The 288358-nt window shown below is 42.0% G+C and overlaps 1 protein-coding gene across 1 annotated transcript; it reads right to left on the bottom strand.

The window, feature by feature from the left end:
• Positions 1-55508: 55508 nt before the first annotated feature.
• Positions 55509-199508, bottom strand: LOC120050702 (cadherin-18-like). Its single transcript, XM_038997273.1, has 11 exons — positions 199272-199508; positions 172922-173216; positions 149623-149742; positions 99893-100060; positions 98753-98940; positions 97641-97894; positions 94828-94964; positions 85733-85854; positions 81188-81305; positions 59276-59530; positions 55509-56026 (listed from the first exon to the last, which is right to left on the bottom strand). The coding sequence occupies exons 1-11, from the start codon at positions 199506-199508 to the stop codon at positions 55509-55511; spliced, it is 2412 nt and encodes an 803-aa protein (XP_038853201.1).
• Between the last annotated feature and the right edge of the window lie 88850 nt (positions 199509-288358).

Raw genomic sequence — 288358 nt, 5'->3', positions numbered from 1 at the left:
TTCCGTCACTGGTACTTCCTGCCTTAGTTTTTGCTTGTAAGCAGGAATCAGAATTATTGAATTATGGTCAGATTTGCCAAACGGAGGGCGAGGGAGAGCTTTGTATGCGTCTCTGTGTGTGGAGTAAAGGTGGTCCAGAGTTTTTTTCCCCTCTGGTTGCAAATGTGACATGCTGGTAGAATTGAGGTAAAACAGATTTAAGTTGGCCTACATTAAAGTCCCCGGCCACTAGGAGCATAGCTTCTGGATGAGCATTTTCTTGTTTGCTTATGGGCTTATACAGCTCGTTGAGTGCGGTCTTAGTGCCATCATCGGTTTGTGGTGGTAAATAGATGGCTGCGAATAATATGAGAACTCTCTTGGTAGATAGTGTGGTCCACAGCTTATGAGGTATTCTACCTCAGGCGAGCAATACCTTGAGACTTCTTTAATATTAGACATTGCGCACCAGCAGTTATTTACAAATAGACACACACCCTTGCCCCTCGTCTTACCAGATGTAGCTGCTCTGTCCTGCCGATGCACGGAGAAGCCAGCCAGCTCTATATGATCCGTGTCATCGTTCAGCCATGTCTCAGTGAAATATAAGATATTACTGTTTTTGATGTCCCAATGGTAGTATATTCTTAATCGTAGATCGTCCAGTTTGTTTTCCAATTATTGCACTTTGGCCAATATTACAGAGGGAAGTGTTGGTTTACCTACTCGTTGGCAAATTCTTACACGGCACCCTGCCTTCCTCCCCCTTTTCCTCTGTCTTTTCTTCACGCTGATGACAGGGATTTGGACCTTGCCTTGACAAAGTACTATACTATATCCTTCGCATCAGACTCATTAAAGAAAAAATCTTTGTCCAGTTCAAGGGGATTAATCGCTGTTCTGATGTCCAGAAGCTAATTTCGGTCATAAGAGACGGTAGCAATAACATTATGTACAAAATTAGTTACAAACAATGCGAAAAAAAACACTAAATAACACAGTTGGTTAGGAGCCCTTAAAACAGCAGCCATCCCCTCCAGCGCATTATATTCATAATAATGTTAAATAATACATATTGGCTGTGAAGCCAACCTTATTTTATGACTTTTGGCTCTCGTTGTAGTTTATTGTGATGGAGATGCTAGCTATTTTTTAATTTGTAATAAAAATTTCTAAAACATGCTTTCACTTTGTCAGTATTGTGTGTAGATGGGTGTGAAGAAATCTACTTAACCATTTTTTAATTCAGGCTGTAACATGACAAAATGTGGAATAAGTGAAGGGGTATGAATACTTTCTGAAGGCACTGTAGAATTTAAATTACGAGAGGTTAAAATAGTATCTATGAAGACAAGGGAAACTCTCTGACTGCCCTGAATCCAAGGTAGTTGCCAAATCTCTTAGCAAAAGCACATTTGCAAAATATTTTGATGGTTTATTTAACTTTATTTATATTAGGCTCACGTTGACATTTTTATACAGTTGCGGCCAAATATATTTGCACCCTTGCACTTTTCTTAATAAATAATTCCCTATTTCTTAAATAAGATTAAATTAAAACAAAACTTTTATTCTCCATACCATGTTATTGGATTTTCAACAAGAGTCCATATCTGAATCACATCCTAAACCTATGGCGAGAGCTGAAAACAGCAGTTGATGGAGGGCAAACCGCAAACATTGAAGAATTAGAACAGTTGCTCCTGAAAAGTGGGCCAAATTTCCAGGAGTTAGGTGCAGAAAGCTTATTGATGGCTACAATAAGTGTTTTTCTGCAGTTATCTTGGCCAAAACCTGTGCAACCAATTACTACTGTAGCTCTGGGGTGCCAATAATTCTGTCCTTAACATTTGTCATTATTTTCCTAATTAAAATTCTAAACATTGTAAAAGTTTACAAAAATTATATTGGTTCTGCAATGTTGAAAATACAATAACAAGGTGTGGAGACAAAGTTGTTTTACATTTTAACTTACTTTAGAAGAAATTGTTGTACTGTAGCTTCCTTCATTGGTTCAAATATTGTGCCGGTGTTTGATATGCTACAGAGATGGCAAGTATCTAATGCTGAAATGCTTTTGTTTTCTGATTGGTTTAAAGTTAAAGTGATCTAATCGCTTTCGATTGTTTTGGAGTATCTCCAACCGGGGAAAATGCTTTCATAGCGCAGCTGTAATCAGTTTGGTAGTTACGAGGCTTCTACTTTTGACCAGCTTGTAGGACCAAAGTAAAGGGTAGCATGGATAGCCTAGTGCCAACAGAAGCCAATTTCAGTTATCTTTCTCTGGAAATGGCTGCAAAGTAATCCCATTCACCACCACTTACTTTAGCCCTCCAGCAACCCCAAAAGTAGTGCATTATAAAGGGAATAGGGTGCCATTTGGGATACACATCATGTCACTCAGATGAAAGTCTAATGCTGGCAAAAGTATGCAAAGGAATTAACAAAAAGCCTAAGAAAACACTCTTCACTAATTATTCAGATAGACATTAATTGATACCTTTTTATGGCGAACATGTAACGCTCGTCGTTGTAAGGAAGAGTGGACCAAAGCACAGCGTGGAAAGTGTTTATGATCTTAATTGTCAAGAATCCCTCAAACAAAAATAACGAATACAAAAACGAAAGCAACCAGTTCCGTCAGGCACAGATCCTAAACGGAAAACAACACCCCACAAAACCCAAACAGGAAATGACAACTATTATATGATCCCCAATCAGAGACAACGATAGACAGCTGCCTCTGATTGGGAACCACACCAGGCAAAAACAACAAAGAAATAGAAAACAGATTCTCCCACCCGAGTCACACCCTGACCTAACCAAACAGAGAATAAATAAGGATCTCTAAGGTCAGGGCGTGACAAAACTACCCTTATCGGCTTTAATCACTTTCTGTGTGTGGGGCTGGTGTGTACTGTACTTTTTGTATTTAGAGCACTAGTGCTTTTCTATAATTCAATATAGTTTTTTTTTTTTTACTTGAAATGGTCTTCATCTCTCATTAGAGAGGTCCCCCTATTGTTGTGGTGGTGCTACATGTTGTGGCGGTGCTAAATGTCACTCACTCACTCATGCACGCACACGGCTGTTGCAATGTAATAAAATCAAAGAAGGTGCCATATTATGCTATCATGTATATATTCCTTTAAGTATTAACTTTCCCCTCGAAATGCATTCTAAACATATAATAGCGTACAGTAAGAAATCCATATTCTTGGAGTTGTTCAGAGCTGGTGTGTAGATCTGAGTGTAGATAACGGACAAAATTGATGTAGATTCTTCAGATAAGGATCCTCTGTATCAGTGCACATTTCTAAGAGCGTTCTCTAGTTGAAACTTCTGTCATTCTTTGGTTATATCAGAACTGATCGAAATCGACAGCTGGGAATTTCATAATATATATTTCTAATCCTTTAAAGTGGAATAATACACTTCAAGCTGTGCTTCATCAACTTAGAATCGTGATGTGAAATCTAAATATTTTTTTCAAGTTGTGAAATCCTCTCTAAAATTACTTTCAAAAGATTTCTATATTACATGCTGTTGGACCATGATAAAACTGATATATTTATCATTAATTTACAGCTGTGCGTGGTATATTGTTTCTGATTGTCCATGGAGATCTCTTGCAGTGACACTAAAAGGAAAATTGTGCTTGTATTTATGCACTGATGCTGAAGTGAATATCAATATCAAGGAGTCAGTGTCCATCTCGACCAACCGGGGGCTCAGTTTCTTGCAGTTCAGGAGGAGTGGGAGGTTCCTGGTAGAGAGCCAGACGCGATCCCCAGGATGTAACACAGGGGTCTCACTGCGGTGATGGTCTGCCTGTTCCTTCTGACGATGGACGGCGCTCTGGAGTCCCACGTGCGCATTGTTGAAGGCCCTCCATACTCGGGATGTGAACTCGGGGCCACGGTCCGAGACAATGTCCTCCGGAAGGCCATAATGCCGGGAAGACTTGCTGGAAGAGTGCCTCAGTGACCTGGAGAGCAGTGGGGAGACCAGGAAAAGGGATGAATCGACATGACTTGAAAATCTATCCACTACCAACAGAATGGTGGGGAAACCATCAGAAGGGGGAAGATCAGTAACAAATCAATGGATAGATGGGACTAAGGTCGCTGAGGCACGGGAAGCGGCAGGAGCTTCCCTGCTGGAGCGTTCTGGGGGGACTTGGTTTGAGAACAGACGGAACAGGAGTTGACATATCGCATTTCATTCTGCACCAAGTTGGGTCACCAGTATTTCTCAGTGAGGTAATGGATGGTGCCTGTGGGAACATGTCCCTGTGGGAACATAGACGCGTGCGGGAGGAAAATTCCAGGGTGCAGGCTCCCTCTCCAGAGCCTGGCGACTGTCCACATCTACATCTACATCCCAAACCACTGTACCCACGACTCAGGGGGATGGGATTATGGGTGCCCTCTGGACAGGACCCTCTCCCGAATTGTAGATACGGGACAGGGCATCGGCCTTGATGTTCTTAGAACCTGGGCGATAGTTCAGCGTGAAGTTGAACCTGGTGAAGAAGAGGGCTCACCTGGCTTGGAGTGGATTCAGTCTCTTCGCTGTCCGTATGTACTCAAGGTTCCGATGACGAATGGATCCTTGGAGCCCTCCAGCAAGTGTCTCCACTCCTCTAATGCCAACTTCACCGCCAAGAGCTCCCGATCGCTGGCATCGTAATTCCTCTGCAGGGGACAGTTTCTTGGAGAAGAAAGCACAAGGATACAATTTTAATGGGTCCCCCTGTCTTTGTGACCAAACTGCCCTCAAACCCACCTCCGATGCGTCTATCTCAACCACGAAAGGTAGCGTGGGATCTGGGTGTTTTAGCAAGGGGCAGTGGTGATGCCCCTTGAGGAGTTGAAAGGTCTCGTCAGCTGTTGGAGACCAAACCAACCTACGAGACCCACCCTTGAGTAGGGAGGTGAGAGATGATGAAGCGGCGGTTCCTGATGAAGCGGCGGTAAAAGTTGAAAAACCCCAAAACAGTTGTTACTCCTTGACGGTGGTTGGGACTGGCCATGACCTTACCACATCTACCTTCTTGTCCTCCATCCTCACTCTCTGCGGGCTGATTTTGTAGCCCAAGAAGGAGACAGCCCTTTGGTGGAATTTGCACTTCTCCGCCTTGACGAACAGGTTGTTAGCCAAGAGGCTTTCCAGGACTGCTCAAACGTGAGTGATATGATCTTCCAGGTTGGTCGAGAAGATCAGGATGTCAATGTACACAATCACCTGACGTCCGAGCATGTCCCTGAACACTTAATTGACAAAGGCCTAGAACACTGACAGAGCGTTGGCTAAGCCAAAGGGCATAACCAAGTACTCGAAGTGACCAGGCATCATGCTCAATGTCATCTTCCACTCAACCCCCTCCCAGATGCGAATGAGATTGTAGACACTCCGCAGGTCCAGTTTGGTGAAGAACCGGGCCCCGCAGAGCTGCTCGATGGCTGACGGCACCAGCGGGAGAGGGTACCGATGCTTCGTGGTGATGTCATTGAATACACGGTAATCGAGACCAAGGTGTAATCCTCCCTCCTTGGCCACGGAGAAGAAACCAGCCGACACAGGGGACGTGGACCTGAGGATGAAACCCTGTCAGTGATTCTCATCCTCGACCCTGAGATGGTAGGGTTATGGCGCTGAAGCCAAGGTAGGCCGAGGATGATCTTGTGAACTGGTGGACTGGTGATGAAGAAGGGGATGTTTTCCTAGTGATTGGGCTCCACGGTGAGGTTGAGTGGTTGGGTGATGTGTGTGATGGTTTCAGATCCTAGATGACGACAGTCGAGACCTTGAACCGGAAAAGGAGAGGAGAGCGAGTAGGTAGTAATTATGAGAGAGGAGGCAAGTGTCTGATCCATAAAGTTCCCCCCGGTGACGGAATCCACTAAAGCTGTAGACACAGGGCATGAGGGACAGTCAGCTAGAGTGATGGGTACTACGAAGAGTCTAACAGGAAGAGCAGTAGATGGAATACTCACTCCTGGTCCAGGGGATGTAACATCACGTGACCGTCCCTCTGCTCTAGTGGATCCCGGATTCTGAAGTAACGGACACCGCTGGAGCTTGTGCCCTCCCTGGCCACAGTACAGACAGAGCCCCAGCTTTATCCATCTGCGTCGTTCCACCGCAGGAAGGTGTGTGACCCCTACCTTCATGAGTTCAAGCTATGATCCCGAACACTTGCCGAAAGAGGGAGAGAAGCAATGAAGATGCCGACGCTCCCGGAGGAGGTTATCCAGACGGATGGCCATCACAATGAGTGCGTCCAGGGTGAGGTTGTCATCTCGGCAGGCCAGTTACGTCTGGACCTCCTCGCGCAGACCTCTTCTAAATAACGTGCTGAGCGCCGGCTCATTCCATCCACTGGAAGTTGCTACTGTCCGGAAGGTAAGCGCATACTCAGCAGCTGTCTGATTCCCTGCTGGAGCTGAAGCAGACACTCACATCCCTCACTGCCCTCCGCTGGATGATCGAAAATAAATTTTAACAGAACCATGAAACCCTCATAAGACTCGAGCTCCTCCTCTCCTAGACGGCCGAAGCCCATTCCAATGCCCACCCAGTCAGCAGAGAAATAACCGTGGCAACCTTGGACCTCTCGGTGGTGGGGGCTCCCATCTGATGTGCGAAATAGAGGGAGCACTGAAGTAGGAAGCCACGGCATTTGGATGGTGTCCCGTCATATTTCTCCGGGAGGGATAGACGGGCATCGCTGACCTGAACGGGTTGCTGGATGGGCTGGTGTGCTGACTCGTTGGGTAGACTGGTTCTAGAATATCCTCCGCTGTTGAGACGTTGTAGACTGCGGAGAACATCTTCCATGGCCATCCCCAGTTGAGCCATCACGGTGTTGACGAAGAAGGTAACCTTGTTCATCGATCGTCTGGGAGATGTCCGGTTGTACTGCTGCTTCCATATTATGAGTTGGTATTCTGTAATGATGGGGCAGTGAGTCGGAAGCAGGTGCAACATTTCAATAAAACAACAAAACCAAGACAACGTCACTAACATAAGGCAGACTCCCAATACACAAGAACAACACCAACTGGTGAGTGAACATGGGAGAGTGACATATGAAGGGGAGGAAATTATGAAGGAAATTACATTTTTCAGCCATCCCTAAACCTGCGACCTAAAACCAGCTACATATCATAATTGATTATTACTAAATGGATTATTACCATGACAATGTTGCTCACCTTTCAATGTATCAAACCAACTCCACAGTTAAAAGAACAAAAGTGAAAACATGACACATTGTCTCCTCAGACTACTTAGTAGTGTGAATAAATGCCATCAAAGACACAGTAATGAGTAGCCATGCTGGTTTTAAGAGCCAATCCTTGTTTGGAGAAGATGATTGGATTGAATTATATTATATTTTAATAGTTGTAACTTTGAACGTCTGCTTCTGTATTTACTTGCAAGTGTATAATGTATTGGATCATCAAATCATTTTTGGACTATTCTATTAATATGACAGAACAGTATAAAAAATGAATGACATTCATATCTCTAAACTTGAATCTAAAACTGCAATAAATTGTGTATGAATATAGCATTCCAGTAAGTGTTTTTCCAAAATAAACCACTTAATTTATCAAATTATCTTGTCTATTTTGGAAGTGTTGATTAGAAAGCAGCTATTCAGGGTCTGTAGAGATGTTGACACTTTATATACGTCTATACTCAATTACCAATGTAATAGATTACTGGTAAAATACAAGTCTGACATTGTCAGTTGGTCAGTCAGTGGAATTCAACAGTTTAGACACGAGACGTACAGTATGTTGCAGGGTCTACAGACAATTATGGATTACAAAGGGAAAACCAGCCACGTCTCGGACACCGAAGGCTTGCTCCCGGACAAGCTGAAACACCTTCGCCCGCTTTGAGGATAACGCAGTAACACCGACGCGGCCCGCTCCCAAGGACTGTGGGCTCTCGTTCTCCGTGGCTGACGTGAGTAAGACATTTAATCATGTTAAACCTCGCAAGGTTGCCGGCCCAGACGACATCCCTACCCGCATCCCGTCAGAGCATGCGCAGACCAGCTGGCTTGCACCCAGACATATTCAGTCTCTCCCTATCCCAGTCTGCTGTCCCCACTTCACAACATCTTGTGAATCCAGCCAATATTTCCGATTTTTTAAAGTGTTTTACAGCGAAAACACAATATATATTTCTATTAGCTCACTACAGTAGCCAAACGCAATTTACTCCCCCCAAAAATAGCTTGCACAAAACCGACAAAATAGAGATAAAATGAATCACTAACCTTGAACAAATTCATCAGATGACAGTCTTATAACATCATGTTATACAATACAATTATGTTTTGTTCGAAAATGTGCATATTTAGAGCTACAAATCCTGATTATACATTGTGAATACGTAGCATCGATTCACAGAATCTCCGGAGATATTTTGGACACTCACCTAATCTGACCAAAGAACTAATCATAAACTTTACATAAAAATACTTGTTGTATGGCAAATGAAAGATACATTAGTTCTTAACTTCTACTTCCTCCCAATCCCGGATCCGGGAGCACCCCCATCAGTAAAAAAGCTGACTAGCATAGCCTAGCATAGCGTCACAAGTAAATACTAGCATCTAAATATCATTAAATCACAAGTCCAAGACACCAGATGAAAGATACACATCTTGTGAATCCAGCCATCATTTCTGATTTTTAAAATGTTTTACAGGGAAGACACAATATGTAAATCTATTAGCTAACCACGTTAGCAAAAGACACAACTTTTTTTACTCCACCATTTTTTTCCTGCATAGGTAGCTATCACAAATTCGACCAAATAAAGATATAAATAGCCACTAACCAAGAAACAACTTCATCAGATGACAGTCTGATAACATATTTATTGTATAGCATATGTTTTGTTAGAAAAATGTGCATATTTCAGGTATAAATCATAGTTTACCATTGCAGCCACCATCACAACTCTCACCAAAGCAACTAGAATAACTACAGAGAGCAACGTGAATTACCTAATTACTCATCATAAAACATTTCTGAAAAATACACAGCGTACAGCAAATGAAAGACAAATATCTTTTGAATCCAGCCAATATTTCTGATTTTTTAAGTGTTTTACAGCGAAAACACAATATAGCATTATATTAGCTTACTACAATAGCCAACCACACAACGGCATTGATTCAAGCCAAAAATAGCAATAACGTATAAACCAGCAAAAGATATTAATTTTTTCACTGACCTGCTCAGAATTCTTCAGATGACAGTCCTATAACATCATATTACACAATACATATAGAGTTTGTTCGAAAATGTGCATATTTAGCGGCACAAATCGTGGTTATACAATATGAATAGTAGCCAAAATGCAAACAAAATGTCGGGAGAAATCTTGGGAGAGGCACCTATTCTAATCGATAACTAATCATAAACTTGACTAAAAAATACAGGTTGGACAGCAAATGAAAGATACATTAGTTCTTAATGCAATCGCTGTGTTACATTTTTTAAATTAACGTTACTACGACATACAGCGTGCGTTAAAGCGAGACCGCACCGAAATTAATGGCGGATTATGCATTTTACATTTTTCAACAGAACAACGAATTAACAGCATAAATAGTTCTTACTTTTTGATGTGCTTCCATCAGAATCTTGGGCAAGTTGTCCTTTGTCCAAAAGAATCGTTGCTCGGTTGTAGAATGTAGTCTTCAACGTTGGAATTAGCAGTAAACATTAGCCATGTGGGCCAGACGTGCCCAACTCCCTAGAACGCAACACAAATAAATACCCGAAAATCGCAATATACTGACATAAACTGATATAACTCGGTTTAAAATAACAACATTATGATGTCTTTAACACCTATATCGAATAAAAACAGAGCCGGATATATCTAAGCGCTATAACCGGAGCTTTCTAGTACGACATGCCAAGGTCCTTCCTGCGTCATGGCGAAAAGGGGAAAGAGGGTACACCACGTTGCCAGCCTATTTATAGGCCTTCAGATCTGCCTAGAGACTCCATTTCAATTCTCACTATTCGCTGACATCCAGGGGAAGGCGTATGCAGTGCATCTCAACCAATAGAAGACAGGCAAATTAATAAACTGACCTGGGAACAGCTTGCAGAATTCAGCATTCCCACATCCTCATAGGAAAAAGGCTCCAACTCGAGTTCTGTTTTACTCACAGATATAATTCAAACGGTTTTAGAAACTAGAGAGTGTTTTCTATCCAATAGTAATAATAATATGCATATTGTACGAGCAAGAATTGAGTACGAGGCAGTTTAATTTGGGAACGAAATTATTACAAAGTGCAAACAGCACCCCCTATTGACAAAAGGTTAATGCAACCGCTGTGTTAGATTTTTAAAATTAACGTTACTACGACATACAGCGTGCGTTAAAGCGAGACCGCACCGAAATTAATGGCGGAATAGTAGGTCAACATTTTTCAACAGAACAACGAATTAACTTCATAAATAGTTCTTACTTTTTGATGAGCTTCCATCAGAATCTTGGGCAAGTTGTCCTTTGTCCAGAATCATCGTTGCTCGGTTGTAGATTGCCGTCTTCAACTTAGGAATTAGCAGCAAACATTAGCTATGTGGCCCAGACGTGCCCAACTCACTATAACGCAGCACAAAGAAATATCCGAAAATCGCAATATACTGATATAAACTGATTTAACTCGGTTTAAAATAACTACATTATGATGTCTTTAACACCTATATCGAATAAAATCAGAGCCGGATATATCTAAGGCCTATAACGAGAGCTTTCCAAAATGCAATCCTGAGGTCTGTCTCGCGTCATGGCGAACGTTGAAAAGAGTGCAATACCATTTATATGGCCTCAGATCTGCCTAGCAACTCCATTCCAATTCTCACTGCTTGCTGACATCTAGGGGAAGGCGTATGCAGTGCATGTCGACCAATAGAATACATGCAAATTAATAAACTGACCCTGGAACAGATTGCCTGATTTCAGATTTCTCACTTCCTGACAGGAAGTTTGCTCCAACTTGAGTTCTGTTTTACTCACAGATATAATTCAAACGGTTTTAGAAACTAGAGAGTGTTTTCTATCCAATAGTAATAATAATATGCATATTGTACGAGCAAGAATTGAGTACGAGGCAGTTTAATTTGGGAACGAATTTTTACAAAGTGAAAACAGCACCCCCTATTGAGAAAAGGTTAATAATCGATCAAATTGAAGACGGGATGATCTGTGTTCAATACAAAAAGAAAACAAACTGACGCAACTTTTCTGGTAATGTGCCTCTCTCAAACAATTTACTTCAAGTGACTCTCATTTAAGATGGCCGTACTTCTTCATTACACAAAGGAAAAACCTCAACCAATTTCCAAAGACTGGTGACATCCAGTGGAAGCGGTAGGAACTGCAAACAAGTCCCTTAGAAATCTGGTGTCGCAATGAAATCTAATTGAAAAGACAGTGACCTCAAAAAAAAAGAAAATCTGAATGGTTTGTCCTCGGGGTTTTGCCTGCTACATAAGTGCTGTTATACTCACAGACATGATTCAAACAGTTTTAGAAACTTCAGAGTGTTTTCTATCCAAATCTACTAATAATATGCATATATTATAGTCTGGGGAAGAGTAGCAGGCAGTTGAATTTGGGCATGCTATTTATCCAAAAGTGAAAATGCTGCCCCCTACCCCAAAGAAGTTAAGGATCATATCACCTCTACCTTACCTGACACCCTAGATCCACTTCAAATTGCATACCGCCACAATAGATATACAGACGATGCAATCGCCATCGCACTGCACACTGCCCTATCACATCTGGACAAGAGGAATACATATGTAAGAATGCTGTTCATTGACTACAGCTCAGCCTTCAACGCCATAGTACCCTCCAAGCTCATCATTAAGCTTGAGGCCCTGGGTGTGAACCCCACCCTGTGTAATTGGGTCCAGGACTTCCTGACGGGCCGACCCCAGGTGGTGAAGGTAGGAAACAACACCTCCACTTCGCTGATCCTCAACACAGGGGCCCCACAAGGGTGCGTGCTCAGCCCCCTCCTGTACTCCCTGTTCACCCATGACTGCGTGGCAACGCAGGCCTCCAACTCAATCATCAAGTTTGCAGATGACACAACAGTAGTAGGCCTGATTACCAACAATGAATAGACAGCCTACAGGGAGGAGGTTAGGGCTCTGGTGGAGTGGGGCCAGGAAAATAACCTTTCCCTTATTGTCAACAAAATGAAGGAGCTGATCGTGGACTTCAAGAAACAACAGAAGGAGCACGCCCCTATCCACATCGACGGGACCGCAGTGGAGAAGGTGAAAAGCTTCAAGTTCCTCGGCGTACACATCACTGACAATCTGAAATGGTCTACCCACACAGACAGTGTGGTGAAGAAGGTGCAACAGCTTGGCCCGTAAGACCCTCACATTTTACAGATGCACCATTGAGAGCATCCTATTGGGCTGTATCACTGCCTGGTACAACAACTGCACCACCCACAACCACAGGGCTCTCCAGAGGGGGGTGCGGTCTGCAGATTGTGGTGCGGGCACAATGCCTGCCCTTCAAGACACCTACAGCATCCGATGACACAGGAAGGCCAAAAAGATCATCAAGGACATCAACCACCCGAGCCACATCTTGTTCACCCCGGGTACCATCCAGAAGGCGAGGTCAGTACAGGTGCATCAAAGCTGGGACCGAGAGACTAAAAAACATCTTCAATCTCAAGGCCATCAGACTGTTAAATAGCCATCATTAGCCAGCTACCACCCGGTTACTCAACCCTGCACCTTAGAGGCTGCTGCCATATATACATAGACATGGAATCACTGGTCACGTTAATAATGGAACACTAGTCACTTTAATAATTTTTACATACTGCTTTACTCATATATGTATATGCTGTATTTTATTCTACTGTATTTTTGTCAATGCCACTCCGACATTGCTCATCCTAATATTTATATATTTCTTAATTCCATTATTTTACTTTAGATGTGTGTGTATTGTTGTGAATTGTTAGATACTACTGCACTGTTGGAGCTAGGAACACAAGCATTTCGCTACACCCACAGTAACATCTGCTAAATATGTGTATGTGACCAATAAAATAACATTTGGATTTGATGTATAACAATATGGTCATAAAATGCAATTTGGAGACCTACTTCGTGACAGTTTCTTGATAGAGGTTAGTTGTGCATTACCACTAAATCAGCCTCCTCTGTGGCTATTTCCTGGATACACTGTAGTGACTAGAAGGTAAAAGTTAAGTGTTTGATTTAACATTCATGCTGTTTCCTCTCCCTCGGAGCCATGCTCTTTATCGCTACAGAGAAAAATTTGTTATTAATAGACCAGTAGGGACTCTATAAGTGCAAAGGAACATGGGTTTTCATCTGTCTTTACACCTGGGTTGTTTCTCTGGGTTGTTTCTTTACACATGGGTTGACTCTCTGTGGTAAGAATTATGGAATTCAATTTAGTACACATGCATACTGATCTAAGCAGCTTACTTCTACATGTAGCTGTTCTCCATACTACTAACAAATCATGCATGGATTTGCCTCGGCTAACTTGTCTTACTAATGTATTTTCTCTACTGCAATGCCATAATTTATACATACAGTGGGTTTTCATTTTCCTGTTCCTCATTAATTTGAAGTTTGTATATACATCTGCATATAACATTTATGGAGTTCCAGAGGGGTCTTCATAAGCACAGACATGGCTCTGGAATGTACTGTCCTATCGGCAAAGGAAACCATAAGAAAGCAGTCTGTCTATTAATCAAAACAGCCACTCCTCAACCCCACAAGGTCTTCCTGAAGTGGTCAAATGGTATTTTCAGAGTCCTGGGAACATTTTAGCATATTGTCTACATCCCACATGACACACTATTCACTATAGAGTGCACTACTTTTGACCACAGTCCAGTGAATACAGTGCAATTTGGGACTAAATGCTACAGTAATACCCAGGACAGGTTAATAAGGAACTCAGTAAGTCATTAACAGCAATAAACATGTTCGCCATAATCTCGTTGTAATCTAAATTGCGCTATTACACAGCGGCTGTCTTTGTCTGTAGCTTTAGCACAACGCAACATCACGTCACGTCATGTTGTTTTGAATCACAACAGGAACCTATCTAGTGCAATGCCTTGTCCTTAATCCCATTTTGCTAATAATTACACACCACTTCAGAAACCAGACCCTGGTAGACCCGGACTGCGGGATGTTTGGAAAAACGTGTACTTAAAATACCACTCCATTGTGTGAGATCCCCAGGGGGAGTGCTTGGCAGCGTGATTGTTCATATGCATAGCCCTCACATTCATAGCCCAGCCTGCATTAGCATATCTGGCTCACTGTGCAGACATAAAACGCAGGTGAAGCACAACAAGGGTATTGAAAACATTTTGTTGATCACACAAAGGGAGGCACGCACACTTTTCCTTCACTTCATCTGTCTCACACAGACACAGACCATCACGGGGTTCATGCCTAGCATACTTGGTCTACGTCCCAAATTAAACCCTATTCCCTATGTAGTGCACTAGTTTTGACCACATCCATATGGGCCCCGGTCAAAAGTAGTGCACTACATAGGACATAGGGTGGCATTTGGGATGCATATACTTTTAATTGCCTGGCTGCTAAAATGAATGCCGACCCATAATGTTTGTAGCGTCTCGTTAGCTGTTCTATTGTATCATGTTTGTCTCTTTATTTAGATACGGTGTTGCTGTTGTTCCATTGTTGAATATACATTTGAGGCAAACAATGGAAACACAAGTCTACATCATTCTGCTGCATGTCTTGATGTTTGTGTGCTGTAGATGCACAACATGCAAGTCTTTATGGTGGACTTCAGACAATACAATAAAAACTATACATACAATCACCATTAAGGATGTGCACTGTCCATTCAAGAACTGTCTATAGATTCAATGGTTAGTTTAAAAGGTCATAATTACTCTGACTCCACTTTGCCATCCCTGCACCAAAGTTAATTGCAGTAATATCTTTGTATAAAAAGGAATGCAAACCTGTGAAAAGAAAAAAGATGGAAACCTCTCAAACATCTTATCTTTAGTGATTTCTAAGGACGTGAGGGCTCTAACAATGTGTGAGTTCTTGGAAGTCACAGCAGGAGCCAAATAACAGATGAACAGGAAAAATAATGAATTGTCATCCTTGTCCTCTCCAATACGCCTCAAGGAAGAAAGGAGCAATTGAGTATTTCGCTGAAAGATAAGAAAATGAACTCTTTTCACAACCAAGTCACCTGGGGAGAGGATTAAATTAGACACAATTATTCATTATCAAAGTAGTGTAAAGCTGTACTTTCAGAATAGTGGACACTTCATATCTATCTGACAAGACACTTTTTGTTCAACACAGTTTAGGGCTATTTTATTTTGAACAACTTTAAGCTATTAGTTCAGCTAACGATACTTTGTACACATGGAGCACTTGCTCCAAATTTGAGGTCTACACATTCAACATCCCACACATTTCATATCTAAGAAGCTATTTCAAACCAAATACTTAACAAAAACCCACATACTCAACAGACACAAGGAAACCACAGTGATATACAAGTTACAATTCCTTGCAGTAGTACAGCCAGATTATTTAAGATGGCAATTGAAGTTGGGGAGCAGATAGCTAGATAATTAACAGTGATGGCTAAATACACAGGCTGTGTGATCGCATGCGGATTACCACATGGACAGCACCACAAGACATATTCCTCTTCTTCCGCCTGCTGGCTCCTCACAGCATGATACCTGTATGATAACGATAATGAGGATTCTCATACGACACAGTTCCCAAGCAGGTATTGATCAAACTATCACATCATCACCTCAAACCAGCTCCAACGGTGTCACTCTTTCGTTTAGATCACAGTGCTGTTAGGCACCTGACATCGAGGGTATTTAAAGAAGCTGCATTATTTAGCAGTCGCCAGGCAAGGTTATGATGACAAGACACATGCTATTTAGTGTTATGATGCAAAGCTACTGTACATGTTATTCAGCAGCCATATCATGGAATGGAAGGGGATTAATTGTATCGCATAATGTGTAGGGCCGGGACGATACCAGTATCTCAATATTTTTCCATGGCAAAAAGGACATTTAAAAACCTGCTGTATGTAAAATATAGTTTGCTATAGCTTGGAAAATAAATACATTTGTCTCTGGATGACAACAGAATGATGTTTGTTTACAACATTAGGGCTGGTCTCCTAAAGAAGTAAAATGTGCTTGTAGTGGCTTCCTTTCCTCTTTACCATAGCCACTGCCCAAGCCTGAAGCGGGTTTGTTTCGTACGCATACAGTCCACACACAAGGTTTCCAAACGGCCAAACATTCAATGGGATCCAGGGTTATGGTGTTTTTTATTCTTCTTATATCTAACAAAAAATCTAACAAAAAAATATTAGATTACTTGATATGGAAAATACATAATATGACCTGTCTGTATGGTCTGTATGGTCAAAAAACGATACCGCTCCCGCATCTAGCAAGGACTCCCTCCCCCGAAGGCCTTACTTCCTGTCTTTATCCTAACACACTTACCACAGTACAATGAATGGGCAAGAGGGGGGGCCAGGAACTAAGTTACACTAACAACAAATGAATATATCTCAATCAGGTAAATATAAATCATAAAGGTACGTACCTAATATTTCATCATATACATTAATATTTAATATATTTACACAAATGTACATGGAGTTCGGTATGTTCAGTCTTTTATACAAATATGTCCAAATCGGCTCTAACACTGCTTCTTGTTTTGTTTCCTTGCCACGATACTAACAAATATTGCGATACTGGCGTCGTCCCGGTCCTAATAATGTGCAGGTGTTGTCTTTCCAATCTCTACTGTCACCTAACACCTTGGGGAAATAAATGTTTTGATTACAATAGATACTGTCATGAACCTAGACTTATATGAACCTAGCCTCAACAGTAAATATGGGCAACACGTTTACCTTTCTTTCTCTCTGTCTCTCTCTGTCATTCTCACACTTTTTCTCTCTCTCTCTCTCTCTCTCTCTCTCTCTCTCTCTCTCTCTCTCTCTCTCTCTCTCTCTCTCTCTCTCTCTCTCTCTCTCTCTCTCTCCCTCTCCCCCTCTCCCTCTCTCCCTCTCTCTACCCCCACTTCCTCTCTCTGTCTGCCACAGTTGAATGACCTCATTGATCACGGGTCCCACTCGTTCGCTCATTCCAATGGCGTTTCTCACCTGGCAGGTCACCACAACATTAAGCAACATTTCCATTCCCTTGTTGTAGTAAACGTTATAGTGTGATAATTTTATCAATTACGCCCAGGTATGTGCCTGGTCGGGCTGGCGGGGGCCCTGCACTGGCGTAGGACATTAGCGTTATAATTATGTTTTAGATGGATAATGGCTTATTTACAAAACCCAGTCATTCTCAGGGTCACGTTCACTCCAGATGAAGCAATTTGCTTAGATAGACCCTCAGAAACCGCTTGTGCATGCAAATAGTTGCATTAGTGACCGCTATCTCTCTCCCTCTCTCTCCCTCTCACGCCCTCTCTTTCTCTCTGTATCGTGCTCTCTCTCTCTCTCTCTTTATCTGTCTCTCTCTCTCTCTTTCTCTCTCACGCTCTCTCAGCATAGCTTGGAGAGGCTATTACATTACAGCCAAACTCTGGCTACCATTACCAGCCAGAGAGGAAGTGCGATGGAGCAGCAACCAGACTCTCTCTTCAGACTGTTAGCACGGCCATTGTCTAATTTAGGTACTTGTCTGATGGAAAGGTACTTGTTATACCTTTCAAACACCCTCCCTAGTTGATAATTGACTAGAACATGTAGACTTTTTTTGACCTGTGGTAGATGTGCAGATTATACTGCAGATTGGAAATGGACCCGCTGTGCTCGCTGTCAGATGTTGTGTGTACTAGCGGTAAGTGTGTACACAGAGTGGATGCCATTGACATGAATGTAGATGGCCCTCATCTCAATTACTCAGGATACATCCCAAATGGCACCCTATTCCCTATTTAATGCACTACTTTTGATCAGGGCCAATAGGCCTCTGGTCAAAAGTAGTGCACTGTGCAAGGAATAGGGTGCCATTTGAGACTCAGCCTCATTAATCCCACACAGCACAGAGAGCAGGATGACAGATACGAATTGTACACATAGAACCAGCCCTATTATGAGACTAAGTCAACACTAAAGCTATTATGCCAGCATGGACTGAGTTGATAATATACTGAAATGCAAACAAGCATTATAAACCAAATGAACATGATAACCTTGGCTTCTGGTTATGGCGTAGTAGTACTAAGCGGTCATGCCACAGCTGTGAAAAAGAGCATTTACTTATATACTTCTCCTAACTTTGTGTAAAGTGCTCAAGTTCGAACTGAATGATTGATCAAGCAACGTCATGATCTCCACAAAACAAGACATCAAACGTTCGAAACCGTGTTACCCTTACGAAAGGCTGGGCTTCACACATGACGTGATAAGCTACATCCGTTTCCCTAATAGTGTAGTGCAAGTGTTTGGTTGTCACAACAGGTTGCATTGACTAAAAGGAGCAAGCCAAATAATGATGCACTAAAGTCTGACATTTCAGGAGATGTTGCATCAGCTCAATGTCTGACATGCAGCATGTGTCTAACGCTGTTCCTGCCCATCCCCACTCCAATATAAAGCGCTCCTCCCAGCAAGCTGTTGTCAGAAAATAAGTCAGCACTCTCCAAGGACTGTGTGCAGGTGGTGAGCCAGACAGAAGTAGCTTTGCAGGAGGGAGAGATGGAGAGAGGCAGGGAGCGAGTCAACGCAAAAATAAAAAGGAGTGTCAGGAGGTGCTTAGTGAGGATGAGAAACACAAAGGATACACAGAGGAGGAGAAAGGGAAGAGAGAGGGAGGAAGACAGATATAGCTGGGTGGGACCAAGAGCAGAGCAGGAGGGGAAAGAACAACAACAGTAGAGAAAGACAGATAGGTGTGAGTTAAGACAAAGCACCAGGAAAGGAGGAGGACGACACAAAGACTGTTTCAAGAAAAAAGGCTGGGCAAGAAATGGAGAGTAATTGAAAAGAGAGACAAAGAGATAAAAGGAAGGAGAAAGAAAGCAGAGGTGAATCTGGCCAGGGGACAGCAGGGTGGGTGGAGAGTGAGAGAGACCGAGTACTGTCACTGTGAGCCTATTGTCCAGATGTTGGGGCACACAGAGGTACGTGCATCCCATGATCACCAGCAGCTTGAGTATGGCTGGCTGTTCAAGCCTCTCAGCCAGGCGGTCAGGTGGACAGGGGACAGATATAATAATGTTGGAGGGTACTGCAGTGAGCCGGAGCGGCTGGGGTCTAATGAAGCACCATGTTCACACAATCACCACGTAAATACATTTTAGCGCGGCTCTCCGCCCGCTAGCTCCTGCCACATGATAGCTGCCTGCTTTTTACCGTTTCATGCCTGAAGAAAATTGAACAGCCATCTGAGATAATGGAGTGTGTGAACCCTTTGTCCTTTTATATAAACAACAATAACAGAGAAAGAAAACCCCTTGGATGATGTAATGAGTGTGTGTGTGTGTGTGTGTGGGGGGGGGGGGGGGCAGGTAAATATATTATGCTATGATAAATGAATGGGGGTGTTAGGGATTATTTGTTGTATGTGAAATGGAGCCGGATGTTAGTCTACAGGGAAAGGGCAATGTTGACCTAACACTGATAAAGCATTATTATGCAACAGCAACTTCTTAGACAGTCATATGTTAAATTCAGTGACTCCTACCTCTTCCGTAAATGACTAGCCACGGAATAACTTGCTGATTTATTTAACTCATTGCTGTAAAGATAGCTGCTCCCAACAATGTTGTTTGAGAGAGGAAACTCTAACCTAAGACTTGAGGCTAACCCTAGCCTCACCACTTACCCTACGTTCTTAAAAATAAAGGTGCAATTTGGAACCAAATAAGGTTCTTGAGAGCGATGCCAGAAGTTATCCATTTTAGTGTCTATAAAGAACTATAAATGGGATGTCCCTTCAGGACCGGAATTGAAAAGCCCTGCTGTAGGCTTATAAGCCTTATTTGTATATTACCCAGGGTGCCTTTCGGGTGAATTCTAGTTGACTGATGACTGATTGCTAGTGACAGAGACATGATTGTTGCTTTCATTCATTTTCAGTCCTATGGCCTTCAGCAAGTGACGACAATAAATATTTCACCTCTGCTTAATTTGTCCTTCCTTTTATCTATCTTTTCAATTACTCTCCATTTCTTGCCCAGCATTTATTCTTGAACAACAGTCGTTGTGTCGTCCTCCTCCTTTCCTGGTGCTTTGTCTTGACTCACACCTATCTGTCTTTCTCTACTGTTGTTGTTATTTCCCCTCCTGCTCTGCTCTTGGTCCCACCCAGCTATATCTGTCTTCCTCCCTCTCTCTTCCCTTTCTCCTCCTCTGTGTATCCTGTGTGTTTCTCATCCTCTCTAAGCACCTCCTGACACTCTCTTCTCTCTCTTGTGCAGGAGCGGGAACCAGTGTGTCCAGTGCGTGGGCTTGCTACAGGCGAGCCCACAACGGTTTGGCGCAACGTGGCCCATCCTGCTCTGCTGAACCGGCACCGGGACCTGTCTTGGATGGTCGTCCACGAGATCCTCCCGGTCAGGGCCGTTATGCACTCCCGGGGCATGGCGAGGACACCCGCGTGCCCCCGACCAGGCTGCGGCCAAGATTAGTCGGTAAAGCACTTGCTCAGGGAGTGCAGAGCCACCAGGGACCTGTGGTCACTGTACTGTAACAATTTAATTTGACATCGTTGGTCGGGGTGAAAAACACAAAACCTGATTGAATGATGCACTCAGTCTTTTGATTATTGTGTATTTGTGAGCAAGGCCCTGAGTAGCTGTGAGTGGTAGCTTTCAGCCAGCTAGCAAGCTGCTGGATGCAATTAGCAGTAATTGCAACATGAATGATAAATGAAGAAAATAACCGTAACAAGAACTCTTGGAACATTTTTTGATGTTTATTTCCTAAGTAAAATAGGCACAGTCCCCTTGTGGTTTCTAGATAATGACTGAAAATACTGACAAAATGTGTGGTCTCTCATAGCACAAACTGTGTACGGATCTTCTTCATTGAATGGTAATGCAGTTAATACAGTATAACTATCTTAAATATTGTATGTTTGCAGGTTGCCTCGAGTGGTTTCCAGAAAACCCAATTTAGTGCTAAAATGGTCACTCACAGCTCCAACTGTATACAGAGCATCTACATTGTAATGCTAATGCACAGTACATACAATTTCAGAGTATCTAAATATGTATGTTTGCAAGGTTCACCCTATGTATGTAAGGTGTCTAAGTTTAACAAATTGTCTTTATAAGAAAATGGTGATAAGGTGTGCAAAGGAAGGACAAAATATAGATATTTATTTCCTCCATGCCATTATCACAGTAGCTTTAGGATATCTCTCAATGTGCAACCATAGGGCTTCGACTTCACATGTCTAGTGTGAAGTCTCAGGATTTTCTATTTTCCTCCTCCATAAGAGAGCGTGAGAGCGAGCCCTGGGGTATTTAAGTAGATTAATACCTTTCAGGTTAAGGTCTATACCATCTTGTTTAAATTCTGTCGGGAACAAGATATGTTTATCTCTCTTATTATTTTGTATTATGTTTATTTTAATATGTAATAATATTTCTCAAGCACATTGTCGAGATAAAACTTCAATGGGTTGTGATGAGGCTTACGGGTCAGGTTCTCAACGTTAGAGGGTAAAGGGTTAATGTTTCAGTTACATACTTTATACAAAGGCTTCTGTGCCTGCCATTTTCATTGTGTGCTTCCCAAAGGGGACCCTATTTCCTGCATAGTGCACCACTTTTCACCAGAGCCCTATGGCCTTGGTCAAAACTAGTGCACTATATAGGGAATAGGGTGCCATTTGGGAAATAGATTATATATCAATGCCTTGTGACAGAGTATATTGTGTTCTCTTCTCGCACAGGAAGCAGTGCGATTAAAACTAAAGCCATGAGCAATCAGTTAGTGTAGTTGGCATAGATTCATTTTCAGTGGTGAAAAACATGATATAATGTAATGGAGCTCTCATTTTCAGGTACGTCCCAAATGGCACCCTATTCTCTATATAGTACACTTATTTTCATCAAGGTCAAAATTAGTGGACTATGTAGGGAATCGGGTGCCATTTGGGCAGCAATCTACATCTGTCTAAAGGGGAGGTCTTAGTAGCGTTTTTATCATTATCACATTATATTGAAATATTTTAAATATTCCAATGAAGAAAAATATCCTTGCAAAACATGATCTAAGATATGTAAGTCAGGTACTAATGTAACGGATGTGAGATGGCTAGCTAGTTAGCGGTGGTGCGCGCTAATAGCGTTTCAATCGGTTACGTCACTCGCTTTGAGACCTTGAAGTAGTGGTTCCCCTTGCTCTGCAAGAGCCGCGGCCATTGTGGAGCGATGGGTAACGACGCTTCGTGGGTGACTGTTGTTGATGTGTGCAGAGGGTCCCTGGTTCGCGCCCGGGGCGAGGGGACGCCATAAAGTTAAATTGTTACACTAAGGCAATAAAATGATCAGAAGTTCTATAAATGTATTTTAGCATCGCTGTTCTGCTATAGATACATTTCCACACACAAAAAAATGCTTGTACGCAATTGAGAGCAACTGCAATATGCTCCACTTTGGAAGAAGGGTAGGATCCAGTCATCAGAATAGAAATATATTAACTAGCATCATATACACTCAAGCTAAGAGAGAGAGCAGGTTGGCAAATGGAGGCTGACAACCTACAGTGACATCACATTTTTTTTGTTAATAAGATAACTATGAATCTGCTGTGGAGCCATATAGTCTAAAGATTCAGAACTACAATACATTGCATAACGTTTTGCGTCTCTTGGACAAACTGATTTGTATATGTTGTGGAACAGCTGTTCTGTTAACCTGTTTGGGCTGCAGGGGCAGTATTGAGTAGCCTGGATAAAAGGTGCCCATTTCAAACGGCCTCATACTCAATTCTTGCTCGTACAATATGCATATTATTATTACTATTGGATAGAAAACACTCTCTAGTTTCTAAAACCGTTTGAATTATATCTGTGAGTAAAACAGAACTCATTTTGCAGCAAACTTCCTGACAGGAAGTGGAAAATCTGAAATCGATGCTCTGTTCTAGGGCCTGCCTATAAATGTCCTTGATATATATCAGTATACATGCACTTCATACGTCTTCCACTAGATGTCGACAGGCAGTGAGAGAAGAAATGGAGTGTATAACTTGATCTGGGGTCGAATAAAAGCTCTTTGTATGACGTGTCACCAGTTTCCTGTTTTCTGGAGAGCGCGTGAAGGGACCTGGTTTTGCCTTCTGTAAAGCTGTCGTTATAGAAGACTAATATCTCCGGCTTTGATTTTATTTGATACATGTGACAATATCATCGTAAAGTATGTTTTTTCAATATAGTTTTATTAGATTATTGAAATTTTTTCGGGACGTTAGGCGTGTTGCTTTGTCTGCGTATGTTCAGGAAGGAGAGCTTCGCGCCACTTTGCTAGCTTTCCGTGCTAATTGACTGGAGAAGAGGACATTCTAAATCCAAACAACGATTGTTCTGGACAAAGGACCCCTTGTACAACATTCTGATGGAAGATCATCAAAAGTAGGACCCATTTTATGATGCTATTTCATATATCTGTCGTACATGTGTACTAGTAGTTTGCGGCCAGGTTTTGGGCACGCTCTCGCCATAACGTAAACTGCATATCGTAATGAAGTTATTTTTAGAATTCTAACACGGCGATTGCATTAAGAACTAGTGTATCTATCATTTCCTATACAACATGTATTTTTTTGTTATGTTTATGAATAGTTATTTGGTCAGAATATGTGAGTGTCAGAAAAATATCCGGACGTTGTGGGAAAAAGATGCTACGTTAGCACAATGTATAACCACTGATTTCAGCTCTAAATATGCACATTTTCGAACAAAACATAAGTGTATGTATAACCTGATGTTATAGGACTGTCATCTGATGAAGCTTATCAAGGTTAGTCAAAAATTATATATCTTTTGCTGGTTTGTTACGATCGCTAACTTTTGCTGCTGGGGAATGGCTTGTGTTTCTGGCTATTGTGGTAAGCTAATATAATGCTATATTGTGTTTTCGCTGTAAAACACTTAAGAAATCGGAAATATTGGCTGGAATCACAAGATGCCTGTCTTTCCTTTGCTGTACACCATGTATTTTTCAGAAATGTTTTATGATGAGTATTTAGTTATTTGACGTTGGTGTCTGTAATTACTCTGGCTGCTTCGGTGCTATTTCTGACGGTAGCTGTGATGGTAGCTGCAATGTAAAACTGATTTATAGCTCAAATATACACATTTTTCGAACAAAACATAGATTTATTGAATAACATGTTATAAGACTGTCATCTGATGAAGTTGTTTCTTGGTTAGTTTGGTTGGTTCTTGGTTAGTTAGGTTGGTTTTGTGCATGCTACCTGTGCTGTGAAAAATGTCTGTCCTTTTTTGTATTTGGTGGTGAGCAAACATAAATATACGTGGTGTTTTCGCTGTAAAACATTTTAAAAATCGGACATGTTGGCTGGATTCACAAGATGTTAATCTTTCATTTGCTGTATTGGACTTGTTAATGTGTGAAAGTTAAATATTTAAAAAATATATTTTTTGAATTTCGCGCCCTGCACTTGAGCTGGCTGTTGTCATAAGTGTACCGACCTCGGGCTTGCAGCCAGAAGAAGTTAATTGAAACATGGCCCTGAACATTATGTTACACACCCGCCCCTCAATTGAAAGTTCAAGGTATGATGACACATTACTTGTACCTTTCTTCTTGTCCATTCCTATAGTAACTCATGACTGTTCTAGGAACATTAGGTAATATTAGCACAATAGTCATGATCCAACCTCGTGATCAAAACCTTCCATACACTTTTTTTTTCAACAACTCAACTCTCAAAATGTTGATGCGACACAAATTAACAATGGATTTATCAAAAATGGATTAAGGATGTGATTGTAGAAGAAGAAAAAGTAAAGACGGAGTGGAAAGAAGTTGTAACTTGATATCTATTGTGTCGATGTCACGTTCTGACCTTAGTTCCTTTTTTATGTCTTTATTTTAGTTTGGTCAGGGCGTGAGTTGGGGTGGGCATTCTGTTGTTTTTCTATGTTTTGTTCTAGTCGTTATATTTCTATGAGTTTGGCCTAGTATGGTTCTCAGTCAGAGGCATGTGTCGATCGTTGTCTCTGATTGAGAATCATACTTAGGTAGCCTGTTTTCCCACTATGGGTTTTGGGTAGTTATTTTCTGTTTAGTGTTTTTGTTTACACCATACAGAACTGTTCGTTTGTCGGTTTGTTGTTTTTGTTTAGTATTCATTCTTTATTAAATTATTATGAATACGTACCACGCTGCACTTTGGTCCTCTTCTCCTTCCACCAACGACAACCGTTACAGAACTACCCACCAACCAAGGACCAAGCAGCGTGGTAAACGGGAGCAGAGGATTATGGACTCATGGACATGGGAGGAGATACTAGATGGTAAGGGACCCTGGGCACAGGCTGGGGAATATCGCCGACCCAAGGAAGAACTGGAGGCAGCGAAAGCTGAGCGGCGGCAATATGAGGAGGTAGCACGGCAGCGCGACAGGCACGAGAGGCAGCCCCCAAAATGTTTTTGTGGGGGGCACACGGGGAGTTATCGTAAGCAGCGCGTTACTGGTCAGGCACCGTGTTAAGCGCACGGTGTCGCCAGTACGCGTTCGTAGCCCGGAGCGCTATAGGCCAGCCCCCCGCAAGTGCCATGCGGAAGTGGGCATCCAGCCAGGGCGTGTTGTGCCGGCTCAGCGTGTCTGGTCTCCGGTACGCCGTTTCGGTTCAACCTGTGCCTGCACTCTGGAGGGTCCGGGCTAAAATGGACATCCAGCCTGGAGGAGTGGTGCCAAGGCTGCGCACCAGAGCTCCAGTGCTCCCCCACAGCCCGGTCCATCCGGTGCCTCCTCTAAGCACCAGGCCTCCTGTAGGTCTCCCCCAGCCTGGTGGGTCCTGTGGCAGCCCCACGCACCAGGCAGTCTCTCCGTCTCCTCCCTCCAGGTTCTCTCTCCAGGCCAGAGCCGCCTGTCTGTCCTGAGCTGCCAGAACCGCCCGTCTGTCCTGAGCCGCCAGAGCCACCCGTCTGTCCTGAGCCGCCAGAGCCGCCCGTCTGTCCTGAGCCGCCAGAGCCGCCCGTCTGTCCTGAGCCGCCAGAGCCGCCCGTCTGTCCTGAGCCGCCAGAGCCGCCCGTCTGTCCTGAGCCGCCAGAGCCGCCCGTCTGTCCTGGGCCGCCAGAGCCGCCTGTCAGTCAGGAGCCGCCTGAGCCGCCCGTCAGTCAGGAGCCGCCTGAGCCGCCCGTCTCTCCTGAGCCGCCAGAGCCGCCCGTCTGTCCTGAGCCGCCAGAGCCGCCCGTCTGTCCTGAGCCGCCAGAGCCGCCCGTCTGTCCTGAGCCGCCAGAGCCGCCAGTCTGTCCTGAGCCGCCAGAGCCGCCCGTCTGTCCTGAGCCGCCTGAGCCGCCCGTCAGTCAGGAGCCGCCTGAGCCGCCCGTCAGTCAGGAGCCGCCTGAGCCGCCCGCCAGTCAGGAGCCGCCTGAGCCGCCCGCCAGTCAGGAGCCGCCAGAGTCTCCCTCCAGTCCGGATCCGCCAGAGTCTCCCTCCAGTCCGGATCCGCCAGAGTCTCCCTCCAGTCCGGATCCGCCAGAGTCTCCCTCCAGTCCGGATCCGCCAGAGTCTCCCTCCAGTCCGGATCCGCCAGAGTCTCCCTCCAGTCCGGATCCGCCAGAGTCTCCCTCCAGTCCGGATCCGCCAGAGTCTCCCTCCAGTCCGGATCTGCCAGAGTCTCCCTCCAGTCCGGATCTGCCAGAGTCTCCCTTTAGTCCGGATCTGCCAGAGTCTCCCTTTAGTCCGGATCTGCCAGAGTCTCCCTCCAGTCCGGATCTGCCAGAGTCTCCCTCCAGTCCGGATCTGCCAGAGTCTCCCTCCAGTCCGGATCTGCCAGAGTCTCCCTCCAGTCCGCATCTGCCAGAGTCTCCCTCCAGTCCGGATCTGCCAGAGTCTCCCTCCAGTCAAGAGTCGCCCTCCAGTCCAGAGGCGCCCGTCAGTCCAGAGGCGCCCTCTACTAGGGTCTCCAATCCGAGGTCGGTGGCGAGGGTCGCCGCTCCTAAGGTGTCACAGAAGTGGGCCGAGACTATGGTGGAGTGGGGTCCTCGTCCCGCTCCAGAGCCGCCACCGCGGTAAACGCCCACCCAGACCCTCCCCTATAGGATCAGGTTTTGCGGCCGGAGTCCGCACCTTTGGGGGTGGGGGGGGAGGTACTGTCACGTTCTGACCTTAGTTCCTTTATTATGTCTTTATTTTAGTTTGGTCAGAGCACGAGTTGGGGTGGGCATTCTATGTTGTTTTTCTATGTTTTGTTCTGTTGTTCTATTTCTATGTGTTTGGCATAGTATGGTTCTGAATCAGAGGCAGGTGTCAGTCGTTGTCTCTGATTGGGAGCCATATTTAGGTAGCCTGTTTTCCTTTGTGTTTTGTGGGTGGTTGTTTCCTGTGTTAGTGTTTGCACCATACGGGACTGTTTCGATTTTCGTTTGTTCTTTCACTTTGTTATTTTGTAGTGTTCAGTTTTACATATTAAAATGGCCACTTACCACGCTGCAAATTGGTCCGATATCTCTTACTCCTCGTCAGAAGAAGAGGAAAGTCGTTACAGTGGGACAGTTGGAAGAAGGGATTGATCCCTGTTCTCAGGTGGAAAATTGTAGTGTTAACACTACACCAAGGCGCTGCACAGGAAATGTTATTATTAATGGTTAATGGCAGTCGGTAACTAAATCATAGATTGTAGATTCCCTGTCCATACACTGCCATTAAGGTAAGGACACAAACATTTAGTATTTTATCATTTGGGTGATTCTCTTTAAAATATGGCTGGAAGAAAATCCTGCTTGCTCTCCAGGAGGGTTGGCCACCCGTGATCTATGTTTCCCAAGTGCTGGGTGTTGGAAAATGTTGTTATAACAATTCATTTTTCAATCACCCAACCTTCAAGAAAACGTTTAATGAATATCAATATTCAGGTGGTTTTATGCCTAGTCATTGAAAATCCGTGACATCATCTAACTCTACAAAGTAAAATATGTGTTTGAGTTGTGAGACCCCTACCATCTCTGCCTAGCATGTGCACAATACTTATGTAACAAATTAGATTTGATTCCAAGAGCATTATTGAATGACTTATTGAAAATTGTCTATGAATGTCTGCAATTTTACATAGACTTATATAATACATTTTCAAAAGACACAAGTAGTCATATCAGATTTGAAATATGTACACTGGCAAATATGGGAAGAAGTGTAATAATAAAATAAGTGTGGGGATTAACAGAAGTGTTCTTGCTGACAAGCACATTAGCCTATTGTTAAAAATGAGAATTGTACCACTGATCATTCTAAATCAATTAAATGGATAATTAAATCTCCCGAAGACAAGATTACATAAATCTGCCCCTACACACTACATCAATTTTTTTAAATCTATTTATTGTCCCCCCCTCTAGAATCAAACTATGATTTTCATAGTTACAAATCAGGTCACCCTACCAAACTTCCCTGCTAAAACATACTGTCTGTCTGCTGCCTTTTCATTGTCACAGCCTAAAAGGCGCTGCATGGTAAATCTGGCATCTGCATTGGCTTTGCAGCATTTACGATGATACGGCCTCTGCATTCCAGTGTTTGAACTTGTAAACAAGGCTGCATGGGATTTCTCTTAATGCGACTCCGTGCAGCCAGTGGCCAATTCTACTTTAGGTATAATGCCAGGAGCCGCTTGTGGATTTGACAGCCCTAACGCAGTTCCACCGCAGACACCAAAACAACAGCTATGCAGATGTCAGCTAAAGCATCATGATTGTCCTTAGTTAGATTTTTTGCACCCGTTACTGAAAAGTTAGTTCTTGTTTAAGTGCCTTAGGTAATTATAATCCATACAATGTATGCATTAACTCAATTATGATGCAATTATGAAACAATTGCCAAAGTCCTATGTAACAACAATGTTGCAATTGTAATAATCACAAAGTCACTGTACATGTATAGGTACTTGATGTCAAGTTTGACTTTATTACCTTATGTCTCACCTATTCTGAAAATATATGTTAGGTCCTTTTAAAGCTGCAAAAGTGGTCTATTCTAATGTTTGGGTGACTCCATGTCCCTCATGTAATTACAGTGCCTTCAGAATGTATTCATACCCTTTGACTCATTCCACATGGTGTGTTACAGCCAGAATTCAAAATGGATTAAACAATTTTTTTCTCAACCATCTACACACAATACCCCATAATGACAAAGTGAAAACATGTTTTTAGAAATTGTAGCTAATTTATTGAAATTGAAATACAGAAGTATCTCATTTACATAAGTATTCACAGTCCTTTGCTATTAATTGAACTCTGGTGCATCCAATTTCCTTCGATCATCCTTGAGCTGTTCCTACAACTTGATTGGAGTCCACCTGTGGCCAATTCATTTGTTTGGACATGATTTAGAAGCACCTGCTGCTCATCTGTTGTTCTTTAATTAAAAAAAACATTTCACCTACACTCTGAAGAAGGCTGTAATGCCGAAACAGCTGTGTATGCTATCCCTGATGCAGTGAACATAATTAAAAACATTGAATAATGATGTAAGCTTTATGCAACATCTTTTTGAGTGCGAACCCATTGCACCTTTTGGTTTGGGCATGATTTAGAAAGAAACACATCAGTCTATATAAGGTCCCACAGTTGACAGTGCATGTCAAAGCAGAAACTATATGAAGAAGTCCAAGGAACTGTATTTCTAGAGTGTTGAAAGTTTCCTAGAGCACAGTCGTCTCTATCATTGGGAAATTGAAAAATATGGAACTACCCAGACTCTGCCTAGAGCTGGCCATCCAACCAAACTGAGCAACCGGGCAAGAAGGACCTTGGTTCGTGTACATTTGACCTCCATCATCTAGGATGTGACAATGGTAAATAAAATCTCTCAATTTTTGCCAATTTTCTGCGCGGTCTTGCATGCCTTCTCATGCGGCTGCAACTGCAAGTGCATTTGTAAATCAAGACCTATCTTGAGTTGGGCTCTGGGATGGTGCAATTGTTGAGAAAGTGAGCTTATGGTTGTGTGGGGGTAAGGGTTGAGTGTGTTCGGGTGTGGGTGTATGTGTGTATCCCACAACTGTTGCGAAGGAGTAAAAGATGTTAGGGACAATAGAGGATGATTCACAGCTATATATAATACAAATTGAGGTGAGGGCGATGGAAATGCATTTGGCAGTTGATCTACTTCAGTTCGGTAAATGGCACTGTGTGCTCTTTTCAAAGGATGGATCCCAGTCGGTTCAGGGCTATGGGATACAGGGGGTCGAGGGTGGTCTGCCGGGCATTGGGATGACAACCCAACTCGGGATGAGGAGGGCTTTTAGCGGGTGGAATAGTAGGGACCAATTGGAGGTTTACTTAGTAGAAATGCAAATATCATGGTACAGCTATATAGACACTTAATCATCATGTTACTTTTTAATGGTACGTTTACAAACATATGTTTTGATAAAAATAATTGAAAGTTGTGTCATTATGGTAAGTGGTGAAATAAGTATAGCCAGTTACAATTGTAATGGCCTAGCAGATAATAAGAAAAGACGATCAGTATTTACCTGGCTAAAAGAGAAGGAATATAATATCTATTGTTTACAGGAAACCCATTCAACAGTTTCAGATGAAGTATTGTGGAAAAAGAACTGGGGGGGCGAAATATATTTCTCCCATGGGCAAAGCAATTCAAAAGGGGTGATGGTTTTAATTAACAATAATTTTGATCCAAATGTGCAAATTGTCCAAACAGATCCTCAAGGTAGATGGATTATTTTAAATATGTTATTGGACAATAAACAGATATGGCTTATTAACCTATACAGTCCGAATAATGATGATCCAAGCTTCTTTGAAAATACACTGCTAAAAAAAAAAGGGAACACTTAAACAACACAATGTAACTCCAAGTCAATCACACTTCTGTGAAATCAAACTGTCCACTTGTCAATCAGTGTTGCTTCCTAAGTGGACAGTTTGATTTCACAGAAGTGTGATTGACTTGGAGTTACATTGTGTTGTTTAAGTGTTCCCTTTTTTTTTTAGCAGTGTATATATAAGAATTTATCAACTCTACAAGCAACACTAGACTCTATTATTATGGTGGGAGATTTTAATACGGTCTTAAATACCTCTATGGACCGGAAAGGAAATCACACTACAAACTATCACCCTCAGGCACTTAAGGAAATCATGAATGTCATGGATATATTGGAATTAGTGGATATATGGAGACTTAAATACCCTGACCTAGTGAGATATACATGGCGGAGGCTTAATCAAGCTAGTCGTCTTGACTACTTTCTTATACCATTCTCTCTGGCACCAAAAGTTTAAAAAGTGTTGATAGAGGACAGAATGCGGTCGGATCATCACATAATTGGCATATATATTACTCTTACAGAATTTCCACGTGGGCGAGGATATTGGAAATTTAATCAAAGCCTACTAGATGATAAACTAGGACAGAAGAATTTATAACTGACTTTTTCAGACATAACATAGGTACAGCAGATCCCCGTATTGTATGGGACACTTTTAAGTGTGCCTTTAGAGGCAATGCAATTAAGTACTCATCTATAAAACAAAAGCAATTTAGATCAAAAGAGTCCATATTAACAAAGGAAATTGAAGGACTAACAGTACAGTTAGATAGCAATAAAAACGGTACCATAGAGGCACAGAATATGTTAGAGGAAAAACAAAAAGAAATGGAGGAACTTATTCAAGAAAGATCCAGTGTAATATATTTTAAAAATAAAGCGAACTGGATGGAATATGGGGAAAAATGCACCAAATAAGTTTTCAATCTTCAATATAGAAATGCTACCAATTTTTTTTTATTAAAACTTGTTACAAATGATGGAGTCACGCATGATTCACCAAATGATATTTTGAAAGAGGAAGTAAAGTACTTTAAGAAAATATTTTCGTTTCAGGCTCCTCCATCTCCACTAACTGAAACTAATTGTATGGATTTTTTTCCTAATAATAATGTAAAATTAACATCTGTACAGAAAGACTCATGTGAAGGCCAAATTACAGAGGAGGAACTGCTTGATGCAATTGGGGCCTTTAAGGATGGGAAAACTCCAGGGCTGGATGGCATACCAGTGGAAGTATACAAAACTTTTTTTGATATACTCAAAGGACCAGTATTAGCTTGTTTTAACCACTCCTATATAAATGGTAGATTATCAGACACACAACAAGAAGGTCTGATATCATTATTACTGAAACAGGACCCAAGTGGTATATATAAAGATCCAGTCCATTTAAAAAATTGGAGACCTCTTACACTTCAGTGTTGTGATGCAAAAATCCTAGCAAAATGCTTGGCGCATAGAATAAAAAAAATGATTGTCAGATATTATTCATCCTAATCCGACAGTTTTTTTACATGGACGATACATTGGAGATAATATAAGACAAGTACTGGAAACAATAGAACACTATGAAATATCGGGGACACCAGGCCTGGTTTTCATAGATGATTTTGAAAGGCTTTTGATAAAGTATGACTGGAGTTTATATATAAATGCCTAGAATATTTCAATTTTGGGGAATCTCTTTATAAAATAGGTTAAAGTTATGTATAGTAACCCTAGGTGTAAAATAGTAAATAATGGCTACATCTCAGAAAGTTTTTAACTATCTAGAGGAGTAAAACAAGGTTGTCCACTATCGGCATATCTATTTATTATTGCCATCGAAATGTTAGCTGTTAAGATTAGATCAATCAATAATATTAAGGGATTAGAAATCCGTGGCTTAAAAACTAAGGTGTCTTTGTACGCTGAGGATTCATGTTTTCTTTTAAAACCACAATTAGAGTCTATCCACGGCCTCTTAGAGGATCTAGATACTTTTGCTATCCTCTCTGGATTAAAACCAAATTATGATAAATGTACCATATTACATATTGGATCACTAAAAAAATACACATTTTACATTACCATGTAGTTTACCAATTAAATGGTTTGAGGGAGATGTGGACATACTCGGTATAGAAATCCCAAAAGAAAGAAATGATCTCACTCCAATATATTTTTATAGAAAGTTAGCAAAAATAGATAAGATCTTGCTGCCATGGAAAGGAAAATATCCTGTCTATTTGTGGAAAAATCACCCTGATTAACTCTTTAGTCATTTCACAGTTTACCTATTTGCTTATGGTTTTGCCTACACCTAGTGACCTGCTTTTTAAATTATATGAACAAAAAATATTCAATTTTATTTGGAACGGCAAGCCAGATAAAATTAAAAGGGCCTATTTATATAACGAATATGAATTCGGAGGGCAGAAATTATTAAATATTAAAGCATTAGACCTCTCACTAAAGGCATCAGTCATACAAAAGTTATACTTCAATCCAAACTGGTTCTCTAGTAAATTGGTACGAAATGGTCTCATCCTATGTTCAAGAAGGGCCTTTTTCCATTTATTCAGATTACACCTGCTCACTTTTGGTGGTTTGAAAAGGAAATAACCTCCAAAATATCTTTATTTTTTAAACAAGCTGTCACGTTCCTGACCTGTTTTCTGTTGTTTGGTATGTGTTTATTGGTCAGGGCGTGAGTTTTGGGTGGGCAGTCTATGTTTTCTGTTTCTATGTTGGTTTTGGGGTAGCCTGGTATGGCTCTCAATTAGAGGCAGGTGTTTGACGTTTCCTCTGATTGAGAGTCATATTAAGGTAGGTTGTTCTCACTGTTTGTTTGTGGGTGATTGTCGTCCGTGTCTGTGTCTGCGCACCACACGGGACTGTAGCGTTTGTTCGTTCGTTTGTTATAGTCTGTACCTGTTCCTACGTGCTTCGTGTTATATGTAAGTTTTCATGGTTTAGGTCAGTCTACATTCGTTTTTGTTATTTTGTAATACTTCCAAGTGTTTGTTTTCGTGTTTCGTCGTTTGCTTTATTAAATCATTATGTATTCACAACCCGCTGCACTTTGGTCGAATCACTACTCCTCCTCTTTGTATGAAGAGGAGGAGGAATGCCGTTACACAAGCCTTAGAAAGTTGTTTGCATTTTCAGTTTAATCCACCTGAAAGGACGGAACAAATAGTACAACAAATATTGTGGTTAAATTCAAATATACTAATTGATTAAAAAAACTGTATTTATCGAGGAAATATTTTAAAAAGGTATAATGTTCGTGAATGATATCATAAATAGGACTGGTGGAGTTGTCACACATGCAGGTAACACAGACATATAGAAATGTCTGCTCTACCCAAAATTACAACCAATTAATTGCAGCATTACCACAAAAATGGAAGAGGCAAGTAGAAGGGGAAAAAAGTAAGGAACTTGTATGTCGGCCCAGTATTAAAGAACATAAATGGTTAAAGAAAAGTGTGAAAAATAAAAACATATACCAATTTCATTTAAGGACCAAAAAACTGACAGCTGTGCCATAAAAATTGCAAAATAGTTGGGAAGAGATTTTCGATGTACCATGGCACATGGTTTATGCATTGATACGCAAAACAACGCCGGATTCAAAACTTCGAATTTTTCAATTTAAATTACTATACAAAATTCTTGCAACTAATAGAATGTTATATACAGTATATGGGGGATACAATCTTCCCAGCTCTGCAGATTCTGCTGTGAGGAGGCAGAGTCATTAGATCATTTATTTTGGTATTTCAAACGGCCTCGTACTCAATTCTTGCTCGTACAATATGCATATTATTATTACTATTGGATAGAAAACACTCTCTAGTTTCTAAAACCGTTTGAATTATATCTGTGAGTCAAACAGAACTCATTTGGCACAAACTTCCTGACCAGGAAGTGGAAAGTCTGAAATCGATGCTCTGTTCTACTTCCTGCCTATAAATGGGCATGATACGTATGAGTATACATGCACTTCATAGACCTTCCCCTGGATGTCAAGAGGCGGTGAGAGAAGACATTTAGTGTTTATCTTGGTCTGAAGTGGAATACAAGCTCTTTGTATGACGTGTCCCCCATTTCCGGTTTTCTGGAGAGCGCGAGGTGGTACCTGGATTTGCCTTCTGTTTAGCTGCCGTTATAGGCGACTACTATCTCCGGCTTTGATTTTATTTGATACATGTGACCATATCATCGTAAAGTATGTTTTTTCAATATAGTTTAATCAGATTATTGAAATTTTTTCGGGAGTTTTGCCGTGTTCCGTTCTCTGACTTTGTTGACGATGGAGAGATTCGTGCCACTTGGCTAGTGTGCTTGCTAATTCAAGAGGGAAAATGGACGTTCTAAATCCAAACAACGATTGTTCTGGACCCCTTGTCCAACATTCTGATGGAAGATCAGCAAAAGTAAGAAACATTTTATGATGCTATTTCATATATCTGTCGTAGATGTGAACTAGTCGTCGGCGCCCAAGTTTTGGGTACTCTAGCTATACCGAAGCTGGATGTCGTAATGAAAGTTATTTTTTAGAATTCTAACACGACGATTTCATTAAGAACTAATGGATCTATCATTTCCTATACAACATGTATTTTTTAGTTATGTTTATGAATAGCTATTTGGTCAGAATATGTGTGTCATAAAAAGTGTCAGAAAAATATCCGGACGTTGTGGGAAATAGTAGCTACGTTAGCAGAATGTATAACCACTGATTTCAGCTCTAAATATGCACATTTTCGAACAAAACATAAGTGTATGTATAACCTGATGTTATAGGACTGTCATCTGATGAAGAATATCAAGGTTAGTCAAAAATTATATATCTTTTACTGGTTTGTCACGATCGCTAACTTTATAGGACTGTCATCTGATGAAGAATATCAAGGTTAGTCAAAAATTATATATCTTTTACTGGTTTGTCACGATCGCTAACTTTTACTGCTGGGAAATGGCTTGTATTTTTGGCTATTGTGGTAAGCTAATATAACGCTATATTGTGTTTTCGCTGTAAAACACTTAATAAATCGGAAATATTGGCTGGAATCACAAGATGCCTGTCTTTCATTTGCTGTACACTATGTATTTTTCAGAAATGTTTTATGATGAGTATTTAGGTATTTGACGTTGGTGTCTGTAATTATTATGGCTGCTTTCGGTGCAATTTCTGATTGTAGCTGCAATGTAAACTATGATTTATACCTGAAATATGCACATTTTTCGAACAAAACATAGATTTATTGTATAACATGTTATAAGACTGTCATCTGATGAAGTTGTTTGTTGGTTAGTTTGGTTGGTTCTTGGTTAGTTAGGTTGGCTTTGTGCATGCTACCTGTGCTGTGAAAAATGTCTGTCCTTTTTTGTATTTGGTGGTGAGCTAACATAAATATACGTGCTGTTTTCGCTGTAAAACATTTTAAAAATCGGACATGTTGGCTGGATTCACAAGATGTGTACCTTTCATTTGCTGTATTGGACTTGTTAATGTGTGAAAGTTAAATATTTTAAAAAAATATATTTTGAATTTCGCGCCCTGCACTTGAAGTGGCTGTTGTCATAAGTGTACCGACGCCGGGCTGCAGCCATAAGAAGTTAAATAATATTCCACACGCAGTCTGTGCCTGTATTTAGTTTTTATGCTAGTGAGGGCCGGGAATCCACTCTTACATACAGATGAAGTTGGAAATTTACATATACTTAGGTTGGAGTCATTAAAACTTGTTTTTCAATCACTCCACAAATTTCTTGTTAACAAACTATAGTTTTGGCAAGTCAGTTAGGACATCTACTTTGTGCATGACACAAGTAATATAAAAAAATGGTTTACAGACAGATTATTTCACTTAAAATTCACTGTATCACAATTCCAGTGGGAACTCAGCCAAGAACTCAGAAAAAAAATTGTAGACCTCCACAAGTCTGGTTCATCCTTGGGTACCACATTCATCCTTGGGTACCACGTTCATCCTTGGGTACCACGCTATCCTTGGGTACCACGTTCATCTGTGCACTTCAGAAAATAGACGGCATCATGAGGCAGGAAAATTATGTGAATATATTGAAGCAACATCTCAAGACATCAGTCAGGAAGTTAAAGCTTGGTCGCAAATGAGTCTTCCAAATGGACAATGACCCCTAGCATACTTCCAAAGTTGTGGCAAAATGGCTTGAGGACAACAAATTCAAGGTATTGGAGTGGCAATCACAAATCCCTGACCTCAATCCTATAGAACATTTGTGGTCAGAACTGAAAAAGCGTGTGCGAGCAAGGAGGCCTACAAACCTGACTCAGTTACACCAGCTCTGTCAGGAGCTGGTGTAAATTCACCCAACTTATTGTGGGAAGCTTGTGGAAGGCTACTCGAAACGTTTGATCCAAGTTAACTTCTTATGGCTGAAGGGGCAGTATTGAGTAGCTTGGATGAAAGGTGCCCATATCAAACGGCCTGCTCCTCAGTCATAGTTGCTAATATTTGCATATTATTATTAGTATTGGATAGAAAACACTCTCAAGTTTCTAAAACTGTTTGAATTATGTCTGTGAGATTAACAGAACTCATATTGGCAGGCAAAATCCTGAGTTGAAATCAAAACAGGAAGTCAGAAATCTGAGCTTGTATGTATTCACCAGAGTCCCTAATGAAATCCCATTGAGATATGAATGATTGTGCACTGCCTAGGGGTTCCACTAGATGCAACCATCAGTAGAAATTATAATGAGACTTCTATGATGTTGTGGGAGCGAATGATAGCAGAATCAGTCAGGTGTCCATCAAGCAGTCATTTTCTGATCATGCTTTTTCCTCATGGTACTCACTTGCGTTCCATTGCTCACGAAGACAAGAAAGAATACTCCGGTTGGAACTTTATTGAAGCTATATGTTACAAACATCCTAATGATTGATTGTGTACTTAGTTTGAAAATGTTTCTTCGACCGGTAATATCACTTTTTGAAGTTTTTGTCCGATATAATGCTGACCAGAATTAGCGTTTGGATATGTAAACCAGACGCGCGAACAAAAGAAGGTATTTGGACATAAATAACGGATTTTTTCGAACAAAACAAACGTTTATTATGGACCTGGGATTCCTGGTGTGCTTTCTGATGTAGATCATCAAAGGTAAGGGAATATTTATCATATATTTTCTTGTTTATGTTGACGCCATCTTTGCGACTTTGGTGTTTTACTTTTGAGCGCCGTCTCAGATTATAGCGTGGGTTTCTTTTTCCGTAATTTTTTTTTGTAATCTGACACAGCGGTTGCATTAAGGAGAGGTATATCTATAATTCCACGTGTATAACTTGTATTATCATCTATATTTATGAGTATTTCTGTTGAAACGATGTGGCTATGCAAAGTCACTTGATGTTTTTGCCACTAGTGAATCTAGTCGCCTCAAAGTAAACTCAGATTTTTTTATATAAATATGAATGTAATCAAACAAAACATGCATGTATTGTGTAACATGAAGTCCTATGAGTGTCATCTGATGAAAATAATCGAAGGTTAGTGATTAATTTTTATCTCTATTCTGGTTTTTGTGAAGCTATCTTTAGCTGGAAAAAATGACTGTGATTATTATGGTTTTGTGGTGACCTAACATAATCGTTTGTAGTGCTTTTGCTGAAAAGCCTATTTGAAATCGGACACATTGGTGGGATTAACCTGTTTGGGCTGCAAGGGGCAGTATTGAGTAGCCAGATAAAAGGTGCCCATTTCAAACGGCCTCGTACTCAATTCTTGCTCGTACAATATGCATATTAGTATTACTATTGGATAGAAAACACTCTCTAGTTTCTAAAACCGTTTGAATTATTTCTCTGAGTGAAACAGAAGTCATTCTGCAGCACACTTCCTGACCAGGAAGTGGAATGTCTGAAACCGAGGCTCTCTTCTACTTCCTGCCTATACATGGGCATGATACGTAAGAGTCTACGTGCACTTCATACACCTTCCCCTGGATGTCAAGAGGCGGTGAGAGAAGAAATTTCGTGTTTATCTTGGTCTGAGGTGGAATAAAAGCTCTTTGTATGACGTGACCGTCCATTTTCTGTTTTCTGGAGCGCGCGAAAGGGGACATGGATTTGCCTTCTGTTTAGCTGTCGTTATGGACGACTAACATCTCCGGCTGTGATTTTATTTGATATATGTGACCATATCATCGTAAAGTATGTTTTTTCAATATAGTTTCATCAGATTATTGAAAATTTTTCGGGAGTTTTGCCGTGTTCCGTTCTTTTCCGTTTGTTGACTTGGAGAGCTTTGTGCCACTTGGCAAGTGCGCGTGCTAAATCGAGGGGGGAAATGAAGGTTCTAAATCCAAACAACGACTGTTCTTGACAAAGGACACCTTGTCCAACATTCTGATGGAAGATCACCAAAAGTAAGAAACATTTTATGATGCTAATTCATATATCTGTCGTGCATGTGAATTAGTCGTGGGCGCCCAACTTTGGGGTACTCAGCTATACCGAAGCTGGATGTCGTAATGAAGTTATTTTTTAGAATTCTAACACTGCGATTTCATTAACAACTAATGGATCTATCATTTCCTATACAACATGTATTTTTTAGTTATGTTTATGAATAGCTATTTGGTCAGAATATGTGTGTCAGAAAACGTGTCAGAAAAATATCGTTGCTGTTTAGACGTTGTGGAAAAAGTAGCTAAGTTAGCACAATGTGTAACCACTGATTTCAGCTCTAAATATGCACATTTTCAAACAAAACATAAGTGTATGTATAACCTGATGTTATAGGACTGTCATCTGATGAAGAAAATCAAGGTTAGTCAAAAATTATATATCTTTTGCTTGTTTGTTACGATCGCTAACTTTTGCTACTGGGAAATTGCTTGTGTTTTTGGCTATTGTGGTAAGCTAATATAACGCTCTATTGTGTTTTCGCTGTAAAACACTTGATAAATCGGAAATATTGTCTGGAATCACAAGATGCCTGTCTTTCAATTGCTGTACACTATGTATTTTTCAGAAATGTTTTATGATGAGTAATTAGGTATTTGACGTTGGTGTCTGTAAATATTATGGCTGCTTTCGGTGCAATTTCTGATTGTAGCTGCAATGTAAACTATGATTTATACCTGAAATATGCACATTTTTCTAACAAAACATATGCTATACAATAAATATGTTATCAGACTGTCATCTGATGAAGTTGTTTCTTGGTTAGTGGCTATTTATATCTTTATTTGGTCGAATTTGTGATAGCTACTGATGGAGTAAAAAACTGGTGGAGTAAAAAAAGTGGTGTCTTTTGCTAACGTGGTTAGCTAATAGATTTACATATTGTGTCTTCCCTGTAAAACATTTTAAAAATCGGACATGTTGGCTGGATTCACAAGATGTGTACCTTTCATATGCTGTATTGGACTTGTTAATGTGTGAAAGTTAAATATTTAAAAAAAATATCTTTTGAATTTCGCGCCCTGCACTTTGAGCTGGCTGTTGTCATAAGTGTACCGACACCGGGCTGCAGCCATAAGAAGTTAACAACAAGATTACCTTTAAAATGATATAAGACACATGGATGTCTGAGGAATTTTAATTATAAGATTTCTGTTTTTTGAATTTGGCGCCCTGCACTTCGACTGGCTGTTGTCATATCGATCCCGTTAACGGGACTGCAGCAATGCTACCAAATACTAATTGAGTGTATGTAAACTTCTGACCCACTGGGAATGTGATGATAGAAATATAAACTGAAATAAATCATTCTCTCTAATATTATTCTGAAATTTCACATTCTTAAAATAAAGTGGTAATCCTAATTTACCAAAGACAGGGAATTTTTACCAGGATTAAATGTCAGGAATTGTGAAAAACTGAGTTTAAATGTATTTCGCAAAGGTGTATGTACATTTCTGACTTAAACTGTACGTGGTTGTAAAGGGCATCAGTGTCTTAACAGCGCGATTTGCCAAGGCAAGAACTCTGAGCGCAGCCCTATCCAGAAATCTAGCAGTGGCTTCTGATTAAATAACATTTTCACAGAACTGCCTGTTGCAATTTCGATGAGGCTCTCTTGTTCAGATATCGGTAAGTGGACTGGAGGCAGGGCATGAAAGGGATAACGAATCCAGTTGTTTGTGTTTCCCAGTCCCTGCCAATTAAAAACATCTCCACAGCATGATGCTGCCACCACCATGCTTCACTATGGGGATGTTGTTCTCTGGGTGATAAGAGGTGCTGGGTTTGCCCCAGACATAGCATTTCCCTTGATGGCCAAAAAGCTACATTTTAGTCTCATCTGATCAGAGTACATTCTTCCATATGTTTGGGGAGTCTCCCACATGCCTTTTGGCGAACACCAAAAGTGTTTGCCTATTTTTCTTCTTTAAGCGATGGCTTTTTTATGGCCCCTCTTCCATTAAGCCCAGCTCTGTGGAGTGTACGGCTTAAAGTGGTCCTATGGACAGATACTCCAATCTCAGCTGTGGAGCTTTGTAGCTCCTTCAGGGTTATCTTTGGTCTCTGTGTTGCCTCTCTGATTGATGCCCTCCTTTCCCGGTCTGTGAGTTTTGGTGGGCGGCCCTCTCTTGGCAGGTTTGTTGTGAAGCCTTATTCTTTCCATTTTTTAATAATGGATTTAAGGGTGCTCCGTGGGAACTTTGTCCATGACCTGTTTGGAGCGCTCCTTGGTCGCCATGGTGCCACTTGCATGGTGGTGCCCCTTGCTTAGTGGTGTTGCAGACTCTGGGGCCTTTCAGAACAGGTGTATATATACAGTGGGGCAAAAAAGTATTTATTTAGGTGACCAAATACAAACAAGCAAGATTTCTGGCTCTCACAGACCTATAACTTCTTCTTTAAGAGGCTCCTCTGTCCTCCACTCATTACCTGTATTAATGGCACCTGTTTGAACTTGTTATCAGTATAAAAGACACCTGTCCACAACCTCAAACAGTCACACTCCAAACTCCACTATGGCCAAGACCAAAGAGCTGTCGAAGGACACCAGAAACAAAATTGTAGACCTGCACCAGGCTGGGAAGACTGAATCTGCAATAGGTAAGCAGCTTGGTTTGAAGAAATCAACTGTGGGAGCAATTATTAGGAATTGGAAGACATACAAGACCACTGATAATCTCCCTCGATCTGGGGCTCCACGCAAGATCTCACCCCGTGGGGTCAAAATGATCACAAGAACGGTGAGCAAAAATCCCAAAACCACACGGGGGGACCTAGTGAATGACCTGCAGAGAGCTGGGACCAAAGTAACAAAGCCTACCATCAGTAACACACTACGCCGCCAGGGACTCAAATCCTGCAGTGCCAGACGTGTCCCCCTGCTTAAGCCGGTACATGTCCAGGCCCGTCTGAAGTTTGCTAGAGAGCATTTGGATGATCCAGAAGAAGATTGGGAGAATGTCATATGGTCAGATTAAACCAAAATATAACTTTTTGGTAAAAACTCAACTTGTCGTGTTTGGAGGACAAAGAATGCTGAGTTGCATCCAAAGAACACCATACCTACTGTGAAGCATGGGGGTGGAAACATCATGCTTTGGGGCTGTTTTTCTGCAAAGGGACTAGGACGACTGATCCGTGTAAAGGAAAGAATGAATGGGGCCATGTATCCTTCCTTCAGCAAGGGCATTGAAGATGAAACGTGGCTGGGTCTTTCAGCATGACAATGATCCTAAACACACCGCCCGGGCAACGAAGGAGTGGCTTCGTAAGAAGCATTTCAAGGTCCTGGAGTGGCCTAGCCAGTCTCCAGATCTCAACCCCATAGAAAATCTTTGGAGGGAGTTGAAAGTCTGTGTTGCCCAGCAACAGCCCCAAAACATCACTGCTCTAGAGGAGATCTGCATGGAGGAATGGGCCAAAATATCAGCAACAGTGTGTGAAAACCTTGTGAAGACTTACAGAAAACGTTTGATCTCTGTCATTGCCAACAAAGGGTATATAACAAAGTATTGAGATAAACTTTTGTTATTGACCAAATACTTATTTTCCACCATAATTTGCAAATAAATTCATTAAAAATCCTACAATGTGATTTTCTGGATTTTTTTTCTCATTTTGTCTGTCATAGTTGAAGTGTACCTATGATGAAAATTACAGGCCTCTCTCATCTTTTTAAGTGGGAGAACTTGCACAATTGGTGGCTGACTAAATACTTTTTTGCCCAACTGTACATGTGACAGATCATGTGACACTTAGACTGCACACAGGTGGACTTTATTTAACTAATGATGTGACTTCTGAAGGTAATTGGTTGCACCAGATCTTATTTAGGGGCTTCATAGCAAAGGGGTTGAATACATATGCAATCACCACTTTTCCTTTTTTTTTTTTAAATACATTTTTAGGAACAAGTATTTTATTTTATTTCACCTCACCAATTTGGACTATTTTATGAAATCCAAATAAAAATGGGGATGAATACTTTTGCAAGGCACTGTAGTCGAAATGCTGACAGAATTGATATTTGCGAATATATTGTTGTCATTTATGACTGCACTTTGGATCTCTCTTATCCTGATGGAATTGTTGGCTATGACCATGTTGCAAATGTGTTGTTCTTGTTGATGGCTGAATACTGCTGCCCTGCCACCAGCATGAGGTCGTTGTGCAGTCCTATATATGACATGTAAAATTCACAAATAGATCATGTTACAGATAGTATATTGTATTCAAATTTTGCTGTATTACTGTATATTCCTCATACATATCTTACGGTACATTGTGATTTTCAGACTTACATTTACCTTTACAATAGTTGCTGTATTGTTGTGAATGAAATGCTCTAAGAAAAGTAAAGAATGAGTACATATTTACCTGTTTTCCCTACGGAATGTTTGCACAATTGATGACACTGTGGACCTGTTTACATTAGGCTGTACACTATGACCAGCCTCTTCCATTGTAAGACCATGGTTTATGACAAGGTCCACAATTGTGGCTCTGATTTCATCAGGGACTCTTTTTCTTTGCCTTCTACCTCTTCCTCTATTATGTCTTCCCCTAACACCACCACCACGCATTCTTACACATCTTCTTATTTCTCTTCCACAAACATGTAGCTGCTGTTCAGGGTTGTGATGTTCCTCTATGTTAAAAAATGGTAGTGATCGTGCTGTGGGCAAGCTCCATATACAGTATATGCTTCCAAACTTGATCGGTTGATTGGTAAGATTGTGATTCCTATTTCATTACTATGTCACCTGACAGGTAATTTGCCAATTTAGCAGACATCACAAACATTCCTTGAGACTGGAGACTTACATTTCCCTCACTAACTTTAAACATCAGCTATCTGAGCAGCTAACCGATCGCTGCCGCTGTACATAGTCCATCTGTAAATAGCCCACCCAATCTACCAACCTCATCCCCATATTGTTTTTATTTACTTTGCTGCTCTTTTGCACACCAGTATTGTTACGGAGTCTAGTTGATAGGTACTCGACTAGTTGGACTGTTCCCCAGACTCCAGGCGTAGGGATTTGTACAATGCTTTAACAAGGCTATTGAACTTAACATTGGTGTCTGTCTTTATTCCTTAATCCAACATATCATACAGAAACATGGTATCAGAAGTGGCTCGGAAAACACACGTTTGTTATTTTTGTAGCTAAGTACAGTATAGGCGCAGTTACGTTCCATATGCGAACACAAGCCGTTTCCTACTCACAACACTGATCAACTCGTTGTTAGCTGGCTAGCTAGCATCACTACCTACCTCCATGACTGAAGGCAAAGAAATCTCCTATTCCATTGCTATGGCAGCGAACATTCCGCCACCAAATCACATGGTTCTCACAGGGGACTGGAATACTAATTGGGACAACTTCAGGGATGAATTCGAGGACTATGCGCTGGCGACCGGTCTACATGAGAAACCCAACGAGGTACAAGCGGCAACTCTGAGGAGTTTAATGGGCAGCGAATGCAGGCATATCTACCGGCACAATCTCACCCTCACGGCACGACAACAGTGTGATGCAAAGGCTATATTGGATGCATTGGAGAATTACTTCAAACCCGCCAGAAACGTAATTTACGAGCGGTTCGTTTTCGGAAGCTGCAAACAGGAAGAGGGTGAGTCAGTACACAACTTTGTAACCCGTTTGAGAGAGAAATCCGCCACTTGTGAATACGGGGGATTGAAAGATGAACTGATTCGTGACAAAATAGTACTGGGAATTGCAAATGAGAATACGCGCCGGCGTCTACTGAGAGAGAGAGGCTTAACATTAGTAACTGCCATCGAAATGTGCCGCACTGCTGAAGTCACTGACATGAGAATGAGAGCAATGGAAACGGAAACCCCACGCTCCGACGTTGATACTGTTCACGCTGTTGCTAGGCAGACATTCAGACAAAACCAATCGAGGCAGAGTAATTCACCACGAACGGTGAACACAGAGAGCCCCGTAGCATGTAAATACTGTGGGAATACACACACACGTGGCAAAGAGCACTGCCCGGCCTACGGAAAACCATGCAGAGCTTGTGGAACTAATAATCACTTTGCAAAAGTGTGTCTCAAAAGCAAAAGAAGGGTGAGTGAGGGCAAGATTCACTGTGTTGATGATGTTACTCAATGTTCAGAGCTGAACAGTGAAAGTGACATTTACATGCATGAATCCATTGGGGCTGTACACTCAAGAGGGAAGAAATGGTTTGTGACACTACGATTACACAACAAGCAACAACAATGTCAACTGGATTCGGGTGCTACATGCAACGTAATGAGCTACAAAGACAAAATCAATCTGGCACCTGACACACATCTATTTCCCAGCGATACTAGACTAAAGCTGTACTCAGGAGAACTAATGAGCTCTATGGGCACCTTTGAGACCGAATGTGTTATTCGGGGACGCAAACACAAGCTGGAGTTTGAGATTGTGAAAACCAGTCAAAATCCTCTCCTCTCAGGCTCTACATGCGAACGCCTGGGACTGATGCAGTTCACTGTACCAAATGACCTGCACATTGTGGATCATGTCCAGCATGGACCCCTGTCCAAAGAACAACTACTCAGCAGATATGACGATGTATTCAACATGCCCGTTGAATCAGTGCCTGGGGAGGTACACTTTGAAGTGGATGAGAGCATTACTCCAGTCCAGTGTGCTCCTCGCAATGTGCCCATTGCAATGAAAGTGGCTGTGAAGGCCCAGCTGGACAAGTATGAGGCCGATGGCCACATGACATCTGTGACTGAACCAACTGACTGGATCAGCAATATGGTCATAGTGAAAAAACCAGAGAAGCTGAGGGTCTGCATCGACCCAAAGCATCTGAACCAAGCACTGAACCGATCCCACTACATCATGCCGACACTAGAGGATGTCCTCTATAAGCTTCCCAAGGCCAGGATTTTCACCTTGGTGGATGCCCGAGATGCATTCCTTCAATGCAAGCTGGACGAAGAAAGCAGCTTCATGACTACCTTCTGGACCCCCTGGGGTCGGAAACGCTGGCTCAAGCTCCCGTTTGGTGTCTCAGTGGCGCCTGAGGTATACCAACGCAAGCAGCACGAGTTACTGGCTGGGCTCAAGGGCATTGAACCCATCGCCGATGATATCCTGATTGTAGGCTGTGGTGAAACAGACGAAGAAGCAGAACGCGACCACGATGTGAAGCTCCTGGCACTGATGGAGCGCTGCCGATCAGTTAAGCTTCGTCTTGGCCTGAAGAAGCTGCAGTTCAAGGTGAAAGACGTCCACTTCCATGGCCACATTCTCTCGGCAAAAGGCCTGAAGCCGGACCCAGACAAGGTCCAAGCGATCCTCGACATGCCAAACCCGTCTGATGCAAAAGGAGTACAGCGTCTCATCGGCTTTGCAAACTATCTTGCAAAGTTCATGCCACACCTATCAGCAGTCTGTGAGCCTCTGCGCCGGTTGCTGGACAAAGACACACCATGGCACTGGCTACCCAAGCACGAGGCCGCAGTGCAGGAGATGAAATCTCTGGCTTCATCCATGCCAGTGTTGCGCTACTACGACGTCACGAAGCCTGTCACAATCCAGAGCGACTCTAGCCAAAGGGGACTTGGATGCTGCCTTATGCAGGAAGGCCAGCCCGTTGCGTTTGCCTCGAGAGCGCTCACCCCCACCGAACAAAACTATGCACAAATTGAGAAAGAGTGCCTCAGCATCGTCTTCTCCTGCCAGCGATTCCATCACTACTTATATGGTCGAGAGCTGGTCACCGCTGAAACTGACCACAAACCACTCATTGCCATATTCAGTAAACCTCTCCTCAACGCGCCCAAGAGGCTTCAAAGTATGCTCCTGACTCTGCAAAACTACAGCCTGAAGGTCATTTACAAGCCAGGACCTGAGATGTACATCAGCGACACACTGAGCAGGGCAACAGCACAATGTACAGGTAGAGGCACTGCCTATCAGCGGCAGGCCATCTGTTCGCTACAGCAGGAACAACAAGATGTTCAACAGATCAATCAGGCAGACTACTTAAACGTGACAGATCACCGCCTAGCCCAGATCAGGCAACATACTGACAAGGACGAACACCTACAGTCACTGAAGTCCATGGCTCTCGCAGGTTGGCCATATCTGAAAGAGCAGACACCTTTCACAGTGAGAGAATACTGGACCTTTCGAGATGAGATCAGTGTGCAAAATGGCGTCTTGTTCAGAGGTCAGAAGGTCATTATTCCCAAATCACTACGTCCAGAGATGCTTACCCGCATACACTCCAGTCACGTTGGAGGTGACGCATGCTACCGTCAGGCTCGTGAAACATTATACTGGCCAAACATGCAAGCAGAAATTAAAGACTTTGTCAGCAACTGTACCACATGCAACGAGTACGCTCATGAACAGCAAAAGGAAACCATGATGTCACACGAACTGCCCACAAGGGCCTGGCAAATCATCAGCATGGACTTATTCAGCCACAGACAAAAGGACTATCTTCTCCTCGTTGATCATTACTCTGACTTTTGGGAAATTGAACTGCTCCCTGACTTGTCTGCAGAGACGGTCATAAAGCGCTGCAAGGCGCAGTTTGCAAGGCAAGGTCAGCCTGACAAGGTAATCACGGACAATGGCCCACAATTCACTGCACAGTTCAAGCGTTTCGCCTCAGAATGGGAGTTTGACCACGTGACCTCCTCTCCAAGACACCCAAAAGCAAATGGCAAGGCAGAATCAGCTGTCAAGATTGCAAAAAACCTGTTATGCAGGGCCTTGCGCGACAGCAACGACCCATGGAAAGCGATCTTACAGTGGAGGAACACACCCACCGAAAACATGGACAGCAGCCCAGCACAACGCCTTCTGTCCAGACGTCTGAAGACTACTATCCCCGTAGCTAACAAGCTACTTGAGCCCTGCGTCATGGTTGGCGTCACGGACAAACTGCGTCACAGAAAGCAGCTCGCTAAGTGCTTCTACGACCGGACTGCTCGAGACCTACCAGAGCTGGAGGTGGGTGAAACTATAAGGATGAAACCGCTGCCGGGAGACCACACAGGACTTGAGGCTGGGCACATGCCTACAGAGAGTTGCACCACGTTCTTACCTGGTGGATGTTGGTGGCTCCCTCTATCGTCGCAATCGGGTGGATCTGCGCGTAGCAGAGCAGACAAACCAGAACATGCCATACACTCACCTAGATGAGCTGGATCACAGTCCAGGCCTAAGGGTAAGGGGTGCAGAATTGAGACATGAGCCAACTGAAGGTGAAGCTTCTACCCCACCAAACTCTCCAGCTCGTGGCCCTAATCCTACCCCTGTCAGAGCCAATACTTACTCACGGGTGGGTCGGCTGTGCAAGCCACCGGACAGGCTTACTCTGTAAGCAAGAGACTTAACTTGTTGTCTGTTAATTTAAAAAAAAAAAAAAAAAATGTAAAAAAGGAAGATGACAGCTGAAGTAAAAAGAAAATGTCATGCTTTTCAATTGTTATGACTTGACTGTTAAGAACTTAATGTTATGCCGTTATGTTTGCACTTTCTATTGAAAAGGATGATGTTACGGAGTCTAGTTGATAGGTAATCGACTAGTTGGACTGTTCCCCAGACTCCAGGCGTAGGGATTTGTACAATGCTTTAACAAGGCTATTGAACTTAACATTGGTGTCTGTCTTTATTCCTTAATCCAACATATCATACAGAAACAAGTATCACTACTTACACACCATCATCTGCTCATCATCATCTGCTCATCTATCACTCCAGTGTTAATCTGCTAAATTGTAATTACTTTGCTACTATGGCCTATTTATTGCCTTACCTCCTCATGCCATTTGCACACACTGTATATAGACTTTCTTTTTTTCTATTGTGTTATTGACTGTACGCTTGTTTATTCCATGTGTAACTCTGTGTTGTTGTTTCTGTCGCACTGCTTTGCTTTATCTTGGCCAGGTCGCAGTTGTAAATGAGAACTTGTTCTCAACTAGCTTACCTGGTTAAATAAAGGTGAAATAAAAAAAATAAAAGTATGTCTGACAGATTTTGATAATTGAATGGATCATTTAGCATGTGATGGCTCACACGATGAAAGAATGTTTAGAAGTTGTGAAGAGTATGACAATTTCACTGAGAATCAACTCATCAGTTTTGATCAGCAAGCCGTGTGCATGTAGTTATTGTGCAAATTGTAGAAAATTGTACCTTTGCAATTTTCTTGACCCTCCTGTTGTGTCCGTTTCATGCTAATTCATTCTGTGTTCCCAGTCCAAAATGACCGCCCCATTATAGCGGATTATAAATCCATACTAATAGATATATTATCACCTAATGTTGTGTTCGATCTTTTTATCAACTTAAGTTCTTGTGAACATTACAAGTTTTGAACTTCTATTTGCTATTTATGACCTGTAGGCCTCATTGACCTGAGCTCATACAACTCGTTTTTGAGTATAAAAAGCAAAATGTATGGATTAATGTATGGATTATGATTGGAGAGACAGTGGCACAAAAAATTGCCTGACCAGACTCTGCATCCCATAAACTGGTGGTAGATTTGTTTCTGGATCTGTACACACCAGCCAAATTCAAGAGACCCACGTATGCTTGGACATCTGTCCGGTCTACCTCCTTCCAGTTGTCTTTGTAAACGCGTCTCCCCTCCAGGTTGGTTATATTTTTCACTATAGTTTCGATTGACTCTGTCAGGAACAGTTCGAAGCAGGATTTTATGGCATCAACCCGGGATATGGCGTATCCCGTTGGCTCTGGGGTCATCCTGATAACATTTTCAGCTGACAGCCGACCTCTCCTCTCAGGTGGGGATGAAGACCAGGACAAATTCCAATTCTTTAACCGGAATGTAACAACAACCTCAGCAGGGCCCTCTTCCTCATCACAGGATTGTTCCACATCGGTTGTCTCCACATCAGTTGTCTCTGGATCATATTTTGTGTTGTCTTCAACTGCTGACACTTCCTCCTCTAATGCATCTTCACTGTCAGTTTCCTAGCCTCTCTCCTCCTCACCAGTGTCATGATCAAAGATATGATCAAGAGCCTCACATACAGTATATTGTTCGGTCATTGTGCTGCCACAGAATGAATTGTGAGCAAGGCCTCAAAAATGCTTGATTTACCAGAGCTGTGGAAAAAGGTCTATATATTATTGAAACAACGTTGCGATTGTTTGTGAGAATGCCAACAGGTGTGGTTCCCGTGGGGGAAAGATTCTATTGGGGAAAGGCTCCCATGGGGGTTGCCATGGAAGCCAAGAAGGGGAGTGAGGTGTGTGTGTGTGCTCAAACACACATGCATGTGGGGTCTGGGAGAGGAAGTGTGTCCATCTGATGAATGGGCATGTGCCTGAACTCAATTTAACACACTAATTGTAGTCCCACCCATTCATTTCTAATGACTGGTCATTTTTTGACAGGGAACACCACAGGTGTAAAAAAGTTAATTAAAACATCCAAAATGAGGGTTAAATGAATAACAAATTCAAATCTGGTGTGAACAACTTATTATTTTGAAAAAAATCATTCTCATGTGAAAATTGAGCCAAAGCGATTGAGAAAAACTGTAAAATAAAATGTCAAACACAAACACCAACTGTTTTCTTGTATCTACCGACAGCGTCTCGGTGTAGTCGGATGTACACTCCGCCCACAGTCGTCGCAACCCAACTCCACCGAGATGTACACTAGCGTTCAAAAGTTTGGGGTCACTTAGAAATGTCCTTCTTTTTGAAAGAAAAACACTTTTTTGTCCTTTTAAAATAACATCAAATTGATCAGAAATGCAGTGTAGACATTGTAAATGTTGTAAATGACTATTGTAGCTGGAAACAGCAGATTTTTTATGGAATATCTACATAGGCGTACAGAGGTCCATTATCAGCAACCATCACTCCTGTGTTCCAATGGCACATTGTGTTAGCTAATACAAGTTTATCATTTTAAATGGCTAATTGATCAGTTATTGTGCTTAGAGATGTGAAAATCTACCACAGACTTGTAAGAATTGTACCCAAGTGATTGAAAAAAATTGAAGATGAATGGGTATGTGTGTCTGTCTACAGTTCCAAGGCCTTTGACTAACCCAGTATTTTCTGTCTGGTCCTCAAATATTGAATGGCAACATAGATTTACAATGAATTAATCTGTCATTCTGTTTCTATGTGGCATCACAACCCCTGGTCAATATGGCACTTTTTCACCGTTTTCTTCTTGAAGTGAAATGTCAGCATCATTTTTTTTTCAGAACTCATTACTTTTTCCAGCGCAAATAACACTATGTCTACTTTAAGTTTGGTCGTGGGTTGGCTTTTGAAGATGGGTTTTAGTTCTTTGATGTCTTCCATTTCACCTTCAGACACTTTGAAGGCTAATGAAAATTCAGAATATGCAATGGTAGGCCCTCCTTTAATCACATATTTATACCCTGTGTCCGTGATGCCTGGCAGGCTGTTTGTGGTCCTCTGGGGAGCTTCTGACCTCAAATGCCATGAAAGGTTCTCTCAGTATTGACTCTTAAGGCCAAACATCACACAACCACTCGGCTCAGTGTGGACATGCCCACACACACATACAAGTCAGGAAGGCACACACACGTAACAACTTTCATAAGGAAATAGGGTACTACTTGTGACACAGACTAAATCTACTCCTTTTCATAGAAAGCTGGTGCAACCCAAACCAGTGGTGTGCAGAGATTTCATCACTTCTGACGTCAAAATGTAAAAAAAGGGACATTTTCCATTAACTTACCTATGCACACTCAAACACAATTCAATGCACAATTTGGCACCCCCGACAAGAAACCCTTTGTTATATTACAATCCATTAAACATGCTGTTAAGATAGTTTCTTAACTACAATCTTTAAGAACTGTGCTTGCCTAATTACCAAACATGTGACTAATTGATGTGAGATTAGGGTAAGACTTTACTTGACAACCAGTGTCATAACATGTCATAATATGTCATAACAGCTGACATAGCTTGTCATAATATGGTCATAACATTGTCATGATCCATATATTTACACCTGTTGTGACATATATTGCATTATTTAATGGATGGGTATGACACCCACATAAGTGCCAAAACCCACATTTATTCAAATGTGTTTTTTCCCTGCCAATAAGTATTTTGCTGTTGTAATGAATTCTTTACAGTCATGCTTTTTCTTCAACATATTGACATTTTGACAATGTCAAGAAGCATTATGACCCTAATAATCATATAAGCCAGATAGACCTATCATGTACATGCCCTTACATCAGTCATCAGTCAAAAAGAGGGTGTCTTGTCATGCTCCTGAAATCTTCTCTTGCATTCGTCCCAGTCATCAGCAACAGAGCTTTGGGGTGCACAATTACAACAATAATTTAATATGGTCAATTTCAGAAAATGTTATATAACATAAACTTACTGTTGACAAGTAGACTATGGTGTAATGGAATGTTTTGTCTTGTGTGGTAGGTTTTGACACTCTTATATAGGTGTCATAACTGACCATAAAATAACGCAATATATGTCACAACAGGTCTTTATATACTGTATGTGTCATGACAGTCTGATGGCCCTATTATGACAGGTTATGACAAGTTATGTCAGCTGTTATGACATTCTGTTATGCTATGACTGTGTCATAACACTGGGTGTCAAGTAAAATGTTACTGAGATTAGTTATGCCAGTCAAGTATGAAAAATATCCCCTCGTAAAAACTACAATACTGTTCTTTTCTCTACTGGATTTATTCTCGGCACTGTATGTTAGGCATAAATGTAAACAAACACACACACTACAGTGCACTGTTTATACATCACACAGCACGTTGCCTTCTGGGTCAAATGTATTGCATCCTGTTTAAATGCATTTTTTTATTACACATTTATAAATGTGTTGATTGCGCAATTACATCAATTAGAACTGGCAAGTGATTTCCTTTCCCCCCCAGTGAGATTGGAACACATTGACTCTGACATAATCAGGGGGACAGGGAATCAAATTTGAAGTGGATCCAATGCACAGATGCACATACATAAAGACATGCAAAGACACACACGTGCACACTCATAATGATAATGATACTCTCTGCTCCATCTTCCCGTGCTGGATTAAAATCCTTTCAGTTCTCATCTCTGCCCCAAACGAAGCCCCAGTAACTCAGAGCATTTATCCATATCCCAACGTTTTAACTCCCAACGTATCCCAACGTTTTGACTCACTTCACTCTTTTATACTGTACCTGTGAATCTGGGAGTAGAGAAGGATAATAGACAAAAGAAACAGAGATAGCAAGAGAAAGAGAGAGATAGAGAGAGATAGCATCAGAGAGGGCAAGAGGGAGAGAGAAAGAGATGGAGGGGGAAAAGAGACTGTAAGGGAGATAGTGATAGCAAAATACAGAGAGCATGAGAAAAAGAAAGAATGAGAGAGAAAGTAGAAGGACTGAAATATTAATCAGTCTCTCATCCCTTCATCCAGCCCCTGTCAGTGTCTCAGTAGCAGCCATGCAGGTCCAGGAGGAACTTATGACAGACAGACCATAGGAGACTGATAGCTGGCTAGGTTCAAGGCTTATGTTGAAAGGGGCAGTGCAGCCAAAAAACTTGATTTTCCTTTTCTTAAAAAAAAAGAAGATGTTTACACACTATGAGGTTGAAATAACACTCTGAAATTGTAAAAATTATGATAATGCCCTTTGTGTGTAAGAGCTGTTTGAAAAAAAAATCCTGGAATTTCAGCCTGTTCAGGTGGGATGGAGTTTTTGGCCCAGATCATGACATCACAATCTGATCTCAATATTCTGACCAATGACCAGTCATAATTTATTTGCAAATGTACCCTCCTCTAGAGTCTAAAAGTCCTATCTACCAATCTGGGCTTTGTATGTAAATATACTGTACTTCAATTTGTATCAACACGCAATCAGCCTGAGCATTTAAATGCAAAAAGGAGGCTCAGGGGAAAAAAATGATTGAACATATATTTTGAATTATTTTCATGAAATAAGCACACACAGTAAAAAGCCTGCATAAGTGCATCCCAAATGGCACTATATTCCCTATACAGTGCACTATTTTTAACCAGGCCCCATAGGGCTCTGGCCAAAAGTAGTGTACTAGGCCTAGGGAGCCATTTGGGACGAAGGTTCAAGGTCTATAGGGACCGTGTTTTATGGACCATGATAAACTAATGCAATATCCTTGATTCTCCTCTGATGTAATTTTTCAGAATAGTATTTTTTTTATTTTCTTAACACGAATGTCATGAATCTCTAATGTAAGGTACAGTATGATACTTGATCTTTATCTTATCGCGGCAGACAGTTGTACATACTGGTATAAAATTAAAAGCCCAGTTAGTGGCGGTTTTGCAATCAATATACATTTTAAGAAGAATTGTTGCCATCTATGTTGTAAAATTAAGAAAGCCTTAGTGTCAATTGAATTGTTTTTGTGTGGTGTCACACATGACCAGCTGTAATGATTGTTTAGAATAGATAAACCTGAAAGTGATGGTTCAGTATAACTTTTCTTGTGCATTAAATGCGTAAATCTTTGCATAATGATGTCTGTTCTAAGATGACCTTGAAAATCTCCAGAAAAAAAGTTGACAATCCGTTTCACATATATCCACTCATATGGAATTAAGGACTTTATTGAGCAATAAAAAATATACAACAGGAAAAATATTTTCCTTTTTCCGTTATCCTTAATATTGTTCCACCCCAAAATCAATCCATCCGCATACTAGACCCACGTTCCAAATGGAAAACTGAAAAAAGGGGCAGTCTGCAATTCAACAGTAAAAGTAGATCAGCTGGAACGAGTTCAAAAGCATTTCTATTTTATCGTTTTAAAACAAGTCGAGGAGGAGGACAGAGAGAGAAAGGTTTTGGTTTTACAGACGGTGTGACCGACGTTGACAGGCTAGGTCGCCACTGTCACCGCAACTGCTACATCCCTATCCTCCTCGTAGAGTTCTGCCAGTTTCTGAAACTCAGGCCCCCAGTCGTCCAGGTAGTTATAATCCTGTTCTGAGTGTGTTCCCGGGGAGTCCAGAGAGCTGATGGAACCTGTCGGAGACATTTGACCCTCGTATGCGTAGGTCTGGAGGGAGTCATATGGAGGCCCGCTAGTGTCCATGTCCGCCTCCACCAGTCTTTGTTTAATAAACTCCTGCACATCCACCTGGTTCAGCTCCGGGGGACTGTGGCGGCCTCGGTTTTGCCCGCGTTGTCGAGCCGCCTCCGGCCGGATGTCCCGTCTGAACTTGAGCTCCTCAGCGGCGGCGGGGTTCCGTAGGGTGATGATGTCGAAGGCCTCAGTGTCCTCCTCGCCGCCCCCCTCATCGTCGTATGTTACCACATTCTCGCGGACGTCCTCCTCGGAGATGATGAGGGGCTCCTTCTTGCTCCGTCGCAGGGTGATGAACAAAACCACGATCGCTGGAGGAAGACAAGGAGAGACGTCGTCTCAACATCAACAGTAATAGAAACAACGCCAACAACAAAGCGGTAAAGAGAACTACGATTGCTGCAGAAGAGAGTGACAAGCAAAAACACCATGCCAACAACAACAGTAATGGAAACAACAAAACGGTTGGTTTCACAACACCACATCTTATCAGTAGAGGTTCACTACAATATCCACGTCTGATGGCAATGCTAATGCCATGCTCTGCATGCGGTGTCACTATGTTGGTTATTAATTCATAATAAATTAACATGTTATGGGTCGTAAACAGTTAGAAAAATTAAAGCTCTGTTTTCCGCTAGGGCTCCCATAGGGCTCTGGTCAAAAGTTGTGCACTATAAAGGGAACAGGGTGGCATTTCGGATTCAGATACTTACTGTATAGTTAAAGTACCTCAGTCAATATCATAAAATGGAGTGGAGATGGTGTTGTTGTTATTGTATTTTGGCTGAGCGGTCCTGTTAAATCTGTTCCAGAGATGCGCAGTCTATAATGAGAAGATTCTCATAGCAGCTTGCATTGAGAGCGTCATTACAGCTAATACCAGTGACGGCTAATGTGTATTATTGATTTACACTCTAACACGCATCTAGCTCCTGTGCTCTGATGAAGAATCCGGAATGAATATGCATTATTATAAAAAAATTGTGAATGTTTCAGAGCCTATATTCGAAATGGCACCCTTTTCCCTATATAGTGCACTTCTTTTGACCTGGGTCCATAGAGTTCTAGTCAAATGTAGTGCACTATGTAGGGAATAGGGACATAGGGGACATGAAGTGTCCTTCAAATTAACCTTATTACCCCTATAGCAGCAGTGATGTGTGTAGCTAGGCTACATCCACAACATCTGATGATGATGCGCATAATACTGTATCTTACTCGCAAATGAACTCGAGGAGAATACTTCATTTGCTGAAGTAGAACTACTGTATCATGAACTTGTACTGGAGTTAACGGGGTTATGGTTTCTGCATTAATAATGATGTTAATAAAACGGTCATTCAGTGAAATGACCAAGCAAGTAAACGCTCACCTGCGTCTCAAATCGCTCTATAAAACAGAGCGCTATTGACTAGAACCAATATGGCTCTGGTCAAAAGCAGTGCACTACAGTATGAAAGAAATAGGGTGCCATTTGGGATGCAGGCTCAGTATAATCAGTAAAATGACATCATCCTGCTGCATTGGCAGACCAATAGAGTTCTTCTCCTTTCCATCCCTGTGAAACAGTCATGCTGAGAGCATCAAAAGGGGAAATCTTTGTATCACAACACTATTTAACTTCTCCTACAGGTGTTAATAGCTATTAACTATTTAACATCAGACACACATATGGCGGCTAGTTAGCAGCCTACCAGTGTCAATGTTTTAGGCACCCTATTTCAGGATGACACACATTTTAACACATGCGAAGTGAGAGCTTTCTCATCTCTGATGAATTAGCACTGTTGTCTTTTTGTGTGTGTGTGTTGTGTTCTCTTGCTAAAAAAAAAAGGCTCACCCTGTTGTGTTTCTATAGCATCTATACATCACCCTCTCTCCCTTCCTTTCTGTCTTTTTACCACTCTCTTTTTCTGTCTCTGTATGTCTGTCTCTCTCACGCCCGTGTTCAGGCATGAAACAGCTTTGTCTCACACTAACACTCCCTTCCCCACCTAATCTCCATCTTCCTCAACTAGTAACTCGATAAGCCTTCTCTCTCTATCACTCTCCCTGTCACTTTCTCTGTCCCCCCCTCCATCAATCGCTCTCCTGCTGATGATTAGTCATGCAGGTGCAGTCTCTCGCTCATGCATTCACTCCAAACAGTGATGATGGCCTTTAGTTGCTGTGAGCCTCAGACTCTGGCAATGCCGTGCTGAGACTGCTGATATGAATATGCATCACCTTCACGCACCGATGTCCACGGACAATCAAGGGAGAAGGGGTGAGTGGGAGATGGAAGATTCTGTTAATTATACACGCTCTCTCCCCTGTCCTACTGCTGTTCTGTTTGCTAGCCAGACTCTTTGTTGGTATTTGGCAGTGGTGCTGAAAAGGGAAAGTTGTTAGTTGTTTTCTGTGGGAACTTTGATGAATTCTATTTGATCTCGTATTATAAAGCATTTACTATACAACACATTCATTTAAAGCTGGAATCCTTAAATGGGAACTCCAAAACTATATTTCTGTAATTTCTTCATTAGTCCGGTGTTGATACAGTCAATACATGTTTTGCATGTCACCAGTCAAGTTTGGAAGATATTTGACTTTCAAGAAGCAAAGTGTTTTGTATCATCGTGATGATGGAGCCGGTGACACGTTGCTTCTTGAAGGTCCAATATGTTGAAGACTTGACTGCTGACATGCAAAACATTTTGGGATTGTATCAACAGTGGACTAATGAAAAAAATACTAAAATATGAGTTTTGAGTGGAGTTCCCCTTTAATGTTGAAATGTCCACCTCCTTTGTAATAATCCACAACAACGAAGTTACTGCCCTTCATTTTCTTTTTACTCTGATATCATTGCACACGCAAACAGTACAATATGGACTGCACATTTTCTCACCACGTTGGCCAACGCTCCTCACCTCCCTTTAGTTTACAAAACAAATACAATAACAAAGTCTGTAGGAAGGACAGTGGCGCTGTTTTCCCTACTGCGGATTCTATCTTTAACTTAAATAGTGTGTCTTTCCTAAAGTAGTAAATACAGCACAGAAAAACATTTCTGGATAGGTTTAACACAGCTCTATCCCTCTTTATAAACCTTTCTCCCAAGTCTCCTTGTCCTTTCCTTTACCTTCTATTCTCCTCTCAGTCCATCTTTCTTCACACATCCATCTACCCATCTGGCCCAATCTCACTCACTCTCTGTTCTCTACTTCTCCATCATCCTGACCTTCTCCCTATCCTCCCTCATTCTACAACCCACCTGTGTCCTTCCTCACCCTTCCATTCATCCCTTTTAAAGTATCCACCCCCTCCTGCTGCTCTCCTCCCTACCCTTCACCATGCCTCTAGGCGTTGTAACGCCCATACCCTCCACCACCATGCCCCTCAGACAAGATGCCCCCCAGGTGTTCTACTACCGTGCCCTAAGGCATGATGCCCCCAAGGCATGCACCCATCCTCACCACTATGCCCCTCAGGTGTGATGCCACCTATGCGGCCCATACCCTCCACCATGCCCCTAGACTTGCTGTTACCCAGGCCCAGACCCAGTCAACACCTACCCAGCAGGATGACGATGCACAGCAGGATGGCGATCAGGGCCCCCGTGCTGAGGCCTGCCGAGGAGAGGAGGCCCCTCTCATCCTGGCACGTCTGCACCCTCCCGTTGCGCTGGCACGGGCACACCCGCAGGGTCAGTGTGCTAGTGCCACTCAGCGCTGGCTCCCCACCGTCCCACACCACTATGGGGAGCTCGTATAGCTCCTGGACGAGCCAACTGAACTGCCTCCGCCGTGTGATGATGCTCGCTGTGTTGTCTGAAAATGGAGAGAGAGAGAACGAAAGAGAATGCATTCATTAGTGCAAATTAGCCATGTTGGCAGAGAGCAGAGGACTCATTCAGGAATAGTAGCTTCCCAGGCCACACTTCCCATTAGGGGGTATTCTGTCTAGAGCACTCCACTCGAACCCACTCCCACAGATGGATTTTTTAATGGAGATATTGAGCAAATGCACTTTCACTTTGAAATACAAATGCTTCCATTCCAGGATATACACATACAGGCTTCATCTCTCTCTCAAGCTGGTAAATGTCTCTCTTTCCATCTGTTGTCTTGATCTCTGTTTGTTTTTTGGTTTTTTTCCCCAGAGGTAGTTCTTAACAAATCAAATCAAAATGTATTGGTTGCGTACACAGTTTAGCAGGTGATATAGCGGTGCAGCGATATGCTTATGTTGCTATCACCTATCAATGCAGTCAAATGTCAAGCAATTAATTTTTTTTTTTTTTTACACAATATAAACTACGAATGTCCACCAGTATACAGTTGAAGTCGGAAGTTTACATACACTTAGGTTGGAGTCATTAAAACTTGTTTTTCAACCACTCAACAAATGTATTGTTATTAACAAACTACAGTTTTGGCAAGTCGGTTAGGACATCTACTTCGTGCATTACACAAGTAATTTTTCCAACAATTGTTTACAGACAGATTATTGCACTTATAATTCACTGTATCCAACAATCTATTACCGCTCTGTCGAGGCCTCTATCCTCCTCCCTGTAGGCTGTCTCGTCGTTGTTGGTAATCAGGCCTACCACTGTCGTAAGCAACCTTGATGGTTGAGTTGGAGTCGTGCATGGCCATGCAGTAATGGGTGAACAGGGAGTACAGGAAGGGGCTGAGCACACACCCCTGGGGGGTCCTATTGTTGAGGATCAGCTGGGCGGAAGTGTTGATGCCTACCCTCAACCTGGGGTTGGCCCGTCAGGAAATCTAGGATCCAGTTGCAAAGGGAAGTGTTCATACCCAAGGTCCTGAGCTTAGTGACAAGCTTGGAGGGCACTATGGTGTTAAAAGCTGAGCTGTAATCGACGCAACGGTTAACACGCTTGAAGGTTTTACTCACGTTAGCTACAGAGATTGGGAGCCCGCAGTCCTCATGAGCAGCGGGGGCACACGTTGGCGGCCCTGTGTTGCTTTTCTCAAAGTGGGTGAAAAAGGTGTTTAGCTTGTCTGGGAGTGAGGCGTCAGTGTCCCGGACTTGGCTGGTTTACCCTTTATAATCCGCGATTTTCTGAGGTCCCTACTTAATGCATCTCATGTCTGAGCCGTTGAATTGCAACCCTGTACTGTCTTTTTTCTCTCTGAGTCATTACAATAAATCAAGCAGCAGCAAATGAGCAGTTCACCTTCAACATCCATGAGGACACACTACTAAAAAAGGTGAGAGAGGAAAAAAGGGAAATAAATGGAGGGAATCCAGTGGATGTTGTGAGAGGCACTGGTTACGTGCCAAACGGCACCCTATTCCATCTTTAGTGCTCTACATTTTTCCAGGGCCCATAGGGAGAACGGTTTTAAACTAGCTCGTCACTGTAAAAACCTGTCCTCCACAGACAGCACTGTAGTGTAAAGTAGTAAATACCAAACTAGTGCTACCGAGGCCTCCACCAACTCCCACTCCAACCTCCAAGAAACAGGGAGAGACAAAAGAACGAGGGTAGGAGACAGATGTTTAGTATTCATTATCATTGCTTTCATATCTGAAGCCCAGATCCATTGTAATATAGACTATATTATAGCATTCTGGTGTGGAATAGAGAGGACAAGACTGTCCGTCTCTGTGTCAACTATGACATGGCAATATCATATTAGAGTTGAGTCTGTGGGCAAGGACATCATAGTCATCATTTACATCACATTCGACTCTGTCATCTCTCTGAAGTGTGTGTGTGTGTGCGCGTTTGTGTGTGTGTGAGTGAGAGAGAGAGAGAGAGCAGAGACAGGTCGCGAGCACTCTGGCACGTCATACCATACGTGCCACAAATTAACAAGAGACCAGAAAGGGATTCTGTGCTCTGTCTGGGTAACCAGAAAAAAATATGCGTTTTTAAATAATTTCACATTTATTAAAATAAACCTTGTTTAGTATTATACAGCATATCCTGACTAGCTGCAATGTAAATTCAACAATAATGAGGGTTCCAATGACTATCAATCATATAGGAAGACCTACGGGTATATAGCTATAGCTACAACTAGAAACTGAGTGTACAAAATATTAGGAACACCTGCTCTTTCCATGACTTAGACTGACCAGGTGAATCCAGGTGAAAGATATGATCCCTTATTGATGTCACCTGTTAAATCCACTTCAAGCAGTGTAGCTGAAGGGGAGGAGACAGGTAAAAAATCATTTTAAGAAGACAATTGAGACATGGATTGTGTATGTTTTCCATTCAGAGTTTGAATGGGCAAGCCAAAAGATGAACGGGGTCTGGTAGTAGGTGCCAGGCGTACCGATTTGAGTGTTTCAAGAGCTGCAACACTGCCTGCTGGGTTTTTCACGCGCAACAGTTTCCCATGTGGATCAAGAATGGTCCACCACCCAAAGGACATCCAGCCAACTTTGACACAACTGTGGGATGCATTGTAGTCAACATGGACCAGCATCCCTGTGGAAAGCTTTCGACACCGTGTAGTCCATGCCCAACGGATTGAGGCTGTTCTGAGGGGCAAAAAGGGTTGCAACTCAATATTAGGAAGGTGTTCGTAAGGTTTTGTACTCTCAGTAGCTAGGACTATTGACTGTGAATTAAGGTTGGTTCTACGGTAGCAGCTTCATTTTTCATATGCTAGGCTCCCCATTATATAACAGGGCACCGCTGGGAGTGTTTGTGAGTATTTTTGTGTGTGTGTTTTTGTTTCTGTGTCAGTGTCAGTGTGTGTGTGTGTTTCTGTTTCTTTGTGTTTTTTGAGGATGCAAGACTACTGTGTACCTTTGGGGATTTCCCCAGCCCTGGGTTAGTTAAGCACAAGTACAAACAACTCACTGGCTTCATTTTTACTTCAGAGACAATTCCTCTGCTAGAGCATTACCAAACAAACAGATAGAGACATCACTTTTTTGTGTGAAGTTATCAATTAATAGAGTTAAGAGAGGCTTTGCAGATGTTTTTTTTTTTTGGGGGGGGGTCAATAGTGATGAGCACCAGATAAACAGAGTCCTGGAATTTGGAATCCCTCTACATTCTAAAATGTCAAATTTGTGCTCTGGGGCTTTCTTTCAACATTGATGAAACACACATCAACTGGCAGCTTTCTCACTAGTAGCTAGAATTAGTACTGTAATCAAATCACATTTGATTTATTGGTCACATACATAGAACATTTTATTGTGAGTGTAGTGAACTGCTTGTGTTCCTAGCTCCAACAGTGTAGTAATATCTAACAATACACAACAATGCACACACATCAAAGTACAGAATTAAGAAATATTAGGACGAGTAATGTCAGAGTAAAAATAATATATATACATACACAACCATTCAACAGTTTGGGGTCACTTAGAAATGTCCTTGTTATTTAAAGAAAAGCAAAACATTTTGTCCATTACAATAACATCAAATTTATCAGAAATACAGTGTAGACATTGTTAATGTTGTAAATGACTATTGTAGCTGGAAACTGCTGATTTTTTAAAATGGAATATCTACATAGGAGTACAGAGGCCCATTATCAGGAACCATCACTCCTGTTTTCCAATTGTGTTAGCTAATCCAAGTTTATCATTTTAAAAAGGCTAACTGATCATTAGAAAACCCTTTTGCAATTATGTTAGCACAACTGAAAACTGTCATGCTGATTAAAAAAGCAATACAACTGGCCTTCTATAGACTAGTGGTGTATCTGGAGCATCAGCATTTGTGGATTCGATTACAGGCTCAAAATGGCTAGAAACAAAGACCTTTCTTCTGAAACTCGTCAGTCTATTCTTGTTCTGAGAAATGAAGGCTATTCCATGCGAGAAATTTCCAAGACACTGAAGATCACAGAACAGCGCAAACTGGCTCTAACCAGAATAGAAAGAGGAGTGGGAGGGACCGGTGCACAACTGAGCAAGAGGACAAGTACATTAGAGTGTCTAGTTCTTGACGCCTCACAAGTCCTCAACTGGCAGCTTCATTAAATAGTATCAGCAAAACACCAGTCTCAACGTCAACAGTGAAGAGGCGACTCGGGGATGCTGGCCTTCTAGGCAGAGTTGCAAATATTTTTTTTTACATCAATGTATTTAATGCCTAACCCTCAGTGGTGTACTGGAGGGTAAACGGAAGTAAACACAGTTTACACACCTTTTGTTTTTAGCTTGACATTTTAACGGTAGCTAGCGAACTTCCGTGGTGTTCCGTACACTTGATCTTGTTTTAGAGCCCAAAAATGTTTATACTTCCAGGTCAACTGTAATATTAATACCATTGTAAAACACAATTTCTCCCCTTTCCATTAAAATCAATGACGAGACTTTCACGCTGCCCGTTTGGCGGAGGGGGAGGCGGAGACTACTGAGAGATAGTGAAAGGTGAAGATATATTGTGTGGGGAAACTGTTTTTTCCACCCGATTTGTCCAAGTTATCACCTCTAAAATGTAAATAAAACACTATAAAGAGTTTATATAATTTCTAATTACATACCCATTTGAAGATTTGTGTCGAATTTGATTTGGGGTTTTAGGACGGCACTAAAGTTGTCTTCACAAGTAAACTGCAGCTGTCATGGCTTTTGAAAAATGTACTATTGATTGAATTAACTATTGATGAACTCACAAGTAATTCACTTTACACTCACAATTGATCATTTCTTGATAAATAAATAAATAAATACCGTTAAATATACAAGTCACACAATGTAGGGAAATGTATTATCAGAGGGGATAGATGTGATTTTGTTCAAAGAGAGAGATGAAGGAATATAATGTTACTTTATATAATGTTAATGAACAAAAGCATGAGAATGTTTGGGGTTAATACTATATCTTTCAATAGCACAGGATAAAAACTTTAATAAATGACTTAACGTTAGTAAATTACTGTATAAAGCAACAATATTAATCTAAAAATATATAACTAACAACAGTTGTAACACCAACTCACCTCTGTACTCTCACTCCATCATATACATGAACACCTGCTCTTGCCATGAAATATGCAATAGCATCATGTTGGATTACATGGAAATGATATCCACCTTTGTGAGTCCATTTCCTTGGCACTATCTTAATAAATGATGTTGCACGAACAAAACAACAGCTATACGCTGCTTATGAGGAGGTGAAGGCAGGGAGGGGCCTGAGGGATGTGGCTCACGGCTCCTGTCAGTACCTGTTTACAGGGTAGCCAATGGTCCAAAAACATTACACATAGTTCATAACTATTGCAGTTGTGACATGCTGTCTTTTAGGGATTCCAGTTAAATTTCTTCACCTGTGCACAATCAAGAGCAACAAGAGAGGCGTGCAAGAATGTTGCATCTCAATTTTGGTTAGAGCATGTCATTTGCGAACAAGTTTAATAGATAGCACACGTAAGAATTTAGGACATGCGTTATTGAGATGCATTATTGAGATTTCACAATTAGGATATGTGGTTTCCAGTTTTCCAGTGTAGTTCCTTGAGGGCCGTTGTGGTATCGACTTGAATGGGAATATACACGGCTGTGACTATAACCAAAGACAATTCTCTTGGGAGGTAAAACGGTCGGCATTTGATTGTGAGGTATTCTAGGTCGGGTGGGTTAGGGTTAGGGTTAGGGTTAGGGTCAAAATAACTTGAATTCCTGTACGTTATCACAATCACACCATGAGTCATTAAAACAACATGAAACATACACCTCAGCCTTTCTTCTTCCCAGAGAGCTCTTTATTTAGGTCTGAGCAATGTTGGCTGTATGGATAGGGATGGTATATCCGGAGAGAGCAATGATTCCGTGAAAACAGAGAATGTTACAGTCCCTGATGTCTCTATGGAAGGAGATCTTTCCCCTGAGCTATTCTACTTTATTGTCTAGGGACTGAACATTAGCAGAGCATCAGCTGTTCCGGACGACTGTGTGATCACACTCTCCATAGCCGATGTCAATTAGACCTTTAAACAGGTCAACATTCAAAAGGCCGCAGGGCCAGATGGATTACCAGGACGTGTACTCCGAGCAGGCGCTGACCAACTGGCAATTGTCTGCACTGACATTTTTAACCTGTCCCTGCCCGAGTCTGTAATACCAACATGTTTCAAGCAGACCATAGTCCCTGTGCCCTAGACCCACTCCAATTTGCATACCACCCCAACAGATCCACAGATGATGTAATCTCTATTTCACTCCACACTGCCATTTCCCACCTGGGAAAAAAGGAACACCTATGTGAGAATGCTACTGCGTGCTCAGTCCCCTCCTGTATTCCCTGTTCACCATGACTGCATGGCCAAGCACAAGTTAAACATCATCTTTAAGTTTGACAATGACACAACAGTGGTAGGCCTGATCACTGACAGCGATGAGACAGCCTAAGGGAGGAGGTCAGAGACATGGCCGTGTGGTGCCAGGATAACAACCTCTCCCTCAACTTGATCAAGACAAAGGAGATGATTGTGGACTACAGAAAAAGGAGGACAAAGCACACCCCATTCTCATCATTGGGTAGTGTGGCATGTTGAGAGGTTCAAGTTCCTTTGTGTCCACATCACCAACAAACTATCATGGTCCAAACACACCAAAACAGTCGTGAAGAAGGCACGACAATGCCTATTCTCCCTCAGGAGACTGAAAAGATTTGGCATGGGTCCTCAGAGCCACAAGAAAATTCTACAACTGCGTCATCGAGAGCATCCTGACTGGTTGCATCACCGCCTGGTATGGCATCTCCACATCCTCCGACCGCAAGGCACTACAGAGGGTAATGCGTAGGGCCAGTACATCACTGTTGCCAAGCTTCCTACCATCCAGGACCTCTATACCAGGCGGTGTCAGAGGAAAGCCCCAAAAATTCCCAAAGGCTCCAGCCAACCTAGTCATAGACTGTTCTCTCTGCTACCGCACGGCAAGCGGTTCCAGAGCGCCAAGTCTAGGTCAAAAAGGCTTCTTAACAGCTTCTACCCCCAAGCCATAAGACTCTTGAACAGTAAATCAAAATGTTTACCCAGACTATTTGTCCCCACCCCCCATTTTTACGCTGCTGCTACTCCCTGTTTATTATCCATGCAAAGTCACTTTACCTCTACCTACATGGACATATACCTCGGCTAACCGGTGCCCGCACACATTGATTCCCGACCGGAACCCCCTGTATATTGCCTCGCTACTGTTATTTTATTATTGCTCCGTATTTTTTTAATATTCTTTTTTGTATTTTGTTTCTTAAATCTGCATTGTTGGTTTAGGGCTTGTAATTAAGCATTTCACTCTAAGGTCTACACCTGTTGTATTCGGCGCATGTGACAAATAACATTTGATTTGATATACTAGGAAGCGGTGGATGGTGTGCACGCCTCTTGAGTTGAATTAGAAGTCCACTCCGAATACCTCTTCTTTGCCAGCGGCATCTTGGAGCAGGCTCTGGGATGTTCAATTATTTGAGGGGTACAAACAAAGGATCCAATTCGGGAAAGTCGTATTTCTGGTCGGAATGGTAAGTTGTATGTAGGCTGTATGTATACTGAACAAAACTATAAATGCAACATGTAACAATTTCAACAATTTTTCTGACTTACAGTTCATACATGTGACCAACCACCTCGATTCGGTCTTATGTAGCAAAATTTGAAATGTTTTTTTTTTTTTACATTGGATAAAAGCAGAGAGACAGAGCTGGTATATCATACACTGCATTTAAGGAACAATGGGAAAGTAATTATTTGAAAGTTGATTAACTTGTAACCCCACTTTTGAGAAAATGGCCCTTGAATTTATTGTACACCTACCGGAGAGCTCTTCTTTGTCTACACCCATTCAACATTGTTCATACCCTCTTAAGCCAGCCCCACCCATCTCTTTAAGGATTCACATGTGAGGTCATGTGCTAAACAGTGAGTAGTGTAGTAAAGATTAAGACGAAGTGGTAAAAGTAGCCTACAATAAGGAAAAATTCCAGGTAAACACAAAGTGTCCAGAGAAAAATATTTTATAAATATTACATGACACACTTGTCTAAATTGATGGGTCATGTGAAAGAAATGCAATAACCCCCAGCCACATCTTGCTAAGTGGATGGGTCTCTACAGAAGGTGTAAACGGTACAGTGAAATGGTTCCTTGCATAGTAGCAATATCAAAAATAGACAGTGTCAATATAAAGAAAAAAAAATTGTCAACGCCAGCAGAGAAAGAACAAGAACAATGTACAATAATAATATTGATATCAGTGATAGATGAGGTGCATACAATCAGGAGTAAAATGGCTGAGCAGCAGGATAAAAAAATAAATAGTAGCAGCAACATATGGTGTGTGTTAGGAGGGAGTCATGTGAATAGAGACACTGCAGATAGTGCTGATGACTAGGAACTCACTCCCAGTGATGAACTGGTCCGTCCGAACTATGCATGAACAAGGGAATCTATATTTGGAGAGCCGGTTTCTGTACAGCCCTTGACTTTGGTGCAGGGCATGTGATGTCCATAGCCTCTTCGTCACAAAATTCCCTGAACTTCTCAAAAATATAAGTTGTATAGCTGTGTCCAGTCCAGGTGGTGCTTGTACAGGCAGAACATCTATGGGAGGAAGGATGTCAGCATTGCACAGCAGCTGAAACCTGGTCCCGACTGAGTCCGAACGCTCCTTTGAGACGACATCAGGCTTCAGAGCATCGAAGCTGTAAAACAGGAAATAACAAAAAAATGTAAAAGACATTACAACCTTGCATAACATCAATTCACCTCCCATATTTAGAAAAGAAGAATAACCTCATACAATGCAATTAAATTTATATTCACCTGAAGTGCTGGTACTGCTTGATCTGTGGCAGCGGCCTGAATTATGGAGTCAGGTGTTGCCAGCCATAGCTTTCCACCAGCACCCTACCATTCTCCAGTCCAACCAGCTGTGGGATGTCTAACGTCAGCTAGCTAACAGTACAATTTAACTTGGGTTCTGTTGTTTAGACATGTAGCTAGCTAAACAATGAACCATAATGCCAATCCATAGAGTACTAGCAATACAAACCAATTATTATAGCTAGCTAAAGTTAACCAAATAGGTTCATTGTTAGCCTAATGTTAGCTAGCTAACTAGCTATAACTAGCAATGCAAATGTCTTTCTGAGATAATATTACTCCACAGATCCTACACGTAATGTTAGCTAGTGAGCCAGCTACCTCACGTCAGCTGGCTAGCTAACAGTAAGCTTTAACTTGCAATGAAAAGAACTTCGACAAAATTAGAAACGTATAATATCTGAAACTGTAGCTTGACTCTTACCCGTATACACGGATGAACGATTCACGGCAGACTGCAACCCCTTTCATTAAATAAGACGTCCTGTGTCGTTTCCGTTTTGTTTGTACAGCTTGCTTGGCCCGTTCTGTCAAGTCACTCTGGTTCACATCGTCTGATTCATTTTCAGAGTCAGAGAGAGCCAGCATGGTACGATCATACTCCTGAAAGTAGTCCATCACAACTTTTTCCAACACATGTACAGTTCTCCATGGCTAACGTTATATCATTAGTAAAAACTGCAGTAGAAAGGATTATCTACTCATAACGAGCAGCTCATTTTATTGACAGAATATGCTAGACGGCAGTTCAATCCGAAACTCATATCTCGGCATGTCCAGCCCGTTCATTATCTCAGCCAATCATGGCTTCTAGGAAGTTTCGTTTTTCTGTGGCTAAACCAACTAGGCTTGTAATCAACTGTATTATTACTTACAGATGGCATACAGGTTTGTTATTAAGGCACATGGAAGTTCAAATGTTCAAGAAGGCATTTCTGCCAAAAACACATTTTGATAAAAAATTAAAATAAAAAAAAACATTAAAACTCCTGTCCTGTGAAATCGTGAATTGCGACATATGCCTAGTTTCCTGAAACGAGTCACATGTATTTCAATTGACCAAATGTATTATATTCATTAGGCCCTTAACTACGAATTTCACATGACAGGGCAGGGGTGCCTGGGAGGGCATTGGCATATCCACTTGGGAGCGAGGCCCAGACAATCAGTATGAGTTTTTTCCCCACAAAATGGCTTTATTACAGACAGAAATACTCCTCAGTTTCCTCAGCTGTCCAGGTGGCTGGTCTCAGATGATCCCGCAGGTGAAGAAGCCGGATGTGGAGGCCCTAGGCTGGCATGGTTACATGTGGTCTGCAGTTGTGAGGCTGGTTGGACGTACTACCAAATTCTCTAAAACGGCGTTGGAGGCGGCTTATGGTAGAGAAATGAACAATCAATTCTCTGGCAACAGCTCTGGTGGACATTTCTGCAGTCAGCATGCCAATTGCGTGCTCCTTTAAAATGTAGACATCTGTGGCATTGTGTTCTGTGACAAAACTTAACATTTAAGACTGGCCATTTATTGTCCTGAGCACAAGGTGCACCTGTGTAATGATCATGCTGTTGAATCAGCTTCTTGATATGCCACACCTGTCAGGTGGATAGATTATCTTGTCAAAGGATAAATGCTTACTAACTGGGATGTAAACAAATTTGTGCACAACATTTGAGAGAAATACGCTTTTTGTGTGTATGGAACATTTCTGGGATCTTGTATTTCAGCTCAGGAAACATGAGACCAACACTTTACATTTTTGTTCAGTATAATAAGACAAAAAACTTTCTGGGCTAATAATGCAAGAAATAAAAAATATATAAAATACTGCAAAATGACTTTGAAGCTAGAAGCAGAGCTGCCATATCTGTCGGCGCCATCTTGGAGGGGCAGGTGTCGAGGGAGCGAGGAGGGGTTGGGGGTTGTCTGAGGGGAGGTGTGTGTCTAAGGGTGTGTGTGATGGATTTTTATAAATTTCATGACAACAGAGGGAATCATTAGGCGCTGGCAGACAGACATCTGCTCCCAATGTCTGTAGTAGGGCAACAGGGATGAAAGAGCCTGTTCTAAGTGGTAAGAGCTTACTCTATCACACACATTACAGTCAACAGCAGAACGTGCAGCGTGGGTTTCCATGCCTCACACGTTCTCAGTCTCGACACTTACACTTTGAGTAGAGTACAGACTGAAAATAATCTTGGTTATAGATAGTGACAAGAGACCCCCTTTTGAAATGTGAATAACGCCTCTCCTTTTCAGTACAACAAAAGAAGAAGCATGCTAAAGAGACGTGAAAGGGTAACATAGCCACTGTGAAAAGACGGAGTCTCTATTGTGGATGACTGAACGGGAATAGGAACTACTAGTACCTACTTACAAGTTTGTATGGAACGAAGTCACAGATGACACTCCTATTTACCACAAGACTCCCCAAGGCATGTGAGCGGTTTCTTTGCATAGCATTTAGTCTGTCTGTGTCATTATACAGCACACACAATGGTTCAATTTCTGATTAACTAAACTGTGAAAAGATGACCGGATTACGGCTTCCTGTATTATAAACAGGTGAAGCTAATCTACCTACAGAACGTGACAAACTGAATAAACAGAATAAAACAGAGCAAACATACATGGCAGTAATCAGCGCAGTAAATTAAGTCACGTAACAGGTTTCTTGACACCCTGTTAAATCTCTTAATAGCCCAGTCCTCGTTAAAAAAGGCTTTACCAATGTGACCTGATGTCACGACTTCCGCCAAAGTCGGCTCCTCTCCTTGTTCGGGCGGCGTTCGGAGATCAACGTCACCGGCTTTCTAGCCATTGCCGCTCCATTTTTCATATATCCATTTGTCTTATCTTGTTTCCATACACACCTGGTTTTCATTTCCCCAATCAATCTACTTGTATTTAACCCTCTGTTTCCCATCATGTTTCATGTTATTGTGGTGTCTTATTACGCGCTTTACTTTTGTTATGTTCCGTGTTTTGAGCGCATTTGATTTATGTAGTGCTCTCGTTTTGTAACTAATATAAAGTGCGCCTGTTTACATCACACTACTCTCCTGCACCTGACTTCGCCTCTTATACACCCGTTGACACCTGAACAACACTTGACAGTAATAAGTGAGCTGCACCCTCAGCGCTCAGTGAAGCATCATGATAATAGTTCATCACATCAATTCAAATGTGCTGAAAAGGATAGACAACATCCTACATGTATTAGTATAATTTAATCATCATTAAAGGCAGCTGAACCCCCCCCCCCCCTCCCAAAAAAAACTGCATATTTTGCATCGATATTAGTTAGAAACATTGTTTCGGGTGTAAAATGGACTACAAATTGTAAATAGCATATTTGGTCATGAGGTCAGTATCTTCAAAACTGCATTGTGAGATTTACGGAACCTGTTACGTTCCTAGAGCCAGGGTTCTAAATTAAACATTTTCATTGGTGGCACTGGTGCTCCCAAATTAAAAAAGTTAGGAACACTACATGAAATTTAGGAGCACCAGAAAATATGATAAAATAACGGAAAAGTGGTGCGTGCATATGTATTCACCCCCTTTGCTATGAAGCCCCTTCAGAAGCCACATTATTAGTTAAATAAAGTCCATCTGTGTGCAATCTAAGTGTCACATGATCTGTCACATGTATATATACACCTGTTCTGAAAGGCCCCAGAGTCTGCAACACCACTAAGCAAGCGGCACCACCAGGCAAGCGGCACCATGAAGACCAAGGAGCTCAAAACAGGTCAGGGACAAAGTTGTGGAGAAGTACAGATCAGGGTTGGGTTATAAAAAATATCCGAAACGTTGAACATCCCATGGAGCACCATTAAATCCATTACAAAAAAATTGAAAGAATATGGCACCACAACAAACCTGCCAAGAGATGGCCGCCCACAAACTCACAGACCAGGCAAGGAGGGCATTAATAAGAGAGGCAACAAAGAGACCCAAGATAACCCTGAAGGAGCTGCAAAGCTCCACAGGAGAGATGGGAGTATCTGTCCATAGGACCACTTTAAGCCATACACTCCACAGAGCTGGGCTTAACGGAAGACTGGCCAGAAAAAAGCCGTTGCTTAATGAAAGAATTAAGCAAACACGTTTGGTGTTAGCCAAAAGGCGTGTGGGACACTCCCCAAACATATGGAAGAAGGTACTCTGTTCAGATGAGACTAAAATTGAGATTTCTGGCATTCAAGGAAAATGCTATGTCTGATGCAAACCCAATACCTCTCATCACCCCGAGAACATCATCCCCACAGTGGATCATGGTGGTGGCAGCATCATGCTGTGAGGATGTTTTTCCATCGGCAGGGAGTGGGAAACTTGTCAGAATTGAAGAAATGATGGATGACGCTAAATACAGGGAAATTCTTGAGGGAAACCTGTTTCAGTCTTCCAGAGAAATGAGACTGGGACTGAGGTTCACCTTCCAGCAGGACAATGACCCTAAGCATACTGCTAAAGCAACACTCGAGTGGTTCAAGGGGAAACATTTAAATGTCTTGGAATGGCCTAGTCAATGCCCAGATCTCAATCCAATTGAGATTCTGTGGTATGACTTAAATATGGCTGTACACCAGCGGAACCCATCCAACTTGAAGAAGCTGGAGCAGTTTTGCCTTGAAGAATGGGCAAAAATCCCAGTGGCTAGATGTGCCAAGCTTATAGAGACATACCTCAAGAGACTTGCAGCTGTAATTGCTGCAAAAGGTGGATCTACAAAGTATTGACTTTGGAGGGGGTGAATAGTTATGCATGCTCATGTTCTGTTTTTTTGTCTTATTTGTTTCACAATAAAAAATGTTGCATCTTCAAAGTGATAGGCATGTTGTTTAAATCAAACGATTCAAACCCCCAATAATCTATTTTATTTCCAGGTTGTAAGGAAACATAATAAGTAAAATGCCAAGTGGGGTGAATACTTTTGCAAGCCACTGTATATTCATTGAAATGCTAATCCTTTGCACATGAACGGCCGCTCATTCGAGAATAATTGCAATGTATATATATTTACGCCCGTATGTCGTTGTTGTCTTCTCTGTTGTAATCCTCGATCATCCTGTAGGGTTCATCGGAGTCTCTGGTTAACTTTCATTGAAGTCACAAAGTCTTTTGTGGTTGTAGGTGGTTAGAATGGATACTTCAGAGTACCATTCAGAAATTTCTCATAGATAGATGCTTCGGCGGTTGTCGGTACTCTCGTTCTTGGTTTACGTAATTTCTAGCTGTAGACTATAAATTTGTGTCATCTAGACTTTGCTCCTTCTGTAGTGACTCGATAGTATCAGATTATAACCATGTCCAGCCATGTAGCCAATGCGCCACATGGGATGGTTTTCTAGTCTTACGGTTTGCGTGGTCTTAACCATGTGAGACATACGGCTTACCGTGGGTCTCTGGCTTGAAATGTAAATTTCGTCACGGGTGGGTCTATACTGTTCAGAGAAAAGGGCGGTTACATCAAGCCTGATGTTATGGCTGGCCTCACGGGGGCGTGGCCACTGACTAGTAACATTTTACATGGAAGACAATTCTCTCATTTTAAAGGTTTACATCACATTACATCTTTTCACAAATAGTTGAGTCTTTACTCATTCATTTTATACAATAATTAGATGCAAACCCCATAATTGAGAAATGTACACCTTAAGAGGTAGAGTAGTGTGTTTCCTGTCCTTCATGAGATCACCAAATGAAACAAACTCAACATGACCGTCCCTTAAGTGTCCACGGACCATTCCCACATTCTCAAATGTAGAAATATTGTTTAATTCTCTCATTTTGGTGATTTAGGAGTTTGGCCAAGTCTTTCTTTGTTCTCTCTACCTCCATACTGCATGGCAGTTTCTACCCGGTATTTAAACCTGGTTTAGGAGAGAGAGTGAGAGGGAGGGGGCGCCACGTCATGACACTAGCCAACAAGGTAACATGACTGAACAAAGTATAATCAAATGGTTAATAACAAGGTCAGTGTGTGAGTAGTTTTTGAATGGCCTACGACATGGTTTATGAATGTAAAATGCAGACTCTGAGATTCGCTATAGGAAGATAAAATTGTTGCACCAGTGATATTGATCAAATCTTTTGAGCTGGTTGAGTTAGAAGCAAGCCTTTTTCGCTGTAGTAATGGTGCAATGATGACGCTAATGAATCTGCACTCACTTTTTTCTCTAGTGGACTCGGAAACAAACGGTACAGCGAAGCCTTATCATTACAACAATTATTATCTGTGATATTTTTTTCATAGTTTCACAGTGCTCCCAAAATATAACTCCTGGTCGCACAGCAAAACGTTTTAAATTGGTCTCACTTTAGAACAATGCCTAGAGCCATTGGATATTTGAAGGTGGGTTTTGATTTCAATCATGCCCAATTGCCCACAAACACGGGATGGTAATGTCTAGGGAGTATTGTCATGCATGGAGAAACAGCTGGACGATGCGCGGAAAATGCTAATATCGGTCCCATGACTTGAATGGTATTTGTGCCACAAATACTAAAACATTAACTTGTGGAAACAGTGGCAGAAAAACTTAATCAAAATCATGGATTGCTGTCATACCTTGTCCATAGACTGATTACAGAGTAAGGAAACTAATGTGTATTTTCTAATTTGGATGGACTATTCCTTTAATGAGCAGCAGGAAAACATGGTGAGTTCAGCCGCTCTTTAACACTCAAACTACCAACATATTTTAAATACATCGATTACCAACTGCGGTCATTTAGAAGCCAAGAAGAAACTATTGGAAAAAGCAATAATCACAGAAAACTATCAACTAATTTCTTATAAAAACATTGCTGTTATATGGGGGAACAAATACCAAAACCGGCTGTAATTTTAGCAAAATTACAGTAAATTTGCATATTCTGTTAAAGGAAAATATGCATTTATAATGTGCAGCTTTTTTCCAAAGTACAATCTATATTAGTACTAAAAAGCTTATTTACCATAATTTGATTATAGTATAATTTCGTTTTCTGAATTTTGAATATACATTTGATAAAAACAAATGGCATTTTATTTATTTAACCTTTATTTATCCAGGCGAGTCAATTAAGAACAAATTCTTATTTACAACGGATGGCCTAAAAAGGGTCAGTACACCAAAATATGAAATATAATACATTTTATTGACAAGGAGTGATTAAAATCACTTCAAAAAGTATCTGGTGAGACATTGGCCAAACATATGGCAAAGTTTTCTTTATTTACTAATGTTTACCACAGCCAGCATTAGCGTTGCTGTTAGTGAAACAATGGGAATGGTAGGGACTATGGCACCAAATCCTTTAAATAATTTTGAACCAAATGATATAGTACCCAACAAATTTTACCACATTGTACATACATACATAATATTAGAGGATATTATAGGAATTCTGGTATTTATAAATCATTTTCAGTAAAATAACTATTTCTCTGAGGATACAAACTAATATAGGACTATGTGTACATTCAGAGGGGAGCTGGTTTCTGTACTACAGTTCTACCAAGAATTCATACCACTGATAGACTCTTACGAGCTGTTTTGACTGAAACTAAGCATACTTAGGGGGTAATTTGATGTGTATATTGGATGTGATTTTAACCAGTTACAACGATAGGCGATCAAATCACTGATACAGGTGATACATATAATTATGTCTCCAGAAAAACCTAGATTCAAAGGTCCTATTTATCTCTGTCTGGGGTCAAAATGAGCCCAAAGGACTTAATTTGTCCATATAGATACAGAAACACTAAACTAATGATTTAGATTTGTTAAGAACAAGGTCATTCCATCAATTCGGTGCCTTTTGAGAAGAGTAACTTGGTGGGAAAAAACGCCGGGTGAATTTCATCTAATTTTAACATTCTGCCATAAAGACTACAGATTCAACTTCATAAAAAACACATTTTCCCATCTCAATTGGTGAAATCAAATATTTTTTAAATGTCATAAAAAATTCCCATCGCAAGGCTAAGTAAAATAAAAAGTGCCTATTAAGTGCCAAATAAAGTAGCAGTGTTGACTCTGTTGGATTGATGATTTTATCTTAAATCAGGCATAAATTCCCTTATGGCAGGGGGAATGGAACCTTGTTGTGTGAATCAGGGCATAGCAATTGAAATCAAATATTACGAAAACATTTCTAGCCAGTCTATGGGTAGCAGGGTTGATGTGTTAATCTCGACCCGCTCAGTTTTCCACCAGTAAATACCAGAAAATGGCAAAAAAGTGTAAAACGAGCTACCCTGCTACCCACTATTATTTGACTATTTAAAAAAAAAATGTTTTGAAAGGCAATAGTTTGACCTTATTAAAACAAGAGTTCAGTTCACGTAACAGGGTTGATGTAAATTAATCAATTATCACATTAAATAAATAAATCTTCAGGAAAGGCTTTGTCCAAGAAACAAAATAACTAGGGCTTTACAATGATGGTGAAAATGTTAAGTGGGATAAAACCTTAGAGGGTGCACAGAAGGACATGTTAAAATGCAGAATGTTGGCACTTGTAGTAGTTTATACATGGACACATTTTGAGCACTTTTGGCCTCTACACTATACAGTTGACCTAACCACCTCCCGGGAAGGTAGGTTAAGAGGAGATGAGGAGGGGCAGAGTGCCACTTGGATAAACATTGTAAAACCAGTCTCTGAGCTGTATTTATAACTTGAACGTGAACAGCGGAGGCTGGTGGTGCGGACCTAAGGTACCATAAGTTCTGCATCCTAAATGGCACCCTATTCCCTTTATAATGCACTACTTTAACCGGGCTCATTTGGAACATATTTACAGTCTCTGGGCTGTATAATTGGAAGGTGGACAGAGGAGGTTGGTGGTGCGGACCTAAGGTACTATAAGGGCTCAACAGCCTAATCTGCTATTTTCACATAGATTTTAGTTTTTTTTTCTTCCTCGGATCCATCCAGAGATTTGTGAACTCTTCTCTCTCAGTGCTACCTACAGTTGAAGTCGGAAGTTTACATACACCGTAACCAAATACTTTTAAACTCAGTTTCACAATTCCTGACATTTAATCCAAGTAAAAATTCCCTGTTTTAGGTCAGTTAGGATGACCACTTTATTTTAATAATGTGAAATGTCAGAATAATAGTAGAGAATTATTTATTTCAGCTTTTATTTCTTTCATCACAATCGCAGTGGGTCAGAAGTTTACATACACTCAATTAGTATTTGTTAGCATTGCCTTTAAATTGTTTAACTTGGGTCAAACGTTTTGGGTAGCCTTCCACAGCCTTCCCACAATAAGTTGGGTGAATTGTGGCCCATTCCTCCTAACAGAGCTGGTGTAACTGAGTCAGGTTTGTAGGCCTCCTTGCTCGCACATGCTTTTTCAGTTCTGCCCACAAATGTTCTATAGGTTAGGGCTTTGTGATGGCCACTGAAGCTATTTGCCACAAGTATGCTTGGGGTCATTGTCCATTTGGAAGACCCATTTGCGACCAAGGGTTAAATTCCTGACTGATGTTGCTTCAATATATCCACATATTTTTTGTACCTCATGATACCATCTATTTTGTGAAGTGCATCAGTCCCTCCTGCAGCAAAGCACCCCCACAACATAATGCTGCCACCCCGAGTGCTTCACGGTTGGGATGGTGTTCTTCGGCTTACAATCCTCCCCCTTTTTCCTCCAAACGTAACGATGGTCATTATGGCCAAACAGTTCTACTTTTGTTTCATCAGACCAGAGGACATTTCTCCAAAAAGTACGATCTTTGTACCCATGTGCAGTTGCAAACAGTAGTCTGGCTTTTTTATGGCAGTGGCTTCTTCCTTGCTGAGCGGCCTATCAGGTTATATCGATATATTACTCGTTTTACTGTGGATATAGATACTTTTGTACCTGTTTCCTCCAGCATCTTCAAAAAGGTCCTTTGCTGTTGTTCTGGGATTGATTTGCACTTTTCGCACCAAGGTACTTTCATCTCTAGGAGAGAGAACGCGTCTCCTTCTTTAGCGGTTTAACGGCTGTGTGGTCCCATGGTGTTTATACTTGCGTACAATTGTTTGTACAGGTGAATGTGGTACCTTCAGGTGTTTGGAAATTGCTCCCAAGGATGATCCAGACTTGTGGAGGTCTACACTTTTGAGGTCTTGGCTGATATCTTTAGATTTTCCCATGATGTCAAGCAAAGAGGCACTGAGTTTGAAGGTTGGCCTTGAAATACATCCACAGGTACACCTCCAATTGACTAAAATTAGGTTGATTAGCCTATCAGAAGCTTCTAAAGCCATGACATAATTTTCTGGAATTTTCCAAGCTGTTTAAAGGCACAGTCAACTTAGTGTATTTAAACTTCTGACCCACTGGAATTGTTATAGTGAACTATAAGTGAAATAATCTGTCTGTAAACAATTGTTGGAAAAATGACTTGTGTCATGCACAAAGTAGATGTCCTAACCGACTTGCCAAAACTATAGTTTGTAAATAACAATACATTTGGTGTGGTTGAAAAACAAGTTTTAATTACTCCAACCTAAGTGTATGTAAACTTCCGACTTCCAACTGTATGTGGGTTCCTCCGTCCATGGCAGAGAATGTAAAATTGCAACACAGAGACAAAACTGGGGACCATAGCTAGGTAACGCAGCCTGCACTCTTAGAAAAAAGGGTTCCAAAAGGGTTCTTCGGCTGTCCCCTTTGGGTAATAAAATATATATATATATATTTCACCTTTATTTAACTAGGCAAGTCAGTTAAAGAACAAATTCTTATTTATAATGACGGCCTGCCGGGGAATAGTGGGTTAACTGCCTTGTTCAGGGGCAGAACGACAGATTTTTACCTCCTCAGCTCCGGGATTCGATCCAGCAACCTTTCAGTTGTTAATTGCCCAACACTCTAACCACTAAGCTACTTGCCGCCCCAAAATATTGTCGACGAGGATGGGAGCTGAACCCACGCGTGCAGAAAACAATGGATTAGCAGTCCATTGAGAACCCTTTTTGGATACAGGTAAAACCCTTTTGGTTCCAAGTAGAACCGTTTTGGGTTCCATGTAGGACCTATTCCACAGAGAGTTCTACATGGATCTTAACTTCTCTAGGATAGGGGGCAGCATTTTCACTTTTGGATAAATAGCGTGCCCAATTTCAACTTCCTTCTACTCATCCCCAGAATGAAATATATGCATATCATTAGTAGATTTGGATAGAAAACACTCTGAAGTTTCTAAAACTGTTTGAATCATGTCTGTGAGTATCACAGAACTTATGTAGCGGGCAAAACCCCGAGGACTAACCATTCAGATTGTATTTTTTTTTAGGTCACCGTCTGTTCAATGTGATTTCATTGGGATACTAGATTTCTAATCAACCTGTTTGCAGTTCCTACCGCTTCCACTGGATGTCACCAGTCTTTGGAAATAGGTTGAGGTTATTCCTTTGTGAAATGAAGAAGAACGGCCATCTGGAATCACTGTAACGTTATGTGTACTGTTTGAGAGTTGCGCAAGACTAGAAAAGTATCGTTAGTTTGTTGTCATCCTGTATTGAAAACAGATAGACCCGTCTTCAATTTGATCGATTATTAACGTTTACAAATACCTTAAGTTGTATTACAAAAGTAGTTTGAAAAGTTTTGGCAAAGTTTAGAGGTAATTTTCTAGATATTTTCTAGTGACGTTGCGCAAATTGGAAGCTGTTTTTTTCTGGATCAAACGCGCCAAATAAATGGACCTTTTGGACATATATGGACGGAATTAATCAAACAAAAGGACCATTTGTGATGTTTATGGGACATATTGGAGTACCAACAAAAGAAATGTGTCAAAGGTAAGGCATGATTTATATTTTATTTATGCGTTTTGTGTTGCGCCTGCAGGGTTGAAATATGCTACACTCTCCTTGTTTACTGTTGTGCTATCATCAGATAATAGCATCTTATGCTTTCGCCGAAAAGCCTTTTTGAAATCTGACATGTTGGCTGGATTCACAACGAGTGTAGCTTTAATTTGGTATCTTATATGTGTGATTGAATGAAAGTTTGATTTTATATAATTTGGCGCTCTACATTTTCCCTGGCTATTGGCCAAGTGGGACGCAAGCGTCCCACATATCCCGGAGAGGTTAAAATGGTTCTAGATGGAACCCAAAAAGTTTTTACCTGGAATCAACACGGGTTCTTCAAAGGGTTATCCTATGGGGACAGCCAAAGAACCCTTTTAGGTTCTAGATAGCACTTTTTTTCAAAATGTACTGTTATATCCACATGAGACTCACTGCTGGCTGACAGTTGCCATGGTAACCATTCACTACTAACTCGGCCTTAGTGCCTAGTACACAATACAATTAGGCATGTGGTAGAGTGGTGTAGGAAGAGAGGCAAGGACTTGAGCATGTCATCTGTTAGACAACAACAAAGGTACCAAACATTCCATTCCAACCCCATCATGGCAATCTGTTTTGTGACATATTTTTGTCCCTGAAACGCCAACAGTGCCTAATTGTCATCAGATCGACAATCAAAATATTTATATTTACACCTCACAGGAACAGTATCTGAGGGTATCTGGTATTGAATGGTTGAATGTGAAATCCTGGGTGGAGATTTAGCCACAGGGCAGAGCTAGAGAAATTCATAAGAAATGCACACAGATGATATTGAGTGCAATAAATACCTTCGTTGTCCTTGAGGGTGAAGTTGGGGTTGACCGGGATTCCACTCGGCAACGAGAAGGAGAATCGCTGTCCGTTTGCAAAGTCATCCTTATCCACTGCAGTCATAGTCTGAATCACCTGTCGTGAATCAGGAGAGAACAAAAAGAGGAGCATATATCAATAGCGAACTAATAATGAATCATGACCTTTCTTCATATGAGTGCAACATGTGTAAACCAAAAAGTATGTATATTTCATCATCTGCTGCTCATTAGCTATACAGTATGTTCATGCATAGCTAACAAAGGAACATCAAAAGTTCAGCGCTCAATACTCAACAATGATGATAACCACAAAACATTTGCAGTAAAATTATCATTTTTATCGTCTGAGATTCCCATAGATTGGAAAGCTGCCGCGGTCATCCCCCTCTGCAAAGGGAGGGACATTCTAGACCCAAACTGCTACAGATCTATATCTATCCTATCCTGCCTTTCTAAGGTCTTCGAAAGCCAAGTTAACAAACAGATTACCGACCATTCAGAATCCCACCGTACCTTCTCCACTATGCAATCTGGTTTCCGAGCTGATCATGGGTGCATCTCAGCCACGCTCAAGGTCCTAAACGATATCATAACCGCCATCTATAAGAGACATTACTGTGCAGCCGTATTCATCGACCTGGCCAAGACTTTTGACTCTGTCAATTACCACATTCTTATTGGCAGACTCAACTGCCTTGGATTCTCAAATGATTGCCTCGCCTGGTCCACCAACTACTTCTCTGATAGAGTTCAGTATGTCAAATCGGAGGGCCTGTTGTCCGGACCTCGGGCAGTCTCTATGCAGGTATCACAGGGTTAAATTCTTGGGCCGACTTCTCTATATACATCAATGATGTCGCTCTTGCTGCTGGTGATTCTCTGATCCACCTCTACGCAGACGACACCATTCTGTATACCTCTGGCCCTTCTATGGACACTGTGTTAACTAACCTCCAGATGAGCTTCAATGCCATACAACTCTCCTTCCGTGGCCTCCAACCCCTCTTAAATGCAAGTAAAACCAAATGCATGCTCTTCAACCGATCGCTGCCCGCACGTCCAGCATCACTACTCTGGACGGTTCTGACTTAGAATATGTGGACAACTACAAATACCTAGGTGTCTGGTTAGACACCTTCCAAGCTCACATTAAACATCTCCAATCCAAAATTAAATCTAGAATCGGCTTCCTGTTTCGCAACAAAGCATCCTTCACTCATATTGCCAAACATACCCTCGTAAAATCGACCATCCTACTGATCCTCGACTTCGCAATGTCATTTACAAAATAGCCTCCAACTTTCTACTCAACAAATTGGATGCAGTCTATCACAGTGCCATCTGTTTTGTCTCCAAAGCCCCATATACTACCCACCACTGCGACATGTATGCTCTCGTTGGCTGACCCTCGCTTCATACTCGTCGCCAAACCCTTTGGCTCCAGGTCATCTACAAGTCTCTGCTAGGTAAAGCCCTGCCTTATCTCAGTTTACTGGTCACCATAGCAGCACCCACCCGTAGCATGCGCTCCAGCAGGTATATCTTACTGGTCACCCCTAAAGCCAATTCTTCCTTTGGCCGCCTCTCCTTCCAGTTCTCTGCTGCCAATGAGTGGAACGAACTGCAAACATCTCTAAAGCTGGAGACTCTTACCTCCCTCACTAGCTTCAAGCACCAGCTGTCAGAGCAGCTCACATATTACTGCACCTGTACATAGCTCATCTGTAAATAGCCCATCCAATCTAACTCATCCCCATACTGTATATATTTATTTATCTTGCTCCTTTGCACCCCAGTATCTCTACTTGCACATTCAACCATTCCAGTGTTTAATTGCTATATTGTAATTACTTTGCCACCATGGCCTATTTATTGCCTTACCTCTCTTATCCTACCTCATTTGCACATGCTGTATATAGATTTTTCTACTGTATTATTGATTGTACGTTTGTTTATTCCATGTGTAACTCTGTGTTGTTGTATGTGTTGAACTGCTTTGCTTTATCTTGGCCAGGTCGCAGTTGTAAATGAGAACTTGTTCTCAACTAGCCTACCTGGTTAAATATAGGTGAAATAAATAAATAAAATCCACAGTTTCTTTTAGTTATTCTGATCACATCCAATATACACAAATCTGACCTATGCGTGATGCATCATCGATTTCACAAATACCCTGACTGTGTCTGAAATGGCACCCGATGCACTATATAGTGCACTTCTTTTGACCATTGTCAATAGGGCTCTGTTCAAAAGAAGTGCACTATATAAAAAACAAAAATATAGGGTGACATTTCAGACGCAGCTCGTCACATCAACCATTTCTCTCCGGCAACCATTTGTATATTTTCTCATTTATTTTTTTCTGTGATGGAAGCCGTATTGTTGAGGGCCTATAAATTCTAGAACGTGCTGCTACAGCCTCCCAGCCAATGTGAGTTAGCATCAAAGGCCTGACGGGGTGCTCTTATAGGCGACCCTTCTGCCACTGGTGTCAGATTGTTACCCTTAATTGATAAGAGGCTGACCCTGCCACTGTGGGTAACGTTTTGAGGTGCCCAAAATATTTGAGGTGCCCAAAACTGCTCCCGCTTTGACTGCCAACCTATTACCTTAACTGCCGACATGTAAGGCATTCAGAAATCTACATTGGACTAAAAGTGCTTGTCAATTGTATTTTTGTAGTCTGCTGCTCCCTAAAAATGGACCACTTATAAAACTGTGTGTACCGTAAACTATCCCTATCCACCTTGACAAAGCTTTGCCAATTTTGCAGTTTATTTTCCCTAAAATCTCTTCTTTAGATCAGAATCGACAAGTTATCAACAGATTTAATAGCTTCTGTTTTATATACAGCGTTCCTTTTTTTACAGTGGCTTGCGAAAGTATTCAACCCCCTTGGCATTTTTCCTATTTTGGTGTTGGGTTTGTGCCAGACATAGCGTTTCCCTTGATGGCCAAAAAGCTAAATGTTTGTCTCATCTGACCAGAGTACCTTCTTCCATATGTTTGGGGAGTCTCCCACATGCCTTTTGGTGAACACAAAACTTGTTTGCTTATTTATTTCTTCAAGCAATGGCTTTCATCTGGCCACTCTTCCGTAAAGCCCAGCACTGTGGAGTGTATGTCTTAAAGTGGTCCTATGGACAGATACTCCAATCTCCGCTGTGGAGCTTTGCAGCTCCTTCAGGGTTATCTTTGGTCTCTATGTTGCCTCTTTGATTAATGCGCCCTTGCCTGGTCTGTGAGTTTTGGTGGGCGGCCAGCTCTTGGCAGGTTTGTTGTGGCACCATATTCTTTCCATTTTTAAAAAATGGGATGTTCAAAGTGTCCGATATTTTTTTTATAACCCAACCCTGATCTGTACTTCTCCACAACTTTGTCCCTGACCTGTTTGGAAAGCTCCTTGGTCATCATGGTGCCGCTTGCTTGGTGGTGCCGCTTGCTTAGTGGTGTTGCAGACTCTGGGGCCTTTCAGAACAGGTGTATATATACTGAGATCATGTGACACTTAGATTGCACACAGGTGGACTTTGTTTAACAAATTATGTGACTTCTGAAGGTAATTGGTTGCACCAGATCTTATTTAGGGGCTTCATAGCAAAGGGGGTGATACATATGCACGCACCACTTTATTTTTTATTTTTTTTATAATAATTTTCATTTCACTTCACCAATTTGGACTATTTTGTGTATATCCATTACATGAAATCCAAATAAAAATCAACTTAAGTTACAGGTTGTAATGCAACAAAATAGGAAAAACGCCAAGGGGGATGAAAACTTTTGCAAGGCACTGTAAGTAGCACTTTCAATCAAACTCTCTAACAAAAGTAATTATCCCCGCCCCTCCCTAAAAACCAAAAGATGTAGTTATCTTATTTCATTCAAGTTTCTGTAGAAATGGTGACACTATCAAACCAATTTTTAAAGAAGTATTAGCTACATGGCTTTATGGCAAACCACCATCTCCACCGGTCCACCCCTGCTTGCACCTCCTCCCTGGAAGTGATTGTCCAAAATATCAGCAGTATTCTTCATTTAAATGAATAAGAATCTACAAAGAGCAAATTGGAATGAGCTATGAGTCATTTTGAATAAGCAATTATTAACCCTCTCCCTCTTTCTCACTCACTCTCACTCTGCTTGCTCCCCCTCTCTCTTTCACTCCCCTCTCCTTGCCACTCCTATCTCTCTTTCTCTCTGTCTGTCTGCCTTGTTTTCTTTCTCTCTCTTCTTCCACCCAATCTGTCTTTCCCATTCTCTCTCTCTCTCTCTCTCTCTCTCTCCCCCCCTCCATCTCGTTCTCTCTCTCTCGCTCTCTCTCTCTCTTTGTCTCTTATCCAAACTGCTGGGGGAAACACGAAGGTACACTGCATAATGCATGTGGTCAGGACAAGGGAGTTGACGAGAGATAATCCATAGCTCTCAGCACCTTCTGTCTCATGTGTTTATGCGTGTGTGTGTGCATGTATGCATTTTGTGTGTGTGTGTGTATGTGTGTGCGCTACAGTTGATGCTCACCTGTCCTGGCCTTGAGCTCTCACACACAATGACCTCCTTGTCCTTGTTAATTTCAGGAGGGTTGTCGTTCACATCCAACACCTGCACAGTGACGGGGACGTGGCTGAGGAGGCTAGGGTTGTCTAGAACAAAATACACACACACACAAATTAATAACATTAATAAAGAAAGAAATGTATCCTAGGTCATCACTCATACTCTTTATGAAACATTTTATGAATACGGGTCCTGAATTAACAATAACACAAACTGATAAAGTGGTGTCCAAGGGATCTGTTTTGCAAACCACAGACATATTTTGTATTTTTAAAATTGACTTGGTGGTAGACAACTTGACAAGATGATCTAGGAGTAGGAGGAGACTATGTTTACGGTCACGAAGCAAAACGTTTTCTTAATTTACTGTTTAAAGAACAACACTAATAACAACAGATTTGTTATTTTAGTTACTTTAGCTTGTTGTGGGTGATGGATCATTTGGTCCCCATGCTTGCATAGGCGATTATTCAGCACATCAGACTAAGGGCCCAGTCTACCAAACCATGTGTGACTGCCTGTTCATGTGTAAAGGTACCACTCGCTCTGGCAGACAAATAACACTTCTGATGAAAATGTTGCTAATGAATTCAAGGAACAATACATCCATTTACACAAATACATATTATGTATATTAAGGGCTCAATTTACTAAAATCTTACAATCTGGAGATTAAGCTGTTTAGGTGTTATGAAGATTAATGTAACTACATTTTGGTTACTTCCCAAATGTCACTGTAATACCTACAGTACCAGTCAGAAGTTTGGACAAACCTACTCATTCAAGGGTTTTTACTATTTTCAACATCGTAAAATAATAGTGAAGACATCAAAACTATGAAATAACACATATGGAATCATGTAGTAACCAATATATTTAAAATTTTAGATTCCTCAAAGTAGCCACCCTTTGCCTTGATGACGGTGGGAACCACACATGCGGAGATCATCCATTCACCTACTCTGGGTCTCACAAAGACACGGCGGTTGGAACCAAAAATCTCAAATTTGGACTCATCAGACGAAAGGATAGATTTCCACCGGTCTAATGTCAATAACTCGTGTTTCTTGGCACAAGCAAGTCTCTTCTTATAATTGGTGTCCTTATACTCTGCAGCAGAGGTAACTCTGGGTCTTCCTTTCCTGTGACGGTCCTCATGATAGCCAGTTTCATCATAGCGCTTGATGGTTTTTGCGATTGGTACTGTACATATTGTACTACTGTTGACCCGCACAACAGAGGGAATAGGGTGCCACTTCATTTGGGACGCAGACTTTGAATAAATCAGACATATTATTTTAATATGTCTGAATTATTCTTTCTGAAATTGTAAGTACATTGTCAAGCAACTAGTTACTGACAAAAAAACATAATTTACCATGATTTCTGTGTTAATATGGAGGAAGGAAAAATAATATACTAGCGGTGTGCGGCTAAGCTGAAAATGTTTACTCAGTAGTATCACTACATTTGGCACAGAGGTAGATATGTATACGCTTAAAAGTTATAGATACAGTATGGAGCCACCCAAGATTGGGACCCTGGGGGGCATGGCAGCCATTATAATAAAATGACTTACAAATGTAAATACATATTTAGCTCTACAGTGCTTTGCAAAAGTATTCACCCCCCTTGGCGTTTTTCCTATTTTGTTTCATTACAACCTGTAATTTAAATGGATTTTTATTTGGATTTCATATAATGGACATACACAAAATAGTCCATTGTTCAAGTGGACATTTTCTTTAAACAGAATATTAGTGTGTGCTTATTAAGTGTTCACCCTCTTTGCTATGAAGCCCCTAAATAAGATCTGGTGCAACCAATTACCTTCATAAGTCACATAATTAGTTATATGAAGTCCACATGTGTGCAATCTAAGTGTCAAATGATCTGTCACATGATCTCAGTGTATATATATATACACTTGTTCTGAAAGGCCCCAGATTCTGCAACACCACTAAGCAAGGTGCACCACCAAGCAAGCAGCATCATGAATACCAAGGAACTTTCCAAACAGGTCACGGACAAAGTTGTGGAGAAGTACAGATCAGGATTGGACTATAAAAAAATATCAGAAACTTCGAACACCCCAAAAAGCACCATTAAATACATTATTAAAAAATGGAAAGAATATGGCACCACAACAAACCTGCCAAGAGAGGGCCGCCCACCAAGACTCACAGACCAGGCAAGGAGGGCATTAATCGGAGAGGCAACAAAGAGATCAAAGATAACCCTGAAGGAGCTGCAAAGCTCCACAGGAGAGATTGGATTATCTGTCCATAGGACCACTTTAAGCCATACACTCCACAGAGCTGGGCTTAACGGAAGTGTGGCCAGATAAAAGCCATTGCTTAAAAAAAAAAGCAAACACGTTTGGTGTTCGCTTAAAGGCATGTGGGAGACTCCCCAAACATATGGAAGAAGGTACTCTGGTCAGATGAGACTAAAATTGAGATTTTTGGCCATCAAGGAAAACGCCATATCTGGCGCAAACCCAACACCTCTCATCACCCCAAGAACACCATCCCTACAGCAAAGCATGGTGGTGGCAGCATCATACCTTGGGGATGTTTTTCCATCGGCAGGGACTGGGATACTGGTCAGAATGGAAGGAATGATAGATGGCGCTAAATACAGGGAAATTCTTGAGGGAAACCTGTTTCAGTCTTCCAGAAATTTCAGACTGGGACTGAGGTTCACCTTCCAGCAGGATTATGACCATAAGCATACTGCTAAAGCAACACTCGAGTGGTTTAAGGGGAAACATTTAAATGTCTTGGAATGGCCTAGTCAAAGCCCAGACCTCAATCCAATTGAGAATTTGTGGTATGAATTAAAGTTTGCTGTACACCAGCGGAACCCATCCAACTTGAAGGAGCTGGAGCAGTTTTGCCTTGAAGAATGGGCAAAAATCCCAGTGGTTAGATGTGCCAAGCTTATAGAGAGATACCCAAAGAGACATGTAGCTTTAATTGCTGCAAAAAGTCTCTACAAAGTATTGACTTTGGGGGGTAAATAGTTATGCACACTCAAGTTTCCAGTTTTTTTTTCTTATTTCTTGTTTGTTTCACAATAAAAAATATTTTTCATCTTCAAAGTGGTAGGCATGTTGTGTAAATCAAATGATACAAACCCCCCAAAAATCTATTTTATTTCCAGGTTGTAAGGCAACAAAATAGGAAAAATGCCAAGTGGGGTGAATACTTTCGCAAGCCACTGTATAACCAAGTTGAGAGTCTCATATTTCAGATGCAATTGGAACTGAGCTGACAGCCCATAGCATTCAAAAGTTAGATCTAAATGATGGCACCAGCGCCTATATCGCCCATAGGCCATCTTAGGTCGTACTGGTATGTCAGATCAACTCAATCGCCAATTTCTCAGTCTCTGAGAAACAAATAATTTGAATAAATAACAGAAATGTTTTCATAACAAGTGGCTATGTTTGACATTGATAAAAATGTCTGTTAAACATATGAAAAATATACAAAAACTTTGTTGTATTAGAAATGTAGGAATATTGTTTTGCTAATTTCGGGAAATTTAAACCAGACAAAGCAATCACAGGTGTTGATTGGGAGAGCTAGCGAAGACAACAACGGGTAAGACAACAACAGCTAATCATCTAAGACAACAAGAACAGATAAAATGGCAATGAATGGGCAGAGAGGGTCAGGTACCTACACACCTGAGTTTGAGGCTGGGGCCGACAGATAAACAAAATAAACAAAAATGGAGTACCGTGATTAATGAACAGTCCAGCAGGCATCAGCTATGTATCCAGGTGATCATAGGGTCCAGTGAACAGCAATAGATGAAACAGGGAAGCCGTTAAATAGTCGTTACTACGCTAGCATGCAGGAGACACAGCGTTCCTAAAGTTAGCAAGCCTGGGCTAGCAGAAGCGTCTTCACCGACATCCGACAAAGGCCGGTTGAGGGCACATCGGACGGAATTATGTCGGCATACCAGTCGTGATGGATCGGCGGGGCTCCGTGTCTACACAGGGTCCAGGCCAATTGACAAAAGAGGTATTGTAGCTGGAGTAATTTTGTTTGCAAGCAGGGAGATGTGCCTGGCTCAGGGCTAACTGGTGCTATAATCGGGACAAGGACGTTAGCCACTATAGCCACTCGGTAGCAGCTAGCTAGCTGCGATGATCCGATGCAAAGGTCCAGAGCTTATGGCAGGAATCCGGCGATGTAGGGTTCTAGTCGTGTTAGTGAAGAGTCCGGGAGGCATCAGCTGTGTAGCCGAGTGATCATAGGGTCCACTGAGCAGGGCGGGAGATGGGCCTGGCTGAAGGCTAGCTTCGGGGCTGGGCCACTCGGTAGCAGCTAGCTAACTGGAATTATCTGGAGTAATGGTCCAGAGCTTACGGCAGAAATCTGGTGATGTAGTGGAGAAAAGCAGTCTGGTATGCTCAGGGTTGATATCGCGCTGTGCAGACTGGCGGGTATTATCCAGGCTAGCTATAAGGTCTAAAAATAGCAGATCCGTATCACATTGGGTGAGGCGTGTTGCCGGAAGGTATATCTAATTTAAAAATGGAAAAAGAGATTGAAAAATATTGAAATATATACAAAACAAGACAAAAAAAATACAAACTTTACATGGGACAGCAACAAAACACGTCTGCACTGCTATGCCATACTGGATTCAACTAGGGGGTACAGTGCGGGGGCACAGGTTAGTTGAGGTAAAATGTACATGTAGCTAGAGTTATTAAAGTGACTATAAATAGATGACAACAACAAAGAGTAGCAGCGGCGTAATAGAGGGGGAGGGGAAGAGGGCGTGGGGCAATGCAAATAGTCTGGGTAGCCATTTGATAAGATGTTCGGGAGTTTTATGGCTTGGGGGTAGAAGCTGTTTAGAAGCCTCTTGGACTAGACTTGGCGCTCCGGTACCGCTTGCCGTGCGATAGCAAGGAGAGCAGTCTATGACTAGGGTAGCTGGAGTCTTTCACAATTTTAGGGCCTTCCTCTGACACCGCCTGGTATAGAGGTCCTGGATGTCAGGAAGCTTAGCACCAGTGATGTACTGGGCCGTTCACACTACCCTCTGTAGTGTCTTGAGGTCGGAGGCCGAGCAGTTGCCATACCAGGCAATGATCCAACCAGTCAGGATGCTCTTGATGGTGCAGCTGTAGAACCTTTCGATGAGGATCTGAGGACCAATGCCAAATCTTTTCGTTTCCTGAGGGGGAATAGGTTTTGTCGTGCCCTCTTCACGATTGTCTTGGTGTGCTTGGACCATGTTAGTTTGTTGGTGAACCTCTCAACCTGCTCCACTGCAGCCTCATCGATGAGAATGGGGGCGTGCTAGGTCCTCTTTTTCCTGTAGTCCGTCGATGAATACGGCTGCACAGTAATGTCTCTTATCGATGGCGGTTATTGTATCGTTTAGGACCTTGAGCGTGGCTGAAGTGCACCCATGACCAGCTCTGAAACCAGATTGCATAGCGGAGAAGGTACGGTGGGATTTGAAATGGCTGGTGATCTGTTTATTAAATTGGCTTTCGAAGACCTTAGAAAGGCAGGGTAGGATAGATATAGGTCTGTAGCAGTTTGGGTCTAGAGTGTCTCCCCTTTGAAGAGGGGGATGATCGTGGCAGCTTTCAAATCTTTGGGAATCTCAGACGATACAAAAGAGAGGTTGAACAGGCTAGTATTAGGGGTTGCAACAATGTTGGCAGATAATTTTAGAAAGAGAGGGTCCAGATTGTTTAGCCTGGCTGATTTGTCGGGGTTCAGATTTTGCATCTCTTTCAGAACATCAGCTATCTGGATTTTTGGTAAAGGAGAAATGGGGGAGGCTTGGGCGAGTTGCTGTGGGGGGTGTATGGCAGTTGACCGGGGTAGGGGTAGCCAGGTGGAAAGCATGGCCAGCCATAGAAAAATGCTTATTGAAATTCTCAATTATAGTGGATTTATCGGTGGTGACAATGTTTCCTAGCCTCAGTGCAGTGGGCAGCTGGGAGGAGGTACTCTTATTCTCATGCATGTTTCAATGTTATTTGCCTCGAAGCGAGCATAGAATAACTTTAGCTCATCTGTTAGGCTCGTGTCACTGGGCAGCTCTCGGCAGTGCTTCCCTTTGTAGTCTGTAATGGTTTGCAAGCCCTGCCACATCTGACAAGTGTCAGAGCCGGTGTGGTACGATTCGATCTTAGTCCTGTATTGACACGTTGCCTGTTTGATAGTTCGTTGGAGGGTATAGTGGGATTTCTTATAAGCTTCTGGGTTAGAGTCCCGCTCCTTGAAAGCGGCAGCTCTAGCCTTTAGCTCAGTGTGGATGTTGCCTGTAATCCATGGCTTCTGGTTGGGGTATGTATGTACGGTCACTGTGGGGACGACGTCATCGATGCACTTATTGATGAAGCCAATGACTGATGTGGTGTACTCCTCAATGCCATCGGAGGAATCCCGGAACATATCCCAGTCTGTGTTAGCAAAACAGTCCTGTAGCCTAGCATCTGCTTCACTTTTTTTAAATAGATTTAGTCACTGATGCTTCCTGCTTTAATTTTTGCTTGTAAGCAGGAATCAGGAGGATAGAATTATGGTCAGATTTGCCAAATGGAGGGCAAGGGAGATCAATGTATGCGTCTCTGTGTGTGGAGAAATATTGGCCCAGAGTTTTTTTCTTCTCTGGTTGCACTTTTAACATGCTGATTGAAATTGTAAAACGGATTTAAGTTTTAAGTCCCCGGCTACTCGGAGCGCCGCCTCTGGGTGAGTGTTTTCTTGTTTGCTTATGGCAGGAATACAGCTCATTCAATTCTGTCTTAGTGCCAGCCTCGGGCTGTAGTGGTATGCAAACAGCTACGAAAAATACAGACGAAAACTCTCTCGGTAGATAGTGTGGTCTACATCTTATCATGAGGTACTCTACCTTAGGCGAGCAATAGCTCGAGACTTCCTTAGACATCGTGCACCAGCTGGTATTTAAAAAAATACACAGTCCGCCGCCCCTTGTCTTACCAGACGCCGCTGTTCTATCCTGCCGATGCAGCGTATAACCAGCCAGCTGTATGTTGATAGTGTCGTCGTTCAGCCACAACTCCGTGAAGCATAAGATATTACAGTTTTGAATGTCCCGTTGGTAGTTTAATCTTCCTCGTAGGTTATCTATTTCATTGTCCAAAGATTGCACGTTTGCTAGCAGAATGGAAGGATGTGGGGGTTTATTCGATTGCCTACGAATTCTTAGAAGGCAGCCTGCCCTCCGGCCCCATTTTTCTCCTCCTCCTCTTCACACAAATCACGGGAATCTGGGCCTGTTCCCGAGAAAGCAGTATATTGTTCGCATCAGACTCGTTAAATGAAAAAAAGGATTCTGCCAGTCCTTGGTGAGTAATCGCAGTCCTGATGTCCAGAAGTTATTTTCGGTCATAAGAGATGGTAGCGGCAACAATATGCACAAAATTTGTAAACAAATATCTTACAAATAATGCAAATAAACAATCAAAAAAACACAATCGGTTGGGGGGCACGTCTGCCTTCTTCTCCGTCGCCATTTTATGTATACATCATTTCCATGGTAATTATCTTTAGTGTGATGGCCTACCTGGCATTCTACACATTATCTCGCTTAAGTGGTGCAGTTAGTACGATATGCCGTTCGAAAATTATAGCATAGAATATACTGTATGTAAAAATGAATCCCTTTCAATATTCATAGTAGCATGAAGAGCTTTTATATATCTTGACATGTATATCATGACGTTTATATGAAATGTACGATCTCAATTATATACAATACAATTCAAGTGGAAATAATAGCGAGAGTTATGCCTATTCCTTCCAAATTCCAAATAACAGCAGTTATAATAGTTTACTAGCTTCATCAGACACCTACTTCACCAGCAGTAAGACTGAAGTGCTAATTCTGTGCAGGAGATATAAACAAATTGAAAGCATTTTAAAATGTCATTTTTGCAACTCTCATGGAGCAATTTTGCAACTATTAATGACTCATGCATAATGATACACTTTTAAAGGCAAATATAATATGGAAATGAAACAACCGTCAATATGTTCAATAAAATGTGCTATGAATAAACTGTTAAAAGATTTGGAACATCCGCCAAACACACTCTCTATATTCATGCTTTAGATTTCAGAACAGCATTTTGGAAACGGCAACAAAAATTACATAACCAGAATAGTAGTGTTTTAATATAAGTTATAAAACACAATAACATATCATTTTGATCACCATTAAATATTAATATGCTGGCATTAAAGGATCATGTGTTTGTGTCCCAAATAGCATAATTTGTCTGATTCTCTGTAATAATGGTATGAGAATAATAATAATAATGCAAGTGGTTTCTTGCATCAAACAACACAACAACATTTTCAGTCACCTCCTTATCTGAAGGACAAGTTGATAAACAGGTTAATGTCAAGCCCTGCATGCTTGATATCAAGCCCTGCAAGTCTGATGGAATGTAGGTCTACATTGAACACCACACATTGGATGCTACTGTAGGCTGAATGATAGAACAGTTATTTCCATGTTAAAATGTTATGGGGTACATTTTCTCCACTGTTTTTGAGCCACTCTGGTAGGCCTACATTATGATCAAATAGCCACGGTAGCCTACATGGCCACTCTTACTTAAAGCTGGTATAGCCACAGTGTTCATAGTAAACGCGTGCTGGAAGTTGCACAGAACTACTTGTCTCTGTGCCATTATCAGTTAGGGAGGTATAACCATAAGTAATTGGTTTGTGAAAAGGCTAAAGGAAATGCTAATAGATTTTATAAGATCAGAACAAGAAAAGAAACATTGATTGACTCTTCACAAACCTCACCAATACCAGTGTGGTTTTAATAACTCCTCCAAAACCTCTACGCATTTTATATTTTATGCTTGAGGATATCCCTCCCCCATACACACACACACACACACACACACACACACACACACACACACACACACACACACACACACACACACACACACACACACACACACACACACACACACACACACACACACACACACAGCTGCAGTATGAATGGAAACCCTGGGTACCTACCAACCTCCGAAGCTATCACAGTGATGTTATGCCATGGCATGTCCTCCCGGTCCAGACTCTGGGTAGTCTTTATAACTCCGCTATCCATGTCGATGTTGAAATACTTATCACTGTGCTCGCTGTGGTCGATGAAATACCTATTTTGAGAAAGGAGGCTTACATGAATACCGCATTTTCACAATCTAAGAAACATTTCAAGCAGACCTGAGGAAATGGGAAATGCATCACAATGCAAAAATAAATTTACCTTGAAGGGTTAATGTCAAACATATCCCTGTGTGCCATGGAGTCTACGGTCAACAGTGCAACGGGTTTGTTTCAGACACTACAGTGCTTGCATCCCAATGACACCCTATTCCCTATATACAGTACCTTGCAAAAGTATTCACCCCCTTGGCGTTTCTCCTATTTTGTTTCATTACAACCTGTAATTTAAATGTATTTTTATTTGGATTTCATGTCATGGACATACACAAAATAGTCCAAATTGGTGAAGTGAAATAAAAAAATGATACAAAATAAAAAACAGAGAAGTGGTGCGTGCATATGTATTCACCCCCTTTGCTATGAAGCCACTAAATAAGATCTGGTGCAACCAATTACCTTCATAAGTCACTTAATTAGTTAAATAATTGTCACGCCCTGACCATATTAAAACTTCTTGTCAATAGGGGGGCGCTGTTTTCACTTTGGAAAAAATCGTGCCCAAATTAAACGGCCTCGTACTCTGTTCTAGATCATACAATATGCATATTATTATTACTATTGGATAGAAAACACTCTGAAGTTTCTAAAACTGTTTGAATTATATCTGTGAGTAAAACAGAACTCATTTGGCAGCAAACTTCCATACAGGAAGTGAAAAATCTGAAAACGAGGCTCTGTTTCAGGGCCTGCCTATTCAAATGGCTTTTTTTTTATCGATATGCATGCACTTCATACGCCTTCCACTAGATGTCAACAGGCAGTGGAAGGTTGAATGGGGTGTCTAGCTTGATCTGAGGCCGAATAAGAGCTTTTGGAGTGACAGGTCCGGTATTTTCTTTGTCTTCCACGGCGCGCGGGGGAGCTCGACATTGTCTTCTGAAAAATAGGCAAGGGGGGTGAATACTTTCGCAAGCCACTGTAGTGCACTACTTTTGAACAAAGTAGTGCGCTATATAGGGAATAGGGTGCCATTTGGGATTCAGTCAGTCAATGGGTTTGTTCAGGACACTAATGTTGAAGACTCACTGAAACTGGTCAACAGCAATTATCCAGGGCTCTTTAACGAGAGGAATGTTTTGTGTAATAATGTTTATATGTGTGATAGTAACATTGTATTAATGGGCCTCCACTGGTTCTCCACAGTCTTTACTAAGTCATTAAATTGCATCAGAAGATGTCTTGAATAGAGAACAAGAACTTTGTTCATGTATGCTTATGTTCCTTTTAAAAGACTGTTATTATGAATGAAATGAACACTGAATGTGTGGTTGGTAATTTATCTTTTAATTTCCATTTGCACCACTAATTCAGTAATGGTTCTCAGTAATAATATATGGTGGCCATTTTCTATTGTCAACATTCGCTAATGACCTATGCTCCTTGTATGAGACAAGTGTTTAGGTCAAGTGAGTCAAGCATAGTGCTTTATAAAAAATATGTTAGTACAGTAAAGAAGACCATCTACAGTGCACTACAAGTATGACTCGGGTTATTAAATGTCTCACTTTCAGAGGGACATGAAACTGTCAGAACAAACCAGACTACTGGCCTTGTTTCCTTGTATCTCAAAGAAACATAGCTAAAACATGAGGCCAAAGCAACATCAGCGATCAAAGAGAAAGAGACTGCTATCTGCCCCTACTGAATTTTTACACATGCCATCCGTCAACCGCCAACACAAGGAATATTCTTCTGTGGCATTGTTGTTTTTTCTATCTTTTATTTTTCCAAGTTCAAATGGATGTCATCCAAACAATTCCCATTTTCTCTTTCTGTCTGGTGGAGAACAGTGAGAGAGCTGTAAGACTGAATGGGGGGGAGGTATCCCACCAAGACCCTTTCATATGTAGATTTCCCTTTTGTTTACCACAAATCCCTTTAAAATATCTGAAGATTCTTATGTTGAATCAACCATTCTTATTATTTATTTTTAGACTGTCTGTGCCTCTATCTCCTTGAAAATGTATTATAGATACATATTTCTTCATAAATGGGCAGAGCTTGTCTTTTGCAGATATGGCGGAAAGAGATATGGGCACAATAACACGTGAAGGGACTGAGGTTCAGTGCTTAATGCAGTTGAAGAATTCCCTAAGCCCCATATGTACGGCGTGGTGGTTCACCAAACCAAGATCTTGTATCATGTAATAGAGACTATTAGATTGCAATCTATTGGTGTATGGGTAATATATCTGATATGAGTTTATGACAACTCCCTCTTAATTTCTTGAAATGCGAAAATTAATTTAAGGTTTTTAGAGGCTGAATGGCCTTAAGCTTTTAGACATGATAGTGGGTGCAGAGGCAGTTTTTTTGGGGGGGGGGGGGGGGGGGGGATTATTATAATGTCTTAGGGCACCTGAATAGATGTATATGTATGTAAACAGTTGTACTAACAGTACAATATGTGTGCATGATGTCTGTACATGTAAAGTATAAATTATCTCGTAAAATATAACAGAGTGCACACAGTATACTGATAGTGTTAGCAGATCCTGTACTAGCCAGGCTTCGGAGGCAGTGCACTGGTCAAACGTAGTCCACTATATAGGGAATAGGGTGTCATTTGGGATGCTAAAGAGAATACATTGGCTCCAAGCTCTTACCTGACATGACTGTTTTTGCTGTCTGGATCCCTGGCAGTTACAGCCCCCACCTCTCTACCAATCCGAGCGTTTTCATAAACATCCATGATGTAATAGTCCATAGAGAAAACAGGCGGTTCATCCACATCTCCCACAGTGATCTTTAGGGTGGCAGTATCTTTGAAAGGACCAAGGTAGGAAAAAAGAGGCTCCAAGTGGCTATTCACTCCCTCAATTTGAAGGGTGTAGGTTTTCTTCCTCTCGTAGTTCAGTGGCTGTGTGTCCAGGAAAAAGGCACCAGGAAAACATGCAGGATTAGGAACAGACTTCATTCCACTTGTGTACCATGTAATTACAATGCAAGTAGCCTACTAAAGTACTATATAAAATGTTCATATATTTTTCTTACAAAAATATTAACAGCATTATTACACAGGTATAGAGCATCTACTCTCTTCTCCCAGTGTGCACTGTGGATTTTTACAATGGTGGTAACTTCCTCCAACCAATCCTTACACCAATCCTATGTTGTTATATCATTAAAGGTGAGTGTGCAAGTGCAAATGGTTGAACATCTTCCTTAAAGTGATTCAACGGGATCTTATAAAGGATTGGTTTGCTATTTTTTAACCAAATCTCTATTTTGTATGAAAATGGCATGTTATAGAAAGTTCGAGACACTTTTTTAGCGACACATTTCCATGGGTGCTTTCCATTGTGGTGATACGAGTAACGAGAAAGCACGTGCATGTTCGCACACGAAAATGTATTGTTCGAGTCCAACAAAATGAAACAGAACGGTACAGATAGAGTTCGGAATTACACAATTTCATGCGTACAACATCTGAAGACCTGCATCCCTATATTGAGAGCTTTGCTTTGAGGAAGTCTATTGTGGGTGGGGTAAGTTTCTCAAAAGTCATTTTAAGAACTTACAAAATCGTAACATATCATACAAATTAAAACAACAAAACAAATATATGTGTGTATATATATATATATATATATCACATGAAATGGATGATGTCGTACACAATTGTGCACAATTTTCCGGGGACCCGTTTTGGCTTGTGAGCGCTACTTTCAAAACTACTGGCTGAAATCATACAAAACCTTAATACTCTGTCGTTTACCTTCTTGAGGCTGATGATTCCCTCCCTGGTGTCCCTGTCAGTGTTGATGGAGAACATGGCTGCTCCTTCTGAGTTGATGATGCTGTACTTGATCTCTGCATTGACGCCAAGGTCCTCGTCATTGGCTTTTATCTTCCCCACTGGCTTGCCAACCTGGGCCGACTCAGGGACGTACAGCTGGTAATTTTCTGTTGATCATGAGCATAACAATGCAGCCATGTAGAAAAAGCTTAACATCACTAGTTGGTGACATATTTTGGGCTGATTGTCCAAATGATTATGTTTTTAGCTGTGTCACCCTGAAATGACTTCACAGATGCCCCTTGAATTGCTACTTAATAGAAATCATGTCGGAATGCTTGACTCGACATTTAGACCTGAAATGTGTCTGAGGGCACTTTAATAGTGTTGACTTTAACTCTTACAAACTTGGACTGATTGAACTATAACTGTACAGATGTTCAGTGTTCTTACAGCAACATAACATTAAAATGTTCAAGCAATTTTTTTGTTGTTGCCTGCATGGCATTTGATGAGGTCCATTTTGAGACCAAATGTCATATAAGTATTTGATTATTATTACATGATAGGATAGAAGAAAAAAAACATTAAAATCATGATTCATAATTGGTGCGATTTTAGTCAATGCTATGCTCATCTAACTAATGTCTGTTGAACATCTGTTATATATTAATTAAAGATGGAGCCTACTGACAGTCAATTAAAGCTGATGAGTTTCTATGTTAAGCTCTATCTATATGAGTGAGGAGGAGTATATCATGATTATTCTATAGATAGATGAGAACACTCCATTTATAATTGGCCTACTAAAAATACTCTCAAATGGATCTCGTGCCAGTCACGAGAAGAGTCTCTGAGAAGCACTGCTGTTTATCAAACAGTGATTAGTATTTAGCAGAAATAGATAGTAGATGTCTTAGATATCGTTAAGCCTTGAAATCCAAGTGATATGGAGTAACTGGGCCACGCAAATGGTGGGAAACATTGCAGATATAAATTATACAAATAGTCTGATGTGATTCCTTATTCCAGATGTGAGAGAGGCATGTTTGTTTTATTTCTCTCTGAATGTTACACACCGTTTTGCCTGCTGAATGCAGCCATGGTGTCTATACTCACTTTGCGGGAACTTGGGAGGGTTGTCGTTGACGTCGGTGAGGGTGATGTTGATAGTGGTGGACCCCGAAAGTCCTCCAACTGATCCTGCCATGTCTTTGGCTTGAATGACTACAGCATAGTGTTCTCTCGCCTCCCGGTCCATGTTGGCTAAGGCAGTCCTGATGACTCCTGGACATGGAGAAAAGAATATAAGAATAGCAATGTTACTACTGTACTATATGAATACCAATGTTACTATTGTACTATTCGGCTAAGGACATACAGTTTAGAACTAAAGCCATCCTGGACAGGGGGAGAAGAATAGCGAAGTACCTCTGTTACCAATGAATACCAATGTTTCTACTGTACTGCATGGCTAATTGATGACTCCTGGACAGAGGGAGAAGAATAGAGGAATTCAACTGTTACTATGAATATCTATGTTAGTACAGTGTGAATACCAATGTCAGTATTGACTACCAATGTTTTTTTTCTGTATGAATAGAGATTCTTAGAGTCACGTGACTTGAATATATAAAATAATGAATTCTTGAGATTAATATGGTATTCCTCTTGTTATTTGGGTAAAAGTGACAATGGAAGAAACAGAAGCAGTAATAGAGCTTATAGGGCCGATGACCTTAGGCTCTTTACTTTACAGTAACTAATATAGCAAGGTTGGAAAATACAGGTAACTGCCAAACTAATAGAAACACTTGAGTAAATGAGGGAGCCAAAGTATATTGAAAGCAGCTGCTCCCACACAGGTGTGGTTCCTGAGTTAATTAAACAATAAAAATCCCATCATGCTTAGGGTGATGTGAAAAAATGCTGGGCAAGCCATTATTTTGGCCATTATTTTTTGCTTCCATGGCTATGCCGCCATAAAATGACCATGCCTGCATCTACAGGGCATGGGTGGTTTGAATGGTTTGATGAGCATAAAAACGAGGTAAACCATATGTCATGACCGTCTTAGTCACCAGATCTCAACCCAATTGAACACTTATGGGAGATTCTGGAGCGGCTCCGGAGACAGCATTTTCCACCACCATCAACAAAAAAAACAAATTATGGATTTTACTGTGGAAGAAATTAAAGGTCGACCGATCAATCGGAATGGCCGATTAATTAGGGTCGATTTCAAGGTTTTTTATTTTTTTTTATTACATTTTTTGCACCTTTATTTAACTAGGCAAGTCAGTTAAGAACACATTCTTATTTTCAATGACGGCCTAGGAACGGTGGGTTAACTGCCTTGTTCAGGGGCAGAACGACAGATTTTTACCTTGTCAGCTCGGGGATTCAATCTTGCAACCTTACAGTTAACTAGTCCAACGCTCTAACCACCTGCCTCTCATTGCACTCCACGAGGACCCTACCTGTTACGCAGTGGTGGGCCGTCAGGGCCAGCAAGGCCTTCTCTGCTGGCCTAAACATCATCAGAATATATATATTTTTTAAATATATTTTCCCACAAATATGTATTAAATTATTCCCCAGAGTAAGAATTATACTCTTCATTTCATAGCTTTCCTCTTGGTTGCACTGCTTCCAGCCCCAGGTTGAGATTTGGCGGGCTGGCCTTTATGTTAGATCTTTTATCCAATCATATTCAGCCATCATGTGTTGCCAGGGGTCTAAAATCTGCCCTCAGGCCTTCAGAATCAACAGTGCGGGCGCTTGTAGCTTAAAGTGAATGGAAATGAAAATTTAGTGTCAACCAATCAGCTTTAGAGTTGGCTATTGTACGCCTGCTGGCTGGCTCCAGTGTTACACAGGAGCCAGCTAGCAGGCGTAGTGCGTGCACGTCTTTTGATTGGATTACCAATATTGAGAAGCAGGTCCTATGGGCAGGTCTATGCAGATCCTCAGAACTAGGAAACTGAATTTGATAAACGAATTAATTTGCGTACGACTAAGCTGTTTTTTCAACCCACAATGGCGGAAGGAGGAGAAGATATCGATTTGGTCGAGGATATAATTATAACGCCATTCTCAAGACGAACTTTTCAAGAAAAGTTAGACATTGTAAGGAGAGGTCGCCCGACGCCGATGCTACAAAGCCTGTCACAGGCGGGAAAGGGGTTCGTTCGCCACTTTCAAAGTTCCAACTATGAGCGCTATCAATGGCTCACAGGCTCCGAGAAGCACTGCAAACTGTACTGCTGGGAATGCCTATTATTTGCAAGTGATCGATTTGGTGTTTGGAGCCACACTGGCTTTGCAAACTTGAGTTGTCTAACCAAGGCAGCAACGAGACACCAAAGTACGGCTGGGCACTTACAAGCAATGGTGCTTTTGAAAACTTTTGGGGACACCCGAGTGGATCTACAGCTCAATGAACAATCGCGCAGGGCAACGGAGCTGCACAATGAAAAGGTGAAGAAAAATAGGGAAATATTGAAAAGACTCATTGATTGTGTCATGTTTTTGGGTAAACAGGAACTTTCTTTTAGGGCACACGATGAAAGTGCTGACTCCACAAACAAAGGGAACTACGTGGAGCTTCTTTCTTTTCTTTCTGAAAGCAACACAGATTTACAATACCACCTGTCCACTAACAAAGTGTTCATTGGGACGTCCGGCAAAATACAAAATGACCTAATTTATGCTATTGCTGAAGTGATGGGAGAAGAGATCAAAATGGAGATTAAAAAAGCTCCCTTTGTTGCTGTTATGGTGGACGAGACAACAGATGTGGGAAATGCAGCACAGCTCTCACTCGTCCTGCGTTATGTGACGGACACAGGAGTCAAGGAGCGATTTATCCGATTTGAAGATGTGACAAGCGGCAAGCGAGCTGATGACATTGCCGCTCTTATTTTCCGTTTCTTGGAGGAAAATGAATGTAGTCTGGATAAAGTTGTGGCACAGTGTTTTGATGGCGCAGCAGTCATGGCATCTGGACTCAATGGGGTGCAGGCTAAAGTTAAGGAGAGGGCACCGATGGCCTTATTCATTCACTGCTATGCACATCGACTAAATTTAGTACTGACTCAAGGAGCCTCAAAGCTTAAAGAATGCAAGGTCTTCTTTGCCAACCTCAATGGCCTTGCAGCATTTTTCTCACGATCCCCTAAGCGCACGCAACTGCTGGATGACATCTGCGTGTCGTCTTCCTAAGGTTGCACCAACGAGGTGGCAATATACATCTAGATTGGTCAATGCAGTCTTTGAAAAGAGAGTTGCCCTAAAGGAGCTGTTTAACCACTTACTGGAACATCATGATGACCATGACGGGGATACTGTGCTTATGGCTGATGGATTTAATGCACGTTTGGATGATTTTGAGTTTTGTTTTTTGCTTGAAACATTCAATGGGATTTTTAATTATTCGGATGTGCTTTTTGGAATTCTACAGAAACAAACTTTGGATGTACAATTCTGCCTGACAAGGGTGAACGAGTTTTGTGACACAATTGAGCGAGAGAGGTGCAGGTTCAGTCAAATCTACGATGACACAGCGCGCATCTCAAGTTCACCCAGCGCACGCAGAGGCCCAGCACAAGGAGACCCTCGCACATACTATCAACAACTCCACAGCAATATTCTGGACAACATTCTTTGCCAGATACGAAACAGGTTTCAAGACCACGAAAAATTAATGTTTCTCTCCCTCCTGGACCCCCGGCACTTTCAGACCTACCGGAAAAAATTCCCGCAAACAGCCTTCTCCAGCTTAACAGAGAGTCACGGAACACTGTTCGACCTATCCAAGCTAAAAACAGAACTGACTGTAATGTATGCTATGACTGATTTTGAAGGGAAAAGTCCCTCTGATCTCCTTGATTTCCTTAAGCAGAAAAATCTGAATGAGGACATGGGGCAACTTTACACATTGGCATGTGTGACAGTGACTATCCCTGTGTCCACGGCTTCTGTCGAGCGGTCATTCTCGGCCTTAAAGCGAATCAAAACGTATTCCAGAGTTGCTACTGGACAGACTCGGCTTTCAGCATTAGCCTCCATGTCGATAGAAAAGGACTTATTGGTGGAACTAAAACGCACAGATAGACTGTACAACAGAGTCATTGAAGTCTTCTTGAGGAAAGAAAGGAGGAAGGATTTTGTGTTCAAATAATCAGTCTTTGGTGAGTAGGCATACAATGCATGTTATTTTTTATTAAATGTGTATGTATGTTTCGCATTTTATTTCGTTAATATTAAATACCCTATATATTAACAAAATAAAATGGCAAATAGCCTATGTTGCAAATTATTTGTTTTCTTTCTTTTATTTTCAGTGAATAGTTATGTGTCTTTATCATCACGGTGAAACTGCTTTGGGTGCGACAATGCGCTGTTTAGTGAACACACTGTATTTATTTTTTGGGGGACTTAAAGCTCAAAGTTTGTGGACCAGAAATGGATAGAAGAAGAATATTAATATAACTCTGTTGCACTCGACTATGTTCTGCCTATTAGTTGAACTGTACTGTATTGTACTCTTCCCCTGCAATTCTCTGAATACAAATGTCAATTTCAAGGTGACGCAACGCCTGGTTATACTGCGTTTCTGTAATAAGAGGTGGATTAATTCGGGTGGGACTGTGTAGGACCTCACTGAAGGCCCAGGCCCCAGGCCCACGGCACGCTACTGCTGTTACGCGAATGCAGTAAGAAGCCAAGGTAAGTTGCTAGCTAGCATTAAACGTATCTTATAACAAACAATCAATCATAATCACTAGTTAACTACACATGGTTGATGATATTACTAGTTTATCTAGCGTGTCCTGCGTTGCATATAATCGATGCGGTGCGCATTCGCGGAAAAGGACTGTCGTTGCTCCAACGTGTACCTAACCATAAACATCAATGCCTTTCTTAAAATCAATACACAGAAGTATATATTTTTAAACCTGCATATTTAGCTAAAAGAAATCCTGGTTAGCAGGCAATATTAACCAGGTGAAATTGTGTCACTTCTCCTGCGTTCATTGCACGCAGAGTCAGGGTATATGCGGTAATAATAAACGTTTTGTTTTCGAAATTATAGTTTCCGGATTCGACCATATTAATGACCAAAAGCTCGTATTTCTGTGTGTTATTATGTTATAATTAAGTCTATGATTTGATATTTGATAGAGCAGTCTGACTGAGCGATGGTAGGCAGCAGCAGGCTCGTAAGCATTCATTGAAACAGCACCTTTGTGCGTTTTGCCAGCAGCTCTTCACTGTGCTTCAAGCATTGCGCTGTTTATGACTTCAAGCCTATCAACTCCCAAGATTAGGCTGGTGTAACCGATGTGAAATGGCTAGCTAGTTAGCGGGGTGCGCGCTAATAGCGTTTCAAACGTCACTCGCTCTGAGACTTGGAGTAGTTGTTCCCCTTGCTCTGCATGGGTAACGCTGCTTCGAGGGTGGCTGTTGTCGATGTGTTCCTGGAGCGAGCCCAGGTAGGAGTGAGGAGAGGGACGGAAGCTATACTGTTACACTGGCAATACTAAAGTGCCTATAAGAACATCCAGTAGTCAAATGTATATGGAATACAAATGGTATAGAGAGAAATAGTCCTATAAATACTATAATAACTACAACCTAAAACCTCTTACCTTGGAATATTGAAGTCTCATGTTAAAAGGAACCACAAGCTTTCATATGTTCTCGTGTTCTGAGCAAAGAACATGAATGTTAGCTTTTTTACATGGCACATATTGCACTTTTACTTTCTTCTCCAACACTTTGTTTTTGCATTATTTAAACATTATTATTTAAAAAATTTAAATTATTTTAAATTGAACATGTTTCATTATTTATTTGAGGCTAAATTGATTTTTATTGATGTATTATATTAAGTTAATATACGTGTTCATTCAGTATTGTTGTAATTGTCATCATTACAAATAAATGTAAAAAATTGTCCGATTAATCGCTATCGGCCTTTTTTGGTCCTCCAATAATCGGTATCGGAGTTGAAAAATCATAATCGGTCGACCTCGAGAAGAAATGTCTCACATCCCTCCAAATAGAGTTCCAGACACTTGTAGCATCTATGTCAAGGTGCATTGAAGCTGTTCTGACTCGTGATGGCCCAACACCCTATTCCTTGTAGATTCGGAGGGGAGAAAGTTGTGGTGTATAAGTTATTAAAGCAATGTGCCATTACTGTCTAGGCCAGAATTTGGATTCTCACAAGGGCCTTGTGAGAAATAATCGTTCAGTTTGACAGTTTAAATAAAAGATGCATAACATAAAAATAGGCTGCTCCAACATCCTTTCGACCTTGATTCTCCAAATGTTTCATTGCCAAGGTTAGCCTTTCTACACTTTCCAACATATTTCAAATGACTATGCAACCTTGGTAAGGCAGAGAATGCAGCCTTCCCCAAAGAACCCATTCAATCATGTTTATCACTATAATAATGCAGGATATAGCTCCATGAACTTTCTACTAGGGTTAAACATAGATATTCTGAATCAATGCATAGTACAGTACAGTATATATAGTACAAAAGAAAGTTCATGTCACTGTCCAAATTGCGTAAATTACCCAGTGCTCAATGCAATGTAATAGATTCCATGCCAGTTGAAGCTTGTACTGATATTTCATTCCCACACATTGTAAAGTAAAGAATATACACAATCTGGTCATGATTAGTATGTGTGTGAGGGGATTAAAGTGCCCCACTCTCTCGCCCCGCTGTACACTGAAACCAGATCAAGGACTGGGATTTAATATGTGTTGCCTGTTACTTCAGTTCTCAGTCTCAATCTCTCTCACTCTCTTACTCTCTCTCTCTCCCTTGAGCAACTGGTGAACTTGTATTCTTGTGAACCTTTGTGTGAACTGACTCTAACAGCAATCTACAGAAAACAGCAGGGTCTCGGCTGTGATGTCTATAATATAGAATATAATAATGACATAGTAGTTGGTATAGTCGGTAGCTGTGATAAAAAAAAAAACGAGTACACACACACACTTCTCTTCAGTAGCAATCAGTCCATTTCGTATCTTGATCAATATTTTTACAAGGTTATAGAAAAGATCAGTGGTCGCATTGTGTGATTTGATCTGTACAAGGCCCCTTGAAAAAGATGTCAATTTTTGTGTGTGAGTTTGCAGGATATAGGTTGTTTACTTTTCGCAAAATCAGGAACGTTCCAGGAGACAGTTGTTAATTTCTCTGTATAAAAGTGCAGTTTGTCTTGTTTTCCTATTTTCTTACTCAAATACTTGCTTCATTTGTAAGGTAGTTTCTGCATGTGTGAAAACCCTTGAAGTAGCACACAAACAAAATGAAGGTGTGGGGTTACAGTCTTCTCAGTTTCAAGCCCACCGTTGCCATCAAATCAATACATATTCATGTGGACAAGAAATGGGAAGCCTAAATGACTTGTACTATTATGTGTATATCCAATGTACAGTATTTGCAATATGGATGTAATAGTACTGAACAAAATGGGTCTATTTGATTTTGGTAGGAGAGAGATATTGTATCAAGAATCCATGACCTATCAACGACATATCCTATCTGTTTGAAAAGAAAGTTTAATGAAAAACAGTTTGTTGTTTTCCATTACTGGTCCTACTGGACATTGTTGATCTATAAACAATGGTGATTGTATGGTGATTGGTTTCAAAGCCATCTTTACATTATCCTGCTGGGTATAGTTCATCTATAGATAAACCTGATTCTCTTGTATCGTTATTCTCTTGTTTTCTTAGAATACGCTGATCGGATTCTAAGAACAAAGCCATAATTAGATTCTATCAAGAGCCTAATTTCCGGTTTGGACAAAAGAGGCAATGCTATTATCTATTTTCTTACAGACATTATCTCCTCTCTCTCTCTTCAGGAGGATGCTATAGGCAGAAGCTAGTCCAATCCACTTGTCTTGGGCAGAATAACCACTATAAATGGGTTAAGGAGCGATGCAGCAAACACTATTACCTTCCAGGGGATTTGAGAGGTTAGGTTACATATCAAAAATGTGTCCCAAATAACACCATGTTCCCTACATAGTGCACTACTTATGACGAGAGCCGTATGGGCCCTGGTCAAAAGTAGTGCACTATATATGGGATATGGTGCCATTTGGGACGGAGCCATCATCTGTCACCCAGGAGAACAGATAAAGTAGTCCAGTTGTCTGTACTCTCGGATCCTGTCCAGCTGATCTCCACACTACAGTAGTCTTCCATCTCACAGCAGAGATAGATGGCTTTTAGCATACAATAAGAGTATGCTGTGCTGGCCGGCCAATAGCTTTGACAAAACAAAAAAATATCACAACAGGGAGGCCTCGTGAATGCCAAAGTATACAGGAGTCAGTCATGTGCCTGTCTATCACATGGCATAGGCTACCATAGTCGGCATAACACACATTCCATACGTTGATATATCTTGTGCATTGTTCAAGATTGTCTGGAATCTGGAAAGAATTTAACCTTTCAAAACTTATTCCATGAATAGCTGCGTAAGTAAACTCGATAGGAAAGGAATGCATGCTTGATTTCACCTTAGCCCATACAGTACTCGTGCATGAAATAACCGTAACCTTTACTGTTCATTCATTTGAAAATTCCTCAGATATGAGATATTCCAAGACATACTGTATGTCCCAAATTGCACTGTATTCCCTATTTAGTGCACTACTTTTGACAAGAGCATATAGGGCTCGGGTCAAAATTTGTGCACTGTATAGGGAATAGGGTGTCATTTGAGACATAGCCTAAGACGTTTACCTGGCATACCATACATACAGTACATTGGTGGGTCTGTATAGGCCATTGAGGTTCCAAGATATTAACTGGAGCCATGGCATTAGTTAAGCCTGGCTCCCAAAGAAGCAGAAAACCTTGGCACACGGCCACACTTTCCATTAAAACAACACAAAGACGGAGGATCTGACCTTTACGGTTGCTTATTCCTGCTTTACTCACAAAGGCACATCGCTCCAGAGCAATCACTCACTGAGCATTGTTTATGAACAATGAGCACAACCCTACTAAGATGTATAAAATGTGTTTTGGCTCTGGATATTCTGCACTCTTCCGTCTACAGTGCCTACAGAAAGTCTTTACACCCCTTACATTTTTCCACATTTTGTTGTGTTACAAAGCCTGATTCAAATTGATTTAATTGTAATCTACACAAAACACTGTAAGGTCAAAGTGTATTTATTTATTTTACATTTATTAAACATGTATGAAAAAACAACACTAATATACACTGAGTATACAAAACATCAAAAATACCTGCTCTTTCCATGACATAGACTGACCAGGTGAATCCAGGTGAAAGCTATTGATCCTTTATTGATGTCACCTGTTAAATTCACTTCAAGCAGTGCAGATGAAGGGGAGGAGACAGGTTAAATAAATACTTTTAAGCTTTGAGACAATAGAGACATGCATTGTGTCTGTGTGTCATTCAGAGGGTGAATGGCAAGACACAAATTGTAAGTGCCTTTTAACCTGTTTGGGCTGCAGGGGCAGTATTGAGTAGCCGGATAAAAGGTGCCCATTTCAAACGGCCTCGTACTCAATTCTTGCTCGTACCATATGCATATTATTATTACTATTGGATAGAAAACACTCTCTAGTTTCTAAAACCGTTTGAATTATATCTGTGAGTAAAACAGAACTAATTTTGCAGCAAACTTCCTGACAGGAAGTGGAAAATCTGAAATCGATGTTCTGTTCTAGGGCCTGCCTATAAAGGTCCTTGATATTTATTAGAATACATGCACTTCATACGTCTTCCACTAGATGTCGACAAGCAGTGAGAGAAGAAATGGAGTGTGTAACTTGATCTGGGGTCGAATAATAGCTCTCGGCATGACGTGTCACCAGTTTCCTGTTTTCTGGAGAGCGCGCGAAGGGACCTGGTTTTGCCTTCTGATAAGCTGTCGTTATGGACGACTAATATCTCCGGCTTTGATTTTATTTGATACATGTGACAATATCATCGTAAAGTATGTTTTTTCAATATAGTTTGATTAGATTATTGAAATTTATTCGGGACGTTAGGCGTGTTGCGTTGTGTGCCTTTGTTCAGGAAGGAGAGCTTAGCGCCACTTTGCTAGCTTTCCGTGCTAATTGACTGGAGAAGAGGACATTCTAAATCCAAACAACGATTGTTCCCGACAAAGGACCCCTTGTACAACATTCTGATGAAAGATCATCAAAAGTAGGACTCATTTTATGATGCTATTTCATATATCTGTCGAACATGTGAAATAGTCGTTTGCGCCCAGATTTTGGGTACTCTCTCGCTATACCTAAGCTGGATGTCGTAATGAAGTTATTTTTAGAATTCTAACACAGCGATTGCATTAAGAACTAGTGTATCTATCATTTCCTATACAACATGTATTTTAGTAATGTTTATGTATAGTTATTTGGTCAGAATAGTTGAGTGCCATAAAAATATCCGCACATTCTGGGAAAAAGATGCTACGTTAGCACAATGTATAACCACTGATTTCAGCTCTAAATATGCACATTTTCGAACAAAACATAAGTGTATGTATAACCTGATGTTATAGGACTGTCATCTGATGAAGCTTATCAAGGTTAGTCAAAAATGATATATCTTTTGCTGGTTTATTCGCTATCGCTAACGTGCCTATTGCTATCGCTAACGTGCCCTGATGAATAAATGCGGTAGTGTGGTAGGCTATTGTAGTAAGCTAATATAATGCTATATTGTGTTTTCGCTGTAAAACACTTAAAAAATCGGAAATATTGGCCTGATTCACAAGATGTTTGTCTTTAATTTGCTGTACACCATCGATTTTTCAGAAATGTTTTATGATGAGTATTTAGGTATTTGACGTTGGTCTCTGTAATTACTCTGGCTGCTTCGGTCCTATTTGTGACGGTAGCTTTGATGGTAGCTGCAATGTAAAACTGATTTATACCTCAAATATGCACATTTTTCGAACAAAACATAGATTTATTGTATAACATGTTATCTGATGAAGTTGTTTCTTGGTTAGTTTGGTTGGTTCTTGGTTAGTTAGGTTGGCTTTGTGCATGCTACCTGTGCTGTGAAAAAAGTCTGTCCTTTTTTGTATTTGGTGGTGAGCTAACATAAATATATGTGGTGTTTTCGCTGTAAAACATTTTAAAAATCGGACATGTTGGCTGGATTCACAAGATGTTTATCTTTCATATGCTGTATTGGACTTGTTAATGTGTGAAAGTTAAATATTTCAAAAAAATATATTTTGAATTTCGCGCCCTGCACTTGAAGTGGCTGTTGTCATATTGTGCCCGGCTTCGGGCTTGCAGCCAGAAGAAGTTAACAGGGTACGGTAGTAGGTGCCAGGCGCACCGGTTTTCGCTAAGAACTGCAATGCTGCTGGATTTTTCACGATCAACAGTTTCCAAGGGGTATCAAGAATGGTCCACCACCCAAAGGACATCCAGTCAACTTGACACAACTGTGGGAAGCATTGGAGTAAGCATTGGCCAGCATCCCTGTGGAACACTTTTTATACCTTGTAGAGTCCATGCCTGACGAATTGAGGATGTTCTGAGGGCAAAAGGGGGAGTGTGGGTGGTGTTCATACTCAGTGTATGATGTGGGTGGTGTTGGTATACTCAGTGTATCTTGATTAGATAAGTATTCATCCCCTTAGACAGTACTGCTGCCAACATACTGACTCAAATCTCTAGCCACTTTAATAATAAAAAATTGGATGTAATAAATGTGTCACTTTAAACAATGCCACTTTATATAATGTTTACATACCCTACATTACTCATCTCATATGTATATACTGTACTCTATACCATCTACTGCATCTTGCCTATGCCATTCGGCCATCGCTCATCCATATATTTATATGTACATATTCTTATTCATTCCTTTACACTTGTGTGTATAAGGTAGTTGTTGTGAAACTGTTAGATTACTTTTTAGATATTACTGCACGGTCGGAACTAGAAGCACAAGCATTTCGCTACACTCGAATTAACATCTGCTAACCATGTGTATGTGACCAATACATTTTATTTGATGTTAGAAACACCTTTGGCAGTGATTACTGCTGTGAGTGTTTTGGGGTAAGTCTTGCACACCTGAATAATACAATATTTGCCCATTATTCTTAAAAACATTATTCAAGCTCTGTCAAGTTGGTTGTTGCTAGCAAATTGTCAAGCCAATTTAACCCTTGTTTGGGTCTGTGGGACCCATTTTCAATTTTTACTGAAATAAAAATTATTCATTGAACAATTTTTTCAACCTGAGACCCATTGGCCTTGGCTCATTTTGTCAGAGGTAGGTGTAGCTGGTGCATGAAGTCAGGCGCAGGAGAGCAGAATGAGTGAGCAACGTACTTTACTCAAAATAAAAGGCACAAGGTAACAATACACTTGACCAACAATAAACGGTAATCAATTATGCACGGGTGAAAACAGCACCCGTCGACAACCAGCAATAACGTACCGAATGAACATGGAAACAATCACGCACAAAAACATGGGGGAAACAGAGGGTTAAATACATGAACATGTAATTGGAGAATGAAACCAGGTGTGTAGAAAACAAAAACAAAACAAATGGAAAATGAAAAGTGGATCAGCGATGGCTAGAAGACCGGTGACGTCGACCGCCGAACGCCGCCCGAACAAGGAAAGGGACCGACTTCGGCGGAAGTGGTGACACATTTTCTGTGAAGAACATGTAAAGTAACACATTTTCATTGAGTGCACACTGCGCACCCCCCTACGAATGTATATTACATATGTGGTGTTCGGGTCCACTAAAAGTGTGGAAAAGTGTGTTTGTAGGTGAAAACAAGTAAAAATGTATTTTTTTTTGCTGTGTGCCTTCACTCTGTCTTCTTCCTCCCTGTGCATGCTGTTTCAACATAGACAGGTTCTTGGGGCTGTCTCCCTACCTGTCTGCTTGTCTCCAGCATTTCTCGCACTCTTTACCCTTTGTTGTGTGTGAAACTACACAATGTCTTGCGGGGAACCTGCGCAATGTTATTACAATACAATATTTCAATACATTATTTAGATACATTGTAAAAAATTCACAACAAATAAATAGCTTTGTATGTTTGGTTCCTTACACAATCAATCAGTTTGGCAAAAGTAGTCTCTGCTCAGAGGGCCTTAGACATATTTTTTTGCAGAGAGAGAATTTAGTGTGGAAAGAGCATCTTCCACTTTGGAAGATTAAGAATTTTCCGAATATGAGGATCATGTCTCTGTCAATTTAGAGTCTGACCGTGAGTTGGAAGAAGAGGATGAGATTGACCCCAGCCAGCCCCAGGACCAGCCCATCAGCAGCCAGCTCATCAGAGGGCTGCAGGAGGAAAAATATGAATGTCAGTCAAAAAATAGAGGATGCAACCAGGGCCAACGCAGATGGCTGTTATTCATGTGCAGGACAAAGTCTTCTTTTGAACTGTTTATCCCAGACACCATCCCAGAAAATCATTCTGGACAGCACTAATTTGGAGGGAAGGAATGTTTTTGGAGAGAGATGGAAGGAGATGGACTAAACTAATTTACATGCATACTTTGAGTTTCTTATCCTTGCTGGTGTTTTCAGATCCAATGGGGAATCCACAGAATCCATGTGGAATGCAGAAACTGGCATATAACTATTCCATGTATCAAAGTCTTCCACATTATTTCCAGGATTATCAACTTCAATAACCGAGACACCAGACCAGCTCGGCGGCAAAGAGACAAGCTAGCTGCAACCAGGTCAGTGTGGGACAAGTGGGTGTATAGCCTTACACTGTTTTACAACCCTGGGCCCAACGTTACTGTTGATGAGCAGCTTATGCCATTTAGGTGCCGCTACCCCTTCAGGCAGTACATACCGTCTAAATATGGAATCAAGATCTGGGCTGCCTGTGAAGCTGCTTCATCATATGCATGGAGCTTGCAAGTGCATACGGGGAAGCCAGATGGATGAGCCCCTGAGAAGAACCAAGGGATGTCCTGGACTTGACACAGGGACTCTGTGGCCATAACATCACATGCGATAACTTTTTTACTTTACACAAGCTGGGACAGCAGCTCCTCAAGACGAAGCTGACGATGGTAGGAACAGTACGAAAAAACAAGCCAGAGCTCCCAACTCTGCTGTTGAATACACGGAACAGGCCTATCAATTCCTTTAATGAGTCCATGCAACTTATTATGTGATTTGTTAAGCACATTTTTTCTCCTGAACTTATTTAGGCTTGCTATAATAAAGAGTTGAATAGTTATTGATATAGACATTTCAGCTTTTCATTGTTTTAGTTTTTTTTATGTTCTTCAAACAGAATTCCACTTTGACATTATGGGGTATTGTGTGTAGATCAATGTGACACAATATAAATTTAAATTCAGTCTGTAACACAACAAAATATGGGAAAAGTAAAGGGATGTGAATACTTTCTGAAGGCACTGTAGCTATTGTGTCTGAAAATGAATCGTCAGCCTCCTTCCCTTCTCAGGAAGATGGACAATGGAGGAAGCTCACTAGGCGTATACTTCAACAATAAAAACAACAGCAAAAAACAACTAGCACTGAACTTTAAAGATACAATCTGTACAATCTAGGGATGCTTCAAAAGGCTATGGATTCATCAGCAACACGTTTGTCGTTGTTGTTTTTAACAATATTTACCACACTATATACCACAATATTTCTGGAACACAAGCACATACATTCAATAGCAATAGTGCCAGAGCCCAGTGCTAAAATAATTATTTCACTAAAAAGATATGTATTATGGATATGATTCCCTCTTAAATTGCCAATGTGTTCAGTGTCATACATTTGGGGTCTGCTGATGTAAAAAGGGCTTTATAAATACATTTAATTGATTTGATTGATATACTACCAAAGACAACAAAGGCATGGTGCATGTACTGTACTTCCTACAAAACGAGTTACCTTAAAACTTCTTGTCAATAGGGGGAGCTGTTAGCACTATGTTTTCTTGACGTTCCCAAATTAAACTGCCTCGTACTCAATTCTTGCTCGTACAATATGCATATTATTATTACTATTGGATAGAAAACACTCTCTAGTTTCTAAAACCGTTTGAATTATGTCTGTGCGTGAAACAGAACTGGACTTAGAGCAATTTCCCTATGTGGAGTTGAGAATGCAGACTTTTCCAACCTGTTCTCAGACCTGTGTATAACTCTGCCTGTCTTCTATTGGTTGAGATGCACTGCATACGCCTTCCCCTGGGTGTCAGTGAATAGAGGGCCTTGAAATGGAGTCTCTAGGCAGATCCGAAAGTCTATAAATTGATTGGAATCAAAGTGTCCTCTCTTTTGATTCTTCGCTCTGACGCAGGGAGGACCTTGGCATGTCGTTTTAGAAGCTCCCGTTTTAGCTCCTAGATATATCCGGCTCTGTTTTTATTCGATATAGGCTTTAAAGACATCATAATCTTGTTATTTTAAACCGAGTTATATCAGTTTATGTCAGTATATTGCGATTTTCGGGTATTTCATTTTCTGGCGTTGTAGGAAGTTGGGTATCTCTCTCTCGCATGCTATTGTTTACTGCTAATTGCAACGTGGAAGATGACTTTCTCCAACCCAGCAACGATTCTTTTGGACAAAGGACACCTATCCCAAGATTCTGATGAGAGGTTATCAAAAAGTAAGAACTATTTATGCTGATAATTCATTGTTCTGTTGAAAAAAGTCAAATGCATAAGACGCCATTACTTGCAGTGTAGCCTTGCTTTATCGCACGTTGTATTGCGCAGTAACGTTAATTTAAAAAATGTAATTCAGCGATTGCATTAAGAACTAATTTGTCTTTCAATTGCTGTCCAACCTGTATTTTTTTAGTCAAGTTTATGAATAGTTTTCGATAAGAATAGGTGCCTTTCCAAGATGGCGCCGGACAGATTGCTTGAGGATTTGGACACTATTCTCATTGTATAAGCACGATTTGTGCCGCTAAATATGCACATTTTCGAACAAACTCTATATGCATTGTGTAATATGATGTTACAGGACTGTCATCTGAAGAATTCTGAGAAGGTTAGTGAAAAAATTAATATATTTTGGTGGTTTATACGTTATCGCTATTTTTGCCTTGAATCAATGCTGGTGTGATGTTTGCTATTGTGGTAAGCTAATATAACGCTATATTGTGTTTTCGCTGTAAAACACTTAGAAAATCTGAAATATTGTCTGGATTCACAAGATCTGTGTCTTTCAATTGCTGTACGCTGTGTATTTTTAAGAAATGTTTTATGATGAGTAATTAGGTAATACACGTTGCTCTCTGTAGTTATTCTAGTCGCTTTGGTGAGAGTTGTGATGGTGGCCGCAATGGTAAACTATGATTTATACCTGAAATATGCACATTTTTCTAACAAAACATATGCTATACAATAAATATGTTATCAGACTGTCATCTGATGAAGTTTTTTCTTGGTTAGTGGCTATTTATATCTTTATTTGGTCGAATTTGTGATAGCTACTGATGGAGTAAAAAACTGGTGGAGTAAAAAAAGTGGTGTCTTTTGCTAACGTGGTTAGCTAATAGATTTACATATTGTGTCTTCCCTGTAAAACATTTTAAAAATCAGAAATGATGGCTGGATTCACAAGATGTGTATCTTTCATCTGGTGTCTTGGACTTGTGATTTAATGATATTTAGATGCTAGTATTTACTTGTGACGCTATGCTAGGCTATGCTAGTAGCTTTTCTACTGATGGGGGTGCTCCCGGATCCGGGTTTGGGAGGTGTTAGAGGTTAACAAAATGCACCAGCCTGAAAGGTGCCTTGAAACTTTGACACACAAACAATCCTTGAATCTCTTCCTCCACTAACTTCCTCGAGCAGTGACATCCATTCCTGATAGTCTGTGCTAGATCTCAATAGAACAAGCCTGTTAATTTATAAAAAGAATTGAGAAGGAGCTGTCTTTGTTGAACCCAGGGCCATTTGAGTGAGTGAGGTGGTTAGCCTTTCCTTCAACCCCCACCAGTCTATTACAGTTGATACCATCACACTATCCCCCTCTTTGTCTGACTGGACATTTCTAAAGGAGGACAATCTCCAGGGTGAACAGGGTTATTAGGAGATTACCAAAGCTCTTCTCTTGCTTTCGCCCACTTCGGGGGATCTTGTTTTTGTGGTCCACAGTCCACACTGCTCTGAGTGTGCAGCCTTTTTTTGTCTCTTGTTATTTTGATCTGAAAAAACTAATACACACTACTACATTTGAGGTTTCCTCCAGGTTCTACTGCAAGAAACACACATAATATTTATTGGACCCTGGTGCAAATACGTTTTTTTCCATCATCAGAAGAGACCAGACGAGAAATCAGTGGTTAAGGATAAACATAATACTTTATTGAGAAACGGTAATGGAAGGATTACAGTTACACTGGGTATGTCTCAAAAACTCACTCAAGAGACAAACGCACACGGAACACAATTCAAGATCCAGCAAAGGTACTGCAGGGTGCCTCGGACCCGACGAGCCTCCAATAGACGCCAGACAGTGTACAACGGGCGACCATTGTACAAGTCGAGGGGGCGGAGGGACATGTGTGGGGGAGAGGACTGGTCCTTACCAGCTTAAGACGGGAGACATGGAAGGATGGACAGAACCATATAGACCTGGGAAGCTGGAGACGATAGGTGACCAGGTTGATTCGACTCAAGATCTTGAATGGTCCTATGTAGTGTGGAGTGAGCTTCCGCGAGTCCACCTTAAGGGAAGATCACGGGTGGACAGCCACAATCGTTTGCCTGGTGTTGGTGTCGGGCAGATGAGAGGACTAAGGAGGATTGCACTCTGATCTAGGTGTGACAACATTGTTTAATGAACACCTCGGCTAATGACACCCTCGCTTCAGCCTCTTGATCAGGAAACAGGTGGGGGGAACTGACACTCGAACGGCGACAGTCCAGTTGTCGAGTTCGGCAGTGTGTTATGAGCATACTCCGCCAAGACTAGGAACTTGCTCCAGTTGCTGGCCTGAGTGGAGACGAAGCAGCGGAGGAAGTTATCCAGCTCCTGGATGGCCCGCTCAGTTTGCCAATTCGACTGAGGGTGGAACCCAGAGGAGAGACTCACCGATGCCCCCAACAGGGAGCAGATACGCATTCCAATACCGTGCGACAAACTGGGGACCATGATCTGAGACAATGTCCTTGAGAAGTCTGTGTGGTCGAAAGACATGGGTAACAATGAGATCAGCGGTCTCCCTCGCTGAAGGCAACTTGGGTAAGGCGAGGAAATGGGCTGCCTTGGAGAACCGATCGACGACAACCAGAATAGTGGTATGCCCTTGAGATGGAGGTAAACCTGTGAAGTTGACAGACATATGAGACCAGGGCCGGCTGGGGATGGGCAGAGGTTGGAGCAACCCGGCCGGTTGCTGATGTGCAGACTTGCTTTGGACAAAGATGGAACAGGCCGCAACAAAGGATCTCACATCCTCCATCATGTTGGGCTACCAGAATTTCCACCTCAGGAACTCCAGTGTCCAATTAACCCCTGGATGCCCAATTCATTTAGAGAAGTGTCCCCATTGTAGTACTTGGGACCGGGCTGATTGCGGAACCGTAAAGTCTGTTAGTGGGTCCCCCGCCGGGGTCAGGTTCTCAGGTCTGAGCTTGTCGGACCGTGGTCTCAGTACTCCATATCACAGGGGCCACAATGCGTGAGCTGGGGATGACAGTCTCTGTGTCCCTCTCCTCTTTAGAGACATCATGTTGGCGGGACAGGGGGTCTGCCTTCTGATTCTTTGATCCCGGGAGAAAGACTAGTGTGAAATCGAACCTGTTAAAAAACAGAGCCCATCTAGCCTGGCGAGTGTTCAACCTCTTGGTTTCTTGAATAGAGACCAAGTTCTTATGGTCCGTCCAGATCACAAAAGGATGAGGTTCTCCCTCCAACCAGTGTCTCCACCCCTCAAGAGCCCACTTAACTGCCAAGAGCTCCTGGTTGCCTACATTGTAGTTGCATTCCGCTGGCGAGAACTGCTAGGAGAGAAAGGCGCATAGGTACAGTTTCTTGTCCTCCTCATTCCGCTGTAAAAGAACCACCCCTGCCCCGTTGTCTGAGACGTCCATCTCCACCACAAAGGGATATGTCGGATCAGGATGAACGTGTATGGGTCCAGTGGTGAAATGTCCCTTGAGCTCAATGAATGCCCTGTCAGCCTCGGGGTCCAGCAAAAACAGGTCAGGGACTTAAGGGTTAGGACCGTGAGAGGCGGTGCGTATTAAACAGCTGTAAAAATGGGCAAACCCGAGAATCCGCTGGACCTGCTTGAGTGAGGTGGGATGGGGCCAGTCGGCAACCGCCTCAATCTAAAGGGGCTCATTTGGATGCCTGCGGTAGAGATAATGTGACCCAGGAAGGAAACCTGGAATACGTGGAACTCACACTTCTCTATCTTGACATAGTTGACTCTGCAGGAGGCATCTCAGGACTTGGCAGCCGTGTTCCAGAAGGGTTTCGGAGAAGATCAAGATGTCCTCGAGGTAAACAAAGACGAACCGATTCAACATATCCCTCAGGTTGTCATTGACCGATGCTTGAAAGACTGTCGGTGAGTTTAATAATCCAAAGGACATGACTAAATACTCATTGTGGACACAATGGGTGTTATAGGCAATCTTCCACTCATCTCCAGCCTTGATTCTCACCAGATTGTAAGTGTTGCGGAGGTCCAATTTGGTAAAGAATTGGGCCCCTTGAACCAACTTCAATGCAGAGGACATCAGGGATAGGGGGTAACGATTCTTGGTCGTAATCTGGTTCAGCCCTCTGTAATCGACGCAAGGACAAAGGCCTCCATCCTTCTTACCCAAGAAGAAGAAGCCTGCACCAGCAGGGCATGTAGAGGGGCGAATAAAACCTGCCTCCAGCGACTCCCGGATGTAATTGTCCATGACTGCTGCTTCAGGGGTCTAGAGGGAGTACAGATGCCCCAGGGAGGTGTGGCGCTGGGTAGGACTTCTATGGCACAATCGTAAGGAAGATGGGGGAAGGGTGGCGGCCTGCCTCTTACTGAAGGCCTACCGGAGGTTGAAGTAATAGGGAGGGAGAGCGGAAAAGTATTGGTCATCAAGGGATGCAGGAGGACACGGTGAGGCTCTTGGTGGGGTCTTAGACATTTAGTCTGGCAGTCCTTACCCCAGTCTAGCAGATGTCCCGCAGACCAGGAAAATACTTGTGAAAGTATTCACCCCCCTTTGCATTTTTCCTATTTTGTTACCTTACAACCTGGAATTAAAATGGATTGATTGGGGGTTTGTATAATTCTATTTACACAACTTTGAAGATGCAAAGTATGTTTTTTGTAAAACAAACAAACAAGACAAAAAAAGGAAAACTTGAGCGTGCATAACTATTCAGCCCCCTAACAAAGTCAATACTTTGTAGAGACACCTTTTGCAGCAATTGTAGCTGCAAGTCTCTTGGTGTATGTCTCTATAAGCTTGCCACTGGAATTTTTGCCCATTCTTCAAGGCAAAACTGCTCCAGCTCCTTCAAGTTGGATGGGTTCCGCTGGTGTACAGCAATCTTTAAGTCATACTACAGATTCTCATTTGGATTGAGATCTGGGCTCCAAGACATTTAAATATTTCCCCGTAAACCACTCAAAACAGGTTTTCCTCAAGAATGGCCCTGTATTTAGCGCCATGCATCATTCCTTCAATTCTGACCAGTTTCCCAGTCCCTGCCGATGAAAAAAGATCCCCACAGCATGATGCTGCCACCGCCATGCTTCACTGTGGGGATGGTGTTCTCGGGGTAATGGGAGGTATTGGGTTTGCACCAGACATAGCATTTTCCTTTATGACCAAAAACCAATATTTCTGTCTCATCTGACCAGAGTACCTTCTTCCACATGTTTGGGGAGTCTCGCACATGCCTTTTGGCGAACACCAAATGTGTTTGCTCATTTTTTTCTTCAAGCAATGGCTTTTTTTCTGGCCACTCTTCTGTAAAGCCCAGCTCTGTGGACTGCACGGCTTAAAGTGGTCCTATGGCTGCAAGCCCGACGTCGGTACACTTATGACAACAGCCAGCTCAAGTGCAGGGCGCGAAATTCAAAATATATATTTTTTAAATATTTAACTTTCACACATTAACAAGTCCAATACAGCATATGAAAGGTACACATCTTGTGAATCCAGCCAACATGTCCGATTTTTAAAATGTTTTACAGGGAAGACACTATGTAAATCTATTAGCTAACCACGTTAGCAAAAGACACCACTTTTTTTACTCCACCAGTTTTTTACTCCATCAGTAGCTATCACAAATTTGACCAAATAAAGATATAAATAGCCACTAACCAAGAAACAACTTCATCAGATGACAGTCTGATAACATATTTATTGTATAGCATATGTTTTGTTCGAAAAATGTGCATATTTCAGGTATAAATCATAGTTTACATTGCAGCTACAATCAGAAATTGCACCGAAAGCAGCCATAATATTTACAGACACCAACGTCAAATACCTAATTACTCATCATAAAACATTTCTGAAAAATACATAGTGTACAGCAAATGAAAGACAGGCATCTTGTGATTCCAGACAATATTTCCGATTTATTAAGTGTTTTACAGCGAAAACAAAATGTAGCGTTAGATTAGCGTAGCCACAATAGCCAGAAACACTTGGGCGCCGACGACTAGTTCACATCTACGACAGATATATGAAATAGCATCATAAAATGTTTCTTACTTTTGCTGATCTTCCATCAGAATGTTGGACAAGGTGTCCTTTGTCCAGAACAGTCGTTGTTTGGATTTAGAACGGCAACTTTCCCTCTTCAGTTAGCATGCACACTAGCCGAGTGGCGCAAATCTCTCCAACGTCAACAAAGTCAGAGAACGGAAGACGGCAAAACTCCCGAAAAAATTTCAATAATCTGATTAAACTATATTGAAAAAACATACTTTACGATGATATGGTCACATGTATCAAATAAAATCAGAGCCGGAGATAGTAGTCGTCCATAACGGCAGCTAAACAGAAGGCAATCCCACTGTCCACCTCGCGCTCCCAAGAGTACCGGAAATGAGGGACACGTCATACAAAGAGCTTGTATTCCAATTCAGACCAAGATAAACACGAAATTTCTTCTCTCACAGCCTCTTGACATCCAGGGGAAGGTCTATGAAGTGCACGTATACTCTTACGTGTCATGCCCATGTATAGGCAGGAAGTAGAACAGAGCATCGATTTCAGACTTTCCACTTCCTGGTCAGGAAGTTTGTGCCAAATGAGTTCTGTTTGACTCACAGATATAGTTCAAACGGTTTTAGAAACTAGAGAGTGTTTTCTATCCAATAGTAATAATAATATGCATATTGTACGAGCAAGAATTGAGTACGAGGCCGTTTGAAATGGGCACCTTTAATCAGAGCTACTCAATACTGCCCCTGCAGCCATAAAAAGTTAAAGGGGTATCAACCAGATTCCTTTTCCAATGGCTTCTTCATGCTGTGACCAGGCTTTAGACATAGTTTCATTTCTTTCTCTGTAGTATTGAATAGGTTATCGTCCGGTTGAAATGTTATTGATTATGTATGTTAAAAACAACCTGAGGGTTGATTATAAAAAACGTTTGACATGTTTCTATGAACATTACGGATACTTTTTGGAATTTTTGTCTGCCTTTCAGGACCGGAACGAGCCTGTGGTTTTCTGAACATAACGCGCAAACCAAATGGCGGTTTTTGGTTATAAAACTAATCTTTATCAAACAAATAGAACATTTATTGTGTAACTGGGAGTCTCGTGAGTGCAAACATCCGAAGATTATCAATGGTAAGCGATTAATTTGATTGCTTTTCTGACTTTCGTGACCAAGCTAATTTGAGGCTAGCTGTTCTTACTGTTTTGTCTAGTGATTGATAAACTCACAAACGCTTGGATTGCTTTCACTGTAAAGCATATTTTCAAAATCTGACACGATAGGTGGATTAACAACAAGCTAAGCTGTGTTTTGATATATTTCACTTGTGATTTCATGATTATAAATATTTTTTGTCTTTTCTTTTAATTTGGCGCTCTGCAATTCAGCGGTTGTTTATGAAAATTATCCCGCTAAAGGGATCCGTGCGGCAAGAAGTTAACAGGGAAATCATAATGAGTAAATAGGACACACCTGAGTGTCGTTAATGTCTCTAGGACGGTCTCTGCCCCCCTCTGGTGACTGGTGGAACCATGACACAAACTGAAACCTGGTTATTGTTAGTGTAGTCGGAGCTAGTCGTTTAAAGAGGCAAATCGTAATGATCAGAAGCAACAAACTCTGGTCATTAATCGTTGAGTTGATAAATCTGCCTGCATCTCCAAGAGTTCTGTCCAACAGCAAACATTTTAAATTATGAGGCAAGACAGGACTTCTCACTACTAATTGTCTTGTCTCATCTCTACGATTTATTCTTAATTATTATGAGCAACATAATTGACAGTTGTTTTGTTATGCATCTACCCACATGCCTTCACACTTGCTTTAAACCAAAATATAAAGACACTACATAAAGGATAGTCAGATACAGATATTTAATTAACAATCCTCTTTTGTTTAAACGTGTTATTGTGCATTTGTGAATAACACATATTTTCTTAATATTTACTCAGCAATACACGTCTAGTATTGAGGGTTAGACATGTCATCGTTAACTACAAGGTAAAGTACTTGACTGATATACAGTCCTTCTGTGTTCCGGACAAATTGGACCGATTTTCTCTCTGAAAAAGGTATTTAATTTAATTTGATTGTCATAAGGTTCCATGACTTTGTCCACACAGGGCATCTGAACACACACAATACATGTTGATGATTTTCATTACATTTTGGGTGTTTTATTTCACTTTTGTACACCTGTGGTGTTCCCTGTCAAAAATGACCGGTCATTAGAAATGAATGGGTGAGACTACAATTAGTGTATACAATTTAGTTCAGGCACATGCATATTCATTTGATGGACACACTTCCTCTCCCAGACCCCCACATGCATGTGTGTTTGAGCACACACACACACACACCTCACTCCCCTTCTTGGCTTCCATGGCAACCCCCATGGGAACCTTTCCCCAATAAAATCTTCCCACACAGGAACCACACCTGCTGGCATTCTCACAAACAATCACAACATTGTTTCAATAATATATAGAACTATTCTTGTAGCTTTTTTGAGCCCTTGCTCACATTTCATTCTGTGGCTCACAATGACCAAACGACATACTGTATGTGAGGCCCTTGATCATATATTTGATCATGACACTGGTGAGGAGGAGAGAGTCCTGTATGAGCTCAGGCCAATGAGGTCTACAGGCCATAAATAGCAAATAGAAGTTCAAAACTTGTAATGTTCACAATAATTTAAGTTGCTAAAAAGATCTAACACAACATTAAGTCATAATATATGGATTATTATGGATTTATAATCCACTCTAGTGGGGCGATCATTTTGGATCGGGAACACAGAATGAATTAACATGAAACAAACACAACAGGAGGGTTAAATAGTTTTTCCCCTCATCAATCTACAGACAACACCCCATAATGGCAAAGCAAACACAGGAACAAAAACTGGGGTAAAAATAACAAATACTGAAATATAACGCTTAAATAAGTATTCAGACCCTTTACTCAGTACTTTGTTGAAGCACCTTTGGCAGCAATTACACCCTCGAGTCTTCTTGTGTATGACCCTAGGCACATCTGAATTTCTGCCATTCTTCTCTGCAGATCATCTCCAGCTCTGTCAGGTTGGATGGGGAGCGTAGCTGCACAGCTATTATTAGGTCTCTCCAGAGATGTTAGATTAGGGTTCAAGTACGGGGTCTGGTTGGGCCACTCAAGGCGGAAATTCAGAGACTTGTTCCGAAGCCACTCCTGTGTTGTCTTGACAGTGTACTTAGGGTCATTGTCCTGATGGAAAGTGAACCTTCGCCCCAGTCTGAGGTCCTAAACACTCTGGAGCAGGTTTTCATCAAGGATCTCTCTGTACTTTGCTCCATTCATCTTTCCCTTGATCCTGACTAGTCTCCCAGTCCCTGCTGCTGAAAAACAACCCCACAGCATGATGCTACCGACACAATGCTTCACCGTAAGGATGGTGCCAGGTTTCCTCCAGACGTGATGCTTGGCATTCCGGCCAAAGAGTTCAATCTTGGTTTCATCAGAAAAGAGAATCTTGTTTCTCATGGTCTGAGAGTCCTTTAGGTGCCTTTTGGCAAACTCCAAGCGGGCTGTCATGTGCCTTTTACTGTGGCTTCCGTCTGGCCACTCTACAATAAAGGCCTGATTGGTAGAGTGCTGCAGAGATGGTTGTCCTTCTGGAATGTTCTCCCATCTCCACAGAGGAACTCTGAAGCTCTGTCAGAGTGACCATCTGGTTCTTGGTCATCTCCCTGACCAAGGCCTTCTCCCCCGATTGCTCAGTTTGGCCAGGCGGCCAGCTCTAGGAAGAGTCTTGGTGGTTCCACACTTCTTCCATTTAAGAATGATGGAGGCCACTGTCTTCTTGGGGACCTTCAATGCAGCAGAAATGTTTTGGTACCCTTCCCCAGATCTGTGCCTCGACACAATCCTGTCTCTGAGCTCTACGGACAATTCCTTCGACCTCATGGCTTGGTTTTTGTTCCGACATGCACTGTCAACTATGGGACCTTATATAGACAGGTGTATGCTTTTCAGAAATTATGTCCAATCAATAGAATGTACCACAGGTGGACTCCAATCAAGTTGTAGAAACATCTGAAGGATGATGAATTGGAACAGGATGCACCTGAGCTCAATTTCGAGTCTCTTAGCGAAGCGTCTGAATACTGAATACTTTAATTTTTAATACATTTGCCATTATTTCTAAAAACCTGTTTTTGCTTTGTCATTATGGGTTATTGTGTGTAGATTGATTAGAATACGGCTGTAATGTAACAAACTGTGGAAAAAGGGGATGAGTCTGAATAATTTACGAAAGCACTGTACGACAGGCGACGATTGACTGAGTGACAAAGTGACAGTGTTTAATTGGATCCAACAGGAAGTGTAACCTAATCCATGCTCTGTGAAAACCACCCAATCTGTGTCAACTTCTTCAATTGAGTCGAAAAACTCACAAATCCCAGATCACCAGAGAAATTAGCCTACTTAAAATGCCGAGGGGGCCGGGGGGCAGGAGGGCAGGTGGGAGGGTCACCATCAGACTCAGAGATTCAGGCTGCATCCCAAATGGTACCCTAGTCCTTATGTATCTCTATGGTGCATGGTCATTTGGGAATTAGCCAGTGAACAGGCAACACGTCTTGGTTAGCGCCCAGGGAAAAGTGATAGACACTCACTAGTGAAGGGTGAAGACGAGAGATATGACCCGGCTATTAAAAAGGATAAATTATGTAATTTTTCTGCTGCTAAAACATGCAAAGCTAAAAAAAAGAGCCAGCTTGGATTTAGAGCTGTTGGAAACTCACTCACTGTGCTAATCAAGTGAATCCATTTACATGTTTATTGATTGACATAGTAACGGTTGGCCTACTTTTGTACAAGTCAGCCTATGTTTTTCCCTACTATGTGTACTGTCATAGTACTTTTCACAAGCTTTTCATCTACAATGTGACCTCAGTGTACAAAAACATTGTCTATCATGCAATGTCTTATGGGAGTCGTGGATGGTTCACATGAAAATACTCCTTGCCTGCAAAGAATGTTGCTGTTCATCATTAATAATGAAATATGCAGTGACACACTGAGAGAGGGAACGACAGAGAAGGGGGATGAGATAAAGAGAGAGAGGGAACGAGAGAGAAGGGGGATGAGATAAAGAGAGAGAGGGAGAGAGATGCTCATTTTGAATGGATGTTGATTGTGAGGGAACTTGGAGTACAGCTTGTGGCTGTAACCAAGAAATGAGGTTGATGTTTATGGGAGCCTTCAATCTCTGGCTGTCTCCAAACAATTATTGTGTGTCAAAATGAAATTGCGCTTTACTGATAGCTACTGTACCGTGACCTGTTAATTAATGATTATTGTAGCCCCAGTGTTTGTTATTCTTTTGGAATTGATCTGTTAGCCTAATGACCACAATCATCTCAGAGCCACACACAACAATTCTATTGTCCTGCTGGATAATAAAGTCAACATTGACCAGAGGAAGAGAGGAGGGTAAAAAGCAGGTTAACGTTTATTGTCATGAATCTTGCCCCTGAAGCAGAATTTTGTGATTTCCGCTAGATGGGCCAGCTGCAAAGTCAAAATGGGCTATAATGTAAAAATGTATGAAATCAAAAATAACCTTTTTGGTCTTCATTTAAGGTTATGGTTAGGCATTAAGGTTACCTGTGTGGTTAAGATTCGGTTAAGGTTAGGTTTAAAAACAGATTTTTATCGTAACCACTCTGCAGAGCTGCATCCAGTACATGAGTCATCCAAATAAATGCCAACCTGTGGGTAAATAGCACACATTCCGTCTCTCTCTCTCGCAGTGCATCCTGGGAGTTTTGGGGAGTTTGAGTGTTGTGTGGAGGCCTCTGTCCTAACTAAATTAGTTTATTCTGTCCTTGGTCTTTTCTTTCAATTTTATTTTCTATGGTGGAGGGTTAATGCACTATTTGTTTTAGCGGTATCCACAGATCTTTTCAAAGTTAGGGTGGAAGGACAGAGTTAGTTTCTTGGGGTTTGGATGGTGTGGTGTGCGCAATGGCTTCTCAACCTAGCGCGGAGGAAACGCTGTCGATGCGGCATGGATTCAGGCGTGTTCCTGAGAATAGAGTTAAAGTGGAGGAGGTTCTGCTTGCAGTCGGTGAACAGGTATGAGCTGAATTTATACATTCCGCTTCTAGAATGAACAAAGCTGTGGTTGTGTTCATGAAAAGAGCAAATTTGGTTGGTATGCTAATTGCTAGTGGAATATTTGTAAGGGGTGTGTTGGTGCCAATTTCGCCTCTTTCTATCCCTTCGACAAGGGTAGTAGTTGCAAATTTGCCTCTGTTTATTATGGATGATCAAATCAGGAAAGAGCTGAGTCGTTTTGGTAAGTTTGCTAGCGTGTTTCGTGTACTGTCAGCAGGTTTTCAGGCAGATGCCGTTAAGCACGTTGTTTCGTTCCGGAGGCAAGTGTTTATGTTTCTGAATAACAAAGAGCAACAGCTAAATGTGCATTTTAAAGTGAGGCATGGGGAGGGGCACTACGAAGGGTTTACCAGCACAGACAGTCTACGGTGTTTTGAGTTTGGAGATTTGGGGCGTAAGAGTTTTGCTTGCCCACATAAAGGCCATTGACATGGTGAGGGCACACGCGCCAGTGGGGGAAATCGAGGTCAACGTGCAGGGGGCAATGAGATGCAGAGAGCAGAAGCTGGGCCTAGTCATGCCAGGGATGGTGGTGTAGATGAGGCTGGGCCTAGTCATGCCTGAGATGGTGGTGTAGATGAGGCTGGGCCTAGTCATGCTATGGATGGTGGTGTAGCGGAGGCTGGGTCTAGTCATGCTATGGATGGTGGTGTAGCGGAGGCTGGGTCTAGTCATGCTATGGATGGTGGTGTAGATGAGGCTGGGCCTGGTCATGCCTGAGATGGTGGGGTAGCTGAGGCTGGGTCTAGTCATGCTATGGATGGTGGTGTAGCGAAGGCTGGGTCTAGTCATGCTATGGATGATGGTGTAGCGGAGGCTGAGTCTAGTCATGCTATGGATGGTGGTGTAGCAGAGGATGGGTCTAGTCATGCTATGGATAGTGGTATAGCGGAGGCTGGGTCTAGTCAGGCTAGAGATGGTGGGGTAGCTGAGGCTGGGCCTAGTCATGCTATGGATGGTGGTGTAGATGAGGCTTGGCCTAGTCATGCCAGGGATGGTGGTGTAGATGAGGCTGGGCCTAGTCATGCCTGAGATGGTGGTGCAGATGAGACTGGGCATAGTCAGGCTAGAGATGGTGGGGTAGCTGAGGCTGGGTCTAGTCATGCTATGGATGGTGGTGTAGCAGAGTCTGGGTCTAGTCAAGCTATAAATAGTGGTATAGCGGAGGCTGGGTCTATTCAGGCTAGAGATGGTGGGGTTGCTGAGGCTGGGCCTAGTCATGCTATGGATGATGGTGTAGATGAGGCTGGACCTAGTCATGCTATGGAGGGTGGTGTAGATGAGGCTTTGTCTAGTCAGGTTATGCTAGTGGATGAGGAGAGTATAGTGGGGAAGTGTAAGAGACTGGGGGGGTGTCAAGCAGAAAAGGAAAAAGGTGGAGAAGAAAGGAGGTGGGAGGTGAGAGGCTGGTGTGGTCATAGGCACCATGGAACCTTTGCCTGGTGCTGGGGGGGAAGCCCTGACCAGAGAGGAAGGGCAGATGGTCAGGAGGGGAGATGGAGATGAGGAGGAAAGTGAGTCTGAGGAACAGGATGATGATGTTTTTTTACAGACTTCTCTTCAATGGGTCCAGAGCTGACAGCCAGTCAAGCAGATGGGTCAAAGTACACGTTGAGGGAACTGACAAGGTTCCTGAATGAGACCAAGGGGGAAAAATAGTTAATATTGAGGCTTTTTTTTTCTGATCTGAGAAAGTTTGTAAGATCAGTACAACATGCTATGAAAATGAGGGGCATGGTGTCCTCTCACCCAGGAAACGGTTTAGGTTGAGGAAGTGGGTCACAACAGTGCATAAGGGTCCACCTTCAGACACTGTTTATAGGTATAGTTTCTTTCTGGCACTGGGGCTTTTTGAGCTTTGCTATTGGTCTCTTTCTTTGCTGGCTTTTCTCCCACTTCTTATGGAGACTCTTGGGGTAGGATCGCTCCATATAAATGGCTCCAGAGATGCGGGAAAGAGGAGTGTGTTGGGTGAATATGTAAAACCACCAAAAATACAGGTGTTCTTTCTGCAGGAGACACATAGTGATGTGGTGAATGAAGTTGATTGGGGGCTCTGGTGGAGAGGGGCAAGTGTGTTGAGCGAGGGGACACATTTTAGTGCAGGGGTGACAGTCCTTTTTGTACTGGGTCTGTCTGTAAAGATTTGCTCCTCAAAGGAGGTGTGTAGGGGTAGGCTGCTTGTTGTAAAAGCAGAAATTAACAACATAGGTTTTGTCTTTATAAATGTTTATGTGCCTAACACAGAGAGAGAGAGGGGGGTTTTATTTGGGTGTCTTAGACAGGAACTCACAGGTAGCGCCTGAGGAGACGCTGGTGGTCGGCGGGGACTGGAACTGTACAATAGATTTTACGAAAGACAGAAATGGGGAAGAGCCTCATTCAGTGTCAGTGGGAGTGTTAAGGGACATCATTAACCTGTTGAGGACAGAGGGCGCTGTTTTCACTTTGGGGGAAAATCGTGCCCAATTTAAACGGCCTCGTACTCAATTCTTGCTCGTACAATATGCATATTATTATTACTATTGGATAAAAAACACTCTCTAGTTTCTAAAACCGTTTGAATTATATCTGTGAGTAAAACAGAACTCATTGTGCAGCAAACTTCCTGAAAGGAAGTGGAAAATCTGAAATCGATGCTCTGTTCTAGGGCCTGCCTATAAATGGGCTTCATATATATCAGTATACATGCACTTCATACGTCTTCCACTAGATGTCGACAGGCAGTGAGAGAAGAAATGGAGTGTATAACTTGATCTGGGGTCGAATAAAAGCTCTCGGCATGACGTGTCACCAGTTTCCTGTTTTCTGGAAAGCGCGTGAAGGGACCTGGTTTTGCCTTCTGAAAAGCTGTCGTTATAGACGACTAATATCTCTGGCTTTGATTTTATTTGATACATGTGACAATATCATCGTAAAGTATGTTTTTTCAATATAGTTTTATTAGATTATTGAAATTTATTCGGGACGTTAGGCGTGTTGCGTTGTGTGCCTTTGTTCAGGAAGGAGAGCTTTGCGCTACTTTGCTAGCTTTCCGTGCTAATTGACTGGAGAAGAGGACATTCTAAATCCAAACAACGATTGTTCTGGACAAAGGACCCCTTGTACAACATTCTGATGGAAGATCGTCAAAAGTAGGACCCATTTTATGATGCTATTTCATATATCTGTCGAACATGTGAAATAGTCGTTTGCACCCAGATTTTGGGTACTCTCTCGCTATATAGCTATATAAGCTTGATGTCGTAATTAAGTTATTTTTAGAATTCTAACACGGCGATTGCATTAAGAACTAGTGTATCTATCATTTCCTATACAACATGTATTTTCTAGTAACGTTTATGAATAGTTATTTGGTCAGAATAGTTGAGTGTCATAAAAATATCCGCACATTCTGGGAAAAAGATGCTACGTTAGCACAATGTATAACCACTGATTTCAGCTCTAAATATGCACATTTTCGAACAAAACATAAGTGTATGTATAACTTGATGTTATAGGACTGTCATCTGATGAAGGTTTATGAAGGTTAGTGAAAATTAATATCTTTTGCTGGTTTATTCGCTATCGCTAACGTGCCTATTGCTATCGCTAACGTGCCTTGATGAATGAATGCGGTAGTGTGGTAGGCTATTGTAGTAAGCTAATATAATGCTATATTGTGTTTTCGCTGTAAAACACTTAAAAAATCGGAAATATTGGCTGGATTCACAAGATGTTTGTCTTTAATTTGCTGTATACCATCGATTTTTCAGAAATGTTTTATGATGAGTATTTAGGTATTTGACGTTGGTGTCTGTAATTACTCTGGCTGCTTCAGTGCTATTTCTGACGGTAGCTGTGATGGTAGCTGCAATGTAAAACTGATTTATACCTCAAATATGCACATTTTTCGAACAAAACATAGATTTATTGTATAACATGTTATAAGACTGTCATCTGATGAAGTTGTTTCTTGGTTAGTTTGGTTGGTTCTTGGTTAGTTAGGTTGGCTTTGTGCATGCTACCTGTGCTGTGAAAAATGTCTGTCCTTTTTTGTATTTGGTGGTGAGCTAACATAAATATATGTGGTGTTTTCGCTGTAAAACATTTTAAAAATCGGACATGTTGACTCGATTCACAAGATGTGTATCTTTCATTTGCTCTATTGGACTTGTTAATGTGTGAAAGTTAAATATTTCTAAAAAATATATTTTGAATTTCGTGCTCTGCCTTTTCAGTGGAATGTGGGAGGAGTTCCGCTAGCGGAACCCCGGTGCCAGACAGGTTACACAGCTCGACCTAGTGGATGTTTGGAAAACTAAACATCCCAACACAAGACAGTATACATGGGTGAAGGTTTTTGGGGCTAGGGTGAGTGCAGCCCGACTTGATCGTTTTTACATGTCCAGGAATCGGAGCAATAGGGTGTTGGGCGCTACCATTCTCCTGTTGGGGTTTTCGGATCACCACATAACCATGGCTCAGCTGTCTATTTCACCAGGGCCCGGCAGGCATCCTATTGGAAGTTTAATGTAAAGCTCTTACAAGATGCCACTTTTTGCTCAGGTTTCCAGACCTTTTGGGAAAGGTGGGGGCAGCGAAGCGAGGAGTATCTGAGCCAATGGTGGGATGTGGGAAAATTCCAAATTTGGCTTTTCTGTCAACAGTATACAGCTAAGAGAGTATTGGGGGAACTAGAGCGTTGTATGAGTGAGATGGTGGGGCAAGGCAATGTAGACCTCCAGGCTAATTTAGCTGAATTACTGTCACGCCCTGACCTTAGAGATCCTTTTTATGTCTCTATTTTGGTTTGGTCAGGGCGTGAGTTGGGGTGGGCATTCTATGTCTTGGTTCTATGTGGTCTATTTCTATGTGTTTGGCCGGGTGTGGTTCTCAATCAGAGGCAGCTGTCTATCGTTGTCTCTGATTGAGAACCATACTTAAGCTACCCTTTTCCCTCTTTCTCTGTGGGATCTTGTTCTTTGTTTGTGTGCCACTAGGTTGCACGACGTAGCTGTTCGGTCGGCGTATTCTTTATTGTTTTGTTGTGTCATAGTTTCACTTCGTAATTAAAATTATGTGGAACTCAAAGAACACTGCGCCTTCGTCTCATTCTTCCCAGGACGATCGTTACAATTACGCAGAGACCTGGGTAGTTTTTTCCAGGTTAACCTGTTATGGCTGCAAGGGGCAGTATTGAGTAGCCAGTTAAATAGTGCCCATTTCAAACGGCCTCGTACTCAATTCTTGCTCGTACAATATGCATATTATTATTACTATTGGATAGAAAACACTCTCTAGTTTCTAAAACCGTTTGAATTATTTCTCTGAGTGAAACAGAACTCATTATGCAGCACTTTTCCTGACCAGGAAGTGGAATGTCAGAAATATATGCTCTGTTCAACTTCCTTTAAATATTTAAAAAAAATATCTTTTAAATTTCACGCTCTGCACTTGAGCTGGATGTTGTCATAAGTGTACCGGTGTCGGGCTGCAGCCCAAACAGGTTAACCTGTTTGGCGTGCAAGCCCGACGTCGGTACACTTATGACAACAGCCACTTCAAGTGCAGGGCGCGAAATTCAAAAGATATTTTTTTTAAATATTTAACTTTCACACATTAACAAGTCCAATACAGCATATGAAAGGTACACATCTCGTGAATCCAGCCAACATGTCCGATTTTTAAAATGTTTTACAGGGAAGACAAAATATGTAAATCTATTAGCTAACCACGTTAGCAAAAGACCACTTTTAATACTCCATCAGTTTTTGACTCCATCAGTAGCTATCACAAATTCGGCCAAATAAAGATATAAATAGCCACTAACCAAGAAACAACCTCATCAGATGACAGTCTGATAACATATTTATTGTATAGCATATGTTTTTTTCAAAAAATGTGCATATTTCAGGTATAAATCATATTTTACATTGCAGCTACATTCAGAAATTGCACCGAAAGCAGCCATAATATTTACAGACACCAACGTCAAATACCTAATTACTCATCATAAAACATTTCTGAAAAATACATAGTGTACAGCAAATGAAAGACAGGCATCTTGTGATGCCAGACAATATTTCCGATTTATTAAGTGTTTTACAGCGAAAACAAAATGTTGCGTTATATTAGCTTAGCACAATAGCCAGAAACACTTGGGCGCCGGCGACTACGACAGATATATGAAATAACATCATAAATTGGGTCTTACTTTTGCTGATCTTTCATCAGAATGTTGAACAAGGTGTCCTTTGTCCAGATGAGTCGTTGTTTGGATTCAGAATGGCAACTTTCTCTCTCCATTTAGCAAGCGCGCTAGCCGGGTTGCACGGATCTCTCCATGTAAACAAACGGAAGAGAACAGAACACGGCAAAACTCCCGAAAAAATTTCAATAATCTGATGAAACTATATTGAAAAAACATACTTTACGATGATATGGTGACATGTATCAAATAAAATCAAAGCCGGAAATAATAGTCGCCTATAACGTCAGCAAAACAAAAGGCAACCCCACTGTCCAAATCGCGTTCTTCAGAGTACCGGAACTGGGGTACACGTCATTCCAAGAGGATTTATTCCATCCCAGATCGAGATAATCACCTCATTTCTTCTCTCACAGCCTTCTTGACACCCAGAGGAAGGTGTATGACGTGCATGTATACTAATAGGTCTTGTGCCCATGTATAGGCATGAAGAAGAACAGAGCATCGATTTCAGACGTTCCACTTCCTGGTCAGGAAAAGTGCTGCAGAATGAGTTCTGTTTCACTCAGAGAAATAATTCAAACGGTTTTAGAAACTAGAGAGTGTTTTCTATCCAATAGTAATAATAATATGCATATTGTACGAGCAAGAATTGAGTACGAGGCCATTTGAAATGGACACATTTTATCAGGCTACTCAATACTGCCCCTTGCAGCCATAAGAAGTTAAAGCAAAGGGAGCACTTGTAAGCACTTGTTCTCCATGCTCAAGGAGATGGATGCTCCCAGCTCCATCTTCTTTGATTTGGCCACCCTGCAGAGGCAACTGATGGCAGCGGGTTTACAAAGGCTGGGTGACCTGTGATTGCTGGGAGAGAAGGGGTGGAAAACCCCGGAAGCCCTGGCATAACAAACAGGAATAACGTCTCTTAGGCTGCTGGAGAGATTCCTGTAGGAAGTCCAGGAGGCACTGTCTGAGGGGGGTGTGGTAAGGGGGGGTGTTTGAGCGGCCAAAGGGGGAGGGCCCACCAATGTTTCCGCCACTGCAGGTGACGGCAGAGACTTGGGACTGGCAAGGGGGTCTGGAGGACTTGTTAGATTTTAACACTCTGAGCCTGGGGGAGTTTGAATGGGTGGGAGGTAAAGCCCTCTACAACCTCTGCATTAAGGTTAGGAACATTAGGAGGCTTGATTACCAACAACGACGAGACGGCCTACAGGGAGGAGGTGAGGGCCCTCGGAGTGTGGTGTCAGGAAAATAACCTCACACTCAACGTCAACAAAACAAAGGAGATGATTGTGGACTTCAGGAAACAGCAGAGGGAGCACCCCCCTATCCACATCGACGGGACAGTAGTGGAGAAGGTGGAAAGTTTTAAGTTCCTCGGTGTACACCTCACGGACAAACTGAATTGGTCCACCCACACAGACAGCGTTGTGAAGAAGGCGCAGCAGCGCCTTTTCAACCTCAGGAGGCTGAAGAAATTCGGCTTGTCACCAAAAGCACTCACAAACTTCTACAGATGCACAATCGAGAGCATCCTGTCGGGCTGTATAACCGCCTGGTACGGCAACTGCTCCACCCACAACCGTAAGGCTCTCCAGAGGGTAGTGAGGTCTGCACAACGCATCACCGGGGGAAAACTACCCGCCCTCCAGGACACCTACACCACCCGATGTCACAGGAAGGCCATAAAGATCATCAAGGACAACAACCACCCGAGCCACTGCCTGTTCACCCCGCTATCATCCAGAAGGCGAGGTCAGTACAGGTGCATCAAAGCAGGGACCGAGAGACTGAAAAACAGCTTCTATCTCAAGGCCATCAGACTGTTAAACAGCCACCACTAACATTTAGTGGCCGCTGCCAACATACTGACTCAACTCCAGCCACTTTAATAATGGGAATTGATGGAAATTATGTAAAAATGTACCACTAGCCACTTTAAACAATGCCACTTAATATAATGTTTACATACCCTACATTACTCATCTCATATGTATATGTATATACTGTACTCTATACCATCTACTGCATCTTGCCTATGCCGTTCTGTACCATCACTCATTCATATATCTTTATGTACATATTCTTTATCCCTTTACACTTGTGTGTATAAGGTAGTAGTTGTGGAATTGTTAGGTTAGATTACTTGTTGGTTATTACTGCATTGTCGGAACTAGAAGCACAAGCATTTCGCTACACTCGCATTAACATCTGCTAACCATGTGTATGTGACAAATAAAATTTGATTTGATTTGAAAAAAGGAGCCTGACCGGAGTGAAGGCACATCAGTGGCAAGGGGTATGTGGTGCGGAGAGTATGGTGGGTTTTAGATGGAGGGGGCTCTACAAACTCCCAGTACCAAAGAGGTCAGGGGACCTCCCGTGGAGGGTTCTTCATGGAGCCCTGGCCACTAACAGCTGATTGGCACGGGTTGAACCGGGAATTGGGCAGGGGTGTCCTTTCTGTGTTATGAAAGAAACTGTGATTCATGTGTTTTCTGTGTGCGCCAGGTTAATGCCATTCATGTCTCTGTTGGAATGTCTGTGTGAGAAGTTGGGGGTGGTTTTTACTGTTGGGATGTGTATAATGGGGTACAGTTATTCGAAAAAGGAGAAGGCCAAATGTGTTTTGTTGAATTATCTGTTTGCTAAGGCGAAGTTGGCTATTTGGCTAACAAGGAGGAACAGGGTCAAAGGTGGAGGATAACAGATCCTTTACTACTATATAATGGGATGGTCTCTGCGCACCTTAGGGTTGAATTTGAGTTCTATAGAATGATAAAAAGTGTGGAGATGTTTCAGGAGATATGGTGTTTTGGCTGTCTGTATAGCTGGGGAAGATGTTTTGGATATACGGTTGTAGAAGTGATGAGTTTTCTGGGATATTGTGATGTTGTTTTGTATCGTGTGGTAGAGGGAAAGGTGAGTATGGTACATGCATGCAGTACAGGATATATTTTGGCGTTTTATTTTTAAGGGGGGGGTGGTGAGTTTATAAATGAAATGAGAATGTTTCATTCAAGAAAGACCAAAAGTCTCTTTCTCTCTATCTCTCTCTCTCATGAATTGATTTATGAATAATCTATTCCTCCATCTATTCAGGGAAGTGAGACCAATCAACTTTTTTTTTATCCTTCTAGTCTCCCTTGTCATCTTTGACATCCTTGCAGATAACATTTAAAATACCATTTAAGGTTACAATTCTTAAAAGCTAAAGGCTAATGATTGCATCTCATTTTCCAAGGAGAATAGCAGCTCAATATTCTTTATCAAACGTAAACGATTGTCGAAGATATTGTTTAATATTTTATTGGTGTCACGCCAGTCCTTGTGGTAACGTTTCATACCACTTTCCCTCAACTTAAAGGGAAACTTAACCTTTATACACTATTTGAGGTGTTTCCCTTCATGATTATGGGTGATGAGAGGGTTTTTCAGACATAATTATGTATTATAGCTGTATTTTTGTCATTTTCGTGCTGGGAGAGTTAGACCAGTGACGTCATTTTTTGATTGAGCCTGCTGTCTGATCTAAAAATGAATGGAGTCATGTTTTGTAGCAATTATTGGGGCCTTTCTGTTTCGACAATTTCATGATCACTCGAGTAGATATGGTTGTCCTTTTTCAACAGAGCCATTGGACTTGTCTCAACATTGTTCCTATCTGCCAGGACACTGCTGTGTAAACTCACCTCGGTCTCCATAGTAAATAAACTGTCTGGAAAACAAGCCATGACTACTTATTTGCTATATTGATGGACTAATCTAATATACTGTTTCATTAAAACATGTTTATTTGCCAGCAAATAAAAGTTGAAATGATAAACCAACTCCCTGCATCATTTGTTTTAGCAGTAAGACTGAATATAGTTATCCAAATACATTTCATGAATATCACAAGGAATTTATCAATTAGGGGGGTACTAAGCTGACATACCTATGTCAAACTATGGATAATTTAGAATATGTTGATTAAACATTTTAGGACCCCTTTAGGTACATAAAAAATAAATTGGGGATGAAATATGGAATTTGGTCTTTACTACTATACTCTAGAGAAAAGCATTGAATAACACATTAATTCATTGCAAAAATGACAGTAAAAAATCATAAGAAACAAGGTTTTTGAAGTACTTGTAGCATAATTCAAACCACCTGATTCCTGCTTACAAGCTAAAATTAAAGCAGGAAGCACCAGTGACTCGATCAATAAAAAAGTGGTCAGATGAAGCAGATGCTAAACCACAGGACTGTTTTGCTAGCACAGACTGGAATATTATCCGGGATTCCTCCAATGGCATTGAGGAGTACACCACATCAGTCATTGGCTTCATCAATAAGTGCATCGATGACGTCGTCCCAACAGTGATGTACGTACATACCCCAACCAGAAGTCATGGATTACAGGCAACATCCGCACCGAGCTAAAGGCTAGAGCTGCAGCTTTCAAGAAGTGGGACTCTAACCCAAAAGATTATAAGAAATCCCGCTATGCCCTCCGACGAACCATCAAACAGGCAAAGCGTCAACACAGGACATAGATTGAATCGTACTACACCGGCTCTGACGCTGTTCGGATGTGGCAGGGCTTGCAAACCATTACAGACTACAAAGGGAAGCACAGCCGAGAGCTGCCAAGTGACACGAGCCTACCAGATGAGCTAAACTACTTCTATGCTCGCTCCGAGGCAAATAATACTGAAACATGCATGAGAGCATCAACTGTTCCGGAAGACTGTGTGATCACGCTCTCCGCAGCCGATGTGAGTTAGACCTTTAACCTGTTTGGGCTGCAGCCCGACACCGGTACACTTATGACAACATCCAGCTCAAGTGCAGGGCGCGAAATTCAAAAGATATTTTTTTTTAAATATTTAACTTTCACACATTAACAAGTCCAATACAGCATATGAAAGGTACACATCTTGTGAATCAAGCCAACATGTCCGATTTTTAAAATGTTTTACAGGGAAGACACAATATGTAAATCTATTAGCTAACCACGTTAGCAAAAGACACCACTTTTCTTACTCCATCAGTTTTTTACTCCATCAGTAGCTATCACAAATTCGACCAAATAAAGATATAAATAGCCACTAACCAAGAAACAACTTCATCAGATGACAGTCTGATAACATATTTATTGTATAGCATATGTTTTGTTTCGAAAAATGTGCATATTTCAGGTATAAATCATAGTTTACATTGCAGCTACAGTCAGAAATTGCACCGAAAGCAGACAGAAAAATTACAGACACCAACGCCAAATAACTAAATACTCATCATAAAACATTTCTGAAAAATACATAGTGTACAGCAATTGAAAGACAGGCATCTTGTGATTCCAGACAATATTTCCGATTTATCAAGTGTTTTACAGCGAAAACACAATATAGCGTTATATTAGCGTAGCCACAATAGCCAGAAACACTTGGGCGCCGACGTCCAGTTCACATGCACGACAGATATTAGAAATAGCATCATAAAATGTTTCTTACTTTTGGTGATCTTCTGTCAGAATGTTGGACAAGGTGTCCTTTGTCCAGAACAGTCGTTGTTTGGATCTGGAACGGCAAATTTCCCTCTTGATTTAGCATGGGCACTTGCCAAGTGGCACGGATCTCTCCAACGTCAACAAAGTCAGAGAACGGAACACGGCAAAACTCCCGAAAAAATTTCAATAATCTGATTAAACTATATTGAAAAAACATACTTTACGATGATATGGTCACATGTATCAAATAAAATCTAAACCGGAGATGTTAGTCGTCCATAACGACAGCTAAACAGAAGGCAAATCCATGTCCCCTTTCGCGCGCTCCAGAAACAGGAAATGGACGGTCACGTCATACAAAGAGCTTTAATTCCACCTCAGACCAAGATAAACAACAAATTTCTTCTCTCACCGCCTCTTGACAACCAGGGGAAGGTGTATGAAGTGTACGTAGACTCTTACGTATCATGCCCATGTATAGGCAGGAAGTTGAACAGAGCATCGATTTCTGACATTCCACTTCCTGGTCAGGAAATGTGCTGCAGAATGAGTTCTGTTTCACTCAGAGAAATAATTCAAACGGTTTTAGAAACTAGAGAGTGTTTTCTATCCAATAGTAATAATAATATGCATATTGTACGAGCAAGAATTGAGTACGAGGCCGTTTGAAATGGGCACGATTTAACTGGCTACTCAATACTGCCCCTTGCAGCCATAAGAAGTTAATTAAACAGGTCAACATTCAAAAGACCGCAGAGCCAGACGGAATACCAGGGCGTGTACTCCGAGCATGTGCTGACCAACTGGCAAGTATCTTCACTGACATTTTCAACCTCCCTGTCCGAGTCTGTAATACCAACATGTTTCAAGCAGACCACCATAGTGCCTGAGCCCAAGAACACTAAGGTCACCTGCCTAAATGACTACCAACCCGTAGCACTCATGTCTGTAGCCATGAAGTGCTTTGAAAGGCTGATCAAGGCTCACATCAACACTATTATCCCAGAAACCCTAGACCCACTCCAATTTGCATACCGCCCCAACAGATCCACTGATGATGCAATCTCTATTGCACTCCACACTGCCCTTTCCCATCTGGACAAGGGGAACACCTATATTAGAATGCTAGTAATTGACTACAGCTCAGCGTTCAACACCATAGTGCCCTCAAAGCTCATCAGTAAGCTGAGGACTCTGGTACTAAACACCACCCTATGCAACTGTATCCTGGACTTCCTGATGGGCCGCCCCCCATGTGGTAAGGGTAGGCAACAACACATCCGCCACGTTGATCTTCAACACAGGGGCCCCTCAGGGGTGTGTGCTCCGTCCCCTCCTGTACTCCCTGTTCACTCTTGACTGCACGGCCAGGCATGACTCCATCACCATCATTACGTTTGCTGATGACACAGCAGTGGTAGGCCTGATCAACCGACAACGACGAGGCAGCCTATAGGGAGGTCAGAGACCTGGCCGTGTGGTGCCAGGACAACAACCTCTCCGTCAACGTGATCAAGACAAAGGAGATGATTGTGGACTACAAGGAAAAGATGACCTAGCATGCCCCCATTCTCATCAACGGTTCTGTAGTGGAGCATGTTGAGAGCTTCAAGTTCCTTGGTGTCCACATCACCAACAAACTAACATGGTCCACACAAAGACATGGTCCACACAAAGACAGTCGACAAAACCTATTCCCCCTCAGGAGACTGAAAGGATTTGGCATGGGTCCTCAGATCCTGAAAATGTTCTACAGCTGCACCATCAAGGGCATCCTGAATGGTTGCATCACTGCCTGCTATGGCAACTGCTCAGCCTCTGACCGCAAAGCACTAGAGAGGGTAGTGCGTACGGCCCAGCACATCACTGGGGCCAAGCTTCCTGCCATCCAGGACCTCTATACCAGGTGGTGTCAGAGAAAGGCCCTAAAAATTGTCAAAGACTCCAGCCACCCTAGTCATAGACTGTTCTCTCTGCTACCGCACGGCAAGTGGTGCCCGAGCGCCAAGTCTAGTCCAAGAGGCTTCTAAACAGCTTCTACCCCCAAGCAATAAGACTCCTGAACCTCAATCAAATGGCCACCCAGACTATTTGCATTGCCATTGCCCCCCCCTCTTTTACAATGCTGCTACTCTCTGTTGTTGTCATCTATGCATAGTCACTTTAATAACGTGTATATACACTGCTCAAAAAAATAAAGGGAACACTTAAACAACACAATGTAACTCCAAGTCAATCACACTTCTGTGAAATCAAACTGTCCACTTAGGAAGCAACACTGATTGACAATAAATTTCACATGCTGTTGTGCAAATGGAATAGACAACAGGTGGAAATTATAGGCAATTAGCAAGACACCCCCAATAAAGGAGTGGTTCTGCAGGTGGTGACCACAGACCACTTCTTAGTTCCTATGCTTCCTGGCTGATGTTTTGGTCACTTTTGAATGCTGGCTGATGTTTTGGTCACTTTTGAATTTTGCTTTCACTCTAGTGGTAGCATGAGACGGAGTCTACAACCCACACACGTGGCTCAGGTAGTGCAGCTCTTCCAGGAAGGCACATCAATGCAAGCTGTGGCAAGAAGGTTTGCTGTGTCTGTCAGCGTAGTGTCCAGAGCATGGAGGCGCTACCAGGAGACAGGCCAGTACAACAGGAGACGTGGAGGAGGCCGTAGGAGGGCAACAACCCAGCAGCAGGACCGCTACCTCCGCCTTTGTGCAAGGAGGAGCAGGAGGAGCACTGCCACAGCCCTGCAAAATGACCTCCAGCAGGCCACAAATGTGCATGTGTCTGCTCAAACGGTCAGAAACAGACTCCATGAGGGTGGTATGAGGGCCCGACGTCCACAGATGGGAGTTGTGCTTACAGCCCAACACTGTGCAGGACGTTTGGCATTTGCCAGAGAACACCAAGATTGGCAAATTCGCCACTGGCGCCCTGTGCTCTTCACAGATGAAAGCAGGTTCACACTGAGCACATGTGACAGACGTGACAGAGTCTGGAGACGCCGTGGAGAACGTTCTGCTGCCTGCAACATCCTCCAGCATGACCGGTTTGGCGGTGGGTCAGTCATGGTGTGGGGTGGCATTTCTTTGGGGGGCCTCACAGCCCTCCATGTGCTCGCCAGAGGTAGCCTGACTGCCATTAGGTACCGAGATGAGATCCTCAGACCCCTTGTGAGACCATATGCTGGTGCGGTTGGCCCTGGGTTCCTCCTAATGCAAGACAATGCTAGACCTCATGTGGCTGGAGTGTGTCAGCAGTTCTTGCAAGAGGAAGGCATTGATGCTATGGACTGGCCCGCCCGTTCCCCAGACCTGAATCCAATTGAGCACATCTGGGACATCATGTCACGCTCCATCCACCAACGCCACGTTGCACCACAGACTGTCCAGGAGTTGGCGGATGCTTTAGTCCAGGTCTGGGAGGAGATCCCTCAGGAGACCATCCGCCACCTCATCAGAAGCATGCCCAGGCATTGTAGGGAGGTCATACAGGCACGTGGAGGCCACACACACTACTGAGCCTCATGTTGACTTGTTTTAAGGACATTACATCAAAGTTTGATCAGCCTGTAGTGTGGTTTTTCACTTTAATTTTGAGTGTGACTCCAAATCCAGACCTCCATGGGTTGATAAATTTGATTTCCATTGATCATTTTTGTGTGATTTTGTTGTCAGCACATTCAACTATGTAAAGAAAAAAGTATTTAATAAGAATATTTCATTCATTCAGATCTAGGATGTGTTATTTTACTGTTCCCTTTATTTTTTTGAGCAGTGTATTACCTCAAGTAGCCACCCTTTGCCTTGATGACAGCTTTGCACACTCGCTCAAACCAGCTTCATAAGGAATGCTATTTCAACAGTCTTGAAAGAGTTTTCCGGCAACTGAGTTAGGAAGGAAGTCTGTATCTTATTGGGTGTATTGATACACCATCCAAAGGGTAATTAATAACTTCACCATGCTCAATGGGATATGCATTTTACCCATCTACCAATAGGTGCCCTTTGTGAGGCATTGGAAAACCTTCCTGGTCTTTGAGGTTCAACCTGTGTTTGAAATTCACTGCTCAACCTAGAACCTTGCAGATAATTGTTTAGGGTACAGAGATAAGGTAGTCATTAAGAAATCATGTTGAACATATTATTGTACACAGCGCAACTTATTATGTGACTTGTTTAGCACATTTTTACAACAACTTGTTTAGTTGTTCACATTGAATCAAATTTCTGACTTTGACATTATGGGTATGGACATTATGGGGTATCGTGTTTAGGCTAGTGCCCAAAAATATACATTTAATACATTTTAAATTCAGGCTGTAACACAACAAAATGTGGGAAAAGTAAAAGGTTCTGAATACTGTATGAAGGCACTGCATGTTGCAGACAGATGCATCACCATGGAAACACGCACTTCAGGTCTACTTGAATGAGGCAGGTTAAAATCTGGACGTGCCTTTGGCAAAAATGAATTGGCAACATAGAAACTGTTAATTAGCTACCTGATGCTAAGGTGTAACTGCAGCAGTATAAAAAAGCACACATAATATTCTGATTGCAACAGGAAGTTAACACATACTTTTAATTTCTGTGAGATGTTGAGTTTATTAAATTGTTGTTACATTGGCCTACAGCAAGAGCAATAAAGAGTAAATTACAATTTGTCATAAGCACATACAACCTCATTATAACGTCTTAGTATCATCTCATAATGATCCCAAGTGTTGCATACATATTGGATCATTCTGTCTTGTACTTGGCTGCTTGCTTGCTGTGTTAACTTCTTAAAGCGTATTTAGTCCCATGAAAAACCAGGACAATCCTTTCAACAACGAAGATGTGAAAGGTAAGATAAATTAACTATACAGTACATTCATTTAGCCCAAAAGCAGTTAGTGTTGCTGTTTCGAAAAGTCAATAGATACGACTCAGTGGATTTTAGAGGGAAGAGCAGTGACAGGTTCAGTTGTTGTCCTCTCTCTCGCTCGCTCTCTCTCTCTCTGTCTCTGTGCTGCTGCAACACTTTGATGGACCCTGTCAGTATATACCGCTGAAGGATTTGGGTCAGATGTAAGACACTCTCTCTCTAAGAGCTTTCTGTGTAAGCTTCCAGGGCACAACACCATCTAGTATATCTCATTATACTGTGCCGTACATGCCATGGACTTTTCTGTGATATCATATAAGGGTTATATCATGGCTTGTAACTGCAGTCAAATAGTATTATAAAACAGGGTTACTTGCATAACCTTGGTTCTATGTGAATATGAGTGAGATGTCTCACTTTGCTCTAGCGGATCACTAACTTGAAGAAAGGATGGGTAGGCTTATTATGACCATCGAGCAACCCAAAGTTTGTGTGTTCGAATCTCATCACGGACAACTTTCGCTTTTTAGCTAATTAAAAACTTTGCAAATACTTTGCATGTTAGCTAACCCTTCCCCTAACCTTAACCCTTTAACCTAACTCTTAACTTTAACCTTAACCCTAATCTTAACCCCTAACCATAACCCCTAGCCTAGCTAACGTTAACCATCTAGCTAACGATAGACACAACAAAAAGGAATTCGTGACATATCAGATGTTTAGCAAATTTGTAACATATTGTACGAATTTAAATTTGTAACGTATCATATTAATTGTAATTAGTAACATATCATACGAAATGAATACTAACCATACAAAACATAACATATCATAGTAATTCTTTAGAGTCTAAGACATTGGTGGAAGTGGTGGGGGGGAGTGCTAAACTGACATATGGAATTGTTCTAATATGGTCATACTATGGATCATTTAGCTATTTGAATTTTTGGACCCCTTTAGGTATCTCCAAAAAATATACCAAAAATATTTGATAAAATATTGATTTTGGCCCTGACTACTAAAGCCCATAGCAACTCATTGGAAAAAGGACAGTCAAAAGGTTTATTGTGCAAAGCTGTCATCAAGGCAAAGGGTGGCTACTTTGAAGAATCTAAAATATAAATATATTTTGATTTGTTGAACACTTTTTTGGTTACTACAGGATTTGAATAAGTAAGTGTGTCCAAACTTTTGAATTGTACTGTACGTATATATTTTACACATATTTAACCCTTTTTTTGGCAGGCACAAAACTACCTTCATACTTCCATTTGCTTTTTTAAACCGGTACCGTTACATTCAGATGAGTCTCGTGACACTTGAAAACCATTGTGTTCGTGAGAATCTACCCTTTCCACATTAGTTTGTAGACTAGACGGTTCGGACACTACAAACAGAAGTTGACACATTATTAACAGACCGACTTTAGTTGAGTCCCCTGACACTAGTGGGGGTCGTAGAGCAAAATGGAGAAGACAGATTTTTGGGATGTCTCATGATCTGACAAACACCGCTCTAGCTCTGCCACCTTTCGCTGCAGTTGAGGAAGTGTGACACTGGTGGATGCAGTGGATTGAGATGCATCCAGTGCAAAAAAAACATACTTATTTTGGTGGGGATTTATTTGGGGATTGACGCATCAAGCGACTCTAGGGGGCTAAATTTTACGTCTACCTCTGAATCCATGTTACATTTTAAGGTCAACCCTGTTAAAACTTCTCACGAGTCACAAACCCGGATCCGGGATCCCCCCCATCAAAAAAGCTGACTAGCATAGCCTAGCCTAACGCCACAGGGATATAATATAATTTTCATGAAATCACAAGTCCAATACAGCAAATGAAAGATAAACATCTTGTGAATCCAGCCACCATTTCCGATTTTTAAAATGTTTTACAGCGAAAACACAATATGTATTTCTATTAGCTAACCACAATAGCAAAAGACTCAACCGCATATTTTCACCATTTTTCTACCGCATAGGTAGCTATCACAAAACCGACCAAATAGAGATATAATTAGTCACTAACCAAGAAACAACTTCATCAGATGACAGTCTTATAACATGTTATACAATAAATCTATGTTTTGTTCGAAAAATTTGCATATTTCAGGTATAAATCATAGTTTTACATTGCAGCTACCATCACAAATAGCACCGAAGCAGCAAGAATAATTACAGAGAGCAACGTGAAATACCTAAATACTCATCATAAAACATTTATGAAAAATACATGGTGTACAGCAAAGGAAAGATAAACATCTTGTGAATCCAGCCAATATTTACAGCGAAAACACAATATAGCATTATATTAGCTTACCACAATACCAAAACACACAACCGCATTCATTCACCGCAAAGGTAGCGATCACAAAAAAACAGCAAAAGATATAAAATTATTCACTAACCTTGACAAACTTCATCAGATGACAGTCCTATAACATCAGGTTATACAATACACTTATGTTTTGTTCGAAAATGTGCATATTTGAGCTGAAATCCGTGGTTATACATTGTGAAAACGTAGCAACTTTTTCCCAGAATCTCCAGATATATTTCTGACACACCTAATCTGACCAAATAACTCATTATAAACTTTACTAAAAAATACATGTTGTACAGCAAATGAAAGATACACTAGTTCTTAATGCAACCGCTGTGTTAGATTTTTAAAAATAACTTTAGTACGACATACAGCTTACGTTATAGCGAGACAGCGCCCGCAATGAGGGCGGAAAATAGGAATAAACATTTTCCACAGAAATACGAAATAACATCATAAATGGTTCCTACTTTTGCTGAGCTTCCATCAGAATCTTGTACAAGGAGTCCTTTGTCCAGAATAAATCGTTGTTTGGTTTTAGAATGTCCTCTTCTCCTTCAAATTAGCAACCAAAGCTAGCCAAGTGGCGCAAAGTTGTCCATCTTCACCAAACGCAGAGAACGGAAAACGCCAAAACTCCCGATAAACGTTCAATAATCTGATAAAACTATATTGAAAAAACATACTTTACGATGATATTATCACATGTATCAAATAAAATCAAAGCCGGAAATATTAGCCGTCTATACCGAAAGCTTTTCAGAAGGCAATCCAGGGTTCCTTCCCGCGCCTTGCTGGACAAAGGAAATTTAGGGTCACGTCATTCCAAGAGCTCTTGTTCGACCTCAGATCAAGCTAGACACCCCATTCCACCTCCCACTGCCTGTTGACATCTAGTGGAAGGCGTATGAAGTGCATGTATATCCATAGATTTCAAGCAAATGAATAGGAAGGCCCTGGAACAGAGCCTCGATTTCAGATTTTCCACTTCCTGACAGGAAGTTTGCTGCAAAATTAGTTATGTTTTACTCACAGATATAATTCAAACGGTTTTAGAAACTTGAGAGTGTTTTCTATCCAATAGTAATAATAATATGCATATTGTACGAGTAAGAATAGAGCACGAGGCAGTTTAATTTGGGCACGATTTTTTACAAAGTGAAAAAAGTGCCCCCCTATTTTAACTGAACTCTTGTGATTTGTGGCGGAAAACTGAGCAGGTCGAGCATAGCACGTCAACCCTGTCACCCATTGAGAGACAAGCTAGAAATGTTTTAACAATTACATTTGTTGTGGTGAAGCTTGCATTCAATTGCACCTCCCTGTTGAACACAACAAGCTTCCATTCCCCCAGTAACAAGGGAATTTATGCAATGGTGAGATCTTAGTTTGGTCGGGACATATAGGCTCTTTCCCAGAAGATATATCTGAACTAGTCTTCATGTCATCTTTCATTGATTTCATTCATTTACTGTATGCCATCATATAAATTGCACATATGTTTGACTCAGAAGGGACAAGGCCAGTTGAAATCCCAGCACACCATCTCAAGGTCTTCTATGTGAAAAGTTTATGTTACCTGACACATACAGGGCCTTCGGAAAGTATTCCGACCCCTTGACTTTCTCCACATTTTATTCTAAAATATATATTTTTAATTATCAGCAATCTACACACAATGCCTCATAATTAAAAAGTAACACCAGGTTTTTAGAAATAAAAAAACAGAAATACCTTATTTACTTGAAGTTTCTACAAATTGATTGGAGTCCATCTGTGGTAAATACAATTGATTGGACATGGTTTGGAAAGGCACACACCTGTCTATATTAGGTCCCACAGTTGACAGTGCATGTCAGAGCAAGAACCAAACCATGCGGTCGCAGGAATTGTCCGTAGAGCTCCGAGACAGGATTATGTCGAGGCACAGATCTGGGGAAGGGTACTAAAACATTTCTGCAGCATCGAAGATCCCCAAGAACAGTGGCCTCCATCATTGTTAAACGGAAGGAGTTTGGAACCACCAAGACTTCCTAGAGATGGCTGCCCGGCCAAACTGAGCAATTGGGGGAGAAGGGCCTTGGTCAGGGAGGAGACCAATAACGAGATGGTCACTCTGACAGAGCTCTAGACTTCCTCTGTGGAGATGGGAGAACCTTCCAGAAGGATAACCATCTCTGCAGCACTCCACCAATCAGGCCTTTATGGTAGAGTGGCCAGACGGAAGCCACTCCTCAGTAAAAGGCACATGACAGCCCGCTTGGAGTTTGCCAAAAGGCACCTAAGACTCTCAGACCCTGAGAAACAAGATTCTCTTGTCTGATGAAACCAAGATTGAACTCTTTCTACTGAATGCCAAGTGTTTCATCTGGAGGAAACATGGCACTATTCGTACGGTGAAGCATGGCGGTGGCAGCATCATGCTGTGGGGATGTCTTTCAGCGGCAGGGACTGGGAGACTAGTCAGGATCAAGGCAAAGATGAACGGAGCAAAGTACAGAGAGATCCTTGATGAAAACCTGCTCCAGAGCGCTCAGGACTTCAGACTGGGGCGAAGGTTCACCTTCCATCAGGACAACGACCTTAAGCACACAGCCAAGACAGAGCCTGGACTTGAACCCGAACAAACATGAAAAAAGCTGTGCAACAACGCTCCCCATCCAACCTGACAGAGAGGATCTGCAGAGACAAACTCTCCAAATAAAGGTGTGCCAAGCTTGTATTGTCATACCCAAGAAGACTTGAGGCTGTAATCGCTGCCAAAAATGCTTCAACAAAGTACTGAGTAAAGGGTCTGAATACTTATGTAAATGTGATATTTCAGTTTTTCATTGTGTGCACTTGCACTTTGCCAACCCCATGAAATATTTTATAGAAACATGTAAGGACCGCTAAAACAAAATATGCATTTTTGAAATTAGTGAAACAGTTTTAAACCACTTTATGACAATTTTTTCTCTATTCAAGGCTGAGAACAGAAGGCAACAATACAAATGGCTCCTTTGACAACAGTACTGCAAGGACATGCACATTGTCCCATCAGTAAAGCGATGTGTACAGTTATGTATCCTACCGGTTTTGGGATCAACAGAGAAATATGGTTGTCCTTGGAGAATACTGTAGACAACTCGGGCACTATTTCCATATGTGGGGTCATCAGCGTCCGTTGCAGTAACTTGATATACCGAAGTACCTGGAAAGAAGAAAAATAATCAAAATTAGGCTTAAACATTGTTTTGGATACTTTTGTTTTCATGAATGTATATGTGTACCCTCATCGTGTGCCTTTTTTTATCGATGGTAATAAGAAATGTTATATATTTGAAACTCATTATGTAGCATTATTTCTAAACACAGAGAATGGTTACCTTTGGGATTTGTTTATTGACCAAAACCTCAGAGAAATGTTGCTTTTTGTGCAATGTAATCTAAGCATGAAGTCATTTTTATAATCAATTGAGTCAAATGCAATCTTTTTTCTCATTTCCTAGTAGTACATAGTACTGCGTAGTAAACATTACAAATAATTTGTATTTTAATGCAAATCTAAGACAAAACATCTTCCCTGTTACAACTTCCAAGTTGTTAAATAAAATATGTTTCCATTAATGATAGCCTACCACAGTACAGTAACTTGCTCAACAGAAGGACTATAATTGCTTTTGTGATCTATGTTTTTTCTCTAATAGTTCAGCCCAGATGGTGAATGGTTTTCTCCTCTTACAACCCTGGTCACATATCTCATATTATTGTTACCCCTAGCTTGTCCCTGCTTACTTGTATTACCTAGCATTGGTTTCAATCCATCGATACTATCTGCTGTTGACTTATTGCAGGGACCACAATACATTTAATGCAGTTTTGAGAGCTCAAGTTGGCCGTCTGAAATGGGATTACAACAGACCAGGGGTCTGTTCTATTCATTTTAAGTGAAAATCGGAAAATCAACCCCACACAGCAAAAAGAGAACCGTCCTCCCTCTGTCAATTAATCATTACTACCACATATTTTGTTTCCCAAAGTTTCCCCAAACTCTTCTTTAATGGATGGCAATGTTTGTTTGGGAAACAATTCTGGTTCATGGGGTAGTTTATCGACTGAGCACATTGTATTTGGAATCTGCCTAGCGGAATAGTCACAACAGGCATTAAACAATTGCATGGCTACAAATTGAATGATGTTTCAGATTACCACCAGTTTTTTTTGTAGATTACGACATAATATCAAATGTGGTGCAGCAACGGGATCTATATTTGCCTCACCTTAAAACTATTCTATAGCCCTTTGTTGTCCAAACCTGGAACAAGCGTATTATCAAAGTTTTGTGAGAGCAGTAAGTGCTGAGGCGATGTTTCCTGAAGATTTCAGACTGATGATTGTCTTAGAAGACAGAAGGGGTAATCCTAGTGCAACCGACAGGTAGAAATGTACATTTTAATACCCTTGTAAAACGACATCTCGTTTTCATTAGTGGAGGTTCCCCAGAGGAGGAAGTGAACTTCATAAAAATACAAATGGTAAAACATTTAAAAAGGGATCCTTTTTAGATAAAACTAGACTTAATATATTCACGTCACCAAACATTTTTTAAAACACACTGTTTTGCAATGAAGGTCTACAGTAGCCTCAACAGCACTGTGTCATAGCACCATGGTGTAGCCGGAGGACAGCTAGTTTCCGTCCTCCTCTGGGTACATTGAATTTAATACAAAACCTGGGAGGCTCATGGTTCTCACCCCCTTCCATAGTCTTACACAGTAATTATGACAACTTCCGGAGTACGTCCTCCAACCTATCAGAGCTCTTGCAGCATGAATTGACATGTTGTCCACCCAATCAAAGGATCAGAGAACAAATCTTGTACCGAAAGCACAAGCTACAGCTAGCTAGCACTGCAGTGCATAAAATGTGGTGAGTAGTTGACTCAAAGAGAGAGAAAGACGATAGTTGAACAGTTTGAACAAATACATGTCTTTCAAATGAATGAGAAGCAAGAGAAAGATTGTATTTTTTTCAGTTTTACTTACTTAGCTAGCAAATGCAGCTTACTAGTTTAACTATTCAAACACCCTGCTCAAACAGAGGGATGCTATGTTAGCTAGCTGGCTATCTAACACAACACTGGAACTCTTCCAAGTCAAGGTAAGCTTTTGGTCTTATAAATGTATTACCGGTGTAAGTGCTAAACTGCTTCCTGACTGTCCACTGTAATGTTACTGAATGAATGTAGTGGGTTTACCTACTCGTTAGTTCTATTAGCTATGTTCACTATGACGTTACTTTAGCTAATATGGTGACAATGGTGTCGGCTGTGTGTAGCGGTTATGATATGGTTTGGCATGGAAAGGTTTTTTCGCCTGGTCACATACCGCTGATGTGTTGTGCATTGAAGTCTACAAGCGACGGGAAAAGGTGAGAGGAAAATAACACATAGATACGCAAAGGAATACAAATTGGCTGATATAAAAGTGGTTGAATGGAATATAAATGACAGTCATCCAATATGTTGTAATAGAAATAAGGCCATGCTCATGAAAAAAAATGCATCGTTCACAAAATTACTTTCTCCTTGCCAGGTCCTGTTTAGTAGCATTGATCTGTATTTTATGTTGGGTGACAGCAAATGTAGGAATCCCCATTTCTCATTTGGTAAGGGTTTAGATTAAGGAATCGGTAGAGGATTGAAATGTGTGTTCCATCTTTCATACTGAGGACTTGAATTCTATTGAATTCTAAACGTTCTAGAACAGAACAAATAGAATTGAACAATACAACCAATGAATGTCAGAGTTCCATAATTATTGGATAAAAACACCCTCAGATTTTACACCTATTTAACAACAAGATTCCAGCCAGCTGTGGAGAGAGAGAGAGAAACACAGTGAGAGAGACAAACACAACGAGAGAGTGAGAGAAACACAGTGAGAGAGACAAACACAACTAGAGAGTGAGAGAGAAACACAGCAAGAGAGGAATAGAAACCCAGCGAGAGAGAGAGAAACCCAGGGAGAGAGAGAGAGAAACACAGCGAGAAAGAGAGAGAAAGAGAGAAACATGGCGAGAGAGAGAGAGAGAAACCCAGGGAGAGAGAGAGAAACACAGCGAGAAAGAGAGAGAAAGAGAGAAACACGGCGAGAGAGAGAGAGAAACCCAGCGAGAAAGAAACACGGCGAGAGAGAGAAACATGCGAGAGAGAGAGAGAGAAACACAGCGAGAGAAAGAGAAACAGCGAGTAGACATAAACACAGTGAGAGAGAAACACACACAGAGAGAGATAGAGAGAGAAGAACACAGCGGGAGAGAGAGAGAAACAATTAAGAGAAGGAGAGAAACACAGCGAGAGAGAGAAACCCAGTGAGAGAGCACGAGAGAGAGAAACACAGCGAGAGAGAGAGAGAAACACAGAGAGAAAAGTATAGTGAGAGAGAGAGAGAGAGAGAACCACATAGAGAAAGAGAGAGAAACTCTGCGAGAGTAAGAGAGAGAGAAAAGTATAGTGAGAGAGAGAGACTGCTGAGAGACCACTGCACAACAGCAGCACCTGAGACGGAGCTGAATTTCCAGACAAAATGTAAAAAACACTTATTAAAGGTTTCAAAGACCTCTCTGATGAGAGTAGGCTACCCGTCCTGTTGGGGGAGGACGCAGAGAGCTGTGGGTTGGCAGTGCACTACATTGCTGCCTGCCATAAGTTGAGGGACAGTGTCTGACAGACCAATCAACCTGCACATGTACTCTACTGTATGCTTATTGTTATTGTTGAATGTATGGTTATTTTGACACTTGGTTATTGTTGTTACTGTTGTCCCGTTGACAACTTTGATTCTCATTTTATATTGTAAATATCCAATATAAGCTTTGGCAATATGTACATTGTTACGTCATGCCAAAAAAGCAAATTGAATCAATTTAATTGAGAGAGAACCACAGAGAGAGAGAGAAACACAGCAGGAGAGAGAAAGACAGCAGGAGAGAGAAACCCAGCGAGAGAGAAAGAAACACACCAAGAGAGATAGAAACACAGCAAGAAAGAGAAAGAAACACAGCGACAGAGAGAGAAACACAGTGAGAGAGAGAGAAACACAGTGAGAGAGAGAGAAACACAGCGAGAGAGAGAGAAACACAGCAAGAGAGAGAGAGAGACAGAAACACAGCGAGAGAGAGAAAAAAAACGCGAGAGGGAGAGAAACATAGCGAGAGAAAGAGAGAAACACAGAAAGAGAGAGAAACATGCAAGAGAGAGAGAAACACAGTGATAGAGAGCGAGAGAAACGCTGCGAGAGAGAGAGAGAGAGAGAGAAACATAGCGTGAGAGAGAAACACAGAGAGAGAAACACAGTGATAGAGAGCGAGAGAAACGCTGCGCGAGAGAGAGAGAGAAACATAGCGTGAGAGAGAAACACAGAGAGAGAGAGAAACACAGCGGGAGAGTTAAACACAGAGAAAGACAGAGAGAGAAACACAACGAGAGAGAAAGAGAGAGTGAGAGTGAAACAAAGCACGAGAGAGAGAAACCCAGCGAGAGAGAGAAAGAGTAACACAGCGAGAGAGACAGAAACACTGTGAAAGAGAAAATATTCTGAGAGAAGTCATGCAGAAGAACGGATCCTGACTTGTTATTTGGTTGTTTGGAGCGAGATTGACACGATGAAATTAGCAAAAAATGTATAGGTAATCAAATTGTACAACTGAAGACCAACACAGGAGGAAAAGATTGACAGAGAGTGAGTAAAAAGACCAATCTTCATCGTGGTAGCTAGCCAAATTCAAATCTGTCAGCTAGCCTACCATCTAGCTCCAACTGTTTACTGGTGGTAACCATAGCAACATGGCCACTGAGGCAGCGCTAGCAGCGCTAGCAGCACCAGCAGCAGCAGAGACTGAGAGACTTTCCCCCCTTTTTTTTGAATAACCAGCAAAAATCAAATCAGAGAACGGAAGAATCAATTTAAAAACACAATTCTGAGGGAGAACCCAGAAACTTTGTTTGCCGACTGCTCACAAAACAGGACTGTTACAAACCTGTTATTTTACACATTCCACACTACTGCGTGGCATACAGCTGTAACCAGGCATTTCAGCTATACCACAAAGAAAGGCATCTGCAAGGGAAGGCAAATCCACATTTTTGAGGACAGCGATAAGGACCAGGAAAACAGGTTTCTGACGGTAAACATGTACCAGAACGGCACTGTCATGGTCCAGGGCAGTGAGGCTGCACTCAGCTCTTTTGTGCAGGACTTCCCCACCCTAAGGAAGATAGCAGAAAGCAAAAAAGTCAAGGACAGCACCCCGACCTCTCCCCTCACCTCAGGTACCCCAACAGCAGCACTATCCTCCCCCCTGCCTACCTGCCTACAACCACCAGAGCCAAGACCACACTACCATCAGCCTGCTGAGAGACAGGCTGGCTCTGTTAGAAGTATGGGTTACTGAGCTGAAGGAGCAGCCCCTCAGCTACACCACCTCGAGCCCAGACACAGAGCTTCTACAGGACCAGATTAACCAGTGCAGGACCCAGCTGAAGAACTATGTCCAGGAGCTGAGAGAGAGCCTTACCACAGTGCTTGAGGAGGTAAAGGCCACCATCAAGAGAGAGCTGGTGCAGGTACAGGAGGAGATGGCAAAGGAGGGTGCTAAAGCACAGAGAACAGACTATAGAGACTCCTAGAGAGAAGCTGCAGCCCCTCACCACCCCTAACAACCCCACTGACCCACCTTTACCCACAATCCCCCCCATACCGACAACACTTTACCCACACCCCCAGTCAACAAGGAGGCTCACATGGGGACACCTACTACAGAGAGAAGCTCTCTGGCCCCCCCTGACACACCCCCACACATCCCTCCATGTACACAGGCCCTGTGTACTCCAGCCCCCGATGTAAACACACTATTCTGGTAAAACCCACTGAGGTGGCCATCCTCATTGACTCAAATGGGAAATTCATCCAAGAAGATAAACTCTTCCCCCAACACAAGGTGTTAAAATTATGGTGCCCAAAAACACAGGATGCACTCCACATCCTGTCCCAGCCTGACTTTGGCACACCAGGCCACATTATTATTCACACCGGCACCAACAACCTGCGAGAGGAACAGGAGAGAGTAGGCAGTCTGGTCAACAGAGTAGCAGAGAGGGCCTCTGAGTGGTTCCCCAACTCCCACATCACCATCTCCACTCTGCTGCCCCGCAAAGAGTTCCGTACCACTCAGAAAGTCAATGCTGACATCACCAGAGGTTGTGGCCTACTCCCGAACGTACACGTTGCTCACCACCCAACAATCACCCCAGAGCATCTGCACAACCACTCCCACCTGAGGAAGCAGACAGTAGGGATGTTTGCCAAGTCTCTAAAGGACGTGGCACTTGGTAGACAAATACCCCATGCCGCACTGGACCACCCAGAGTCCCCTACCAGACCACTGCACCACCAAGGGGCCCCAGGCCTCTTCAACGCCACACCAGATCCAGCGCAGCCCACAGGCTACACCCACCACCAGAGCATCACCACTTCCATCGGCTTAGCCAGACCGGACCGGGCCCAGCCTACTACCCCGCACCAGACCACCACCCCTACCAGACCAGAGAGGAAGCCCCACGGCCCAGATCTGGCCCTCCTCCACTCCACAGGGCCCAACAGCAGGACCAGCGCAGCTCGTCAGAGGACAGGAGAGCCCTGTAGGATTGAGTGAGATTTAACAGCTCCTCCAATACATCTGCATTAAACACACACGGACGCATGCATGCACGCACACACACACACACACACACACACACACACACACACACACACACACACACACACAGACACACACACACACACACACACACACACACACACACACACACACACACACACACACACACACACACACACACACACACACAGACACACACACAGACACACACACAGACACACACACACACACCCACACACCTATTGTACTAGAATAAACTTGTTCAACGAATAGGAAAATGTATATAACAGAAAAAATGTTCGCTGTTATCCTGTTTATCTCACTCTTAACAACTTATTAGTTAGTAGTTACTGTATTTCTGACTGCTATTCTTTCTTTTCGCAACATGAAATCACTATCAGTTAGCATGTGGAACATTCAGGCCCTAAACTCATCAACCTTTGGACTGAAGAGTTTAGCACTGGAGTTCAACAAAAATCTTAAAGATGTTGACGTCATCATTCTACAGGAGACATGGTGTAAGGCTGAGATTGTCACTCACTGTCCCACAGGCTACAGAGAGGTAATTGTGCCATCACAGAAACACAGCTCTGTGAATAGAGGCAGAGACTCTGGAGGACTGATCATTTGGTCCAAATCCGAACTACAAAATTGAATTGGCAAATATCACATTTGGTTAAACCTCTTCAGGCTGCAGGGTGAATATTGAAAAAACTGGAAAATATGCGCACATTTTCAAACGGCCTCTTAAGAAATTTTTGATATTCCAATATGCATATATTTACTATTATTGGATAGAAAACAGTCTATAGTTTCTAAAAACGTTTGAATTATTTCTCTAAGTTGAACAGAACTATTTTTACAGCCCATTTCCTATCCAGAATTGAGATTTCCAAAATGCGATGTCTCTCTTTAAGACCTTGTCTATAAAAGGTCATGACACTTAGGACCGTAGAAACATGTCATACGCCTTCATCTGGGTGTAATGCGGAAGTGAGAGTTGAAAGGAGTCGAATATCTCTTCCAGGGACTGAATAGTACATCTTCTTGTGAGACCTGCGCAGTTAAAAAAAATTTCCGGGCGGGAGGCAGAATCTGGACTCGGCTCCTGGAAGACGCTCGATAAAGGTGAATATGATCTCTGGCTACGATATTATTTGATACATGTCACAAAATCATCCTAAAGTATGTTTTTTCAATATACTTTAATTATATTATTGCAATTTATTCTGGACTTTAGACGTGATGCTTTGGAAGAATTTTTTGAAGAAGGAGAGGTTAGCGCCGCACGGCCATTGTGCTTGCTAAACCAAGAGGGAAATAGTTGGTTCTGGAACCCAACTAAAGACTGTACTGGACAATGGACCCCGTTACAACATTCTGATGGAATATCAACAAAGATAAGGACCCAATTTGGGATGCTTTTTCATATATCTGTCGAACTGTGCTATGCTAGCGCTTGACTAGAATCAATGCTGCCGTATGCTAGCTAATGTTGTTAGCTAATATAACGATATATTGTGTTTTCGCTGTAAAACACTTCAAAAATCGGAAATATTGGCTCTATTCACACGATATCTGTCTTTCATTAGCTATCCACCATATGTTTTTCTGAAATGTTTTATGAGGTGTAATTAGTAGTTGACGTTGGTGTCTGTATTTTCTCTGGCTACTCCCGTGTGATTTCAGACTGTAGCTATGCTGTAGCAATGATGGGAGCAGTAATGTAAAACTGATTTATAGCTAAAATATGCACATTTTATGAACAAAACATAGATTTATTGTGTAACATGTTATAGGACTGTCATCTGAGGTAGTTTTTTCTAGGTTCTTTAGGTTGGGTCTAGGTTATTTAGGCTGGCTTGTGCATGCTACTTGAATCATAATTCATACATCATAATCATAATCATACGTGTCTGTCCACTTTTTTATTTGGTGGTGAGCTAACATAAATATATGTGGTGTTTTCTCTGTAAAACATTTAAAAAATCGGACATGTTGGCTGGATTGACAAGATGTTTATCTTTCAAATGCTGTATTGGACTTGTTAATATGTGAAAGTTAAATATTTTTAAAAAATAGATTTTGAATTTCGCGCCCTACAATTGAGTTGGATGTTGTACCGATATCGGGACAGCCCGCCTAACAGGTTAAAACTGAAAAAAGAACCTGTACTGACAGAAAAAGATGTGTTCCTTTGCGCAATATATATCCCCCCTCAGAATCCCCAAATTATTCAGAGGAGATCTTCCCCACCCTTGAGGAAGAGACGTGCCATTTCCAGGCCCAGGGAAATGTGCTCATCTGTGGGGACAAAAATGCGCGCACAGGAACACTACCTGATCTAACGAGCACACGAGGGGACAGCTTTATTACAGGCCATACTGTTTCTAACTGTCTTAATCTCCCCCATAGAAACAACAGTGACAGCACCGTCAACAAAAACGGAAGGGGTCTTTTGCAGCTCTGTAGAAGCCTGGGTCTGTACTTTGTCAATGGTCGGTTACGGGGGAACTCTCTGGGGAGATTCACCTACTGCTCACCTCTTGGCCACAGTACAGTAGACTATATGATCACAGACATTGAGCCTTTCTCTCTCAGCTCATTCACTGTCAAGCCACTAACACCTCTGTCTGATCACAGCCAAATTACGATGTTCCTCAAAAGAACAGACATGGAAACAACCACACATTCACAGCCCAGTAAGCTGTACAACATCAGAAATTCATACAGATGGGCCCAAAACAGCACAGAAGAATACCAGAAAGCAACCTGGAACCAAAATATCCAAACACTCTTAGATAACTTTCTGGATACCACATTCACTCACATTAAAGAAGGCATCAATCTAGCAGTACAAAACATCAACTACATATTCAGGCAAACGGCAAAAGAAGCACAATTGAAATTGATAAAAAACAAAACAAAAAATATCACAGATGACAACTGGTTTGATGCAGATTGTAAAATTATAAGGAAAAAACTTAGAACACTATCCAACCAAAACCACAGAGACCCAAATAATGGTGAATTACGCCTTCATTACTGTGAGACTTTAAAACTCTATAAACGTACACTCAGAACCAGAAAATCACAGTACAACAGCAAACAACTTCTGGCAAAATTGGAAAAAACTAAAAAAATCTAAACAAGAGGAATTAGCGATACAAAATGGTGACATATGGACAACCCATTTTAAAACACTCTACAACGCCGTTCAAATTGACACAAACGCAGAACAACGCCAAATTCATGAGAAGTTGAATGGATCAAAATCCACTGGACTCCCCAATTACTGACCAGGAGCTCTATAAGAAACTTCAGGCTCTCAAATTTAAAAAAACATGCGGAACTGATGGCATCCTAAATGAGATGCTCAAACTCACTAGTGCAACATTTCAATTGGCTATATTAAAACTGTTTAATTTGATCCTGACTGTAGGTTATTTCCCTGACATCTGGAATCAAGGACTCATAACCCCAATCTTTAAGAACGGAGACAAATTTGACCCTAACAATTACAGAGGCATTTGTGTGAACAGTAACCTGGGGAAGGGTTTCTGTAGTATCATAAATATAAGAGTTCTAAACTTTGGATTTATACCAAAACACAAAGCACAACTGATCATATTTATACCCTACACACCCTGATAGATAAACATGTCCACCAAAATGATACCAAAATATACACTTGATTTATCGACTTCCCAAAATAATTTGATTCTATTTGGCATACAGGACTGTCCTACAAAGTTATTGAAAGTGGTGTAGGGGGTAAAACATATGACTTAATTAAATCAATGTATACTGGCAATACGTGCAGCATTAAAATTGGCAAGAAAATAACATAATTCTTTAACCAGGGGCGGGGCCTTAGTCAGGGTTGCAATCTGAGCCCTGCACTCTTCAAAATTTACATCAACGAACAGGCCACTATTCTAGAAAAATCCTCAGCCCCTGGTGTTAGTCTCCACAATTCAGAAGTTAAATGCTTACTCTTCGCAGATGACCTATGCCTGCTGTCACCCACAGCACATGGCCTGGGCCCTGGCAGTAAACCCCAAAAATACTAAAATAATGATTTTCCAGAGAAGATCCAGATCTCAGGGAATTAGACCAAAGTTCTCAATTGGTACAACATATATAGAGTACTGCACACACTACAATTACTTAGGTTTAAAAATAAGCTCAACTGGACACCTTAATGAGGCAGTTAATGCATTGAGAGAGAAATCACGCAGGGCATTCTACGCCATTAAAAAGCTAATTCAAATTGAAATACCCATTCAAATTTGGCTAAAACTAATTGAATATGTCATTGAACAAATTGGACTTTATGGCAGCGAGGTGTGGGGCCCACTTGCAAAACAAGATTTCATCAAATGGGACAAACACCCCATTGAAAGCGTACATGCAGAGTTCTGTAAGATTCTCCTACATGTCCAGAGGAAAACTACAAACAATGCATGCAGGGCAGAATTAGGCCAATATCCACTAATAATAACAACTAAAAAAAGAGCAATTAAGTTTTGGAAACATTTAAAATACAGTGACCCCCTCTCATATCATTACCAAGCCCTGCAATGCCAAGAGCATAGCAAAGAAAAGAGTCCCCTCATCCAGCTGGTCCTGGGGCTGAGTTCAAAAACAGTTCTACTAACACACGTAAGCCTCAGGACCAGAACATCCAATAAATCAGAATAAACCAAATTACTACACAGTCAAAACAAAACTACATTGCTTATTGGGAAACACAAGCACAAACACAAAGCAAAATGCAGTGCTATCTGGCCCTAAATCGACAGTACATCGTGGCTAACTATTTGACCATGGTTACTAATCAAAACCTTAGAAAAACCTTGACAAAGTACAGGCTCAGCGAGCACAGCCTTGCCATTGAGAAGGGTAGACACAGGAAAACCTGGCTCCCTGTAGAGAAAAGGCTGTGCAACCACTGCACAACAGCAGAACCTGAGACAGAGCTGCATTTCCTGACAAAATGTGAAAAATATAAAACAATTAGAGAGTGTAGTTTCCCCAAATTTGAAACACTTATTAAAGGTTTCAAAGACCTCTCTGATGAGAGTAGGCTACCTGTCCTGTTGGGGGAGGACTCAGAGAGCTGTGGGTTGGCAGCGCACTACATTGCTGCCAGCCGTAAGTTGAGGGACAGTGTCTGACAGACCAATCAATCTGCACATGTACTATACTGAATGGTTATTGTTATTGTTCAATGTATGGTTATTTTGACCCTTGGTTATTGTTGTTACTGTTGTCCCGTTGACAATTTTGATTCTCATTTTTATATTGTAAATAAGATTTGGCAATATGTACATTGTTACGTCATGCCAATAAAGCAAATTGAATTGAATTGAAAGATAGCGAGAGAGAGAGAGAAACAGTGTGAGAGAGAAACACAGCGATATAGAGAGAGAAACACAGCGAGAGAGAGAAACACAGAGAGGGAAACAAAGTGAGAGAGAGACATAGCGAAAAGAGAAACAGTGAGAGAGAGAATGAGAGAAACAAAACGAGAGAGCATGATAGAGAAACACAGCGAGAGAGAAATACAGCGAGAGAGAAACACAGCGATAGAGAGAGAAATACAGCGAGAGAAACAAAGCGAGAGAGAGAAACACAGAGAAAGAGAGAGAAACAAAGTGAGAGAGAGAAACATAGCGAGAGAGAGAAACATAGCGAGAGAGAGAAACACAGAGAGAGAGAGAAACACAGCCGGAGAGAGAAACCCAGCGAGAGAAAGAGAGAGAAACACAGCAAGAGAAACACAGCGAGAGAGACAAACTGAACGAGAAAGCACGAGAGAGTGAGAAACACAGCGAGAGAGAGAACCACAGCAAGAGAGAGCAACACAGCCAGAGGTAGAGAAACACAACCAGAGATAGAGAAACACAACCAGATATAGAGAAACACAGCAAGAGAGAGAAACACAGTGAGAGAGAGAGAAAAAGACAGCGAGAGAGAGAAAAACACAGCGAGAGAGAGAAAAACACAGCGAGAGAGAGAAAAAGACAGCGAGAGAGAGAGAGTGAAACATAGTGAGTGAGTGAAACATAGTGAGTGAGAGAAACACAGCGCGAGAGAGAGAAACAAAGCAAGAGAAAGAGAGAGAGAAACAATGAGAGAGAGAGAAACACAGAGAGGGAGAGAAACACAGCGGGAGAGAGAAACAAAGAGAGAGAGAGAGAGAAACAAAGAGAGAGAGAGAGAGAAACAAAGAGAGAGAGAGAGAGATAGAGGAACACAGCAAGAGAAACACAGCGAGAGAGAAAAACTGAGTGAGAGAGAGAGAGAGAAACACAGTGATAGAGAGAAACACAGCGAGAGAGATGAAGAAACACAGCGAGAGAAAGAGAAACACAGCGAGAGAGTGAAACAAAACCAGAGATAGAGAAGTAAAGCGAGAGAGAGAGAGAAACACAGTGAGAGAGAGAAAGAGGGAAACAGTGAGAGAGAGAAACACATAGAGAGAAACAAAGTGAGAGAAAGAGAGAGAGAAAAACATAGCGAGAAAGAGAAACACAGTGAGAGAGAGAATGAGAGAAACAAAACGAGAGAGAAATACAGCGAGAGAGAAACATAATGAGAGAGAAACACAGCGATAGAGAGAGAAATACAGCGAGAGAGAAACACAGAGAAGGAGAGAAACATTGTGAGAGAAAGAGAGAGCGAAACATAGCGAGAGAGAGTAACACAGAGCGAGAGAAAAACACAGCGGGAGAGAGAAACCCAGAGAAAGAGAAAGAAAACACAATGAGAGAGTAAGAGTGAAACATAACGAGAGAGAGAAACACAGCGGGAGAGAGAAACCCAGCGAGAGAGAGAGAAACGCAGCAAGAGAAACACAGCGAGAGAGAGAAACACAGCGGGAGAGAGAAACAGAGCGAGAGAGCACGAGAGAGTGAGAAACACAACGAGAGAGAGAGAGAACCACAGCGAGAGAGAGAAACACAGCGAGAGAGAGAAACACAGCCAGAGATAGAGAAACACAGCCAGAGATAGAGAAACACAGCGAGAGAGAGAGAAACACAGCGAGACAGAGATAGAGAAACACAGCGAGAGAGAGAAAAAGACAGTGAGAGAGAGAGAAACACAGCGATAGAGAGATAAACACAGCGAGAGAGCGAGAAAGAGAGAGAGAGAAACATAATGAGAGAGAGAGAGAAACACAGCTGGAGAGGGAGAGAAACAAAGAGAGAGAGAGGTTAACCCAGCGAGAGAGCAAGAGAGAGAGAAACAGTCAGAGAGAGAGAAACAAAGCGAGAGAGAGAGAAACACAGTGAAAGCGAGAGAGAGAGAGAGAGAGAGAGAGAGAGAGAGAGAAAGAACTTTAATATGGCAGTGAATGCACTCAAAGAAAAAGCCTATAGAGCATTGTATGCAATTATAATGAAATTATTGAAAATCAACATCCCAATTAGAATTTGGACCAAAATATTTGACAGTGTAATCCTACCAATAGCTCTTTACCGAAGTGAGGTTTGGGGGCCTCTCAATAAACTGGACTTTAAAATGTGTGACAAACATCCAATTGAAGCCCTACATGCAGAATTCTGTCGGAAAGTCCAGCGACATACACCAACTAATGCATGTAGGGCAGAATAGGGCCGCTTTCCAGGAGTAATGAAAATACAGACAAGATCATAAAAATTCTGGCTACATCTAAATTCAAGTCCAAGTCTGCAATTTAAAGCACTTCAAACCCAAGAGCTGAGCCCAGAAACGAACCCTCTCAGTCAGCTGGTGTTGGACCTAACCAACCAAGCTGACACCAGCACTGCTTCAAAAGAAAGAATTTCAATTAACTTCTTATGGCTGCAAGGGGCAGTATTGAGTAGCCTGATAAAATGTCTCCATTTCAAACGGCCTCGTACTCAATTCTTGCTCGTACAATATGCATATTATTATTACTATTGGATAGAAAACACTCTCTAGTTTCTAAAACCGTTTGAATTATTTCTCTGAGTGAAACAGAACTCATTCTGCAGCACTTTTCCTGACCCGGAAGTTCAAAGTCTGAAATCGATGCTCTCTTCCTCTTCCTGCCTATAAATGGGCACAAGAGCTATTAGTATACATGCACGTCATACACCTTCCTCTGGGTGTCAAGAAGGCTGTGAGAGAAGAAATGAGGTGATTATCTCGATCTGGGATGGAATAAATCCTCTTGGAATGACGTGTACCCCAGTTCCGGTACTCTGAAGAACGCGATTTGGACAGTGGGGTTGCCTTTTGTTTTGCTGACGTTATAGGCGACTATTATTTCCGGCTTTGATTTTATTTGATACATGTCACCATATCATCGTAAAGTATGTTTTTTCAATATAGTTTCATCAGATTATTGAAATTTTTTCGGGAGTTTTGCCGTGTTCCGTTCTCTTCCGTTTGTTTACATGGAGAGATCCGTGCAACCCGGCTAGCGCGCTTGCTAAATGGAGAGAGAAAGTTGCCATTCTGAATCCAAACAACGACTCATCTGGACAAAGGACACCTTGTTCAACATTCTGATGAAAGATCAGCAAAAGTAAGACCCAATTTATGATGTTATTTCATATATCTGTCGTAGTCGCCGGCGCCCAAGTGTTTCTGGCTATTGTGCTAAGCTAATATAACGCAACATTTTGTTTTCGCTGTAAAACACTTAATAAATCGGAAATATTGTCTGGCATCACAAGATGCCTGTCTTTCATTTGCTGTACACTATGTATTTTTCAGAAATGTTTTATGATGAGTAATTAGGTATTTGACGTTGGTGTCTGTAAATATTATGGCTGCTTTCGGTGCAATTTCTGAATGTAGCTGCAATGTAAACTATGATTTATACCTGAAATATGCACATTTTTTGAAAAAAACATATGCTATACAATAAATATGTTATCAGACTGTCATCTGATGAGGTTGTTTCTTGGTTAGTGGCTATTTATATCTTTATTTGGCCGAATTTGTGATAGCTACTGATGGAGTCAAAAACTGATGGAGTAATAAAAGTGGAGTCTTTTGCTAACGTGGTTAGCTAATAGATTTACATATTTTGTCTTCCCTGTAAAACATTTTAAAAATCGGACATGTTGGCTGGATTCACGAGATGTGTACCTTTCATATGCTGTATTGGACTTGTTAATGTGTGAAAGTTGAATATTTTAAAAAAATATCTTTTGAATTTCGCGCCCTGCACTTGAAGTGGCTGTTGTCATAAGTGTACCGACGTCGGGCTTGCACGCCAAACAGGTTAACTAAATCATGAACCAATCAAAGGACTCATATTTACAACATTGGAAAAACGAAACAAAATCCCAAAGCCGACTAAATTGCTATCTGACCCTAATCAGAGAATATGAATTGGCTGATTATCTCTACCCTGTCAGAGATACGAAGCAGAGACAGATCCTTACCAAGTACAGGCTGAGTGACCACCAATTGGCAATAGAAACCGGCAGACATAAAAAGACATGGCTACCCAAGGAGGTCACTGCCTGACAGGGGAGGTCGAGACAGAGATGCACTTTCTCCTTTACTGTGAGAAATATTTTGCACAAAGAGATTAATTATTCACAGAAATGACTACATTTACTCCTAATTTTAATTTATTAAACCCAGAGGAAAAACTAAAAATACTCATGGGCGAAGGAGCAATGGCTCCTCTTGCAGCCAAATATATATTTGCCTGCCATAGCCTTAGGGACACTGAATAATAACATCTGCATAGTAAGCAGTAACTTACTTATTATTACAATTATTGTTATTACTATTATTGTTATTACTATTATTATTGTTGTTTATCATTCCAAAAAATAGTGGTATGGGTGGTAATGGTAATGATAGCAGTTTAATGATGGTGGTGGTAGTAGTAGTAGTAATGATGATGGTAGTTGTAGTACTGATGTAATGGTGAAGATGACCGTTATTTAGTTATAAGTTAGTTATTTTTTCATTTTCCATATATATATTTTTATATTTTTTACATTTCTACTATTGACTGTTACCATTTTATTGTTATTATTTTGTATTAAATTCTGTGTTAATATTTACTACCATTTTATATTATTATTTGTTATCGTTTATAATTTTATGACTATGTATATTGTATACATTGTTGCTATGGCAATATTGACACAATGTTTTTCATGCCAATAAAGCAGCTTGAATTTGAATTTGAATTTGAGAGAGAGAGAGAGAGAGAGAGAGAGGGAAACACAGTGAGAGAGAGGGAAACACAGCGAGAGAGAGAGAGAAACACATAGAGAAAGAGAAAGAAACACAGCGAGAGAAAGAGAGAGGAACATAGCGAGAGAGAGAGAAACGCAGAGAGAGACAGAGAGAGAAACATATAGAGAGAGAGAGAAAAACAGCGAGAGAGAGAAACACAATGGGAGAGAGAAACCCAGGGAGAGAAAAAAAACTCAGCGAGAGAGAGAGAGACAGTGAGAAAGAACGAGAGAAACAAGCAAGAGAGGGAGAGAAACACACATTGAGGAGGGTAGACACAGGAAAACCTGGCTCCCTGTAGAGGAAAGGCTGTGCAACCACTGCACAACAGCAGAAAATGAGACAGAGCTGCATTTCCTGACAAAATGTCAAAAATATAAAACAATTAGAGAGTGTCATTTCCCCAAATTTGAAACTCTTATTCAAGGTTTCAAAGACCTCTCTGATGAGAATAGGCTACCCGTCCTGTTGGGGGAGGACGCAGAGCGCTGTGGGTTGGCAGCGCACTACATTGCCGCCTGCCATAAGTTGAAGGACAGTGTCTGACAGACCAATCAACCTGCACATGTCTTCTACTGTATGTTTATTGTTATTGTTGAATGTATGGTTATTTTGACACTTGGTTATTGTTGTTACTGTTGTCCCGTTGACAATTTTGATTCTCATTTTCATATTGTAAATAAGCTTTTGCAATATGTACACCGTTACGTCATGCCAATAAAGCAAATTGAATTGAATTGAAAATTGAGAGAGAGAGAGGGAAACACAGTGAGAGAGAGAATGAGAGAGAAACACAGCGAGACAGAGAAAAACACAGTTAAAGAGAGAGAAACACAGCGATAGAGAGAGAAACACAGCGAGAGAGAGAAATAGAGCGAGAGAGAAAGAGAGAAACAAATAGAGAAAGAGACAGAAAGACAGCGAGAGAGAGACACACAGAGAGAGAGAGACAGAGAGTAACACAGCGAGAGAGAGAGAGAGAAACTCAGAGAGAGAGCGAAAAACACAGCAAGAGAGAGAAACACAGCGAGAGAGAGGGAGAAACACAGCAAAATATAGAGAATCACAGCGAGAGAGAAAAACAGAGAGAGAGAGAGAGAAAAACAGCGAGAGAGAGACAGAGAGTAACACAGCGAGAGAGAGAAACATGCGAGAGAGAGAAACACAGCGAGAGAGACAGAAACACAGAGAGAGAGAGGGAAGCACAGTGAGAGAGAGAGAGAAACACAACAAGAGAGAGAATGAGAGAGAAACACAGCGAAAGAGAGAGCAAGAGAAACACAGCGAGACAGCGAGACAGAGAAAATACAGTTAGAGAGAGAGACAGACAGCGAGAAAGAGAGAGAAACACAATGAGAGAGATAAACACAGCGAGAGAGAGAGAAACACAGCGAGAGAGAGAGAGAGGGAAACACAGCGAGAGAGCAAAAGAAACACAGAGAGAGAGAGAATGAGAGAAACACAGCGAGAGAGAGAAACAAATAGAGAATGAGACAGAAAGACAGCGAGAGCGAGAAACAGTGAGAGAGAGAAACACGGTGATAGAGAGAGACAAAAAGATAAAGAGAGAGAAAAACATTGAGAGAGAGAAACATAGCGAGAGAGAGAGAAACACAGAGAGAGACAGAGAGAGAAACACAATGAGAGAGAGAGAGAAACACAGTGAGAGAGAGAAACACAGCGAGATAGAGAGCAAGAGAAACACAGCAAGAGAGAGAGAGAAACACAGCAAGAGAGAGAGAAACAAAGCTGGAGAGATAGAGAGAGAGTAACACAGCGAGAGAAAGAAACATGCGAGAGACAGAGAAAAACAGCGAGAGATAGAGAAACTCAGTGAGAGAGAGAGAGAAACACAGCAAGAGAGAGGGAGAGAAACACAGTGAGAGAGAGAAACACAGAGAGAGAGAGAGAGAGAGAAAGAAACATGCGAGAGACAAAGAAAACCAGCGAGAGAGAGAGAAACACAGTGAGAGAGAGAGAGACAGAGAGTAACAGCAAGAGAGAGATAGAGAAACTCAGTGAGAGAGAGAGAGAGAGAAACACAGTAAGAGAGGGAGAGAAACACAGCGAGAGAGAGAAACAAAGAGAGAGAGAGAGAGAGTAACACAGTGAGAGAGAGAGAAACACAGCGAGAGAGAAAATTAAAGAAACACAGCAAGAGAGAGAGAGAGAGATAGTGAGAGAGAGGGAGAGAAACACAGCGAGAGAGAAACAGAGAGAGAGAGAAACACAGCAAGAGAGAGTGAGCAAAAATGAGAGAAATGCACACCTCCTGATGTCCATTTAAAAATGTTCAAGCAGGAGTGTATGTCAGAGACCATTGTCGAGTAGTCAAGTAGAAAATGTATTCCCCTTTCATGTGACTCTCAAAAATGTGATTTCTGCAGTTGAATTCTGAGAAGTGAAATGGTAACATTAGAAAACCCTGGCATGTGCCCAGCTAATCAATTTAGGAAAAAGGAACATCACAGGCAATTAGCCGCCATACACCAAGACCCATCCTGGGCTGGAGAGCATTGGTATTGACAAACGCAGGAGGATTAGTGCTGTGGAGTGTGAGGACTGTTGATTGTTACAGCCGATTTGACACCAGCAGGCCAAAGACGAATGGCTTTAATGGATACAAGCAAAAGGAGGGGGCAGAAGGGCGAGAAAAAGGGTTATTATTTTCCCTTTTTGATCCATGATTCTTCCCCTCAGGCTATCAATGTTGATTGAATCTACATGTTGTAGGGTCTTGCTATCTGTCTGGCTGACATTGTTGAAGTTTTTCCAGGAAACAACAAACTTTTGAGACCAGTGGATTTTTCTCAACAGAGTCAAATAATAAAATATCTAAGCAACTCAATACAGTTGAAGACGGAAGTTTACACGTACTTAGGTTGGAGTCATTAAAACTCGTTTTTCAACAACTCCACAAGTTTCTTGCTTACAAACTATAGTTTTGGCAAGTTGGATAGGACATCTACTTTGTGCATGACACAAGTAATTTTTCCAACAATTGTTTACAGAGAGATTATTTCAATTATAATTCACCTTTTCACAATTCCAGTGGGTCAGAAGTTTATATACAATGGGTTGACTGTGCCTTTAAACAGCTTGGACAATTCCAGAAAAGTATGTCATGGCTATAGAAGCTTCTGATAGGCTAATTGACATCATTTGAGTCAATTGGAGGTGTACCTGAGGATGTAATTCAAGACCTACCTTCAAACTCAGTGCCTCTTTGTATTGACATCATGGGAAAATCAAAAGAAATAAGCCAAGACCTCAGAAAAAAATTGTAGACCTCCACAAGAGAAATTTCCAAATGCCTGAAGGTACCATGTTCATCTGTACAAACAATAGTAAACAAGTATAAACAACATGGAACCACGCAGCCATCATACCGCTCAGGAAGGAGACGCGTTCTGCCCCCTAGAGATGAACGTACTTTGGTGCGAAAAGTGCAAATCAATCCCAGAACAACAGCAAAGGACCTTGTGAAGATGCTGGAGGAAACAGGTAGAAAAGTATATATATCCACAGTAAAATGCATCCTATATTGACATAACCTGAAAGGCCGCTCAGCAAGGAAGAAGCCACTGCTCCAAAACCGCCATACAAAAAGCCAGACTACGGTTTGCTACTGCACATGGGGACAAAGATTGTACTTTTTGGAGAAATGTCCTCTCGTCTGATGAAACAAAAATAGAACCGTTTGGCCATAATGACCATCGTTATGTTTGGAGGAAAAAGGGGAGGATTGTAAGCCTAAGAACACCATCCCAACCGTGAAGCACGGGGGTGGCAGCATCATGTTGTAGGGGTGTTTTGCTGCAGGATGGACTGGTGCACTTCACAAAATAGATGGCATCATGTGGAAAGAAAATGATGTGGATATATTGAAGCAACATCTCAAGACATCAGTCAGGAAGTTAAAGCTTGGTCGCAAATGGGTCTTCCAAATGGACAATGACCCCAAGCATACTTCCAAAGTTGTGGCAAAATGGCTTAAGGACAACAAAGTCAAGGTATTGACAAGGCCCTGACCTCAATCCCATAGAAAATTTGAGGGCAGAACTGAAAAAGCGTGTGCGAGCAAGGAGGCCTACAAACTTGACTCAGTTACACCAGCACCGTCCGGAGGAATGGGCCAAAATTCACCCAACTTATTGTGGGAAGCTTGTGGAAGGCTACCCAAAACATTTAACCCAAGTTAAACAATTTAAAGGCAATGCTACCAAATACTAATTGAGTGTATGTAAACTTCTGACCCACAGGAAATGTGATGAAAGAAATAAAAGCTGAAATAAATAATTCTCTCTACTACAATTCTGACATTTCACATTCTTAAAATAAATTGGTGATCCTAACTAACCTAAGACAGGGAATTTTTACGAGGATTAAATGTCAGAATTAAATGTATGTGGTATATGTAAACGGTATAGGTATATGTAAACTTCCGACTTCAACTGTACATGCAATACAGAAGCTCTCATACAAGTATCCAGTAGGGAGGGTTCTACTACGCTATATGGAATTGTTTTATGAAAATCACAACATCATTTGTTGTGATCATTTAGCTATTAGATTTGGAATTTTAAGACCCCTTGAAGTATCAAAAAATTAAAAAATTATTTGGATGATATTTTTGGGTTGCCTTACTGCTATTAGCTCATACAAACATATTGGATAACAGATTCACTACATTGAACAAAAGATAGTCCCCCAAAATCAAAAGGAAGTTTATTCGGGAATTGTCTCTCCGAAATCTGAGAGATTTAAGAAAGATCAGGAAACATATATTTTTTTTTTTTTTTACATGTATTTAACCCCATTTTTATGTCCATATAACTTCCATTTATTTGTTCAACTGGTACCGGGGGACCTTCAGATGAGTCTTGTGAAGTCTGTGGGCGACTAGAGGAAAACAATGGACATGTACATGTTGGTGAGAGTCTCGCCTTTGCACAGAGGGGTTAGCGTGTAGCACAAATGGTTTGGCAGATCGGCCGTACCGACTTCAGACGAGTCTACATCGTGTTCATGAGAGTCTCATCTTTCCATAGATGAGACTTTAGGCCAAACCATTCGGACGCTACAGACAAATTATAGCTCTGTCACCTTTCACCGCAGATGGAGAAATGCGACATAGGTGGATGCTGGTATCTTTAGCTTAAACTGACAGAATTTTATGGAGATGTTTTTATTATGCTAATTTGCAAGAAGGCATCAAGGGGCGTATTGACTGTTTATAGAAAAGGCCCTTACAAGTCTGCTGACGTTTACTGAGGTTAATATATTTTGGACAGTCCAAGTCCGTTATATGTGCGCACCGAAGACAGCGGCCCTATTCGCTACACCACCCCAGACCACCACTTTGTAATTTTATAAAACCACCTAAGAAGAAAAAAGATAACCACCAATGGGGGAATTTGGATATATGGGCAGAGAGGAGGATAGTGGGTCAAAGAACACAAAAAAATTGCATTGATAGATCAATCATTGAAAATGATACCAACTTTCACAAATCTATTCAGGAGTCCAAAAACACGATGATAGAAGCTTGCAACCATTCTGGGCAAAACACACCACTTTTTGGGCCCAAGTCTGACATGTTTCAGCACAACATTTCTTTAGAGCCATTTGGTTTTCAGCCAGGGAGAAATTCATTGGACTGAGAAAAGCACCGCTTTTGTTCGTCACAAGCTAAAAACGGAATGGTAGAATAAAAGAGACAAACATAGATGCTACCACAAGATGCTGGGCATATCAGGAGCAACTCCTCAGAGGAGGCGAGTGTAGGCTTTCTCTCCTTGATGTGGAGGCTTCCAGAGGCTTGCAGTCTCAGCGGTCAGAGAGAGAGATGGAGGGAGAGATGACGTGGAGCACTAGTGAGTGCTTAATAAAGACCTTCCCTTAGCCACCCAGGTGAATCATCAGAGAGAGAGAGATGAATAAAATAGAAACAAAAACGAAATAGGAAAGAGGGAAGACTCCACTGGCATGTGAAAATATAAAAATGGAAATGAAACAAGAGGAACCAACTGAGAGGAACGGGAAGGTATAACACAGAGCATTCTGTGTTCTGTTGTTGTACATGAATACATGACTATGTATGGGCTTTTAAGAATGGATTTTGTGTAGAAGTGAAACAGGGTCAGAGTGGTTTTAATATACTGAGTCGGGTAAAATACTTTACAGTGTGTTAAACACTGTGTGAGGTCTTGTGCCAGACTTTCTTAAGATTCCGTTGATTTCTGAATAAAACATAAATAGTTTAAATAATAACAAGTTGTGAATTTTAATTTCAATCTTAGATATGTTATGGGTAAAATGCATTCCTAGATAAAGGATACATACCTTTAAATCCAAAATGGCTACAAATTCTTATCTAGTAAAGAAGACTACAAATACAAGTAAACTTATTGTTAGCAGGTAACAAAATACTGGGCTGTCCTTACCCACTCCAGACATCTCAGGCACAGCAGCTACAAAAGGACCATCTGGAAATGTTGGGGCGTTATCATTGATGTCCTGGACTTTGATGATGAATTCTGACTTTGGTTCCAGGGGCTTTTCAGTGTTGCGGTCGAAGGCTTGTGCGTGGAGGACATAGTGATCTTTCCTCTCCCGGTCCAGGCTTTCTGTTGCATGAATATCTCCTGTCACCTCATTGATGATGAATATACTCCCAGCGCCTTCCCCACTCAGAATGTACCTTACGGAGCCATCCCCTTTGTCAGAGTTGGAATGAAGCTGTAAGAGAAACCCGAGACAGAATATCAGATGGTTATTGCATAACAGGCATTATTGAATAAGTTACCCCCTAAAGTTATAGCAAGTTTAAAACTTAAATATTTAATAAGTGCTAAATCTCAGTCCAAAATATTAGAAAATGTGGAGATGTTCTGTAGAAAAGCAAAGGAAGCGTAGTCTATTCGTTGTAAGTAGGCTGCTGGTATGCGAACACATAGACAAACCTGTGAGTCTTCAATGTAACATATTCCAAATGTCATATTCAAAGCTTTAGCCTGGGATTTAGAAATGTGAACCATCTAAATCGGCAGCCTTTTTTGAGATTCAATTTTTCGGGGTTAGTGAAATCCTTATAAACTCTTTAAAGATGAAATCACTTGAATAAATCTTTAATAATGATGAGTGAGAATGTTACAGATGCACAAATATCATACCCCAAAGACCTCTCACCATTGCAATAACAGGGGAGGGGGGGCATGATATTTGTGTAACTTTCTCACTCATAATTATAAAAAATGTATTCAAGAGTATCCGTAATCCCGGTAGCATCCACATTAATGTATAAGTGTTTAGGAACATATTCTATTCTTCTTTACAATAAAAGTGACTCCAAAATGACACAATATATTATTTACCATTCTTTTCTATTCGGCAGAAAATAATCTGAAACACAACCAAAAAAAAAACAGCAAATGCATCCAAAAAATGTGTACAGTAGAGTCACAAGCTTGATATAGTCATTTTGTTCTAATTAAATGGGACCAAATACCCGATATGTTTGGTCCCCTAAAACGGGGGGACTATGTACAAAAAGTAATTTGTAAATGGTTAAAATGGATGAAAATACACTCAAATTAAAGTGGACATTCTACAATTTAAACTTATAATTATTGTATAATTTCAAATCCAGAGTGCTGGAGTACAGAGCCAAAACCACAAAAAAAATGTGTCACTGTCCCAATACTTTTGGAGCTCACGGTATTTACCCAGTGAAGGCAAAGAACATTGAGGGTTCTATCCCTATACCCCAGAATGTAATGGGGATTTTAAAAAACAACAGCCAACACAAAATAAACAGTCACATCAAACACTGAAATGACAGCCAACGTTCCCTTTTACTTTGTTTCAGCTGTTTTCCATGGACATTTATAGCCATATTAATGATGCTGCTGCATGATTTCGCCTGGTTAGAAAAATGGCTAGCTGACGTCTGACACAGTTAGCGCTCTTTGGCAAGGGGGAGATCAAATTCATATTTTGCAACATTGTTGCAGAGGTCTGAGTGGCAAACAGCAAGGTTCATTCAAACCTGTGCTGTTGTAAACTAAATGCTAGCTAGAAAGCAAGAGAAAATAATGTGTTTAATAAAAGCATACACTCTTAGATAAACCTTTTAGAAAATTCTAAATGTAACTGCCATTCCTATTCAAAAAACCAACTGCCATTCCAATATGATGATGCAAGAGGAAGGTGGTTGAACCAACTTGCAAGTAGCCTACCAATAAGCATGTTATTTTTCAATGTAAGTAAAGTTGATTATTTAATTCATATATGACATCAAAGTCATATGATAAACTAATGCTAGATAAATTACATTTGAAATGTAATTCGAATTTGAGCATGTTTGTAGCTAGTTAAAAATAAAAAGCAAGGCTACTTTAATTTGCCACTTTACAAGCTAGCCAGCTAACTTTGTCAAATTTAACATGATTTTCTTTATTTTGGGATATACCAAATGGAGCTACAGATCCAGCCTGACATTGGCAAGTAGCTAACTGTTACTTTTATTTCAGTATTTCAGTGTGGAGTCAATTGAGGGATCTGTTCAATGAAGCCATTAGAAGACTGTTTCTGACAGAGTATAACTGTATAAATGACTTATAATAAGTCTTGGTGATTCAATAGCCTAATTAATCATTACATTACTTTTAACACACTATCTGCTCAGTCTGGCAGTAACCCAGAACTACCAGAGGCAGAGGATCTCTCTTTCGGCTGCTGCTGACAACAACTGCATGTAAGTTGTTCTTCTAAATCATAATAATTATATGTCTGCATAGCATTTTGGCTTCATTTTGGCAGATTAATTCATGCTTATTTATGAATATTATCTCATGTTTGGCCGGTTCGAATCCTGGGAGGGCGCTGGAAAAAACGGGCGGAATTGATCTGACAACTTGGTTCACATCCACAAAACATTTCTTTACCATTGGGCCATGGAGCAATGCCCTTAACCCTTTCTCTCCATCCAGAGGCGTTGCACTGCAGCTTGAACCTGTGCTCGTTTCCATTGTATGTGTGAGGTCTGCTGTTCGGGGGGGTTGAGAACGGGACAGAAGACACACTTTTGATGTTCAATGTAACTAATGGACAACATTGTATTGTATTTTATTGTATTGTATTCTAAAGAAGTCAGGCAGAGTTGACGTGGGCCTTCATTCAAACAGAGAGATGCCTCCTTGGCCACCAGTGCCTATTACCAAACTAGCTTTGCATATACAATACATAAAAAAAATATATTCTGATATTCTTTTGTCCATTATTTAATTGTTTATTAATTTATATAATTAGCTAAAAATATTAGTAGTAGCCATGACTCATATATTGCACCATGCAGGGTTCTATATGGAACCATTTTGGTTCAGTGAAGTAGAACCGTTAGGGTTCTGAAAAATAACCCATAAAATGGTTCTATACAGAACTTTTAAGGGGTTCCATATATGAAGCAAGTGATTTATGTTCTATAGGGAACATTTTTTTCTAAGAGTGTGCTTTAACAAATCAGGACACTATAACTGTACATCAAACACATGGTAAAGAACTTTGAATTTACAGAGCATATACGGTACAAAGTGAAAGGTAACACAGTGGAATTCATACAGCGATCAAACAAAGCCAGAAGAGTTCAATCATCCATTTACATTCTCATCTTCTACATGAATTAACGTGTCAAACCTCAAAAGGCTAGCCACATTAACAGGTTATTTTGAAATAATGCTTCATGCTAGCCTAGCAGCACCATTTTCATATTGCTTCGCAGATGTATATACCCAACCATCACTGAGCATAGGTAGCCAGTGATGTAGTGGTAAAAAATTGGGTAAACGCTGATCGCTGTTCCCTGAAAATAAAGTAACGCTCCCTACATTTTCAATGCATTTTCCCAAGGTGGGTAAATACTCGTGCAAAAGAAAATAGGTAAATGCAGGTAAACTTCATTTATTTACATTTACCCTCCACTATATACGGTAGCTATGTTGAAGCATGAGGTACATATTATTGAGCATACAGTATGAGGAAGACATTATTGATAAGGTAAACTCCCAGAGAGTGACTGACAGGCAGCTCTGCAGTCAGGCAGCAAGCCTGGTTGACTGTGATACTTTGTGATATAATGTACTGACAAAGAACTTCAGTAGTCCTGCAGGACAGCTGGCCTGGTTGCCATCTCTATTCAGCTATTACATTCCTCTCCTTGTCAATGTTAGCTAAAAAGATTGGTATCCAGAATACAGAACAGCACCTCAGGGGTGTTTCTGAGTCACGGTCCAGATGTCAGCCGATTTGCACTGGCAATAACAGGCTACTGAATTTCAATCAAAATTATCATCTCAATAAAATACAAAACAGCAGGGGACATTACTGAAAATGGACTTCCCTCGTCCCTGTTCCCTTCTGTATTAGACAACATTAAACTGAACTGTGAAAAGGTGCCAGGGCCAAATCTAATCAAAACTGTGCCTTGCAAAAGAATCCCAACTTAAAAAGGTGCTGGCTGATTGCAAAACTTACTTCTTGATGAGAGCAAACGGTCCTTTTCTCTGGTAAACCATAAAAAGCCTGTAATTAGGTAGGGAGTCAAAGTTCCCAATTCCCATTGAGTTTCTACTCTCCTAATCAGGAATCAGGATTAAGGTAATGACAACCCACCAACCATACAAAGCACACAATAAAATGTGCTGTTTACAATTCCCATGGGTGTTGGAGACTGCAGGAAATAACCTGTCTCAATCAATATTGAGATAGACTATTATTATAGGATTTAAATTTGTATTATACATGTCAGTGTTATGATCAGCATCAGGATGTGTAGTGTACCTATGTCAGGAGGTGTGGAGGACCCCCTTACATGTCCAAAGCAGGCCCTCCACAACACAATCATTCAGAGTGCTAATTTAACCATTGACTTCTTTGGCAAGAGCTAAAAATAGTCGGGGTGTCCATTTGATTAATTGTTCAGCAGTCTTATAGCTTGGGTCTAGAAGCTGTTGAGGAGCCTTTTGGACCTAGGCTTGGTGCTCCAGTACCACTTGCCGTGCGGTAGCAGAGTGAAAAGTCTATGACTTGGGTCTTTGACCATTTAAAGGGCCTTCCCTGAAAACGCCTGGTATATATATCCTAGATGGCAGGAAGCTTGGCCCCAGTGATGTATTGGGCCGTACGCACTACCCTCTGTAGCGCCTTTACGTTAAGATACCGAGCAGTTTCCATACCAGGCGGTGATGCAACCAGGATGCTCTTGATGGTGCAGCTGCAGAACTTTTTGAGGATCTGGGTACCGATGCCAAATCTTTTCAGTCTCCTGAAGGGGAAAAGGTGTTGTCGTGCCCTCTTCACAACTGTCTTGGTGTGTTTGGACCATAATAGTTTGTTGCTGATGTGGACACCAAGAAACTTGAAACTCTCAACCGACTCCACTTCAACCATGTTGATGTAAACGGGGGCATGTTCGGCCCTCCTTTTCATTTATTCCACGATCATCTCCTTTGACTTGCTCACATCGAGAGAGAGGTTGTTGGCCTGATACAACACGGACAGGTCTCTGACCTCCTCCCTATAGGCTGCCTCATCGTTGTCGGTTGATCAGGCCTAACACTGTTGTGTCATCATCAATTTTAATGATAATGTTGGAGTCATGCCTGGCCACACAGTCGTGGGTGAACAGGGAGTACAGGAGGGGACTAAGCAAGCACCCCTGAGGGGAATCGGTGTTGAGGAACAGCCTGGCAGATGTGTCGATGCCTACCCTTACCACCTGGGGGCGGCCCGTCAGGATGTCCAGGATCCAGTTGCAGAGGGAAGTGTTTAGTCACAGGGTTCTTAGCTTAGTGATTATCTTTTTGGGCACTATGGTGTTGAACGCTGAGCTGTAGTCAATGAACAGCATTCTCACAAAGGTGTTTGTCCAGGTGAGAAAGGGCGGTAAAGAGTGTGAATGAAATTGCGTCATCTGTGGATCTGTTGGGGTGGTATGCGAATTAGAATTGGTCTATGGTTTCCGGGATGATGGTGTTAATGTGAGCCATGACCAGCCTTTCAAAGAACTTCATGGCTACCGACGTGAGTGCTACGGGGCGGAAGTCATTTAGGCAGGTTACCTTCACATTCTTGGGCACAGGGACTATGGTGGTCTGCTTGAAACGTGGGTATTACAGACATGGTCAGGGACAGGTTGAAAATGTCAGTGAAGACACGTGCCTGAATACACGCCCTGGTAATCCATCTGGCTATGCGGCCTTGTTATTAAAGGTCTTGATCACATCGGCTATGGAGAGCGTAATCACACAGTCATCCGGAACAGATGGGGCTCTCATGCATGCTTCAGTGTCGCTTGCCTCGAAGTAAGCATAAAAGGCACTTAGCTCATCTGGTAGGCTTGCGTCACTAGGTAGCTCACGGCTGGGTTTCCCTTTGTAGACCAATAGTTTGCAAGCCCTGCCACATCCGACGAACGTCAGAGGCGGTGTTGTACGATTTAATCTTAGTCCTGTATTGATGCTTTGCCTGTTTGATGGTTCGTCTGAGGGCATAGTGGGATTTAGTGTCGAATTTAGTGTCCCACTTCTTGAAAGCAGCAGCTCTAGCCTTTAGCTCGGTGCGGATGTTGCCTGTAATCCATGGCTTCTGGTTGGGATATGTACATATGGTCACTGTGGGGACGACGTCGTCGATGCACTTATTGATGAAGCCAATGACTGAGGGGGTATACTCCTCAATGCCATTGGATGATTCACAGAACATATTCCAGTCTGTGTTAACAAAACAGTCCTATAGCGTAGCATCTGTGTCATCGGACAACTTCCGTATTGAGCGAGTAACTGGTACTTCCTGCTTTAAGTGTTTCTTGTAAGCAGGAATCAAGAGGATATAATTATGGTTAAAAAAAATCCCTCTGGTTGCACATGTGACATGCTGGTAGACATTAGGTAAAATGGATTTAAGTTTGCATGCATTAAAGTCCCCAGCCACTAGGAGCGCCACTTCTGTACGAGCATGTTCTTGTTTGCTTATGGCCTTATACAGCTCGTTGAGTGCGGTCTTAGTGCCAGCATCGGTTTGTGGTGGTATATAGACAGCTAAGAATAATATAAACTCAGCCAAAAAAGAAATGTCCTCTCACAGTCAACTGCGTTTATTATCAGCAAACCTAACATGTGTAAATATTTGTATGAACACAACAAGATTCAACATCTGAGACATAAACTGAACAAGTTCCACAGACATGTGACTAAGATAAATGGAATAGTGTGTCCCTGATCAAAGGGGGGGGGGGGTCAAAATCAAAAGTAACAGTCAGTTTCGGGTGTGGCCACCAGCTGCATTAAGTACTGCAGTGCATCTCCTCCTCGTGGACTGCACCAGATTTGCCAGTTCTTCCACCAAGGCACTAGCAAGTTCCCGGATATTTCTGGGGGGAATGGCTCTAGCCCTAACCCTTCGATCCAAAAGGTCCCAGACGTGCTCAATGGGATTGAGATCCGGGCTCTTTGCAGGCCATGGCAGAACACCAATCGACCATAATAAAAAAGAAACGTCTTGCAGGAAATCAAGGCACAGAACGAGCAATATGGCTGATGGCATTGTCATGCTGGAGGGTCATGTCAGGATGAGCCTGCAGGAAGGGTACCACATGAGGGAGGAGGATGTCTTCCCTGTAACGCACAGTGTTGAGATTGCCTGCAATGACAACAAGCTCAGTCCGATGATGCTGTGACACACCGCCCCCAGACCATGACGGACCCTCCACCTCCACATCGATCCCGCTCCAGAGTACAGGCCTCGGTGTAACCCTCATTCCTTCAATGATAAACGTGAATCCGACCATCACCCCTGGTGAGACAAAACCGTGACTCGTCAGTGAAGAGGACTTTTTGCCAGTCCTGTCTGGTCCAGTGATGGTGGGTTTGTGCCCATAGGCCTCTCAGAGCCTCTCTGAGCACTGATGGAGGCATTGTGCGTTCCTGATGTAACTTGGGCAGTTGTTGTTGCCATCCTGTACCTGTCCTGCAGGTGTGATGTTCAGATGTACCGATCCTGTGCAGGTGTTGTTACACGTGTTCTGCCACTGCGAGGACGAACAGCTGTCCATCCTGTCTCCTTGTAGTGCTGTCTTAGGCGTCTCACAGTACGGACATTGTCATTTATTGCCCTGGCCACATCTACAGTCTTCATGCCTCCTTGCAGCATGCCTAAGGCACGTTCACACAGATGAGCATGGACCCTGGGCATCTTTCTTTTGGTGTTTTTCAGAGTCAGTAGAAAGGCCTATTTAGTGTCCTAAATCTTTAGTGTCCTAAATTGCCTACCGTCTGTAAGCTGTTAGAGTCTTAACGACCGTTCCACAGGTGCATGTTCATTAATTGTTTATGGTTCATTGAACAAGCATGGGATACCGTATATAAACCCTTTGCAATGAAGATCTGTGAAGTTATTTGGATTTTTACGAATTATCTTTGAAAGACAGGGTCCTGAAAAAGGACAGTTTCTTTTTTTTGCTGAGTTTAGATGGATAATTCTCTTGTTAGATAGTGTGGTCTACAGCTTATCATAAAGGTACTCTACCTCAGTAGAGCAATACCTCGAGAATTCTTTAGCATTAGACATTGCGCACCAGCAGTTATTGACAAATAGACAAACACCCCCGCCCCTCGTCTTACCAGACGTAGCTACTCTGTCCTGGCGATACACAGAAAAGCCAGCCAGCTCTATATTATCCGTTTCGTCATTCAGCCATGACTTGGTGAAACATAAGTTATTTCAGTTTTTATTGTCCCATTGGTAAGATATTCTCGAGAGTAGATCATCAAGTTTGTTTTCCAGTGATAGCACGTTGGCCAATAGAACCGATGTAATGGCGATGTAATTTACTCACTCGCCTACGAGTCCTAACAAGGCATCCCGACCTTCTCGGTATCTCTGCGTTTTCTTCACGCGAATGACGGGGATGTGGACCTGTTCTCCGGAAGCAGTATGTCCTTTGTGTCGGACTCGTTTAAGAAAAAATCTTTGTCCAGTTCGGGGTGATTAATCGCTGTTCTGATGTCCAGAATATATTTTCGGTCATAAGAGACAGTGGCAGCAACTTTATGTACAAAATAAGTTAGAAACAATGCAAAAAAAAACGAACAAAATAGCACAGTTGGTTAGGAGCCTGTAAAACGGCAGCCATCCAGTCCAGCGCCATTTGTTAAAGGAATGTAGGCTGTCAATACCGAGGCTGAATCTGTAAGGTAGACCAATCTATGTTGTTAGAGACAGAATCCTTTGGGGCTATGGCAACAATTACAGTAGTCAGGAACAGCCAGAGTGACATAGACGTCATAACATAAAATTAAATATCCAATACTGAAACTAACTAGACTGAACCTACCAGGAAGACCACTGCTGTTAGAGACATAATTCTTTGGCTATGGCTGCACCGCCATGCAGAGAAGGCCTTCTAATGCAGTAGATTCCAGTACAGTCAGGCATAATTTATTTATGGTTCATTAAAGGTATTCACTCAGAAATGTTCATGACTCTCCGCCATTTGGATGTAATTAGCGTCAATTTTGTCAATCCATGAAACGGGCCTGCCGATAAGAGCCGAGCTGAAAATACATCACCACTGTCTGTCTGTGTCTGTGTGTGTGTGTGTGTGTGTGTGTGTGTGTGTGTGTGTGTGTGTGTGTGTGTGTGTGTGTGTGTGTGTGTGTGTGTGTGTGTGTGTGTGTGTGTGTGTGTGTGTGTGTGTGTGTGTGTGTGCGTCTGCAGTGTGTTTGTGTGTGCGGGAATAATGAAGGTCAGATGAAAACTACTGCAATGCCCTGTAGAGAGGGGAGGGAATGGAGATATGTGTGGGGGCCTGCCTGTCAGTTAGCAGTGAGTGTCCACATGATAAAAATAACAAAAAATAACTCTAATACTGAGGGCGCCATTTGGTACGCAGACATACTTTATGAGTGAGAGGATGGAGGGATTGTGTTTTTCTCTTTCCTTCCCTCTATGGTGAGTTTATTATGGCCAATTGGATGACTGTCTGGCACATGGCTGGTGGATGTTGGTTGTTTGCAGGGCAGGGATTGCATTACTCTGGAGTGTTAAAGGGATAAAAAAAAATTCCGGGCACCAAAGTCACCGGCTGGAGCACTCAGATCCCCGGACAAGCCCTAGACAGACAAAGTCTAGATAGATTTCATGATATGGCCAGCGGTACAGCTAGATAAAGCACGGGTAAAAAGAGACAAAGTCTAGATAGGTAAAGCCCCGCCTTATCTCAGTTCACTGGTCACCATAGCAACACCCACCCGTAGCACGCGCTCCAGCAGGTATATTGCACTCGTCATCCCCAAAGCCGCCTTTCCTTCCAGTTGTCTGCTGCCAATGACCAGAACAAATTGCAAAAATCTCTGAAGCTGGAGTCTTATATCTCCCTCCCTAACTTTAAGCATCAGCTGTCTGAGAAGCTTACCGATCACTGTACCTGTACACAGCCAATCTGTAAATAGCACACCCGACTACCTCATCCCCATATTATTACTTACACTCTTGCCCTTTTGCACCCCAATATCTCTACTTGCGCATTCACCATCTGCACATCTATCACTCCAGTATTAATGCTAAATTGTAATTATTTTTTTCCTCTAGGGCCTATTTATTGCCTACCTCCCGACTCTTCTACATTTGCACACACTGTATATAGATTTTTCTATTTTTCTTTTCTGTTATTGACTGTACATTTTTTCATGTGTAACTCTCTGTTGTTGTTTTTGTCGCACTGCTTTGCTTTATCATGGCCAGGTCGCAGTTGTAAATGAGAACTGGGCTACCTGGTTAAATAAAGATGAAATAAAACAATTATATATATTTTTTTTTTTTCTCCTAAGTGACAGGAAACTTTTAAATGGTATATACAGTTGAAGTCGGAAGATTGCAAACAAATATATATTTTTCACAATTCCTGACATTTAATCCAAGTAAAAATGTCCTGTCTTAGGTCAGTTAGGATCACCAATTTATTTTAAGAATGTGAAATGTCAGAGTAATAGTAGAGAGAATGATTTATTTCAGATTTTATTTCTTTCATCACATTCCTAGTGGGTCATACACTCAATTAGTATTTGGAAGCGTTGCCTTTAAATTGTTTAACTTGGGTCAAACGTTCCGGGTAGCCTTCCACAAGCTTCCCACAATAAGTTGGGTGAATTTTGGCCTTTTCCTCGAGATGGAGCTGATGTAACGGAGTCAAGTTTGTAGGCCTCCTTGTTTGCACACACTTTTCAGTTCTGCCCTCACATTTTCAATAGGCTTGAGGTCAGGGCTTTGTGATGGCCACTCCAATACCTTGACCTTATTGTCCTTAAGCCATTTTGCCACAAATTTGGAAGTATGGTTGGGGTCATTGTCCATTTGGAAGACCCATTTGCGACCAAGCTTTAACTTCCTGACTGATGTCTTGAGATGTTGCTTCAACATATCCACATAATTTTCTTTCCTCATGATGACATCTATTTTGTGAAGTGCACCAGTCCCTCCTGCAGCAAAACACCCCTACAACATGATGCTGCCACCCCCATGCTTCACAGTTGGGATGGTGTTCTTCGGCTTGCAAGCCTCCCCCTTTTCCTTCAAACATAACAATGGTCATTATGGCCAAACAGTTCTATTTTTGTTTCATCAGACAAGAGGACATTTCTCCAAAAAGTACGATCTTTGTCCCCATGTGCAGTTGTAAACCGTAGTCTGGCTTTTTTATGGCAGTTTTGGAGCAGTGGCTTCTTCCTTGCTGAGCGGCCTTTCAGGTTATGTCGATATAGGGATCGTTTTACTGTGGATATAGATTATTTTGTACCTGTTTGACTTGAGTTCCTGTATGTTGTTATGATCACACCACGTCTCGTTGATCATAAGGCATACATCCCCGCCCCTCTTCTTACCAGAAAGATGTTTGTTTCTGTCGGCGCGATGCGTGAAGAAACCAGCTGGCTCCACCGACTCCGTTAGCGTCTCTCGAGTGAGCCATGTTTCCGTGAAGCAAAGAACGTTACAATCCCTGATGTCTCTCTGGAATCCTCCAGCATCTTCACAAGGTCCTTTGCTGTTGTTCTGGGATTGATTTGCACTTTTCGCACCGAAGTGCGTTCATCTCTAGGAGACAGAACGCGTCTCCTTCCTGAGCGGTATGACGGCTGCGTGGTCCCATGGTGTTTATACTTGCGTACTATTGTTTGTACAGATGAACGTGGTACCTTCAGGCATTTGGAAATTGCTCCCAAGGATGAACCAGACTTGTGGAGGTCTACAAAACATTTTTCTGAGGTCTTGGCTGATTTCTTTTGATTTTCCCATGATGTCAAGCATAGAGGCACTGAATTTGAAGGTAGGCCATGAAATACATACACAGATGCAGCTCCAATTGACTCAAATGATGTCAATTAGCCTATCAGAAGCTTCTAAAGCCATGACATAATTTTCTGGAATTTTCCAAGCTGTTTAAAGGCACAGTCAACTTAGTGTAGGTAACCTTTTGACCCACTGGAATTGTGATACAGTGAAATATAAGTGAAATAATCTGTCAACAATTGTTTGAAAAATGTCCCCAAGAACACAGTCGCCTCCATCATTCTTAAATGGATGATGTTTGGGGCCATCCAAGACTCTTCCTAGAGCTGGCCGCTTGCCAAACTGAGCAATCAGGGGAGAAATGCCTTAGTCAGGGAGATGGGAGAATCTTCCAGAAGGACAACCATCTCTGCAGCACTCCACCAATCAGGCCGTTATGGTAGAGTGACCAGACAGAATCCAATCGTCAGTAAAAGGCACATGACGGCCCACTTGAAGTTTGCCAAAAGGCACCTCAAGGTTCTCAGACCATGAAAAAAAATATTCTCTGGTCTGAGGAAACCAAGATTGAACTCTTTGCCCTGAATGCCAAGCGTCACGTCTGGAGGAAACATGGCACCATCCCTATGGTGAAGCATGGTGGTGGCAACATAATGCTGTGGGGATGTTTTTCAGCTGCAGGGACTGGGAGACTAGTCAGGATCGAGGGAAAGATGAATGGACTGGGGCGAAGGTTCACCTTCCAACAGGACAACCCTGAGCACACAGCCAAGGCAATGCAGGAGTGGCTTCGGGACAAGTCTCTGAATGTCCTTGAGTGGCCCAGCCAGAGCCTGGACTTGAACCCGATCGAACATCTCTGGAGAGACCTGAAAATAGCTGTGCAGCAACGCTCCCCACCAACCTGACAGAGCTTTAGAGGATCTGCAGAGAAGAATGTAAGAAACTTCCCAAATACAGGTGTGCCAATCTTGTAGCATCATACCCAATAAGAATCGATGCTGTAATCGCTGCCAAAGGTGCTTCAAGAAAGTACTGAGTAAAGGGTCTGAATACATATGCAAATGTGATATTTATTTTTTTGTATTTATAATTAGCAATTTTAGAGCATGTGAAGATCGGAAGGATTTGTAGTGTCTTCAAATAAATGTTTCCAAACAAGGAGATCCCCATTGCACAGCTGACAGAGCAACATGATAAGGTAGACATGCTGGAGAGGATAAGAAAACCGATCAGATTAGAAGCTTTCGTTCATAATGTATCCTGGCACAGTGGTTTGTAACTTCCGGCACCGACCGAGATGGCCGCCTCGCTTCGCGTTCCTAGGAAACTATGCAGTATTTTGTTGTTTTATGTGTTATTCCTTACATTGGTACCCCAGGTAATCTTAGGTTTCATTACATACAGTCGGGAGGAACTAATATAAGAGCAACGTCAACTCACCATCGTTACAACCAGGAATATGACTCTCCCGAAGCGGATTCTGTGTTTTGCCTTCCACCCAATACAATGGATCTGATCCCAGCCGGTGACCCTAAACAACGACGCCGTAAAAGGGGCAAACGAGGCGGTCTCCTGGTCAGGCTTCGGAGACGGGCACATTGCGCTCCACTCCCTAGCATACTACTCGCAAATGTCCAGTCTCTTGACAATAAGGTTGATGAAATCCGAGCACGGGTAACATTCCAGAGAGACATCAGGGATTGTAACATTCTTTGCTTCACGGAAACATGGCTCACTCGAGAGACGCTAACGGAGTCGGTGCAGCCAGCTGGTTTCTTCACGCATCGCGCCGACAGAAACAAACATCTTTCTGGTAAGAAGAGGGGCGGGGTTGTATGCCTTATGATCAACGAGACGTGGTGTGATCATAACAACATACAGGAACTCAAGTCATTCTGTTCACCAGATTTAGAATTCCTCACAATCAAATGTCGACCGCATTATCTACCAAGGGAATTCTCTTCGATTATAATCACAGCCGTATATATTCCCCCCCAAACAGACACATCGATGGCCCTGAACGAACTTTATCTGACTCTTTGTAAACTGGAAACCACACACCCTGAGGCTGCATTCATCGTAGCTGGGGATTTTAACAAGGCTAATCTGAAAACAAAACTCGCTAAATTCTATCAGCATATCGATTGTGCTACCAGGGCTGGTAAAACCTTGGATCATTGTTATACTAACTTCCGCGACGCATATAAGGCCCTCCCCCGCCCTCCTTTCGGAAAAGCTGACCACGACTCCATTTTGTTGCTTCCAGCCTACAAACAGAAACTAAAACAGCAAGCTCCCGCGCTCAGGTCTGTTCAACGCTGGTCCGACCAATCTGATTCCACGCTTCAAGACTGCTTCGATCACGTGGATTGGGATATGTTCCGCATTGCGTCCAACAACAACATTGACGAATATGCTGATTCGGTGAGCGAGTTCATTAGAAAGTGCATTGACGATGTCGTACCCACAGCAACGATTAAAACATTCCCAAACGAGAAACCGTGGATTGATGGCAGAATTCGCGTGAAACTGAAAGCGCGAACCACTGCTTTTAACCAGGGCAAGGTGACCGGAAACATGACCGAATACAAACAGTGTAGCTATTCTCTCCGCAAGGCAATCAAACAAGCTAAGTCCCAGTATAGAGACAAAGTAGAGTCGCAATTCAACAGCTCAGACACAAGAGGTATGTGGCAGGGTCTACAGTCAATCACGGATTACAAAAAGAAAACCAGCCCCGTCGCGGACCAGGATGTCTTGCTCCCAGACAGACTAAATAACTTTTTTGCTCGCTTTGAGGACAATACAGTGCCACTGACACGGCCCGCTACCAAAACCTGCGGGCTCTCCTTCACTGCAGCCGAGGTGAGTAAAACATTTAAACGTGTTAACCCTCGCAAGGCTGCAGGCCCAGACGGCATTCCCAGCCGCGTCCTCAGAGCATGCACAGACCAGCTGGCTGGTGTGTTTAAGGACATATTCAATCAATCCTTATCCCAGTCTGCTGTTCCCACATGCTTCAAGAGGGCCACCATTGTTCCTGTTCCCAAGAAAGCTAAGGTAACTGAGCTAAACGACTACCGCCCCGTAGCACTCACTTCCGTCATCATGAAGTGCTTTGAGAGACTAGTCAAGGACCATATCACCTCCACCCTACCTGACACCCTAGACCCACTCCAATTTGCTTACCGACCCAATAGGTCCACAGACGACGCAATCGCAACCAGATGCGATGAAGATGTGTGTGCAGGGGGTAGCGCTCTCTCTCTTTCCACAAATAGGGAAGTAGGAGAGGCGGTCTGAAAAATGGGGGTTGGCTCATCAGTGCCAGGCCTCATATTTGCAATTAGTGAGGAGGGTTAGTTTTTGATAAAATCTCAGCCCTTATTCTTTGCTCAAGAGGACTTAATCACATTTTTATGTAGGTGTGTTTGTCTGATAATCACTGTTTTTCGGCCATGCTTACCCCAATCAAATCTTTATAGCACTCTCTCTGCAACTGATTTGTAACAGTCACAGTCTTGGGCACCATGCCTATGATGGAGCATGCAGCTAATGACTATACATTGGGAGATTGTGATGGGAGCGTGATAAAGACGTGTCGTCTGTCGTTTGTGATCCGCTCTAATGGCTGTCCTCTATTTTAACTTCAGCTGCTGCTGGGGAAACAAAATGAAGCCCAGGCCCCTCGGCGGACGGTAATCTCGTCTCCCAGCGGTATAGTTGACTTCTTGATGTACAGTATAAAGATTATTAGAAGGCTGGGATTGGGAATCAGTCATTACACTAATTTAAAGGCTTCGGCTCGGTTGGCTATACTCACAGATGCAATTTAGATTTCTTACTTTTTAAAGTTTTGCGATTTAATGATACAAAAATAATGAAAACGCTGGCAGATCCACTAAGAAAACATCCAGATTCGGCTGTAACTACTGTACGCTCTGTGGCTCACAATCAGTGGAGTGTAGACATATATTCTAAATCAGAAGTGTCTGTGTGGCACTAATGTGATTAGCTGTGCTGAAATCAAAGGTCAGTCAGACTAGGAGATACACAACAGTGAAAATACCAATTAAGTGTTTGTAAAAATGTGGTTTTCAAACTGTGCTTAATGTAATAGTTTTTTAATTGACGTTCACAGTCACACTTTTGGAACTGATTTTCAGAGCTAGGCTATCACTTTGACAGCGGTCTAGGCGACACTCGCAACATATACTGAACAAAAATATAAATGCCACATGCAACAATTTAAATGATTTTACTGAGTTACAGTTCATATAAGGAAATCAGTCAATTGAAATATATTCATTAGGCCCTAATCTATGCATTTCACATGACTGGGAAGAGGCACAGCCATTGGTGGGCTTGGGAGGGCATAGGACTACCTACTTGGAAGCCAGACCCACCCATTTGGGAGCCAGGCCCAGCCAATCAAAATATATTTTTCCCAGTGGTGTAAAGTACTGAAGTAAAAAAAACATTAAAGTACTGCTTAAGTAGTTTTTTTAGAAATGTGTGCTTTACTATTTATAATTTTTACAACTTTTACTTTTACATTACATTCCTGAAAAAAATATTGTAGTTTTTACTGCATACATTTTCCCTGACACCCAAAAGTACTCCTTACATTTGGAATGCTTAGCAGGACAGGAACATGGTCATGCACTTATCAAGATCACTTCCCTGGTCATCCCTACTGGCTCTGATCTGGTGGACTCACTAAATGCAAATACTTTGTTTATAAACTACATCTGAGTGTTGGAGTGTGGCCCTGGCTGTCCGTACATTTTTTAAACAACAAAATGGTGATGTCTAGTTTGCTTACTATAAGGAATTTGAAATGATTTATACTTGTACTTTTACTTTTGACTCTTAAGTATATTTTAGCAATTACATTTACTTTTGAGTAGTATTTTACTGGGTGACTTTCACTTTTACTTAAGGCCTTTTCTATTAAGGTATCTTTACTTTTACTCAATTATGAAATTTGGGTACTTTTTCCACGGATCACTGGTCTCAGACGATACAGCAGGTGAAGAAGCCGGATGTGGAGGTCCTAGACTGGCATGGTTACACGTGGTCTGCGGTTGTGAGGCCAGTTGGACGTACAGCCAAATTCTCTAAAACAATGTTGAAGGCAGCTTATGGTAGAGAAATTCACATTTAAATTCTCTGGCAACAACTCTGATGGACATTCCTGCAGTCAGCATGCCAATTGCACGCTCCCTCAAAACTTGAGGCATCTGTGGCATTGTGTCGTTTGACAAAACTGCACATTTTAGTGGCCTTTTATTGTCCCCACACAAGGTGCACCTGTGTAATGATCATGCAGTTTAATCACCTTCTTGATGTGCCACACCTGTCAGGTGGATGGATTATCTTGGCAAATGAGAAATGATCAATAACAGTGATGTATACCATTTTCTGCACAACATTTGAGAGAAATAAGCTTTTTGTGCTTATGGAACATTTCTGGGATCTTTTATTTCAGCCCATGAAACATGGGACCAATCATTTACATGTTGCGTTTAGATTTTTGTTCAGTATTGACATATATTTGATTTCTACAGTACCTGTTAATTAAAGGATATAAAACACTAGGCCTTGGTCTACAGGTGTATGAAGGCCACATCACTATGCAAGCCAGCGTAATGTGACTTGCAGGCCTGATGTGACTTGCGCCCATACAGTTTTTGAATCAGCTGTTGTTGCTGTTGGCACTGTGATCCTACCTAGGACATTGGCTGAGTCAAAAATGGCAACCTGGTCAGAAGTAGTACACTAAACTCTTAGAGACAAAAAGGTGCTAAGTAGAACCATATAGGGTTCTTTGGTTTGTCCCCATAGGGGAACCCTTTTCTGGCTTGGGTTCTACCTAAAACCTTTTTATCTTCTAAAGGTTCTTCCTAGAACTTTCTATGAACTGTTTTACTATGAACCCTTTAATCTTTGAAGGGTTCTTCCTTATAGCTTCCATCAGCCTTATTATCCAATACAATTACACTCTTTATGACAATACTTTACACATACGATAAGGAATTCTTTGAGGGTTTATTTTGATGTATAACTATACCCTAACACAGTGGTGTTAGTAAACTCATGGTGCACAGGTCACATCAGGCCTGCAAGTCATATTATGCTGGCTTGCATAGTGATGTGTAATTCCTATTGAAATCCAGCCCGATGGAGTATATCCAACAATTGGAACTTTTAATCACTCGCAACCTGCATTCAGAATGAGGGTTGGGAAGATTGATTAATGGAACTACCTAAATCATCTAAACTGGAACAACCATTTCAGTAACGAATGCAAAAACTACTAACAGAAAATGTACGTTATTTTTCTTTGTGTAGCATAATATTAATCAACCAATCAATGCAAAAACAAAGATATTGAAATAACAATTCTGAAAATGAACCTGCAATTGAGCAAGCTGGGAAATATGACAATAATGGGCGTGGTTTTGAGTGTTTTACTCTACACAGTAAAAATGACACAATCACACTCAACTCTGGGGTTCTTTTACACCACTGAGTTTTAATTTAACTCCTTAATCAACACCAGAAATGTTACACTGAAAAATGAACACTAGGTTATACTGGCAAATTTGCTTTGTACCATACTAAGGCCTTGCCGGTTCACTCATCCTTCGTTGTATGCTCCTACTGTCTACTCAATAAAATCAAAGATAATACTAGTTTGAAAGACATAAATTATGGCAAAGATATCAACCATGTCAGTACTGAATGTAAAATGATTAAGGGAATACTAGATATATATTCCTATATAGGTACAGTTTAAAACATTCTGATGCCTATATTTTTTATTAACTTTAACATCAGGAATGTTCCTTCCAAAGAATGCTTGCCTTCCAATAACCTTTCTTCCAAAAAAAGTTATTAGGATGTTAAAGGTTCTAGGTAGAACCTTTTGCCTTACAAAGAACCCTCGTCTTCCAAAAAGGGTTCTTCAGATGAAAACAGTTATTGGTAGAATCCCATCCCTCTGCAAAGAACCCTTTTCAAACACTTTTTTTCTAAGAGTGTAGATAAGGAATAGAGTTCCATTTGGGATGCACACGGTGTTCTAGAAGGTTTCTGATCTGTCCTGATCATTGATGGGACAGGAGCCCCAGACTGACTGGAGGTGTACTAATCCAAATGGCCTCAGAGAAAAGGTGAGAAAAATCAATACATCTTTCACCATCTCTCTCTCTCTCTAGCTCTCTCTTGATCTTAAGCTTGAGCTCTGTCTGTCTTTCTCACTCACACAAACACACACATTTATTATTCACATAGTTTCCCAGGGATTTGGGAAAGGGTCTACAGTAAACTTCTGAGTGCACATACTACATTGATAACTAGCTGTAATATTACTGTAACTGGGTTTGGGCTTTTGTAAGGAGCAAATCTTGTAGGGCTAGCTCTTTTCTGTATTACAAACAGGAAATGACACGAGCTGTGACAGTCTATTTTATTTTGTTCTAAATTACCACTCAATGGGTAATGAGCATTCAGAACCCAGCAAGTGCAGAGCTCAGCTTTTTCTTTGTAAAGAATGGAGGGAAAAAGCAATTTAACTAAAACCCTTATTTCACTTTTTCCACTGTTGTACCATTAAATATAAGACAATTGCCTGATTCTGTCACAGCACAATCCATTTATAGCAGTATGAATAAAACATTTAGACACCTTTTTGTAGAGGTTGGCATTTTGCTCTGCAAATGACCATAGAATAAGTCACACAAGAGGGGGTTGTTTCCTCTTAGTCTGGTTCTAAGCACACAATCTGTCAAAAGCCATTTACAACATCTTTCAAACTACAGTAGTAGGTAGTTAAGTCGTTTACCTTAACATATTTACGTATTTAGCTAATCGCCAATTGGGTAGCATTACGTGCCATTATGAACTATTCTGTCCCGCTTTAAATTATGTGCAGCTTATAAAGGCTTCATAAAGCCTTCATAAAGCGTTCATAAACACTACATACATGTGTCACAAATCATATATAGCCATATGTCATGCTCTATAAAGGGTTCATAAATGTGGCATAACTGTGTGAAATAACCACCAATGTAACATGTGACATAACCCACTGTCAAATTAGACATAAACCTGTGCTTTTAAGAAGGATGGCATAAGCATCACTTGATAAAGGCTTTATTAATCATATTTAAATGAGGCTTCACAAAGCATTTATAACCTTGTCATGAATCTTGGTAGAGCATTGCAATGCCAGGATAGTGGGTTCGATTAACCAGGACCACCCATACGTAAACATTTATGCACGAATGACTGTAAGTCGCTTTGGATAAAAGCGCCTGATAAATTGTATATATTATGTAATATCACTCTTAAACATTTATAGGATGGCCCAACCTCTTTCCCTCTTGGGTGCATAGCAAATATTGGATCTGACTTCAACTTCCCCCCCAAAACTCAAATTTGTTGCCTAATTCAGATTTTTTTTCCAAAATTACGTTTTCTCAGTTTTGTTTTTCCCGATTTTGGATTTCCCAAATTTTTTTCTGGTTTTCCCCCAGTTTTTTCAAACTTCTTTAATAGAACAACAACAAAACTACATTTTCTCTGTTCACAACAATGCATAAACCACATCAGGGGACGACCTTTGAATTCTTGAAAATGTCTAAGAAACATCATTCTTTTTTGTTTAATTGCCCTTTAAATCAGTGTGCATGCCCTGCACTATTGTTTGGTTAGCGGTGTTTCTGTTGCACAGTGATGAGTTCGCAAAACAAATACCCAGCGAAAAACTAGCAAGTTAACCTTTATTTATTGTTATTTAAATTAGTTTAATCAATTTGTTAAGTATCGAGTTAGATTACATAGCTACCTCAATTGTTATTTCAATACATTTTTGATGACTTCAAAGCAACTGCTAGCTAGCAAATTACATTTAGCTAGCCAACAGGCTCAGCTAAATAAAAATCCCACTAGATACAGCCACATCTCATAGTTACGTCATGAGGTTGTAAATAAAAGAGGAATACAATAATACGAAAAACAAATTGAGTTTCCCATCTCCCCATTTAGAGTATTTCTGGTGTAGCACAGAAACACCCTTATCCAGCTGGTGTGACAAGGGCATTTCCTAACAGACCTGTTAACTTTCTTTGTTGTTACTCTCAACCCATAAGAGTTTAAGCCCTGTCTATGCCAGGGGAGTGGGGTTGGGGGGGTACTTCTACGCTGTATGGAATTGTCTTAAGAACGTCATACCAAGGATCATTTTACTATTTGATTTTGAAAGTTACTACCCATTGAAGTATCAAAAAAATATGTATAAAAATGATTTGGCCTTAATGTTATTAGCCCATACAAATGCATCGATTAACATATTCACTACACAGAAAAACAGATAGTCCCCCCCAAAAAATCCCAGATAGTCCCCCCTAAAAAAAGTGATATAGGACATAGGATATTTTTTTTTACATGTATTCATCCCCTTATTTTAGGCACTAAACTATATTCATACATACAGCGCATTCGGAAAGTATTCAAACCCCTTGACTTTTTCCACATTTTGTTATGTGACAGCCTTATTAAAAAATACCTTATTTACATAAGTATTCAGACCCTTTGCTATGAGACTCAAAATTGAGCTCAGATGCATCCTGTTTCCATTGATCATCTTTGAGATGTTTCTACAACTTGATTGGAGTCCAACTGTGGTAAATTCTATTGATTGGACATGATTTGGAAAGGCACACAACTGTCTATAAACGTAAGGTCCCACAGTTGACAGTGCATTTCAGAGCAAAAATCAAGCGTTGTCATTATGGGGTATTGTGTGTAGAATGATGAGGGAAAAAAAGATTTAATCCATTTTAGAATAAGGCTATAATGTAAGAAAATGTGAAAGAAGTCTGAATACTTTCCGAATGCACTGTACTTCTATAAATGTTTTAAACTGGAACTGTGGATCTTCAGACGAGTCATGTGAGAGTTGTGAGGCCTCTGGGTGCCCTAGAGCAAAACAACCGACATGTACTTTTTCTTGAGAGTTTCTCCTTTACACAACTTTACACAAGTTGGCAGATCGGCTGTAACGACTTCAGACAAGTCCCAAGACGCTTGTGGGGGTCATAGAGCAAAACAGAGATCACCATCGTGTTTGTTTGTGAGTCTCATCTTTCCAAAGAGGGGTCATAATAGTTGGCCAAATCGTTCAGAACCTACAGACGATTTTGTGAGAACACTGATTTTCGGGATGCCTCATGGTCTTAAAAACATCGCTCTAGCTCTGTCAACTTTCACCGCAGATGTGGAAGTGTTACACAGGCGGATGCGGTTGATTTAGACGCATCCACTGCAAAAAGATCTGATGTTTCTAGCTGAAACTGACAGATTTTTCTTGGGATTTTATAAATGCTAATTAGATTTCCGCGTGGCGAGGACATCGACCTTAGGGGGTTTGGAACCAACAGGCAGAAAGGCAAGAAGTATTTGTCCGCCAGCTCAGGGACAAGCTACACTATTCACAGCCCTGTGTAATGTTCAATGTAATTGAATTGCTCGACTTTTTGAAACAACGTATTTGTATTGTTTTAAATTAAACAAATTAAAAAAGGAATATATCGTTTAAACATGTCTTTAAAGCGGGACTGAATATTCAACTTATTATTTGTACTTTGAAAGGTTGTCAACACCCATGTGTCTTTGCACAAGCATTATCATACAGAAGAATAGCACAATACTAATAGCTAGTGTAACAACATCAAGGCACCGTGTGGCTTGCTCTGAGTGACATGTAGACATTCACACCTCCCACTGGACCTGTGGGTGTCTTCCTGGTTGCGTCCCAAATACCACCCTATTTCCTATATAGTGCAGTACTTTTGACCAGGGCCTGTCCATCTCTACTGAGCATATCTGCATAAGGCCTGTCCTCTGTCTTGCATTTTTCTTTCTCTCACTCACACAGACCTGTCATTTCCCAAATGCATGGGTCCCCTGAGGAGTGTCACCGGGGATTAAACAATACACCACAAGGGGATTAGGAACACAGTTTGACAGACTGGTCTACACACTCATTCCAAAGTCGGTAACACTTTATAAACCATTTCTAAACTATTTGTTTAGGCCTGTCCTCTGTCTGTTTGTGGAGTGGTTGAAAAATGTGTTTTAATGACTGTAACCTAAGTATATGTAAACTTCCAACTTCAACTGTATACTCTGAACTCTGACATTTCTCGTCCTAATATTTATATATTTCTTAATTACATTCTTTTACTTTTAGATATGTGTATATTGTTGTGTATTGTTGAATATTACTACACTGTTGGAGCTAGGAACACAAGCATTTCACTACACCTGCAATAACATCTGCTAAACGTGTATGCGAGCAATAAAACTTAATTTATGAATCCTTCATGTACTTCATCTGCTTTTTGATGTTACATTAAAGCTTCAAAAGTCACAAAAAGTGACATTAGCTGATGAAGACCTCAAAAACGTCATTCATTTCCACACAGGCTTTGTCCAGAGTTAGTGCCTACAAAAAGACGCCATTACTAATTTCTCTCTATTCCTACACAAGATACCTCTCCTTCCGCTCCTCCTTTGCAGCTTGCTAATGTCTGCATTTTTCTACCAAGCACAGTGATGAGAACAATATAGTGTTTGAATGTGAAGAATGAATCCTCCTCTGTCTTGGCTTAATTAAGGGTCATTCTGTCTCCTAGCCACATTAGGACATGGCACACCAGTCTCACAACTACATAATTAAATGTTGGCAAGTTTCTCTCCTGCCATCAATAAACTTCATCATCTCTCTCCATCCAAATGTGGCGTGTCAAATTAATGTCTAATAATTTGTATGTTTGTTTTTAACGGCCCTGTTATAATACAGAAAGAATTAGCTGTTTATGTTTGTGTTGCTTTCCTCACCATGTTATCTGAGTCCAAAATGGCGCCATATTCTCTACTTAGAGCAGTTCTTTTGACCAGTAGTTCACTTTGAAGGGGATAAAGTGCCTTTTGGCACACAACCATAACACTCTCTCTAAGGTAGAGGGATGAAAAGAAGAGTGGCCATTATCTATTAAGCATGATAGAGGCAGCCAGCCAATCAGAGATATCAAAGGATGAGCTGTAGCTCTATGTAATATTAATATAATCCATGGAAGTAATTATTCTTTCATGCAATTAGTGACAAACTGAAAAACTGCAATTATACAACAATGCAGTTTCAATCAGGGTATACTATAACCTTGTACTACTTCAGTTAATACAGACAGAACAGAAAACGCTGAGAGAATGTTTTGGTGGCACCTTGGGAATTGTGCGGTTCACTCATGCATTTTATAACGTTAGCAATGCCATGTTTCATCACTAAATAACACCTATAAGGATATGTGTTTTCCTGGTCTGACACTACTACCCAGGCATCTGTGATAAAGCCTTGCTTCTGGTTGTCATCCCTGTGATCATAACAAACAACTTAGTGGTGATGCTGAGTAATAATATTTAGAGGATATTAGAGGGGTTTAGTTGTGTGTTTTTCTCACTCTCTTTCCACCTCTATTTTCTGTCTCTCTGGACTGCTCTTGCTTTTATTTATTTATATTTTTTATTTTTTCATTCCACATCATGTTCCCGTCTCTGTATTGAAATACGTACATATGTGCGTGCAGTCAGAGAGAGAGAGGAGTGATCCAACTCCCTCGTTCTCTTTCTCTCTGAGTGTGGTTGAAGGGATTAGCTTCTGCCCGAGTGCCTAGAATAATGATCACTGCAGCGGAGAAACACATTTCAACATTTCAGGAGATAAGGGGGCCAGGCAATCTGTAAGCTGAGGACATACCAAATAAGCCACGGGAAACTGGTTAAGTAACAGAAAAGTCACCACAGCGATCGCAGACCAGACCTGCTGGGTTGCTCTTGCCCTCTGAGCACAAGGTTACGACTGCCAGTCATCTCTAGTGCCTGCCTCTCAGTCTTTGTGACATCTATAATGTCTGATGTGACAGTCTGAGCCCATAGCTGGTATGACATGTAGCTCAGATGTACTGTATAGGCCACTAATGGCCCACAGTCTCAGTGGATATAAATAAGAGTTATGTGTTCTGTTATTTTTGATCGTTTTTTTTAATGTATATATTGGCAGTAGGCTAGAAGTTTTATATAAATTGACAAATAAATTCAATTCAATTCACACTTTAACTATGTAACAAAGAGCCATCCATGGAGCCCCTGTGTCACATGCCTCAATTTTGTACATGGGTTCATTCAAACAAAAAAATATGTTCTATTCTATTTTTGGAACTGAGAGGTTGCTGTAAAAAGCTCTGTTCCCAATTGAATCTTCCCTAAGAGTCTAAGCCTTGGAATTTGGCCTTACTGCTATTAGACCATGGAAACGTATTGGATAACACATTCATGGCAAAACAGATAGACAAAACATTTATCAAAGGGAAGTATGGTTTGAGGTGTCTGATATGCATCTGAGAGATATAGGAAAGCATAAAAAAGGTTCCATGTGTAACCTTGGTCCCAAAAAACCCTATACATTTTGATTCCTTTTTTACCTGTCTGTACCGGGTTAGCTTCAGACGAGTCCCGTGAATATAAAACAGAGAACAGGTTAATGTTCGTGAGAGTCTCAGCTTTTGATGGTGGAGTCATATTAGTTTGTAGCTTAAACCGTTCAGACTTGACAGACCTTTTTGTGAGAAGACCTGTTCGGAGTTGGGACGCCGGTGTCAGCAACTTGAGACCAGTCAGTCCCGTGAAGCTTGTGCGTGTCGTAGAGCAAAACTATAGACTTTTTGTGAGAATACTGATTTCGGGATGTGACAAAAACCGCTGTAGCTCTGCCACGGCTGTCTCTAGCTTAACCCGACAAATTTTGATGGGTATTTTTTTATTATTATACTAATTAGATTTCCCCAAAGTGCTAGACAGACGGTGCAAGGGATCTTGTTGATTAATCCTGAATAAAACATGACACATACTCATGAGAAGAACTTGGACAGAGTAGACGTCTTATTGTCTTAACTAAATAAACGAGTGAGATTTAATGTGCAACCCTAATGCCACCCTATCCCCTACATAGTGCACTATTTTTGACCCAAGTCCTACGGGCCTTGTTCAAAAGTAGTGCACTATATAAGGAAAATGGTGCTATTTTGGATGCACTTTGGTTTCAACATAATTAGACAGAACAAAAGCATCCAGACTACCAACAAGGCAAATCCCCTTAAGAATAGAACCTGTAACTGCCACAATGCATTTCCAATAGACAAAACTGCCATGCAGAAAAACACACCACTTTTGACCAGGGCCCTTAGAGCTCTGGTCAAAAGTAGTGCACGATGTTGGACATACAGTAGTGTGTCATTTGAGACAGAGCCAGAGCCAAGTTTCCTTGGAATGAAATAAGCTGTTGTTTACAAACATACTGTGAAGTAGGGCAAAACAATACAATACCTTTCCCACGTATTGAGTGTCCTGTCCTATGTGTTCTTCTAAAACAAAGAATTGGTTCCAGATCCAGCCACGTTTAGGCCTGTGATGCACTTCTGTCTCACCATTGGCCAGTTTGGTCTGGTTCTTGGCGATGGTCACTTTGTCTGCTGGGATATGATGGCTAGCCCCATAGCACCTCTGGATGAAGCAAAGGCAGACCAGTATGTGACAAAGACAGGAGGTGGTGGATATCCTCATTGTGTTTTTGGAAAAATATCCCAGCGTGCTTTGCGCTATGTGTGAAGGTCCTCCCACCACCGCCACCACCACCGGCCACCGCTGCAGCCTCACGTGGCTGGCCGTTTCGATGGACAGATGAGGGCGGCGCTAAATCCAAACTGGGGAAGGTCTGGTCCGTGCAACGATATAATCTCTAAGGTTCATGGTCTAACTGTCAATTGAGGAGAATCAAGGCAAGCTTCATTTACATCATGGAACAGCCAGGGTCTAGAGTAGAAAACGTACGGACAATGACTTTTGTAGTTTTACCAGAAACTGGAGTTGATTATGGTGACCATTCTGTCTTTCCTGGAAGAGAGAGAGATATAGAGGGATTAATTACATGTCATGAGTTTTAACTTCCTTTAATCCCCTCAAAATAAATTGGAACCCGGTCATACTAATACTTGACACACAGAGGGAAAGTATTTCAAATAGATGACTTTGAATGTAGAAAAGAGGCCTCTATCTCCTAACATCCAGTTCTAAAAACAGAACATTTTGGATGTGGTGAGTCATTATTTATTCATAAATTGTCTGTGCCTGTGAGGTCAGAGAGATATACTGCACTCTATTTCCTTAACAGTGTGTATGGAATAATAGGGTGTCATACGGGACTCATTATTGAAATGTGCTGTATAAAAGTGCCCAATGAGTTCTGATGATCCATGTACTGTATACAGCCAGAATGGACCTATACTGTAGTGACTCACATAGTACATGAGTTTTACCGCAGTCGGGGGAGTCAAGGAACCTACCAAGAGATGGCGTCTAAGAGCCTGCAGCTGCTGGAGCCTACAGTATGTGAGTACGGAATCCTATATTACAAAGTGGATCTTCCACCACCATTTCAAAAAAAATTGTTTTGACATCCAACACAACCACACATCTATTATTTACCAAGTAATACACTAGAATGACATCTTGCTGTGGTATTTTGAGAGTAAAAAAACTTTGATTTGAAGTGTACATAGCTACAGTGGCTTGCGAAAGTATTCACCCCCCTTAGCATTTTTCCTATTTTGTTACCTTACAACAAGGAATTAAAATAGATTTCTTAGGGGTTTGTATCATTTGATTTACACAACATGCCTACCACTTTGAAGATGCAAAATATTTTTTATTGTGATACAAACTAGAAATAAGACAAAAAAACTGAACTTGAGCATGCATAACTATTCACCCCCCCAAAGTCAAAACTTTGTAGAGCCACCTTTTGCAGCAATTACAGCCGCAAGTCTCTTGGGGTAGGTCTCTATAATCTCGACACATCTAGCCACTGGGATTTTTCCCCAATCTTCAAGGTAAAACTGCTCCAGCTCTTTCAAGTTGGATGGGTTCCGCTGGTGTACAGCAATCTTTAAGACATACCACAGATTTTCAATTGGATTGAGGTCTGGGCTTTGACTAGGTCATTCCAATATATTTAAATGTTTCCCCTTAAACCACTCGAGTGCTGCTTTAGCAGTATGCTTAGGGTCATTGTCCTGCTGGAAGGTGAACCTCCGTCCCAGTCTCAAATCTCTGGAAGACTGAAACAGGTTTCCCTGAAGAATTTCCCTGTATTTAGCTCCATCCAACATTCCTTCTATTCTGACCAGTTTCCCAGTCCCTGACGATGAAAACATCCCCACAGCATGATGCTGCCACCACCATGCTTCACTGTGGGGATGGTGTTCTCGGGGTGATGAGAGGTGTTGGGTTTGCGCCAGACACAATGCTTTCATTGATGTGCAAAAAGCTAAACTTTAGTCTCATCTGACCAAAGTACCTTCTTCCATATGTTTGGGAGTCTCCCACATGCCTTATGGTGAACACTAAACGAGTTTGCTTATTTTGTTCTTTAAGCAATGGCTTTTTATCTGGACACTCTTCTGTCAAGGCCAGCTCTGTGGAGTCCACGATTTAAAGTTGTCCTATGGACAGATACTCCAATCTCCGTTGTGGAGCTTTCAGCGTGATCTTTGGTCTCTTTGTTGCCTCTCTGATTAATGCCCTCCTTGCCTGGTCTGAGAGTTTTGGTGGGCAGCCCTCTCTTGGCAGGTTTGTTGTGGTGCCATATTCTTTCCATTTTTTAATAATGGATTTAATGGTGCTCTGTGGGATGTTCAAAGTTTCGGATATTTTTTTATAACCCAACCCTGATCTGTACTTCTCCACAACTTTGTCCCTGAACTGTTTAGAGAGCTCCTTGATCTTCATGGTGCTGCTTGCTTGGTGGTGCCCCTTGCTTAGTGGTGTTGCAGACTCTGGGGCCTTTCAAAACAGGTGTATATATATATATACAGTATATACACTGAGATCATGTGACAGATCATGTGACACTTAGATTGCACACAGGTGGACTTTATTTAACTAATTAAATGCCTTCTGAAGGTAATTGGTTCCACCTGATCTGATTTAGGGGCTTCATAGCAAAGGGGGTGAATACATATGCATGCACCACTTTTCACATTTTATTTTGTAGAATTTTTTTAAACCTGTTATTTTTCTCATTTCACTTCACCAATTTGGACTATTTTGTGTATGTCCATTACATGAAATAAAAATAAAAATCTATTTAAATTACAGGTTGTACTGCAACAAAATAGGAAAAATGCCAAGGGGGATAAATACTTTTCCAAGGCACTGTATAAGATCTGACAAGCATCAAAGGCAAACTAGCTCTCTTTAACCTTACCATCCGTTGCGATGACAAAAACGAATTCAGAATTAGGAATTAATACAGTCATAGCTGTCACACTTTGGGGGCTAATCAGCAAAATCCCTTTAAAACATTAAATATATGGATTTAAAATACACTTAGAAGAATCCTTGACTAATCCCCTTGTTTCGAAACCATCACTACATGTAAATGATGCAGCTTGGCTTTAGCTAGTTGTTAATAGTGTACCCTGCCAGGCAGAGACATAGTGCACTATTTTTGACCAGAGCCCTATGTAGGGAATAGGGTGCTTATTGGGATGCTGCGACAGAGAGGCAGAGCCAAGGCTGATACACATCACCGTGAATTAGGACAGGCCTCAAAGTGACCTAAATATTCAACATCTGTATGTGATAGGATTCTCACCTGTAGTCACCACAGATATGATCATGTAAGCTAAAGTACTGTATTCTCCCTACGTACGGTGTCCAACTCCTGATAACAACTCAGTCCTATCAACATCATAGACCTGTCCGAATATTCAACATCTTTAATCTGTTTGTGACAGGATTCTCCTGGAGTGTCTAGTCTCTACAGGTATGGCCATCTACTCTATGATGTACACTGCATTCGGAAAGTATTCAGACACCTTGACCTGTTCCACATTTTGTTAGGTTATTATTCTAAAATGGATACGTCATTTTTTCCCGCATCAATCTACACACAATACACCATAATGACAAAGTTAAAACAGGTTTTAGAAATGTTATAGCAAATGTATTAACAATGAAAAACAGAAATACCTTATTTACATAAGTATTCAGACCCTGCGATATGAGGCACAAAATTGAGCTCAGGTGCATCCTGTTTCCATTGATCATCGTTGAGATGTTTCTACAACTTGATTGGAGTCCACATGTGGTAAATTAAATTGAATGGACATGATTTGGAAAGGTACACACCTGTGTATATATAAGGTCCCACAGTTGACAGTTCATGTCAGAGCAAAAACCAAGCCATGAGGTTGAAGGAATTGTCCGTAGAGCTCAGAGACAGGATTGTGTCGAGGAACAGATCTGATGAAGGGTACCAAAACATTTCTGCAGCACTGAAGGTCCCCAAGAACACAGTGGCCTTCATCGTTCTTAAATGGAAGAAGTTAGGAACCAGCAAGACTCTTTACAGAGCTGGCCGTCATGCCAAACTGAGCAAACAGGGGAGAAGGGCCTTGGCTAGGGAGGTGACCAAGTACCCGATGGACAACCATCTCTGCAGCACTCCACAAATCAGGCCTTTATTGTAGAGTGGTCAGAAGGAAGCCACTCCTTGGTAAAAGGCACATGACAGCCCACTTGGAGTTTGCCAAAAGGCACCTAAAGAACTCTCCGACCATGAGAAACAACATTCTCTGGTCTGATGAAACCAAGATTGAAATCTTCAGCCTGAATGCCAAGCGTCACGTCGGGAGGAAACCTGGCACAATCCCTACGGTGAATCATGGTGGTGGCAGCATCATGCTTTGGGGATGTTTTTCAGCGGCAGGGACTGGGAGACTAGTCAGGATCGAGGAAAAGATTAACGGAGCAAAGTACAGAGAGAACCTTGATGAAACCTGCTCCAGAGCACTCAAGACCTCTGACTGGGGGGCGAAGGTTTACCACTGAACAGAACAACGAGCCTAAGCACACAGCCAAGACAATGCAGGAGTGGCTTCGGGACAAGTCTCTGAATGTCCTTGAGTGACCCAGCCAGAGCTCAGAGCTCAGAACATCTCTGGAGAAACCTGAAAATAGCTGTGCAGTGATGCTCCCCACTCAACCTGACAGAGCTTGAGAGGATCTACAGAGAAGAATGGGAGAAACTCCCCGAATACAGGTATGCCAAGCTTGTAGCGTCATACCCAAGAAGACTCAAGGCTGTAATCGCTGCCAAAGGTGCTTCTACAAATAACTGAATACTTATGTAAATGTATTATTTCATTTTTTTATACATTTGCAAACATTTCTAAGCCTGTTTTTGCTTTGTCATTATGAGGTATTGTGTGTTGATTGATGAGGGAAGAAACCGATTTAATACATTTTAGAATATGGCTGTAATGTAACAAAATGTGGTATGTCAAGGGGTCTGAATACTTTCAGAATACACTGTACATTCTACATGCTAGGCACACGTCAACAACTCAGTTAATGTCATAAGACAACACCATACTTTTTAAAAACAAATCTCAATTCATGTTGACAGGAGGAAAGATAGTTTGATGGTCACATTTGGTCACTTTAAAAAGGGCCTAAATGCATCGCTAACACATAAATAAACTAATGATCACGATTGATGAGTTGTTGCCATGATATGTAAATAATACAAGCTTCAGGTTCAATTACTTGACAAGGTCTTTGATGCCTATGTTGAGTGGTTCAACCATAATATACAGTCCAACTACTGTAGCAAACTATCTCCAACTACCCTATGCTAGACTTGCGTGAGCTACCTGTGTCCCCTATGTTTGACTTGTGTGAGCATGTGTAGGCCTATTCCATTGTCGATGGTTTTAGGCTGGCACCCCCCCTGTGTTGCTCTTCAATCAATGTGCTATTTATGTAGTAATCACGCTGATTGTCTGAAATCTCAGTTTTACCTCCAGTCATTAAATCAGCAGCAGCTGGATTGTCGTTGGGCACTTTTAGAATGATTGTTTTGAATAGTCGTATTAATATAATAGTTCAATTAAAACACGTCTTCACACCCAGTGAAACGACGCCACATTCTTCTATCCAGATGAACAAAAATACAACTGAAGGAAATGCTTACTCACAGATGTTTCTCCTTGTAATGTGCTAAATGATGAGATGAATGGTTAAATACAGCAGAATGAGGGAGTAAGGAAGAGATCGAGATAACGGGGGGGACAGGGAGAGAGAGTATGAGAAAGAGGGAGTAGAGAAGAAAAGGGAGAATGAGACACAGATCGAGAAAGAGGGAGAGACGGAGCCTTGCCTTGAGAGAGAGAGAGAGAGAGAGAGAGTGGCCTCTTGCTGAGTGCACTTGCACTGCATTCGTTTCATGGCATCAGCCTTGTGCTGGTGTCAAACACCAGATAGCAGAGGAGTGGGCCGGTCAAACACATAACACTGTACTGCTGCTATGTCATCTGTCCCGGCTGCACACGGGGCAAGGCAGAGAGGATGGTAACAAAAATAATAGAAAAGTCTCTTAACTTTACATCTCCCTTAAATTGATAGAATTTTTTTTATTTTGTCACCTGTTTTGTAAGGTCTGTTCTCACATAGCCAATATTATGTATTTTATGCACAACCATTGGCAGAAGGAAATGTTAATTTTTTTATCAGGAGAGAGGACCAGACTTGAACGCAACACTTAACTACTGTAGTTGCCTTGAATCCAGCTCCCTAGCAACTCAACAAGGACTAGTTGCTACATGATTTAATATGTGCTATTTCATAGTTTCGACGTCTTCACTATTATTCTACAATGTAGAAAATTATAAAAAATAAAGAAAAACCCTGGAATTGTAACGCACGTCGTCGGGAGAAGGAGAAGAGGACCAAGGTGCAGCGTGGTAAGTCTTCATACTATTTAATTAAAATATGAAACACTAGACAAAACAACAAACACAACAAATGAACAGTCCTGAAAGGTGAAACAAGCACTAAACAGGAAACAACCACCCACAAACACAGGTGGGAACAGGCTACCTAAGTATGATTCTCAATCAGAGACAAGATAGACAGCTGCCTCTGATTGAGAACCATACCAGGCCAAACACATAGAAAGTGACATATTTGGAAAGCTAAATTAACTAAATCAAGGGAAAGATAAACACCTCCCTCAGGTCACAGACAAGATCAGCTCTTTCACTCGAAAGCTTGCAATGTGGGGCAGGCGACTTGATGAAGGAAATACTGATTCATTCGAGAACCTGCATGAATTTGTTGACACTACTGACTATGATGCCACCTCAGTGATTCCATATATTAAGGAGCATATTTCATCACTGATGGGATTCTTTAAAAAGTATTTCCCTGAAAACAGTTCCCAATATGACTGGGCGAGAGATCCTGTCAATGCACCAGCTCCAACTGGTTTCAGCTCTGCAGAGGAGGACCAGTTCATTGATATGACGTCTGACTCAACATTGAGACTGAGGTTCACATCACAGACACTGAGTGAATTCTGGCTGAGTGTAGAGAGGCAGTATCCACTCTTAGGGCAGAGGGCCATGGGCATTCTTCTTCCTTTTGCAACATCTTATCTTTGTGAGACTGGCTTCTCTGCTGTTGCTGCACTGAAGACCAAGTACAGGTCCCAGCTAAACATTGAACAGGAGCTGAGAGTTGCAGTATCATGCTTCAAACCCCGCTTCGAAAAGCTGTGCTCTGCAAAACGTGCTCATTGTAGCCATTAATCCTGACTTCCTCATTTTGATTTAAAAAAATCTGCACAATAGTTTTATTCATTTTTGTTTTATAAGTCAAAGTGTTTCATATATTGTGCTCCTGAGTTAATGTTGCTGATCAATTTTAATTTATTATTATATTTTATTTTATTTTTCAGTTTCAAATGGTCAAAAAATGTTTACAGTTTAAATAAGGTTGAATTTTTATTTTTATTTATTTCAAGCAAATTGATGCACTTTAAGACTTTTCTGTTACAGACTAAAAAGTAAGTTGATCTATATTTCTTTCTTTTTTCTTTTTTTGTTTTCTTTAATGTTAATAAGGATACAATGTTATGCAGAGGTGTACTTATAACAATTTTATAGACAAATGATACTGTTTACAGTCGCGGCGGAGAGTTGGGGGGCGCGAAATGTTTACTTCTTCCTAGGGGGGCGTAACAGAAAATAATTGAGAAGCACTGGCTTAGTCTAATATATTGACATCTAAAAGATAACAAAAATAATTTAGTCGAATCAACGTAAGTTAAATATGATGTGGCTGTCCGTGGTTCTGATTTCTGTGTGTGTGTGCACATTCGTGCAAGTAGAAAAACATGTTGACTCACCCTACTTGAAGAGAAACGGCAATGCTATCCTCTATTTCATGTTGACGAAACAGTATATCACTCTGTCATACTGTACACACTTTTATTTTTTGTTGCCCTAGGCTACCTGTCAAAAATGTTTGCTCGCTAACCTAACTTCCATTCATGGGCAACGTTAGTTAGTTAACATCAGCCTTCTACATCTAGCTACAGTACATATTGAACTTCCAGCCTCTCAGGCCATGGGCACAAACAATGTATGAATGAATGGTTGGATCAGAATCGCCAATATAATAATTGGCCATACAGAGAATTAAGTAAAATCACAAGTCCAAATCCATATCTCCATCCATGGCTAATTTAGGAAAGGGACAATATTAGCTGGCTTGCTAGCCACCAGAGGACAACACCACAACGATATGCAACAATTCAAGTTTTTCTATCAGTGATGTATGCTCTCAATGGGATTTGAAAGCTGGCTTCTTTTGACACTTTTGTTTGGTGCGCCAGGACCATTCACAGTTGAGCTCGCTCAGTTTAGCTCAACGCTGATTGGCAATTCATTTTTTTGTCAAGAAAGGCCAGATGCTGGCTGGCTTCCCTTGCTATGGGCGGCAACAATGTAATCGTTGTTTGGACCAAGCAGCATCATATAGATGGCCTACATGTAAAGAGACTGAGGGGCGCTGTTTCACTTGCTAAGATGCTTTCTCCTGTGAGATACATTCAGCCTCTTGTAAATTTAAGGAAAATTATGAAACTCAGAGAGACGAAAGATCAATTACAGTATGTTATGTATTTAAATGTTTTGAATTGGTCATTTTTGTTGGGAGCCTGGCTTCCCTTGGCATCCATGAATACATGCCATTGCATTGCGTATGTTGATCTTAGGCTTGTGTGCGGCTTTTCGGCTCCCGACGAACATTTCTTATGCTGACGTTGCTTCCAGAGGCTGTTTGGATAATGGTAGTGAGTGTTGCAACCTAGGATAGACGATATTTACACGCTACTTGCTTCAGCACCATTGTTGCTCCTAGGCAGCTCTAGTAGGGCAGAATTTTGACAAACTTGTTGGAAAGGTGGCATCCTATGGAGGTGCCATGTTGAAAGTCACTGAGCTCTTCAGTAAGAGTAAGAGCCATTCTACTGCCAATGTTTGTCTACAGAGATTGCATGCCTGTGTACTCAATTTTATACACCTGTCAGCAACGGGTGTGGCTGAAAAAGCAGAATCCACGAATTTGAAGGGGTGTCCAAATATAGTGCACCTGCTTTCACAACATTTCCTTTCTGCCAAGCTGGCCAGCTCCAAGTTGAGGATATGCTTCACCTCGGGGCATCTGTGGCCCATTCCCAGCGAGTTCTCCCGAGCGCATTTTTTCCCGACTATCCACGGCTTCGCCGAATGCACCACATTAAAGTTGCATGCCCGCTTCTCAATGGACCCATGGGGCCGTGTCACCAACCATCTCATCCGAGTCCCAGCAAATAAGCCATAGCAGATACAGTAATTCATTTTTATATAGTTCCTGTTCCATATCATCTGTCTGACAACTCCGTAGACCTTTTAATATTAGATGTGCTGGCATTCTCACCACATAGCCGCAAGCTACATTTTGCCGTTTACAACATCTGTTGTAAGCCTTTTCCCTATAATTATTTTTTAATTTCCACATTTTATTAAGCCATCATTAAATTTTGGTCCAGGGTCACGTTTACCACAGTCCATGTGATGGCAGGCCATAATTTCAACCATATTTTGGTCACATACAGTCATCCTGCAGACTGGCTATATCCTTTAAATATGTAATCTTCATGTCATTGCATGGCGTCCATCCAGCCATGATTGTTATCTCTCATTCGTTATTTTCTTCTCTTCTTCATGCCCCTTTTCTTCTATTCATCTACTTCACCCTCTCTCCGGATGGTTGACTACGGCTGTACCCCCCCCCCCCCCCTGAAGGGACCACCTCCTCCAATGATGACACTACTCACCCGATCACCACCATGATGACCAACCCTGCTGCTTCTATTGCCACATTCAGTTCACCACTACCCACTCGGCCTCCAAGCCTCAGATCAGGCCTCAAATATTTCAACCCAAGCACCCAAACCAGCTTCTCTCCCAGCCACCACAGGTTACAACTTGGCATCCAACACAGTCCCTGCAGCTACAGCAGGCCAGGCTTTCTCTCTCCCCCACTCTCACCCATACCTGAACAAAGGTACTGTCCCTCTCACCCCCGCTCTCTCTGTCTCCTCCACACCGGCAGAACACTCCCTTCATCCAACGGCTGCTCTTGCCCCCCCCGGCTCCCTTACCTCTCGCTACTACTTTTCTCTCCAGCCACACTGAACCCATGACCGCTACTGTGTCTTCTCTACCTTCACAGCCTCTATCTAGCAGCTCTCCCCCTCTCAGGTCCCGCTGGCACTGTGTCCACTACACCCATGGTGACACACCGTCCCTCTCCACCAGTGATGATCTCCATCTATGTTTGGTCCCACTGGGAGTTGGATGAAAAAAGCTGTGTTTGAACCTCTCCCGTGTCATTCAATATGCTAGTGTGGCATGTCTGGCTGCTGAGGGGATGTCACTGATTGCGAGGATCAATCCACGTTGCTGCTCTACTGTTGTCAGTCATTAGCGGCTACAACTAGCTAACTAGTAGATTAGGCTTGAGTATTGTATACTTTGTTTGTTCCCAATGCCAGCTTCGGGCAGAGTCTGTGTGGTCAGGTAACACACCCCAGCATTCTAAGAGAACATATGGAATTGTTTTAAAATGATCATACTGAGGATTATTTAGCTATTTGATTTTGAATTTAAAGAACCCTTATGGTATCAAAAAAATATATATATTGGTTGAAACATTGAATTTGGCATTATTCTTATTAGCCAATACAAACACATTGAATAACCGATTCACTACATGGAACAACAGATAGTCCCCAAAATGTATTCCAAAGGCAGTGTCTGTCCTATATCTGAGAGATATAAGAAATGTTAGGATTGAAAAAAAATTGGCATGTATTTATCCTCTTATTTTAGGCACCAAATATAGTGGCTTGCGAATGTATTCGCCCCCTTGGCATTTTTCCTATTTTGTTGCCTTACAACCTGGAATTAAAATATATTTTTTGGGGGGGTTATTTGATTTACACAACATGCCTACCACTTTGAAGATGCAATTTTTTTTTATTGTGAAACAAACAAGAAATAAGACAAAAAACCGAACTTGAGCCGGCATAACTATTCACCCCCCCAAAGTCAATACTTTGTAGATATCAAGGCACAAGGCGAGACCCAGATGCAGATGGTTGGAGTCGTACAATGTTTATTAGTCCAAAGGGACAGGCAAAAAGGTCAAAATCACATCATAATTCAATAGGCACTGAAGGGCAGGCAGATCTTTTATTTCAGCTCATGAAACATGGGACCAACACTTTACATGTTGCGTTTACATTTTTGTTCAGTATAATTATGGTTGCGTATTTGTGCCTTCAGAAAGTATTCATACCCCTTGACTTATTCCACATTTTGTTGTGTTACAGCCTGAATTCAAAATGTATCAAATATATTTTATTTCTCACCCATCTACACACAATACCCCATAATAACAAAGTGAAAGAAATAACACATTAACATAAGTATCCACGCCCGTGAGTCAATACATGTTAGAATCACCCTCGGAAACGAATACAGCTGTGAGTCTTTCTGGGTGTCTGTAAGAGCTTTGCATACCTGGAATGTACAATATGTGCACATGATTATTATTATAAAAAAATGAGTCAAGCTCTGTCAAGTTGGTTGTTGATCATTGCTAGACAGCCATTTTCAATACTTGCCGTATATTTTTAAGCCGATTTAAGTCAAAACTGTAACTAGACCACTCAGGAACATTCAATGTCGACTTGGTAAGCAAATCCATGTAAGCCTTATGGCTGTAACGCTCGTCCTCCTCCTTGTTTGAAGAGGAGCATGGATCGGACCAAAACGCAGCGTGGTTTGAATACATACTTGTTTTATTAAAGAAAGACGAACACGAAAAAACACTTGATAAACTACAAAACAATAAACGACGTTAACAGACCTGAACTTGTGAACATATAACATGAACGCACGAACAGGAAGGAACACACGAATGAAATGAACGAAACGAACGAAAACAGTCCCATGTGGCACAAACACTGACACAGGAACAATCACCCACAAACAAACAGTGAGAACAGCCTACCTTAATATGGTTCTCAATCAGAGGAAACGTAAAACACCTGCCCCTGATTGAGAACCATATCAGGCTAATTGAAAATGAACCCAACATAGAAACACATAACATAGAATGCCACCCAGCTCACGTCCTGACCAACTAAACAAAGACAAAAACAAAGGTAATAAGGTCAGGAACGTGACTGTACCCCCCCCCCCCCAAGGTGCGGACTCCGGCCGCAAAACCTGAACCTATAGGGGAGGGTTTGGGTGGGCATCTGTCCACGGTGGCGGCTCTGGCTCTGGACGTGGTCCCCACCCCACCATAGTTAATCCCCGCTTCCGTGGCCTCCTCCTAATGGCTACCCACCATATTAACCCCACTGGATTAAGGGGCAGCACCGGACTGAGGGGCAGCACCGGACTGAGGGGCAGCACCGGACTGAGGGGCAGCTCCGGACTGAGGGGCAGCTCCGGACTGAGGGGCAGCTCCGGACTGAGTGACGGCACTGGCAGGTCATGGCTGGCTGACGACACTGGCAGGTCATGGCTGGCTGACGACACTGGCAGGTCATGGCTGGCTGACGGCACTGGCAGGTCATGGCTGGCTGACGGCACTGGCAGGTCATGGCTGGCTGACGGCACTGGCAGGTCATGGCTGGCTGACGGCACTGGCAGGTCATGGCTGGCTGACGGCACTGGCAGGTCATGGCTGGCTGACGGCACTGGCAGGTCATGGCTGGCTGACGGCACTGGCAGGTCATGGCTGGCTGACGGCACTGGCAGGTCATGGCTGGCTGACGGCTCTGGCAGGTCATGGCTGGCTGACGGCTCTGGCAGGTCATAGCTGGCGGGCGGCTCTGGCTGCTCCTGTCTGGCGGGCGGCTCTGGCTGCTCCTGTCTGGCGGGCGGCTCTGGCTGCTCCTGTCTTGCGGGCGGCTCTGGCTGCTCCTGTCTGGCGGGCGGCTCTGGCTGCTCCTGTCTGGCGGGCGGCTCTGGCTGCTCCTGTCTGGCGGGCGGCTCTGGCTGCTCCTGTCTGGCGGGCGGCTCTGGCTGCTCCTGTCTGGCGGGCGGCACTGGCTACTCCTGTCTGGCGGGCGGCTCTGGCTGCTCCTGTCTGGCGGACGGCTCTGGCTGCTCCTGACTGACGGACGGCTCTAGCGGCTCCTGACTGACGGACGGCTCTGAAGGCTCAGGACAGACGGGCGGCTTTGAAGGCTCAGGACAGACGGGCGGCTTTGAAGGCTCAGGACAGACGGGCAGTTCAGACGGCGCTGGGCAGACGGATAGCGCAGACGGCACTGGGCAGCCGGGCAGTGCAGGCGGCTCTGGGCAGACGGGCAGTGCAGGCGGCACTGGGCAGATGGGCAGTGCAGGCGGCACTGGGCAGATGGGCAGTGCAGGCGGCACTGGGCAGACGGCAGACTCTGGCCGGCTGAGGCGCACAGTAGGCCTGGTGCGTGGTGCCGGAACTGGTGGTACCGGGCTAAAGACACGCACCTCAAGGCTAGTGCAGGGAGCAGCAACAGGGCGCACAGGGCTCTGGAGACACACAGGAGGCTTGGTGCGTGGTGCCGGAACTGGTGGTACCGGGCTGGATACACGCACCACAGGGCTAGTGCGTGGAGGAGGAACAGGGCTCTGGAGACGCACAGGAAGCCTGGTGCGTGGTGTTGGCACTGGTGGTACTGGGCTGGGGCGGGGAGGTGGCGCCGGATATACCGGACCGTGCAGGCGTACTGGCTCCCTTGAGCACCGAGCCTGCCCAACCTTACCTGGTTGAATGCTCCCCGTAGCCCGACCAGTGCGGGGAGGTGGAATAACCCGCACTGGGCTGTGTTGGCGAAACCGGGGACACCATGTGTAAGGCTGGTGCCATGTATGCCGGCCCGAGGAGACGCACTGGAGACCAGACGCGTTGAGCCGGCTTCATGGCACCTGGCTCAATGCTCAATCTAGCCCGGCCAGTGCGGGGAGGTGGAATAAGCCGCACCGGGCTAAGCACACGTACAGGAGACACTGTGCGCTTTACCACATAACACGGTGTCTGCCCGTACTTTCGCTCTCCACGGTAAGCTCGGGGAGTTGGCGCTGGTCTCCTACCTGACTTCGCCACACTCCCTTGTAGCCCCCCCCCCCCCCCCAATACATTTTTTGGGCTGACTCACAGGCTTCCAGCCTCGCTTCCGTGCTCCCTCCTCATACCACCGCCTCTCGGCTTTAGCTGCCTCCAGCTCTTCACGAGGGCGGCGATATTCTCCAGGTTGTGCCCAGGGTCCCTTACCGTCCAGAATTTCCTCCCATGTCCAGAAGTCCTGTGTATGCTGCCGCTGCTGTCGCTGCTGCCCGTTACCACGCTGCTTGGTCCTTGGTTGGTGGGTGATTCTGTAACGCTCGTCCTCCTCCTCGTCTGAAGAGGAGCATGGATCGGACCAAAACGCAGCGTGGTTTGAATACATACTTGTTTTATTAAAGAAAGACGAACACGAAAAAACACTTGATAAACTACAAACAATAAACGACGTTAACAGACCTGAACTTGTGAACATATAACATGAACGCACGAACAGGAAGGAACACACGAATGAAATGAACGAAACGAACGAAAACAGTCCCGTGTGGCACAAACACTGACACAGGAACAATCACCCACAAACAAACAGTGAGAACAGCCTACCTTAATATGGTTCTCAATCAGAGGAAACGTAAAACACCTGCCCCTGATTGAGAACCATATCAGGCTAATTGAAAATGAACCCAACATAGAAACACATAACATAGAATGCCCACCCAGCTCACGTCCTGACCAACTAAACAAAGACAAAAACAAAGGAAATAAGGTCAGGAACGTGACAATGGCGCAAGTTATTGTCCTGCTGGAAGGTGAATTTGTCTCCCAGTGTCTGTCGGAAACCAGGTTTTCCTCTTGGATTTGACTTGTGCTTAACTCTATTCTGTTTTATTTTTTATCATAAACCCCCTAGTCCGTGCTGATGACAAGCATACCCATAACATGATGCAGCACCACATAGCTTGAAAATATGAAGAGTGGTACTCATTGTTGTGTAGAAATTGCTCCAAATATAATGCTTTGTATTCAGGACATAAATTAAATATCTTTGCCACATTTTCTGCAGGTTTACTTTAGTGCCTTACTGCAATCATGATGCATGTTTTTGAATAGTTGTATTCTGTAACAGGCTTCCTTCTTTTCACTCTGTCATTTGGTTATTGTTGTAGAGTAACTATAATGTTGTTGATCCATCCTCAGTTTTCTCCCTTTAAAGTCATAAAACCCTGTAACTGTTTTAAAGTCACTTTTGGCCTCATAATGAAATCTCTGAGCGGTTACATTCCTCTCCGGCAACTGAGTTAGGAAGGAAGCCTGTATCTTTGCAACGACTGGGTGTATTAATACACCATCCGAAATGTTATTAATAACTTCAGCATGCTCAAAGGGATATTCAATGTCTATTTTTTTAAAATACCCAACTACCAATAGGTGTCCTTCTTTGCAAGGCATTTGAAAACATCCATTGTCTTTGTGGTTGATTCTGTGTTTGAAATGCACTGCTCGACTGAGGGACATTACATATAATTGTCACGCCCTTAGAGAGCCTTTTTTATGTCTCTATTTGGTTTGATCAGTCCGGAGCCCGCAACGAGGGTGCCCAGTCCGGGACCCGCAACGAGGGTGCCCAGTCCGGGGCCCGCAACGAGGGTGCCCAGTCCGGGGCCCGCAACGAGGGTGCCCACTCCGGGGCCCGCAGAGAGGGTGCCCAGTCTGGGGCCAGCTACGAGGGTCCCCAGTCCGGCGTCGGCGACGAGGGTCCCCGCACCAGAGGTGCCACCAAAGTGGGGTGAGCCAGAAGTGGAGCGGGGTCTACGTCCCGCACCAGAGCCGCCAACGCAGATAGATGCCCACCCAGACCCTCCCCTATAGGTTCAGGTTTTGTTGCCGGAGTCCGCACCTTTGGGAGGGTACTGTCACGCCCTGACCTTAGAGAGCCTTTTTTATGTCTCTATTTGGTTTGGTCAGGGTGTGATTTGGGGTGGGCATTCTATGTTCTTTAGTTCTATTATTTGTGTTTCTATGTTTTGGCCGGGTATGGTTCTCAATCAGGGACAGCTGTCTATCGTTGTCTCTGATTGGGAACCATACTTACGTAGCCTTTTTTCCCTCCTTTCGTTGTGGGTAGTTGTCTTTGTTTGTGGCACTATAGCCCTTAAGCTTCACGGTCATTTTTGTATTGTTTATTGTTTTGTCGGCGTCATTCTAATAAAAAGGAATATGCATGCTCACCACGCTGCGCTTTGGTCTTCTTCCACCATCGGCCGTGACAATAACTGTATGTGTGTCATACAGAGATGAGGTAGTCATTCAAAAATCATGTTAAACACTATTGCACACAGAGTGAGTCTAAGCAATTTATTATGTGGCTTGTTAAGCAAATGTTTACTCCTGAACTTATTTAGGCTTGCCATAACAAAGTGGTTGAATACTTATTGACTCAAGACATATATTGACTCTGGACCTAGTTTTGTCCCATGGAATAAATGTTGTGGATCTTAATGTTTTTCCACATAATCCTGGACTATCGGACCACCATTTTATTACGTTTGCAATCGCAACAAATAATCTGCTCAGACCCCAACCAAGGAGCATAAAAAGTTGTGCTATAAAATCTCAGACAACCCAAAGATTCCTTGATGCCCTTCCAGACTCCCTCTGTCTACCCAAGGACGTCAGAGGACAAAAATCAGTTAACCAACTAACTGAGGAACTCAATTTAACCTTGCGCAATACCCTAGATGTAGTTGCACCCCTAAAAACTAAAAACATTTGTCATAAGAAACTAGCTCCCTGGTATACAGAAAATACCCGAACTCTGAAGCAAGCTTCCAGAAAATTGGAACGGAAATGGCGCCACACCAAACTGGAAGTCTTCCGACTAGCTTGGAAAGACAATGCCGTGCAGTATCGAAGAGCCCTCACTGCTGCTCGATCATCCTATTTTTCCAACTTAATTGAGGAAAATAAGAACAATCCAAAATGTATTTTTAATATGGTCACAAAGCTAACTAAAAAGCAGCATTCCCCAAGAGAGGATGGCTTTCACTTCAGCAGTAATAAATTCATGAACTTCTTTGAGGAAAAGATCATGATCATTTGAAAGCAAATTACGGACTCCTCTTTAAATCTGCGTATTCCTCCAAAGCTCAGTTGTCCTGAGTATGCACAACTCTGCCAGGACCTAGGATCAAGAGAGACACTCAAGTGTTTTAGTACTATATCTCTTGACACAATGATGACAATAATCATGGCCTCTAAACCTTCAAGCTGCATACTGGACCCTATTCCAACTAAACTACTGAAAGAGCTGCTTCCTGTGCTTGGCCCTCCTATGTTGAACATAATAAACGTCTCTCTATCCACAGGATGTGTACCAAACTCACTAAAAGTGGCAGTAATAAAGCCTCTCTTGAAAAAGCCAAACCTTGACCCAGAAAATATAAAAAACTATCGGCCTATATTGAATCTTCCATTCCTCTCAATTTTTTGGGAAAAAGCTGTTGTGCAGCATCTCACTGCCTTCCTGAAGACAAACAATGTATACGAAATGCTTCAGTCTGGTTTTAGACCCCATCATAGCACTGAGACTGCACTTGTGAAGGTGGTAAATTACCTTTTAATGGCGTCAGACCGAGGCTCTGCATCTGTCGTCGTGCTCCTAGACCTTAGTGCTGCTTTTGATACCATCGATCACCACATTCTTTTGGAGAGATTGGATACCCAAATTGGTCTACAAGAACAAGTTCTGGCCTGGTTTAGATCTTATCTGTCGGAAAGATATCAGTTTGTCTCTGTGAATGGTTTGTCCTCTGACAAATCAACTGTACATTTCGGTGTTCCTCAAGGTTCCGTTTTAGGACCACTATTGTTTTCACTATATATTTTACCTCTTGGGGATGTCATTCGAAAACATATTGTTAACTTTCACTGCTATGCAGATCACACACAGCTGTACATTTCAATGAAACATGGTGAAGCCCCAAAATTGCCCTCGCTAGAAGCCTGTGTTTCAGACATAAGGAAGTGGATGGCTGCAAACTTTCTACTTTTAAACTCGGACACAACATAGATGCTTGTTCTAGGTCTCAAGAAACAAAGAGATCTTCTGTTGAATCTGACAATTAATCTTGATGGTTGTACAGTTGTCTCAAATAAAACTGTGAAGGACCTCGGCATTACTCTGGACCCTGATCTCTCTTTGACGAACATATCAAGACTGTTTCAAGGACAGCTTTTTTTCCATCTACGTAACATTGCAAAAATCAGAAACTGATGCATGATGCAGAACAATTAATCCATGCTTTTGTTAATTCTAGGTTAGACTACTGCAATGCTCTACTTTCCGGCTACCCGGATAAAGCATTGAATAAACTTCAGTTAGTGCTAAATACGGCTGCTAGAATCCTGACTAGAACCAATTTTTTTTATCATATTACTCCAGTGCTAGCCTCCCTACACTGTCTTCCTGTTAAGGCAAGGGCTGATTTCAAGGTTTTACTGCTAACCTACAAAGCATTACATGGGCTTGCTCCTACCTATCTTTCCGATTTGGTCCTGCTGTACATACCTACACGTACGCTACGGTCACAAGACGCAGGCCTCCTAATTGTCCCTAGAATTTCTAAGCAAACAGCTGGAGGCAGGGCTTTCTCCTATAGAGCTCCATTTTTATGGAATGGTCTGCCTACCCATAGGTCTCAACTTTTAAGTCTTTACTGAAGACTCATCTCTTCAGTAGATCATATGATCATATGATATCAATCCAAGATGGCGTAGCAGTGTAGGCGTGTTTCGTTTCGTCCTCTCGTGTACTTTTGTATTTTTCGTATTTTTTGTATATATATAAAAAAAAAAAAATCTATCTCTTTTCGATTTTTAATTCGATTATACCTTCCGGTAACCTACCTCACCCAATGTGATACGGAATCGCTATTATTTTTTAACTTTGGAACACATTCAAGAACCCCCAGTAGCTAACCAGCTAATCAGCTACAAGCTATTTAGTCATTTTTAGCCACTGCTAGCAGCTTTTACCTTCTGCACAGACACCAGCCCTGTTATTAGCCTGGATATTACTCACCAATTTACCAGCATCGGACTGTCTCTCCACAACAACGCCGGATTCCTGCCGTAATCCCTGAGCCACTACTTCTGATCCTCACAGCTAGCTTGCAGCTAGCGCCACTGCCACGAAGCTAGCACCAGTTAGCAAACAAAATTCTACAATACCTCTTTCGCCATCTGGCTAGGATTCTCTGTCGACACGGCGCCCCGCCGCACCACCACGTCTGGTCTGCCGACAAATACCCCATCCGCTGTGCCCTCAACCGGCCTCCGTCTGAGCAGACCCCCTCCGTCTGAGCAGTCCACCCCCGGGCTACTAACTTTAAACGCTGCGTGCTAGCGTAGTGGCGGCTTCCCTGCTCCATCTACGGCTGCCCCCTGGACACTATGATCACTTGGCTACATAGCTGATGCCTGCTGGACTGTCCATTAATTCACGGTACTCCATTCTGTTTATTTGTGTTTTATCTGTCGGCTCTGTGTTTTAACTCAGGCTCTGTGTGTAGTTAATCCGACCCTCTCTGCCTAGTCATCGCCATTTTACCTGCTGTTGCTGTGTTAGCTGACTAGCTGCTGTTATCTCACCTGTTGTTTTAGCTAGCTCTCCCAATCAAGACCTGCAAGACCTGCAATTACTTTATGCCTTACTGTATGTCTCTCTCAAATATCAATATGCCTTGTATACTGTTGTTCAGGCTAGTTATCATTGTTTTGGTTTGCAATGGAGCCCGTAGTTCCACTCCCCGTACCTCTGATACCTCCTTTGTCCCACCTCCCACACATGCGGTGACCTCACCCATTGTGACCAGCATGTCCAGAGATACAACCTCTCTTATCATCACCCAGTGCCTGGGCTTGCCTCCGCTGTACCCGTGCCCCACCATACCCCTGTCTGCACATTATGCCCAGAATCTATTCTACCACGCCCATAAATCTGCTCCTTTTATTCCTTGTCCCCAACGCTCTAGGCGACCAGTTTTGATAGCCTTTAGCCGCACCCTCATCCTACTACTCCTCTGTTCCTCGGGTGATGTGGAGGTAAACCCAGGCCCTGCATGTCCCCAGGCACCCTCATTTGTTGACTTCTGTGATCGAAAAAGCCTTGGTTTCATGCATGTCAACATCAGAAGCCTCCTCCCTAAGATTGTTTTACTCACTGCTTTAGCACACTCTGCCAACCCTAATGTCCTTGCCGTGTCTGAATCCTGGCTTAGGAAGGCCACCAAAAATTCTGAGATTTCCATACCCAACTATAACACTTTCCGTCAAGATAGAACTGCCAAAGGGGGAGGAGTTGCAATCTACTGCAGAGATAGCCTGCAAAGTTCTGTCATACTTTCCAGGTCTATGCCCAAACAGTTCGAACTTCTAATTTTAAAAATTAATCTCTCCAGAAATAAGTCTCTCACTGTTGCCGCCTGCTACCGACCCCCCTCAGCTCCCAGCTGTGCCCTGGACACCATCTGTGAATTGATCGCCCCCCATCTAGCTTCAGAGTTTGTTCTGTTAGGTGACCTAAACTGGGATATGCTTAACACCCCGGCAGTCCTACAATCTAAGCTAGATGCCCTCAATCTCACACAAATCATCAAGGAACCCACCAGGTACAACCCTAAATTCGTAAACATGGGCACCCTAATAGACATTATCCTGACCAACTTGCCCTCCAAATACACCTCTGCTGTCTTCAATCAAGATCTCAGCGATCACTGCCTCATTGCCTGTATCCGCTACGGGTCCGCGGTCAAACGACCACCCCTCATCACTGTCAAACGCTCCCTAAAACACTTCTGCGAGCAGGCCTTTCTAATCGACCTGGCCCGGGTACCCTGGAAGGATATTGACCTCATCCCGTCAGTTGAGGATGCCTGGTCATTCTTTAAAAGTTACTTCCTCACCATATTAGACAAGCATGCTCCGTTCAAAAAATGCAGAACTAAGAACAGATATAGCCCTTGGTTCACTCCAGACCTGACTGCCCTCGACCAGCACAAAAACATCCTGTGGCGAACTGCAATAGCATCGAAGAGTCCCCGCGATATGCAACTGTTCAGGGAAGTCAGGAACCAATACAGTCAGTCAGGAAAGCAAAGGCCAGCTTTTTCAAGCAGAAATTTGCATCCTGTAGCTCTAACTCCAAAAAGTTCTGGGATACTATAAAGTCCATGGAGAACAAGAGCACCTCCTCCCAGCTGCCCACTGCACTGAGGCTAGGTAACACGGTCACCACCAATAAATCAGTGATAATCGAAAACTTCAACAATCATTTCTCAACGGCTGGCCATGCCTTCCGCCTGGCGACTCCAACCTTGGCCAACAGCTCGCCCAAGCCTCCCCAGCTTCTCCTTTACCCAAATCCAGATAGCAGATGTTCTGAAAGAGCTGCAAAACCTGGACCCATACAAATCAGCTGGGCTTGACAATCTGGACCCCCTATTTCTGAAACTGTCCGCCGCCATTGTCGCACCCCCTATTACCAGCCTGTTCAACCTCTCCTTCGTATCATCTGAGATCCCCAAGGATTGGAAAGCTGCCGCGGTCATCCCCCTCTTCAAAGGGGGAGACACCCTGGACCCAAACTGTTACAGACCTATATCCATCCTGCCCTGCCTATCTAAGGTCTTCGAAAGCCAAGTCAACAAACAGATCACTGACCATCTTGAATCCCACCGTACCTTCTCCGCTGTGCAATCCGGTTTCCGAGCCGGTCACGGGTGCACCTCAGCCACGCTCAAGGTACTAAACGATATCATAACCGCCATCGATAAAAGACAGTACTGTGCAGCCGTCTTCATCGACCTGGCCAAAGCTTTCGACTCTGTAAATCACCATATTCTTATCGGCAGACTCAGTAGCCTCGGTTTTTCTAATGACTGCCTTGCCTGGTTCACCAACTACTTTGCAGACAGAGTTCAGTGTGTCAAATCGGAGGGCATGTTGTCCGGTCCTCTGGCAGTCTCTATGGGGGTACCACAGGGTTCAATTCTCGGGCCGACTCTTTTCTCTGTATATATCAATGATGTTGCTCTTGCTGCGGGCGATTCCCTGATCCACCTCTACGCAGACGACACCATTCTGTATACTTCTGGCCCTTCCTTGGACACTGTGCTATCTAACCTCCAAACGAGCTTCAATGCCATACAACACTCCTTCCGTGGCCTCCAACTGCTCTTAAACGCTAGTAAAACCAAATGCATGCTTTTCAACCGTTCGCTGCCTGCACCCGCACGCCCGACTAGCATCACCACCCTGGACGGTTCTGACCTAGAATATGTGGACATCTATAAGTACCTAGGTGTCTGGCTAGACTGCAAACTCTCCTTCCAGACTCATATCAAACATCTCCAATCCAAAATCAAATCTAGAGTCGGCTTTCTATTTCGCAACAAAGCCTCCTTCACTTACCCTAGTAAAACTGACTATCCTACCGATCCTCGACTTCGGCGATGTCATCTACAAAATAGCTTCCAATACTCTACTCAGCAAACTGGATGCAGTTTATCACAGTGCCATCCGTTTTGTTACTAAAGCACCTTATACGACCCACCACTGCGACCTGTATGCCCTAGTCGGCTGGCCCTCGCTACATGTTCGTCGTCAGACCCACTGGCTCCAGGTCATCTACAAGGCTTTGCTAGGTAAAGTGCCGCCTTATCTCAGTTCACTGGTTACGATGGCTACACCCACCCGTAGCACGCGCTCCAGCAGGTGTATCTCACTGATCATCCCTAAAGCCAAAACCTCATTTGGCCGCCTTTCCTTCCAGTTCTCTGCTGCCTGCGACTGGAACGAATTGCAAAAATCTCTGAAGTTGGAGACTTTTATCACCCTCAACAACTTTAAACATCTGCTATCTGAGCAGCTAACCGATCGCTGCAGCTGTACATAGTCCATCGGTATATAGCCCACCCAATTTACCTACCTCACCCCCATACTGCTTTTATTTATTTACTTTTCTGCTCTTTTGCACACCAGTATCTCTACTTGCACATGATCATCTGATGATTTATCACTCCAGTGTTAATCTGCTAAATTGTAATTATTCGATTTATTGCCTAGCTCCTCATGCCTTTTGCACACATTGTATATAGATTCTCTTTTTTTCTACCATGTTATTGACTTGTTTATTGTTTACTCCATGTGTAACTCTGTGTTGTTGTCTGTTCACACTGCTATGCTTTATCTTGGCCAGGTCGCAGTTGCAAATGAGAACTTGTTCTCAACTAGCCTACCTGGTTAAATAAAGGTGAAATAAAAAATAAAATAAAAAATGATTGAGTGTAGTCTGGCCCAGGAGTGTGAAGGTGAACGGAAAGGCTCTGGAGCAACGAACCGCCCTTGCTGTCTCTGCCTGGCCGGTTCCCCTCTCTCCACTGGGATTCTCTGCCTTTAACCCTATTACAGGGGCTGAGTCACTGGCTTACTGGTGCTCTTCCATGCCGTCACTAGGAGGGGAGCGTCACTTGAGTGGGTGAGTCACTGACGTGATCTTCCTGTCTGGGTTGGCGCCCCCCCTTGGGTTGTGCCGTGGCGGAGATCTTTGTGGGCTATACTCGGCCTTGTCTCTGGATGGTAAGTTGGGGGTTGAAGATATCCCTCTAGTGGTGTGGGGGCTGTGTTTTGGCAAAGTGGGTGGGGTTATATCCTGCCTGTTTGGCCCTGTCCGGAGGTATCATCGGATGGGGCCACAGTGTCTCCTGACCCCTACTGTCTCAGCCTCCAGTATTTATGCTGCAGTAGTTTGTGTCGGGGGTCTAGGGTCAGTCTGTTATATCTGGAGTACTTCTCCTGTCTTATCCTGTGTCCTGTATGAATTTAAGTATGCTCTCGCTAATTCTCTATTTCTCTCTTTCTTTCTCTCTCTCTCTCGGAGGACCTGAGCCCTAGGACCATGCCTCAGGACTAACTGGCATGATGACTCCTTGCTGTCCTCAGTCCACCTGGCCGTGCTGCTGCTCCAGTTTCAACTGTTCTGCCTGCGGCTATGGAACCCTGACCTGTTCACCGGACCTGCTGTTTTCAACTCTCTTGAGACAGCAGGAGCGGTAGAGATACTCTTAAGGATCGGCTATGAAAAGCTAACTGACATTTACTCCTGAGGTACTGACTTCTTGCACCCTCAACAACTACTGTGATTATTATTATTTGACCATGCTGGTCATTTATGAACATTTGAACATCTTGGCCATGTTCTGTTATAATCTCCACCTGGCACAGCCAGAATAGGACTGGTCCCTCATAGCCTGGTTCCTCTCTAGGTTTCTTCCTAGGTTTTGGCCTTTCTAGGGAGTTTTTCCTAGCCACCGTGCTTCTACACCTGCATTGCTTGCTGTTTGGGGTTTTAGGCTGGGTTTCTGTACAGCACTTTGAGATATCAGCTGATGTAAGAAGGGCTATATAAATACATTTGATTTGATTTGACATTTCAGATTTTCATTTTTTATTAATTTGTAAAAAATTGTTAACACTTGTCTGTCTATGATTTCTCCTACTGCATTAGAGAGTTGTATGCAATAGGTAAGCATTGTGTCACTCACAAAGTGAACGTCTGCTTTCCTCAAATCTAACTTGCCTGTCACTATCACATTGTCCATTGTAGTAACTTCCCATCCTACCTTCCTCACATCCCCCTCCGCAATAATTGAACCGTCTGTGTATAAGATAAACTCAGGCTTTTCCAACGGATGAATCTTAATAAACCCATCAGAGAGCTGATCAAAAACTAATTCACAACAGTCGTGTTCAAGTATTGTGGTATCTGCAGGAAGCATCAGAGTAGCTGGATTACATGGTGTGCTACGTTGTGTGTTGATGTTAGGAGCCTCGACTACTTTAGTAGCAGCCATAGCTTTCTTGCGAATGCGATATTGTTTTGTGCAAGGTGGGGCAACACCTGTCAAGCACACTGGTTCCACAATCATTTTTCTTCGTAGTCCAAATAGGATGGTTCTGAACTGTAGATCCCTGCAGTTGTCTAATTTTCCACGTCACCTTCCCTTCAGAAATGTTCAATGTAGAGTCAAGTTGCATAATACATAACATCAAGGCCTAAAATAGGTTGTTCAAAGGAGCCTATCCACACCCCTCATCAACCTTCATTAGACAAATAGAAGTTGATAATGGTTTTGTCTGTTTCATATCGTAACCCATTTGCAATTATGTTAGCACAGCTGAAAACTGTTAAAAAGTACCCGCAAAACACCGACATCAACAGTGAAGAGGCGACTCCGGGATGCTGGCCTTCTAGGCAGAGTTGCGAAGGAAAAGCCGTATATCAGACTAGCCAATAAAAATATAAGATTAAAATGGGCAAAAGAACACAGACACTGGACTGAGGAACTCTGCCTAGAAGGCCAGCATCCCGGAGTCGCTTCTTCACTGTTGACGTTGAGACTGGTATTTTGCGGGTACTATTTAATGGAGCTGCCAGTTGAGGACTTGTGAAGCGTCTGTTTCTCAAACTAGACACTCTAATGTACTTGTCCTCTTGCTCAGTTGTGCACCAGGGCCTCCCACTCCTCTTTCTGTTCTGGTTAGCGCCAGTTTGCGCTGTTCTGTGAAGGGAGTAGTACACAGTGTTGTACGAGATCTTCAGTTTCTTGACAATTTCTCGCAAGGAATAGCCTTCATTTCTCAGAACAAGAATAGACTGATGAGTTTCAGACAAAAGGTCTTTGTTTCTAGCCATTTTGAGCCTGTAATCGAACCCACAAATGCTGATGCTCCAGATAATCAACTAGTCTAATGAAGGCCAGTTTTATTGCTTCTTTAATCAGACAACAGTTTTCAGCTATGATAACGTAATTGCAAAAGGGTTTTAAAATGATCAATTAGCCTTTTAAAATGCTAAACTTGGATTAGCTAACAGAACGTGCCATTGCAACACAGGAGTGATGGTTGCTGATAATGGGCCTCTGTAAGCCTATGTAGATTTTCCATAAAAAATCAGCTGTTTCTAGCTACAATAGTCATTTACAACATTAACAATGTCTACACTGTATTTCTGATCAATTTGATGTTATTTAATAGACAAACTTTTGAACGGCACTGTATATGTTTTGTATAAGAAATGGGCAATACAGTGACTTCAGCACCCGTATCTACTAAAAAGTCTACTGCAAAGTTGTTAGCCATCATGTTGACATATATTCCATCCGATATCATATGTACAAAAGCTGAGATGGGATGTAAGACGGGGTCTATCCGTTTCCCTCCACAGCATCCAGCAAACTCTGCTGCTGAGCCGGAGAGGGCTTCTTAAATTTCTGCATCAACATTGTGTCGTTTTCGCTTAGACGGACCTTGCTTTTCCTGGCCATTCCTCATAAGAACACGTTTTCTTTTCCGACATTCTCGTTGCCAGTGACCAGAAATCCGGCAATAATGACATTCACCAGGTTTTTCTTCTGCTGAACGAATATTGTTGTTGGTTTCACTCGGAACCTGCACAACTCTGATAACAGCCAGTTTATTATGTTGATTGATGTCTCTGTCCAGTTGTGACAACCTGTCGATGATGTCGCCGTAGTTTTGTCTCTCCCAGTCATTAGTTGTGGAAGTTTTTGCAAATCATCATGTATGGATTGCATCAGCTGCCCCATTTTTGGAGGAATTGAGTGCATCTTCATCTTCTATGTCGGGTAACCCACTGTGTCTATCCACCTCTGCTCTAAACCTTTCTTCAAATTCAACAAACGGTTCTTTCTGTTTTTTAACACATTTGGTTATCTCTCTCCACTTGGTGGTTGCATTGGCCAGACCCTTAAGGAAAACATGTATGGCTCTGCATCCATCGGCCACATCTTGCTCTTCACCACCCACAGCTCTGTAAATATTGTCTTCAAGTACACCATCTTCACAGTTGTTCAAAACAAAGGCTAATAACTGTAACCCATCATAAGGATGTAGATCGTAGAGTTTCTTGTAACGCTTCAAATGGTCCCATGTTTTCCTACCAACGTCTCGTGGATGTTTGAAAGTTTTTGACCATTCATACAACTGTTTTGGAGATTATGATTTATGTGTGATTACTGTCACCGGAGGTTTGTCTTTACTGCCTTTTACAGCCTGTGTTCTGGTTGGCCTAAGACATAATTTGTCACCTCTGTCAGTATCTGTTGACTCAAAGCCAGGCAATGCTGACCAGATGCTTGAAACCCGATTATCCTTGTGCAACTCAGTGTGAGGGTAGATTGAGGGAACAAAGAGTCCACTTACATTACCCACACATGTAAAAATTGCTACTCAACTAGCAACTCACTCCTATGCAACAAGAAGGTTTCACAAAAATAACTCAAACCTTTTAATAGAGGACTTGAACCCCTATAATAGAGATTTAGCAAACCTGTAACAGAGCAAAGGACTTGAACATTATTCATCATAGATAATGTATCACTCATTGCATGAACACATTTTAACCTGAATTTTTTTACCTTTTAAATTATATCGGTCCAGACTTATCCAGCAATATGTTAGTAGTCAATCAGGAGATTAAGAGTTGAATACCGTGGTGGGTTGCGCTCAACCTTCTCTTTCTCTTTACCCTGGATCAACACACGGTTGAGTTTTTCAAGACCAATTAATCTGGGTCACGGCACCAAGTGTTAGCAGTTGATGTTACTCTTCAATAACACAGACCCCAAAGCAAATCAGTGGAAGGAAAATAGGTTTATTCGAAGAGGACAAATCATAGATGTTATGCTGAGAGGTAGATGTTTATTCTCCCCTGTCTTGAATGATTCTCTCCTGAGTGATTCTCTCCAAAGAACAAAGGGCCAGGATGTAGTTTTATAACCCAACCCTAGCCTGTGGTTGACCAATTAGAATTCCTTGCAATAAATCTGGGCCAATGGCAAATAACAAGAAGTCTATTTCAGATTCAATGTATAAAGAATTTGGACCAATGAGAACTTGTCATGTAGCTATGAGTTCCGGACTGAAATTCCTCCCATGTCTCTGACCTATTTATATTACAGATTTTTTTATTCCATTCATCATTAGTACTCGATTGACCTCTCGTCCTCTGCGTTGTGTATTTATCTTTGAAATATTCTACAAAATGTTAACATAATTTCAATTTGACTTTATGGGGTATTGTGTGTAGGCATGCCAATTTGAAACCGTTTTTGGCAACAGAACCAATGATATGTTCTGGTCCCCTCTGCACATATTTGATGGGGCTGACAGCAAAGCACCTGCAGATAATGACCGTTTTGGTTTCATCACATAATCAAGGGAGATGCTTCACAGAAAAAAACTCCATGTGTAATAACTATGACCTGTTTTGTGGATGACTGTTCACTTTATTCTTCCCCCCTGAGATTTTACATGCTTAACCACCTTCACAACCTCCATGAAGAGATTCAGGAGGAGAGGAGATACTTTTGTTTTCAGGCTACAGGCAGTTAAACCGGCTTCCTGAGTGCCATTCTAACTGATGTTGCAGCTTTAAAATTACGAAATGCTTAATTGTCAAACAGACGCCGAACATCCAAATCTGTACAATACATGAATGTCAAACAAGTCAAAGTGTCTTGGGTAAACATTCAGATGCAGCTACATTTATGGATGAAATTAACCATTTCCTTTTTTTTTCAGTTTAACTGAGATTGTAATGTTATGTGTGTATGCACAGGTATACACACGGACACAAACAAACCTCCCCCACACATGCAAAAGCCACACCATTGCTTTGCTGTATGCGTTGGTCTCACAAATCTTCCTCCCCAACACTAGTGGGTAATTAAAGCATTGAAACAGCAGCAGGTTTTAAAACAGATTAGACTGCGAGGTAATTATTGTGGTGATGACTCCCACTGAGTCATGTGGGCCGACCGCATGGCACAGCCCCTCCTATCACCACCCACCCCCTCTCCCAAAGTACTCTCTGCATACGTTCTCAGCTACATCCCAAATGGCACCATTTTTGCTATATAATGCCCTTGTCAAAAGTTGTGCACTTTATAGTGAATAGGGTGCCATTTGGGATGCTTGACTCCTGAGCATTCCTCTCCAAAACGCCATCTGTCCTAACCTCGAATCAGTATTGATTACCTGCCTTCCCCTACACACACACACATATAGTAAAGTGGAAATGTCTCTCCTGCATCTCCATGACAGTAAAGGTCTCTGGGATGAGAGTTCTCAGATGGTGTCATTTTCTTCTGTTTACATGTCAAATTAAACAGAGCTTAATTATCTGTTGCACTAGGAGTCACTTTTCTTGTTGGTGGTAAATTAGAAAACATCCCTGTACTTTCCAACCGCCCTATATGTTGTTTGGTGTTTTAATGAGAGCTGGGTATAGAGAAGGGAGAATGTCCCATCTGCTGTGTGTATAATGGCTGGGTTCTTGAGTCGTTCTTCATGGTTGTGTCCCAAATAGCACCCTATTTCCTCTGTACTGCACTACTTTTGACCAGAGCCCTATAGACTGTGGTCAAAAGTAGTGCACTATATAGTGAATAGGGCGCCATTTGGGACATAAAACTCATCTCTTACAGCACTGCAGGAGTGCCAGGACGTTGCAGACAGCACCCATCTGCTGGTAAATGCAGGGGAAAAAATACACACACACACACTCTCTCACTCTCTCTCTCTCTCGAACATAGCCAAGATGAGGTCTGTGTTGGAAATGTTACCATATTCACTATATAGTGCACTACTTTCGACCAGGGCACCATTAGGCAGCTTTGTTATTAATACATGAACAACGATAACAAGATGAAATCTTAAAGATAACAAGGAGCATTGTAGAGATACTCATGGACAGTAATGTATTCATATCCCTGCAGCGCTGGGAATCTTTAGTGTCTGGGAAGCTTAAACTAAGGGTGAAGCTACTGGAGTTTGGCAGCCCTCCCTCATTTCACACATTCTAAATTTGCTGAGTACTGGCACCTTTTTCGGAATAGATTGCCATTTGGAATGCAGGCCAGGTTAGCACTATTGATAAGGGGCCCCCTTTCCCTCCTCTCTCCTCTCCACAAAGCGCTTCTGGGGCTTTCGCATTAGCCTTTCATTCACAGGTAAGTCATCCTGCTGTCAGCTAGACTCCCTGTTGAGAGGAGGTGGTACAGTAGCGAGAGGTGTTAGGTTTTGCATAGCCCCTTGTCGAGCTCGCCACGTCTCAGGTGTCCACTGAGACGCAGAAAGAGAGCGAGAGAGAGAGAGGTAGAGATCGGGAGAAAGAAAGAGAGAGGAGGAACAAACAAATATACTGGTTCATGTCGGTCGGATTGATAAAGGCTTGGGCAGTAGAGGAGAACTAGGAGACTGCAGGTCGAGCGACAGGTGAAAGGAGAGAGTGGAACGGGTTGAGAGGTAAAAGGATGGTTTGGGGAATGAGTGAGGTGGAGAAAGAATAGAGCAGGGAAGGAGTGAGGAGCAGGAGAAAGGAGAGAGTGTGGAAGGGTTGAGGTGGGCGGGTGGGGGGAGGTGTGGGGGGAGGTGTAGGGTGCGGTGTGGTGAGTGGGTAATGTGTGGACAGCGCCCTGTGCCTCCCCTCATCTTGGGTCTATGAATTAATAGGGGCGCTTGTCCATCTTAGCGTGTTGAAATTAGCATCTCACTCAGATTTCCACATCTCTGCATTGCATATGAAGGGTGCAGGATTTGACAGGCAGGCCGCTCGGCACACTGATGTTTTATTATCAGTGAAACACATCAGGTCTCCTCTCTCTGACTAGTACAAAAGTTAATTTCCCCCTATGTTGGGCCTTTACCTCATGATATTTAATCAGGAATCTCTGCTTGCTAATCTATATGAGGCCGTATTTACATACAGTGTAACAATCAATCTCAGGTTGAATAGTGTCTGGAGCTAAACTATAATTGAAAGGTTACCCATATCTTTACACTGATATGGACTTGATATTTCTCTTGAAGCCCTTGTGATAGAATAGAATGATGGAGGGGAATGGGTTCAGATAGAAATAACCATAGGTGTATGTCGAGTAGGTGTTCCCTTATCCCAGAGTAAGGATTAATAGTCCCATATGAATCACTCCCTGAATGTGGCTAGGAGGCATACCAGCATCTTAAATGGTTCATGGAGGTTGGGAGAAAGGTTTTAAACATGTATGGAAGCCTGCAGATGTGTCCCTTTCATAGCACACAGCAAATTGGCCAGTGTTAACTGGTGTTGATTTTGCAATGTAACGTTTATAGTGTTTGATTGGAGAGTTAAATACACACTCCGTGGTGTAAAAGAACCTGAGTGTTGGTGTTAATAAAACCACACCCATCATTATCATATTTCCCAGCATGCTCTATTGCAGGTTGATTCTTTTAGAATTGTTTGCTTCAATATGCTTGTTTTTGCATGAATATTGATTGATAAATTCATCCCATGCTACTCAAACATAAATAACGTATATATTTATCTAAACTATTCCAATCTGTTACTTGGATTTATTGCACCCGTTACTGAAAATGTTGTTCCAGTTTATATGTTTAAGGTAGTCTCATTTCCTCCAATCCCAACCCTGTTAATTATTCTGAATGCAGGTTGGTGAATAGAAATTTCAAATGTTGTGTGTGTGTGTGTGTTCTAGGCAGAGTTCCTCTGTCCAGTGTCTGTGTTCTTTTGCCCAGCTGAATCTTTTCTTTTTATTGGCCAGTCTGAGATATGGCTTTTTATTTTTAACTCTGCCTAGAAGGCCAGCATTCCGGAGTCGCCTCTTGACTGTTGACATTGAGACTGGTGTTTTGCGGGTACTATTTAATAAATCTGCCAGTTGAGGACTTGTGACACGTCTGTTTCTCAAACTAGACACTCTAATGTACTTGTCCTCTTGCTCAGTTGTGCACCTGGGGTCTCCCACTCCTCTTTCTATTCTGGTTTGCCAGTTTGCGCTGTTCTTTGAAGGGAGTAGTACACAACGTTGTACGAGATCCTCAGTTTCTTGGCAATTTCTCGCATGGAATAGCCTTCTTTTCTCAGAAAATAATAGACTGACGAGTTTCAGAAGAAAGCACTTTGTTTCTAGCCATTTTGAGCCTGTAATCCCACAAATGCTGATGCTCCAGATACTCAACTAGTCTAAGAAGGCCAGTTGTATTGCTTCTTTAATTAGCACAACAGTTTTCAGCTGTTCTAACATAATTGCAAAAGGGTTTTCTAATTATCAATTTGCCTTTTAAAATGATAAACTTGGATTAGCTAACAACGTGCCATTGGATCGCAGGAGTGATGGTTGCTGATAATGGGCCTCTGTATGCATATGTAGGTATTCCATAAAAAATCTGCCATTTCCATCTACAATAGTCATTTACAACATTAACAATGTCTACACTGTATTTCTGATCAATTTAAAAATTATTTTAATGGACAAAAAAATGTGCTTTTCTTTCAAAAACAAGGACATTTTTAAGTGACCCCAAACTTTTGAATGGTAGTGTGTGTATATACACTAATACACTAATTTTATATATATATATATAATTATTCTTATTTTTGAAATGTAAAAATAATAATGTATCACAAATGTAGTGCACTGGGCCTTTACAACTCCTGTATTAGTGAACCGATATAGCCGACTGCAGCATGGAAATAAACATTTCTCTCACAAAGTACTACTGTATTTTACAGGGCTGGTTTACTACTACTGTATTCAGGTCTGATCCTTGTCCTAGCCATTCTGAGACAAAAATATTGCTTCTCCAGTAAAACTACAATAGTCCCAGTAAGCAAAATTATGTTGAAAAGACATCTAAAAGACTTGTTTTCCAGACATTGAATCAGGTTCATTTTCAGTTCTGAATAAAAATTGAAAAGCCGTTATTTATAGATGTCAATGCTTGGACCAAATACAGGCCAGTCCAGAAAGGACCAATTCTGAACCAAACATAGATGTCTATGTTTGGGCCAAATCAAGACTGGTCCAGACCAGACCAAAAACCAATGTCCGTGGGTGCCTTTCAAGTGAATTTGTGTCTTACCTGTACCATCTATGACTTTTTTGCTAGTGACAGAGACATGGTGTGTTGCATTTATACATTTTCAGTCCTGTGGCCTTCACCAAATGAGATCCTAAGTGAATATGTTGTTAAAAATATATATTTTTAAGTCATAAGGCCTTCTCTTGAGGGGATATTTGTACAGTGGACTGAAACTCAGTTGACAGGCAACATCAGGTCTGCAAATCACATTATGCTGGCTTGCAAAGTGATGTGTAATTCCTATTGGAATCCAGCCAGAGTGGAGATGCACATTTGTGGCCTGCTGGAGGTCATTTTGCAGGGCTCTGGCAGTGCTCCGCCTTGCACAAAGGCGGAGGTAGCGGTCCTGCTGCTGGGTTGTTGCCCTCCTACGGCCTCCTCCACGTCTCCTGATGTACTGGCCTGTCTCCTGGTAGCGCCTCCATGCTCTGGACACTACGCTGACAGACACAGCAAACCTTCTTGCCACAGCTCGCATTGATGTGCCATCCTGGATGAGCTGCACTACCTGAGCCACTTGTGTGGGTTGTAGACTCCGTCTCATGCTACCACTAGAGTGAGAGCACCGCCAGCATTCAAAAGTGACCAAAACATCAGCCAGGAAGCATAGGAACTGAGAAGTGGTATGTGGTCACCACCTGCAGAATCACTCCTTTATTGGGGGTGTCTTGCTAATTGCCTATAATTTCCACCTTTTGTCTATTCCATTTGCACAACAGCATGTGAAATGTATTGTCAATCAGTGTTGCTTCCTAAGTGGACAGTTTGATTTCACAGAAGTGTGATTGATTTGGAATTACATTGTGTTGTTTAAGTGTTCCCTTTATTTTTTTGAGCAGTGTATATTAGGATGACAACTTCCATCCCTGAAAATGTTTTCATCCTGGAGGAGACTGTGCAGGAGTCAGAGGTACATGCAAATCCATGTTATTTCTAAGGCTATTGTTTATTTCAAGTAAATGCAGTGATTCTTGTATATAACTATAGCTTAATAGATGCCTTAATTGTTTTCTACCAACAGGAAAGAATGGTTAGTACAGCATGCCAAACTGACCCCTGGGTGCCAGAGTGTTCCTGTGATGCGATGGAAAAGAGGTCCATCGGGACCATCACTAAAGAGCTCGGGCCCAGCTAGATTGCGCTCACGACCATCAGTATACAACTGAGTCCTGCCCCTATAGTCCACAGATGGAGCTGATGGGAGAGAGAGATCAGTAAAGACCATAACTCGTTGTTTAAACCTGAGAGCTCAGAATCACAATCATCACAGTGTGAGATATACTATCGATCACTTTGGGGGAGCGGGATGGTGTTCCGAAAATGGAGAAAGAGCAAGCCATTTAACAGCAAATTCAAAGATATACCCATCCTTAAAGGGAATCGGAGTGGAATTGTTTTTCCACTGATTTTGTTTCAATGGATGTACTACCTTGTCCCGGTCCTGCTGTTTCAACTCTCTCTCTCAACCTATGAATGCTCAGCGATGAAAAGCCAACTGATTTTTGCTCTTGAGGTGTTGCACCCTCTATAACCACTGTGGTTATTATTTTGATGTAAAATTGACTGCTGTGCTGGATGCTGTGTCTGAGTGATGGGACATTTTTAAAGTGTATTTCATTTGCATCTTAACTTCTTGAAGTGGCAATCAGCAGTAGAAACAATAACAAAGTGTCTCCCTCTTTCGGTAGAAAGCTGAGGGATGGGGCTGGAGAAATGTAACCACGCTCAAATTCATAGACGGGGCTATAGATGCAAGGACTAATCATCCATGATATCAAAATTGTAATCCTGTTTCTATGATCTGTTTCCACTACCATGTACTCAGTTCGCTTTGGATAAAGGCGTCTGCTAAATGTGATATATTATTAAAATCTACTCTGACAACTAGCTGCCCAGTGTGGTTACCATTCCCTTCCAATAGATGGCAGCCAAAGCTAGTTGAAGTCACTACTCTAATGACAGGGACACGGGATTAGTGCACACTAAAAGTAGTTTTATCTTCAAACCAAGTTTATCTGGTTACGCTTGAACCTGTTGTTATAGTGGACAAGCTAACAAATACTATTTTACATAGGCACAGGCATTAGGTCTATGTCTTAGGTTAGGCTAGATTTACTAAATGAACTGGTTTATTTCAAACTTTTATTCAATGCCTTTGCTTCTGGGTATGCACGCCTTATGGAAGAAACGACACACGCAGGGATGAGACTCCGTACACCTCGTCCAATTCTCCCTTGTGCCCATAGTGAGAACTGACGGTAAACTGCCAGCCTGTATGCTCTGCAAACAAAATCATAAGAATAGTTAGTCTGATACCGAAACTAAATCAGAATGTATTTACCATTATTAGTTAGAATGAGATTCCATGAATCATGATGCTGTCTGCGATTTGAACTCCGCTCGTCTAATCTAAAAGGTAAATGTCTTACCATCACGCCGAACAGCGCTGGGGATAAACATCATTATAGGATACTGATTGCATATATTGAGCACCTATCCACGACTGATATTAACCGTAAACAATTTATAATCAAGCAATATTTCACCAATTATTTAACTGTCATATCGGCTGCTGACTGGTCGATTAACCTCTTCTGCCAGGAAGTCCTTCGTAAGGATTAGTGACACGTCTAATAAATACATTGTCATCCAGACAGATTGATAGGAACCTCTGACTGGATGTAATACAGCCACCATCCACTGGGACTTTGTGCTGTATCCCCACCATTTCTCTACAACACACACACTCCTACTCTAGCCATTATCTGGCAGCATCCCCACTCACACCTGTTTGTGTTTGGCTATGCAGAACCTCTAGCTGAGGTGTTTCAGGGGGCATATCTCTGTTGTTACTGCTACTGTTGTTACTGCTACGAGAACGAACTATTTGATCTGGGGCAATGATCGGCTCAAACATGAACGGCCTCAGTAGGTTTATTGGATCCCTAACTAACATTATTTCATTCTTTGTAATACACTAATTCTCAGACTCAGAGCTACTCGGTAAATTCAGCCATTTTTGGGAGTTCCAAAATGTTCTCTACTACCAGTGATGCAACAATGCCAATATGGTGATTTACAGTTACAGTTAGCAGGCATTCTAAATCCTAGTGTTTCCATTCCCCTTTAAAAGCAAGATACTGTTTTGATGAAAAGTGTCTGATGTTATTTTCGATTGAATTTGCATTGATTTCAGAGGGGTGAGAGGGACAATAGAGCCCTGAGTACCAGGTCATTGGGACCTGATGGTCATTTGCAAGTTGGGTACTACCAAAGCATGTCCAGAGTGCATAAAATAAGATTACCGTGACTCAAAGGCCACATGGAATTCTACTGTGGCCATGACCGCCAGTGTAATAGTCACCGCAACAGCCCTACTTCAGAGACTCTAAAATGAATACCCTGTGCCATCGCTCTGAAGAAACATGTTTGATTCCAATTTGCACCTTTATTTTTTAAAAGGTACTGTAGCTATTTTGGGGAACAGCAACATTGTCATGCCCCTTGCGGGTCTAGAACCCATGTTTCCCAGCCTGTCAGCAGAGCTGGTAACCATTTTTTCCAAGGCTTAACCATCACTGATTTGAGGAGAAAGAGGAGGACTAGGATGTGGCCCTTAGGTTCCCAGCAGTAGCTCCAGTAAGTATATTAAATAATCACTATGCTTCTTAAAAGCTCTTTAAAAAGGAAGAATAAAAGGAAAACGTTCAAGCAAACCTTTCGTATCGTCTGAGATTCCCAAAGATTGGAAAGCTGCCGCGGTCATCCCCCTATTCAAAGGGGGAGACACTCTAGACCCAAACGGCTACAGACCTATATCTATCCTACCCTGCCTTTCTAAGGTCTTCGAAAGCCAAGCTAACAAGCAGATTACCGACCATTTCAAATCCCACCGTACCTTCTCCGCTATGCAATCTGGTTTCCGAGCTGGTCATGGGTGCACCTCAGCCACGCTCAAGGTCCTAAACCATATCATAACTGCCATCGATAAAAGACATTACTGTGCAGACGTATTCATCGACTTGGCCAAGGCTTTCGACTCTGTCAATCACCACATTCGTATCGGTAGACTAAACAGCCTTGGTTTCTCAAATGACTGCCTCGCCTGATTCACCAACTACTTCTCTGACAGAGGTCAGTGTGTCAAATCGGAGGGCCTGTTGTCCGGACCTCTGGCAGTCTCTATGGGGGTGTCACAGGGTTCAATTCTCTGGCCGACTCTCATCTCTGTATACATGAATTATGTCGGTGATTCTCTGATCCACCTCTATGCAGACAACACCATTCTGTATACTTCTGGCCCTTCCTTGGACACTGTTAATTAACCTCCAGATGAGCTTCAATGCCATACAACTCTCCTTCCGTGGCCTCCAACTCCTCTTAAATGCAAGTAAAACCAAATGCAAGCTCTTCAACCGATCGCTGCCCACACCTGCCCGCCCGCCCAGCATCACTACTCTGGACGGTTCTGACTTAGAATATGTGGACTGGTACGCACGCCTCTGAGAAGAGGGAACGCAACACCCTGCTGCAACTCAACTCCCCGTGAAGTGAAATAGGTATGGACTGTAGGTGTGAGGAAGGATGACAAAAGGCAGAATTGACCACTTACTAGGATTTATTTCCTTACACGGTAATATGGGGAAAAGGGTCTGGGCGGAACCAAAGCAAAGAAAGTAAATATCAAAGCTCCCCCTCTCCTATCTAACCACTACTTACCATCACCTGGTGCACTAACCAAAATACAGGCGGTGGTCCGCCCAGGTCTTACCTAGTGTGCCTAGACAGTGAATATACTACGGGTATATGTATGCCCGCGGGCCTCTTGCCTAAGTACTCCCTAGGTAGGTGCCTTCCCTTTCCCCCCTGGGAACAAATGAAACAGAATATCAAACAATATCTCAAACAAACTTAGAAACAAAGGACATCAAATAAGCTCTAGCTGAGCAACAATCTCACACGCAACATACCAACTGCTCCCAGCAACAACTAACACAGTACATACCAATGCTTTCTGATAACCAACCAACACTATATCACAATCAACTTCTCCAGCAATGATCTCAGCCTGCCTATGATCTCTCTCTCTCTCTCTCTCCTGAACAACAGAACACTGGCTTTTATAGCTTCAGGTGGCAATGGTAATTAGAGACAGCTGTATCTTGACGAGGGGGCGGGGTCAGCTCTCCAATTATCAATTGGGGCCGAGCAATCAGCTGCTTGGGGAGAAATTCCAGGAAGCCATCTCCTGAAACACACACACTCAAATACAAACTACAACACAGAAACTGGGGAACGTAACATGGACAACTACAATTACCTAGTTGTCTGGTTAGACTGTAAACTCTCCTTCCAGACTCACATTAAGCATCTCCAATCCAAAATTAAATCTAGAATCGGCTTCCTATTTCGCAATAAAGCATTCTTCACTCATGCTGCCAAACATACCGTCATAAAACTGACCATCCTACCAATCCTCGACTTCGTCGATGTCATTTACAAAATAGCCGCCAACACTCTACTCAACAAATTGGATGCAGTCTATCACAGTGCCATCTGTTTTGTCACCAAACCCCATATACTACCCACCACTGCGACCTGTACGTTCTCGGTGGCTGGCCCTCGCTTCATACTCGTCGCCAAACCCACTGGCTTCAGGTCATCTACAAGTCTCTGATAGGTAAGGCCCCGCCTTATCCCGGCTCAGTGGTCACCATAGCAGCACCCACCCGTAGCACGCGCTCCAGCAGGTATATCTCTCTAGTCACCCCCAAAGCCAATTCCTTCTTTGGCCGCCTTTCCTTCCAGTTCGCTGCTGCCAATGACTGGAATGAACTGCAAAAACCACTGAAGCTGGAGACTCTTACCTCCCTCATTAGCTTTAAGCACCAGCTGTCTGAGCAGCTCACAGATCACTGCACCTGTACATAGCCCGTCTGTAAATTGCCCATCCAACTACCTCATCCCCATACTGTATTTATGTATTTATTTATCTTGCTCCTTTGCACCCCTGTATCTCTATTTGCACATTCATCTTCTGCACATCAATCTCTCTAGTGTCTAATTGGTATATTGTAATTACTTCGCCACCGTGGCCTATTTATTTCCTTACCTCCCTTTTCTTACCTCATTTGCACACACTGTATATAGATTTTCTTCAACTGTATTATAGACTGTATGTTTTGTTTATTCCATGTGTAACTCTGTGTTGTTGTGTGTGTCGAACTGCTTTGCTTTATTCTTGGCCAGGTCGCAGTTGTAAATGGGAACTTGTTCTCAACTTGCTAACCTGGCTAAATAAAGGTGAAATAAAAAATTTAAAAACACTCTCAAACGAAGGATGGGAAAATCCAAGCAACCCCCTAATGCGAGATTAAAAATGAACGCAGCATAATGTCAATCATACATGTAAATCCCATTACTTCCTCTAGTTTTCATAATATAGATCTTTACTGAAAATGTTATTTTCCATAAGATAAAAGATATTTAAATCATGTTCTCGTCACAAGGATGTTTTGTAGTCACGTCCCCACAAGAAAATTACATTATCTTTGTTTCCATAATAACCATGAAAGGCAATTTCCATACCCCCTAGAAAATCTGGAGACTTTTGCAAATGGAGGCTATCTTCTCATTATCAAATCAAATTGTATTTGTCATGCGCTGAATACAACAGGTGTAGTGAAATGCTTACTTACAAACCCTGAACCAACAATGCAGTTTAAAGAAAATACCTAAAAAAGTAAGTAAGAAAAGTACCAAATAATTAAAGAGAAGCAGTAAAATAACAATAGTGAGGCTATATACAGTGGGTACCGGTACAGAGTCAATGTAAGGACCGATGCTGGAGTCAAGAAGCAGGTACGGGGAGTCAAACAGTTAATGAGGACAGACAAGGAACAAGACAGGAACAGAGTCAGCACAAGGATAACAAAACGGCATACGAACGTTAATGTGAAAGCGGGGAACAGAGCTGGAGGACAGACAGACATAGGGAAGGAAATAACAGGTGATTGAGTCTAGGTGAGTCCAAATGATCGCTGATGCGCATGACGAGGGAAGCTGGTGTGCGTAATGGTGGTGGCAGGAGTGCGTAATGCTGGGGAGCCTCAAGCGCAAGGGGGAAAGAGCGGGAGCAGGCCTGACAGTACCCCCACCCCCCTCGGAGCGCCACCTGGCATCCCACCTTGGCGAGCCTGACGGGCCGGCCAAGGTACGGGCGCTAGACAAGCCGACTGGACGTAAAATCCGGCTGAGTAGTGAAAGCCTGCTGATCCCACCGGAACCTGGGAGCCTGATGAGCTGGCTGAAGCGTAGATGCCTGGCGAGCCGGCAGAGGCGTAAAACCCTGGTGATCCGGCTGAGGTCTGATGTGGGATGGGTGCCTGCCGAGCCAACCGGGGCATGGAAACTTCGAGCCAAATAGGGCGTGGAAGCGGTTCGACGGAGGCCCCCAGACCCGACGTCACCACCAACCGAAACGCCAGCATGCCCCGATGCTTCATTTGATGGCTTCCACATTCTGTAAGGACTGACGCTGGTGTCGAGTAGCAGGATCAGGGAGTCAAACATTTAATGAGGAACAGACAAGGAACAAGACAGGAACAGCGTCAGCTTACAAACGTTAATGCGGAAGTGGGGAACAGAGCTGGGGGACAGAAAGATATATGGAAGGAAATAACAGGTGATTGAGTCCAGGTGAGTCCAAATGATTCCTAATGCGCATGACGAGGAAAGCAGGTGTGCGTAATGATGGTGGCAGGAGTGCGTAATGCAAGGGAGCCCGGCACCCTTGAGCCCCAGGGGGGAAGAGCGGGAGCAGGTGTGTCAGTCAATGTGTGGGGGAAATGGTTAGTGGAGGTAATTGAGGTAATATGTACATGTAGGTAGAGTTATTAAAGTGACTATGCATAGATAATAACAGAGAGTAGCAGCAGCGTAGAAGGGGGGCCAATGAAAATAGTCTGGGTAGCCATTTGATTAAATGTTCAGGAGTCTTATGGCTTGGGGATAGAAGCTGTTTATAAATCTCTTGGACCTAGACTTGGCGCTCCGGTACCGCTTGCTGTGCGGTAGAGGAGAGAACAGTCTATGACTAGGGTGGCTGGAGCCTACAACAATTTTTAGGGCCTTCCTCTAACACCGCCTAGTAAAGAGGTCCTGGATGGCAGGAAGCTTGGCCCCGGTGATGTACTGGTCCGTACGTACTACCCTCTGTAGTCCCTTGTGGTCCGGAGGCAGAGCAGTTGCCATACCAGGCAGTGATGCAACCGGTCAGGCAATGGGTTCTCGATGGTGCAGCTGTAGAACCTTTTGAGGATCTGAGGAACCATGCCAAATCTTTTAAGTCTCCTGAGGTGGAATAGGTTTTGTCATGCCCTCTTCACGACTGTCTTGGTGTGCTTGGACCATGTTAGTTTGTTGGTTATGTGGACGCCAAGGAACTTGAAGCTCTCAACCTGCTCCACTACAGCACTGTCGATGAGAATGGGGGCATGCTCGGTCCTCCTTTTCCTGTAGTCCACAATAATCTCCTTTGTCTTGATCACGTTGAGGGAGCGGTTGTTGTCTGTGCACCACACGGTCAGGTCTCTTACCTCCCTATAGGCTGTCTCATCATTGTCAGTGATCCGGGCGACCACTGTTGTGTCATCGGCAAACTTAATGATGGTGTTGGAGTCGTGCCTGGCCGTGCAGTCATGAGTGAACAGGGAGTACAGGAGGGGACTGAGCACACACCCCTGAGGGGCCCCCGTGTTGAGGATCAGAGTGGCAGATGTGTTGTTGCCTACCCTTACCACCTGGGGGCGGCCCATCAGGAAGTCCAGGATACTATTGAAGAGGGAGGTGTTTAGTCCCAATGTCCTCAGCTTAGTGATGGGCTTTGAGAGCACTATGGTGTTGAAAGCTGAGCTGTTGTCAATGAATAGCATTCTCACATAGATGTAATTTTGTCCAGGTGTGAAAGGGCATTGTGGAGTGCAATAGAGCTTGCATCATCTGTGGATCTGTTGGGGTGGTATGGATCTAGGGTTTCTGGGATAATGGTGTTGATGTGAGCCATGATCACCCTTTCAAAGCACTTCATGGGTACCGACGTGAGTGCTACTGGACGGTAGTCATTTAGGCAGGTTACCATAGTGTTTTTGGGCACAGGGACTATGGTGGTTTGCTTAAAACATGTTGGTAAATAAAGACTCAGACAGGGAGAGGTTGAACATTTCAGTGAAGACACTTGCCAGTTGGTCAGCGCCTGCTCGGAGTACACGTCCTGGTAATCCGTCTGGCCCTGCGGCCTTGTGAATGTTGGCCTGTTTTAAGGTTTTACTCACATCAGCTGCATAGAGCGGTGATCACTCAGTCGTTCAGAACAGCTGATGCTCTCATGCATGTTTCAGTGTTACTTGTCTCAAAGCAAGCATAGAAATGATTTAGCTCGTCTGGTTCGTCAGAGGGCATTGCGGGATTTCTTATAAGCTTACGGGTTAGAGTCCCACTCCTTGAAAGTGGCAGCTCTACCCTTTAGCTCAGTGCGGATGCTGCCTTTAATCCATGGCTTCTGGTTGGGGTATGTACGTACTGTCACTGTTGGGATAACGTCATCTATGCACTGATTGATGAAGCCAGTGACTATTGAAGTGTACTCCACAATGCCATCGGAAGAATCCCGGAACATATTCCAGTCTGTGTTAGTAAAACAGTCCTGTAGTTTAGCATCTTCTTCACTTTTTTATTGACCAAGTCAGTGGTGCTTCCTGTTTTAATTTTTGCTTGTAAACAGGAATCAGGAGGATAGAATTATGGTCAGATTTGCTAAATTGAGGGCGAGGGAGAGCTTTGTACCCACCTCTGTGTGTGGAGAAAAGGTGGTCTAGATTTTTTTCCTCTCTGGATGCACATTTAACATGCTGATAGAAATTTGGTAATACTGATTTAACAGCCCTGCATTAAAGTCCCCGGCCATTAGGAGCGTCGCCTCTGGATGAGCGTTTTTCTGTTTGCATATGGCGGTGTACAGCTCATTGAGTGCGGTGTTAGTGCCAGCAGCGGTATGTGTTGGTATGTAGACAGCTACGAAAAATACAGATGAAAACTCTCTAGATAGTGTGATCTAAAGCTTATCATGAGATACTCTACCTCAGGCGAGCAAAACCTTGAGACTTCCTTAGATATCGTGCACCAGCTGTTGTTTACAAACATACATAGGCCCCCGCCCCGTGTCTTACCTGAGGCTGCTGTTCTATTCTACCGATAGAGTGTATAACCCGGCAGCTCTATATTATTAATGAAAGCTAAGACTCGGTGGAACTGTTTTCCTCTATCACAACAGGCCGTGATAGAAGGGAGTGTCACAAAAAATGCAATTTGTCTCCATGTGCAGTTTCAAACCGTAGTCTGGTATTTTTATGGCAGTTTTGGAGCAGTAGCTTCTTCCTTGCTGAGCGGCCTTTCAGGTTATGTCGTTATAGGACTTGTTTTACTGTGGATATAGATACTTTTGTACCGGTTTCCTCCAGCATCTTCACAAGCTCCTTTGCTGTTGTTATGGGATTGATTTGCACGTTTCGCATCAAAGTACGTTCATCTCTAGGAGACAGAAAGCGTCTCCTTCCTGAGCGGTATGACGGCTGCGTGGTCCCGTGGTGTTTATACTTGCGTACTATTGTTTGTACAGATGAACGTGGTGGCTTCAGGCGTTTGGAAATTGCTCCCAAGGATGAACCAGACTTGTGGAGGTCTACTATATATTTTTTTAGGTCTTGGCTGATTTCTTTTGATTTTCCCATGATGTCAAGCAAAGAGGCACTGCGTTTGAAGGTAGGCCTTGAAATACATCCACAGGTACACCTCCAATTGACTCAAATTATGTCAATTAGCGTATCAGAAGCATCTAAAGCCATGACATCATTTTCTGGAATTTTCCAAGCTCTTTAAAGGCACAGTCAACTTAGTGTATGTAAACGTCTGACCCACTGGAATTGTGATACAGTGAATTATAAGTGAAATAATCTGTTTGCAAATAATTACTTGTGTCATGCACAAAGTAGATGTCTTAACCGACTTGCCAAAACTATAGTTTCTTAAAAAATACATTTGTGGAGTGGTTGAAAAACGAGTTTTAATGACTCCAACCTAATTGTATGTAAACTTCCGACTTCAACTGTGTATATATATATAATACACACACACACATATGTGTGTATTATGTGTATTATATATATATATATATATATATATATATATATATATATATATAAATATTAACTGGTTAATTTAAATACGTAAAGCTTGAATGTCTTCAGTCAATAAGTATTCAACCCTGAATACGTCCTGAATACAAAGTGTTTTGTTTGGGCAAATCCAATACATCACATTACCGAGTACCACTCTCCATATTTTCAAGCATGGCTGCATCATATTATGGTGGCTGCATCATATTATGAGTATGCTTGTAATCTTTAAAGACTGGGTAGTTATTCAGGATAAAATGGAATGGAATGGAGTTAAGCACAAGAAAAATGCTAGAGGAAAACCTGGTTCAGTCTGCTTTCCACCAGACACTGGTAGAATAATTCACCTTTCAGCTGGACAATAACCTAAAACAGGCCAACTCTACATTAGAGTTGCATAACAAGAGTACAGTGAATGTTCGTGAGTGGCTGAATAACACTTTTTTTAAAGACTTAAAGCTGTAGTCGCTGCCAAAGGAGCTTGTACAAAGTATTGACTCAGGGGTGTGAATACTTATTTAAATGAGATATGTAACATTTCTAATAACATGTTTTCACTTTGTCATTATGGGGTATTATGTGTAGATGGGTGAGAAAAATACATTTAATCCATTTTGAATTCAGGCTGTAACACATCAAAATGTGGAATAAGTCAACGGGTATACACTACCGTTAAAAAGTTTGGGGTCACTTAGAAATGTCCTTCTTTTGGAAAGATAAGCAAATTTTTGTCCATTGAAATACAGTGTAGACATTGTTCATTTGGTAAATTACTATTGTAGCTGGGAACAGCAGATTTTTAATGGAATATCTACATGGTCTTACAGAGGCCCATTATCAGCAACCATCACTCCTGTGTTCCAATGGCACGGTGTGTTAGCTAATCCAAGTTTATTATTTTAAAAGGCAAATTGATCATTAGAAAACCCTTTTGCAATTATGTTAGCACGGCTGAAAACAGTTGTGCTGAAATACAGAAGCAATAAAACTGGCCTTTAGATTTGTATCTGGGGCATCTGCATTTGTGGGTTTGATTACAGGCTCAAAATGGCTAGGAACAAAGACCTTTCTTCCTATACTCTCCAGTCTATTCTTGTTCTGAGAAATTAAGGCTATTCCATGCGAGAAATTGCCAAGAAACTGAAGATCTTGTACAACGCTTTGTACTACTCCCTTCAGTGAACAGCGCAAACTGGCTCTAACCAGAATAGAAAGAGGAGTGGGAGGCCCCGGTGCACAACTGAGCAAGAGGACAAGTACATTAGAGTGTCTAGTTTGAGAAACAGACGCGTCACAAGTCCTCAACTGGCAGCTTTATTAACTAGTACCCGCAAAACACCAGTCTCAACGTCAACAGTTAAGAGGCGACTCCGGGATGCTGGCCTTCTAGGCAGAGTTAAAAAGAAAAATCCATATCTCAGACTGGCCAATAAAACTAAAAGATTAAGATGGGAGAAAGAAAACTGACACTGGACAGAGGAACTCTGCCTAGAAGGAGTCGCCTCTTCACTGTTGACGTTGAGACTGGTGTCTGTATGCAGGCTATATTTTCTGTGTATTTATGTAGGGTACATTGGTCTATATATTTGTCTTTATGTAGGCTACATGTGTCTGTATATTGATTGTACAATAATAATAATAATAATTATTATATTTGTCATTTTGTAGACAGCATTTTGAATGCCTTCTCAGTGTCTGATCAGTGATCAATGTGTCATTCCTTTATTTTGATGTATAACTAGTACCGTAGTCAATAGTTAGCAAGTTTTATCATGACTTGTGGCACTGTAAGAGGGGTTTACAATGCTAGAAAACATTGCCTATTATAATTAGCAAGAAACCTGATTAATGCTTTGCAAACATAGATTTTGACGAGACAAACAAACAATGAACACCAATGTTAACACCACTGTATGTTTGCATTATCAAGTTCTACAGAGCATCTAAATCTAAGGAAGTCTCACCCGAGGTAAGCTATAGACCATACTATTTATCAAGAGAGTTTTCATTTGTATTTTCGTAGCTGACCGAAGCTGGCAATAAGACTGCACTCAATGAGCTGTGTACGGACATAAGAAAACAGGAAAAAGCTCATCCAGCGGTGGCGCTCCTAGTGGCCGGGGATGTTAATGCAGGGAAACTCAAATCGGTTTTACCTAATTTCTTCCAGAATGTTACAAATGTGCAACCAGAGAGAAAAAAACTCTAGACCACCTTTACTCCACACACAGTGCTCTCCCTCGCCATCCATTTGCCAAATCTGAACATAATTATATCCTCCTGATTCCTGTTTACAAGCAAAAACTATGGCAGGAAGCACCAGTGACTCAGTCAATAAGAAAGTGGTGGTCAGATGAAGCAGATGCTAAGCTACAGGACTGTTTTGCTAGCACAGACTGGAATATGTCCCGGAATTATTCCGATGGCATTGAGCAGTACACCACATCAGTCACTGGCTTCATCAACACATGCATTCATGACGTCATCCCCAACAGTGACCGTACGTACATACGGTCACTGTGCGAACGGACCAGTATATCACTGGGGCCAAGCTTCCTGCTATCCAGGACCTCTATACCAGGCGGTGTCAGAGGAAGGCCCTAAAAATTATCAAAGACTCCAGCCACCCTCGTCATAGACTGTTCTCTCTGCTACTGCATGGCAAGCGGTACCGGAGCGCCCATTCTAGGTCCAAAAGGCTTCTTAACAGCTTCTACCCCAAGCCATAAGACTCCTGAACAGCTAATCAAAGGGCCACCCAGACCCCTCATTTACGCTGCTGCTATTCTCTGTTCATTATCTATGCATAGCCACTTTAACTCTACCTACATGTACATATTTCCTCAATTACCTAGACTAACCGGTGCCCCCCGCACATTGACTCTGTACCGGTACCCCCTGTATATAGCCTTGCTATAGTTATTTTACTGCTGCTGTTTAATTATTTGTTAATTTTCTTTTTCTTTTTATTAAAAACTTTTTAAAGCATTGTTGGTTAAGTGCTTGAAAGTAAGCATTTCACTGTAAGGTCTACACATATTGTATTTTTTGCATGTGACAAATAAAATTTGATTTGATTTTGAACTACAAGAATCAAGAGCATGCTCACTCACACTGGGGTTTGTGTGTGTGTGTGTGTGTCCCCTGAACTGTGTGTGTTTGTGTGCGCATGAGCATCTCTCTCTCTCTCTCTCTCTCTCTCTCTCTCTCTCTCTCTCTCTCTCTCTCTCTCTGTGTGTACATGTTCGTGTGTGCAAGTGCGGCTGTCTCCTGAGTGGTTTGTGTAGTGACGTGTCTATGCCAGTGGGTGGTGAGGAATAAGGATCTTCTCATTTAGCATCTGTAATGATATGTTTATTTTCAATGTGTCATCTACTGCCTCATATTCAATCTCTGAGGTGGGCTCTTCCTGGCTGACAAGACTGCCTCTACTATTCCCTATGTAGTGCACTACTTTTCACCAAGGCCCATAGGCAGCGTTGTATTTTGAGACAGGCTTGAATATGCAAATAAGCAAATAGGCAGAGGGGAAACCAACGTTGTCTAATTCTCTGTATGGTGGTAATAATTATTGTATTTTATAAAGTGGTAAACACTTTACAATGCAATTTACAGTCACCTTTTTGGTGCATGGTGTTACAGACCAAGTAAAAAAATCATGAAATAATCTCAAGCCCAAAAGTCTCATGCAATGTAGACCTGCATTGAAAACCATTGCAGGCTATATCATAGAAATCAAAAGCTATTTCCATGTGAAAATGTTATGGGGTTTGCTCCATTTGTTTTGTTGGTAGCCCTACATTATGCTCAAATAGCCACAATAGCCTATTGGCTACTGTCTTAAACTGTAAGGGCACAGCCTCAGTGTTCACTGTAAATTCTCACAACGTTCAAGTTTCCTCTCACAAGACCAAACATTTGCTCAGCGCCCAAAAAATTGGAGGGAACATTGGACATGGTAATCATTGCTTTGCTGCCGTTTGACAAATAACAATAAACTTGCTCTTTTATCCAGAATAATATGCTATACGTGCGATCTAGCCAGCAGCGGACAGATAGAGCTGTTGGCTAGAGTGCTCGTGCCAATATCAGAGACGGCCCACTCGATATAGAAATCCCCCTAGTCTATTGACGCACCAGAGCATCCATCTAAGTAACATAATAAAAAAAAATCCCCATCAAAATACGTCAGTTTAAGCTAGAGATATCAGGTCTTCTCCATAAACTGCGTCTCAATCCACCGCATCCGCTTATGACGGCCTTACGCATCTGCGGTGGAAGGTGGCGGAGCTACAGTAGTGTTTCTCAGACCATGAGACATCCCGAGAATCGGTCTTCTCACGAAAAGTAATATATAAACTAATATGACCACTCTATGGCAAGACCATCTTAAAACAATTCCATTTGTCAGCTTATAACGCCCATTTAACTTGTATTTGGGGCTCATAAGCATATTTGGGAATGTGGTCAAATATATGTGTATTTGTGCCAATCATCAGTGGAATTGTAGCAGTTTAAGTGATTGAATATGAGAGGCTCCCGAGTGGCACAGTAGTCTAAGGCACTGCATCTCAGTGCTAGAGGCATCACTACAGACCCTGGTTAGATCCCGGGCTGTATCACAACCGGCCGTGATCGGGAGTCCCATAGGGCGGTGTACAATTGGCACAGTGCCGTCCAGGTTAGGGGAGAGTTTGGCCGGGGTAAGCCATCAATGTAAATAAGAATTTGTTCTTAACTGACTTGCCTAGTTGAATAAAGGTTAAATAACTAAATAAGTGTTTGATGGTTATGACGATGCAAGTTGAGCACCTCCTTTGATACTGTCTACTCTGCACATTTTTTAAGAGCATGTCTCACTAATGAGCTGCACTATAAATTGGTTATTGTGCATTTTCCAGTAATATAACAGAAACATAATGCTGTGAATTTGAATTTGGGTCTGTGGGACCAATTTTCAATGTTTAATAAAAGAAAAATGATACAATTAATTCTTTTTTTAACCTGAGACACATTGGCCTTGGCTCATTTTCTGTGAACAACATGTAAAATAAAACATTTTTATTGAGTGCACACTGTGCACCCCCCTAAACATTTATATTACATATGTGGTGTTCGGGTCCACTGGATCCGAGGGTAAAAAAAGTGTGGAAAAGTGTGTGTGTAGGTGAAAACAAGTAAAAATGAAACAAAAAGGTTTGCTCTCTGCCTTCGCTCTGTCTTCCTCCTCCCTGGGCCTGCTGTTTCAACATAGTTTATTGGTCCTGTCTACCTGTCTCCCTCTTTCTTGCACTCTTTACCCTTTGCAGAGTGTGAAACTGCACAATGTATTGCAGGAACCTGCACAATGTTATTACAATCATTTATTTCGATACAGTTTTTTCCCAAACTCTACCCCAGCCAGGAGCAAATTGGGTGAGGGACACAACAAATAAATAGCTTTGCATGTGTGGCTCCTTACAACAAAATAATCTCTGCTCAGAAGGCCTGAGAAATATTTTTTTGCAGAGAGAGAAGCTAGTGTGGAAGGAGAGTCTTCCACTTTGGAAGATCAAGAATTGTCCAAATATGAGGATCATGTCTCTACCAATTCGGAGTCTGACAGTGAGTTGGAAGAAGAGGATGAGATTGACCCTCAGCCAGCCCCAGGACCAGCACATCAGCAGCCAGCCCCAGGACCAGCCCGTCAGCCGTCAGCTCATCAGCAGCATGCAGGAGGAGAAATGAGGACAGGAGGAGAAATGAGGATGTCCAAAAAAAAATTATGTAATTGTCTTCATGCTCAAGGAATGAGCCACCCCGCATGGCTGCCAATGTGATAAGGATGCAATCAGGGCTGATGCGGATGGAGGTTACTCATGTGCAGGACATAAAGTCTTCTTTTGAACTGTTCATCCCAGACAACATCCAGAAAATCATTCTGTACTGCACTAATTTGGAGGGAAGGCGTGTTTTGGAGAGAGGTGGAAGGAGATGGACCAAACTCATTTACATGCATACTTTGAGATTCTTATCCTTGCTGGTGTTTTCAGATCCAATTGGGAATCCACAGAATCCCTGTGGGATGCAGAAACTGGGAGAGAACTCTTCTGTGCAACAATGTCTCTGGAAAACGTCCACATTATTTCCAGGATTATCCAGTTCGATAACCGAGACACCAGACCAGCTCAGCAGAAAGAGAGAAAAGCTAGCTGCAATCAGGTCAGTGTGGGACAAGTGGGTGGACCGCCTTCCCCTGTTTTACAACCCTGGGCCCAATATTACTGTTAATGATCAGCTTATGCATTTTATGGGCCGCTGCCCCTTCAGGCAGTACATACAGTCTAAACCCGCAAATTATGGAATCAAGATCTGGGCTGCCTGCGATGCTGCTTTATCATAGGCATGGATACGGGGAAGCCAGATGGAGGAGCGCCTGAGAAGAACCAAGGGACGCGGGTCATCCTGGACGTGACACAGGGACTCAGTGACCACAACATCACATGCAATAACTTTTTTACTTCGCACAAGCTGAGAAAGGAGCTCCTCAAGAGGAAGCTGACAATGGTAGGAACAGTATGAAAAAACAAGCCAGAGCTTCCACCAAGGCTGTTGAATACACAGAACAGGCCTATCAATTCCTCTTAAGATGGTGTTCACGGCCAACACGTAGCTATTGTCCTACGTGCCAAAGAAAGGCAAAAATGTGGTACTCCTGAGTACGCTGCATAGGGATGGGACAATTTGTGGCCAAGAACCTCAAAAAACAGAAATCGTAATGGATTACAATGCCACAAAAGGAGGGGTGGACAATTTAGACAAGCTGGTGACTACCTACAGCTGCAAAAGAAAAACTCTACGCTGGCCACTTGTGATATTCTTCACATTCTTGGACACCTCGGCATTAAAATGCATTTGTCATCTGGATGGCGTTGAACCCAGATTGGAATAAAGGGAATCTTCAGAAGAGATGGCTCTTTCTCGAGGCAAAATATCCCAAGGACCCAAGCTTCTGCAGCCATCGTGAGGCGGATTCAGGAGGAGGATGCTGGTGCCCCATCCGCCCAACCCACAGAACCAACAACTCCAATATTGTAAGTAAGTGTGAGTGATGTTGTTGCATGTGTGTGTGTCCGACTCTGCTACCTTTGCCTGCTGTAACTATATATGTGAGTGAGTGAGTTAGTATAATTCCTGAACTATGTGTTTTCATCATTCTAGATTGCAGCCGGTAGCAACAAGAAGATGCGCTGCGATGAGTGTGGACCCAAGAAGGACAGGAAGACACAGTGCACATGCATCAAGTGCAAGAAATACATTTGCAACACACACACAGTTAAACTCTGTCCCTCATGTGATGTATAGACCGGCCTTAATTTGTGTTCAATGGGGCTCATTTATCATTTCCATAAAATACTTTATGTAAAATGTGTCCTTCCAAATTGTTCAATTCAAAGCAATAAACATCAATAGTGATGAGAACATTATTGTATTTATATTTGTATAACGTGATTTATTCCACCCATGTCTTGATTAGAAAATATTTGTGTTTAAAAAAATCACATTTTATTAATAAAAAAACAAATAGTCCTTTTATTGATAAAAGTAATCTAGCAGAGGTAAATGGCAAATATTAACCATGTAGGCTGTCTATATTGCTTGTAATTGACACAAGTCAACATCTAAGTATTAAGTATTTTACGTAAATTGTTATGGATGTAGTGTTTTAAAAACCCAAAAATGTTGTGGGTCCATTAGACCCGCGAACATTGGGTGATAACAAAAACATTAACACCACAAGGGTTAACTGGAAACTAGTGATGGGGAAACAAAGCTTCCTGAAGCATTAAGCATTTCCATATCACAGTGTACACTAGTGGCACCTGCTGGCCAAAATCATTTAGAACAGCCAAATTATTATAGATGACGTCATACACGTCGTAGTGCTCACAGGGTAGCCTTTTTGTCTTTTACCAAAACCAATACCAAACCTGGCTGTTTGACAACAACAAAAAAGCTTTGGATGTCATTGATCATGTACTTCTGATAAAGTTATACAAGCATCGGCACACTGTTTCAAAGTAAACTGCTTAGCGATGCCTCTGGTATCAAAAGTAACAGCACTACTGGAAATAATTTATAAAAAAATGGTCTGCCACCATTAATACATGCCAGTAACCTACTGTGCCTTCACTGACTCTTCTGTATTGACGGTTGGCTCAAATAAAACCTATTTTACACCATGCCCCTCAAAATGCTAATGAGTCTGAGCCAGCACATTGCCCCACCTAAATTTCAAAGTGCAGTAATGATTTTACGTTATATTTAATTTATTGTGTAGAAAAATGTACAATTATACTAGATTTTCTGCAAATGTACCCTAAACGGTACCGAATAGTATCAAGTGAGTTCCCATGTTTACCTTATGTGTACCTTTAGCCTTTTTGTAAACCAGAGAATAACATTGTACCATAACCATATTCTTATTTTTGAGAGTGTGGATATATGTTCTTGTTAACAAATACAGTGCATTCAGAAAGTATTCAGATCCCTTGCCTTTTTCCCATTTTTTTTTTACGTTACAGCCTTATTCTAAAAAAATGCTCATCAATCTAATGACAATACCCCATAATGACGATGCGAAAACAGGTTTAGAAATTTTTGCAAATGTATTAAAATAAAAAATAACTGAAATACCTTATTTATATAAGTATTCAGACCCTTTGCTATGAGACTCAAAATTGAGCTCAGGTGCATCCTGTGTCCATTGATCATCCTTGAGATGTTTCTACAACTTGATTGTAGTCCACCCGTGGTACATCTTATGGATTGGACATGATTTGGAAAGGCACACCTTTCTATATAAGGTCCCACATTTGACAGTGCATGTCAGAGCAAAAACCAAGCCAAAAGGTTGAAGGAATTGTCTGTAGAGCTCCGAGACAGGATTGTGTGGAGGCACAGATCTGGGTAGGGTAACAAAACATTTCTGCTGCATTGAAAGTCCCCAAGAACACAGTGGCCTCCATCATTCTTAAATGGAAGAAGCTCTGACAGAGCTCCAGAGTTCCTCTGTGGAGATGGGAGAAACGTCAAGGACAACCATCTCTGCAGCACTCCAATCAGTTCTTTATTGTAGAGTGGCTAGACGGAAGCCACTCCTCAGTAAAAGGCACATGACAACCCACTTGGAGTTTGCCAAAATGCACCTAAAGGAGTCTCAGACCATGAGAAACAAGATTCTCTGTTCTGATGAAACCAAGATTGGACGCTTTGGCCTGAATGTCGGGCGTCACATCTAGAGGAAGCCTGGCACCATCCATACGGTGAAGCATGGTGGTGGCAGCATCATGCTGTGGGGATGTTTTTCAGCGGCAGGCAATGGGAAACTAGTCAGGATCGTGGGAAAGATGAACGGAGCCAAGTACAGAGAGATCCTTGACGAAAACCTGGTCCAGAGCACTCAGGACCTCAGACTGGGGCGAAGGTTGATCTTCCAACAGGACAACGATCTGAACATGATCAAACATCTCTGGAGAGACCTGAAAATAGCTGTGCAGCGACGCTCCTCATCCAACCTGACAGAGCTTGAGAGGATCTACAGAGAAAAATGGGAGAAAATCCCCAAATACAGGTGTGCCAAGCTTGTAGCGTTATACCCAAGAAGACTTGAGGCTGTAATCCCTGCCAAAGGTCCTTCAACGAAGTACTGAGTAACGGGTCTGAACACCTATGCAAATGTAATGTTTCAGTTTTCAATAAAACTGTTTTTGCTTTGTCATTATGGGTATTGTTCGTAGATTGATGAAGGGGGAAAATAACAAAATGTGGAAAAAGTCAAGGGGTCTGAATACTTTCCGTATGCACTGTATGTATCTGGTGGTACTGCTTAGACATTAATGCACTCCAGACTAAAAGGTTGCAAGCTCAAATCCCGAAAGCATTAATGTCAGGTGTCCCTGAGCACTTTTTCGTTGGTGTTGTCAGATAATCGCACAATTATTGATGTGATTCTGGGCAACTTTCAAGCAGAGCAGAAATGTATTCTTGCATTAAATCTGTGGCTGATCTTTGTCATGGCTACATACCTGGTGGCGTAGCAGGGAATTCTGATTGCTGGCATCCCCCTTATGGAAAAACATGTGGTTTTGGAACACTTCACAAATGTTTTTCTGTAAGGGGATAGCTTGTGGATGTTGACCAGGATCAGTGCTATAATATGAGCCTCATACAGATCGGATGTGACTCACCCATAGTAGCCACAACTGCCAAACCGAATCAGTCATCACTGGAGAACTTCATATGTTTATTCAATCCCTTTCTAACTTTTTGAAAGGAGGAAATGGGTAAAACGTTGGAAACAAGGAATTATTATCCAAACAGCCTCATCAAAGTGTCATTAAAACATTGAATCAAACAACCATTTCCAGCCTTGTTGCAAAGCAGTGTTTGATTCCCAAATGGCACCATATTCCCTATATAATGAATATTTTTTGACCAGAGCCCTATGGGCCCTGGTCAAAAGTAGTGCCCTTTAATGGGGATATAATGCCATTTAATACACATCCAGGCCATCATCCAGCCTTTGTGGCTTGACTGATGACAGTTGTTCAAATAACATATCCCTTTGATGCATAACACAGGTAGTGTTAATAGAATACTATTGAAAGAATACAGCTTTTGCTACAGACAATAAAACCTTAATTAAGACATAAGCTTTTTACCTGACTGGCTTTTGAAAGTCAGCTTGAAATGTAGATTACACGTTTTGTGGTCGTTTAGGAAGCAGTAACTCCCCATTGCTGACCTATACTTATCTAAAACTGGGCTAGTAACTCGCCAACTAGCAACGAATATCAACAAATTTGCACACCTGTGGTTTTGCACTCTGATCTGAACTGATGTGAAAAGCGCATTCACTCGAAAGTGATTGAAAGACCGATCATGGGCTACCCTAGCCAATACAATTATACTCAACTGCCTCTGACTCCTACAACAAAATCACAGACTCAATCTTGCAAAGTTAGATTTTTGGGGGTTTGTTGCATTGAAAAGGGGCTGATATAATGTTGATTCGATCACAGAAGAAACGTTGATCTATATAGTGCAAACTATCGGGGCGAACTCAGTGAAGTTCAATCACGGCATTTATTCTGCACCGCAGTCCTGGAGGAGGTGCGCGGCTGGGCACGCGCACAGTTTAGCGGGAACATTGAACATGTCACCAGACGAAGACCCTCAGTATTTATTGGAAAGGAGCATCAAGTTCATCACCTTGCACTTTCACCACCATGTGGAGTTCATCTTAATTTATATACTCTGTAGCCTAATAAACTGCATGCTTTTCTGATGAGTTGTAGTGGCAGGACCACACAACATGTCAGTCTGAGTTGACTTCCATATGGTGGTTATGATACTGAACAAAATGCAACGTGTAAAGTGTTGGTCCCATGTTTCATGAACTGAAATAAAAATGAAGCACAAAAAGCTTATTTCTCTAAAATGTTGTGCACAAATTTGTTTCCATCCCTGTTAGTGAGCATTTCTCATTTGCCAAGATAATACATCCACCTGACAGGTGTGACATGTCAATAAGCTGATTAAACAGCATGATCATTACAAAGGTGCACTTTGTGCTGGGGATATTAAAGGCCACTCTAAAATGTGCAGTTGTCACACAACACAATGTCACAGATGTCTCAAGTTTTCAGGGAGCGTGGAATTGGCATGCTGACTGCAAGTCCACCAGAGCTTTTGCCAGATAATTTCATGTTCATTTATCTTCCATAAGCCGCCTCCAACAACGTTTTAGAGAATTTGGTAGTACATCCAGCCAACCTCACAACTGCAGACCACATGTAACCACGCACGCCCAGGACCTCCACTTCCGGCTTCTTCACCTTGGGGATCGTCTAAGACCATCCACCCGGACAGCTGATGAAACTGTGGGTTTGCACAACCGAATAATTTCTGCACAAACTGTCTGAAACAGTCTCAGAGAAGCTCATCTGTGTGCTCGTCATTCTCACCAGGGTCTTCACCTGACTGCAGATTGCAGACAGAATGTATGGCGTTGTGTGGGATAGCGGTTTGCTGATGTTAATGTTGTGAACAGACTGCCCCATGGTGGCGGTGTGGTTATGGTATGAGCAGGCACAAGCTACGGACAATAAACAGAATTACATTTTATCAATAGCAATTTGAATGGACAAAGATACCGTTACAAGATCCCAAGGCCTATTGTTCTGCCATTCACCCGCCACCATCACCTTATGTTTTAGCATAATAATGCACAGCGCCAAGTCACAAGGATCTTTACATAATTCCAGGAAGCTGAAAATGTCCCAGTTCTTCCATACCCTGCATACTCACCAGACATGTCACCCATTGAACATGTTTGGGATTCTTTGGATGGAAGTGTACTACCACGTGTTCCAGTTCCCTCCAATATCCAGCAACATCGCACATCCATTGAAGAGGAGACGGACAACATTCCACAAGTCACAATTAACAGTGTCATCACCTCTATGCTTGAGGCGCTGCTTGAGGCAAATGGTGGTCCACCAGATACTGACTGGTTTTCTGATCCAGGCCCCTACCTTTTTTTAAGGCATTTTAACCAACAGAAGCATATCTGTATTCCCAGTCAAGTGAAATCCATAGATTAGGGCCTAATGAATATATTTCAATTGACATATTTCCTTATATGTGACCCGTTTCAGAAAGCTATGCATATGTCACACTTCACAGGAGAGGCATTTGAACGTAAATATTTTTTTTTTCATCAAAATTAGTTTTGGGGAAGAAATTATTTCTGGAACATGTGAACTTTCATGTGCCTTTAAAACTCTCTGGATAGGACCCTTCATCTCAATTTCCACCTAAAATGACATACCCAAATCTAACTGTCTGTAGCTCAGGACCTGAAGCATGGATATACATATTCTTGATACTATTTGAAAGGAAACACTTTGATGTTTGTGGAGATGTGAAATTAATGTAGGACAATATACACATCTATCTGATAAAAGATAACATTTGAAATGCAAAAGAGAGGCCATACATTGACATAGGAAGCTGGGTGTGATTTAGATGTTGTCCACAACAGGGCAACAGTGTGTGCAAAGTTTCAGACTGATACATTCAGGAATGAGAGTGCTTCATAATATTTGGTATCAATTCTCCCAGGTGTCCCTCACGAATTTGCCCAAATGTACCCAAGTGGCCGAATTGATACATAACTAAGTACATAACTATAGAAAAAAAATAGTTTACACACCCCCAGGAATGTCATACATGATGGATCATTTGCTTCCCTACATAAAAGGTACTAACCTTCACACCTTTAGATGGCCGGGTGGGGATGGGTGTTTAGCCAGAGGCAGCAGAGGGGTCAGACTGGAGGATCCAGGTCCTACGTTTGAATGAGTGGGCGATGGAGGAGCCTACCACTATTGAGGATTTTTTTTAAATCAGTCAGAACTCAAGTTTACTATTACTTATTTTATTTAACCTATATTTTAGCAGGGGGTGAGCTGTTACAATAGCTGTTACTCCTACAAAGGGCCATTACATACTCATGTACAGCCCAGCTCATTGGCTATCTAGCTAGCTATGTTTCAAAACGATAGGTGGTCATTGGACCAATACACTGTCAATCAACTGAACACCGCCCGTCTCATTGGTGCATAATGATGGCTGACCTTCATGGGCTAATTGACGTGTTGTGTAGCAAATACGTAACATAGAAGGATGAAACAAGGTTTGGTTGCCTTCTAGAGTGTCTTAGGATTTTACAGAAACCCGAGCATGACTGGGTGAGTCAAGGTTTAGTGGATTAGATTTCATAAATTGTTTTATTGCAAGTTAAAAGAGTCAGAACTCATGTGAAATGCTGTATGCAACATGGATTTTTTTTGCTGTAATAGCTACTGTAAATTGGACACTGCAGTTAGATTAACAATCATTTAAGCTTTCTGACCATCTAAGACATGCCTATGTCCCGAAAAGTTGGCTTTTGTTTACAACGCCATTCTAGTCAAATATTGCATATTGAGCCGTAACTGTCCTGATTTCGGCACACTGATCCAGTAGAGGTTTAACACATCAAAATTAAGTGTTTTACCATTTTCAGGACAAGCAGAGCTACAGAACACAAAGCAATCTGACATAAGCAGTTGCATTCATGAGTTATATTGACAAATGTCAACAACAAAAAAGGTCTACCAAAGCAAAAACCTGATAAAAATGAATTTATATGAATGATGTAAGTACAGAAATTATTTCTCAGTGGGAATAATGAATATAACTAGTCAGTGACAACTGTTTGGAGTGTGTGACAAAAACTATATGAGCTTATTGCAGTATTATAGACACTATGTCCTTGGATTTCCTATGCTCTTCTATGTACTGTAGAAGAACCCCTTACCTTCTGACAACCCTTGTGTAGCTTGTGAGTTTCATAGAGCAAAACATTACATGTGCGTGTTTGCGAGAGTCTCAGCTTTTCATAGATAAAAGTTTGTTGCTCAAACCATTCAGATTCCACAGACGTTTTTGTAAAAAGACCTGTTTCACCACCAGGTATGTGAACATAAAAGAGATGTGGCTACAGACTAATTGGCAAGAATACACTCCTGCACTTTGCTAAAAGCTGCCCGGAATCAAGTAAATAAGTGTCCAATTATCACCACCAATTTTACATCAATGTAAAAATAGCAGTGCACAAGGACACTTGATATAAAATATACATGAATGCTTTGAATTTGCAACCTCTTGGTTGAGTGCACCAATGATTCTGCAGTGCCACCAGGTTTGTACTTATTGCTTTGAACATGTGGTTAGGGTATAGTGTTGTTCCGTTGGGGTACAAAAAAGTAAAAGGCACATGTCACAGGTACATACACTGAGTATACAAAACATTAAGAACAACTGCTTTTTCAATGACATAAACCAGGTTTCCATCCACCTTTTTATGCGAGTAAAGTAAATGTAGGATAAAAAATGTTTTATTAAGTTCAAATCAGTTACAGTTCATATGTAACCCTACACCTTGATTTGGTCTTATGTAGCAAAATTGTGTTTTTTAAAAGTAGAGACTCAGAACTGGAAAATGGTATAACATACACTGCAGCTGAGGAACAATGGGAAAGTAATTCTGGTTTGAAAGTTGATCCACTTCTAACCCCACTTTTGAGACAACTGACCTTGAATGTTTTGGTACACCTACTGGAGAGCTCTTCTTTGTCTACACCCATTCAGCATCGTTCACACCCTCTTAAGGCTTAGCCAAACCTGTCTCTTTAAGGACTCACATATGAGTCCACGTGCTAATAAGAGTAAGTAAGGTGGTGTAGTAAACAACCAAACATTTCAAGACTAAAAGTGGTGAAAATAGTAGCAAAAAGTAGTAGTAAAAGTTCACAATCTAGTTCTATATCCTAATCTGATTTTGGTGCCGGTCATGTTGTCCTTCACATTAACATCTCTGGTAAACACACACTATATCAAATCAAATCAAAGTTTATTTATCACATGCACAGAATACAGAAGGTGTAAATAGTACAGTGAAATGGTTACTTGCATAGTGGAGTCTTTGTTTAGACATGTAGCTAGCTAGCTAGCTAAACAATTAACCATAATCCCAACCCATACTACTAGCAATACAAACTGATTGTCATACAAATCAAAACAAATGTTATTTGTCACATGTGCAGAATACAGCAGGTGAAGACCTTACAGTGAAATGCTTACTTACAAGCCCTTAAAACTTCTTGTCAATAGGGGGGCGCTGTTTTCACTATGGAAAAAATCGTGCCCAAATGAAACGGCCTCGTACTCTTTTCTAGATCATACAATATGCATATTATTATTACTATTGGATAGAAAACACTCTCAAGTTTCTAAAACTGTTTGAATTATCTGTGAGTAAAACAGAACTCATTTTGCAGCAAACTTCCATACAGGAAGTGAAAAATCTGAAAACGAGGCTCTGCCTATTCAACTGGCTTTTATTTATCGATATGCATGCACTTCATACGCCTTCCACTAGATGTCAACAGGCAGTGGAAGGTGGAATGGGGGTGTCTAGCTTGATCTGAGGCCGAACAAGAGCTTTTGGAGTGACAGGTCCGGAATTTTCTTTGTCTTCGAAGGCGCGCGGCAGAGCTCGACATTGTCTTCTGAAAAGCGTTCGGTTTACACGGCGAATATCTCCGGCTCTGATTTAATTTGATACATATGATAATAACATCATAAAGTAGGTTTTTTCAATCGAGTTTTATCAGTTTATTCAACGTTTATTGGGACTTTTGGAGTTTTCCGTTCTTTGCGTCAAGAGAGGATGGGAATGTTAGCAACCTTGGCTAGCATTGTGGAGCGAATTCGACAGAAGAAATGGATATTCTAAAACCAAACAACGATTTATTCTGGACCAAGGACTCCTTGTACAACATTCTGATGGAAGCTCAGCAAAAGTAAGAAAACATTTATGATGTTATTTCGTATTTCTGTGTGTCACGATCGTCTTGAGGATAATGAGTGGACCAAGGCGCAGCGTGTGAAAAATACATCTCTTTTATTTGAGACGAGTGAAACACGAAACGAACACTTATAACAAACCGAAACAAAACAACAAACGACCGTGAAGCTACAAACGTAAGTGCGATAACAAAAGCTACAAACGTTCTACATAGACAATTACCCACAAAACCCAATGCCTATGGCTGCCTTAAATATGGCTCTCAATCAGAGACAATGAACCACAGCTGCCTCTAATTGAGAACCAATCTAGGCAGCCATAGACATACAAACACCTAGACAAGCCACTGACCCATTTAACATACAAACCCCTAGACAATCCAAAAACACATACATTCCCCATGTCACACCCTGACCTAACTAAAATAATAAAGAAAACAAAGAATACTAAGGCCAGGGCGTGACACTGTGTAAAATGTTGACTCCTATTCTCCGCCGTTTTGGTGAGCGCTGTCTCACAATAACGCAAGCTGTATGTTATGGTAAAGTTATTTTTTAAAATCTAACACAGCGGTTGCATTAATTAACCTTTTGTCAATAGGGGGTGCTATTTGCACTTTGTAATAATTTCGTTCCCAAATTAAACTGCCTCGTACTCAATTCTTGCTCGTACAATATGCATATTATTATTACTATTGGATAGAAAACACTCTCTAGTTTCTAAAACCGTTTGAATTATTTCTCTGAGTGAAACAGAACTCATTCTGCAGCACATTTCCTGTCAGGAAGTGAGATTTCTGAAATCGAGGTCCCTGTTCTGAGGTCAGTTTATAAGTCCCCATGTAAGCTATGGGGCTACATGCACTGCATACGCCTTCCTCTAGATGTCAGTAAGCGGTGAGAATTTGAATGGAGTGGATTGCACCATCTGGGGGACTATAAAAGCTCATGGAACGGAAGTACCGTTCTTTTCAACGGGGCGCCTGGCGCAAGAGGGACATTACATTTAAGTCATTTAGCAGACGCTCTTATCCAGAGCGACTTACAAGTACATACATTCATACTTTTTTTGTACTTTTTTTTGTACACAATGGCGTCCTGCAAAAGCTTTCGTTTTAGCAGTTCTATATCTCCGGTCATGTTTTTATTCGTTATAGGTGTTAAAGACATCATAAGGTAGTTAATTTAAACCGACTTATAGCAGTTTATATCAGTTTATTGCGATTTTCTGGGATTTCTTTGTGACGCGCTTTCACGAGTTGGACACCTCTCCAGTGGGTGGCTATCGTTAGCTGCTATTTCTACAGGAGAAGAGGACATCTTTCAACCAAAAGACGATTGTTCTGGAGAAAGGACACCTTGCCCAAGATTCTGATGGAAGCTCAGCAAATAGTAAGCAGTCTTTATGCTGTTAATTCGTATTTATGTTGACAAATGTCAAATAATATTTCCGCCATGAATTTCGGTTCGGTCTCGCTTTAGCGCACGCTGTATTGCGCAGTAACGTTAATTTTAAAAATCTAACACAGCGGTTGCATTAAGAACTAATGTATCTTTCATTTGCTGTCCAACCTGTATTTTTTTAGTCAAGTTTATGATTACTTATTGATTAGAATAGGTGCCTCTCCAAGATGGCGCCGGACAGATTGCTTGAAGTTTTGGCCAGTAATCACATTGTATAACCACGATTTGTGCCGCTAAATATGCACATTTTCGAACAAACCCTATATGCATTGTGTAATATGATGTTACAGGACTGTCATCTGATGAAGAATATCAAGGTTAGTCAAAAATTATATATCTTTTGCCTGTTTGTTACGATCGCTAACCTTTGCTGCTGGTAAATGGTGTTGTGTTTCTGGCTATTGTGGTAAGCTAATATAATGCTATATTGTGTTTTCGCTGTAAAACACTTAGAAAATCTGAAATATTGGCTGGATTCACAAGATCTGTGTCTTTCAATTGCTGTACGCTGTGTATTTTTAAGAAATGTTTTATGATGAGTAATTAGGTAATACACGTTGCTCTCTGTAGTTATTCTAGTTGTGATGGTGGCTGCAATGGTAAATTATGATTTATACCTGAAATATGCACATTTTTCTAACAAAACATATGCTATACAATAAATATGTTATCAGACTGTCATCTGATGAAGTTGTTTCTTGGTTAGTGGCTATTTATATCTTTATTTGGTCGAATTTGTGATAGCTACTGATGCAGTAAAAAAATGGTGGAGTAAAAAAAAGTGGTGTCTTTTGCTAACGTGGTTAGCTAATAGATTTACATATTGTGTCTTCCCTGTAAAACATTTTAAAAATCAGAAATGATGGCTGGATTCACAAGATGTGTATCTTTCATCTGGTGTCTTGGACTTGTGATTTAATGATATTTAGATGCTAGTATTTACTTGTGACGCTATGCTAGGCTATGCTAGTCAGCTTTTTTACTGACAGGGGTGCTCCCGGATCCGGGTTTGGGAGGAACTAGAAGTTAAGAACCAGTGTATCTTTCATTTGCCATACAACAAGTATTTTTATGTAAAGTTTATGATGAGTTCTTTGGTCAGATTAGGTGAGTGTCCAAAATATCTCCGGAGATTCTGGTGAATCGATGCTACGTATTCACAATGTATAATCAGGATTTGTAGCTCTAAATATGCACATTTTCGAACAAAACATAATTGTATTGTATAACATGATGTTATAAGACTGTCATCTGATGAATTTGTTCAAGGTTAGTGATAAGTTTTATCTCTATTTTGTCGGTTTTGTGCAAGCTATTTTTGCGGGGAGTAAATTGCGTTGTGTGTTTGGCTACTGTAGTGAGCTAATAGAAATATATATTGTGTTTTCGCTGTAAAACACTTAAAAAATCGGAAATATTGGCTGGATTCACAAGATGTTTATCTTTCATTTGCTGTACACCATGTATTTTTCATAAATGTTTTATGATGAGTATTTAGGTATTTCACGGTGCTCTCTGTAATTATTCTGGCTGCTTTGGTGCTATTTGTGATTGTGGCTGCAATGTAAAACTATGATTTATACCTCAAATATGCACATTTTCGAACAAAACATAAATGTATTGTATAACATGTTATAAGACTGTCATCTGATGAAGTTGTTTCTTGGTTAGTGACTAATTTTATCTCTATTATGTCGGTTTTGTGAAAGCTACCTATGCGGTGGAAACATGGTGAAAATATTTGCTGTATTGGACTTGTGATTTCATGAAAATTATATTATATGATATCCCTGTCCCGTTAGGCTAGGCTATGCTAGTCAGCTTTTTTGATGAGGAGGATCCCGGATCCGGGATGGGTATTAAGAAAAATAAGTGTTAAGTAAAAAATAGAAAACTCATTGAAAAGACAGTGACCTCAAAAAAAAAAAAATCGGAATGGTTTGTCCTCGGGGTATTGCCTGCTACATAAGTTCTGTTATACTCACAGACAAAATTCAAACAGTTTTAGAAACTTCAGAGTGTTTTCTATCCAAATCCACCAATAATATGCATATCTTATATTCTGGGGATGAGTAGCAGGCAGTTGAATTTGGGCATGCTATTCATCCAAAAGTGAAAATGCTGCCCCCTACCCCGAAGAAGTTAACACGTTTTTGGTTACTACATGATTCCATGTGTTTTATTTCATAGTTTTGATGTCTTCACTAGTTTTCTACATTGTTTAAAATAGTAAAAATAAAGAAAACCCCTTGAATTGAGCAGGTGTGTCCAAACTGTTGACTGGTACTGTATATTCCAAAAGTATGGATCAGGTGCTGTATTATCAATTAAACACTATGACATGAAGAGTCATCCACTGTAATGCAATGCCAGAGAAAAGTTTGCACAGCAAATTGGCCAGTGTTACCTTGTGTTGATTTTTCAGTGTAACAATTATATTGTTGATGCAGGTGTTAAATTAACTCTGTAAGTGTTAAATTAACACTCATTGGTGTAAAATAACCCCAGTGTTGGTGTTAATAACCAGTGTTGAACCAAAACCATGCCCATCATAATAATATTTCCCAGCATGACTACCTTCCGATGCCGACAGAGATTGCCGCCTCGCTTCGCGTTCCTAAGAAACTATGAAGTATTTCGTTTTTTTACGTGTTATTTCTTACATTGGTACCCCAGGTAATCTTAGGTTTCATTACATACAGTCGGGAGGAACTACTGAATATAAGAGCAACGTCAACTCACTATCATTACGACCAGGAATATGACTCTCCCGAAGCGGATCCTGTGTTTTGCCTTCCACCCAGTACAATGGATCGGATCCCAGCCGGCGACCCTAAACAACGACGCCATAAAAGGGGCAAACGAAGCGGTCTTCTGGTCAGGCTTCGGAGACGGGCACATCGCGCTCCACTCCCTAGCATACTACTCGCCAATGTCCAGTCTCTTGACAACAAGGTTGATGAAATCCGAGCATGGGTAGCATTCCAGAGAGACATCAGAGACTGTAACGTTCTTTGCTTCACGGAAACATGGCTCACTCGAGAGACGCTAACGGAGTCGGTGCAGCCAGCTGGTTTCTTCACGCATCGCGCCGACAGAAACAAACATCTTTCTGGTAAGAAGAGGGGCGGGGGGGTATGCCTTATGATTAACGAGACGTGGTGTGATCATAACAACATACAGGAACTCAAGTCATTCTGTTCACCTGACTTAGAATTCCTCACAATCAAATGTCGACCGCATTATCTACCAAGGGAATTCTCTTCGATTATAATCACAGCCGTATATATTCCCCCCCAAGCAGACACATCGATGGCCCTGAACGAACTTTATCTGACTCTATGTAAACTGGAAACCACACACCCTGAGGCTGCATTCATCATAGCTGGGGATTTTAACAAGGCTAATCTGAAAACAAAACTCCCTATCAGCATATCGATTGTGCTACCAGGGCTGGTAAAACCCTGGATCATTGTTATTCTAACTTCCGCGATGCATATAAGGCCCTCCCCCGCCCTCCTTTCGGAAAAGCTGACCACGACTCCATTTTGTTGCTTACAGCCTACAAACAGAAACTAAAACAAGAAGCTCCAGCGCCCAGGTCTGTTCAACGCTGGTCCGACCAATCTGATTCCACGCTTCAAGACTGCTTCGATCACGTGGATTGGGATATGTTCCGCATTGCGTCCAACAACAACATTGACGAATACGCTAATTCGGTGAGCGAGTTCATTAGAAAGTGCATGGAGACAAAGTAGAGTCGCAATTCAACAGCTCAGACACAAGAGGTATGTGGCAGGGTCTACAGTCCATCACGGATTACAAAAAGAAAACCAGCCCCGTCGCGACCAGGATGTCTTGCTCCCAGACAGACTAAATAAATTTTTGCTCGCTTTGAGGACAATACAGTGCCACTGACATGGCCCGCTACCAAAACCTGCGGGCTCTCCTTCACTGCAGCTGAGGTGAGTAAAACATTTAAACGTGTTAACCCTTGCAGGGCTGCAGGCCCAGACAGCATTCCCAGCCGCGTCCTCAGAGCATGCGCAGACCAGCTGGCTGGTGTGTTTACAGACATATTCAATCAATCCTTATCCCAGTCTGCTGTTCCCACATGCTTCAAGAGGGCCACCATTGTTCCTGTTCCCAAGAAAGCTAAGGTAACTGAGCTAAACGACTACCGCCCCGTAGCACTCACTTCCGTCATCATGAAGTGCTTTGAGAGACTAGTCAAGGACCATATCACCTCCACCCTATCTGACACCCTAGACCCACTCCAATTTGCTTACCGACCCAATAGGTCCCACAGACGACGCAATCGCAACCACACTGCACACTGCCCTAACCCATCTGGACAAGAGGAATACCTATGTGAGAATGCTCCAAACTCGTCATCAAGCTCGAGACCCTGGGTCTCGACCCCGCCCTGTGCAACTGGGTACTGGACATCCTGACGGGCCGCCCCCAGGTGGTGAGGGTAGGTAACAAAATCTCCACCCCGCTGATCCTCAACACTGGGGCCCCACAAGGGTGCGTTCTGAGCCCTCTCCTGTACTCCCTGTTCACCCACGACTGCATGGCCATGCACGCCTCCAACTCAATCATCAAGATTGTGGACGACACTACAGTGGTAGGCTTGATTACCAACAAAGCCATGCGTCCTCCGATGTACAACCCAACCAAGCCGCACTGCTTCTTAACACAGCGCACCTCCAACCCGGAAGCCAGCCGCACCAATGTGTTGGAGGAAACACTGTGTACCTGGCCCCCTTGGTTAGCGCGCACTGCGCCCGGCCCGCCACAGGAGTCGCTGGAGCGGGATGAGACAAGGATATCCCTACCGGCCAAACCCTCCCTAACCCGGACGACGCTATGCCAATTGTGCGTCGCCCCACGGACCTCCCGGTCGCGGCCGGCTGTGACAGAGCCAAAAGCACTCACAAACTTCTACAGATGCACAATCGAGAGCATCCTGTCGGGCTGTATCACTGCCTGGTACGGCAACTGCTCCGCCCACAACCGTAAGGCTCTCCAGAGGGTAGTGAGGTCTGCACAACGCATCACCAGGGGCAAACTACCTGCCCTCCAGGACACCTACACCACCCAATGTCACAGGAAGGCCATAAAGATCATCAAGGACAACAACCACCCGAGCCACTGCCTGTTCACCCCGCTTTCAACCAGAAGGCGAGGTCAGTACAGGTGCATCAAAGCGGGGACCGAGATACTGAAAAACAGCTTCTATCTCAAGGCCATCAGACTGTTAAACAGCCACCACTAACATTTAGTGGCCGCTGCCAACATACTGACTCAACTCCAGCCACTTTAATAATGGGAATTGATGGAAATTTATGTAAAAATGTATCACTAGCCACTTTAAACAATGCCACTTAATATAATGTTTACATACCCTACATTACTCATCTCATATGTATATGTATATACTGTACTCTATATCATCTACTGCATCTTGCCATCTTTATGTAATACATGTATCAATAGCCACTTTAAACTATGCCACTTTATGTTTATATACCCTACATTACTAATCTCATATGTATATACTGTACTCTATACCATCTACTGCATCTTGCCTATGCCGTTCTGTACCATCACTCATTCATATATCTTTATGTACATACTCTTTATCCCTTTACACTTGTGTGTATAAGGTAGTAGTTGTGGAATTGTTAGGTTAGATTACTCGTTGGTTATTACTGCATTGTCGGAACTAGAAGCACAAGCATTTCGCTACACTCGCATTAACATCTGCTAACCATGTGTATGTGACAAATAAAAATTGATTTGATTTTTAATACATTTTCTAAATTTTTTGTTTCAATATTTTTGTTTTTGCATGTACTGTACATTGATTGATTAATTAATTAATCTTATGCTACTCAAATATACATAACATATATTTTTTTAACTAATCCAATCTGTTACTTGGACTTATTGCACCTGGTTGTTCCAGTTTAGATAGATTTCAGGTATCTTAGTCTTCCCCAATCCTGTCAGTCATTCTGAATGCAGGTTGTGGGTAGAAAACATTGACTATCCCCACTCTGTCTGGATTCCAATAGGAATTACACATCACTTTGCAAGCCAGCATAAAGTGACTTGCAGGCCAGATTTTGGCTGTAAACCATGAGTTTCAGGCCACTGTATTAGGGAACAACTAGGCCCTTTTGAAATATGTGTTGTATTTTAATGATATCAAATTCACTTAGGATCTCACTTGGTGAAGGCCATAGGACTGAAAATGATTTCAATCAATGCATTACCACCAACAACTGGACTGGAGTGTGGACCAGAGACCGGGAAGGTTTAAATTCTACCCAGTACTCTTGTCTCCTTAAGGAAAAAAATACATAATTAAATACTACATCCCCAGAAGATTTTCTCTGCAGTTCACTTACGTTGAGCTCTTCAATACCATTACTCCTCAAATCTGATAACAATCTCTCCCTTTCCCTCCCATATTGCTAGCACTGAAATAGCACACTTTCCACTGTTTCCATCTCCTCCTGACAGTGATCACACCTTCCAATCTGATATTTTACATGTACTTTTGAGCCTTGTGTATCCATATATCAGCATTCTGATTATACTTTCCTCCATTTTCTCTTGACCTTAATACCTCCCTGCCCCTATCTTTTCCTGGATCTTGTACAGGTGTCTTCCCTTTCCCTACCGTTCCTAAACTCTTGCTATTTATTTTTAATTTATTTAATTTATTTCCATTTCAACACTAAGATGTTTGAGAGCTTGCTTGGCAATTTCCCTCTACTCACACATGAGTTAGTACCAAGAGGAACCTCACAAATACCCACATCTGTCTCACCCTGAACAGGCACTGCAAAGTCTCATACAATACATCATTGTCTGCTCTGTGCCACAAATACATTTAAGCTCATCAGTGCTGCACGTGAGTCAGAGCAGATGAATACCCTGTCTGGCCTCACCTCCTAAACCCACTCAGCAGCCAAGAATATAGCCAGTAACTCCATTGTGAATACGAATAAATGATCCTTTGCTCTTTTTGTCAATGCCACCTTTAACTCAGGAACACTAAAAGTTGCAAATGCCCTCCATGTTTAATGGGAATATATCCAAGACAACATAGTATTACATTTTTAAATGTTCACTTACAATATTTACTGGATCTACTCCTTCCTCACCAGCTCTTACCCTCTCTAGCAACCCTAGCTTTATCATTGGCTGAGGGAGCAACCAAGGTGGGATAGCAGGAAGAACCACAGAGGGGCTGAACTCCTTCCCAAACAGCCCCATCTCTCTCTCCATGCCATTACCTATCCACCCAAAACTTGTTTTCAGATCTCGTTCATGCTCCCAGCACTCTAGGAGCACATGTTTTTGTAGGATGTGTAACTTTATGACTTTGAAGATTTACCCAATATTTCATGGTTAATTGTTTTCATTATCAACTTTAACGGCATCTCTCCCAACTCTACATGCAGCGCTGCCACTGGGGAGGCCCTGACTGCTCCACAACATATTCTTAGAGCTTGAGCCTGGATTACATCTAGCTTTTTTAAAGATGTAGGAGCTGCTGATCCATATGCTACACTATTGTAGTCCAGTGATGACCTTGATATCGCTATACAGTGTCTTCGGAAAGTATTCAGACCCCTTGACGTTTTCCACATTGTGTTACGTTTCAGCCTTATTCTAAAATTGATTAACCCTTTCATGCGTTAGTTCCAAATATATCTAACGTTCGCCCCAGCGTGAGTTTTTTTACGCACGTGATGTTAGAATGTTCTCTCCATTCCAGAATGTGATTGTTACGCAACAGACATTTAATCCGCGCTGCCCTCAAACCAAGACATGCAGCCTTTTTTTATTTATAGGCTGTTTTCAATTTGTCAATCTCAAATTATTTTCTAAGAACAGTTTGATTGAGGTGTGTTCCGCCTAATTCATTCACATAAAAGTAGTCATTTTTACTTTTGCGGACCAATTCATTTTTTTGACATTTCTGACCCGGACAAAATTCCCCAAGCACTTCCCAATTGTTTTTGCAGTTCAAGTCTGCAGACATTTGCTAATTTCCCATCCTGCACACACGTGTTCACATTTTCCGTCTGCTGCCTGCATCGCAGTCATAGTTGTTTTCGTTACCAATAATAACTTTGGAGATGTGTGCGTTTCTATCAAAGTTGTCACTCCCTGACCGTAGAGATCCTTTTTATGTCTCTATTTTGGTTGGTCAGGGCATGAGTTTGGGTGGGCATTCTATGTCTGGTGTTCTATGTTGTCCTTGTTTTGTATTTCTGTGTGTTTGGCCTGGTATGGTTCTCAATCAGAGGCAGCTGTCTATCATTGTCTCATTGTCTGATTGAGAATCATACTTAGGTAGTCTGTTCCCACCTGTGTTTGTGGGTGGTTGTTTCCTGTTTAGTGTTTGTTTCACCTTTCAGGACTGTTCGTTTGTCGTGTTTGTTGTTTTGTCAAGTGTTGCGTATTTTATTAAATAATATGAACACTTTCCACGCTGCACCTTGGTCCTCTTCTCCTTCTCCCGGCGACAATCGTTACAAAAGTAAATGGCTTATTACGTTATAATAGTTTCTGCATATCTGTTGTCGTCTCTACTATAGCATAATGTATATTTTTTTATATTCCTTATAATCGCGGACACGCGAGGTAACGTTACTCATTTCATAACCTTTATGGTGTTATACTCAATGCTTAGGTAGCTAGCTACATTATTCTATTAGCTCTGGAAAACAATGCTAAATGCATCTGAGAAGAATTAGCATGTGTTGTATTTTGAAGCTACCCTGGCCTTATGAATCCAAAGTGGCACAGCTATAAGGCACAGTGTTTCAGTGCTAGAGGCATCACTACAGACACCCATGTTCAAATCCAGACAAATCCAGTCCTTCTATCAAAGTAAGTGCCTAATTATGTTATAATAGTTGATGTATGTCGTGCTATACCGTTTCTACTGTAGCTCACTGTGTGTAGGGAGCATAATATATTTGTCTATATTCCTTATAACCGTGGACACGCGAGGTAACGTTACTAATTTCATAACCTTTATGGTGTTATATTCAATCGTGCTTATGTAGCTAGCTACATTCTTCTATTAGCTCTGTAAAACAATGCTAATTGTGTCAGAGAAGTATTGGCTTGTTGTATTTTGAAAATACCCTGTTTAAAAAAATATATATCTTCTTATACCACTTGGTCGTTTTCTGAGTGCATTCCACAAAGCTGTTTATCATGTCCGCGTTATCCACTGCCCCCATTTTGAGGTTATAGTCAAGCATGCAGTCTGGTTTGATTTTCTCTCTCCCGTCAGGTGGTCCACCTTCCCTGTGGCTGACATGGTTGCTGTATGGACAGTGGAGAGGACATGGATGTCTCGTTTGTCATGACACTTTACTGCCAGCTGTTTACATTTCTTATTTTGTATAACGGGTCATTTAGGATGGCAGTAGCATTGGTGATGAAATGCAGTCTTGGGAAAAGAGGGTGGCAAAGAAGGGAGTTGCAAACATAGGATCTGTGCTCCAGTATTCTCTTAGGGATTCCTTCTTTACTATCCCCATCAGAAGGACTGTCACCAGGAAGGTATACATTTCACTAATTGTGGGTGCCCCCCCCCCCCTCCCACTCCTGGCTCTCTCTTCTCCTGTAGCTCCAAGTGATAGCGATTGGTCTCTACTATGTCTCACACCAGCTCCTCTGTCAGAAACAACTTGAAGCACTCTGCCTCAGTTGGAAATGGCAAGGGGCGTTGCACTCCAGACTGGGACTCATCAAAGCAAACAACAGGGCCAGGAGGGGTGAAATGGCTGGCAGCCTTCCAGCTACCACAGAACTCCTGTACTTCATCCATTGTCGGTCTGCCTCCATCACCACCAGCATCTTCAAAGGGAACTGGGACTTTGTCAGTGGTCAAGGGGTCCTCAGATTTAGGGTTCTCAATGGCCTGGAGGCAGCTCCTCAATGTCAGAATATGATTCCTGACTTTCAGACTCATTCTCAGAATTATTTTAAATCTCCAGAATTTGTGAGTTGTCTCCTTTTGAAAGACATTGCTAATGCTACAGCTTAGCTCACTAGCTACATACATAAACAACAACACTGAATGGCTCAGAGTGGGAGTGAGAGCTTACCTGATTGACTTTCTGCATGCGCCATTTTAATCAATAAATCACTATCAGAAAATGTTTTGTGTGGTATTATTGACATATTTACTGTATTATTCTCATGTTTTTCAAATACCAGTGATACATCATGCATTCCGATTCTTCCATAGATTGTAATGGGCACATAGTGTGTGTGTAAAATACTTTTTGAATGATGTACTGATTATGATGAGCTAAGCTAATTCCAGCTATTTTTGTGGAGCCATGTTTGTTGACATAAAATGCACTCTGGGTTTCACGTAATTGTCTGTCGGACCAAAGATCCAATAACAAAATGCTGTCATCATCGGATTACTTTCGATTTCTAGAAAGAGTTTTACTCAATTATTTGATCAACGGTGAGCTCACTCTTATACATAGTAATTTCTATTAGCTAATTCATATTGTAGTTTGTCAGACCAGAGTTAGAAAATATGCCCGCTTGTGTTGCGTCAATCTTTCCTCAGTTAGCTCTAGGACAAAGGTAGCCTACATTTTTCCGGTTAAGATGATTGTGTTATGCTATAGATACTTCTATGAATATCTGAACATTGGATCCAAAAATAAACTGCTCACATTCTAGACATAACTTTGTAAGGACTGTGCTTGTGTAAATAGTTTCTGAAAAAGTGTGGCCAGCTCAAATGCTGATTGTTGCGTCATTTGAAACTGGCCGTAATAAATAAGCGTTCTAATCACACGGGTGTGATCATACGCTACAGGGACCACTGTAGAATGGTCATGGTACGTGTGAAAGGGTTAAATATGTATTTTTTTTCTCAGCAATCTACGCACAATACCCCATAATGACAAAGTGAAAACAGGTGATAATTTTTAGAAGTAAATTTATAAAATAATAAAAAAAATTTTTTTTTATTTACAATCCGAGTGGTGCAGCGGTCTAAGGCACTATCTCAGTGCTAGCGGCGTCACTACGGACACCCTGGTTCGAATCCAGGCTGTTTCACAACCGGCCGTGATTGGGAGTCCCATAGGGTGGCTCACAATTGGCCCAGCATCGTCCGGGTTTGGATGTTGTAGGCTGTCATTGTAAATAAGAATTTGTTCTTAACTGACTTGCCTAGTTAAATAAAGGTTAAATAAATGAATAATAACTGAAACACCTTATTTATATAAGTATTCAGACCCTTTGCTATGAGACTCGGAATTGAGCTCAGGTGCATCCTGTTTCCATTGATCATCCTTGAGATATTTCTACAACTTAATTGGAGTTCACCTGTGTTAAATTCAATTAATTGGACATGATTTAAAAAGGCACACGTCTATCTATATCAGGTCCCACAGTTGACAGTGCATGTCAGAGCAAAAACCAAGCCATGAGGTCCCCAAGCATTGAAGAACCCCAAGAACATAGTGGCCTCAAACATTCTTAAATGGAAAAGTTCGGAACGACCAAGACTTTTCCTAGAGCTGGCCGCCCGGCCAACCTGAGCAATCGGGTGTGAAGGGTCTTGGTCAGGGAAGGAACCAAGAACCCAATGTCCATCTGACAGAGCTCTAGAGTTCCTCTGTGGAGATAGGACAACCATCTCTGCAGCACTCCACCAATCAGGCCTTTATGGTAGAGTGGCCAGACGGAAGCCAATCCTCAGTAAAAGGCACATGACAGCCCGCTTGGAGTTTGCCCAAAGGCACCTAAAGACTCTAAGACCATGAGAAACAAGATTCTCTGTTCTGATGAAACCAAGATTGAACTCTTTGGCCTGAATGCCAAGTGTCACATCTGGAGGAATCCTGGCACCATCCACACGGTGAAACATGGTGGTGGCAGCATCATGCTGTGGGGATGTTTTTCAGCGCAAGGGACTGGGAGACTAGGCGGGTTAGGGTAAAAAATTAACGGAGCAAAGTACAGAGATCCTTCATGAAAACCTGCTCCAGAGCGCTTAGGACCTCAGACTTGGCAGAAGGTTCACCTTCTAACAGGACAATTACACTAAGCACACAGTCAAGACAATGCAGGAGTGGCTTCGGGACAAGTCTCTGAATGTCTATGAGTGGCTTAGGCAGAGCCCAGACTTGAACATCTCTGGAGAGATTTGAAATAGCCCTGCAACAGCACTCTCCATCCAACCTGACAGAGCTTGAAAGGATATGCAGAGAAGAATGGGAGAAACTCCCCAAATACAGGTGTGCCAAGCTTGTAGCGTCATGCCGAAGAAGACTCGAGGCTGTAATCTCTGCAAAGGTGCTTCAACAAAGTACTGAGTAAAGGGTCTGAATGCTTATGTAAATTCTAAAAAACTATTTTTGCTTTGTCATAATGGGGTATTGTGTGTCGGGGAAAAAAACAATTTCATCACTTTTAGAAGGCTGTAACATAACAAAATGTGCAAAAAGTCAAGGGGTCTGAACACTTTCCGAAAACACTGTAAAGAAGAAACTTTATTATGAAACCAAGATCAATGATGTAAAGAATGATTGGAAAAAAACTTTGGAGTAATTTACATGAAATTATGGGCAGAAAGACAAATTCAACTCCATCTTTAATCAAATCAGATGGCTTATTCATCACAAAACCATTTGATGTTGCCAATTATTTTAATGATTATTTAATTGGCAAAGTGGGCAAACTTAGGCAGGAAATGCCCATGACAAACAGTGAGCAATTATATTAATGCATAAAAAAACTAATAATGAAAGAGAAGCAGTGCTAGTTTGAATTTTGTAAAGTTAGTGTGGTAGAGGTGGAAATATTATTGTTAACGATCAATAATAACAAACCTCCTGGCGATGGTGGCTGACTCTATAGCCACTCCTATCTGTCATATTTTTAATCTGAGCCTAGAGGAAAGTATTTGTCCTCAGGCCTGGAGGGAAGCCAAAGTTATTCCGCTGCCCAAGAGTGGTAAAGCAGCCTTTACTGGTTTTGACCTATAAGCTTGCTGCCAGCTCTTAGCAAACTGTTGGAAAACATTGTGTTTGACCAAATACAATGCTATTTCTCTGTAAACACATTAACTTCTTATGGCTGCAAGGCAAAGTGTTGAGTAGCCAGTGAAATCGTGCCCATTTCAAACGGCCTCCTACTCAAATCTTGCTCGTACAATATGGATATTATTATTCTTTTTGGATAGAAAACACTTTCTAGTTTCTAAAACAGTTGGAATTATTTCTCTGAGTGAAACAGAAGTCCTTCTGCAGCACTTTTCCTGACCAGGAAGTGAAATGTCAGAAATCGATGCTCTTTTCAACTTGATGCCTATACATGGTCTTGACACTTAGGAGTCTACTTACACTCTATACGCCTTCCTATTGGTGTAAAGAGGATGTGAGAGAAGAAATTTTTGTGCTCCTCTTGGTCTGTGGTGGAAAAAAACCTATTTCTTTGACGTGACCGTCCACTTCCGGTACTCTGAAGGAAGTGGGATTGACTTCTGTTTTGCTGCCGTAACGAACGGCTAACATCTCCGGCTCGAATTTTTTTTGATACATGTGACCATATCATCGTAATGTATGTTTTTTCAATATAGTTTAATCAGATTATTGAAACTTTTTTCGGGAGTTTTGTCGTGTTCCGTCCTCTGACTGTGTTTACGTTGGAGAAATTTGTGCCACTCGGCTAGTGCCAATGCTAATTGAAGAGGGAAATTTGCCATTCTGAATCCAAACAACGACTCATCTGGACAGAGGACACCTTCTTCAACATTCTGATGAAAGATCAGCAAAAGTAAGACCCATTTTATGATGTTATTTCATATATCTGTCGTGCATGTGAACTGGCCGTGGGCGCCCAATTATTTCTGTCTATTGTAGCTACGCTAATATAGCGATACATTTTGTTTTCGCTGTAAAACATTTAATAAATCGGAAATATTGTTTGGAATCACAAGATGCCTGTCTTTCAATTGCTGCAGACTATGTATTTTTCAGAAATGTTTTATGATGAGTAATTAGCTATTTGACGTTGGTGTCTGTAAATATTATGGCTGCTTTCGGTGCAATTTCGGATTGTAGCTGAAATGTAAACTATGGTTTATACATGAAATATGCAAATTTTTCGAACAAAACATATGCTATACAATAAATATGTTATCAGACTGTCATCTGATGAATTTGTTTCTTGGTTAGTGGCTATTTATATCTTTATTTAGTCGAATTTGTGATAGCACCTGATGGAGTAAGAAACTGATGGAGTTAGAAAAGTTGTGTCTTTTGCTAACGTGGTTAGCTAATAGATTTACATATTTTGTCTTCCCTGTAAAACATTTTAAAAATCGGACATGTTGGCTTGATTCACAAGATGTGCACCTTTCATCTGGTGTCTTGGACTTGTTAATGTGTGAAAGTTAAATATTTAAAAAAAATATCTTTTGAATTTCACGCCCTGCACTTTGAGCTGGATGTTGTCATAAGTGTACCGGTGTCGGGCTGCCCCCCTAAAAGGTTAACAACAGACGTTCAGCATGCTTATAGAGGAGGGCACTCAACATGTACTGCACTGACACAAATGACTGATGATTGGTTGAAAGGAATTGCTAATAAGAAGATTGTGGGAGCTGTACTGTTAGATTTCAGTCCAGTCTTTGATATTACTGACCATAACCTGTTGTTGAAAAAACTTAAGTGCTATGGCTTTTCAACCTCTGCCACATCGTGGATTCAGAGATATGTATCTAATAGAACTCAAAGTGTTTTCCTTAATGGAAGCGTCTCTAATGTCAAACATGTAATGTGTAGTGTACCGCAGGGCAGCTCTCTAGGCCCTCTACCCTTTTATATTTTTACCAATGACCTGCCACTGGCATTAAACAAAGCATGTTTGTCCATGTATGCTGATGATTCAACCATGTACGCATCAGCAACCACAGCTAAGGAAGTCACTGAAACCCTTAACAAAGAGTTGAGGTGTGTTTTGGAATGGGTGGCCAGTAATAAACTGGTCCTGAACATCTCTAAAACTAAGAACATTGTATTTGGTACAAATCATTCCCTACGTGCTAGACAGCGGAATATGGTAATGAATGGTGTGGCGGTTGAACAAGTTGAGGAGACTAAATTACCTGGCGTTACCTTACATTGTAAACTGTCATGGTCAAAACATATAGATTCAATGGTTGCAAAGATGGGGAGAGGTAAAGCCGTAATAGAGATGCTCTGCTTTTTTGACACCACACTCCAAAAAGCAAGTTCTGCAGGCTCTAGTTTTGTCTAATCTTGATTTTTGTCCAGTCGTGTGGTCCAGTGCTGCAAGGAAAGACCTAGTTAAGCTGCAACTGGCCCAGAACAGAGCGGCATATTTTGCTCTTAATTGTAATCAGAGGGCTGATATAAATACCATGCATGCCAGTCTCTCTTGGCTAAGAGTTGAGGAGAGAGGAGAGACTGACTGCATCACTTCTTTTGTGTTGAAAATCCCAAATTGTTTCCATATTCAATTTACACACAGCTCTGACAGACATACTTATCCCACCAGCCATGCCACCAGGAGTCTTTTCATAGTCCCCAAATCCAGAACAAATTCAAGAATTCGTACAGTATTATATAGAGCCATTATTGCATGGAACTTTCTTCCATCTCATATTGCTTAAAAAACAGCAAGCCTGGTTTCAAAAAACAGATAAAGCAACACCTCGTGGCACAACGCCTCTCCCCTATTTGACCTAGATCGTGTGTGTGTCTGCATTAACATGTAGGCTACATGTGCCTTTTTAAAAATGTATGTAGTTCTGTCCTTGAGCTGTTCTTGTCTAATGATGTTCTGTATTATGTCCTTCTGTATTATTTCATGTTTTGGGTGGACCCCAGGAAGAGTAGCTGCTGCTTAATGGGATCCTAATAAAAGTCTATCCCCCCCCACCACTCCATTCCTGACAGTATATTGTCTTTACTTTGATAACTACTCTGTTAATATGTCATTCGAGTGTCAGACAAGATCCCCAGGAACCTAAACACTCCCACCCTCTCCAGATTCCTCCCGTACAGCTTCAGGCATATTTCCTCCCCAACCTTCTTTGTAGTAAAAAACACAGGGTGTTTTTTCTCAACTGAGAACTTGAAGCAACACCTGAGGGACCACTGCTCAACTTCTCTGATCAGATCTTGAACTCTTCCGACTATGGGAAATATTTCTCCCTCTTTTCCATAGCGCCCCATAATCTGCAAACAATGACCTCCCAATATCTGGTCTCATCTGGGAGATACATCATCAATCATGATGGAGAACAATAAAGGACTAATCACACTTCACTGGGGGGGGGTACCATTATCTAACTCATACATTTTTGACATAGAGCTCCCCACCCTCACTTGTGTCGAAAGAATAAGTCATTTATCCAGTTAAAAACCCTTCCTTCAACCCATCCAGTTTGATAAGCAGGCCCTCCTTCAACATCATATCATGATCCTCCTTACTACTGTTTGTGCTTGTTTATACTGTATCAGGTACTGGTAGTTATAGAACCTTTTCAACATCCTGAAAGGCCCGTTCATACTCTTCACAGCGTCTCTGCACCCTTCAGTCCACCAGGGAACTGCCTTCCTCATTCTCCCCTGTGTACCTATGGGTGTCACCTGCCTTCTGGCCCCTACTGTTGCTCCTCCTACTACATCATTCACTGTTTCTATATACATCTGCACTGAGATCCAACGGCAACAGCCCCTGTTCACTCAACTCCTGAAACTGACCCCCTTCTGCTTTAACAAATATCCAACTCCTCATTTAATTTCCTGCTGTATCTTCCACCCTCATTCCGACAGTACACATGATTGGGTAGTTATCACTACCCCTTGTAGATTCCTCCCATACCTCCCAACTACATCTACCTGCCATTGAACTCGAGATCAGAGTAAGATCCAGGCCAAATTCATTTCCACTTTTACCATTTACATAACTCTGTGACCCTCCCCAGAGTGTACTGTGGGCATTAAAATCCCCACACCACATCACCCGTCTCCTATCTTGACCTTCTACACTCCCAAGGGCCATCGACTCTAGTTACTTACACAGGTTGTAAAAGTTCACTATTACCAGATTCCCCTCCCAACCACACTTCTACCACTACATACTCCTGCTCAACGAGAACATCTAGAGTAGCTTTAAACCATGTCTCCTGGAGACGTATCACATCTAGTTTAGCTGATAAATCCTCTAGAAACTGCTAGAACTCTTTTCCATTGGCTATCAAACTTCTCATGTTCCATTGGAAGATTAACACCCTTATTAAAATTAACCAAGACATGATTCCTGAATTCATTTCTTTCCAATCTCGAGGTCCTCCCTCACATTTCCCCATGTCAATCCTGTGATTCCTAGATACTTTTCTGCCTGATCCAAAATGATCTCAATCCTCTTTTTTAGATTTCTCACTTACCACGCAGTTGATTGCTGCTGTTACGAATCAAACAATCTTCCTCATATCTACTCTTGTGTTCTCCCCCAATCTGCTCCCTACATCACCCCCAACCTGCATCCCAATCTGTCCAGGAATACCTGCTCTTCTAGGTGCCCCGCGTGTCTCTGCGTGAACTACCTTCACTGCTTCCGCATATGAGATTTTACACTTTTACACTCCTCATCTGCTGCGCTTCCACCTGTCTTTTCCTCTCTGCACAACCCCCATAAGCCTCACTATGAGTGCCCCCACAGTTACAGCACTTTAACTGGACCCAATCTCCACATTCCCCATAAGCATGTTCTCCCCCTCACTTCACACATCTCCTTTTGCCTTTACACACCACCGCCACATGCCCAAACCTTTGACAGTTATAGCAACGCAATGGTTTCAGAACATAAGCTTGCAAATAGCAACTCATATACCCAACTTTTTCTGTCAGTACCGGATCCTGTAAGTTTAGTAGCACTGATAGGCTATCCACCTTCTTCCCTTCTCGTGTCATCAACCCTTCAAGTGGTCCTTTATTTCTTTCATGTTAAGAATTTCTGGAACTCCCGTAATAACTCCCTTTACCCACTGCCATCCGGTTTGATCCGATATGCTACTATACACCACACTTTTGTGAGCCTTCTCACACTGTTTAGCATCAACACACCTCATCCAAGACTTTTAGCAGACACAACCTCTCCTACTTTACTCTTCAAATCACTAGCCAATGCGATCGGACTTACCGCAGTGACTCAACCCTTGTCCTCAAACTTCACCAAAACCTAAACTAAACCTCTCTCATCACTACTCTCCTCTGATGAGACCTGCAAAGAACCTTGGTCTTCCTCTTCTTCACATCTACTTGCACTACTCTTACTCCACCTTTCCCCCTCCATCACTACACTCTATGACATCCTCCTCAATGCCTAATCCCCCTACTTTTCCATCCATCTCTGCTCCAGTCACAGCCCAGTGTTACTCAACCACCCCCACGTCAACACTAAAAAACCTTTCCAATCCAAATCAGATGCTTTCACTGCACAAACCACAGGCCTGCAGGCATGACCACTCCCCTCCAAGTTCGAGTCTGGTCAACAACAGCAAGAAACAGTCGAGGACAGAGAATGGTTGAATGCAACATCCATGTCTATGTCACTAACAAATATGGTCATTGGTGGTAACTCTAAAATTCACTCGAAAGGCAAGGCACTCTGGAGAATATGCAAATAAGGTTTTACTCTAAGCAGTGTGTTAACTTCTTGAGGGCAGGGGGCAGCATTTTCACTTTCAGAAAAATAGCATGCCAAAATTCAACTGCTTGCTACTCATCCCCAGAATATAAGATATGCATATGATTAGTAGATTTGGATAGAAAACACTCTGACGTTTCTAAAACTGTTTGAATCATGTCTGTGAGAATAGCAGAACTAATGTAGCAGGCAAAACCCTGAGGACAAACCATTCAGAATTTGTATTTTTTTGATGTCACTGTCTTTTCAATTAGGTTTCTTAGAGACACCAGATTTCTAATGGACTTGCTTGCAGTTCCTACCGCTTCCACTGGATGTCACCAGTCCTTGGAAATCGGTTGAGGTTATTCCTTTGTGTAGTGAAGAAGTAGGGCTATCGTAAATGAGGGTCACATGAAGTACATTTTTTGAGAGAGTCACGTTAAGAAAAAAGTTGCGTCAGTTTGTTTTCTTTTTGTATTGAACACAGATCATCCTGTCTTCAAATTGATCGATTATTAACGTTTAAAAATACCTAACGTTGTATTACAAAAGTAGTTTGAAATGTTTTGGTAAAGTTTACATGTAACTTTTGATATATTTTGTAGTGACTTGGCGAAAGTTGGAAGCTGTGTTTTTCTGGATGAAACGGTCCAAATAAATTGACATTTTGGATATATATCGACGGAATTAATCGAACAAAAGGACCATTTGTGATGTTTATGGGACATATTGGAGTGCCAACAAAATAATTTTGTCAAAGGTAAGTCATGATTTATATTTTATTTCTGCGTTTTGTGTCGTGCTTGCAGTATTGAATTATGCTACTCTCTTTGTTTACTGTTGTGCTATCATCAGATAATACCATCTTATGCTTTCGCCAAAAAGCCTTTTTGAAATCTGACATGTCTGACATGTTGGCGGGATTCACAAGGAGTGTAGCTTTAATTTGGTATCTTACATGTGTGATTTAATGAAAGTTAGATTTTTATATCATGTTATTTGAATATGGCGCGCTGTATTTTCCCTGGCTATTGGCCGGTGGGACGTTTCACCTGCCCCAGAGAAGTTAATTTAGAACTGAAAAGTATGGACTGTATAGACACTGCAACAGTGTTGAATGTAGATTCAGTGTTTTAGTACTACTGCTAATAATAATCATAATCAACCATAATAATAATGGATTGGATTTAAATAATGCTTTTTCCACCTAGGTGCTCAAAGCCCTTTACATAGTAAGGAGGAAACTCACGTCATCCGCCATCAAGTGTAGTGCCCACTTGGGTTATGCACGGCAACCATTTGTGCCATTACGTTTCAGGTATGTCTCTAGAGAAAGCAAGCTTGAGCCATTACAAGACAAATGCATACCATTTACAGGGCCCAGTATCTGCTGTTTTTTCAATTAAGACCTACTGTAGATAACCAGATGAGGGGAGTTCCTTACTAATCAGTGACCTTAACAATCAATCAAGTACAAGGGAGGAGCAAAAACCAGCAGGCACTCGGACCTGCGTGAAATGAGTTTGACACATGTGCCCTTCATCAATGACCGTCATATTGACACCAAGGTCTGTGCTTCAAACACAGACTTAAACAGAGCCACTGTCCAAGACTGCAGGAAGAGATGTTGTTAGTTCTGCCATCAAGTCCGACTTTTCATCATTTTCCAAGGTCTTATTTTCAGAATAAAAGCCCTATATCCCCTTAAACTAGCTTAGAGGGATCATGAGAGGTCATCACGCAATTGTCATTATCCTCTAGGGGTTGTTTCCTGGACACAGATTAAACCTATAGTCCTGGATTAAGAAGAATGCTCAATTGAGATTCTCCATTTAAAGTGTTGTGTAGTACGTGATTAGGCTTAATCTGTGTCTGGGAAACCAGTCCTGGATGTCCAGTTTGTCTCACACATTCAATGATTGATTCCTTCAGAATTTTAAGTGATGAAAGCCAGTACAGCATACTCCCAAAGCCATTCTCACTAAACCAACGTGAAAGTCAGCCCAGGTTACACAATGAAACGACACCACAATGGAGGGCTGGAACTGTCCGGTCAGAATACAGATATTCAGTTCCTAATGTGGAATGTGGAAATACTCTGACAGAAGCTTTACATCAGCGTTATTATGTAGTGCAATGATTTGATGCTCAACGGCTGTTGTGAAAGCAACAACATTTAAAAAAAAAAATGACAACAGCGACAGTGCTTCCATAAATTAGCTCACACTCAAATGGAAATATTAAAAACATTTCACTGCCACCCCTCCTGCAGATGAGCACACCTTTCTAGGCCGAGATAACAATTACAACATAAACACTGAGCAGAGTCTGAGGAGGTAGAATCCGGTTCAGGAACAACTCAACATCTGACAGTTGACTCGCGTTTTTTCATGGCTAGCAACCCATCGTATTCCCATGGCATTTATTTCCATACAGCTACGAATGTGCTGTAGTTTTTCCATAACATTTAATAACGGTCAAACATTTCTCCCCATTTCAATGCATTCCATCACAAGAGCCTGTATGCTGTTCTTTTTCAACAACACAAAATAATAATAATAATAATAATTCAGAGAGAGAAGAAATTTAATGCGGAGAAAGACCTCTGCTAATAATGGATAAGAAATCAATGAAGTGGAGTCCCTTTTCCTGCAGTGCATTTATATTTGTCTGGAGCTAGCGCTGCCCATGCATCAGATGGATCAGATATCAAAAGTCACTCTCTCTCACACTCCCTTACATCAGCTGTAGCAGTGGCAGTAGCATCAATCTTTAATTCCAGTGAGGGATAGAGAAGAAGGCTTACAACATGCACACCACCGGAGACTGCAAGTGCGGTCATTAGCACCAAGAAATGACTCGCAATAAACCCCCTCGCTCCTTTTTTTCTTTACCACTCCCTCCCTCTCTCTCTAACACACACACATCCACACACTCACACACACTCACAAAAACATTACTTGCTATAAACACCCTCGCTCCTTGCTCTGTTCATCTCTCTCTCTCTCTCTCTCTCTCTCTCTCTCTCTCTCTCTCTCTCTCTCCCACACACACATCCACACACACTCACGCGCACATACCTTAAAACATTTTCCATACCTGGTGGGACTTCTTCTGACAGGTATGACAGCTGTCGGCTTGTGAGGAGGACTGAGCAGGACTTTCTGTGCACTCCTCACCATTTTCTTTCTCTTTTTCTCGCTCCCTTTTTCCATCTCTCTACCTCTGTCTGTCTCTCTGGGGCATTGCTTAGTGGCCGGCTAGCGGAGAGCCCTCTCTCTCTCTATCGCTGACTCCCTCACTGTGTGTGTGTGTATGTGCGTGTGTGAGAGAGGTGGGTTGAGGGAGTGTATGTGTGTACAGTATGAGCCATCCTCCAATCCTGCTTGACTACGACTGCAGCAGCTCCAGGAGGAGGAGATCTCTGAGTGGTAAAGTGAGGGCTTAGAACATGTCTGTCAGGCTTGCACCACCCTCTGTCTTTCACATTACCCTCATATCCCTCTCTGTCTCTTGCTATATTTATCTATGTTAACCTCCATATTCATCCACATATCTCTCCTTCTCTCAGTCATTTTTGTCTCCCCAAATTCACTCCCCTTCTAACAAACACACGCACGAATGCAAATACACACACCCATTCCATCTCTCAGTTACCCCAGGGCTAGCTGTGGAGACCGCCTCTGAGTTCAGCAGTGCTTTCGCTCTCACTGGCTCCAAAGGGAACTTAATGAATAATGAACAGAGGAGTGAAAGAGAAGGATGGGGGTGGAGGTGGAGGAGATGGGCAGTGGGAGAGAGAACGAGTGAGAAGAGGCCCTTCAGGACCATGGGACATTGGAGAGAGGGCTACTTCGTGGTGTTCACCCACCAATTAGGTAGACAGGAAGAGAGGAATAGAATATAGACAACGTGGCAAAGTGGAGAAGGACAGGGGACGGAGGGATGAGGTGGAGGGGTGGAGGTCTCTAACTAAAGAGGGTGCTTGATATAGAGACAGATTAGACTCCAGAGACAAGGAGGGAGGCTCAGGCCAAGATGAGAGAGGCAGGAGGAGAAAACGGATGTTGAAAGACAGAGGGGCTCACAGGAAGACGTCACAGGGACATGCTCTCCTTTACACAGTGCTGCTCCTTCATCTATCATCTAGACCCAGTTCTCTCAGTCTAGACCAGACAAGTGTTTCTCATTTATCAAATGTACTAAAGAGTTTATCTACATACTACTACCTACACCTTTCTGAAAGGTAAGCTATGTGTTTAAAAAAAAAATCCACATGTAAGGTATTCAAACTGTTTTTAGATTAACCCCACCTTACAGTGTGTTTGAAATGGCTTGGTTGCTTCGGGCGAGGATTTAAGCCATTCTCGACCCCAATCCATTCTGTTTCAAAGTTCAAGTATCTAGTGACTGGGTTGGTTATAATAGAATCTGAATGAAGGTTATTGGTGGTGTATTGATGGGGGTCAGTAAGCTGCCTAGTTGCAGTCAAACATGGTTGTTAAGCCCTGGGAAGAGAGCTGTGGTCTTAATGACATGCTCCAGGGGTCTTTGAGGGATACTGGTGTATTGGCCTAAGGGTCATTTCACACCGTGATGTCTATTTCACTGACAGCTCTTTAATGATAGCTCTCTAAATCATCTCACCGACTGGGCTAATTGTAGGAGAAGACATTACAGATGATAAAAATCAAATGATATAGTGTCATTCCGAAACCGTTGACACTGTAATGAGTGAGGACCCCGAGTTAGCATTTAACCACAGCATTTCCTTACAGACACTAAACGTGTTCATTTTGTTTTCTGAATACGTCAAATTACAAACTGTTATTTTGAACTAACGAATGTAGACATTTTCAAATACATGAAATGTAAAAGTTTTATATCACAAAATTGTTTGTAGAAATTTGTGTGCGTCTGTTTATTGTCTTTTGTTTATGTATGGTTGTTATTTTAAAGAAATGTATTAATACAAACTGTAATTTTGTTCAAACTGAGGGTTTAAGCCTGCTCATTGGGCTTTTAAGCCCTGGCTACAGACTTTGAGGCTTGTCCGCCATTTTGTTAGCTCAAACAGTGAGTGAGCGAGTGTGCACAAACATGTATTAATGTGGTATGTGATGGTTGTGTGAGTGGCTGTGGTGGGTCCCTCCATAAGAAACACTTCGGTCAATTAATCACAGCTAAGCAGAACAGAGAGATTAAGCAGTCGACTGAATCTCATTTCAAGCTGCTGGTTTGTGGTTTGGGTGGGTGTGTGCGTGGGACATGCTGGGGACACAGACAAATGGCCAACTCACTGGGCTCCAGCTCCAGTGGAGCTATAGGAAGACACATTACCAGGCTGCAATAAAGAATTAGTTTTTCTCCCATAGCTCGTCTAATTTATGTGGTGCTGGACAAACATCAAGGTGGCATGCATTGAAAGGTGTATCTTTCTCGTGGCTTTCTTTTGGAAAATGACTATGAGTTAATTGACTTAGTTTCAAATAATTGTCAACATATACTTTAACATCACATTAAGATGTGGGACATTGACTGTATTACAGGGAACAATAGCAGGTCTATTTTTTTCCAGAGAAATAGGTAATTGTTCCCTCGTTGGGGCAGATGCTAGCCTAGCTATCAAGCTAGCCACGTTTACATAGCAGCTTGTAAACAGTCCACAGGCCTTGCGGCTAGGACCACTGATTGTTCCCGGAGTGTGACTGTTTGAATCCTTGCTGTTTGTTACTGATTCCATTTGCCCTGCAACCTGCCCTGTCTGGAACTGCAAGGAGTAACAGTGTAGCCTACATTCCTACCATGACAAAGACCGAAGCCAGTGGGAGTTCCGTTGAAGACAGCGGTGTCTCTCTATCACAGGTGAAAGATCCTTAAATGAACAATAAGATTTCTACAAGCAGTTATTACAATAACAAGAAAATAGCTTCAAGTGTCCAAATACTGGTGGAGTCAACTAATAAAATAATTAACAATTTGACCTGTGAGGTACATGACCTGAAGAACAGTTTGCATTTGCGTTTAACAGCAGAACAACAAGTCATTAAGAGGACATCAGTTATGCATGTGAATCCATGATAACAATGACGGAGAAATCTGATTATCTCGGGGGACAATCAAGGCGGAAAAACGTTGCGGACGAAATTGCTGAATCTCCACATAAGACCTGGAGGGAAAGTATCACTGAGAACCTGAAGATGGACCTCAAGAAGATTGAGGGGGAGTGCACCCACAGGACTGGAAAACCCACCACCGGCCCAGGTGACAGGCCCACGATAGTGTTCAAGTACCTGAGGTTCAAGGACCAGGTAACTGTTCTTGAAAGAGCCAAGAACTTGAGAGGAACGTACATCTTCCTCAACAAGGACTATCCTGAAGCTGTGCTAAAAAAAAGAGGAAAGAATGTGTCCCAGGCATGAAATCTGCCGGAGCGCATGAGGATATTGCTTACATCCACTATGAAAGGCTCATTGTCCACCCTACCTTCCAAAAGCCTGGAAGGGATGAGAGCCAAACCTGTGGGTTCATTGCTTCAACCCAGCAGCACACACACACTTACACACACCAATTGACTAATAAATAATGTATTTTTTGTGTCATTGCTTTGTATGTTCTTTTCCATATGATGTCTATCTCTGATGAGCAACACAGGAAAGAGCAAAAAATAGCCCATATTAACAAACTCAGCAAAAAAAGAAACATCCTCTAACTGTCAACTGCCTGCAAAGACAACAAGCCCAGTCCGATGATGCTATGACACACCGCCCCAGACCATGACGGATTTTCCAACTCCAAATCGATCCCGCTCCATAGTACAGGCCTCGGTGTAACGCTCATTCCTTTGACGATAAACGTAAATCCGACCATCACCCCTGGTGAGACAAAACGGCGACTCGTCAGTGAAGAGCACTTTTTGGCAGTCCTGTCTGGTCCAGCGACGGTGGGTTTGTGCCCATAGGCGACGTTGTTGCCGGTGATGTCTGGTGAGGACCTGCACTACAACAGGCATACAAGTCCTCAGTCCAGCCTCTCTCAGCGTATTGTGGACAGTCTAAGCACTGATGGAGGGATTGTGCGTTCCTGGTGTAACTCGTGCAGTTGTTGTTGCCATCCTGTACCTGTCCCGCAGGTGTGATGTTCGGATATACCAATCCTGTGCAGGTGTTGTTACATGTGGTCTGCCACTGTAAGGATGATCAGCTGTCCGTCCTGTCTCCCTGAAGCGCTGTCTTAGGCGTCTCACAGTACGGACATTGCAATTTATTACCCTGGCCACATCTGCAGTCCTCATGACTCCTTGCAGCATGCCTAAGGCACATTCACGCAGATGAGCAGGGACCCAGGGCATCTTTCTTTTGGTGTTTTTCAGAGTGAGTAGAAAGGCCTCTTCAGTGTCCTAAGTTTTCATAACTGTGACCTTAGTTTCCTACCGTCTGTAAGCTGTTAGTGTCTTAACGACAGTTCCACAGGTGCATGTTCATTAATTGTGTATGGTTCATTGAACCAGTATGGAAAACAGTGTTTAAACCCTTTACAATGAAGATCTGTGAAGTTATTTGGAATTTTACGAATTATCTTTGAATGACAGGGTCCTGAAAAAGCGGAATTTCTTTTTTTGCTGAGTTTATATGTAGTCTTCGAAATAAATTTCATGAAATCAATAACTTGCTAACATCAGATAACATGAATATATTTGCCATTTCTGAGACTCACTAAGATAATTCCTTTGATGATACAGCAGTAGCAATACAAGGATATAACATCTACAGAAGAGACATGAATGCCTATGGGGGAGGTGTTGCTGTATAAATTCAGAGACATAGGCCACCGAGGGCTAACAGTCAGTAGAGGTCTACTTTCTTGGATACCTAAATATTGATTGGTTTTCATCAAGCGGTCCGCTCAATTGGTACCGTTGCAGGAGAAAGGGTGGCAGCCGTTTTATTGTTTTTTAACAAACTGTGCAGTTTTTTTGTATTGTTTGTCACTTATTTTGTA

This window comes from Salvelinus namaycush, chromosome 7 (genome assembly GCF_016432855.1).
Source record: "Salvelinus namaycush isolate Seneca chromosome 7, SaNama_1.0, whole genome shotgun sequence".
Taxonomy (NCBI): Eukaryota; Metazoa; Chordata; class Actinopteri; order Salmoniformes; family Salmonidae; genus Salvelinus; species Salvelinus namaycush.
The sequence above is the reverse complement of the archived record's forward strand: the minus strand, read 5'-3'. Positions and strand labels throughout refer to the sequence as shown.

Coding starts and splice junctions, on each gene's coding strand:
- LOC120050702 (XM_038997273.1), bottom strand. CDS start 199,508: ATGAGGATATCCACCACCTCCTGTCTTTGTCACATACTGGTCTGCCTT. Junction 149,743..172,921: donor GCCTGAGATGTCTGGAGTGG/GTAAGGACAGCC, acceptor TCTTCTTTCCAG/GTACTTCGGTATATCAAGTT. Junction 98,941..99,892: donor CCCTCCCAAGTTCCCGCAAA/GTGAGTATAGAC, acceptor CATGATCAACAG/AAAATTACCAGCTGTACGTC.